General features: G+C 38.4%; 13 protein-coding genes, 1 long non-coding RNA gene, 1 other non-coding gene and 3 pseudogenes across 23 annotated transcripts in view; 9 read left to right on the top strand and 9 right to left on the bottom strand.

Annotated features, from left to right (window-relative positions):
* LOC143852652 (large ribosomal subunit protein uL30y-like) overlaps positions 1-3,947 on the bottom strand; it is a 4,002-nt gene extending 55 nt beyond the window's left edge. Inside the window, exons 1-7 of the mRNA XM_077362157.1 lie at positions 3,818-3,947; positions 1,472-1,657; positions 1,229-1,326; positions 812-869; positions 643-722; positions 442-544; positions 1-359 (exon numbers count right to left, since the gene is read on the bottom strand). The exon at positions 1-359 is cut by the window's left edge and continues 55 nt beyond it. Coding sequence (XP_077218272.1) covers positions 144-359; positions 442-544; positions 643-722; positions 812-869; positions 1,229-1,326; positions 1,472-1,657 — 741 coding nt within the window. The 5' untranslated portion in view covers positions 3,818-3,947 and the 3' untranslated portion in view covers positions 1-143. The remainder of the gene's footprint in view (positions 360-441; positions 545-642; positions 723-811; positions 870-1,228; positions 1,327-1,471; positions 1,658-3,817) is intronic.
* A 4,114-nt stretch (positions 3,948-8,061) lies between these two features.
* On the top strand, positions 8,062-22,510 carry CPA (Subunits of heterodimeric actin filament capping protein Capz superfamily). Its single transcript, XM_077362268.1, has 10 exons — positions 8,062-8,380; positions 8,476-8,591; positions 10,796-10,885; positions 11,698-11,762; positions 12,563-12,724; positions 14,283-14,361; positions 14,609-14,686; positions 21,640-21,714; positions 21,799-21,834; positions 22,121-22,510. The coding sequence occupies exons 1-10, from the start codon at positions 8,272-8,274 to the stop codon at positions 22,226-22,228; spliced, it is 918 nt and encodes a 305-aa protein (XP_077218383.1). The 5' UTR covers positions 8,062-8,271; the 3' UTR covers positions 22,229-22,510.
* Positions 22,511-25,186: 2,676 nt separating this feature from the next.
* On the bottom strand, positions 25,187-26,393 carry LOC143853239 (uncharacterized). Its single transcript, XM_077362973.1, has 3 exons — positions 25,796-26,393; positions 25,355-25,486; positions 25,187-25,194 (listed from the first exon to the last, which is right to left on the bottom strand). Exons 1-3 carry the CDS (start codon positions 26,391-26,393, stop codon positions 25,187-25,189), a joined length of 738 nt encoding a protein of 245 aa, XP_077219088.1.
* A 5,380-nt stretch (positions 26,394-31,773) lies between these two features.
* PMS1 (DNA mismatch repair protein) lies at positions 31,774-60,455 on the top strand. 2 transcript variants are annotated; one of them, XM_077362771.1, is made up of 13 exons: positions 31,774-31,924; positions 35,043-35,302; positions 38,995-39,318; positions 40,105-41,313; positions 46,709-47,019; positions 47,101-47,224; positions 49,620-49,688; positions 50,929-51,002; positions 53,196-53,261; positions 58,683-58,786; positions 58,913-59,094; positions 59,453-59,559; positions 60,292-60,455. In XM_077362771.1, exons 2-13 carry the CDS (start codon positions 35,075-35,077, stop codon positions 60,431-60,433), a joined length of 2,940 nt encoding a protein of 979 aa, XP_077218886.1. In that variant the 5' UTR covers positions 31,774-31,924; positions 35,043-35,074; the 3' UTR covers positions 60,434-60,455. The 2 variants fall into 2 exon arrangements, with proteins under 2 accessions (XP_077218886.1, XP_077218885.1); XM_077362770.1 differs by having other exon boundaries at positions 60,289-60,455.
* A 2,429-nt stretch (positions 60,456-62,884) lies between these two features.
* LOC143852753 (uncharacterized) lies at positions 62,885-68,250 on the top strand. The gene is made up of 2 exons (XR_013236852.1): positions 62,885-63,045; positions 66,503-68,250. It is a non-coding gene; the product is annotated as an uncharacterized LOC143852753 (long non-coding RNA).
* Positions 68,251-69,252: 1,002 nt separating this feature from the next.
* LOC143852752 (uncharacterized protein OsI_027940-like) lies at positions 69,253-75,042 on the bottom strand. The gene is made up of 6 exons (XM_077362342.1): positions 74,893-75,042; positions 70,551-70,737; positions 70,214-70,367; positions 70,071-70,108; positions 69,914-69,977; positions 69,253-69,620 (listed from the first exon to the last, which is right to left on the bottom strand). The coding sequence occupies exons 1-6, from the start codon at positions 74,895-74,897 to the stop codon at positions 69,532-69,534; spliced, it is 537 nt and encodes a 178-aa protein (XP_077218457.1). The 5' UTR covers positions 74,898-75,042; the 3' UTR covers positions 69,253-69,531.
* A 1,014-nt stretch (positions 75,043-76,056) lies between these two features.
* Positions 76,057-86,701, top strand: LOC143852604 (heparan-alpha-glucosaminide N-acetyltransferase-like protein (DUF1624)). 2 transcript variants are annotated; one of them, XM_077362063.1, is made up of 13 exons: positions 76,058-76,267; positions 78,301-78,438; positions 78,530-78,611; positions 79,061-79,137; positions 79,538-79,653; positions 79,750-79,867; positions 80,882-80,998; positions 81,121-81,212; positions 84,580-84,646; positions 84,728-84,809; positions 84,942-85,033; positions 85,874-86,017; positions 86,412-86,701. In XM_077362063.1, exons 1-13 carry the CDS (start codon positions 76,145-76,147, stop codon positions 86,556-86,558), a joined length of 1,395 nt encoding a protein of 464 aa, XP_077218178.1. In that variant the 5' UTR covers positions 76,058-76,144; the 3' UTR covers positions 86,559-86,701. The 2 variants fall into 2 exon arrangements, with proteins under 2 accessions (XP_077218179.1, XP_077218178.1); XM_077362064.1 differs by lacking the exon at positions 85,874-86,017 and having other exon boundaries at positions 76,057-76,267.
* Positions 86,702-106,617: 19,916 nt separating this feature from the next.
* Positions 106,618-125,326, top strand: LOC143852711 (ABC transporter C family member 14-like). Its single transcript, XM_077362270.1, has 13 exons — positions 106,618-106,862; positions 108,390-109,940; positions 110,573-111,219; positions 112,269-112,589; positions 113,534-113,620; positions 116,438-117,064; positions 117,308-117,472; positions 119,402-119,696; positions 120,171-120,385; positions 121,775-122,080; positions 122,617-122,680; positions 123,579-123,818; positions 124,779-125,326. The coding sequence occupies exons 2-13, from the start codon at positions 108,473-108,475 to the stop codon at positions 124,877-124,879; spliced, it is 4,536 nt and encodes a 1,511-aa protein (XP_077218385.1). The 5' UTR covers positions 106,618-106,862; positions 108,390-108,472; the 3' UTR covers positions 124,880-125,326.
* Positions 125,327-127,588: 2,262 nt separating this feature from the next.
* On the top strand, positions 127,589-145,050 carry LOC143852242 (ubiquitin-like-specific protease ESD4). Its single transcript, XM_077361641.1, has 9 exons — positions 127,589-129,031; positions 137,407-137,489; positions 137,646-137,739; positions 137,851-137,949; positions 141,282-141,374; positions 141,483-141,602; positions 142,174-142,277; positions 144,067-144,139; positions 144,465-145,050. The coding sequence occupies exons 1-9, from the start codon at positions 128,318-128,320 to the stop codon at positions 144,525-144,527; spliced, it is 1,443 nt and encodes a 480-aa protein (XP_077217756.1). The 5' UTR covers positions 127,589-128,317; the 3' UTR covers positions 144,528-145,050.
* A 1,349-nt stretch (positions 145,051-146,399) lies between these two features.
* On the bottom strand, positions 146,400-162,549 carry LOC143853559 (kinesin-like protein KIN-13A). Of its 4 annotated transcripts, none has more exons than XM_077363373.1 (14): positions 162,344-162,549; positions 162,082-162,194; positions 161,705-161,964; positions 159,224-159,445; positions 157,393-157,578; positions 156,719-156,823; positions 153,258-153,335; positions 152,866-152,947; positions 151,676-151,838; positions 149,223-149,552; positions 148,340-148,558; positions 147,686-148,241; positions 147,479-147,544; positions 146,400-147,077 (listed from the first exon to the last, which is right to left on the bottom strand). In XM_077363373.1, the coding sequence occupies exons 3-14, from the start codon at positions 161,909-161,911 to the stop codon at positions 146,895-146,897; spliced, it is 2,397 nt and encodes a 798-aa protein (XP_077219488.1). In that variant the 5' UTR covers positions 161,912-161,964; positions 162,082-162,194; positions 162,344-162,549; the 3' UTR covers positions 146,400-146,894. The 4 variants fall into 4 exon arrangements, with proteins under 4 accessions (XP_077219488.1, XP_077219489.1, XP_077219492.1 ...); XM_077363374.1 differs by having other exon boundaries at positions 162,383-162,540; XM_077363377.1 differs by lacking the exon at positions 162,082-162,194 and having other exon boundaries at positions 162,383-162,539.
* Positions 162,550-170,883: 8,334 nt separating this feature from the next.
* NLA (SPX (SYG1/Pho81/XPR1) domain-containing protein) lies at positions 170,884-190,385 on the bottom strand. Its single transcript, XM_077361975.1, has 8 exons — positions 190,292-190,385; positions 184,029-184,245; positions 175,467-175,652; positions 173,166-173,410; positions 172,811-173,065; positions 171,580-171,717; positions 171,350-171,408; positions 170,884-171,268 (listed from the first exon to the last, which is right to left on the bottom strand). Exons 2-8 carry the CDS (start codon positions 184,114-184,116, stop codon positions 171,163-171,165), a joined length of 1,077 nt encoding a protein of 358 aa, XP_077218090.1. The 5' UTR covers positions 184,117-184,245; positions 190,292-190,385; the 3' UTR covers positions 170,884-171,162.
* A 1,819-nt stretch (positions 190,386-192,204) lies between these two features.
* LOC143853154 (universal stress protein A-like protein) lies at positions 192,205-199,182 on the top strand. 2 transcript variants are annotated; one of them, XM_077362890.1, is made up of 4 exons: positions 192,205-192,485; positions 192,626-192,720; positions 197,334-197,455; positions 198,862-199,182. In XM_077362890.1, exons 1-4 carry the CDS (start codon positions 192,302-192,304, stop codon positions 198,947-198,949), a joined length of 489 nt encoding a protein of 162 aa, XP_077219005.1. In that variant the 5' UTR covers positions 192,205-192,301; the 3' UTR covers positions 198,950-199,182. The 2 variants fall into 2 exon arrangements, with proteins under 2 accessions (XP_077219005.1, XP_077219004.1); XM_077362889.1 differs by lacking the exon at positions 198,862-199,182 and adding an exon at positions 197,562-197,741.
* Positions 199,183-200,104: 922 nt separating this feature from the next.
* LOC143852589 (translationally-controlled tumor protein homolog) lies at positions 200,105-207,534 on the bottom strand. Its single transcript, XM_077362041.1, has 5 exons — positions 207,379-207,534; positions 202,922-202,995; positions 201,620-201,748; positions 201,292-201,449; positions 200,105-200,494 (listed from the first exon to the last, which is right to left on the bottom strand). The coding sequence occupies exons 1-5, from the start codon at positions 207,404-207,406 to the stop codon at positions 200,377-200,379; spliced, it is 507 nt and encodes a 168-aa protein (XP_077218156.1). The 5' UTR covers positions 207,407-207,534; the 3' UTR covers positions 200,105-200,376.
* Positions 203,462-203,566, bottom strand: LOC143853566 (small nucleolar RNA snoR99). The gene has a single exon (XR_013237183.1). It is a non-coding gene; the product is annotated as a small nucleolar RNA snoR99 (small nucleolar RNA).
* Positions 207,535-215,821: 8,287 nt separating the features above from the next.
* LOC143853315 (E3 ubiquitin-protein ligase RFI2-like) lies at positions 215,822-231,867 on the top strand. The gene is made up of 6 exons (XM_077363034.1): positions 215,822-216,207; positions 217,861-218,030; positions 221,335-221,393; positions 223,682-223,707; positions 223,800-224,184; positions 231,040-231,867. Exons 1-6 carry the CDS (start codon positions 216,048-216,050, stop codon positions 231,551-231,553), a joined length of 1,314 nt encoding a protein of 437 aa, XP_077219149.1. The 5' UTR covers positions 215,822-216,047; the 3' UTR covers positions 231,554-231,867.
* A 1,468-nt stretch (positions 231,868-233,335) lies between these two features.
* On the bottom strand, positions 233,336-266,613 carry LOC143853238 (uncharacterized; annotated as a pseudogene). Its single transcript, XR_013237062.1, has 24 exons — positions 266,394-266,613; positions 266,215-266,278; positions 265,811-265,869; positions 264,997-265,072; positions 264,814-264,885; positions 264,557-264,644; positions 264,216-264,471; positions 261,730-261,845; positions 261,407-261,627; positions 261,002-261,205; positions 246,375-246,465; positions 245,989-246,213; positions 240,205-240,352; positions 240,051-240,114; positions 239,646-239,704; positions 238,798-238,873; positions 238,615-238,686; positions 238,247-238,334; positions 237,906-238,161; positions 236,231-236,346; positions 235,921-236,141; positions 235,511-235,713; positions 233,836-233,926; positions 233,336-233,684 (listed from the first exon to the last, which is right to left on the bottom strand). The product of XR_013237062.1 is annotated as an uncharacterized LOC143853238 (transcript).
* LOC143853145 (phosphoglucan, water dikinase, chloroplastic pseudogene) lies at positions 252,375-256,073 on the top strand (annotated as a pseudogene).
* A 5,675-nt stretch (positions 266,614-272,288) lies between the features above and the next one.
* LOC143853237 (beta-glucosidase 19-like) lies at positions 272,289-285,238 on the bottom strand (annotated as a pseudogene). The gene is made up of 22 exons (XR_013237061.1): positions 285,008-285,238; positions 284,828-284,891; positions 284,176-284,234; positions 283,914-283,989; positions 283,735-283,806; positions 283,556-283,643; positions 282,686-282,941; positions 281,664-281,779; positions 281,221-281,580; positions 279,386-279,465; positions 278,880-279,031; positions 278,703-278,766; positions 278,032-278,090; positions 277,770-277,845; positions 277,591-277,662; positions 277,412-277,499; positions 276,520-276,775; positions 275,538-275,653; positions 275,234-275,454; positions 274,175-274,377; positions 272,744-272,834; positions 272,289-272,643 (listed from the first exon to the last, which is right to left on the bottom strand). The product of XR_013237061.1 is annotated as a beta-glucosidase 19-like (transcript).
* Between the last annotated feature and the right edge of the window lie 3,120 nt (positions 285,239-288,358).

The raw sequence follows: 288,358 nt of genomic DNA, 5'->3' as shown, positions 1-288,358 counted from the left end.
ATTCTTAAAAAGTTCAAATACTTGTGAAGGGAATTATTCGCCGTTTCTAAATAGAGAAGGTAAATCCAGCTATAGCCACAAACAGGTAATGAGAAATTAAAAATGATCCAAGTAAAGACGGCACAGATGGTTCTGCAGGAGTGCTAGTTCATCCTCCTAATCATCTCATTGATCTTATCTTCGCGATTTCCAGCATCTCCACCTTCGACATAATGGTTCCTCTTCTTTTTCAAACCGCCCAATGGAGCACTGAGTTTAAATGGCCACAGGAAATTGTTCGCTTCCTTGAAATGAGGCCCAACAGTCATAATCTCATGAATGAGATCTTCAATGCAAATTATGCCAAACTTCCCTAAGGCCTGCAGGTTTTGAATGAGAATGTCAGAAAATGAAATAAGTGGGAAATGCAACAAAGAAGCAGCTAAAGTGTTTGTGCCTCACTTGTTCAATAATAGAATTATCAGTCAAAGCAATCCGTTGTTTCTTCAACTTCCCATATCCTCGCTTGTAAATCAACTCCCTCACGCTTTTCAAATTAGGGTATCTGTAAAACAAGTAGGTCATTATTTAAGGCTATTGCAGATGAGGAAGAGGGCAGCCCACCCTACACCTTAACTGAATCAATAAAAATAAGAAACTCACCCGTATGTCACATAAGGCTCGACCCTGTGCAACATGTTCATAGTTGCTTTGTTCACTTTGAGAAACACGCCATTGAATATCTGCAGAAAGAATATAATGTGACCAATACACATTTTGAAGACAGGCCTTTCAAAGGAAACTTAGAAGCACAAGCACAACGGATCTTAACCTGTCTCAAACGTAGGAGCTGCAAAATCTTTCTCGTCTTCGGGTGCATGGCATTGATACTATTGAGGAACAAGCAAAGCAAAGTTAACTGTGAGAAACAAAGATAACAACCCACTTTGGATTAAATAGAAGTCAACAAATAAAAAATGGTGTATTCAGGTTAGATTTGTGGAAACAAAATTAACACGAGAAATGGGCGACAAAATTACAACCCAATTCAACTATTTTAAATTAGGATGAACTGTTCATAAAAAGTATCGAATGAATTATGAGATCAATAGATCCTGTTTAGCAGAAAGACAGATCTTCCTTGCTCATTACGAGTTCCATTCCTGACAGCGGAAAGATTATAACTCCAGCTGGCAATAGAATGCATCAAAACTGTTAACTGTGAATATGCCAAAAAAGGAAGACATACCCACGGATACGGATAATAAACAGCAATTTGGCCTCTGGGCTGACATAAAAACCACCTTTCAGCCTGGCTTCTCGCTTTAATCTAATTAGTTCTTTCTCCTGTAGAGAACATCCAAATACAAGTCTAGTAGAGAAATCAAAAGGAAGAAAATAAATTCAGAAAAGAGAAACTAACTTGTAGTAAAAAATCCATTATGAACAGAAAAATAGAAAGGAAAGGGAGAAATAAAATCCACTTCAATACCTGTTCCGTATATTCTTTTGCATATTGTTCAGCCCTCTTGAAGATAAGCTTACGGTTTTCGGAGTTCTTCTTTTTCTGAGTTTCCAACACTTGCTTTTTTGCGAATGCCCATTCTTCGCTCCTCTTCCTCTTCTTCAAGACCGACTCTGGAATAATAGCCCCTCCTTTCATTTCTTCTTCACCCATCTATGCACCAATCAAAACAAACAAACAACCCACTGGATATCAAAAACTCATCTCATAAACTTGTTAATTTAATAAAAGTTAATTTTTTTAATGGTAAGAATTATTATTTTTTGCTTTACAAAACATTCCTCTGACAGATTAACTAACCTCATAAAATGGGAACAATGAAAACGAACCATTTGATTGGCTTCTTAAACAAATAAGAATTCAATCTCAATAAACGTGTAACCCCATTTGTTTGAAAAATTAATTAAACAAAAACAAGAATCGGCTCAGGAATCAGAATCAGCTTCTGATTCTATCTCCACCAATTCCAGCATTTGGTTTGACATTCTCCACATAATCGGAAATACCAGGCGGAAAAAAATGGCGGAATTTCGGGCGGAGCTTGTTACCGCCTGAAAAGGTGCCATGGCATCTCTCTGCAATTTCCATAGCTGACAACTCCAAATTAAGGTTTCTCCAATCTGATTCAGACAATATCTTCTCCTATCTCCCTCTTTGGGGTTTTGATTTTTAGTGTTTTGTCGGGTATATGATCTCTGTGAAGATCATTATGTTTCCTTGTATCTAACCCCCTGAATCGAGCAATAAGTAAAGGAAACTGTTTGATCCCTTTCTCTTTTTCTCGTGGTTAGGGTTTCAAGTGCCCTCCCTCCCTCGCTCCCATCCATGGTTCTGACTTCCAACAAACTTACCCATACATCAGAAAGGAATACAGATTCCCTTTGACAAGAGGATCGGAAAAGGAAAGGAATCTGTTAACTATTCCGATTCCTAATTCCGGCAATCCAAACACACCCTAAAGAACTCAGTTTGGTGATCTATAAAGAAAATAGGAATTGGTTGCCAAGTAAATCCAAAAGACCACATTTCCATGGCGGAGTAATCAACCGGACCAACAGCAATGACAGTCACAAACCCATCAACAGTCCATTTCAATGATTTGACACAGAATCATTAAGCCATTTGCATGGCAGAAAATCAACCAAGTTCACAGCGAGAAACGAAAAGGAGTGGGGTATAAGCCCACTTCAATGATTTCAAGACACACAATCATTAAGCCATTTGCATGGGCAGAAAATCAACCAAATCCACAACGAGAAACAAAAGAGTGTGGTATAAAGAGCCTTCTCATTGATTCAGATAAAAGTACATGAATGCCAAACCAACAATCACAATAACTCATTTCGGGACCCATGAAATGACGAATATGGAAAAAATCCGGTTGACTGATTGGTAAAAAAAAATCCTCTGAACTAAGTCAATTTCTGCTCAGACTTTCCTTTTAACCAAACATGCGAACATCTGTGAGTTCGTCTATTTCTTAAATCCATGCCTTGCTTAAAGTCGTTGGATCTGTTCATTAATACTTCCCTAGGCAACTCTTCCAATTAAGAATCTAGAATGCCAGGACAATTAGCTAGGCTCAGGACCTAACTTTTGGTTCTTGCGGAAATTGGGTTATGGTTGTCCATGGAGTGAAGGTCTAGTCTCGGTCATTTTCCAAACCCCTCATTTCTAGCCCTTGAACTAATAAGGTATCGGTTTAATTCCTTTGGGCTTTGCTCATTAATCCCAACTTTGTGTTGCTCCTCGATATTTTTGAAACATAAAGCCTATTGCAAAATCCACTAAACCCACTAACATCCCCTTCTTCTTCTTATGTTTTGATAAGTTGAGATTTTATGGCCCATCTGAGACCAGTTTCACATGTTTCCTCATACTAAACGGATGAGAACTCAAACCCACCTAATTTCCTACATGAATCAACGAACCCAGATAAAAAAATCATATAAAAATACCCAAATTCTCTGATTTACTATACAGACAAAAAAAGAGACCCATTTCTATGCCGGTTCAAGCAAGAACCCACAAAACAAAAAACGCGTAAAAAAACTGTTTCTTAGGGTAACTAGGCAGACAAAAACTCAAATCAATAAACCCCCCAACAGACCCCATTTGTCTGCTAGATCAATCAAACAAATCAACCAAACTGAGAACCATAAAAAATTATATATCATATTAACGGGCAAGTGCTGAAAGTACCCATATCATAATAACATCATAACAAGCCTCAAGAAACAATCTAGTTCTCTCAGATGAGAGAAAAAGAGACTAGGAAATGGAGGAATAAAGGAAGTAGAGGAGGGGGCGTACCTTTGAGCGATGAGGGGAGGCACCCTTTTCGATTTGGGCCAAAACCTAGGGTTTTAGGTGTCCGGTGAGTATTTATAGGTAAGAGGTCTTGGTTAAGTGGGATCCAGTCGTGGGCCCAACTTTTTAATAAGATTAAAGAAGGGAGATGATATATTCGCCCCTTTTATTACTTGAAGGGGGATGAATATACTACTTCCACAAAATAATTGGTCTTTAAAGGTTTAAAAGAATTTAAGGGCTCGTTTGGATACCTCATGCATTTGTATTTTGATTTGGAGGTGAGTTTTGGATATAAAACACATCAATCATCTTCATGATCATGTTTTAAGAGAGAGAAAGGGAGGGAGGGAGGGAGCGATGTCTCGCTACTGCTGGAGCAACGTCGAGGAGCAGCGATGGTGACGGAAGTTGCCACAAATATTGATTTCCAAATAATGTCTCGTATAAAATATTTGAAAATCGAAATTTTTTGCACTTTTGAAGCTGATTTGGAAATCTAATGATCTGATCCAATTAAAAATATCAACTAAATCTAAATCTAAATCTTGCTGGTATCCAAACGTGGCCTAAGTGATTGTGAGTTTAAGATTTATGACAATCGATTGTGTGTCCAAAAGCTACTATTGGGATCAAAATTAGGTTAATTGAACAAAAATGGTCTCAAGACTTGAGTCTAATAGTAGTGTTGACCTCACAATCGGTTGTCACAATCTTAAGTCCATGTGTTGATTTAGATTGTGACAGCCAATTGTGGGCCCCAAAACCTATTATTGGACTCGTAATTTTGAGCCCATGAAACGGTTTGGGGCTTACAATCTGTTGTCACAATCTAAAACAATCAGTGCCTTAAGATTATAAGAAACGATCTGATTATTGAACTCGAATTTATCCATATATTTAAATCCAATATTCGGTATTGGCCGTGCCGAACATATGGTTCCGAATTCGAATTTGATTACAATATTCAATATCCGTATCCGTATCCGTATCCGAATCCGACGGATAATTATTATTCATTACCGAATTCGCATCCGACGGATATTATTCGAATTCGGATACTATCAGTATCCGTTTATCCGGATTCAAATCGTATCCGAATATCCAAATTCGAATAAATCATATCCGAATGTCCGAATTCGTATCCGTGCCCGAATTCGATTCATGTCTGTAACTTTAAATCAACTGGTTAAATATCCAAAATTATCTAATTGAAGTTGAATTCGAATGCGAATATCCGCATCCGTAACCGGATATCCGAGTTTGCATGCGAATCCGGATATCCGAATTCGGATATACGGATACGGATGTGGTCCATGCGGATATTCGGGATAAACGGATGTACTTGTCGGATTCGGATGTTAAACGGATCGGATGCACCATTTACCAGATTCGGATCGTTAAGAACCCAATATCCCCTAAACGGATTCGGATAATATCCGCTTGAAGCGGATTCGGATAATATTCGCTTCAAACGGATTCGGATGCGGACGGTAATCGAATATTCGAATATCCATTTACACCCCTATCAATTCCCATCTTCACGCCCTCCCTAAACTGCAATACATAGGAACGTTCACAGCGGGTCAGAACCTCGCAATCGGTTCTTATAATCTTAAATGAATATGGCTTGAGAGAGCTGCTAGCAACAACAAAACAGGGAATCCTCTTATGAAAAATAAAAGGTGGGATTCTCCATCATTTCACCTGTGCAAGAAAACAAAGTATAAAGTTCAAATCACCAAACAATGCAAAAAATACTCTGAAAATGGCCAAAACACCAGCCATTTTTCACTCCCTTTCTAGGTATTTTCCTGAGATTGGATAAAGGGGTTTAAAACATTTAAAATAGTTTAAGTGGTTGTGAGCGAGAGAGATGGATCACATGTATGAAAAGGTCTCTATAAAAATAAACAATTCCAAATGGTATATCATATCACCAAGCCCTGTTTGTTTAAGATTATGCTAACTGATTGTGAGTCCAAAACTCGTTATTGGACTCGAATAATTGGTTTTGGACTCACAATTGGTTAGCATAATCTTAAATGAATGTTGCCTAAGTGAACAGGAACTTAAAATCAGTAACTCCAACCCATCTAAAATCTTGCACTAACCACCCAAACTCGCAAACCAGATTCATATGAGGATCTTGTTTTGAATAAGTTTTAAAAAATAATTTAAAATCAAAGACGGAACCCATCTATATTCCAGAAGAACCAGAATCCACCAAACCCATTAGCATCCCCAAATCCTCATGTTTTGATAAGTCGAGATAAATACCCTGACTTTAGGTTCAGGCATAAACAACATCTATCTTTTTCTATTAAAACTTCTAATTCTCAGGGTGGGCAGGGTTCTACCAATAACTAATTATTATTCACCAACTAGTACTGCTAACTAACTATAGTTCCTAATTTCTCGATAAAATATAGAGAAAGGAATGTTGAAGATTATAAAAAGATGAATTTTAGAAAGGTTTTGTTTGATGACTCAGGATTACCTGATCACGGTTAGACACTGCCGATCAAGTTTCACTTCCTTCTAACGAGTGGTCAAGAGTAAGCTTGGCCTCCTTGGCCTATTGACAGCAGTTTTGTTGCCCCCCCTTCATTTCCGGCTAAAAATTCTCAGGACCAAGAAGTGCATGATAAATACCGCCAAAGCTTAAGACTGTTAAGGAAACTGAGTGAAGTACTCCGAAAACAAAATATAAAGAGAAAACGGTTTCTACACACAAGTTAGATAAGTTATCTACTCACTAGCTTAAAATACAGTGGAGGGCATATTGTTTGGGTGATCCAAACCATGCATTTGATTAGCCCTCACATAGAAAGGGTGTCCACAAAAAAACAGCTAAATAGGATCATCCCAACTATACGATTTGTGGAGGATGGATGATCGCTCCCGCTCCTATAAGGACTAGATCATTTATAAAGAACCATAAACCATGTAGTCCTTCGTCATTTTTTTTCCTAACTAGTGAATGCTTGTACAAATGTATTTCCATGGTTTTCTTCCAAAGATGATAGCAAACCATTTGCCTTAAATTATGATAAGTTAGTTATATTGAGGAGATTAACAAGGGTTCTCATTTGCTTAATATGATCATATATATATACCAGAGAGGGCTGATAGCAAAAAGGGATTTCAAACCATAAGAGGGTGTTTTAACCGTAGTATTTGTCTTTAATTTGAAATTTTAATGGGGAAAGAAACGTGGCATTTTTTTATAAGAAAAATTTGACCTAAGAAAACCGGAGGGTCAGGATAAGCCTGTGGAGGAGCTTTTCAAGGCACGTCCTTTTTAATCTAGCCCAACAAATGAACGGTTTAGAGCACCCAAACATGCGGGCGCCGATGTTTTTGTTGGGCTGCACATGCATGCACGGCTGGCCACCATATCAACTCTCTTTTATGAGGTCATTTGAAATCTTTGTAAATACGAAGTGTTCTTTATACCATATTTCATAATGGACTGTAATAAATTCATCCCCTTCAAGGAAGAATTCACCGTATTTTTTTAAAATGTATTGTAGAGCCCACACCATAGGATGATCCAAACCGTTCATTTGATGGGCCTTGATGGGCCACAATGTACATGGGTTGTGCCCCAAAAATCATTTCCATAGGATGATAGCACTTGATATAATAAAAGACACGGCCAGCTAGTGTAATTATTAAAGGGTATTGATATCACCACTACCGTATTTTGATGGTCACGCTCCTCACTTTTTTTTAAAAAATCTGTTTTTTATTTATTATTTAATATTATCCTGATATTTCGGCCGACGAAATTTTGTATGGGATAAAATCAAGCCTAAATTGATTTCGATAGATTTCACTCGAAATTTAGAAATTTCGGCTTCACCGAAACACATTCCGAAACTGAAACTTAAAACCTCGGTTAGGATCAACCTATGGTAATGATTTTTGGGGCTCCACCTATTTAGGCCATGCATCATCTAATGGATGGTTTGGATCATCCTATGGTGCGGGCCATACCGTACTTTTTAATAAAGTGAAGAGTGCGATGATAAAAATACTGTAGTGGTGATATCGTTTCTCTTATTAAAACTTTTTGGTGCTAATGTTATTTATTTAGGATAAGATTTGGTTGTAGGCCCGTCAACGGAAATAGATGGTTCTGATTGGCGGATACTTTTGATTCGTGAGGAAGGGTGGAAGATAGGTGGCAGTGAGGGAATGAAAAAGCATATATGAAAATACATGCTAATGCTAGTGATGGGGATCCAATGGGACGCCCTTGCGATTGGATTATAGCAAAGTTGCCCTTCAATTTAGCATTCCTCTCGAGAAGAACATCAATCTAACCCGCTCACGATACTAAATTGCGCTTGGGTGCATAGTGCGCATCTCAATCCACTCATGTTTTTGGCAACAAAGAAAAAGCGGTAACGGAATCCGATCCGATTCCCAGATCTCTCTCACAGTCTTCCATGGCGGACGAATCTTTAGAACCAGAGCTTGATGAAAAGCAAAAGAAAGAGATTGCCAAATGGTTTCTCACAAATTCCCCTGCTGGAGAAATTCAATACATTGCCAAAGGTTTCTATCTTTCTTTGATTTTGTTTTTTGCTGATTTTTATTTCTAGGGTTTCCTCCATGTCAAAATACATTGTTCTCTGCTATTGAATTTCCAGACATTAGATCGGTTTTGATGGACGAGCATGTATACAACAAGGCGGTTTCAGAAGCATTTCCTCTTTACAATAAAGCTCACATGATCTCTCTCGAAATGCCTAACAGAACTGGAGATGTGAGTTAATAGGTTTTTATGTTTTTAATCGATATCCGACTGTTTTTTTTTTTTTTTTCTAATTTTTTTGTTTGGGTTCTGCAACTAATTTGGGTTTTAGGTTTTGGGTTTAATTTCCTCCTATCCAGCAAATGATGGGTAATTTCAAGTAAATATTGGAAATTTTGTCTATAGTTTCAGTAGGGTTCTTACACTGGAAACTAAAGTAGAATTCACTAGTATGATGTTGAAGTTCATCTTCTTTTTTTTTCTGGAGCCATCACTGCAAAGACAAGTCAATATTTGTGGGATAAGAAACAAGTTGGGTTTCATAAGATTCATTGTGACTTTAATTATAACATGCATCATGGATATAAACTGCCTGCAATAAAGGGAACATTCCATAGTGGAGAATCTCTTTTATTTGGGCAGTTCTATTGCTAGGGTTCCAGAAGCTCAGTCACAGACTCACCTGTCAAATGTCTTGGATTGAGGACTTGTGATCTATGTTACCTGGATACAAGTGCTTGTATAGGATACTTTGAGGATATAGCATAGGGATCCTCAAAGTTTTGAAATCTTAGGACACGTATGAAAAGGATCTGATATGTGAGTGTGGGATATGACTAAGAATCCTTTTAAGTTTTAAGCCAAATGTTGTTCGAATTTTGAAAAGTGCATACATCCTCTTTCATACAACAAATCAACAACTCATTTCCTAAAGACCTCTCTCTCTCTCTAGCTTAGGATTCCCATTTCCTCTATGATGAAGAATTTAAAAAGAATAATGGAACACTTAAAGCTTAGGATTATTAGGATCCTCATTTCCTTTATAAAGTTGAATATAAAAAAGAACAAAGAAGATTTATCCTTAAAAGTTTATCTTTCTTATGTCTATACATAAAAAACCAGTATCTAACCAATAGCAAAGGCAAAATCCAAAATTGAGGATATGGATAAGACATATTTGATACATATCCCTCTCCATTGTACTTATCACATCCCGTTGAGTCGGGTACTTCACCCATTTTGGAGGATCCTGGTTCCATAGCTTCCGATTCAAATCTTTTTTCCTGGAGATGTCAAATCCAGGAGCAATGCAATTCAGTTTGGTCCTCATGTGCCTGAGGTTGTTTTTTTTGCATTCAGAATCTTGATCAAATCATAACTAGAGGTTTCACACAAGCGTTAGCCTTAAAGACAATTCACCAATGAGCTTAATTCAATCCAAATATAATTTGCGACGATAAGATCACACCAAAAAAAATCAGGCAGGGAAGAAAGAGGGAAAGTAAAGAGAAAGAAGGAAAGGAGAAGAGAAAGAAAGAAGGGAAGAAAGGAAGGAGGGGAAGATAGAAGAAAGAGAGGGAAGAGAGAAACAGACCGTGGAGAGAGCGAGGTGGCGGCTGCTCTTGGGTGGTTGCAAGGAGAGGGGAATGACATGGTTAGGAAAAAACCTCCTTAGGCTTTCCCTCACCTGGCCTTTTATACGGGGATTGTAGGGTCTTTAGGTGGTGAGTGATGTAGAGCGCAACAGCAGAAGCGAGTTAGATCTGTATTTTATTTTTTTTGGGTAGAAGATAGGGTTCTTGATCTTACTTCGAGGGAGCGAAGAAAGAGAGGAAGGAGGGGAAGAGAAAGAAGGAAAGGAGAAGAGAAAGAAAGAAGGGAAGAAAGGAAGGAGGGGAAGAGAGAAGAAAGAGAGGGAAGAGAGAAACAGGCAGGGAAGGGAGCGAGGTGGCGGCTGCTCTTGGGTGGTTGCAAGGAGAGGGGAATGACATGGCTAGGAAAAAACCTCCTTAGGCTTTCCCTCACCTGGCCTTTTATACGGGGATTGTAGGGCGCAACGGCAGAAGCGAGTTAGATCTGTATTTTTTTTTTGGGTAGAAGATAGGGTTCTTGACCTTACTTACGTAGGGACGCATGAGACCGGATCAAGTGCGGAATCGTCGGCAACGACCCTTGCATGCAACAAGCAATGAAATGATGGGAGAAATTGGAAAAAAGCTACAATCAATAGCTTGCAATTCCAATTTGTCTAGAAAAAAAAAAGGTACAAAAGAAAATTTCTCTCCAAATTTCAAATCAACCCCCTTTTGAAATATGATCTTATTAATTAAACGTCTTTTCTGAACTTAGTCAGTGGCATTATGTGAGGCATTTCCCTCAGAATTATCTGTATGCATGCATGTGTAATCCGGATATATTTTCATGTGTGATTTCAGGTGCTCATTACAACATTTGGGGAGCTTGATGAGACTGATTATCTTGACCCCAGGACTTGCCAAGTTGCTACTATCGACCATGTCAAACAAGTAATTTTTTTCTTGTGCCATTGAGATTCTACAAATATATTTTCTTTGCAGAATGTCACTATGCTCAAAAGGTTTGCTGCTGTTCCCATGCTTTAAACACGATCCATTGTGGAGCATTTTTTTTATCACTGTCATTTGTTTTCTTTTATTTCTTCGTATTTCTATTTGCTTTTTCTCTATATGAAAATTCTGGTAAATTCATATTTTGTGTAGCGATAAAGATACAGCATTCTGTCTGATGTGATGTCCTGAGTTGTATAACAATCTGCAGATCCTCAAGCCACCCTTTAAGATTCTCAAAACTTGGTATGGGCAGGGTAGCTTATAACACACCATATGCTTAGTTAATTGTAGGGGTGTCAATGGGCTGATCCTGGCTTGAGCTATAATAAAGAAATAAATGGCCTCAAACGAGGCTCGGCCAATCCTAATTGTCAGGCAACATTAAACCGACTTCCCTCTTAGGCCGGCCAACTGACACCATTACTAAATTGTAGAGCACTTCTATATTCCTAGAGTGTCTTTTGATGAGATTTTTTTAACTTTAGGCTTTGTTTTCTTTGTTTTCTCAAATGGAAAAGCCTATTCTGCTTCTCGTTTTTATCATATATCGGTGTCTGGCTTGTTCTTATTTCTTCTCTGATAAGAGTGAATCTGCCTTCTTTTATTGCAATTTTATTTTCTAGTCCTGGCCACATACATGAATAATGTATGATGTTGCACTGTCATTTGGCCTTTTGGTATCAAATGATGTTGTAACTTGTACATAGTTTGTCATCCACAATTAGTTCTAATGAAATAAATGAATTCAGGTTTGTACAGAGGTGAGACCTGCTACTGATGAAGAGCTTCCATCCTCTTATATTGAAGAATTTCGGTAGGTTTTTGTTATCATAACCGCAGCATCCAATACTTAAATACTTGCTGAGTTCCTTGTATCCTTTTTTATATAGCATAAGAGCTGTGATATATTCAATTTATTTAACCATGTACTGCTTTGATATCTCTGTGTATGATGAATCACATCCTCCCATGTAGCCATAACATCATGAATCTGTTATTTTTTAAATAGTATAAATATGCTACTTAACTATCATACATATCTTCGTGTACATACCATAAGTTAGTTCATAGTAACTTTTCTTGCATGGGGCAGTCCGATCTCTTCATAAAAACAAAAAACATGTGAGTAGTGTTTAAAAACTCGGATTCTGATGAGAACTCTGCCAAGGTAAAAAGCAGTTGACTCGGTGAGTCAATGATTGATGCCGCCAACCTTTCATTCTTGGGTGAGTCAAAGGATTTTTTATTGACATCGGTAGGTAAAAACTTTTCTAAAAGGAGTCATTAGCCGACCCCAACTAGTTTGGGACAAAGGCTTAGTTGAGTTGAGCTGAGTTGTATTGGTAGGTAAAAACTTGGACTTGCACGAGAACTTGGCCGAGTTAAAACCGAGTCGACTTGGGGGTCGTTGATTGGCCCAGGGAGTTTTTTATACGGTGCATGTGCATGTGAGTACTGTGGTATGGCACACGAGTGTATATTCTTATGCAGGCGGCTGGTGCACTGTGATATGCATATTTTTTTTTTTTTGCAAAAAATTAAACTCAATTTCTAGAAAGAAAATTGTGGATTACCCATCTTCTTTCGCTAATATTTTTCTTGGTTTGATGACAGAGGAGCTCTGGATGCTGAGCTTGTCAAATATGTCAGTGAAACTTATCCAAAAGGAACCTGTTCGGTTTACTGCGTCAGTGGAAAAGATACAGAAGGACCAGGGGCTAGCTTTGAGCTTGCAGTGGTGATTTCTGCTGCTAGACACAGCCCTCAAAATTTCTGGTGTGTGATAGCGTAGTGGAATAGATTTTTCCTCTATCATTGTTTGTTTATTCCAGTGAAAATTCCTTTTGATTGTCTCAATAAATTTTATCTTATTTTCTGTTTCTACAAAAGGATTTTGGGGATACATTTATTCTTTGATAATGTCTCTTTGATGAGCTGAAATTACATGAAAGTTGAGTATCAATGTGCCTCTCTTGAAACATTTTGTATTATGCCCAAAAACTTTTTTAAAGTGATGACCGTGCTAAATATTAAAGTTCAGGTTTGGAAAATGAAGCTGACCCCAACTAGTTTGGGACAAAGGCTTAGTTGAGTTGAGTTGAGGTTTGGAAAATGAACAATTGAATATATGGAAGGGAACAACTAATGTTGGGTAATGCTATCTTCTTTTTAAAAGCCTGCTCTGACACACGTGGGCATTCACACATCAAGGCAAATTTTAGGGAAGTGCTCTGATTATCTTTCTTATTGTTTTAGTGTCATTTGAGGATTATATATCCTATACATTTCGTTTATATGGGTTCATTCTTCTGTGTTCTTATAATCTATGAACTAACATACACACTGATACACCCACACACTTAGAATCACTTAAACAGCTCCCCTGAATCAGTGGGAAGTTAAAAAGTTAGGAAAAAGATGGAGAAATCAACTTAGCCCCCCACCCACCCACACACACACACACGCACACGCACACGCACACGCACACGCACACGCACACGCAATCAACTCAGCTAAATTGTTCAAAGAAAACTTTTTTTTTTGCCAATTGCCTCAGGAACCATAACTTAGATATCAACTGAATACACACAATCAACTCAGCTAATATGTTCAGAGAAAACTTTTTTTTTTTTGCCAATTGCCTCAGGAACCCTAACTTAGATATCAACTGAATAATTAACTCCTTCACATTAAATGATCCTGCATTTTAAAAGATAGATTCCAGATTAAGGCATGCTTAATCAACTCTAGTTTCTGCCTAAACACCCTTGAAATTATCTCCCTCAAACTCAAACTTTCCCTACTAATGCCATGCACTGATGCACGGAGGTTTCAGCCCTTTACCTTCATTGCCTGAAAAACTTATTTTTGCATTAAACAACATCCTTCCTTTTGGACTCAACAACATTTTTAGCGATCTATCCCATAGGTCAAGCTCGCTCGACTTGATTCAAATGGCTCAGATTGGTTGTCAATCTGATTTAGCTATTGTTTTCTTTTTTCACGACAATTAAGAAGGTGATGGAAAATTTTGGTGACCATTATTTTAATTGTTTTTGTGTTAGCTGTTTTCCGTTTCGGAGTGTTTGCTTTGAACATTTTTTTTTAATTATTAGAGATATTTATCTTAATTAAAAAATGCTCTACAATTATAACAAGTCTTCTCAAAGTTATTCCTAATTAATTTGCTAATGATTCCAACTGGTACAGCTTATGCCTCTTCTTGAGACCAATGAAAAATCTAATAGAAAGTCATGCTACAACTCTATTGAGATTATGATATTCACCATTCCTTCCTTCAAAAGGCCTCTGACCTTTCTATTCTATTGTCCAGCAATGGAAGTTGGCGCTCAATATGGAATGTTGAATTCAAGGATGATGTGCAAGTGGTGGAATTAAGAGGCAAGATGCAGGTATTGCTTTTACATTGGTAATTATTTTTTTTGAATGGTATTTTACATTGATAATTTATAAGATTATCATTTTAATTTATCGTTTTAGGAGTAATTGTATCATAAGATTCTGTTTCTATCTTTAACGATTATGCGTTCTATTAAAATCTATTATTCACGAAGATAACACTTATTGTTGCTACATTGTTGAGTTGTTTTTATCTAAATAATCCCAAAAGAATATTGACTAAATAGCAGTTTATCTCAGGTAGGTGCTCATTATTTTGAAGAAGGAAATGTGCAGCTAGATGCAAAGCAAGAATGCAACAATTCCACCATCTTGCAGGTCAGTACAAGCAATCCAATTAATACCTCTTTGAGAAATTACTCCCTTTCTAAAAGTTGCTGAGTTGCAGAGCTGACAGGCATATGTGAAAGTTGACACAATAATCTTGAGAAATTATGAAATTACCTTTTTCCTTTTGTTGTAATGTTATAATATATATATATATATATATATATATATATATATATATATATATATATTTTGAATAGTAGCAGTTTCATTAAGAAGAGAACGAGAAGACCGAGATGGTCAACTCCAGAGTACAAACAATAGAAACTAAAGAAATAACAAGAAAAACAAAGCTATCACGGAGGAAGAAAATCAAACATCTTCAAACCCGGCTTCTCAACTCCTTAACGAGCAAGGCGATTCGCCGACCTCTTCACATGATTGAAGATGATTGATGACCCCCCTATCCTATCTTGAATCTCATCAAAGAAATGAGCAAATCTCCAGGGAGAGACAGCCATGCGTCTCAGCCAACGGATTGCATTCAATGTTATAAAATATCTGTATAAATGTTTTGGGATGCTATAACCTATTTGAGATTCATGTCCAACTCTGGTATATAATACACATCCCTTAATCTCATTTATTTGAAAGTTTGCTTTTTTTTTCTTTGTAACTTATTGAAAGATGAAAGATGAACCTGAAATCTTGTACACCATATGCATAAAAGTTTGCCTACTTTTCCCCCTCTTAATATCTTATTGAAAGATGGAACATGAACCTGAAATCTTGTACATCGGATACATAATTCTAATAATAATATGAACGAAATGGCTTTATGAGAAACATGAAGAACCAAGCAAAGCAGCATACAATAGTGAACCTTCAGCATTAGTCTTCCATATGTTGTGATAGATTCTCTTCTAAAAGAAAGTTAAAAGTTGAGTTGCCACTGCACCTTTCACTTCTCTTATTGATCTTCTTAAAAACATTATTCATATTTACCCGAAACTTCCTAGTTGGATGGGAGATTCGCTTCCCCTGAAACTCACTTCAGAAGCTAAGTTCTTCTCGCTTCCCAAATTTAGGAACTGAGTTGGACATGGCGTCCAGAAGATGTACTTAAAGGATTTCATAATCCTCTCTTGAACATTCTTGAAGTTGTTCTCATTGCCTGTGATAATCTAGACAACGTTCTTTCTCTGAACCTCCTTAATGGCATCCACCTTGTGGTTATAGATGTACTTGTCATCTCTCACGATGTTAGATGTCTCAATAATTTTCATAAAGATGGTATGGTCGTTGCAGTATACCATAATGTGGATGATCGACTGTCTTATGGGATCAGTCAAACCATCACACGTCACTGTCACTCCATACTTGAGCCACTGCTCCCTCAACATGGCGATGTAATCCTCCAGCTTCTCAAGCAAGTACTTCATTAAAACCTCTTGTGTTGGGGTGCATTCCCCTATGGACTGACCTTGCTACCCTCATCAATCATATGTTGGAATGGGCCCTTTGCTAAATGGGCTGTGATATTTTTGGAAAATAAGAAATTTGAAATTGCCCGTAGTCCCTCATGTATGGACGGTTAAACATATGGTCTGGAGGAATTAATCCTCCTCATATGTACCCTCTCATGCTCAAAAGCCATGGACTCTCATGGCATGCCTATACTTTATCTTTTGTCTTTGTCTTGACATCATATGTATATCCAATATCATCATCATCGTCTTCTTGGATGGGGTTTGCTCAACCATTGGTTCTTTCTTACACTACTTCCTTGAACTCCTCTTCCGTCCTTTGCCCAAGTTTGGACACCTTCTACCCCCTTGCCACAGTATCTCTGGCCTCCTTCAGATAGTCTGGCCTCTTCCGAAGGTATTGGGTATTGTTTCAATGTTGAAGCACTTCCACTGCCTATCTTTTTCCCACAATAAGTGCAAAGACTTATGCCTATTGCCATCAAGAGTCTGCTCATGTTGTCAACTAGCATCATCATCCCTTTTCTAAATGGTGGCATGGTGATACTTCTGAAGAAACCATTGTTAGAATAAGCATATGTAGCCTAAGGGCATTATAGTCTTTTCATATTCTTCTCATAATAAATATATATGTGTGTGTTAGGGCAAGACGGCTAATACACAACATTTCATTCTCAAATCCCTCTGTTAACAGGTATCAAAGCCCTAGGGTTCCTCGATGCCCAAGGGACCTCCATTGAAGACCTCTTGTTTTCCTCCATTGAAGTCCATGCCCATGTCCTAACTCCTTCTTCTTTTTTTCTTTTTCTTTCTTTCTCCTCCCCTTTTTCTCTGTACAAAACCCAACCTATTCCCTGGTTTCCCCTTGGAAAACCCAACCTCTTCCCTGTTTGCCCTGCGCCCCCCCTAAATTCCCAGGTTGCCCCCCTTGTGTGCGCCCCCTGGAAAACCCAACCTCTTCCCTGTTTGCCCCTGCGCGCGCCCCCTGAAATCCTAGATTGCCCACTGCGCGTCCCCCTGGAAAACCCAGGTTGCCCCCTGCGCGCTCCCCTGCGCACCCTCCCTTCTTTTCTTTTTTTAACATATTTCCCCATCTTCTTTGACCTATAAGGGTAGCGTTCTTCTCTTCTAGCCGTCGAGTGTTCCTGCCCTACGTCTTCCCGTTACATTTCTCACCTTTTTGGTCGCGGCTAAGCTTTGTTACATTTTTCTTTGATTCCTACTTGATGACTTAAGCTTTGTCTCTATGTTTCGTTGTAGTTCCACAAGTATGAGGCTTCGTACTTGTTCTTTAGGGGTCCTTCTTCCGGCGGATGTTTGTGGTTTTTCCTTCTGATTTTTTATCTCCGTGGTGATTTGCTTGCCTATATTTAGCTGCCATTTTCTGTGGTTGTCTGTGATTGTTGTGGTGTGTCCTGTCTGGTCTGCGTCACCGACATCTTATTTGAGTTTTGGTGTTTATTATATGGCCTTGCCATCAGCTTCTTCCTCCGGTTCATTTCCGGTGTCGGTGACCTCTATGACATCCATTAAATTGGATGGTGCTAATTACCCTGCCTAGAGTCGTTCTGTTCACCTCTATCTGCGAGATCAGGGCAAGTTACGTTTCCTCACGACGGATCCTCCAAATCCGAAAGATGCTGGGTATGATAAGTGGAGTCAGGAGGATGCCCAGCCCCAGTCTCTTCTCTGTCAGAGTATGGAACCAAAGATTGCAAGCCACATGCTATTTCTGGATACATCACGGGCAGTCTAGTTGCGTGCTGAGACACTCTATTCCGGCAGCAACAATCTCACGCGGATTACTGATGTTTACAGTGACTTCTTTTGTATCTCACGTGGAGATAAGACCGTCGCTGAGTACTATTCGGATTTTGTTGGTCTTTGTGAGCAGATTGATATTTATCATCCACCGTCCACCGACCTTAAGGTCTTGGCTCAACAGAAGAATGAGCTCCGTACTACTCGGTTTTTGGATGGCTTAGGGCCTGAGTTTGTCCCTCTTCGGCAGCAGATCCTTGGGTTAGGCACGCTCCCATCTTTGGATGAGATATTTTCTCGCGTTTAGCGCGTTGTACGTATCGATCCGGCTATCTCTGTTGCTGGTGACCAGTCCGCCTTTGCTGCCCAGTCTGGTTCCTTTCGGAGCACTCGTTGTAGGGGTCGTGGTCGTCGCAGACAGGGCCGTGGCTTTGGCTGAGATTCAGGGGGAGGCCGTACTTATGGGGGTCGTGGCTCACGTTATTGCAGTCATTGTGACATGGAGGGTCACACTATTGATTTCTGTTATGATCTCCATCCTGAGCTGCGTCCCGCTCGAGCCGCCCACTTCGCTTCTGTGACACCTGCTGCACCTATTCCTGCTACCTCAGACACCATGGTCGTCTCTCGGACTGATCGTCTTTCTGACTAATCGTCTACCATCTTCAGTTCTTTCTTAGCATTCGGTCCCCTTTTTCGGTGGTGCACCCTTCTGGGGATCCATTTCCGTTACCTCCCAAGGTGTTTGGGTGTGTTTGCTTTGTTCAGGATCTCACCCCAAGACTTGATAAATTGGCCCCAAGGGCAATCAAGTGTGTTTTCCTAGGTTATTCACGAACCCAGAAGGGTTACCGATGCTACAGTCCTCAGCTTCGCCGCAAATTTATCAGTGTTGATGTCTCATTTTTTGAGGATACTCCCTACTTTCCTGCTTCCTCTTCTTTACCGGTATCTCCTCCTTCGTTGTCGTTGCCGGTTCCGGTTCCAAGTCTGCCACTGGATCCGGTTCAGCGTCCCTTCTAGGTATATACTCGCAAGCGTTCTACTACTTTAGTTGAGCCTTCATGCCCTGTCATCTCTTCTCAGCAAGCAGGTCCTTCTTTACCCTCATCCTCTGATGATGCTGCTCCGGTTGATGATTCTCTTGATGCCCCCATTGCGAGCCGTACTCGTTTTCGTACCACTCATCACCCTATTTCTGATGCGGTAAGTTATGCTCGGTTATCTCCTTCGTATACCACATTTATATCATCTTTGTCATCGATTTCTATTCCTCGCTCTGCTCGAGAGCTATGCTTGATTCGGGATGGCGGGCAGCTATGGAGGCTGAGATGGATGCTTTGGCCAAAAATCAGACATGGCAGTTGGCTTCCCTTCCTCCTAGTGCTCAGGTAGTCGGATGTAAGTGGGTGCTCACCGTCAAATTCCTACCTGATGGCTCTGTTGAGAGGTTAAAAGCCCGTCTTGTTGCAAAGGGCTTTACTCAGACTTATGGGATTGATTATGTTGAGACATTCTCTCCAGTGGCAAAGATTCCGTCCATCCGTGTATTGATTTATTTGGCCGTGAATCAGTCTTGGCCATTATATCAGTTGGATATCAAGAATGCGTTCCTCCATAATGATTTGCAGGAGGAGGTGTATATGGAACAACCACCAAGGTTTGTTGCTCATGGGGAGTTGCAGCATACCGTCTGTAAGCTTAGAAAGGCGATTTATGGTCTTAAACAGTCTCCTCGTGCTTGGTTTGGGAGATTCAGTGAGGCCATCCTATGATTTGGTATGAAACAATGTGTTGTAGACCATTCTGTGTTCAGCTCTCGAAGCAAGGATGGTCTGAGATACTTTTTAGGCATTGAAGTGGCACATTCACAAAGGAGGCTATCTTTGTTCCAAAGGAAGTATGCTCTTGATATTTTGGAAGAAACAGGTCTTCTGGGGGCAAAACCTGCACAGACTCCTATGAATCCGAATGCCAAGCTTTCACCTGATCAGGGGGAGCCACTAGACGATCCTGGTCGATACAGACGGTTAGTAGGACGGTTGATCTATCTCACAGTCACTCGTCCGGACATTGTATATGCTGTTGGTGTGGTTAGCCAGTATATGAGTGTGCCTCGGACATCACATTGGTCAGCTGTGATTCAGATAGTGAAGTATCTGAAGAAAGCTCCTGGGAAAGGTCTTCTCTTCCGGAAGCATAACCATTTGAGAATTGAGGGATACTCTGATGCAGACTAGGCCGGATCTCCTGCTGACCGGCGATCTACTAATGGCTATTGTACCTTCATAGGTGGAAATCTAGTATATTGGAAGATTAAGAAGCAGGACGTTGTGTCTCGATCCAGTGCAGAAGCTGAATACAGGGCCATGGCTTACACTAGTTGTGAATTAATTTGACTACGATCGTTTATGTCAGAGATTGGATTCTCATACTCCTCACCTGCGTCCCTCTACTGCGACAACAAGTCAGCCATTCACATAGCTATGAATCCGGTATTTCACGAACGAACTAAGCATATAGAAGTTGATTGTCACTTTATTCGTCACAGGAGTCAGACTGGCCAAATTCAAACCGAGTTCACTCGAACGAATGATCAGATTGCAGACAAGTTTACCAAGTCATTGAATGGAGTTCGATTGAGTGATTTATGTAACAAGCTGGGCATGTATGACATTCATACTCCAGCTTGAGGGGGAGTGTTAGAATAAGCTTATGTGGCCTAAGGGCATTATAGTCTTTTCATATTCTTCTCATAATAAATATATATGTGTGTTAGGGCAAGACGGCTAATACACAACATTTCATTCTCAAATCTCTCTGTTAACAACCATAAACACAACTATCATTCACATGTAATTGATCCTATAAGTTTGTAACATATAGTAAGTAATTCATTCCTTACAATCAACATATAGAACATAAACCACTAGTTATACCTATTACATACACACCACATATCACATGTAATTCATAAATATAAGTATGTAACATACTAGCCTACCACATAATACAATAAATGGCAAAAGAAAATATTTTTCATTTTAAATTAGTGTTCTACATTTATTAAAATTTAAAATAAAAGTATAAAACAACAAACAATGCGAAACCACTACAGAACTTGTATCCAGACATCTGGTATGCTGAAACCAACACATCTACGCTCGTAACATTTTGGTCAACATGGCCGACAAGATACCGCATTGCATCGAGACATCTTGTAACGACATATCTTCATGTGGATTTCGCGTCGGACATCATTGAAACCAACACATGTATGCTGAAACCGACACATGCGCAGAAGTTGGGTTTTTTTTTTTTTTTTTTGGAAATGGTTAACACTAAACAGATTTCACAGCAGAAACAAACATTTGGTCCCTTCCCACCCCTCCATTAACAAGCATATTTAGTCACTGTGTTTGCACTACAGGGGATACACGCAAAGGAGGGATTGAGCATCAAACACAAATCGATTAGCAGAAGTGGATAATAAACACATTGTTGTTGTTTGTAATAAAGAGTGAACTGACAAGCTCTATTTTGTGTTTCTTTTGCTCGCTTTATGCCTCCTTCCCTTGTATGCCTCTTTCTTTTTACATTCTTTAACAATATTATTGTGGAATCATTTCACATCAATTTGATCTGTTTCCATCTGCCAGTAGTTATCATTATTCGTAATTGAAGCTAGTGATTTGCTTTGGAGCTCCTACTGGGTTTCCATTCTACTGATACTAACAGTTTGCATTTCCTTTTCAGTCCCCAGAAGATTCTGCGATTTCCATAGCAAACATGATTCGCCACCATGAATCCGAGTATTTTGCGTCTCTTGAGGTTCCCAATTATGATCTTGTTTACAGTATGGGATGGTTGGAGTGATCCGCATGAGACTGTCTTCTAACATCTATATTTTTGCAGGCATCCTACTCAGATTTGCCCGATACCACATTTAAGGTACTAGATATTATTCTAGTAATGTCTTTGAATTTGATTTCATAAATCTTTGATGTTAATGAGTGTCTTTTTATCATGGAATTACAGTGAACCTACTGTGTTTTAGAGCATAAAAATAGCATTTTTTGGTTCTTTTTGACACGTCTTATCCTTTTCTAACAGTCATAGTCTATCATATGTGCCGATTTTTCTATGTTTAAAGAATTTGATCGTAGTATAGTTCTTGAAATTTTACAGTTCTATTCATTTGCCGATGATATAGAACTTGATTTAGTTTATGATGCAGGACCTTCGGAGGAAACTTCCAGTCACTCGAACCCTTTTCCCATGGCATAATACTTTGCAATTCAGCTTGACCAGAGACATTACAAAAGAACTTGGAATTGGAAAGTGAAATACCTAGCTAGAGGTATGGTTTGCAATGTTCCTTTTGTTTGGAATACTGGGTCCTTTTCCTATGATGTAATAGTTTCTTTGAGTCCCTTCATGGAGTCCATGTTTGCTCCTCGGTAATTTGGCTGCATCATTGCTTGTAAAATTTCGGCATTTCTTCCCTTTTATGGATTTGTGAAGTTCTGTGAAATAGACTTGAAAAATTTGTAACTTTCATCACATTGTGGGCATTTCTTCATTTAATTATCAAGAAACTGGTGTAAAAAAACATGCTTAATTTCCATTTTCTCTAGTGAGTTGGTGAAATATCACTCTCGAATGCCATGGGACTAAGTTGTACTGTGGCCAACATAATCCATTACATATATGTGAGCGGGCGTAAAAACATCTACCCGCTAAATCTTTATCCGATTCTACTGTTGACACGCAAAGTCTTGGTTTTAGAAAATAATTGCCAAAAGTAGAACATCCTCAAAACAAACTTCTGTCACTTGCCCCTCTTAAATTTTTTGAAATGACTGAATTACCCACAGCCTAAACCTTCCCTTTCAACATTAGAAATTAGAAATGCTGGAATGCGTGTGGGACCCACCATAAGAGTGATCCCATCTACATATTAAGGCCTATAAAATCATCACCCCACATAACCTTAACCACCAGTTTCATCTGATAGCAATATTTGGACATGTGTTTTTTTTTTGAAAAGGGCAACAGAATATATATATATATATATATATATATATATATATATATATATATATATATATGTAAAAACAGAACCGAGGTGGTCCTGAAGGAACAAAGATAATACAAAGATAGCAGTACAATAATTCAAGGAGGTAGATAGTCAAAGCACTCAAACGCGGCCCGAAAGACTCCTTTCTTGGTAAGGGTGTCTGCTTCCGCATTGGCTGATCTCCTGACATGGCGAAAAACTATTGAGGAGCCTTTAGCTCTGTCCTCTATTTCCTCTAAGAGAGGCAAAAATCGCCAAGGGGGAGAAGCGTTACCCGAAAGCCAGCGAATAACATTTAAGGAATCCCCTTCGACGATAATTTTGTCGCACTCTAGACGAGGCATCGAGAGAAGCCCGCTATGAACGGCTCGGACCTCTGCCTCGTTTGAGTCTGCCATTCCGATAGGCCCCGAGTAGGCCCAGAGGACTTCCCCTTTGTGGTTTCTACATAACCCCCCTACTCCTGCCATTCTTGGATTGCCGATAGACGATCCGTCAAAGTTAAGTTTCAGGGACCCCGGAGGAGGAGGAATCCAGGAGGGGAGGATTTTCACTTTGGTAGCCGATTCCAAGCATATGATTGACCATCCTTCCCAGAGGTCGAAAGCTGAAACAAAACGAAACAGAGGAAGGCTTCGAGCCCAGGATATGACCGCAGCTATCAACTGAATATAAATCCAATAGGGAGATCTAGCCTTCCCTTCAAAGATACGAGCATTCCTCTCTTTCCACAAGAACCACCATGAGGCCAGGAGACACATCTTCCACAGCGTTCTGCCTTTCCTTTTCCAAGGAGTCCAGGCCCAACTCTGAATGAATTCAGCCATAGAGTTGGAGGGGACCCAACTGATTCCAAAACGAGAAAAAATAAGACCCCAAATATGGCGAGCAACCTTACAGTGTATGAAAAGGTGGTCAATGGATTCCCCAGCGGATAAACATAGAGGACAGTGATCTACCAACCACATTCCTCGTTTCCTCAAAAAATCCATAGTTTGAATGCGGCCCCAGCTAACCGACCAACCAAAGAAAGCAACTCTCGGAGGGCAAGATTGTCTCCAAACCGAGGAGGACACATGCTCCACTAAAGAAGGGATCAGATGGTTATAAAAAGATTTGACTGAAAATATCCCCGAAGGATTCCAAATCCAAATCCGACGATCTACGCCCGAAGACTTGATGAAGCAAGAATCCAATAAGGAGAGGAGGGCGCTGTAAGAGTTTAACTCCCTAACAAAGAAGTCTCTGCGAAACTTAGGAGACCAAGCCACCATCCCATGTTCCCTTGCAAAACATTCCGATACCCAGGCCTCTTTCTGAGATGAAACGATGAATAAGTCAGGAAACATGACTTGAAGAGGATCGTCCGAACACCAAGGATCCTGCCAGAACCGAATCCGATCCCCCCTATATACTCTGAATCGGACGCCAGGAGCAAATAACGACTTCAACTTCAAGATGTCCCTCCAAACCGTGAGACCTTTGAGTTTAAAATTATCAACAGAGTCCCAATGCCCATGATCTGAACCATACTTCCAATGACCCGGATCCACAAAGAGGATTGTTCTTCGCCAAATCTCCACAGCCACTTGCCCATAAGGGCCTGGTTAAAACTCTGAACCCTCCTGATACCCAAACCTCCATTTTTAGTAGGCAAGCAGACCATACTCCATTTAATCAGGGAGACCCCCTTGGAAGACCCTGATCCGCCCCACAGGAAGCGTCTCTGAATTTGTTCGATGCGTTTAGCAACCGAGGCGGGACATTGAAAAAGAGATAGAAAATATATCGGCATATTGGATAGAACGGCCTTTATAAGCACTAATCTACCTCATTTGGAAACCAACCGGCGCTTCCAGGTGGCCAAACGTCGCTCAATCCTTTGAATAATAGGAGCCCATAGGTTGTGTTTCGGTCGACCCACACCAAGAGGAAGACCCAGATAGGTTGCTGGAAAGACATCTAAACCACACCCCATAATTCCGGCGAAAAAGGATGCATCGCTCTCAGAAACGTTGATCGCGAACAATCGAGATTTTGCGAAATTAGATCTTTGACCCGAAACCATCTCATAACAACGAAGCATAGCTTTAAGGTTAAGAATCTGGGATATGACCGGAGAACAGAACAGAAGAGTGTCATCCGCAAACTGAAGAAGCGATACTTCCACCTTACTCTCGCCAATAAGGAACCCTTGATATAGCCCCAACTCACTTCCTTTTTTCAGCAGTCTGCACAGTGATTCAGCCACAATTAGGAAAAGAAAAGGAGAGAGAGGATCGCCCTGCCGCAATCCTCTAGAAGATTTGAAGAATCCTTTTGCTGATCCGTTGATGAGGACAGAAAACCAGGCGGACGATAAGCACTTCCGGATCCACCCTCTCCACCGACCTCCAAAGCCCATACGACCCATGAGAAAATCTAATGCTGCCCAATCCACTCGGTCATATGCCTCCTCCATGTCAAGCTTGCATAGAATGCCACCTTCCCCCTTCCTCCGATAATAGTCAATGGCTTCATTGGCTGTTAAAGAACAATCAAGAATTTGCCGGTTGCTTATAAAGGCACTTTGACAGACCGATATAATTGAAGGAAGAACCACTTTGATACGATCCGCCAGAACCTTTGCGAGGACTTTGTAAAGGCTGCCCACCAAGCTAATCGGGCGAAAATCCGAGCTTTTTGTTGCTCCTTCAATTTTTGGAATGAGGACGAGAAAAGTTGCACCTGTCCCTTTGTCAAGGATGGCTCCCTCAAAAAATTCTATGAAGAATCGAAGAATGTCCGATTTTACTGTTTCCCAGCAAGTTTGAAAGAAAGCCAAACAAAAACCATCGGGTCCAGGGGCTTTATCTTTTGCCAGAGAAAATAGTGCTGATCGGATTTCCACCTCAGAGAAAGGGATTTCCAATCCGGCTGAGGCTTCCAGGCTTAAGCTAGCAAAACAAATGTCTTGAGGAATTGGGCGTAACATCCCATCAGCTGAGTATAAAGATCTGTAGAATTCAATAATTTCTTCAATAATTCGCTCCTTGTCAGATACAATCTCCCCCTCCACTTCTAAGGATTCAATTCTGTTCCTTCTTCTGCGAGCACTAGCCATGGCATGGAAGAAGGCTGTGTTTTTATCTCCCTCCAACAACCACTTGACTCGAGATCTTTGGCGCCAAGAGATTTCTTTAAGCATCAACAACTCTTTATGCTCTTGAATTAATCTTCCTTGTTGCTCATAATCCTCCGCCGAGGCCAAACCACTCTCTGCCAATGTATTTATCTCCATCAATCTGTCCTCAAGAATCCTCTTCCTGCCTTGGTCCACTTCTTTCTGCTCCTTATCCCACTCTTTTGGACATGTGTTTACTGAGTATAAACCCGTATTTTTCAGAAGGTATGGTACAGCCCACACCTTAGGATGATCCAAACCGGCCATTTGTTGGGCAACGACAGGTTGTGCCCCAAAAATCATTTTCATCGGATGATCTTAACCCTCCGATCTATATAATATGCGGTCCCTCTATAGATTGGAGGGTTAGGATCATCTTATGGAAATGGTTTTTGGGCCACTTGTGGCCCAACAAATGGAAGGTTTGGATCATCCTATGGTGTAGACCAAACCGTACTTTTAAAAAAATACAGGTTTATACGGCCATACATCATATAAAATCTTGTGTTTCCTAGCCAGATCAACAGACAGATCTTGGCCACATGGGCCCGATGATGTTAGTTAGATATATAGAAGGGATACTTTAGTAGGGCCTAGAAATCATCCAATAGAGTAAGTGCTGCATACTTTTTAAAAATACATCATAGCCTAAGATCCAAACCATTCTTTTGTTTTCTTCAACGTAAACAAGTTGTGCCCTAAAAGTCGATCTCTATTGGATGATTTTAACCCTCGAATCCGTAGATGGATGCCACCGTATATAATTCACTCCATATCGAAGTTTGGGGCAAGGCCTATTTATGCTGAGGCGGTGAGGCCCAACAAATGAACGGCTGGATCTTCGAACAAAGTGGGCCCAAGTATTTTCAAAAAATATTATTATTTGATGTCCGCGCATTGGTGGACATAATTTATTTAAACAATTGTGGGCCTACCTTCTTCAAAGATCTAAACAAGAGAAATGATATATCTGCCCCCTTTTCTTTCATGGGCCACCCTCTTTTAGTGTAAAAAGAGTAGTTATAAATAAACTAGAGTGGGGTGGCCCGAGGGAGAGAAGGGGGTGAATATATTATTTCCTCAAAACAATTCAGTTGTTGGTAGGGGTGGTTATGCGGTTAAAACCGAACCGAAAAAACCGAAATCGAATTTATTTCAGTTTCCCAAAATTCGAACCGAAACCGAATTTATGAGATACCGAACCGATTACAAATTCGGTTAGTGAGAGGAAAAGAGGGAAAAAGGTAAAATTTTGGCTTGGATCGGAGGGCTAGGATCATCCGATCAAAATGATTTTTTGAGCACAACCTAATTAAGTTGTGATCAATCAAATGGACGGTTTTGATCATCCCACGGAGTGCACATAAAGCAACTTTTTTTGGAAAAAAAAATGGTTTCATCCATTATTTCGGTTAACCGAATTTTTTTTTTTAGATAACCGAATAACCGAATTTCCAAAAAAACTAACTGAAACCGAACCGAAATAGAAAAAAACCGAACCAAATCGGTTCGGTTCGGTTATAACCGAATAATGCTCACCCTTAGTTGTTGGGCTCAATTGATTGAGATTTTATAAGGTGTAAGCCCTTATAGTCCTGTATTTTTCAAAAAGTATTGTAAGGACCACATCGTGGGATGATCCAAACCATCCATAAGATGGAATACAACGTAAATAGGCTGTTCCTCAAAAATCATTTCCATAGGATAATCCTAGCCCTCCGATCTATTGAGGTTTACATAATATGCAGTTCCTCTACAGACCGGAGGCCTGGGATCATCTATAGATCGGAGGAACTGGGATCATCCTATGGAAATGATTTTTTGGGAACAGCCTATTTACGTTGTGTTCCATCTTATGGACGGTTTGGATCATCCCATGATATGGCCCGCACAGTACTTTTTGAAAAATAAGGGACTATAAGGGCTTACACCATATAAAAACTCCAATTGAAGATTCACTTTGAAGAGAAAAAGGTTTTGGGTACTTTAGTCATTTTAAAAATTTTGACAAGAAAAGGTAATAGAAGTTTGTTTTGGGTGGTTTTTAGCAATTATTTTCTAAAGCATGACTTAAAGGAGGCTATGTAGCATTAATTTTGTAAAGGGAAATGATTTCAATGCTCGAATGTTTTGATAAACATGCCCTTTAAAGGGTTCTATCAGCTTTTTTAGAACAGTAATATCCTCTGACATCCCTTTAAATACTTCACAACAAACAAGTAGAGTCATGCTTATCAAAACAGTGGAGCGCAGAAATCATTTCCCTTTTGTAATTTATTAAATTCTAAAGGACTATTTGGCAAAAATCCCTAGAAAATATGATTCTTAGCAACTTGATTTTATCTCGTTAAAGCATGCCATGAAGCAAATTTAACATTTTGTTTCTGAATTCCATAGAGAATGGATGCTGCTTCGAAACGGTTGGATGAGATGGTGCCTCAACTCCGTCGGTGTGGGATCAAGGATGAGATGGATGCCTTGGACGTATTTGAAGGGATTGCATAATCGTCTCAAGAGCAAAGGGCTCTGTGCTTAAGGAGGCTTTGTGCAAAAAGAAAACTTATGTGGACGGCATGAAATCTTATCTGCAATCGATCACACTTTACCTATTACGGCTGCAAAGTTCTACAGAGGCACAAACTGTCAAACTAGATCTAGAAAATATGATGAACAGCTATTTGATTTTGTCTCCTTTACTATAGAATCTAATATTTCTGTTTCTGAATTCCAAAGAGAATGGGTGATTTGAATGCTGAAAGTGGCGATGATGAGGTGCTTCTTATCGTCCATTCGTGTATAAAGATTGTCGAAATCATGGATTCGCAGTGTAATTGGGAGACACTTGCGATCATGGAGAAGAAGAATGCCTTGTCCGTTGCTGAACTGAGTGCATCATCGCCTGAAGAGTAGATTATTTCTGCATGGTGCACAGGAGTTCAGGTTATTCTGGCATTTGCAAAATAATGGAAATTTTGTTGATGGAAATAGCATACACCTAGATTGAGTTTGTGATAGTCATTTGAAGAAAATATAAGAACAGTGATAGTCAGCCACTAAACTTTCTTTGTTATTCATTGGAATAAGATACCATTTCCTTATCAATCTGTTGCTCCTATGGTCGTTAATTCATTTTCAATGGAGAGAAATGAAGGGGACGGAACGCGTTAAAGTAGCCGTGTAAGGTTTCGAGACCTCAGTTATGGTTCAAGCTACTACGAGCCATATAACATTGTTTTCATTGTCTTTAGTTATGGTTCAAGCTACTATGAGCCATATAACACTCAAACCAAACAGAGCCATGGCAACACAGGCATTGACAATATGAAATGATAAAAACATAATGTTTCAGGTGGTCAAGGTATCCCATGAAATTACAAAGCCATGTCCATAAAATTAAAAGACAAGTGAAAACAAGTAGACTGCAGCAGAATATCCAAATAGGCATCGAGATCAAAGAAGAAATTGCAGACTAGTAATGGGGACGAAGCAAAAGGTGGCCTATAGAGAGGCCAACTAATAAGTGATGGATAGGGGTTAGAGAATATTAATTATTAGCTTTTCTTCTTCTTTTTCCCCTTTTTCTTTCTCGATTTCATCTCTTTAAAAAGTGCCCCTTCATAACATTTCGCGTGAAAGTAAGTTTTCTTTGTTTTCAACTATATGTACGCGCCAAATTAAAAATGATGTGCGTAACACAATTCTTGAAACGGTGGACTCGGCCATGGCAGAAGGGACTCCACTTGGATGGGTAAAAGGAATTTCGATAGATTTTGTAGATCAAAACTCGGACTCGGATGAAAACTCGACCAAGGTAAATGCTGCAAAAGACAAGCTTGTTCGTGTGCAAAGACAACCCCAATACCCAAAACAACTTGTCCAATGATTTTCCCGAGAACAACTTATCCAAGGATTTTTTTCGTTTTGGCCTTGTGGGGAGCAACCCCAATTCTTCACGGGAATAGCCAGTTGGGGTCTATTTTATCCTTGGACAAGCTTGCTATCCTCTTGTCATGAATGGGATAGCATGATTGGAGTTAGTTAATTTTATCCTAAAAATCCGGAAACCAAATCCCGGAAACTAGTATATCCGGTGATGAGAAGTTGCTAAAATTCATAAACGAAAAAACTCTACTAAAAACCGGATCGATCTTGTCTGGATTTTTAGCAACTTCTCTTCGCCGGAGACACTAGTGCCGGGGATTTGGTTTCCTGATTTTAAGGGACTTTATCCTCATCTCCACTTTGAGATTCCCCAGTTATCATGCGTTGCTTGAATTTGGCTGGGAGATTGATAGAAAAAGAAGTCAAAGCCAAGAAGACAGGCATGGAAGATGGGGAGAAGAATAGTGGAAGATTGGTAAATAGTGTTTGGTTGCGCAGTAATCCGCGAGAATATTAGCGAAAGATGTAGGGGCGTCATTACCAAAATAGAGAGTGAAAGAGAGAGAAAGAAAAAAAATAAGGGAATAAGACAAGAGTCTTCTCCCCAAATTCCACCAAATGGTGAAAGATGGTGAGAAAATTAGAGGAGGGAACATTGCTGCCACGTAGGCTCTGTTGGTCAAAAAGAGTTTGTGCAACCAAACATGCTTTGCGTAGATCTTCGGCGTTTCAAATGCCAATAATCTCCTACATTTGAGCAAACAAACAGTGCAAAAAATCCTGGCAGCCAAATGTGTCCATTGGCTATAACAATAAATTTCATTCACGTGGAGAAGAAAAGTGAATTTTTCGCTCATGCAGGGTAAAAAGGGTCTTTTCGACTGTAAGACTCCATCAACTGGTAAGCTATAAATAGTAGAGAATACAAACTTTAATGGCAAAGAAAAGCGTTAAAGGGGGTGAATTGATCCTCAAGCAGTGAACCATTCTCACAGAAACCATTAGGGGGGGGGGGGATTTTATCTAGGGGTGCAAGTTTGGCCCTGTCAGCCCCTGAGCCCGAATAGGGTCTGGACTGGATTTTCCAACCTTGAGGGCGGGTCAGGGTTCATTTTTTAGGCCCTAACTCAGGGTCGGGTTGGGTCGAGTTCAGGGCTGATACCTCTGGTCAGCTCGACCCGACCTGACCCTAAGTTTTCAATTATAGAATTGAACCATCCGTGCATGTTTCTTTTTCTAATGTTTTCTATTATCTTGGATTGATGTTTCTTTAAATTATTATTATTAATTGACTCTTTTGCCTGTGATGTTGTTGAATTCATATTGTCTTATTTTGTTCCTTTTCTCTGTTTATTGATCATTTTGTTCTATATGATATGTGGTTGCTTTATTTTAGCACTCTTAACAGGTATATGCACTAGGGTCAATCAGGGCCAGCCCGGCCCAGTCCAATCAGGGCCAGCCCGGCCCAGTCCAATCAGGGCCAATCAGGGCGGGCCAGGGCCGCGCTGAGCCTTGCCGGGCGGGCAATGGGTTGAGGTTTTTCGGCCCTAACTCAGGGTCAGGGCGGGTCAGGGTCGAGATAATGGGATCCAGGGTTGGGCTAGGGTTTTGAAAAACCCGACCCAACCCAACCCTGTTGCAGCGCTAATTTTATCCATTTAAGTAGGGAAGGGGGAATATCATTTCCCATAATCAAGGGAAACAATAAATGAACGGTTTGGATCATCCAAATTATTTGGTGGGCTCCACTGCCACATGGGTCTCGCCCACTTTATAAACTCTCTCTCTTCAAAACCAAAGCAAAATTTCCTTTTGCCGCAAACTATTTCGCGGCAAGAGCTGAGACAAAAAACAGTTTGTAGGGCTTAGGGTTTTATCAACAAACCACCTTCTTCCTCACGCTCCTTCAAAAGGTATATTCTCAGGAACTCAAATCAACATCGCATTGCAAATTTCTCTCTGATTCTTTCACTTTTCAGAAGAAAATCTCTTTCATTTTCTTCTTCATGTCGAGTTCCCGCTTCTATTTGCACGAAAAACTCGTTTCTTAATCCCATTTTACTTTTGATAATTGTGGCGGTACAACATTGCGTGGATTTTGTTCGTTATAAATGTTTATAGTCTAAATATCTACACGCTCTTCCAAAATTTCTAGGGTTTCTAGTTCGAAGTATAAATGGTTGTAATATGAATCTCTGCAGACTCTTTCAAAATTTCTGGGGTTTGGAGTTCTAAGTATAGATGGTTATATTCTGAATATCTGCACACTCTTCCAAGATATCTAGGGTCTCTTGTTCGAAGTATAAATGGTTGTAATCTGAATATCTGCAGACTCTTTCAAAATTTCTAGGGTTTGGATTTCCAAGTAAAAATGGTTTAGCTTCTAGCTTGAATTCGTGGATGTGTATATACACTGTACATTGTGTAATTTTTATTAATTCATCCCATCCACCCGCTCGCTCGCTCGCACACACACACAAATGCACCACAATTTGAATTTGTTTCACGCAATTCATATGCCACGCTCTGGCATTGGAATTAAAAGGGTTTAAATTTAAATTTTGGTTTTGGAAACGGCAATTGAGTGTCAATGAGGTCCTCAGAGTGGTGGTTGGGATCGTAACTTTTGATCAGACATGGTAATATTTTATTTCTTTATTATATTTTTGTATAGGAAGTTAAGAATTTTTTGGAGGAAAAATTGCCAATGGGGGACATCAAAATATGAGAATTGCCAACAGGGGACGCACTTTTGAAAAATTGTTAAAGAAGGTTGATAACCCCGCTTTCAGAATTTGATAACCCCATGTAGAGGGTTGATAACCCCCTTTTAGAGACTTGATAACCCCCATTTTGTCCCTGTCTAACAATTTTTCAAAAGCGTGCACCCCCGTTGGCAATTCTAGTATTTTGATGCCCCCCATTGGCAATTTTTCCTTTTTTTGAACAGATTAACATGGGTTTATGGGATCATACTTATAAAACAGTGTTGCTCAAATCCTAAGATTGGATGATTTATGCATGATTTGGAAAAAGGATGTGCTATGGACTACACGATTCACAAATGGATGTCCTGGAAATTAAACACCTGAAATAGGAAAAATCGAATACCAATACTACTGTAGGAGAGTAAATAACTAGAATATGCAAATGAACCCTCTGATATATCAAAATTGATCAAGTAGAATAAGGGCCCGTTTGGATACCTGCCATTTTGTATTTGGATTTGGAATTGAGTTTTGAATACAAAATGAATAGATCCGGCAGCTCATGTAGAGGGAAACAGAGAGGGAAGGGGGTACTTCCTAGTGGAGGGGAGAGGTTGAGGAGCAAAGAGGGTGAAGGAAACTGCCACATCTGTGGATTTCCAATTTCTTATTTCTACAGCATATTTAGAAATCTGATTTTTTTTTTCACTGTCAGCTGCTGAATTAGAAATCCAAGAATTTGATCCGATCCAAATTACAATGCAAAAAGGGCTGCAAATGTGAGAAATCCAAATCAAAATCTTCTCGGCATCCAAACGGGCCCTAAGAGAATTCATAAATTGCAATAATAAATTCACCACCCATACAAATTTGTATATATTGTGACAAAAGCCATGAGATGGGGTGACATTTTTGTCTGACAATGAAGCACATTAAAACTGATCATCATTCTGTTTAATAGATACAGCTGGGTTCATCTCATCCCCCTCCCATATTCAATTTCACTTATAATTTGAAGGACCTAATATGGCAGTTAAAGGAAGTGTCTTTTTTTCTTAATGTTTGGATCCAATGAATGTTTTGGTAAGCTAAGAAACTTGAATGACGTACTTAGAATTGATGATGAGGTAGTGAAGAACTTCTAGACCTAGAGGAAGTTCATTCTGAAGGGAGGGTGGTATGATTCTCCTTTTGAGTTCAATTTAGTGTTTGAGGAGAATACTTGTTGGGTGGACCAATTTGTGAGATCTCTCAGGGCTCAAGTTTGTGGTGTTGAACCCAAATGGTTGCTTTATCAATTATTGGGTGGAGGGCATTCAAAAGGATCACATCATGCATGACTAGGATAGCTTGAGTGAAGATATGAAAACTTCAAGGCAGAAAAGCTTTGACTGAACAAAACCGTAATTTGTGCCCTTAGGGTCATAGAATTTGACTGTGATCAAAGCTATGGAGTTCCTTCCCCATGAGCTGATAATTGTTTGTAATTGGGTGGGGAAGGGTTTCATGGCCATTTTGTTTTGTGAGGCATCACATGACATTTTAATCATGACATTTTGGAACATGAAGGTGATGAAAACACCCTTATCTTAGAAATCAAAACTGTAGAAATAGTGGTTGAAAGAGACATTTGGCGTGCTCCTTGCTTTTTGTTTCCTGTTGGGGTTTCCTATAATGGCCTTGGGATGAAACATTCATCAACTAAAGGTACTACTCATTCTCTTGGTAGATGGGATCATCCCTTTTCTCTGGGTGATAATGATCAATTTCATGGGTCGCAAGAAGTCAATCACGCCAGTTGAGGGCTGGCAATTTCTTGAAATAAGATGGAAAAAGTACTATTTATGCATTTGGCTGCTAAAGGTCATGGATTGTGATTCATAGACTTGATGAAGGCAAAGCAAACAGATGGGTTAACATAGACACCCTTCTTGTAGCTGATGATTGCATTCATTTGATTGGATTACTCTTAACAATTAGTGTATGCTGCAAGGGAAGTGATATATCACCCCCTTCTTCTCCGGGCCACCCCCTCTAATATATTTATGACTACTCTTTTTACTCTACAAGGTAACCAGGGGGTGGCCCGGGGAAGAAAAGGGGACGAATATATCATTATGTAAATGCTTGCATGTATTTTCATTGATGATACTCTACTAATCCGGCGTCCTCCTATTGTGTCTCTTAAATAGAAATATTTGTACCCTTGCATATTATTTATTTATTTCATTTTGAAGGATGCTTGTGGCTTTCTTTTTGTCACTAAGTTGACCCTAAACATTAGCAGAACACTGGAAACTAATTTTACACTACTGATTTATAGGTAAGACTTTAAGTCCATTTGGCTAGGGTCGGATGGAAGGAGTGGTTGATTCTCCAACCATAAGGCCCATCAGTAAGGGTGCAATTCATAGGATTTGCTCAGGACAAGTTATTTTAGATCTTTCATCTGCTGTCAAGGAGTTAGTAGAGAACAGCTTGGATGCTGGTGCAAGCAGTATTGAGATAAGTTTGAAAGACCATGGTGAAGAATCCTTCAAGGTGACGGATAATGGTTGTGGCATTTCACCTAATAATTTCCAGGTATTTTACACTAAAGTGGCAGTGTGTTTGTTGTGAAAGTATTTGATCTTTTTCCTTATCCATGTCTTTGTACTTGGGGATTTAGGATATACTCCCAAGTCCCAACTGCTGGACATAAACATTATTATCAAATTTATATGTTTTAGTTTCTAGAAGCAATTGACTCTCGGTGTGATGTATTGGTAGGTCAGGTCAGTCATTTGACTCTTTTCTTACTGTGTAATGTGTGATCCTTTTGTCATGGAAAATTAACTTTCCATGCCAACGCTGTTACATAGCGGTGAATGATACATTAAAAGCATGCCTTTTAGGAAATTTAAAAAAACCCCTGCGTCAATTGCCGACTTGCACATTTACCTTGTCTGAGTTCTTCTCCGAGTCCGCATTTTGCCCTACTAAGTCAATCGAATCTCCTTAGACTCTTCTGGGTTATAACCGTGTCAACCAAGTACTCAGCTGCACCATGTCGACTAGGATTTGCTTTGGCTGCATTTTGTCTCGCATCTGCATTTTAAACACTGCTTTTAGGTGTAAGAAGAAGCATCTTCTTGCTGACTGTTCCCGTTACATTATGAGTTCACGTCTCATTTTTTTGCTTTCTATAAAGTTAATAGATGATCTGAGAGAAGAAAATGACAGCAAAAAAATTCTTTCCTTATACATCTTTTCTGTTTATTTTTAGGGGCTTAAGTACTTCAAAGTGTACAAAATTTCCTACAAATCAATTCACTCTTTATCCTTGTGCATCGTATCAGGCAGATGGCACCCTTGATTTTTTATCTTTTCCTAACTGTATTTGTTTTCACTGCCATTATGTCTTTAACTATACTATTTTCACTATTATTATATCTTTGATTGTTGTATGGGACTTGCTTTTTCTCTGCCAATCCAGGTTGGGCATTCACAGTTACATTTAGGAACAAATTTAATAATTGTCAACGGAACTGATCTTAAGAAAATTATAGATATTTTATTTTCTGGATTGGTAATTACGTGCTCCTTAAGAAACAGGAGATTGATGGGAAACTCTGATCATGAACTTGATGAACATAATCGATACATCTAGTTCAAAGGTGACTCCATCGAAGATCTGTACCAAAACTGGATGTTGATTGCTCAGGATAGAGACTCTTATGTGTAATTTATAAGCCTAGTCGATATCAATAGGACCAAACTTATAAGCCATAGCTATAGATCTGCCATTACTTATGTACAATGCATGAGATTCTTATTGTAATTTGGTCTATTTTAGTAATATAAAAGAGAGGAGACTAGTTGATATGTGAATTGAACACCTCCATCCTTCAAACAACTCGTGGGTTTTTTTTCTTCTTGTGCTCCTGTTTTCTTTTTGTACTTTTTCTTTTCAAGTGCAACTTTAGACAACATTGATAAAACCAACTATGTCTAAATGCCCATTACCCATGTATAACACACAAGGGCCTCTAGATCCTTTGATGCATCTCATAATGCAATGAACTGCCTCCTTATGATAAGTTCTAGGTGCATGCGTTAATTGACTTACGGCATCACATAAGTTGGGTCAGGTATGGTGATAGTAAGCTCATAAGTTTACCTACTAACTATTGATAATGACGAAGATTGCCGAGAGGTTTGCATAAAAAAAAGAAGATTGTCAAGAGGATTACCATCATTATGGTAGTGGCTTGACAATCTCTTGGGTGAAAACTCTACGCTCATTCAGTTTCATATCGTCATATGATCTGTGGTACGGATGGAAGGAGATATGCTATAGTGAAGAGACGAAGCAGCCTAAAGTTGTGGCGAAGTGGAAGCCCCCTCCGATGGGGTTCATGAAGCTCAACTTCGATGGGTCAAGCATTGGAAACGCCGGTCCCTCCAGGATCAATGGGGTATTGAAGTATGGTAGGGGTGAGGTCATTTGGACCTTTGCAAGTTCTATCGGTATCGCATCGGAGGCGGAAGTCCGTGCTCCACAGCAAGGCATTATTTTGTTGACCCAAGAGTTGCTTAATAATTTAGTGGTGGAAGGGGGACTCTCTTAATGTCATCTGTTGGTTGGAGGGATCCTCTAAGCATCCTTAGAGGTTTGGTAGATACTTTGATAAAATCAAGGACCGTATTGGACCTTCCTCTATTGTGTTCCCGCATGTGTGCAGATCTGCTAATGATGTTGCGGATAGGCTTGCGCGAGAGGGGGTGACTAAGGAAGCTCTCGCTTTGTTCGACGATCTTCCTCCGTGATTTTTTTTTTTTTGAAAGATGACTTTTATTATTCCAAAATAAAAAATGGGGCAAGATGTCCCCCCCAACATACAACCATTACATCCCCAGTACTGTGTGTCAAAAGATTACAAATAAGTAGCAGTTTTAATGCGTCGTTACGTCTGGTTCACAGACCAATGCCACGGCTTCTAACCATACACCAGCTTTGGCTAGCCCATCTGCCGTTTCATTGGCAGTTCTCAACCTATGAGAAATCTGAGGCTGGATAGCTCGCACTAAGTCCCTCACTTCTGATACTATATGGTGGAGTATCCACGGCCCCTTTGACCCGTCTTTTGCCTATGATATAACGTTAACCGAGTCACTCTCCACCATCGGTTTCCCCCTCTGATTCTGATAGAACCATGATTCCTCCGTGATTTTCTTTTGTCTATTTTTGCCCCGTTGTTGTACCTTCCCCTTTCCGCTCTTTTCCTCCTTGTATCTGACCATCCAGGTCTTTTTTTTTTTCAATAAAATTGGCTGCTATTAAAATAAAAAGATTACCATCATTATCTGATAAACAATGATTATATGATAGTTACCGGAAGCTCCCTAGAAGGGTCAAAAGCTCTCTTGTGAAGCTAAATTCGTCTTGCTTCCAAAATTTAGCAGAATTTTAGCATGGTTGCTCTTAATTAAGGGTACGCTTTTTTATTTAGGTGATTTTTTTGCTATAGTGTTTTTCTCCTTAAAGAAATTTAGGATACATTTCCTATTTAGGTGTTTTCACATTTTTGCTAAAGTGTTTTTCTCCTATTTAAAACTTTCTTCTTATGAGGTTGGTCTTGTAGCTCAATTGGTCAAGGCTTTGTACCACAACCTTAAGGTCATGGGTTCAATTCCAGCTTAACTGTCAAAAAAGAAAAAATCTGCTCTTAAATACATTTAGCTAAGTGTATTTAAAACTTAAAAGAACTCATGTAATTTGTAATGGTGTACTTCTATAGATTATGTTAGTTTTGTGAAAAGATCTCTTTCATGATAAGTAAACCTGGATTTGGTTCAAGTTATATCCTGCAAGGTATTATGTTCTGAATTTCGATAACATTAACCATGATGCTGTTATCTTCTTGCCTTTTGTCATTTATTATTTCAATCTCTTGTTCTTATTCTTATTTTTATGGTTATTAGTTCATGTCGTGTCTCAATTATCCTAACTTCTCCTGTAGTTCCCCTTCTGCTATGACCTTTTTCAACCACTTCTTATTATTTAGATATTTTTTATTGGCAATCATCTTAGAACATGCCTTGTGATTCTCCTTTTAGTTTTCTCATTTTTACTTTATTGGTTACTTTGCAATCCCTTTTTCAACCACTTCTTAATATTTAGATATTCTTTATTGGCAATCATCTTAGAACATGCCTTGTGATTCTCCTTTTAGTTTTCTCATTTTTACTTTATTGGTTACTTTGCAATCATTTTCTGGTCTGAATCCCTACAGGTTCTTGCACTTAAGCATCATACTTCTAAAATAGCAGATTTCCCAGACCTCCAGTCTTTGACAACTTTTGGCTTCAGAGGAGAAGCACTAAGTTCCCTTTGTGCATTGGGAAACTTGACTATTGAAACAAGAACTAAAAACGAACCAGTTGGTACACACTTGACATTTGACCATTCAGGTTTGGTAACATCTGAAAGGAAAACAGCACGCCAAATTGGGACCACCGTCACTGTTGAGAAATTGTTCTCCCCTTTGCCAGTACGAAATAAGGAATTCAGTCGTAATATCCGCCGCGAATATGGGAAGCTCATTTCTTTACTAAACGTGAGATAATCTTTCCCTCTACAGAGTTCTGGTAATTGTGGTACTTGTTTAAACTTGTTATGTTGTTGTTAGTTTGTAGTTCGCTTCCATGAGTCTTCATTTTATTGGGCCTATCATGCAATTTCTTGTGTAAAAGCATGCAACATGACCTAATGATCTTAAAAATGTCTTATTATTAAGTCATCTTGTAGTTTTTATGTCAAGTTATGCATTAGCCAATTGATGCCCCTGTATTTTCATGGTTCACTTCGGTATTACCTTTTTTTCAATCTGAAATAATTGTTATATTTCCTTGTTTCTTTTTCGAGGCTTTTAGAACATGCCCTGGAACAGGAAGGTTTCAGTTTCGCCCTTGGCTGAAACTGAAATTTCGGCTGAAATCCCGAAATTCCGGCTGAAATTCAGTAATAAAAAAGTATTATTTTATTAAATCCCAAATTTCGGCCAAAATCACCGAAATTTTGGAATAATAACATTTTTAAAAAAAAATCCATTTTTTCAAAATTTCGGTCAAAATTTCTGAAATTTGGGATTTCGGCAAATTTCGGTTTCGCTCCCAACCGAAATCGCTCCCAACCGAATTCCGAAATTTAAAACCATGGTTATAGATTAGCCAATTGATGCCCATGCATTTTCATGGTTCACTTTGGTATTACCTTTTTTCAATCTGAAATAATTGTTTTATTTTCTTGTTTCTTTTTTGAGGCTTTCAGAACATGCCCTGAATTATGGTGTCGACCTAATCTGATTTGATAGTTGGATTAATTTTCACTGTATTCTTTTTAGGCATATGCACTTGTTGCGAAAGGAGTTAGATTGGTTTGCACTAACACAACTGGGAAAAATGCAAAGTCTGTGGTGCTTAAAACTCCAGGTAGCAGTTCATTTAAAGATAATATCATAACAGTATTTGGAATGAATACCTTTGCGTGCCTGGAGCCTTTGAATTTATGTATATCAGACGGCTGCAAAGTCGAGGGGTTTCTTTCCAAGCCTGGGTATGGCAGTGGGCGTAATTTGGGAGATAGACAGTTTTATTATGTAAATGGCCGGCCGGTGGACATGCCTAAGGTTAGCAAGCTTATCAACGAATTATATAAAAGTGCAAATTCCCGGCAATATCCTGTTGCAATAATGAACTTTGCTGTACCGACTAAAGCCTACGATGTCAATGTAACCCCCGATAAAAGGAAAATATTCTTTTCAGATGAGGGCTCCCTTATAATTTCCTTAAGAGAAGCGATAGAAAAAATCTATTCCCCAAGCCACTGTAGTTATTCTATCAACAGATTTGAGGAGCCTATGAAAGAACCGATGAGCATTGAGTTGGATGCTCCTCGTGACAAAGAGGACTCCAAAAGGATATCCCCTACAAACACCAAACAAAAGGAAGCAGTTTGTAGTCATGAACAAATTGACGATATTCCTATCAATATGGTCAAAAAGGGCTTTCAGGACTCATGTATAAATGGAGGAATTGTTCACTGCAATGAAGAAAATCCCATATCAAAGGCGGAAAATACTCTTAGTAGTTATGGCACTGAAAAATCCGAAAGTCTTTTTAGCTATCAGCCTAGGCAGTTGAGAACTCCCTCTATGTCAAACTCAAGAATTTATAAGCATGCGAAGACCCATGAAAGAGCAGTGGAAAAAAATATCGTGGAAAATGTGGATTCATCTTTTTGCTCAAACTTCATTCAGTCTTCTCTCACCAAGTTTGTAACTGTTAATAAGAGAAAACATGAAAATAGTTGTACAGTATTGTCCGAATTGCCGGTACTAAGAAGTGAAATGATTCCCTGTCAAGTGAGAAAGACCAATTCAAACACACATCGTACAGTCTCAAGATCCTTTTCCACTCACCATCCAGTTGATGATTCTACTGAAGTCAATAAAGATGAACTTTTGGAGCATTGTGGAGCACTCAATGATTCTAATGAAGTGGAAATTCCAGTTTCTTCTGCGTGCAATCTTTATTATGGAGATGCTGAAAAGGTATGCACAACTATAGGTGTGATTTTTTTTTTTTTCCTGAAGTTCCATTCTAAGCATGTAAGTTTAATTTCTTTTTTAAAAACGTACATTCATTTCATTGCATATTTTTATTGGTGTACAATTTGTGCAGTAACTAATTTGTAGATATATTTCCTATCATAATTCGCTCTTGCTGCCATGTCTCTCATTTTTGAGTAAATAACTGCCAATGGACTGTGCATCTATAACATGCCGAAAATCTCCCCATCATTGAAACTTACATCCACTGATTGATTGATCATGGATTTAAATTTCAGTTTCGGTTAGCGCAAGCTGATCCACTTACTCAGCAGTCACAGGGAACCCGCGAAGGGAAGTTTGCAAGAGATTTATGATCTTACGATGTCAGAGACTCTCTAAATGCAGCCTTGACGAAAACGAAATTTCTGCCGAAGTCCGGTAAAAAAAAGGAATAAATTAATCATTTCGGCTGAAATTTCGTAAAAATATTATTTAAAAAAAAAAATTTGAATTTCTCGAAATTTCGGCCTAAATCTGAAATTTCGGTTTCGGTCGAAATCTGAAATTTCGGATTTCAGACGAAATGTAAAAGTGTAAAACTATGGGATTGGCATCCACATGTCTGTGGGAATAAGTTACATGAACAATTCATGGATCTTTTGATGCATCGAAAAGGTGGGGATTTGGGGAAAATAAAAAAAGAGATAAACCTTAAGAAACTTAGATTTCATTTTTCTTAAACCCTAAAAGAAAACTTGCATCCATGCCTCTTTTTCATAACCAAAACTTCCAAAATCAAAACAACCACTCTGTTGGCTAACTTTAGTAATATGAATCTGCCTAGATATACTCAGATACCAGACATTCTAAACTTTATACTTACACTACCCGAATAGCCTTTGGCTGCTTTGAGAAGTTCGTTATTTTTTTTTTGAAAAGTAAGTTCGTTATTTTGATGAAGCTCCTAACTATTCCTTTAAAATCTATTGTGCCAACTTGCCAAAATCTATTTTATCAACTTCCGATGCTATCACACAACATATCTCCTCTTTGATAGCACAATGGGCCGGCTTTCTCTGTGATTTCTTGGGTATATTGGAATCCTCCCTGTGCAGGTCTTGGACTGAGATTTGGATGAGCGAGGTCAGCTCTCGCAAGCCGACTCCCAGATGGGTGAGCCCTTTGCCTGGATGGGTGTTACTCAACTTTCACTCTTCAAGTCTCGGGAATCCCGGACCAGCTGGTTTGGGTGGTCTCATTTGCGTGGCTAATGGTAACAGCAAGTTGGCTTTTCTGGCCCTCTAGGAGAGATAGACTCCAATGAAGCGAAATCAAGGCATTGCTTGTTGTGGTCCACCTGGCAGTGAACGAAGATTTAGACCTTCTAATTGTAGAAGGATATTCTCTAAATTGTGGAAGGAGATTCTCTAAATGTGATCCAATGAATGAATCAGAGTGTAAGCTTCCCTTAGAGGTTCATAGACGCAATAGAGGGGAAATCATACCGAATGGAAGGACATCCCATGGTGGTGCAACTCACATGGCGCTAGCGCAATCTGGTGTCGCCAGCCTGATTGGAGTTTTTTGACTTCCTTCTCCCTTGGCACATCTTTGTTGTATTTTCTTCCTTTTTGGTTCAACTTTCTTTTTACCATCTCGGTCCATGGGCCTTGCGACTTTCTTCTTAATAAAATCTTGTTGCCATACAAAAAAGATGCATCTCCCCAACATTCCACCTTATTGACTTTCTCTGTATAGAAATCCCCCATGGTTTTAAATTTCTTTCAAAACCAACACGAAACGACTGAAATGTTTTCATTTCCATCTCCACTGGAATGATACTTATGCCGAAACACATACCGAAACCATAACCGTAAGTGTATTAGTGGTATACTATATTAATTTGTGTTACATGATTATATTTAAATGAATTGCATGTGAATGTGGTGTATGTATTATGCATAAATATTTATATGATCTATATATGAAATGCAGTATGTATTGAATTATTAGACATGCACGATAGTGCGTGTCGCGCATGTCACTAGGTATTCATTGTTGTTTATCCATTATGAATGGTTGTCTCACTTATGTGATAGTTTTCAAGTGTGTAGTTGTGCTTATTCTAGCATTTCCTGAAGATTCATCTTAAAATTCTATCATTTGCATATGTTTTCATACGTTTCTGTGATTTTACAGGATTTCTACTGACCGATGGTGACCGAAACTGAAACCGAAATTTAAAACCTTTATTCTCCCTTCTCGTGGATTAACTCAATCAGATCTTCAATAACTTTTTATTGAATGGCGACTCTACATGTAGGAGGCTTCACCTAATTAACTGAGAGATAGTGTGGCAGCCAAATGCTCCTGGTGTCCTTGGAATTACAAACATCATAATCCAAAACGATGCATTGTTGGAAAAATGCTGCTGGATACTTTTCACTAGAAATAACGAATTATGTGTTTGGGTTCTCTACACCAAGCACCAAAAACCCTGTTCTTGCCTTCGGCTGGGGCAGTGGGTGCCTGAGGAATCGTCCTTATGGAAGAATTGGAAGCTGGTGGTCCAATCCTTCTCTTCTTGCCTTTCGTTTTGTGTTGGTAATGGGGACATTTTCTTTTGGCTTCTTAAAGGTTTGGGGAGCCTTTGGATAAGATGGTCCCCTACCTCTTTGGCCATGCCGTCAACCCTAGGGATCATGGTGCAGAACTGCAGACTATATTGATTGGAAATGTCCCCAACATGTTACTCTGCTAATGCTGGAATGGATCTCCTTAGAATCTCCAACGAATTCTCGTCTTTCTGCTTTGATTAGTAATCATTACTTCTCGGTTCAGAACTATGCAGACGAGATTGTTGGGCTCCCAAGCATAGTGGCTCATTTTATTTTAAGTTTTTCTATGTCCTCTCTTGCGCTAGTTTGCAGAACTTGACTTTTCCCTTAATCCAGAACTCCCTTGCATCCCCTAGCGCCACATTTTTCTTGTGGTGCATCCATCATGGTGAAATTCTCACTAAGAGCGAATTTGTCAAGAGGAACATTTGCAGTGAGGGGATCGTGTGTTATATGGATTTCCCATGTAATCCTCCACTCACGTTTATCTTTTCTCCTAGAGTGCATCAAATTTGGAGCTACTTTGAATTGTTTAGCTTTTGTCTGAATGCGGCTGATTACTCTTGTTTCTTATCCCTGTGGAAGTGGTGGCGTTAAGTGCCAGGAAATAACAGACTTGATTGCTTGTGGAAAATTTTGTTTGTAAAAAAATTCAGTTGATCAAAGGTCATCATAAGCTACCCAATGTCTGCAGAGAACCCAAACATCAGGGGTACTGCACTACCATCAAAGTTCATCATAAACCACCCAGTGTCTACGGGGAACACAGACATCAGGGGTACTACAGAGAAGAGGGGGAAGGGTACCCCACACAAAATCCAATCCATATTAATGTCATGAACAACAAGCTTACTAATGTGAGAGTTCTACTACTTGCTCAATTAGTGTTTGGGGGTGAGGGGGTTCTTACTTGATCCTAACTCTTTAAGCTTCTTTCCTTTGTAGGTCCCTAGGGGAACTGTGATGTGGCAGAGACTGAAGTTCATGTGGTTTGGAATGGTGCCAACTTAGTCGGTCAGGTTGGAGCATCAAAGTTGTAGATTGAGGGCGATTCCCTCAATACAATTGGATGGTTTCATTAGGGATTCAAATCCTCCTTTGTATGTACCAATCCGACATAGATCCAAGATATTTCATCGAATCGCGTGATGAAGGAATTCGACTCGTATCCCGAACCTATTTCTATAGGAAAAAAAATGAATTTTTTTTGTTTTCCGTTTCTTCCTGGCTTAGTGTTAGTGTGAGATAGAGATAATAGGCATATCTCATCTTAACGATGAGCGGATTAATGATTGAAAAAAAGACGAACTTTCCGAAGGAACCCGTAGGTTTTCTGTGCATTGGATTCTCCCCAATGTTGCGTTACTCAAGCCCACATTCTCGCTTTCGCTTCATCCACAGCTGCTTGCGCGGGAGCTTCCATCTAAGCGGAACGCTCCCCTTCCGATGCATTTTACATCCCATAGCTTCGGCTGATATATGCACCTTTTCAGAGACATTTTCGATGTCCTTGGGGGTTTTGATCGCTTCTCTGTTATTCATAGAGAAGAGAACGCTTTAGTGGTTGCCAAGTTAGCCTCGAGGTTTTTCCTTATTCTTTATTATCACTTATTCAAAAAAAGAAAAATCCCGTCCGATGCAAATCAGTACTTGGTCTGATACCAAGCTGATTCAAATCTTGCTTTGATACCAAGCTGATGAATGGAAGGGGGGGGGGGGGGGGAGGGTGGTGGTGGATGTTGCAAATCCTCACTGTACAAGAGAACCCCATCTAGGTACCATTCAGAGGGAGGGAGGGAGACCCATCTAGGACTACGTATCTCTGAACTTTAATCTAGCTATCTAAGTTACCAAACATTTTATCTTTCTGTTTCCACTAACCATAATCTTGGACTCCTTTGAGAAGTTTTTTATTTCAACCCCACTCCTAAATATTTTTGTAAAAATATGTGTGTCAAGTTTCTACATTACCTAATCTAATCTCATGACTAAATACTTAAAAGTACCATGTTCTGGGTGTTCTTAAAGTTTGAGGTACTGGTTGAGGCAGCCCTTGCATCTTTAGATATTTGGCTGTCATACTGTATCGTAATCCCAACAGAAGTAAATAAAAATTAAGAGCTGGATATTTTTCTTTTCTACATTATAATCTGCATAAGATTGAGATACTCTTTTTCTCAAGTGGCAGCTAACAATTCCATTATTCTATCGTTGGTTGTATACTTTGTTGCAGTGGGACATGCATGAATCCCCTCTGACAAAGTTTTTCTTCCCTATCTATTTATTAAGTTTGATCAAGTTTGTGAACTGTGTCATGCACTCATGCTTACTGAAAAGAGACCTTTCCACAGTCTGGAGCCACCGTGATATATTTATCACCGATCTTTACTGATGAAATGTTATTCTCTTTCCATGTTTTTGCTACTATTGGAAAACGACGAGCATATAATTTTGGTTCTCACTGGGCTTTGAACTTTTTGGAGTAGATTAATTTCCCTTAACTCAGTTTTTAGGGTTGAAATAATTTTGTAGGGATCACAATTCCCCAAAAAATTGTAGTGGTCAGACGTGACTGTATGATTGTGTTTGATGGATAAGGAGTAAATGTCAATTCTTAGAATTTTAGAAGAGCATGTTTGAGCGCCTCTTGAGACCTCTGAACATTGAGTAAAATGATTTTGTTCATGGATTCGAAATTTTTTTTTGCTAGCATATGGGTTGGTGCCCTATTTTTTCATACATTGAGCTGTTTCTGAATTTGAGTTTGTTATTTCCAGGAGGATATTCTAAACCAGGATGAAGTTTTACCTTGTGCTGATGTGGCTTCAAAAGATCCCACAGCTCCACTGTTGCAATCTTCCAACGTGACTGTGGATACTCCAGTACCTTGTTCTGGTTTAGAGATATGTTCTACAGCTCCATTATTGCAATCCTCCAACGTGACTGTGGATACTCCAGTACATTGTTCTGGTTTAGAGATATGTTCTATTTTACAATTTAGTATGAATGATCTAAGAACAAGGAGGCTTGAGAAGCTATCAAGATCATATTCCAACAGTTCCCCACCCGAAAGACTGAATATTAAAAGGTCACTAAATCATAGATATGTTTATAAAGTCGAACAATTGTTTAATTTCTCAGCTTTTGACACATAACAATCATGTCTTAGGTGTTATGCTGCTGCCACATTGGAGAATTCCCAACTAGAAAATGAGGGAAAGACGAAGATTCTAGCCGCCGCAACTTCTGAATTGGAAAGGTTCTTCCGAAAAGAAGATTTTGGAAGAATGAAGGTTATTGCATATACTTACTAACAATCTATCTTGTTTGACTCAAACTCTCTCTCTCTCTCTCTCACACACACACACACACACACACACACACACACACACGCGCGCGCGCACTCTCTCTCTCTCTCCCAAGAGCATAAGTAATTTTTTGGGAAGGACCTCATTGGGTGTGGATTTTGAGATTCCAATATATCATATGCAATTCTATGTTATGGCTGGTTGAAGAGTTCCAACTTGTGAGTGTAAATTGTGCGCTGAACTTTTAACTCGAAGCGTTTCAATCATATTTGCATTGTCTTGCCAATGTCAGGTTAGATGGACCAGCCAACTTTATGTTTAGGTCAGTTAATGAGAAAGGGTTACCATTTTCTTGATGTAATATTGTGATGTGCTTTTGTTGTATATGTAAGGATACTTGAGTCATTATTTTGAGTTAGGAGTAATTAAGCAAAGCTTAGAGTTGTTCCATTTTTTGCCTCCTTGATGTCTTGTCTTGTTTTTTCTGTCCTTTGTATTTTCTGCTTGCTTGTATTTTTGGGGATGACTTTCTTGGCCATCTCCTTTTGTAATGAAATTTGCTACCATGAGAGAGAGAGAGAGAGAGAGAGAGAGAGAGAGAGAGAGAGAGAGAGAGAGAGAGATGGCCATATCTATTCCAATGAGGGCTTTACTGTAATTGATACAACTTCCAGAACTTATGTCAATTCAATTCAGTGGGCAGGCAGGTTTCCTCCAATACCTAAAAAAACTATGTTAGCTCCTCCACAAATTTTCTAAAGAAGAAACAGAAGTCCATACTGGTTGCATCAAGATGTCATTCGGATGTTAGTAGAGCTATAAAGTACTCATCATGGTTCAACTTCTAGGAAAGAGTGAAAAACCCTTGTCTTTTGTATTAATCATGAACTACCATGATTTTTAAGAGAAATTTAGAAAGTTCTTGATAGGTGATCCATATGCCGTGTGGACACTGAATCTACAGACCCTCTTTCAATCCACTGCAAGGTTGCCTATAGTATATGGAGCTATGGCGCAGTCATGGTTGCTAGAGGAATTCCAGCTAACTTTTCATGAGCTTTGGAGACTTTATGGAGCATGGATTGTTTGGTGAAAGGTATCCTCTCTCCATGAATCTTCCTCTGATTTCTTTATACCCTCATGATAAGCTGTCGAATTAATTTTGCTCCTTTACTGTCGAAACTTTGTTTCCTCTCCATTTCATTTTTATTTGACTTCTCTTGAGATTTAGCCTCCTCTGTCCAATCTTTTTCTCTGCCTTTTATCCTCCTTTGGTATGCTGCTTTCACAATGGAGCCTAATTAACCCCCTGATCCTAAAGGTAATACGAGAAGAAACCTCTCACCCTCTTATGGAGCCCTATTTTTCTCAAATTGGTTATATCCCCTCCACTCATTGACATGGATCTCAGAAACCACCAGCTGATCCAAGGTCAGGGATGACAAGGTCATTGGCAATTTTCAGTAATTCCAGTGGACAAGCCTTAGATGCCCACACTCAACTGCTAATCATTTCTCACATGCTTATCAGCATTCTTCCATTTCTGGGGTGAATTCCCATCTGGAGTTGTCTTCCGCCAACTCACAAGCTCAGTATTCTAATTCTGCTAGCAATCAATCCCAAATCTGTTAATACTGGGGCAAAGTATCTGTAATGCCAATCCCATTCAAAGTGTTGGCTAAATCATATGTTAAGACTTTCTTAAGTTTTTGTGAAAAGGACCTTGGCAGCAATGTTCTACATCCTAGTAACCAAATTTAAGGCACTTGAAGTCTCTAATCTACACTACCCCCTCTTTCTTTTCTGTTGAAGGAAACATAAGTGGCATTAGATGTGAACATTTTCAGGTACCATATTAAAACATCCCATAAAGTGAAATTCTCCCAAAATGCTAACCACTTTAGTGAAATTAGCTCATCAGTTATTATTTTGAAAAAAACATAAATAATTAATTAGTTTATTACTGAAAGAAGTCCTTAATTGTTGAAAATAATGTTTTATTATAGTTTTTTGGCATTAACAAATTAACTGCATAACAAAGAAATGTCATTTGAGTTCCACTTGTGATCTTGGACATGGCAATGTTTTGCTTCCTCCAATACTTTGCAATTTCCATTTTGATCCTCAAACCTCCGTGCACTTGTTAATACATCTTATATACAAATAGTTGAACTATTTTCTCCCTGCACGATATTTCTTCATTCACATTGTTACTTAAGATTGATCCAGTTCTGTTGACATAGCCTGTCCATATCATGATTGAATTGTGCTTTTTAAATTGCATCCACTAGCTATCTCCTCATTGTATTCTTTCTACCAAGAATAGATTATGTTCTCTGTTATTGCCTAAAAAGTATCAATTATTCTATTTGTTTGGTAGGTTATTGGACAGTTTAATCTTGGCTTTATCATTGGAAAGGTTGACCAAGACTTATTTATTGTAGATCAGGTAAGTTGTTTTTTTCTTTCTCAAATCAGTGTGCCCATATACGGGCACTTCTTTGGTTTTTCAAAATCCTGGTCTCGCTTTTAACAATTTTCTTGATTGCCACATTTGGATTAATGTCTTCCTACTTCGACTTCCAATTGGATGCTGGAATTCTTAAAATAGTGAAAGCGATCACAATTTTGAAATTAGGATAAAATACAAATTTTTTTTATTTATTTTGGAAATGACAGGTGAATGGCACCATTGTTTGATTTCATCTTCGTCTGGCGGCATATAGTCCAAAAGACCATTTTGCCCTCTTCTCTATTTTATTATTATTTTTTTCATCTCCACTACCACTGGTGATCGCTGCAACTCGGAAGAAGAAGAGGAAGATGAAGAAGAGGAGGAAGAAGAAGAAAAAGAAGAGGAAGATGAAGATGCAGACGAAGAAGAAAAGAGGAGGAAGAAAGAAAAAGTCGAATGGATGCCGGAAAAATGGAAAGCGCCAGAAAAATGGAAAAGGAAGGATGAAGAAGAATGAAAAAAGAAGAATCGACATTGGAAAAAATGGAAGACGCTGGAAAAAATGGAAGGCACCGAAAAAATGGAAAAGTTGGGGTTGACTCAGAAAAGTTGGGGTGGACTCGGGAAGGCACCGAAAAAATGGAATAGTTGGGGTTGACTCAGAAAAGTTGGGGTCGACTCGGGAAAAGTTGGGGTCGAACCTCAACTTTTCCCGAGTCGACCCCAACTTTTTCCTTTTCTTCCTCTTCTTTTCCATTTTTCCCGGCGTCCTCCATTTTTTACTGATTCGACCCCATCTTTTTACCAAGCCGACCTCAAGTTTTCCCGAGTCAACCCTAACTTTTTGCCTTCTTCCTCTTCTTTTTTCATTTTTTTCGGTGCCTTCCATCTTTTCCGGCGTCAATTCTTCTTTTTACCTTCTTCCTCTTTTCTATTTTTCCTGTGCCATTTGTTTTTTACCTTCTTCATCTTCCTCTTCCTACTCTTCTTTTTCTTTTTTCTCTTTCTCTTCTTCCTCTTCCGAGTTGCAGCAATGGTCGAGTGGAGATGAAAAAAACAGAAAAAAATTAGAGAAGGGGTAATTTTGGTTTTTTGGACTATACGACATCATACGGACGAGAAATCAAATAATGGTGCCATTCACCAGTCATTTCCAAAATAAAACACATTATTTTGTATTTTACCCTTGAAATTATGATTGGAATATTGATACATTTTTTTCCTATACATCCAGCATGCTGCAGATGAGAAATACAATTTTGAGCGACTCTCACAATCAACCATCTTGAACCAACAGCCTTTGCTTCAGTGAGTAAGAGGTCTATTGCCTTGAATAATTTTTTTTTATATTAATTTTATCTATTTACTCAGAATGTACAATCTGGTGTAATAGATAAAATATCATGACATATGAAGAAAAAATGAAGATGATTATCCTTGTATTTTGCATGCTAGAATATTCTTAAAAGTTAGAACTATGAAATTGATAATTTATATAATTATATATAGCTATTAGCAAGCATAGGATTAATCTTCTTGGATGGTCTGCTCTGAGTACCAAAACTTTTCTGTGTTGCGTTAAAAGGAATTACTAATAGCAGTGTGAGGTCCCAAAGGAGGAGCCATGACTCACAGTCCCAAAGGAGGAGCCATGACTTCTGTTCCTTTCAAGCTGCGGTGCAACATCAACTGTCTGCATAAAACATGAGTCCTTTTCCTTTAGCATTGTTAGGTTTTGCCTTGTTACATTTATCCAGTGTTTATAAACTCAAAACTCAGACAGGTTTTTCTGCGTTTTGGGTCCTCTTGAGTAGTTTATAGGATGTACTCAGCAATTTTTTTCCAAGTCGATAGCGAAGCAGTTGTCATTTTCTGTTTGATGCTTTTAATCATGAAAGTTGAGTCTCATACCAGAAGAGATAAGTGGAGATATTTGTGTGGGGCCCACAAAATCTACCTTCCTTACCTTCTAACCGGATATATGTACATGAATGAGATTGTTTAAGCTTGCATTATGTAAAAGTAAGCTTACATCATGTAACTCAATGGATAGTTTGAATAAGTGGTAGGTCATATAAAAGAAAGGGGTGACTTTTTCTTAGCAAGCAAATAAATGGAAATCATTCTTGTTTTCAATACAAAATCTTGCTTTTTGTTTTTATAAAGATAGCAAAAAAAGAAAAAAGATTCTTTAACATTTCTCTTTTCGTATTTAGCTTTATTGCATTGACTCGTTAGACTAGACTGAGTTGTTCAGAATGCATCTAGGCCCGTTGTTTTGCAAATTACAATTTTTTAAACAATTCATTCATAAGAGTTAAGCTCCCACTAGCCTTAATGGATTGTGGATCTCAAGCTTACGGAGATAGATTAACGATGCTCTCTACAAATGTCAGTGACACGACGATGATGTCATCAGTACATTTTCTTTTTCGACTGTTCTTCCCCCATCTTCGTTATATCTCAAGCTTGTTAGAGGGCATGAACTGCATCAAATTGAGAGTTTTTACTTATTGGACGTCGTTAACCTTCTTCAAGTTTATGTTTGAATGACCTATGGTTTATTGATTCATTAGAGTCTCTCAAGCTATTAACATATCCAATCATTCGTTGCTTGTCACATATCCTTTTGAAACTTCTCTCAAGGAAACAATAATATTAGACATTTCTGGCCTACTAGTTACCCTCAAGTTTTAACGCGAAATCATGTTTTTTTAGTAGCTTTTAATTGAAAAGTTCAATGTTGGAGGGTTTGCCTACAACAATTTAATCCCAAAGTAGAGAAGAAAAAGCTCCATTCTTGATAGGTAAATAGATAATGAAGAAAACTATTTAGAGATATTATCAATTTGGTGCACATAGAGTAATGGCATTGGCCTGTAAGAGTTTGCCTCTCATTCCATTATCAATTTGGTGCACATAGGTAAATTGATGACCGGATGTGGTAGAAGAAGAAATAAGAATAACTTAAGCTTGCTACCAATTGGAATATGTGTCTTAAGTCGCAATTTTAATTTCTCAATTCATCTCTGGCAAGTAATAGATCCATAAGCACGAACATATGAAAGTTCTTGTCTTAGCTGAGAATATTACTATTATATCAATGATGACTGTAAGGTTGCTCCATTGTGACCTGGTGGTTACGGGTTCGAGTCACGGAAACAGCCTCTCTGCAAAGTAGGGGTAAGGCTGCGTACATATAGCCCTCCCCAGACCCCGCAATGGCGGGAGCCTCGAGCATTGGGCCGGCCCTATATCAATGATGACTGTTCTTCTCTCATTCTCTTCTCCAACAATGACTTTGATTTTCATGTTGTACTTCCGCAATAATTTCATCACCTTCATGCCTTTATAATCTATCTCCATGTTGTAAAGTTATATTTGTTTTGTTGGATTCTGCGATTGTCTCTTGTATTCCTCATTTATTGCCTTGTTTATTCAAAATCACAATTCATTGGATTTGTTATGTTTTGATTCCTACTTTAAAATTCATCTGTTTAGGCCAATGAGGTTAGAGCTTTCACCAGCAGAAGAAGTGACAGCTTCAGCACATATGGAAGTAATCAGGTACAACATTTTTTTTTTCTCTATCTTGTTTGCGTGTAAGTTCTGTAAAATGAATACTCTAATTAGATTTTTTCTCTATGCATTATAATATTTAAGGAGTTAAATATATCTTTAAATTTATTCTTGTAATCAATAAATTTCTTAAGTAGTTATTGCATTTTGATTTGCAATTAGAGATAATGGAAGTGTTTCTCTAGGTGGCTTCGTGCAGGAGACATTCTTCTAAAGATTAGGCCAATGCACTGCCAAGGGCCATAAAATACCCAATGAAATTATTTGAAAGAAGTTCTCTAGAACAATGTTACCGGGATCGCCCTCCCACCCTTCGACCCGCGATCCGGGGTCGCCGATCCGAAATGTGGGTCGTTTGCGACCCGGATCGCAAAATATGGCGACCCGGACAACCCGAGGGATAGGGAGAGATGTATAGAGAGGGAACACTTCAGTGGACTAAGAAAAAAGAGTTGTACAATAGTTTATTAATTTGCTCATGTTTTTATGTTCTTATTTAAGAACTGGGTAGATATTTTCTGTTTGCTTTCATTTAAGATTGAGAATGCAATATATGTTAGTACTTAATTTAGTGATATTTGGAGATCTTCATATTTTATATATTATGGAGTTTTATATATTATGGATTGGATTGGAACTAGAATTTTCATTGATAATATATATGAACAACATACACGAGGTTTTTGGTTTTGTTTATTAAATGTATGTAGTATGGGCTTTAGAATGAAATTATGTATATATATAGTACCAGACCGACCCAAATTTGCATTCCAAATCGACCAACGAGCCGAATAGCAAACCGACTTAGCCTACTCTCATTGTACTGCGTACCGGGCTATCATTGTACCCGTTCCCGTACCGCGTACCTGAACGAACTGCGTTCCAGGTAACCTTGCTCTAGAATGGTAGTACCCATACTCACCCTATAATCATGGTTTTAAATTTCCACCGAAACCAACACGAAACAACCGAAATGTTTCCGTTTTCATCCCCACCGAAAATGAAATGACCGAAATGCATAAACCAAAATCATTAAGTTTAATAGTGGTATACTACATCAGTATTGATTGCATAATTATATTATATGAATTGAATGCAAAATGTGGTGCATGTATTATGTATAAACATTTATATGAATTAGATATTTACAAGTGAAATTTGGTATGTGCTAAATTATCTGACATGCACAACAATCTATATCACTACGTGTTCGATATTAAACTGGATGATTGTCTTGCTTATGTGGTGGTTTCTTAGTGTGTATTTGTGCTTATTCTAGTATTTCTTGAAGTTCAATCGTTAAATTCTATCATTTGCATATGTTTCCATGATTTTACAGGATTTCCACCGAAATTTAAAACCTTGCCTCTAATTAGCTAATACATTTGCAGGGTGTTTTCTTCCCATAGAACATGAATCATCTTATAAGTCTTTCCCTGCTTTAGCAAGTTGAATATCACTTCAAACATGGTCTCACCTCCTTCAATGGGGCTTTAACTTCTTGGAAACATTTCAAAATTATCTTCACCATTTTTACATAGTCCTCATGCAAGAAATTTAAGCATGGTAGTTCGAATGCTTGCTATAATTTTTTTTTTATCCAACAATTGGTAGTTAATGAATTATTTATTTGGTTCCAAAGGGCATTTAGTTTGGCTTCAATCCAGAAAGCCCTCAGCTAAATCTTTACAGACTTCATAACATATTTATTTTAAGTTTCTTTATGTTGAGAAATAAAGTCTATCAGTTAGAGCCTAGATCTTCTCATGGAGCTCTCAATCCTGCTGATTTATGGATTTATGCTTTATGATCTAAGAGTTATGCCGATCACACTTATTTTTGTGTCTTTGATAGAGATCAATGCCAATGCGACAGATCCATGTTGTGGTCTAATGCTTTTAAATCAACGGGTCTATGTGGAGTTGTGGCACTAAGAGTCATGACTATATTTCAAAATCATGAATTTGACTATATTTCAAAGTCATGAATTTAACATTTGCTAAAATATTCCTCCTCAATTATGATACCTTGACAATTTCTATAATCAATGTTGTTTTTTTTTTCACCTTCTCGAAAAAACTAAGGACTTCATTAAATGAGCTTATGTAACTAAAAAGTGCCTGATTAATAATGCATATGTATACCTCAAACTGCATATTCAGCTGCTTGATGTTCAATAAAGATACGCAAGAGTGGGTCATACTAAATTGAGTACCAAAGATTACAATTTGTCCAAGATCAAGTTGTTTCAACTCAAAGGATTCAGTGTTGGCCTACATTGCTACAAGACATGCATACGCTACAAAGAATGTGTTGGGTGCAAATACATATCAGAATGATCTGGCTGAGACATATTTATGTAAAATCTGGAATAATCTAAGAGTACAGAGATAGAGGACAGAAACCATATTGAGTGCTCAACTCAGTTTATTTGACATTAAGTGGGTTTGGTCAAAATGACAAAAATACTCGTATCACTAAATGATCCCTTTTGACACCACCCCTCAAACTAACTTGGTTTGACTGAGAGACATGTTAAGCTTGGCCAGTATGTAGTGATGGTAATCAGCAGTGAGTCCTTTGGTGTAAACGTTTGCAACCTGTTCATGAGTTGTTACCGTCGTTTTAAATTTGGGCCAGATTTCAGTTGGGGCCGAAACCGAAATTTCTCGAATTTCCCAAATTTCGGCCAAAATTTCAAAATATTGATTTTTTTAAATATAGTATTATTCCGAAAGTTCGGCTGAAATTATCAAATTTCGGTAATTTCGGCCGAAATTTTGGAAATTTGGTTACCAGATTTCGGCCGAAATTTCGGTTTCAGCCAAGGTTGAAACCGAAATTTAAATCCTTACATAGTAGGTAGAAATTTCTCCATTTTTCACCTCTCTGATGAAATAAAAGTCAATCTCAATGTGTTTTGTCCTGGCATGGAATCCTGGATTTTTGTGACATGATTGTACTAGTATATAGTCAAGGACATGATTGTTCTAGTATATAGTCAAGGCCATGGCTCTATTATCAACTTGAACAATAGATCCGACAAATGTCTTCTATTTCTTGCTACATGAGATCGAACAATCATTCATTATTATCAAGTATCATGTAATTGATCTCCAAGTATCAAGATTTCTTGCCCAATCTTAACCTCATCTGACTCATCATGGGAAGCTCTGTAAAATAGTCCGTGGTCTACAATTCCTATGAGGTATCTCAAGATTTATTTTGAGACATGTAGATGCTCTTCTCTAAGATCATGCAGGTATCGAAAGACTTGGTTCAATGCATTTGTTATATCTGGCCTAGTAAGTATTAAGATATCGCAGAGCTCTACATGCTTAAGCTCCCTGATGATGTAGTACATCCTCTAGTACACATTGAAGAAAGCGAAGACCTACATGAAAAACAACTTGCTCATCCAGAGATTATCAAGAACTATGGTAGAAGAGGAAGAGGAGTTGAGGACCCAAGAGGCATGAGATTAAGGAGGGTGGAAATATCAAGCCATTTTCACAAGAAGGGGAATCTAATTCCCATGAAATTGGGGCCCACCCTTTTGCTCCGTAGGGTTTGTTTTGTTTAATTTGTTAATTCGAGTTGCTATGGTTCACTTTTTCTTTTTCTTTTTGTTTAAATGATTTGTTCTTTTAGAAGTAGAGTGAAAGTGGGACTTCTTTTTTTCTTGTGGGAATTTAGGTTTTGAAGTAGAAGTCAAGGTAAAACTCTATAAATAACAATCTAAGCCCACTTTTGGTGGTGGTTTTGGGGGGTTTGTGGTGGTGGTGGGTGGGTGTGGCTCGCGCGCGGGGGGGTGTCGGTTGGGGTTGCAGTTTAAGGTGTGAATAAGAAGGGGGTTACTTTTTTGAGTATTTTTTTATTTTATTTTATTTTTGCAGCATTGCCTTTTTCTTGTAGGGTTTTTTTTTTTTTTTTGATGACGTAGGGTGTCCCCACCCCACTTTGTAGAGTGGGACTAATTCCCTCCGGATGCAAGATATAGAAATAATGTTTTACGTGTTTTTTCTCTTTCTTTTTTTCGATTTTCTGATTCCTTTTTTTTTCCTGTTCTGCTTCGCTTTTTAAAACTCACGTGTGTGCCCTTTTGCTGATCCGGTTGATTTATTTGTTTTGGTGAAAAGCTTTGGAGAAGGGTTTCATTAGAGTTTTCAATACAGTTGCAGTAGAGCGTGAAGTGGAAGCTTCTTCTTGCCAGACTGATTTTTCATGTCTGGGTATTGCCGACAGCAAATCAATACTCCACTTGGTTCATCTTTTCTCTTCTGATTAGATTAGGACAACCCTCATGTCATGTCTAGATTCATCGGGCATATCTAAGTCCTACATAAGAAACATCTCTACCACTAGAATGATGCCCCCCCCCCCCCAAGGAGATTGATTCTACGTGGTCTTCTCGCTATTTGCAATAATGGCTGGGTGAAGGTAACAGGATCACTGATTGGTCTGAAGATCAGCACACTCTATCCCCCTCAAAGATTGATTCCTTCTTTGATGGCAACAATTCAACAGGCTGCAATTCAGATTTTCTCAAATTATACATTACCAGGTGTTAGGAATTCTATGATTGGCTTGATTTTCGGCTTGTGTGAGATTCAAAGAAGGCCTATTAGATGGACTGTTCAGAGCGGTAAAAAAATGGGAGACACTACTCTCCATTTTTTCATTGATTCGTTCCTACCTAAATTAAAAAAACAATAAAAAACAAAGGCCGATCCACAAACTTCTTGCTATGTGAAAGAATCTCTTTAATTAGCTAACAATTTTTAATTTCTTTGTATTTTCACCAGCATTTACTTTGTCCCCAGTGCATCGCACGATTTCTTACTAGTTCATCCTTTTTTGCCCTGGCTCTATGTAGTGTGTATAACTCATTCGTGGGCATTTAAGTCCTAATCAATGTTTTGTTATCATAAGAATTAATACTAAATTTTCGTGAATGACCTCTTCAATTCTTTTCAAGACCACAATTAATGATGTAAATCTCTTCTTGATGTGTAACACCACAGAAGTTTAGCCGCTATGAAAATATATTTCAGGAATAGTGATCAAGAGGAAGTCTCCATCAGAAGTTATAATACAAAGTTTCTGCGATAGAGAAGCCATAACTAATTTAGTTACATGATGTTTCATCTTAAACTGCATATAATCCTTTATCATTTGCAAAAGTTATCCTGTAGTAAAATCTAATATTGCATGTTGTTTTAACATTTGTCTATATTACGTAGTTGCAAATGATGCAACCAAGTTTTTTATAATTTCAACTTGCAGGGTTCTTGTTCCCAGTTATTTATAGATTCTTTTATTCAGCTTGCTTGATTAGAATTATTTTTATTTGTAAGATGGTTTTTTTTTTTTGGGATGATAACTGCTTTTTAATCATTCTATTGTTAGGAAAAATGGCTTTACTCTGGTTGAAGATGTGCATGCCCCCCCTGGTCTCCATTTTCTATTAAAAGCTGTTCCTTTCAGTAAGAACATTACTTTTGGAGCTGAAGGTAATAATTGCTTTTGCAGATTTGAAATGCCTTTTGCCTAATGATAAATTTGTATTTAATAAAAGTGAATGTATATGAATAAATGCTATGCATCACATCAAACAGTAACTTTATCACTTTGAACAGATGTTAAGGAGCTTATTTCTACCCTTGCCGATAGCCAAGGGGAGTGCTCAATCATTGGTTCTTACAAAACGAATGATCCAAACTCTATTTGTCCATCAAGAGTTTGGGGTATGCTGGCATCACGTGCTTGTCGATCATCTGTTATGATTGGGGATTCTCTAGGGAAAAATGAGATGCAGAAGGTAAGAACTACTATCTTACTCGATTCGATGTGCTGGTATGGATGATACTTCTGTAAGTGTTTCCAGATTATTCGTGAAATTAACTTGAGTAGATCATGTTGGTTCTCTATAGAGGCTGGAATGATTTTTTTTTATTTTTTTTAAATGATCTCCCTTTTATATATTTTTGATGTATCACGGGGTTGTTTTAGTCATTTTCTTGGTATCAAAAAATTATACAAGTCCCTTTTACAAATTTTTCAAGAGTTTATTTTTAACTTATCAGGGAGTTGTTTCAGCCATTTTCTTGTATTAGTTATTTACTTATCAGGGAATTGGCAACCATTCTTACATTTGCTTGTAAATTCTTGTTCTGCAGATACTTCACCATTTGTCCGGCCTCATGTCCCCATGGAATTGCCCACATGGAAGACCAACCATGCGCCACCTAGTCGACTTGAGTCAAGTGAGAGCTGTTCGGGACAAGTAAGTTCAATACATGCCAATTGTAATATGGAGCGCGCCTTCTATTAACTTATTTACATACGCTTTGTAACTTTTGCGTGCTGATGAAAAGGAGTTACATCTTTATGTTTCAATCTGCCCCATAGAACATAGAGAATTGTTTTTATGGTGCAGATCAAAATCAAAAGTTGTGTTTGACGATTTGATCTATTTAATCAAACTATTTTTTTTTTTAAACCTAGAACTAAAAAGAACATGTTTAATCAAACTACTTTATACTGAGGAACTGATCAAAAATATTAATATCCATCTCTCTGGTTACAGCTATTTAATCAAACTACTTTATACTAAGGAACTGATCATAAATATAAGGGAATTGCTAGCGTCCATCGCGAAAGGCATTTCGCGGCTGGTCTGCTGCGAATCAAAATCACGAGGTGGGTGGTCTGATATGCGACAGACCAGCCGCGAAATGTCTTTTGCGATGGATGCTAGCAAATCCCTATAAATATTCATCTCTCAGCAGTTCACTAATTTCTTGACTGTTGGCGGAGAATGGTTTTTACGGTGCAAATCAAAATCAAAAGTAAGGAGATGATAAATCCACACCCCCTCTATATGATCATTTGCAAAAGTTTTATGGTGCGGATTTATCATCTCCCAAGAAGTATTGTGTTTGATGACTTGATCTATTTAATCTTACTATTTTTTAACTTTTCTATTTGATTCTCTTTCATCTATTTGAAACAGCAGCAAAGAAGGCTTCATGCATTTCTATCAGGTTGAAAAAGAGCCTTCCTTTTCTTTCAAAAAGAAGAAAAAATCCTCCCAACTCCTGCAGTTTTGGTGCCATTCAAAAAAAAAAAAACTTCTGCTGTGTTGGTATTTCAAATGATTCCCCCCCCCGCCCCCCCCCCCCCCCCCTTCGCCATAAGAGCCTGATTGAAGCAAATAAGGCATTTGGTAGTTAATTTTTCCCTTCCATTTCTTCTTTATTCATATGCTTATAAGGAGATGGTATCGACACCCCATGTTTTGATAGTAGCACTCCTCTTGTCTTTACTTTTTCTTTTTTTATTCTTATTTGATAGGTTATTGATTATCTTTTGGGAATTGTAGTTAGGGCTGCAGCTCGGGTCGGGCGGGTCGGGCGGGTCGGGTTTTGGAGAACCCAACCCTATCCGAGAAATATCTCGGGTCGGGTCGGGTTTTTTCACGTTGACGCAATTTTTTAAGGAAAATTCTTGTTTGGCAAGGCAACTCAACTCATAGAAGCAGAAATTACACTCACATTACACTTGAATCAAACAATGATGTAATTACACTCACATTACACTTGAAGCAAACAATGCTGTAATCAAACAATGTTGTAATTACAATGAAACAATGCTGAATCAAACACTTGAATCAACTCAACTCATAGAAGCAGAAATTACACTCACATACAATAACAGTGGGTGTGTGGGTTTTCACTTTTAACTTTTAACTAACAATAGAAAAAAATGTACATAATATAACTTATGTAACTCAGGTCGGGCCCCTTCGAACCCGGCTTGACCCGAGATTCATGCTGGCTTTTGAATGCTCAACCCGGCTTGACCCGAAACCCATGAAACCTGAACCCAACCCAGGCTATTTTTGGGTTGGGTCGATGCGGGTCGGGTAAAACCCGGCTCGAGTTGCAGCCCTAATTGTAAAAACCAAAACAAAGAGTGAATATTGGCGGGAATTGATATCTACACTCAGGTAAATCAATGAAGACACGCTCCTCTGTCATTTTGTCAAATCTACCGGCTTGCGCGGTGGTACTCAGATCAGCCACATCTTTTTAACAATATTTAAAAAAGGGAATTGCTAGCGTCCATCGCAAAAGGGTTTTCGCGGCTGGTCTGTCTCACATCAGACTAGCCACCTCGCTAACGGAGACAATCTGTTGTCTCCATTAGCGAGGTGGCTGGTCTGATGTGCGACAAACCAGCCTATTATCTCCATTAGCGAGGTGGTTGGTCAGATGTGCGACATACCAGCTGCGAAAACCCTTTTGCGATGGAGCTCAGCAAATCCCTTTTAAAAAAATGGTCGAAACGAAAAAGCAGAGAGAAGGGATGAATTCATGCTAAAAGAGATATTTTACTTTGATAACCAGCCTAGAAATTCTTGCCAGTTACAACCCCAGCCCGTGCATTTTCCCAAATCGACAAGAATTTTGTGTGCCATTATTGATCAATGGTCTGAGGATCACTTCGTGGGAATTTATATTACTTAGTGGGGAAATCCTTATGAAATATCCCGTGTAGGGAAGCTCCTTGTCAGAATAATAAAAAAGGGGAGTGATAAATCGACCCCATATATCTTAAATCACCCCTTTTAACAGAAAAGTTAGGGCGTGGGAAAACTTTATTCACATGCCGTAACGTTTTAGGTTAGGAAAAATTGCGAATGGGGGACACCAAAATACGAGAACTGCCAACATGGGACACTCTTTTCAAAAATTATAAAGGGGGTCGAAAACGGGTTATCAAGTACGTGACCAAAATGGCCCTAGGGGTTATCAAGTCTTAAAGGGGTTATCAAGTACGTAAACTGGGATTATTAAGTTCATAAAGACTTGATAACTCCTGTTTAGGCTTGATATCCCCAGGCGAGCCTGTTTAGTTTAGAGTTGTTAAATCATATTTACATCTGTTAACTGGTTGATAAGCCCTTTTTTAGACTTGATAACCCCTAGGGGCATTTTGGTAGGTTTTCCTGCAAATTCCGTTTTCGACCCCATTTGTAATTTCTCAAAAGAGTGTCCCTCATTGGCAATTCTCATATTTTGGTGTCTTCCATTTGCAATTTTTCCTAACATCAAAACCTTTTACAGGGTAATTCGATAAGCCCCACCATGAGGGTTAATGGACAAACAAAAATTAAAGTCATTTTAGATGAATGGATGATTTTAATATTGATCGAAATTTTTGGGATTTTCTCAGGGAAATGATACCCCCCGGAAACGGATAAAATCGCCCCTCCTTTAACGGTTTGTGTGAGAATGTTCACTGGTTGAGGATAAATTCACCCCCTTTAACGATTTCCTTTTTCTCTTAATTAAACTCTTATCACAGTTGTGCTTAATATAGTGAGCCAAAATTAAAACACGTTTGGTGGTCCAGACGTGTTTATTGAAATTATAAAAAACCCACCGAACGAATGGTTAGGATCTTTCCATCCATCCAATAGGACCCACTCTTTCTAACGTGGAGATTTGAGTAGCGTCACCATTTTGGGAGGTCCCGCGAGCCACGCACTTTTCCCGATTAAATATAAAGCGAAATCCCTCCAATTTTCACCGTTCCACATTTGTTTCTCGAATTTTCTTGCTCGTGAGAACTTCGCCACAAATTAGGGTTTTTTAAGTGTCATTCCTCAAGCCCTAGATTCTGTTCGAATAATAATAAAGTAATTGCTTGATTTGGGGATTTTCTGGAGCTCGTTGCTGAATTTCGCTTCGGTATTGCGAAAATGGTATGTTGTTTCTCTTTGGCCGAGTTTTTTGCGTTTTGATCTGTTACATAGGGTTTTTTTTTTCTGTTAGTTAGGGTTTGGTTTTCATCTGGATTTCTTGTTTTTTCAGTAGCTTTTCGCTGATTGAATTCTATTTTGGAACATTTTTTATTTGTTTTGATATGATCTGATGATCTTCTTTTGTCAGCTTCAATGGCATCTTATGGTACGATCTTATTTCTGTTAGGGATTTTTTTGTTCGCGCGAGCGCGCTTTCAAATTACATTTACTTGTATTCAAGTTTTCATATTGTAGGCTAATACAGTGCCAAAGATAAATAAAAATTATGAATTTTTATAGCCATAACTTGTAAAAGTTTACTATATGATTGCTAAGTGCTAACCTTTCAGAGCCCACTATGTCACTGATCCACAGAAAAGTTGGGAAAATGAAATTTTCATGTGCATATATTTATTGCTTAAGCTGCCATTTGATTCCTTTACCCTTCTTGTCTTCATACTGTGAAGTTAGTCCATTTTTTGGTAAGAAGTATGTACTGGGATGATCATCACATATATAAAGAGGGATATAAAAGAATGATATTATCACATGGTCAAAAGATAAAAATGGCAAATGGGAGACTTGCTAATAGCATCACATTCAAGAATTAGAAGTTGATCTTTTTGGATGGAAAAATCAATAAAAAAAACCTATCCCTAAATGGTGTCCGCCTCCCTTAATGTAATAAAAGGGAACTTCGACGAAAGCTCTAAAGGTAATTCTGGCCATGTTAGTCTTGGGGGAATCTTCATGGATCACGACTCTTTGTATCTAGGCTATTTTTTAAGGTCTTTCACTTCTCTTCAGGACATCTCGTCTTGTTGTTTTATATCATTTCCTTTTCTTTTGCAACACAATTACCTTAGCCAAAATATATATATATATATATATATATATATATATATATGCTGGGATGATGCATTGTTAGCCAAATCAGACATTTGATTGCTCCTTGAGGCATTCCTTCTAAGCTGCATTTGTACCAGTGCTTTTGGCAGACTCACCTTGGTGTTCTTTGCTGAGCACTTGGCTGAGCTTGTGGTCAGGAGCCTTTTGTTGAAGTGCATCTCTCTGATGACAACATCGAGATTGGTTGCCTGCTGACCAGATTTTTTTTTTCATGAATACCTGTGTGATCAGTTACAAGTAAACAATGTTTGGAAAATTGTGTATTGGGGACCCAGTTTTGTTGCATCCATTTTGGTTATTTGTAGGTGTCCTTGCCCATTTTGACTGTGTAACAGTGGCAAGCCAGTTCTGAACAATTGTCTTGGGGCATGTTATCACTTGGTCACTATCAGTTATTAGTATCACACAACCTAGAGTTTTCGTGGTAGCTTTCATTCTGACTGATCAAACTTTAATAATGCTTACCATTAAAAAACATTTTTAATGTTTTTTTCTTTTGGTTTTGCCTGGATGGCTTCTCTTACAAAAATTTGGTTTGAGGTCAATTTTTCTCTATTCTTAGAGTTACATTTGTTGAGAACTTAAAAAGGCATCTAAATTTGCTCTTTACTTTCTCCCATCGGTTTGCTTTTAGATTTTAAGTAAAGCACTTCTCCAAAAAAATAAACAGAAATTTTAACCTTTCTAACCGTGGATTGAATTAATCCTATTTTTACTTCAAGCCATTTGTTGTATTTTGCATTTCACAGCTAGGGAAATTCTATGATTTAGTCCACACTTGAATTTATTCGTGTCATGTCGGGTCCGAAACGAAATGCGTGTCGACACTTTTTAATGTACTGCTAGAAGTGCTAGACTTAATGTGGGTGTCTCAACACATTTTTGTACCATGACAAGTGTGACATTCTGTTTTATTATTGGATATTGTGTTTACCTTTTTATTATTCTCTTCTTTTATTATAAACCCTTCTTTTAGCTCTTCTTTAACTAATAGTTGTTGTTGTATCCCTTCCCTAAATCTAAAACCCTAAATAAACTATTATTCTACTGTCATATTCATTGTATCCTACTGGTCTTCCTTTCTCGCTGCATATTGAAGACCGAAGAAAACTATATTAAATTGATGAATGGGTTGCTATTTGATTTTCTTATTGTTGCTTTAGATTATAGTTGATTAATCTTATGATCTATTAATTTGTTAAATGAATACATAATGAATGCGCTGTTATTTGAGTATCTCATGTTTGTTTTAGATTATAGTTGATTGATCTTAGAATTTATTAATTTGTTAAATGAATGCCGTATTTATATTGTTGCAAATTATTATAGTAATCAGTAATTTTATATGTATGTATTAATGTGTGTAAATATGCTTGTTGAACGTTTTTTGGGATGATAGGGAGTTCTCTGAATTTTGGTTGATTGTGGTAAGCTATGGTAGTCCCTAGTTGTTGCAAGGGTTGGGAATGCTGTGTGGGGCTGGAAGCCATGTGAAATTTTTTACCTTCTGAAGAATTATGGGAGGTTACTTTGGTCTATCTGATTGTGCTTGAGGGACATACCTTCGCTGCTCGGGGGAGATTTTCTCCCATGGATAACCATTCCTACCCACGATGATTGTTTTCTTATTTACCAAGGAGGGTGAGAAAATGCTTTAGGTCCTTGATGCATTTCAAGGCATATTAACTCCTTGGTTATCTTCAATTATGTGGATGATGTTTGGGCACCACGGTGTTCTATTGTTGGATGTTTTTGAAAGGTACTGCAGAAGGTTGTTGGGAAGGGTCGATGCGGAAGGAAGTCTAGAGGATGGTGGTTTTCTGTTAGGTTTTGGAGGAAGTCTGTATACAATGTCTTATGCTTTTTACTTTTTGGTCCTGGAGTATGTTCCTGGACCATCATACTATGTAATTTCTGGCGGGACTACTGGTCCCCATGTATATTTCATGGTATGAATATAATAGTCATTTTTTGAAAAAAAAATAATTTATATGTATGTATTTGTATGGGCGTGTCACCATTTCTAGGTTTTTTAGGGGTTGCCATGTCAGACACTTCGTATCCGTGTCGAAACTCAACACACGAATCTGAATCCACAAATCACGATTATATATACTTTCTATTTTAGCTGTGTCCTTATTTCTAAACTTTGGGGTTTTGCTGTGTTCAATACTCCGTGTCCGTGTCGATTTGCGATACTCGTGTCGTTATCCAAAAATCATAGGGGAAATTTTAGTGTGGATTCTAAAAAATTAAATAGAAATTTAACTATAGATCGAGTTATTCCTATTTTTACTTCCAGTGATTTGTTGTATTTCGCGTTTCATAACTAGGGCAATTTAAGTGCAACCTAGGCTTTGAAATAGTGTTATTATCAAAACAGGTATAGCCATCATCAACAACTGTGGCCTCCGAATCTCATGTTTCATACTTCATAGCTTGGAGCAATTTTATAATGTTGTAGGTTTTTTAAATGATTATGTACTCAAAATAATGCCACATGATCTAGGTTTTGAACTGGCAGTACTTATATGATGCTTTAAAATCCGAATCGGGTGTAGATATAAACAACAAGAACAACAATGAGAGCAGCAGCAGCAACAAAAACATGAACATATGAAGTGTCCTTGAACATTCTCTTGTTGATCAATTGTAGTGCTTTTGGCAAATGCATCTGGTGATGGTCATTGATGAGCGCCTAGGTGAACTTTGAGAAGAGATGCAATGAGCTTAAGATGTGAAGTCATTTATGGAAGCCAATACCTTCTAAATATAAAATATAATCTGTTGCTTGTTGGACATCTTGTCTCAATTTTTTGTGCTCATTATACAGATAATCCACACTACTAATTTAAATCTGTTTTAAGTGCATCATGGGTACTGTCCTTCAGGTTTAAGGTGTTGAGATCCACATGTTCCATTTGTTTCTGTGTGGTGTAAAAATGTCACCTCATTTCTTAGTACTGGCATGCCATACATGTGTACAAAAACAGGTGGGCAGCAATAAGGAAAAGATATTTGATTTACCTCATCGCTTTTATTGTTCTTCGGTTATCTGTATTTTACTTACAGTACTTATATTTTTACATGTGTGTGTGTGTGGCTTTTTTTTTTTTTGAAATGGTAAAGAACATATCAGTGAGAGAAATGGGAGAACCCCACAAGGCTGCGACCGAGATGGTCAGTACGAAGGAAAAAAGAAAATAAAACGAGGGCAAGAATTGGGAGAACAAAGGAAGAACCCCTCATCGGGAAGAAAATCAAATATCTGTAGCTTGCCTCTAGCGACTCCGTCCCTGGCCAAATATGTCAGCTTCACCATTTGCTGATCTTCTCCACATGTTTCCTAAATGTTTCATGTAAGTTTTCTGTATGTTTCCCACACTTTTTCCACGTGTTTTGTAAATGTTTTCTCAACTTTTTCTTCATGTTTAATTTCAAAACGCATTTACGAATAACTGCAGCTTCTCACCTCCCCAAATTGTTTCCAACAACTATGATTTTTAACCGAGAAAAAAAAAAACTATGATTTTGACAATCTAATAATAGATCTGAGTTTAATCTATATATATATGATCTAACATTAGATTTTTATATAACTAATTGGTTCAGCCACATACTACTATAATACAAAATTTAGGTTTTGATCCATCTCTATATGCCGTGGATCAAGACTTGATTTTGTATGTGCGGTTTGGATCTTCTACTACCTCTCTCTAGTCGATCTGATCTTGCAATGAGGCTGGATCCTTTACGGATTGATGGATGGTAGTGGGGACCAATGCTGTACATGTAAAGAAGACCTGACAAGAGTTCTGTCTATCATAGAACTCTAACAGGCAGGCTCCTGTAATCTCATTAGATCATATTTAACTTAATCAATTAACCTCCTTATTTGGAAGTTATTGGCCTGCATTTATTCATTATATCTATTAATTTAATTAGGAGTGCACAATTAACCATGTAGTGTCCTTGATTATAGGTATGGTTGTTCTATTGTGACATGGTGGTCATGGGTTTGAGTCACGGAAACAGCCTCTCTGCAAAGTAAGGGTAAGGCTGTGTACATCTAGCCCTCCCCAGACCCCGCAATGGCAGTGGCCGCCCTTTTTTTTAAAAACTTTTAATCTTCTTCAATCTTGCCTGTCAATTGGCCCATAATCAATGGCAGTCTTACAGGTGTATCCATAGAAAAACAAAGACATGAAGGACCTTCATTACTTGCCTTAACATTATGAATCAATTTTAATTTTATTACTTTTTTTACCCTTTTGCAGCGTCCTTTCCAGTGCTAATTAGCTTATATCTTACAACAATAAGTAAATGTAGTTTGCGTGTTGCAGCAACCTTTCATGCAATGTTCGAGCTTCCTATTCTTGATACATGTTCTCTTCAATAAAAATAATGGTGGAAACGACTTGAATCCCAAGAGGCAATCTTTTGAGTAAAGAAACATTTTACTATCAATTAGGAAGAGAGACGGATAATGCGCTTAGAAACCATGTTGCTCTACTATATCGAAGCAGAATAGAATAAAAGAAAATCAACTTTCTGGCATGATTATGAAGGTAATGTAAAAAAAGCAAAAAACCCAGTTGAAAAGACTTTGTATCCCTCATTCTGATATAGTGGCATCAAAAGAGCAAGAGTTAAATGCGGGGGCATGTCTCTCATTTGCAATTTCGATGGCTGGTAAGGATTCAAGTGTTTTGCTAGCTTTAGCACAGGGAAGGAACATAAGAAACGAGAAAGCAATGAAACTTTGTCATTCACATGTGGTTTGGAACCCGAGATCGATCCACGTGGCAAAAATCGTACGGGGCTAGATAGATATGTTCGCTGCCATCTGATCGGGGCTGTACAAGTTGGATCCTGGAAAAGGGGGAACCCATCTCAAGGAGGGGCCCACAAGTGTAGCAGTCCAGCCAAATGCCTCACAAGAACACCTTGATCAGGGATTAGCCAAGTAAATGTAATGGCCATGTGAGCACTTCCAATATGGCTCTACATGGTCAACTTGGTTGAAAATGGCCATAACCAGAGTCAATCAAGAGAAACTCAGCTCAATCTTCAATCAGGGTAAAATAATCTGAAATGCACACAACTGGCTGTGGTACATGAACGCAGTAGGCCATAAATAAAGTGCTGTAATTAATTTAACATAAAGCTCCATTTGAGGAGGGGGGGGGGATGCATCCGAGGATTGTCATTTAAAACAAAGCATCCAAGGAGAGAAATAAGGGGAAGATAAAATGGAGATTGATCACAGTAAAATTAAGTATACTTTTATACTATCCATGAATCCCCAAATCCAAACAAACCTGGCCACCAAAATAGAAAAAATAAATAAAAAGGCCCACCAATCAAGATCCAGGTAAACATGGGAAACCTTCTTCCTACACATGGAAAGAAAATACATGACAAGTAAAAGTTACTATTATCAGAAAACATATGCATCAGGATGAATGCATTCACTCACAAACACATTATAGACCCACTGCCGTCCTCATCGCCACCAGATCAAAAACAGGATCCTTGTCACTTGCTTGTAGACGCCGCTTCTGTCAATACCTCTGAATCAACTTCTTCTGTGTTTTCTGTGTTTTCTGTGTTTTCCACTTCTTCACCTATGAATGAATGGAAAATTCCACACTCAATCAGAATAGGGGAGAAAGAGAAAAAGAGGCTCTGCTGGGTCTTGCAGCAATGTGGAAAACATGAATTGCGTTTGATGTGCTTTAATGTACAAACACCCTAAGTGATCCATATAATGTCTTGATAAGGAGTTGGACTTGGGGCTAAAGAGATGCAACAGTAATTATGTCAAGGTCTTTAAGGTTAAAGAAATGTTGAAAAAAATGAGAATGATATCAAGTAATACAATCTACTGTCTGATGTCCAGAGGTTTAAGAATTGTTACCTTCTTCGTCAGTATCATCAAATTCATCATCCATACCATCCATGCCTTCCATACCACCAAATTTCTACAGGAGTATAAAAGGTAAGAAAATGAGCTCAGGCTATAGAGAGAAGTAACCAAAATAAAAATAAAAAACAGATCTGTCAAATATTCATACCGAGAAATCCATGCCTCCCATGTCCAAATCAGCCGGACCTGACCAAAGCAACAGTCAAAGAGTCATTCACTTTCAACTTATGACACACTCATACATATATGAAAAGATCAGGGATTAAAAAAAATGGCAAAAGAATAACAGACCACTGTCATCATCTTCATCCACCCATTTGTCCCAATCAACTTTCACATAGTGTGGTGTCTTATCATCACCACACAACAGCTTCTTCCACCAGCCCTCCTCTGCTTTCTCCACCACACAGAAAATGCTCCGCATACCCGTATTAATTTTGCTTTCCTGATGTGGATGGAAAAAAAGAAAAGAAAGCAGGAATTAGATAATATTTTTATGAGGTTACTTACCGACCATTTTGGTCAGTTTTTCGTTTTATTTCTTTGCCCTCTAATAGTCATTTGCATTATTAACAAAGAATTGTAAATTTTCTGTAGCCACTAACCAATGTAAAGAAATATAACTTACCTCTACATTCACTTTATCATAAAGGTTCAACTTCAATTCATATGAGTGGTTTTCTGCTCCAGCAGTAGCAGTGAAAGTAAAAACTCCATCTGGTTCAAGATTGACCTTCACATTTTTCGCATCAGGTAACAGCACTGTAATATAAACCTTGTCCTCCCTCTGTGCCCACTTCAGTTCAGGATGGCGACTGTAAAGTTTCACAAAAAGGTCAAGTCAGACCAAACCAAAATGGAAAAGAACACATGTGAGATTTTTGCACAATCTCCACAACAGAGACAATCATAAAATCCAAAATACACAACACAATGTGCCGAACATGTTGGGCAAAATCATAAAAGTTATGACCGACCCTTCCAATTTCACCTCGTGAAGGCCACTTCAAAAGTAGATCAACATATATGAAGGACAAGCAATTAGAGATACTTGTATGAACACACAAACTACTCACCAATCAGTATTATAAGTTTTAATTTTTTTTCTCCCAAAACGATGTGATCACACATGATTTTAAAACTAGGACAAAATGATCCAATCACACAATTCAGGCAAAAGAAGGGGACTATTAACTCTTAAGTAAGACCAAATGATGCAATCACACAAAATAGCCTATTTGAATTAAAATATGAAGTCATGCAATGTTAGAGCATGGTTTAAAATTTCAATTTCGGTACCGGTTTCGGACTTCCAAAAAACCGAAATTTCGGTCGAAATTAGGTACTCAGTTCAAAATTCCTGACCAAAATTCCGACCGAAATTTTGTAACACTTTTAAAAATAAAATAAAAAAGGCATTTTCCCGAAAGTTCGGACTGAAATTCTGAAATTTGGTAAATGGCGAAATCTCTAATTTCGCCAAATATCGGTTTCAGTCCCCACCGAAATCTGAAATTTCGGATTTCGGTCGAAATTTAAAACCATGTGTCAGAGCACATTTTATCCCTACAACAAATGGTATCCAATGTTTACTTTTGTGACCACCGCCCCTACCATCCCCCTTTTTTGGGTGACAATCTATCATATTAACTGAAACTACATATTATAAGCAGCCAACCCTTGTTCTAGCAAGGTTATTTTACCCTAAGTACACAACCATCCATGGATCTGGGCTGCAATAGTTGCGTCTTAATATTACCTGAAACTTCTTGGTTTAGACCCCAGGCAGTTTCTCTTCAAGAAGATCAAAAGAGAAGAGAAAAAGAACAAGTACATATTACAGATCACCAAGAATAGGGTTAAGCCTGTAGGTCAATTGGCTGGGGCTTTGTGCTTTGTAATCATTCATTATTCTTATTAGACTAATGAATGATTATAGTTTGTACTCTGTAATTCCAGCTTTGAAACTTAAACTCTGTAGAGTAGTTCCCAATCATTCTTAATCTTACGTCCTGGAATCTGGTGTAGCTAAACTAGAATAACAACCGCAACTTTTGAACTCATGTTCAATCCAAAACAAAGCCAAGCACATACCTTAATAAAAAATAAACAAGAGTAGGATTTGGTAATGTTACAAAGAAAAAAAGCAGATGAAAAAATAAAAAGACTAGTTCTTTTTTTCGAGTTATTTTTTCAAGCCACATGAAGACTTCCAGGGCATATGGCCTACGATATATTGTCCATTAAAGATGCGTCTCAAACTTTGATGTGCATGTCCAGACAATTTATAGCATTTAATTGCTAGTCTTAGTAAGAATCATGCAATTAACAATCTGTTACATGTCCAGACAGTTGAACTATACCATGTATATTATTTAATGGGTTTACTATGATTTTTTTTAGTTCTTTTTCTTAGCCAAGATATATTGTGCATTAACAATGTGTCTTAAATTTTGATGTGCATGTTACACCGCCAATACCAAACACCAAACTATAAACACGTGACCAGGAACACCTAATCCATAATCCTCTTATCACTCGTCACTATTGTCCCGATCACAAAGCCAGGTTTTCCATGTCACACTAGTACTTCTAATTGTGGGGTTTGGTGGAAATAAATATATTTCCGGTTTGCAAAAACATTAATTTCTTCCCATATTGGTACTCACATTTGTAAGAACTCCCATTATCTTTCACCTTCTCCTAGTTTCCTCCCAAAACTCATAATTTAAGATGTTAGATATAAATTAACATCAAGATAAGATGTTAACTATTAACATTAAAATGAAAAATTCATACTGACGAAGGGGGGAACTTGTAGCAAAACAGAATTCCAGTATAAATAGTGGTGGATGGTTTAGAAGAAGAGGTGCTCAGCGGAGCGGCTTATGAAGTCTCAGCCAACTCTTACACAGAGTTATGTGTTCTAATATTTTGGGGAATGTAACGAGTACGGTGTGAGCTGCATATGGTCATTTCACACTTGAAGGCAGTGATTGTATCAGCAACTCAGGAGATGGAGGAGCAAAAGTGTTGTATGCCGGAGGGGTCCTTATTGATGTCTTGTTATTAATAAAAAAGAATAAAGAAAGAGATAGGTGCTTACCATTAAAAAAATTGAGATTGCTTGGTGCAACAGAAATAGAATAACATCAAGAGGTTTGAACTTAACCTCGGCCAAAACAAAACCAATCATGCATCTCAATAAATGACAAGGAGAGTAAGATATGGTGCTGTCTCGAAGACAACGCAGTCAAGAAGGCTAAAACTGCCTGCATATAGAACAGCTTTTCATTAACCAACATGTCATTTTCGAGGATCTTCCAAATTTCTAATAAGAAACATATTGAGAAGCTAACAGGGCCAGGGCTTTATCTTTATACCGATTGAAAATTGCCTTGTGGGCTTCGTCCTTTGTGAAAAAGGCTTCTAACAATGATCTTGCCTTGAGGGTTTCGTCCTTTGTGAACAGGGCTTCAAAGTTCTAACAATGATCTATCACATATTTGAGGTAAATCTCCATAGATTCAGGGGCGTGGCCCCAATCTGATTTAAAAATGGATGCGAAGTATTTTAATTACCTCCTCCTCCTCCTCCGAATCATTCTTCTAGCTTCAAGCTTCTTTTCATTCACAATTAGTTTTTTAATGAGCTTCTTTCTACCCCTGAAGGTGGCCGTACCGTGAAAGAAAGAGGAATTGCGGTTTCTAGCAACCAGCCAAGGGGCCCTCAAACTTTGCCTCCAAAAGGTTTCTTCTTGGTCATTAATTTTGAAGCATTCGTTTAAGATATAAAAAAAAAGGTAGATCTTAAACAAGAAAATAGAAAGGTTACAAGAAGCTATAAAGAACATGGCATCCAACAACATCTTAAATCAGTTAAATGTAATTGAGTGAAGGCCATCCAAGTTAAAAAGAAAGTCCAGTAAGTTCCAAGGAAAGCCCAATCTATCCTAATTCCAAAGACTAACATTGTGAACATACCCCTTGATCCACAACTGAAAGATCATAATGACTGAGCAATATGATAAACTGACCTTTCATTAATGGTGATGAATGTTGCAAATCTCCATATAACAACATCATAAAAATAGGGAAGTGACATATTTGCCCCTTGAATAGAAATTCAGCTCTTTGTTTTGTGTGCTTGTAATTCTAGAGTTTTTTTTTTAGAAGAGGTAAACAAAAAGACATACACATACATCAAACAAGTATATGTGTGTGCGTATGTGTGTGTGTTAAATTTAATTTGACGCAAGGGATAGCCTATTTTGGTAATTCTTTAGCTTGCATATTTAGCCTTGAACTTCCTCTTTTTACCTCTTCCCTATATCATTTAGCTTACTTTTTTTTTTTTTTTTTCTATTTCATTAAGGAGTTTTCTTTAAAAAAAAACTCCTTTAAATTGCTAATTAAGAAAAGTGTGTCATGAAACAATTGAAACCCCAATTTCGGTTAACAATGTAAGCCCTAAATGTCCTCTGAGGTTGAAATTTTTTTATTTTTTTCTTATGGGTGTCTGTCATATGGAGGGGAAAAAAAAAAAAAAAAACTCCTTTAAATCACTAATTAACAGATGTACACCATGAAACAAGTGAAACCCATGTTTCGGTTAACAATGTAAACCCTAATCTTTCTCTAAGGTTGAAAATTTTATATATTTTTTCTTATGGGTATCTACCATATGCAGTAGGGAAGTTGAAACCAAAACAATTTCCTTATATAAGTCCAAAATTCTTTAGATGTATCTGACTCACAAAACCCTAACTTCAAGGGAGAAATGCAACACATGCAACGTATTTCCTCACATTTTTTGAATTGAAATAGAAAAATCATAACCGTTATAAATTAAACTCATGAATCAATGAACAAAAAAAGAAGAAAAAAAATCATCCATCCATGAGAAAATCAGAGATGATTATGTGATTAAATAATCAAAATACCCAAGAGAACAGAAGTTCATAACCTCACCTCATTTCGATTGGATTTCTTGATAAACCCTAGAAAGCAAGAAAGGTCTGGACCCAAATAGCCGAATCGATCCTTTGCTTATAGACAACTCTAGTAGCGAGGTTGAGTAAAGCGTCGTGTGTACATAAAAAGAAGTAGGAAATTCCGAAAATACCCCTGCGTTTTAGACTGCAGGTCTTTTAAAAATGGATCCAAGCAAATATTTTGACTCATGGTTTTAAATTTCGGCCGAAATCTCGGTTGAGACCGAGACCGGAATGTACAGAAACCGAAACTTCCGAAATGTACAAAATTTGGGTCAAATTTTCAGAAATTTCGGCTAAAATTTCGATAAAATAATAATTTTTTATTGTTTTATAGAATTCGACCGAAATTTCTGCCCAAAAAACCGACATTTCAAGACTATGATTGGTGGAATATCAAGAGGTGGAAATATGATATATCCGCCCCTATTTTTACCTGGAACAGCCACCTGACTGCAGAGGGGGCTGATTTAGCCTCACATGGGAAGGATTCAAACGGGCTTTATTGCTACTAGTTAGCACGGTGTAAAGAAAAGGGGGCGAATTTATCATTGCCCTAGCAAAAAATACAAAAAAAAGACAAACAAAGGGGGTGGTCTCGGGGTGGGAATATCATTTACGAAAAATACACGTCATGTGATGTGACAGTGGGGTTGCTTGATTTGGCGTATGTAAACGAATCAAAGGTGGGGCCCACATAGCACGGCACACCGTATTGCGGTGAGGTTTGCGCCCTACTTAAAGTCTTAAGACTTAAGCCTTCCCTCTCAACCAATCACCCGGAAATCACAGGCATCGGGTAAGCAAGGGGGGATTCGAACGCTCGTCAGTGGGGAGCAAACCCATGACTTTACGCCAGAGAGCCACACCCTTCCCTCTCAACTTTGTTTCTTCGTTTCAACTGAAAACGATATCTCAAGAACAGCCTCTCGACTGATGAGAATAACGAAAACACCATTTCCTCATTTTTACAATAAATACCCTCACTTCTCCCCAAACAACCATTCCTTTCAGCCTTTTCTCCAAATCATTGTAAAAGGATAGTTTAGTAAAATAAATAGCCGCAGAAATAAATAGAGCCATTAATTAAGGAACCTTATCCTAAGCATTGTCTTGTTCGGAAATACAAATACTAGAGCAGTAACACACACACAGCAAAGAGACTCTCTCTCTCTCTCTCTCTCTCTCATAAAATATTTTGTGACTGTTAGGTTTTCTGTGGAGAGTAGATGGAGGGGAATCCGAATCCAGAGCATAGTGTGAGAATGGAGGAAACAAAAGATGGAAAGGTAAAGCCTACGAAGGCGAAGCGCGTGGCTTCATTGGACATCTTCAGAGGCCTCACTGTAGCGGTATTATTTCTCTCTCTCTCTCTCTCTCTCTCTCTCTCTCTCAAATTAGGGTTTTGAATCTCTTGACCTAGATCTCCATGTCTAGGCTTCTTCTTCTTCTTCTTCTTCTTCTTCTTCTTGTCTTTTAAGTTTTAACTTGTCATTTTCTACTAATCCACAGTATGGAGTTGGTGTAAATCCGTATAGTCCAGTGTTTTTCAAAAAGTACTGTACTAAGATGATCCAAACCGTCCATTTAATGTTCTAGAGAGGACTGCTTATCATGGAAACCTATATAGATCGGAGGGTTGAGATCATCCTATGGAAATGATATTTTTTTTGGGCATAACAAAAGTCTAGGATCATCGTCTAGGGCCCCACTCTTATCCTCTCATTCAAATGACAACTATATCCCCGCTTTCATACCGTGATTTAAAAAACACTTAATGAAATGACGATCATACCCCTATTTTCGTTGGTGGGCCATTTGGGAAAAAATCATGGCAATTGAACCATCTTGGCCGTCAGATCAGCCGGTTACAAGAGCAATGATCTATTCTCAACAGCTAAAATCCGATGGCTTGGATTTGCTAACCACCTCGACTTTTGATCAAATGTGATTCGCATAGTGGGCCCACTAGCAAGCCATAGTTTCTATGTTCGTAGTTTGATAAAGGATGATGGTTGATATCAGTCGATTTTTTAGCTGTGGCCCATCCAAGATGCGGCCCACTGGGTGAACGGTCCAGATCGAAAGCACCGAAAACTCTTTTTTGTAGCATAACAATGAGGAATAATCCAATGTAAAGCGATACATCATTTTTCGGTGTATCTATGGTGGGATCGGATTCTAATTTTATTTCTTGGTTTTGCTTCCGATTCTGGAATCCGAATCAAATTTGGTAACTGAGATTAAAAAATTAATTTTTCTGTTTTTGAAACGGAATCACCGTTGGATGAAATTGATTATGGACTACAATTAGGCCCTTTTCGTTTAAGATTATGACAACCAATTGTGAGTGCCAAACCAATTATTGGCTATGATTTGTGGATACGGACACGAGTGTCGTGTGTCGACACAGACACGGAGTGTCAGACACAGCAAACCCCCAAATTTTAGAGACGGGGACACGGCTACAGTAGAAAGTATATATAATCATGATTTGTGGATATGGATTCGTGTGTCCAGTTTCGATATGGATATGAGTTGTCCAGATGAGGTAAACACAATATTCAATAAAAAAAACATAATCCCACACTTGACACGATACAAAAACATGTCCACACACCCACATTAAGTCTAACACTTCCGGCAATACAAGTAAAAGTGTCGACAAGCGTGTCGTGTCGGACACAGCAGGACACGTGAATCGGCAATAAATTCGAAGTGTCGGCTAAAGCGTAGATTATTGGACTTAAAATTAATTTTGAGTCCAATAATTGGTTTGGCACTCACAATTGGTTGTCATAATCTTAAACGAACAGGCCCTTAGTAGAGAATCAAGGATAATACATGCATTATAAGATATATGAAATGAGGTGGGATTAAGTGTTATTATCCTAAATCAATCAACCAAGTAGAGAATAAAGAGGAATACATGACTTAATACCATCAATCAAATATATCTAAGTCATTAAGTATATTTGGTAATAAGAGGAATGATAGATGCAAGGGCTATCTTTATGCAAGGGCTGAAGAAGGGCCCTTCAATAGATCCAAGTCATCAAATGCAACCGAATTCAGTTCCTCAACGACTTTAAAAACGACATGGATCTATTGAAGGACCCTTCTCTGGCCCTTGCATAAAGAGGGCCCTTGCAACTATCATTACTCTACTAATAATTACAGACTTCTATTTAAAACATAAGCTGAATTATCTTCTTTCGTCTCGGTGTTTGTATTGCTCTTTGATGCTTTAATGATACCTGCTTACCATTAAAAAAACTTACTTATCCTCATTTTTAGTTTTTTTTCTTCTTTTGTATGCAATGCGCCATTGTACATGCATTTTATTAGTATAAAGATAAACCTTTGCTCTCATATGATACTGTAGATGATGATTTTGGTGGATGATGCTGGAGGAGAATGGCAGATGATTGGGCATGCACCTTGGAATGGCTGCAATCTCGCTGATTTTGTGATGCCATTTTTCCTCTTCATAGTAGGAATGGCCATTGCTCTTTCCTTCAAGGTTGCTCTTCTATTTCTCCAACTGTTTTTCTTCCAATTTAACTCATTGTACAGTGCATGAATTGATTCTTCTTTTTGCATTCTCTTCATAGAGAGTCCCCAATCGGCTTCTTGCAGTCAAGAAAGTGATTCTAAGGACGCTCAAACTCCTGTTTTGGGGTCTCTTGTTGCAGGGTTAGTATTTCATTGGGTTCTTCATTCACTTCCTAGTCTTTTAGGCTTACTCTTTCTACTTATTTTCCGTCGTTGGCCCTTCATTGTACAACTGTAAAGTGGAATACTGGTGTCGAAGTAAAAGGGCGGCCCAGTGCACGAGGCTCCCTCCATTGTCGAAGTATGAACGATAAAATAACACCAACTCTAACAGCTTAAGCTTTTGGAGTAATTGGTTGTTTCGCATGGTATCAGAGCTATTGCCTCATAGCAGCTCTTGTTCCACGTGTATGGCCAACTTAGAAAGCAGGGGCCAGAACTTGTAAGTAGCATTGTATCAAGATAATATGATGCATAGTATGAGGCAACAGAGTAGTGTAAAGCTTGTGTAAATATTACTTCGGAGTTTTCTAATTCTTTAATTAGTTGATATTGATTAAAAAATTCATGGTTTCTCTGATGTTATGAAGGAGGATACTCACATGCTCCTGACAAGCTAACATATGGAGTTGACATGAAACGGATTCGATGGTGTGGCATCCTTCAGGTGAGGCAGATGGTGTTTTTCGAATGGCATAACATCCAGTAATACATGTTTATTAAAGTATAAAAGATTAAATAACGCCTTTTCCAACAACTTAAGCTTTTGGAGTAACTGGTCGTTTCACATGGTATCAGCGCAAAGGACAGGTATCAGAGCAAAGGTCCTGGGTTCAAACCTCCTTGATAGCAAAAATCCACATGCAGCCAAACCCAAAACAGGGGCCACATGTGCCACGTGTAGGCCAACCCTAAAAAGAGGGGCCACACATGAGGGGGAGTGCTAAAGTATAAAAGATTAAATAACGCCTTCTCCAACAGCTTAAGCTTTTGGAGTAACTGGTCGTTTCACAATGTTAGTTTAAGAAAATGGTGTGATCAAAATGATGTGGTTTGTGTTTTTCTAGCGAATTGCTCTTGCTTATCTGGTAGTATCATTGTTGGAAATCTTCACAAAGAATGCCCAAGATGAGGTTCTTCCACCTGTTCGGTGTTCTATATTCAGGTTATATTTATGGCAATGGTAAGCAATCAGATGGATTTACATCTTTCAGAGTAATGTTTGTCATATTAACAAAGAAGATCAATGCATATTTCATTTTCAATTCTCAATTTTCAGGCTACTTGGGGTATGTATTCTTGTTATTTATCTGGCAACTATTTATGGGTTATATGTCCCTGATTGGGAGTTTACTGTCCGCGATAGTGATAGCCATGATTATGGGAAGGTCTTCACTGTAAGTCCTTCTGCCTATTATCTTTTAATTCTCGAATTTTATAGTTCTGCTTAGACAAACAGCATGCATCTAACTGTTATCTTGATTCTTGACTAACTGATTTGAATCGTGTGATTGTAAGTCTCTATTATAGATAGATACTCTAGTGCCATAGTAGTCAACATGGAGATAGAAGTGTTGTTTTTCTTCACCTATCTGGAAAAAGTTGGAAGACAATCTATCAAAGATTGGTGAGGAAAAATAACCAATTTCCTAAGCAAGATATTTCTTTCTCTAATCTTTTGCACATGGCAATTGGGATGACAATGAAACTGGACAATTGATCAGTTCCTGCCCACATAATCTCTGTGCTTTTCAATGGTTTTGATATATAATCGAATTTCACCATTGGACCAGGCTGTCTTAATCTGGATCTAAGAATTTTGTACTTAACCATTTGCATTCTGCAAGAGGCTTCTTTAATACCCTTCTTTTTTTTGTCTTGGAACAATTAATTTTCTTGAAATTTTGTGTCACATTGCATTCATTAGTTACAATATCATGCGAATAAACTTATCTTTGATATATCACATATATCGCACATCGGCACAGTCATTTACACACTATGTTCATTCTAGAATCAGGAATGCTTTCACTTGATCCTTCATTTCATATGAATTTATATAGTTTCACTTTATTGTGTTTTTTAAAAACTCTAGTCATTGACTCGTTCGAGTCGTCTCCATTAAACCTGGCCCAGTTCTCGCTTGAGTCCACTTTTTTTCCTACCAATTCAATCAAAAGCTCCTTTCAATAACAAGTGTTAATAAAAATTGACAGCATCAATTATTGACTTTGCTCAAGTTGACTCCCTTTTCTCCTGACAGAGTTCTCACCTTAGTCAGAGTTTTTTAAACAATTCTATACTGTACTAAATTTTGATGTTGAATCATGAATTTTCTTTGGGAATTCAAACATCTTGTATTTCCTCTCAATAAAAATCATTGATGGCCTTAGTATGCTCTCAATCTTCAGGTACCATGTGGTTCAAGAGGGAAATTGAATCCTCCTTGTAATGCTGTAGGATATATTGATCGAGAGGTTTTAGGAATCAACCACATGTATCAACGTCCAGCTTGGAGAAGATACAAGGTGGGTGTTTTTGTTGCAAAAGTTACCATCAATTATTTTTTCTTTGTTTTTTAGATCAGGTATCTTTATATTATTTGTTGTTAATAGCAGTTCTACTTGTTTCGTGTTGTAAAGTAGTACAGGCTTGCAGTGAGAATTCCCCTTATGAGGGGCCTTATCGGAAAGATGCTCCGTCATGGTGCCAAGCACCATTTGAACCTGAAGGAATCTTAAGGTCTGCCATGTAATGAATTAATTAAAAGATAACTGTTTGGATACCCTAATGTGAAAAACGAATATATGCCTTCTCATGCTTAAATTATAAGAAAATGGAACATTAACAATGGTGGAATATTCAAGCTTGTGCCTTCGAACTAGAAGAATGATACCGATGTTGTGAATTCTCACACACTAAAACCTCCTTAAATTGATTACATACTGTGTAAAGACGATATTGTCCCACGACGTAATTGTCTAGAATAACTTGTATTACTTTTCCTCACTAATTTAGTTGATACTTTCTCTGTTATTGCTAAAAATAAAAATTTAGTTGATATTAATTGGCGAGTCTTGCAGTTTAGCATCTTATAATAATGAAATTTGGTGACAAATCTCAACACCTTCCCCAACTTTCTCTTCATAGCGTCATCTAAGTCCAGACCTTTCAAAATCTGGCATTTAGTAACACCTTCATGTGGATGTTTATCCAATACCTTATTGTGGATAAAGTTATGATTTACCTCTGCAAAGCATATTGGAGAAACCAGAGCTTGTTGAAGATAGAATGGCTCCCCCCAATATGGAAATATATCCTGTTGTAGATTTCCTCATCAAAGGCTCCTTCCCAATCGGCATTGGAGCATTCCAGTAGCTTTAGTTCCACACCTTTGTAAACCAATGCCTATTCCTTAGAAACTTTGACATATCTAATAACACATTTTTTAGCATTCTAGCATTCTAGTGTAACGGTCATGAGTTTTTCTGGTATCTGTCAATCATTCCCACTTCAAAGCAGAGATCATGTTGCTTATGTAACATTGCATACATTAGGTTTCCCCCACAATTGACGCAAATGAGCATATTTTTTTATCTATTTCCTCAGGAGTTTTTGCAAATAAGTTTTTGACAAAGTCTTTATGCCCTTGAAGTATGTGCGTCCACACAGTTTGTTCTTTCCATTGAAAAACACTTCAGTATGGCATTGAAATACTTTTCTTGTTACAACAAGAGCATTAGATTGGGTCTATTCCTATGCATTTTAATACCCGACATATGAAGCCACACCTAATTCCTTTTCAAAGTTTCATGATAACCTCGTTTTTATTTTTAACAATAGATGCATGTCACTACTAGCAAATAAAATATCTTCCACATATTGGTAGGAAGTATGGTATTCCTCCTCACTTTGTCTTTATATGATGATCCCATCTGGTCATTTGAAACAGAAACTTTTCATGGCTCTATGGAAAAGGATATATCATCCCGTAACAGCCTGTTTTAGTACATACAATGATTTCCACGAATGGAATACCTTATTCATTTCATTTCTTAGTAATACCCTTTGATTGAGTCACATAGATTTGCTATTCTACCTCTGCATTCAAAACTGGCTGTAAAAGTTTCCAGATTTTTGAGTCGCAAACTTTACGGTATGAGAGAAAGCATTTGCATTGTCTATTCCTTTTTTCTGTCATATCCTTTTCTACAAGTCACACTTTTTTCCTTTTCAAATGTTCCATCATACTTGAGCTTATTCCTGAAAATCCATTTACAACCTATTGGTTTTCTATCTTGAGGAAGTTCCACTAATTCCCAAACCTCATTCTTCATGATGATGAATTTATTTCCTCTCCCCTGGTTTTTGGCCATAGATGTGACTTAACTTGCATTAGCATCCGATTAAGCAGTTGTTTGCTTGAGTGCTTGCATAACTAGGTGAAAATCTATCTAGGATGATGTTCCATTTCATTTTATCTTAGTGGGTATTGGTTTCCCTCTCACTGATGAAAAATGTTCTTCGAGCGCAACCTATGTAAGTTTATTTCCACACGAGGTTAAATTGTATTCATAGAATTTTGTCTCTGCTTTCTTTTACATATCCACCATATGGTTGATAGAACCGAAAACCTTTAGAGTGTTTTGCATAATGGATGAAGATCACATGGATAAATTTCATTTCCATCATCATCCAATCTAGGTGATGTACTCGTACTTGAGTTGTGCAGCTTCATACAACTACGTTATCCAGATGAGGCTTCCTTCCAATCTACAACTTGTAAGGAGTTAGGGTTGTAGCCTTCGACGAAATCCGGATCATTATATAAGTTGTTTTAAGCAGAGCCTCACCCCAAAAACTGATAGGGAGATTAATATATGCCATCATCGATCTGAACAACTCTGATGTTATATTCCTCATCTCAGCAACTCCGTTTTACTGAGTGTAAGGCATGGTGTTTGGTGAACAATACCATGTTCCTTGAAAAATGAATGAAACAAGTCAAGGTATATTCATTACCTCCATTAGTCCTAAGAACCTTAATTCTTCCTATCACCACAGCACGATGGATTCTGTGGAGTTGTCTCAACCTAATTTGGTATTCACCTCATTCACTGTGGAAATATAGGGCCCAACCATCTTAGAGGAATTTTAACAATTCCATCTTACACATGATTTACGAAAGAGTAAGGTAGGAGAATTAAATGGGATAACGTTCACATTACCCACATCCATTACAATGCAAGCAAAATTATATGTTGTAACTACTGCACAACTCCCCTAATACTCTTGTAACCATACAAGCTTTTTCAATCACTCGCCATATGGTGTGACCACCCCAAATCATTGGCCAATCGTTTAAGTAACTTGCAACCTTTCTCCTAGAGGACCTGGCAACATATGCATTGAAATTGAAACCAATATGTTTCTCTTTCCATCGCAGCCGAAATGCATGCTGAAATTGAAACCTCAAACCTTTTATTTTTTGTTAGGTAAGCTGGGATTGGACCTCCGACCTCCGGGTCAAAGAACCGAGTCTTGACCATTGAGATAGAGGCTCAGTCCCTGTTAATATAATTCCCTGTGCGGAAACCTCAAACCTTGGTTAAAGATAGGACCCACCGTAACTTAAGTCATACTATGTTTAACTTATATTATGTGTAAGTTGAAAGAGCCTACCATTGGATGGCCCTAAGGACCTCTTTGTAATATTTTTAAAGTGGAAGCTAAATAACTTTTGACAGCTGGCTAAATAATAAAAGACAAGGTGAGTTTGTGCAACTTTCAAAACATGGCAGTGCCAATATCTCTCTGCTCCTTCTATTTGAATACATGTCAATAAAACTGAAAGCAAGGAAAGTGATTCTAAATTAGAAAGAAATGTTGGCACCTTCTAGGTGAACCACTCGGTCTTTAGTTAGAGTCATGTGTTAAGAAATGTTGAAATCGAAGCTGAAAAAGTTGATGACTTCTTGATTTAGTTTTTTCATCATCATTATCTTTCGTGCAACTTGAGCTGTGCTGTAGGTTGATGGATAATTAGATAATCAAGTTTTATGTTGGTTCGTTATCTATATTAAACCTTATGATTGTGATCTGCTTGCAGCTCAATTTCATCTGTTCTCACTACAATTATTGGAGTGCATTGTGGACGTGTTCTCATACATATGAAGGTGGTTTCATGATCCTACATTATAATGCTTAGCTCAAGTTGGCTTCCCGTGTCTCATTTTCACAGTCTTTTGCCTTTTCAGGGTCATTGGGATAGACTGAAACATTGGGTTTTGATGGGTCTTGCTCTCCTCATTTCTGGAATAATTCTTCATTTTACGGATGGTAAATAATAGATTGTGCCCTTTCTTCCCATTACAGCTTTATGTTATCAGATACCATCATTGGTAATGTTGATTTTATTTTTATTTCGTTTGCTTCCGGCAATTCTGCTAATGATATTCCTTTTCTTTTCAGCAATTCCATTAAACAAGCAGTTGTACAGCTTGAGCTATGTTTGCGTTACGGCGGGTGCCGGAGCAATCGTGTTCTCAGCATTTTATATTCTGGTATGCAAATTATTTATACCAAGAACGAAGAATTTATAATGTCTATCACTTCAAAGTAGTCGTTAGTCATATATCAAGGAAAAGTATGAATTAGACTTGTCACATTGAGGAAGCACCTAAAAGAAGTTCTTAGCATTGTATGATTTATCCTATGTTAAAAACTGTGAAGGTTTTGGAAGTATTCAAACTTTAATGTGAGCATACACTTACAATCAACTTGCATTAGAACTTGAAAATTTTTCACCAAATTAGATATTATACTCCATTCTTATGAATCTTTGATGTAGGACACTAGGATTAGTAATTTTCTTTCTTTCTTTCCTTAGGATCAGTATCTGCCTTTATTTCTTTTCGTAGTGATTTCTTTTAAGTTGGCAGGATTATTATTCTAATTATAGGTGCTTTCTTATTGTAATAGGATTCTAGATCTTTCTTTTACTTATTTAGGGATAGATTTTCTTTTATATGTAAGAGGTTGTAATATGTAAGTTTCAATCAATGGAATAATATCAAATTCATTTCTAGCTCTTAATCTCTTCTTCTCTCTTCTTTCCTAGTGGATTCTAGGGCTCTTCTTCTTCTTCTTCCTCCTAGTGGATTCTAGGATAATTATCGGATTGTATGCTTCGGCTGCGATTTTCGTTCTGATCGTACGCTTCAGCTGCGATTCCACATTTGATCCGCTGCGTTTATCTCATTTGCCTTTTTTTATAGAACATAATTAGAAACTGGTACAGTGATACAACTTTGGTGGTTTTGAGTCTTAAAGCATTTCCTCCTTTAGATAGTATTATTTTGTTAAGCTTGGTGGACCACATCTAAACTTTATTGTTGTGTCAGGTTGATATTTGGGGGTTACAATATCTATTTCTACCGCTAGAGTGGATTGGCATGAATGCCATGCTTGTGTATGTGATGCAAGCAGAAGGCATATTTGCAGGATTTATTAATGGATGGTATTATGAGAACCCCCATAATACACTGGTATGCCTCTAGAGGTCGTCTTGATCTTTGTAATTGTTGGCAATTCGGATTCAAATAATTACTAGGACCTCTATGACCCTGTTTGTTTTGGATTTTGAGAACTGATTGTGAGTCAAAAACTGATTGGACTCAATTTTACATTTAATTTTGAGTCCAATAACCAGTTTTGGACTCGCAATCAGTGCTCAAAATCCAAAACAAGCAAGGCCTTTGATTTTGAGAACCGATTGTGAGTCCAAAACTGATTACTGGACTCGAAATTACATTTAATCTCGAGTGCAATAATCAGTTTTGGACTTGCAATGGGTTCTCAAAATAAAAAACAGACAGGGCCTTGGTTCAATGATTTGTTACATAACCTGTACTAATGACATGCAACTCAATATACTGACAGGTTTATTGGATTCAGAAGCACATCTTCATTAAAGTGTGGCACTCTAAAAGGGTAGGCATTCTTCTTTATGTTATCTTTGCAGAAATCCTATTTTGGGGCCTTGTTGCCGGCATTTTGCATTGGTTGGGAATTTACTGGAAGCTCTAGTGCTCATAGCAGGTGTGTGTTTGAATTGACTTTGACTTTGGTAGCTCCATGTGATAATTTTGTAATATTATTTCTGATGAGATGTGCACCAAGCATGTATGCAAAACTTTGATTAAACATCAGTTGTATATCTTTTACCACCAGAGGTCGAGCCTTGGGCCGTTGGCGCAACGGTAAGGTTGCTCCATTGTGACCTGGTGGTCACAGGTTCGAGTCAAGGAAACAGCCTCTTTGCAAAGCAAGCGAAAGGCTGCGTACATCTAGCCCTCCTCAGACCCTGCAGTGGCGGGAGCCTCGTGCACTGGGCTGCCCTATTTTTGGTATATCTTTTACCACCACTCAAAGACTTTGTTGCGAAGGACCAATTGGATCACCCTTGTTGTTGAAGTATAAATGATTAAATAATACCAACTCTGACAGCTTAAGCTTTTGGAGTAACCCTTCCACGGAGGACCTGGGTTCAAAACCCAACACCTCCTTGATATTAAAATTCCACATGTACAGTCAATCCCAGAAGAGGAGCAGCTTAAGCTTTTAGTAATTGGCTGTTTCACACTAAAGCAATAGAGCTGATGGAACGCGTTAGGCAAGGCCCTTTAAACATGTCCCATACCCAAGCGGGCCCTCACTTAGGACCTTAACAGTGGCACCATTACCAATTTGGAATGAAGATAAATATGCTGTCAATGGGGTCAAAACTAAAAGAGATTAGTGAAGACTGAAATGGGCCTTGGATAATAGGTAGGGATTTTTACATAATAAGGTTCCGCATGAGGAGAATAAACCTGTAGGATCCCACGTTGAGCATGGAGAACTTGTCTAACTTTATCCATGATAATGAGATGGTGGACCTTCCATTGGAAGGGGCACAATTCACATGGACTAATAACCGGCCCAACCTTATTCTCGGCCGATTAGATAGGGTTCTATTATCTAATGAATGTGAGTGAAGATTCCCTCTCATTCTACAACCTGTCTATGTGGGAGGTTCTAGGCTTTGATGGAAATATTAAAAAGTTGTGGCTAGATATATAGTTGAAGGTTGAGAAGGATTCATCATGTCACAAAAAATTAAGGAATGGCAGAAGACTTTGGAAGGACAAAGGTTTAGAGAAGAAGAAGTGCTGATTGACAAGATAGAGGAACAAAGTGCTTTAGAAGAGGAGGAGAAGAACACTAGAAAGGTTTTGAAGGAGGAATACGAGGATATCCAATGAATGGAGGAAATAAGCTAGGGGAAAAAGGCAAGGGCTATTTGGCTCAAGGAGGGGATAATAATTCAAAAAAAAAATAAAAAAATCATAGGATAGCTAGTGCTAGAAGAAGAATTAAAGGCATAAATTCTTTAACTGACAGCGATGAGTTGACAAAAGATAAGGACCGAATCAAAGAGCTCTCGATACATTACTTCTCCAAACTATACTCTGAAGACCATGATTGGAGGCTGAAATTGGAGGGACTTCAATTCGAGAGGCTCTCTCAAGACAAAAGAGACTGGTTAGAGAGAGAATTCTCAGAAGAAGTGCACATTGCTATTCTTAGAATCAAGAATAAAACACCGGGGCCGGATGGATTTCCTATAACTTTTTTCCAAAGGTATTGGTAGACAATAAAAAGAAAGTCACGGGTTTTCTTGAAGAATTTCATTAGAGAGATCGATTGAACAAGGGAATTAACTCTACCTTCACCACTCTCATTCCAAAGAACAAAGGCACCATCGAGTTGAGGGCCTTTAGATCGATAAGTTTGGTACATAGTATGTACAAAATTTTAGCCAAAGTATAAGCAAGAAGGGTCAAAGAGTTGATGGAGAAGGTTATGTCAGAGCTTCAAGGGGGCTTCGTTAGTGGGAGACAAATCCTAGAAAAAAGGGAAGGGGCGTGGCCTCATTTGCAAAATTGATTTGAAAAAAGCTTACGGCCATGTTGACTAGCACTTCAGACTACACATAGGAGAAAATGGATTTTGATCATAAATGGAGGAATTGGAATATAGCTTCCATCTCATCCTCATCTTTTTCCATACTTGTCAATGGATCACCAACGAGCTTCTTTGGGAGTTCGAGAGGCATTATACATAGGGCTGCAACTCGGGTCGGGCGGGTCGGGTTTTGGAGAACCCAACTCTACCCGAGAAATATCTCGGGTCGGGTCGGGTTTTTTTTCGGAAAACCCACGATTTCCAAACCCGGCCCTACCCATGATAAATCTCGGGTCGGTTCGGGTAGGGTCGGGTTTTTTCACGTTGACGCAAATTTTTAAGGAAAATTCTTGTTTGGCAAGGCAACTCAACTAATAGAAGCAGAAATTACACTCACATTACACTTGAATCAAACAATGATGTAATTACACTCACATCACACTTGAATCAAACAATGCCGTAATCAAACAATGTTGTAATTACAATCAAACAATGCTGAATCAAACACTTGAATCAACTCAACTCATATAAGCAGAAATTACACTCACATACAGTAACAGTGGGTGCGTGGGTTTTCACTTTTAACATTGGGGTAATTACATTTACACCCCCTCTAGTTTCTGACACATCCACTTCCACCCCTATAGTTTAAGACGTGACAAATACACCCTTGTAGTTTCAATTTGTTTAAGGTAGGCCCCCTCAGCTGAAGGTTCGTCCATAGATTGAAGGGTTAGGATGATCCGATGTAGCTGATTTTTTGGGCACACCATATCTATGTCAGGACCCATCAAATGAACGCTTTGGATCATCCAAATAATGTGGGCCCCTACCCGAATCCAAACACTACCAAAAAATCATCCAAATAATGTGGGCCCACATTGTTTGGATGATCCAAAGCGTTCATTTGATGGGTCCTGACATAGATAGGGTGTGCCCAAAAAATCAGCTCCATCGGATCATCCTAACCCTTCAATCTATGGACGAACCTTCAGCTGAGGGGGCCTACCTTAAACAAATTGAAACTACAAGGGTGTATTTGTCACGTCTTAAACTATAGGGGTGGAAGTGGATGTGTCAGAAACTAGAGGGGGTATAAATGTAATTATCCCTTTAACCTTTACCTAACAATAGAAAAAAATGTATATACTATAACTTATGTAACTCGGGTCGGGTCGGGTTGGGCCCCTTCAAACCCGGCTTGACCCGAGATTCATGCGGGCTTTTGAACGCTGAACCCGGCTTGACCCGAAACCCATGAAACCTGAACCCGACCCAGGCTATTTTCGGGTCGGGTCGATGCGGGTCGGGTAAAACCCGGCTCGAGTTGCAGCCCTAATTATACATCCGCTTTCTTCATTTCTCTTCATCATGGTTATTGAGGCCCTAAGCCTACCAACATCAAAGGCCTGAGCCCTAGTAGGATGTGCATACTATTTCCCATCTCCAGTTCATAGATGATACATCATTTCTTGTAGGACACAGAATATGTAAAAAAAAAAAAAACATGAAAAGAATATTCAGATCATCAGATGGTTCGAGATGGTGTCAGGACTAAAGATCAACTTTTCAAAGAGTGCAATGGCAAGCATTAACATGCAACCAGAAGAGGTAATAAATTATTTAGCATATTTAACATTTGTATTTTTATTTTTGGAAACACCTCTGTTAGGGGGCCAAAACCCACCGCCAATAACATCCACCAATCTACCACCGGTGAACACACGGAAATACCCAAGATCCTGCACAACAAGATGGAGAAAATATATGCCAACAAACCACAACCACCAAATGGAGCAAATCGCAAGCAACCACAAGAAGACAAGGATATATGTGGTTCACCACAATAGGCTACTCCACGGACAAGGTAACATTCAATCAACTATTTAGAACCAAAATAGTACAATGTTACCTCCATCGGTAAAATCCACTGATAAACCCTTCTCTCCAACCTTCTATGTAGCCACAACATAACCTCTAAGTCTCTACACCGAGTACATGGAAAAAACCTTTCTTCGAGAAGTAGTTGGAAAATCCTTCAACACAATGGTTGTGCTACAGTAGACAAAATCCAATGGAAAAGAAGAATGGAAGAAGAAGAATACCCTTTGATAAACAAGAGGAGTTAAAACCCTTTTTTTGCTTCACCACAAAAGCCCTCCTTTTGCTCTAAACCTTCTCTTCAAGAAGAACCTCGCTTTTGCTTCACCACAAAAGCCCTCCTATAGCCCCCAAGAGAAAACCCCTCTTGCTTTGCCCTAGCTTTCTCCTCAGGAAGAACCTCTCTTTTGCTTCACCACAAAAGCCCTCCTAGGGCCCCAAGAGAAAACCCCTCTTGCCTTCCCTAGCCTTCTCTCCTCTCTACATTTTCTCTTCTTCTTCAAACCCTCTCTTTCATATAGAAACCATATATATAAAGAGAAAATACATCCCACTTAAAAGGCCCAAGGGGGACCCACTCCAAGATTGAAATACAACAGGTGATTTTGTATCACCAACTCAACAACCTCAAGGGTGAATTATCGTTTTTTTTTTATATCATTTTTGGAAACATATTTGGACACAAAATATGCATGAAAAATTTGGAAATTTTGCATTTGATTTTAAAAAAAAAAGGATATTATAAATTAGGGATTTGCTAGGGTCCATCGCAAAAGGCTTTTCATAGCTGGTCTGTTGCACGTCAGACCAGCCACCTCGTGAATGGAGACAAAAGCTTTTGTCTCCATTCACGAGGTGGCTGGTTGCCTAGCTTTTGTCTCCATTCACGAGGTGGCTGGTTGCCTAGCACGTCAGACCAGCCGGGAAATGCCTTTTGCGATGGATGCTAGCAATTCCCTATAAATTATTGAGTGATCTTAATAATAGATCACACACAGCCAGATTTATTGAGAGTCAAATATCATTTCCCTTTTCACTTTGGAGCCCCATGGCCCATGCGATCGTCTATAAAACTGCAAACACTTCTTCTCATTGTTATAAGGGATTTGCTAGGCAATTTTGCATAAAGCCATTTCACAGCTCAGTTTTGCATTAGATAACAGCCACCTCACCTCAGATGAATTAAATGAATAAGACAAAATATCCTTCAAAGGTGACTAGTGAAATGGCTTTCCGCAAGCACATTTTAAGTATTGCAAAAAAAACGTGTGCTTTTCTGACTACGTTTTGTTTTTGAGGTGATAAGAAAAAAGGGAAAAGAGATGTCAAACTACTTGTCCAAGTTAAAGCTCTCAAAAGCCAATTAAAAAAGACAAGCTCGGTTTATGCAATTATTAAAACATGATTGTGCTGATATCATTTCCCTAAAAAAGCCTTCTTAGTCTCACAAGAGAATCAATGAATCATATAACATAGGTTCTACTTGCATGTACTGTTATATGGCTCATACACCAAAAATCTCACTGATCAAATGATCCTAACCGTAGGATTAGAGGCCTTTGGACATAGTCTATCCCCCATTTTCACAGAATTTGAATTATTGTAGGTCATGTGTTGAAGGCATGGTTTTAAATTTCGACCGGAACCCGAAATCAGAAATACCAGGAAAGGTACTTTATTTTGGCCGAAATTTTATTTTTTCTGAAATTTCAAAATTTCAACTCAAAAATCTAATTTTTTTTATTATATAATGCTTTCCCGAAATTTAGTATTAAATAGAGGAAAATGATTTCAGCGCTCAAGTGTTTTTATAAACATGCGCTCCACTTGTTTATCGTGTAGTATTTAAAGGGTTTTAAGATCTTTTTTAGAACCATAACATCTTCTGACACCCCTTTAAATACTACACGACAACCGTGCTTATGAAAACACTTGAGCGCAGAAATCATTTCCCTGAATATAATACTGTTTTTAATTGGTGTATCGGATTTCTTCAGTTTCGGTACGCATCCAGAAACCGAAATTTGAAACCATGGTTGAAGGGTTGAGATTGTCTGATCAACACAGTCTACAAGATCGACGGTACAAATCTCACTCACGGGACCAACGTATACTTGTAGATTGAGGGAAATCAAACTTTCGGGGTGTGATTTTTTTTCTCCCACTTCAAAAGTAGGATAAGACACATGTGGTGGACTCGTGACTTGTGAGGGAGACTAATCATCGTTGTTGATAGATTTGGAATCCATGAAAAGAACCCATAAATCATTGTTGGGTGTACGTGTTGGAAATCATTCTAGCAATCGTTTTCAATACAGCACAGCTAATAGAAAAGTATACGTCCTCATGGAATCTTCAATACCTGTATAATGATCTTGACCGTTCATCGGGTGGGCCCATTACAAATGGACCATTATGAAGCACATCCAAACCTATTGTTTAATTATAATATTTTCAAATTAAGAGAGGCACCCTTAAATAAGATTTTATTTTTGGGTTTTATCAAATTAAGCTTATAATAGTTGTAGAAATGGTATAGTCTGTAAATTTTGAAGAGAAGATTTTCTATTATTCTCAGATGATTTACAATAGAGCTCAAGGTGTGCTTATATTGAGCACATACATGATAAACATAGAAAGAGATCAAGCATGCTATGAAAAGAGATAATGATGGAATATTCTAATCTAATCTACTTACTAATTTAATCTAGCTGCCTATTCTAGTGGCCTGGTTGCCTCATTAACCAACTTGCGTAATCTCCCACAAGAAGATCTAACGGTGAGATCTACACCTAATCCAACGGTGGATCTCACATGTTCTAACATAGTCAATGGCTTCCATACGAGCAGTAATCTCCAAGAGGAATGATCTAATGCTTAGCTCTATCATGCATCAACCCTTTAATTTTAATCATGACTTAAGTGAAATTATTCGTCATTAAATCTAGACAGTTGAATATTCATATTTTATACTGTTTTATTAAGAACACGCAGTCATAAAAACTTTTGGGGCATTGAACAATCTAAGGTGAGGATTAATGCATAAATGGTTTAGATCAATCATGGTCAGTCTCGTATGTACAATATAGTCTAGGAAGAGCAGTAATACAATGCATCATTGTTTAATGTAGAATTTGCAAATAAGATTAAATTAATATAATCTTATTACAACTAGGAACAAATCCAAATGCTTCCAAGCATGACTTGCCAAATGAACTGTCCGAAACTCGAAGACGATGGGATTTGAGACGTCGGAGAAAGAGATAACTCCCATTATAGATTCCACTAATGAGACAAAGTAAATTGTAATCCCATTATAGTTTCTACTAATGAGACAGAGTAAATTGTAAACTCCAAGCCCTCAAGTGGGCTTACTAAGACTTTTCATTTTCCTTTCCTTTCCTTTCCTTTCCTTGTCGGCCACGTACGTCACCTTTTCTAACAAATTCCGTCTCCCATTTCTCTCATGAAGTCCAAATGGACTCTTAGTGAAAGAGTTATAAAAATATTAATTAATTATAGAAAAATTGAACCCTTCTTGTGATACAGCTTACAAGAGAACAAATTATGTGGCCAGTGGTGAGTCCCACTTGTGGAATTGATAGGGTACACATCATCACCTCACATGGACGATAATATTGTACCACCTTCATTTTCTTCTTACAATGATGGCTTGGCTTTGTATCAATTAAAAGAGAGAAGCTAGGTAGAAATTCACAATCAGGATGACAATAGGCAATTTTTTTGGTCCCACAAGAGGATATGTATGTGTAATCATGACTGCTGATCTTATAGAGCATCATGAAACTACTAACATGACCTTGGTCCCATCCCGAACAGTCATCCCACGCAAAAAAAAATTATAGGAACCAGAAAATCAAATAGTTTTTCATAATTATATTGGCGGAGCTTTAAATGTGAGGCTTGATGGATCAAGGGCCTAAGATCATCTGATGGTGTTGTCAAAGGATTTTGGCTGAACTTAGGGTCCCCGTTGGATCCGATAACCATGCACAAGGTACAAGTGGGGCCCAAGAAGTGTCTCTTAGGAGCTTAACAAGGTGTCTATAGCATTTTACTGATTAAAAATGATGGACAAGATCTTTTTATTAGTTTAAACCATTTGGATATGTGGATTTTACAATTCTGGATGGTGAAATCTAGGGCGTATACAAACAACATAGTATTGAATTCTTGAAAATTACATGTTGAGTTTAGGGTCCAAAATATTGTGTGAGATCCGGATTAGACCCGCTTGGTGTGTTTTTCGGCCCGATAAGACTAACTTAAAGCCCGGTTTATATAAAGGGGCTTTTAGGGCTTATTTCGTTAGCAAGTCTTGTAAAGAGGGTTGAGAGCTCTAAAAAAAGGGGAAAAGGGTGTGCTAGTTTCTAGTGGGTTTGGTGAGAGAGAGACCGATCTTCTCTTGTAATCTCTGAATCTTATAGTGGATTTTCTCGTCGCCTCTGCTGTGGAGTAGGCTTTTGCCGAACCACGTAAATCTTTGTGTCTTTGTGTGATTGCTTATGTTTATTCTTTTGTTTTACTTTGCCATTGAAATCACATATTGCTCTTTGGGGTTTTTCACAACACTACATGATGTTATTCAAATGGAATATTTGGAAATTCAAGATTTAATAATCAAGCGTTCTTCAATTCTATAGTTTGGAAAAAGAAAAAGAAGAAGAAAACCATCCAAGCCTTGGAAATTAATTGTTATTTTCATAACAAATATCTATTGTGATATAGCATAGTTGCTTATAGATAGTGATGAGATGTCTTTTTCTCATTGTATTGGAACAAGTAGAATAGAATAACTGATCATCAAAGTATCTTTGTAAGCCGTTTCTTTGTTTTGCCTTTGTGAAATACTAAAATTCTTGGAAACCCAACAACGGATAAAGCAATCGAGGACAAAGCAACCAGTACATGCACCACTCACTCGTTTTATCAAAGGTTTAATGATTTTTGTGGCTCCTTTAATTTATGACTTTCACAGCAAGACAACCACATAATGGGGCAGGTTAGATTTCTGTTTTTTTTCCCTTCTGTTCTTCATATTTCCTTGTCTTCCTCTTTTTGTTTGTAACTTCACTAATTAATGACCAAGTGTTCTTCCTCTGTTTTTTTCTTCTTTTTTCCCTTTCTATTTGTAATTATTCCCCACTTTTTCCTTTTTGCCTTATTCTTTCACTCGAATCATGGACTCAATCTGTCTCTCAATCACATGTTGTGTATTTTTTTTTTATTATAATTTGTCCTCTCTTCTACTTATATATAATAGCAAAAGGCACGTGGCCATGCAAAAGCCTCAACATATTGTGTATATATATTTATATACTGCATGTATATAATATATATGAGTAAAGTGTATATATGTAAGGAAATGATTTCGGTGCTCCAATGTTTTGATAAACATGAGCTCCCATGTTTGTTGTGAAGTGTTTAAAGGGCTTTAAGAGCTTTTTGAGAACCGTAATACTCCTCTGACAGCCCTTTAAATACTACACGACAAACATTGGAGCAGATGTTTATCAAAACATTGGAGTGCTGAAATCATTTCTCTATATATAATTCGGGGTGTCTCTCATTTGTCATTTGACCACAAGAAGGTGAAAACATGGCTCCGTGTTACATTTGTAAACTTTATAGTTTACGTAATGATCATTTATCGAATATGAGTCGTCATGAATGACGTTTAACAATATTATTAGGGGAGAAAAACAATATTAGCAGAGTTTGTTGCCTTGCTGCTTTTTTCTATTTTCAATCCTTTTCAGTTTTGCAACCACAAATGCAAATTTGAGAATTTCAAGATTCTAATTTGATCCTCCTTACCAAATGCCAAAAGAGAGACCTTTTCAATTTATTGGGCCTCTGCATTATAATTTTGTTTTAAGTCCATTATTAGGTCCAGGTTTCCTCTTGCAAGGACCACGCATTCTTGTCATTAAAATTCTGTTCTATGTCCATTATTAGGGCTAGGTTTAAATAATTGATGGGTCCACAAGGGAGTGGGCCCCCCTCTCCCCTCTTGCTCAGTTTTTGTTACTAGCGTTTTGGTAAAACCTAACCAATAAACCAAAGCTCCATAACTGATGGAACATGTTAGATTAAGCCTTTTAAACTCGTCTCATACTAGGCTAGGTCCCACCTAGTCCTATACCTAGGTAGGCCCCTACTTGGTACCACAACATTCCACCATGCTCCCACATCTCGTCTTTGGTAGACCAGTCTATAGTGACTTTCACTATAAACTGTTTTTCATGTACTCTTTTTTGTAAGTCACTGTTTCTGTGGCCCGTTGTGGTAACTTTCACTAAGATTGCTTTTACTCTAGGTCTTTTTAAAAAAAAAAAAAACTAGGTAGCTCTGTTTAGGTTATGCCCTCCGGAGGTCGCCCCTTTCGTGACTCAAACAGCCAAACTTGTGAGGTGGTGTGTGCTTGTCAGATATACATTAAACACCTAACAAAAGTGCCAAAAGCCTCAAGACTGATAACTCCTCTTGAAATTATGTAGGTAGGTCTGTATCTCCTCACTAGAGTCGTGTTCTGTATTCATAAGGGCTACAATTCCTAGAATTGTAGCATTCACAAGGCACCCGTGGGCTCCACATGAAATGAGATGGTCCTCTCTCTAAGGCCATGTTTGGCCACCATGAGAAAATATTCCATGGAATATTTGTGGGCCAGTTGTGAGAGATGAGTTGTGAGAGATGGGGTTGGAGATGGAGAAACTTGACAGGGTGGTATTGAGCAGAGCATGAAAAGATCCAAAAATTCAGGAAAAGCATTGAATGAATTATAAATATTTATTTTCTTTTCACTTGGTTTTAGGGATTTTTTTATATAATCTCCGCCCTCACCCACTCAACTTTCTACCTCTCCATCCTTTTTAGCCCCTCTCACATGGACACATAGTTTAGTCCACAAATATTCCATGGAATAATTTTCATGGTTGCCAAACATGTATGCTTGACTGCACAAATGCTCAACATTCATTTAGAATTTCAAATGTCAATGAATGCTGATTCTATGTTTGGTTGCCAATATTACATTGAAGTTCCATTTGACTCTGCATTATGTTGTAAACATCATTATTGCTTTTTTCGCCCATATGGCACTAATGTCATCTCTACTCATCTTCGAACCAAATTCTACCAAAAAGTTAATTTTTTTATTAAAAATAGTGGAAAAGGTCTTATCTTTTCTCTCTCTTCCCTATCTCTCTCGCATCTAGGGGCGGAGCCAGGAATTTACACTTGGGGGGGGCGGACTAATTTACATTGGCTGCATTGGTCATTGAGGGGGCCATGGCCACTAAACTGCCTAAAACATGCATGTACATCCATACAATATAAAAGGAGTTTTCCAAGTCGGGGTGGGGGGCATGGCCCCCTCATGCTACATGTCCCTCTGCCCCTGCTTGCATCATTCCCTCTTTTTTTACAACGGCACCCCTACTTCTCCCACTACTCTCCGAGAGAAGTGCTGCGCAACAAAACACTATTGACGACTGTTCCACTATTCTTCTAGACAAGCATTTGAAATACTTGTCTCTTCCCTTTTGGCTTCTTATTCTACTACTCTACTCAAAACACAGAGCAGAGCACGCATCTCTCTCTCCATATTTGTTCTCCCATCGTGTGAGAAGTCAAAATACAGCTATTGTGAGGGTCTCCAAAGTCAGCACGTCAAGTGCACACCATGTCACTGCTTACGTCTTCATTTTTTTTTTTTTGCGGGCGTCTCTTATTCCTAAAATTGATATTAACACACCCTTGTTTTGTTAAGAGAGAAATAGACCCGTTTAAAACTGATTTCATTGTCTGCTACACAGCTCACAAAGAGGTTCAACAATCAATCACGTGTCAAATATAAAGGAAAATGACACTACGTAATGTAATGAGCAACACACGTAAGATCTGGGAATGGGGCCGATCAGTGTGAGGGTCTACGCAATGCATCATGCTTTTTTGCAACGGCGCCCTTCAATTTAGTATTCCTCTTATATTTTTACGGGGTAGTTTTATACTTTCATTTGACAGTCAACAAATGTACAATAATATAGCAACCACTAGTAATACCAACCCTTGTTGTAGACTAGTAGTGAGATTACGTAAAAAAATCTCACCAATTGGCAAGATATAATTATATGGCACATCTCGGCTGAGATTTTTCACATGGGCAAACATGCTGTTGGGGAACACTTTGCCTGTAAAGATCAAACTTTGTTTTTGCTATTGAGAAAAGTACTGAATGGAGACTGATGTTTTGAGAAATTACGGATTTCTGGGAGCTTTTAAAACAAGAATGAAACACAGGCTAATCTTCAAAATTGGGTGGTGAAAAGACCCTGATACCCTTTTAACATCGACAGAGTCCTCTTTTTTCATTACTGCATATTAAATTGGCATGCTTCAAGAGGCTTTTTTTGGTTCGTTTGAATGTGTATTTGTACCGACAGAACCTTGGGTTCGTATCTATCTTAGCCGTTGCAAATAACTAGAGACGGATGGATGTTGACACGTTATTGAATACTTTTTGGAACGCTGACGTTATTGAATATTTTCTCTTCTCTTTTGGTCCTCATTATTTACGCCGGCGTACCCATTATTTCCGCCGGCGTACACCCTATTTCTGCTTACACTCTATTTCTGCCGGCGTACCCCTTAATATTTCGGCGGCGTTCTCAGCCAAAAGAGACGTGAGAAATAAAAAAATATTAAATAACGTCGCCGTTATAAACCAAAAGAGACGTATTCAATAACGTTACCGTTATAAGCCAAAAGAGAAGTAAGGACTAAAAGAGAAGTGAAAAGTTTCTAAGCCAAAAGAGACGTATTCAATTACGTTACCGTTTAAAGCCAAAAAAAGAAGTGAGAAAAGATAATGATTGACTTTGGGTTGTCAGCGTTCCAAAAAGTTTTTCAACACTTGTCAAGCATCCATCCATGTATAGTTATTTCTGACAGCCAAGATAGAAACGAACTCAAGTTTCTACCGGTTCAAATACACATTCAGACGAACCAAAAGAAATCTCGTGTGACGTGCCAATTTAATGGGCAGTAATGAGAAAGGAAGTTGAATGACGTTTCTGTTGATGTCAAAAGGATATCAGGGTCTTTTTCCCACTTGATTTTGAAGATTAACCCTTTTTTATTCCTGTTTTAAAAGTTAAAAGGAGCCCGCAATCCATAATTTCTCATCTGCCCTCATTCCGTACTTTTCTCTTTTCTAAATTAAGAGCATTTATATTTCCCCCAAAAAAGCTACCACCTGGAAAGAAAAGTCTCAATAAAAAAGGTGGGCTGTCATTAATCATTATCAGAAGTTCAGAACCACTAAGTGCAAAAGTCATTTTTGCATCTTGTAAATAAATGAGGTCGCTACTCCTCTGTATTCACTCGATTCCCGATGTTGCAGGTAGTAATGGTCACCAGCAACGCATACCGAGCTTTCACAACACTTTTTCCGGTCCTCTCTCGTTCTTTTGTTATCCACTTAAGAAAATCAGAAAGGATGGGAGCAAAGAAAAGATTAATACAATGACATTCCTCGTAGATTAGTGGCTCTTTTTGAATGCAGATACCGTGTAGAAGATTAGTGGTATAAGTAGTCTACAGGGAGGAGACAAACATTTATGATGTTACTTTTATCTACCTAGGATTTATCCGGTAGAATAGTTACAAGTAGTGTCTTGTTGCCAATCTTGTAAGAGTAATGGGAGGGGGTGTCATTACCAATATATAGAAAGAGAGGGAAAAGAGAGAGAAGAAGAGAGTAAAATTTTATTTGAGGAATTTTTCCTTCTTGTAGAAGATGGCATGCAAGGTAAAAGTAGGGAACACGAGTGCCACTTCACTAGAAAAGCATTAAATACCTTTGAATCTTGTCTAGTAAACTCTAGAGATTGTGGTGCTAAATTGGCTACCAAACACCATCAAAAGTTGCCAAAAAAGCAATTTTTACTTGGAACATCCCTGAGGATGCCAAGCATGTGGCAACCAAACGGGAACATAGATCAACACACTTTGGGTCAATTGAGTAATCTCCTCATGGTTAACTCATAGAGTATTGGTAAGTAGTATTTAGTTGTCAACCTCGTAAATGGCTAGTGTTGGGTGTCATTGCCAAAACAAACACACACACACACGCGCACACACACACAGGTTCCTACTCCTTAGAGTAGATAACTTATCTACTCCCTAGACTCAAAATACAGTGCGGACTGTGCCGGCACATTGTTTGGGTGATCCAAAGCATTCATTTGACAGGCCCTCATATATATATATTGGGTGTGTCCAAAAAATTAACTCCATAGGATCATCCCAACCATTTGATTTATGGAGGGAAAAATAGCCGGGTATATAAACCTTCACAAATCTGTCCATTTTTCCCTCCACAAATTGAAGAGGTTGGGATGATCCTATGGAGCCGATTTTTTTGGCACACCCTATCTATGTGAACAGTGGGGCCATCAAATGAATGCTTTGGATCACCCGAACAATGTGCCCCCATTGTATTTTAAGCATAGGAAGTAGATAAGTTATCTAGTCTAAGTAGTAGAAACTCTTTTCTCACACACACATAAAAGTATCAATCCCATAATTCTACTAGTAGTTTGATTGTATGGCACGTCATGAGACAAGCCCAGTCATATCTAGGTACCCTGATGAGCCCACACTACCATTTCATAAGAGTACCACTATCTCCGCCTTGTCTTTTTTTAACCATTGTTCTGTTTGGTTGCTTGAAATTGGCAGGAGACTAGGAGAAGAAAAACTCAAAAGGGAATTAGACAAGCATAGAAGATGAGGAGGAGATTATAAGAAGAGTGGTAAGTAGTGTTTGGTTGCCCGGGTAGATTAGCGGAAGATGTGGGGTGTCATTAGCAAAATGGAGAGTGAAAGAGATAGAAAGCGAAGAGAGAATAAGACAAGAATCTTCTCATAATCTCCCACGCAAATTCTACCAAAATAGCGACAGATGTGGAGAAGATTAGAGGGTGGAACATTGCCGCCACGCAGGGCATGTAGGAAAAAGCTAATAATGGTGTCTGTAACATTAATTCGAGTCTGTGCAACCAAACATGCTATGGGGAGATCTCGGGGAAGCTCCATCTTCGATCATCTCGAGGCAGTTATTTTGGGTGCGCTGATAGCACGACCATGTTTTGATTATAGGACGAAACCTCCTTGTTTTACACTTTTTAACCACCTCATCAGTCGGCTCGTGAAGACTCAACCTTTTTAGGTCTGCAGCTCTAGAAAGGTCTTCAAACACTCAACATCAACCTCTCTGTGAGACAACAAGTGTCAAATCAATTAAGAATATAATGAGGTGTCTAGTGTCTACTAGGTATATAATAAGGCGAAAATTGAAAATCAAAAATCTAAATCCAAGGATTTTTTGCCCTACACACATTACAAAAATGGGAAACAAATAAAAAATGTTGCTCTAGGCCCGTGGATATCACGTGCATAATTGAACTCATTGAATTTTGCCCATGACCTTAGAACTACTACATCTTAAAGAGTGTGTGTACATGCTGTATGGGACCGAGGATCACGTTGGTGAATCAATGGTATAGATCACGTGAGTATATAACATATGCTATGTGGGACATATAATTGATCATTATCATCATATCTTAACAATGATACCCAAATCCTTAACTCGAGTACCCCATTCTTATCATGTCTATTGTCACTGGGATTTTATACATTGAGTGCGGATGATCCAAACCGTACATTTGTTGGGCTACAATGTAAATAGGTTGTACCCTCTAAATAATCTCCATAGGATGATCTAACCTACCCTCCGATTCGTAGAGGGGCTGTACGTTATATAAACATCGATAGATCGGGTTAGGATCAACAACTTATTTCTTGGCTACCAAACACAACCGAAACAAGTATATTTTCATCATCGCTCAACATTATATTATAATGATGAATTCTAGACTGAAAGGAGCCCTTGCAAAAAAGAGGTAAAAGAGGTGAAAGAGCTCCGCCATTGGCTGCACATAAAGCACATAGTTGAATCATATCCATGGAAAGCGCCGCGTTATTTTCTTGAATTGAGTAGTAGCTCACGTTGTTCATTTATTGGCACGTTGGCCTAGGGAAGTTCGATCTAATGCTATCCCAACTCTCGGTCAAACCTACACTTTCATTGATTAACTATGTGCCCCGCCCCATTTGTCATTTAAATTAAAAGAGGAGACCTTCCCACCTGGGAACAGTAATAAGCAAAGTTATTTTAGGAAATGATATGGGGGGGGTTTTATAAGGTGACTAGGCATGAAGTCCTCTATTTTTTGGAAAAATACAGTGGGCCCACTTTAAAGGATGATCCAAAATGTTCATTTGTTTGGCCACAACCTAAGTAGGTTTTACCCCATAGATCACCTCCATAGGATGATTCTTGCCCTCTGATCTATAGAGAATCCCCCTTCCATTGAGCATTTATCAAACAAAGAAGACTAAACTACTATGGGATCAAATTCACTTTCCTTAGCCGCTCTATATCATGTATCAAGCGTGTGTAGCCAGCTCTTTTTCAGTTTCAGCTTCACTAAAGTCTCCATAGGATGATCCTAACCCTCTGATTTGCGGCCCCTCTACAAATTGAAGGTTTTGGATCATTCCATGGAGATGATTTATGGGTACTAGCTACTTATTAATTGTGGCCCAACAAATGAACGGTTTGGATCCTTCTTTGAAGTGGGTCATATGACTAAGCTTAGCAACGCACAACCAAATTAAGTTTACCATGTATATAAAAAAAAAAATTACTTTTTGATCATTTAATTTTTAGGTCTAAGAATTTAAAAAACCAAACCAATCTCATGGTGCTAGATGAAGTACCATAAGACACTCTATGGCAGGGCCCACCTACTGTTGGACTATAGCTTAAAATCACAACGATAATATGTCCTGACCGGTCAGCTTGATGTTGATCAGTGTGGACAATAGAGTTCCATTTTCTTAAGAGTCTATTCTAGTAGGGAAAAAACAAGGAGTAAAACATTCATTCCCCCCCTACCAAAAAAGTAGTGATTGTTCTAATGGCCACAAGTCGTACTACTTACCCTTCTCTCCCCCTCTTCATGTCCTCCCTCTGTATCTATGTTTTCGTCACCTCTCTCTCCGTACAACTGGCTTGTGCCTAGGAATGGATCATGCGGTGGGGCCGGCGTATTTTGATTATCTAAATCATTCATTTAGTGATCTCCCCATAGATAGGCCGTGGACCAAAAATGTTCTCGAGAAAATGATCCTGGCTCTCTAAGGCTCTATTCACCTGTCTTAGAAAGCCATTCGAACTGTGGAGGCAAAAAAATGGATTAATTTTTGAAGGTTTATAGATGTCCATTTTACCTCCACAAACGTAGGGTTGGGATGATCCTATGAATCTGATTTTTTGTGGACACCCCATCTATGTGAGGGCCTTTCAAATGAATGGTTTGGATCGCCCAAACAATGTTGCCCCCGCTGTATTTTAAGCTAGTGCGTAGACGGGGGTAGAGCGAGGAATTTTCTTGACGGGGGGCAAATTCGCTTCAGGACGGGAGCCAAGAGGATGTCTACTGTAGCATGTTATGGGCCCACCGCCTTACACTACACTTCATATTTTGATGTGATGGAGCCCACTATTTACACCATGGGTGGGGTCCACTATTTTACACCCATGGCCCAGGAATGCTAGTGATTTAATAAATTCCGGGCCCCCCAAAAATAAAATAGAATTTCTTTTTACTTTGAAAATTTCAATAATTCCTAAAATTTTACATGTTGCGATGCTTGTGAAGTACTATAGTTTTTAAGAAGGTACTATGAGGCTCACTTCATAGGATAATCCAAATTATTCATTTGTTGAGCTACAAGGTAAATAGGCTACACCGTGCGAATCTCTCCACAAGATCATCCTAACCCTCTGGTCTATAGAGGCTTCTATAACAGGCAATCCAATGGACTACAAATTTACACATATATAAAATCTCATTGGGGTGCTAGCAAAATGGGATTCGTTTTCGAAGATAGAGATGAAATTCTTTGCTGTGACACCTGCCCAAAAGGGGGTATTGAACTCTTATCCTTGCATAATGCAAAAATACCCATCTCTTTTATACTTTTGCTCTCAAACCTCATTATTACCTTTACCTTTTGCCTTTAGCCTTTTGCCCTTCCTTTCGATACGAATTTTCTTTTGGTACCTTGTACTTGTTCAGAGAATAATTAAAAAAAGGGAAGTGATATTTACGCCCCTTTTCATCACCACACGCCCAGCGCCAGTGTACGTGGCAATCAAGGCCACTAAATTCTTCTTACATCAAGTACATTAGGCCCCCTTTAGTCATTGGTATACTGGCACCAGGTGTCCCTGGTGATGAAAAGGGGTGTAAATATCACTTCCCTTAAAAAAATTGAAGACTCTAGTTGGTCAAGAGAGAAAGGGGAGGGCATTAGAGAGAGCGACGGGGTGCAATTGCCTATATAAACAGTATTCATGGAAAATTTTCAGAATTCTCTCCGTTTGACTGCGAGTAAAATTTTGGTCCCATCCCATGTTTGGTTGCCTTTTAGCACTAGAATTTTTTTAATCCCACTCTTGTAATGATTGCCTTTTCATCACATCCCAAAATAATCCCATTGCCTTTTCATCACATCCCAAAATAATCCCAGGAACCAAAATAATCTCAAGAACCAAAAATAAGTTTTTTTTTTTTTCCCACTATAGTCCGGTCAACCAAACGTGGGATATTTATTTTACCAGGATGCTTCTAGGACTTTTTTTCCCCCACCAATTTCCTTGGATTTTTTTTTCTCCCACATAAATCCCAGGAACAAAAAAAAACCCGGCAAACAAACAGAGTGGGGACCGCCCCCTATAGATCCGCCCACGTGTGTTAGCACCAGTGTGAAGGAACCGTTTTCTTATAATAATAAATAAAATCGAGATTTTTGGGTGAAATTCTTTAAATTTCTAAATTTGGTAATGTTTCAAGTATACATGATTTGGATTTCGGTCTCAACTGAAACCTGAAATTTCGGATTTGGGTCGAAATTTAAAACCATGAAAACGGTTCCTACACATATGTGTAGATAAGTTATCTACACACTAGCTTAAAATACAGTGGGGGCCATATTATTTGGGTGATCCAAACCATTCATTTTTAAGGCCCTCACATAGATAGGGTGTCCACAAAAAATCAGATCCATAGGATCATCCTAACCATTCGAACTGTGGAGACAAAAAATGGACTAATTTGTGAAGGTTTAAAGACATCCATTTTATCTCCACAAATCGTAGGGTTGGGATGATCCTATGGAACTGATTTTTTGTAGACACCCTATCTATGTGAGGGCTTTTAAAATGGATGGCTTGGATCACCCAAACAATGTGGGCCCCCACTATATTTTAAGCTAGTGTGTAGAGAACTCTCTACACATATGTGTAGGAACCGTTTTCACTTGGAACAAACCTAAGTTAAAATCAATTGTTTCAACTACTTTTAATGTGCAAGTAGTTTAATGTGCCATACTAAGAGAGTAAGAGAGATAAATATCTTCCGTGATTCGAAAGGAGAGTTAATGGACCTTATGGTCATTTAATCTGTCCGCCACCCTAAATTCAGATGGGTCTTTATGAGATGGGCGGTCCGATCATAAGACAGCTGGACTCCTTCAAATCGTAGTAACCAGTTTCTCGAGAATTTATATGATGGGCGGCCGTGAAAACACGTGAAGTCTTGGAAAACAGGTACGGCCCACTTTTTTTTATGATCCAGACCGTTCATCTGTTTGGGCACAACGTAGATAGGTTGTGCCCCAAAAATCATTTCCATAGGATGATCCTAACCCTCCGATCTGTAGAAGATTCCATAAATGGTTTTTGGACATCTCCATATTCAGATCAATTCAGATCGGAGGGTTAGGATCATCCAATGGAAATGATTTTTGGGGCACTACCTATTTACATTGTGCCCAAACAGATGAACGGTTTGGATCATAAAAAAAAAAGTGGGCCGTACCTACTTTTAGAGACTTCACGTGTTTTCACGGCCACCCGTCATATAAATTCTCCCAGTTTCTCTTTACTAAGACAGTGCCATTTTTGTAAATAAAAAGCCAATATTGTCCTTACCCTAATTACTGCATTCATGTCTACGAGACAACTCTTATTATTTACAAGCTCTTATTATTTATTTGTAACCACATTCTCTCTCTCTCTCTCTCTCTCTCACTCTCAAAGGTCTTCTTCTTCCTTGGCGGCTATTTTGCGTCCACGTAATCTACTTCATTGCAACACCTTTTTCTCTTCCCCAACACAACTCTGAAAAGGTGAAAGGTCCAAAGAAAGAAAATGTATAAAACTCTCAGATCTCTCTCCTCGTTTTATTCGATTGATCGAGACGGACCTTTCGAAAATGCTTGAGAATTTTCGCTCTGTGTCCTAGAGAAACTCTTTTCTCCAAACACAAACTCCTCTTCCAGGTAATTCCACGGAAAAAAAAAAACACGACGGTTTATGGATTTTCCTAATGAAAATGGTTGTTTTTGATCGATTATTTGATTCAGGAGAGAGATTTTTCAGCTCATTTCTCGTTATTCTCTTTTGTTTTGTTTTTTGTTTTTTTTTGTTTTTTTTTTTCTGTTTGGTATTAACTTGTTCTAACTTCTAAGAACAATCTTTTCTCTATGGGCATAAAAACTCACTTATCCTCTTTAAATGGGAGCGAATTATCCTACATGGGGTGCGAATTTATCATCGTCTTTCTCTTTATTATAAAAGTTTTAGCTTTTTATCTCTCTGTCTGGAGATCTGAAAAAGCTGATGGAGTTTAAAAGTTTTGTATCTCGTAAATTCAAAACTTTCCTGAAATTTTCATTCACATGGCATTGCTTTGATTATATAAACTATTTCTTCGTAAATTCAAACCAACTAAAACGAAATCAAGCATCAATTTGGCAATTTGCTTCTTCTTCTTCTCTCTCTCTTTTTTTTTTTTTTTTTTGCTTTTTATTTTAAGGTTTTAGGTCTCTTATTGATTTTTTGATAAACACTGTATTGCCAATATTACTGATATTGGCACTGCTATGTTTTCATAATCGCACTAATTTCTCTTATCTTTTATGGGTTTTTGCTAACGAGTGAAAAGAAAAAATGCAATCATTTTGATCATAAAATCTCAAAACATGTGTAAAGTTATGAAACTAAGTGTAAAAATGATTGTTTTTTTTCCTTTTCAAATGCATCTTCACTCGTTAGCAAAACCCATCTTTTATTATTTGAACTTGCTGTAAAGGTTATATAAACTCCCAAAAATCTCTCATAAGCCAATTAAAACAGAAAAGACAAGATGAGTTTTTGCAATTATTAAAATACGGTAGTGCCAATATCAGCAGCCTAATTTAATTTCCTCAGTTCCTATTATTTTATCTTATGCATATTCTCTTTTTCTGATCTTATTTTATATTTTCTAAGGTGGCCTCAGTTCTAGAAGAGACTTATTATTTATTAATATTTTCTAAAAAGTCAGAAGACGTTAATTATTTAAATATTTCTCTTCTATTTATTATTTTTTATGTATTTTTTATTTCATTTTATCATGTGGTAGGCTTGTGGGTTTTAATTATCCTTGATTTTTAGCAAATCTTAGCTGAATGATTACGTTTCTCGTTGGGTGTTTCCCTTTCTTTCGTTTGGCCAAAAGCCAAAAGGTATTGAATGTTTGAAAACTCCAACCAGTAAACCTGAGCACTAAAAATAGTACTATTTTAACTTTAATATATGAATTCACTGATCTTGTTTGGTACAAAGATGGATAAAAATAATGAATCTCACGAGAAATTAGACAAGCTATTGAACTGACTCCTTTTTAATTTGGTTTTTTTTGGTATCTAAATTCTCTTTGTTCTTTCATTAAGTTAGTAGTCTTTTTAGTCAAATGTAGAGATAATATTGCAAGACTTTTTTTTTTTTTGTATTTTTGCCTGATTGTTTTTCTTTTTTGTTTACAGCTATAAACTTATAAAGAACAAGGGATCATAAGAAGCAAGCAAAAGGGGAGCAGATTTTTTGGGTGAATTTTATTTGTTATTTGATGGCTTATTCTTCTGATTCCTCTGTTCTATGGATTTCTTCCCTCACATGTTCTACCAATTTTATTCAATCATCTGAAAAACCCTCCCCCGTTTCAGTTGTTCTTCAATGGTTGAAATTCATTTTCCTCTCACCATGTCCTCAACGATCGCTGATCTCCACCGTCGATCTCATCTTCTTGCTCACCCTCATCGTCTTTTCAATCCAAAAACTCTGTTCTAGATTTCGCACTGGTCGGCACGAATATTCTCCCATCAAGTCCTCAATCAGAAACAACAGAATTCAAGTCAAGACCAATCTCAGTTTCAAGCTATCTGTAATTCTAACAGCCTTCTTGGGAATTTCTTACACAGTTCTCTGCATTCTCGCATTCACGAGACAAACCCAAATGCCATGGAAGCTAATTGAAGCTCTCTTTAGGCTAATCCAAGCGATAACCCACATCGCAATTTCCATAATCATTGTCCACGAGAAGCGGTTCAAAGCAATTACTCACCCAATCTCACTTAGGATTTTTTGGGTTGCAAATTTTCTAGTTTGTTGTTTATTCTCTGTGTCTGCTATTATCAGATTTAGTACTACTCATATCGAAGTCTATCCGATAGCCGACTTGAAAATTGATGACATAGTTTCTTTAATTTCGCTCCCAATTTCATCTATTTTACTTCTCTTTGCAATTAGAGGATCCACAGGCATAACACTAATCGAAATCGACGAGGATTCTGAATCCAACCTTAAAAAACCCCTCTTGAGCAAATCTAGGCCAACTCCATATGCTTCTGCATCGATTTTTTCGAGAGCTACTTGGTCTTGGATGAATCCCATTCTGACCAGAGGCTATAAATCTGCTATCAAGATTGATGAAATCCCTTCACTCGCCCCTGAACATCGAGCCGAGCGAATGTCTGAGCTTTTCGAATTGAATTGGCCAAAACCCACAGACAAAACCAAACACCCAGTTCGATCCACATTGCTCCGGTGCTTCTGGCGCAACCTTGCCTTCACTGCCTTTCTCTCCATTATCAGACTCTTTGTCATGTATGTCGGTCCAATTCTCATTCAGAGATTTGTAGATTTCACTTCGGGGAAGCGAACTTCCCCCTACGAAGGCTACTACCTTGTTCTAACACTCCTCCTCGCGAAAACCATTGAGGTCCTCTGCTCTCACCAATACAATTTTCAATCTCAAAAGAATGGGATGCTCATCAGATCAACACTGATAACTTCCCTATACAAGAAGGGTCTCCGATTGTCCTGCGCTGCCCGACAATCCCATGGCGTCGGACAGATCGTGAATTACATGGCTGTCGATGCCCAAATGCTCTCAGACATGATGCTCCAGCTGCATTACATCTGGTTAATGCCTGTCCAAGTTGGAGTTGCACTAGCTCTCCTCTATCTCTACCTTGGTCCATCTGTAACTGCAGCGTTGGTCGGAGTAGCTGGAGTTCTTCTCTTTGCCGTATTCGGTATGTGAAACAACCAATTACTCCAAAAGCTTAAGCTGTTAGAGTGGGTGCTATTTAATCATTTATATTAAAACACTCCCATCACGCCTAGCCCTTCTTTTTGGGTTGGATGTACATGTGGATTTTTAATATCAAGGAGTTGTTGGGTTTTGAATGTAAGATCTTATCTGGGTAATCATTGATCTATGATCGACAATCTAGATTGAAGAATGAGATTCAGTGTGAAATGACTGGCACTAGCCATTGTCATAGTGCATATCATCTCTATTGAGACATGGATGATTAGTGTGCAGTCCAATTCAAATACAGCTAAGTCCGTATAGACTCTATGTGGGTTTAACTGTATTTGAATTGGGCTACACACTAGCCATCCATATCTAAAACTTGATGAGATGCACTGATTACCCTTATACCCTTTATGATCACTGTGGCAATGGGTAACTCCAATCATTTCACAGTTAACCTCATTCTTCATTCTAGACAATTGATCTTAGATTAATGATTGCCCAAATAAGATCTTGCATTGAACTCAGACCTGCCGTTAGAGCTAATACGGTAATACAATGTGACCAATTACTCCTAAAGCTAAGTTGTTAGAGTTAGTGTTAATTAATCATTTATACTTGAACAAGGTACCCGCCGGAACAACCGATACCAATTCAAGCTGATGATGATGCGTGACTCTCGAATGAAAGCAATGAATGAGATGCTGAATTACATGAGGGTAATAAAATTCCAAGCCTGGGAAGAGCATTTCAACAAGAGAATTCAAACTTTCCGCGAATCTGAATACGGGTGGCTAAGCAAATTCATGTACTCAGTTGCGGGCAACATCATTGTAATGTGGAGTTGTCCGGTCATCGTCTCCGCCCTCACTTTCGGGACTTGCATTGTTTTGGGTGTGGACTTAGATGCTGGGAAAGTGTTCACCACAACATCATTTCTCAAGATTTTACAAGAACCTATTAGGAATTTTCCACAGGCTTTGATTTCAATTTCTCAAGCTATGATTTCTTTGGATAGATTGGATGGGTATATGACTAGTAAGGAGTTGGAACAAGGGGCTGTGGAAAGAGAGGAATGTGGGGAAGATGGTGTGGCTGTGGAGGTAAAAGGAGGGGTCTTTGGTTGGGATGATGAAGGGGGAGAAGTGGCATTGAGAGATTTGAACGTGGAGATAAAAAAGGGTCATCTTGCAGCGATTGTTGGGACCGTTGGATCTGGAAAATCTTCTTTTCTAGCTTCTATTCTTGGGGAGATGCATAAGATTTCCGGCAAGGTATGATTTTTGTTTACTAGAAATGATATTTTCAACCTCTTTTGTTTGTCTTCTCCTAAAAATAACTACATTTGTTTATTTTGCCATGGACCCATGATCGGATTAGACCGGAAAATACCTTGATCGGATGATCTGAGTCTCTTGATCTGTCTATTTTCTATGGGACAGCCCATCATGATTTTTACAAGATCAACGGTCTAGATTGCAAATGAATGTCTCAGGACTGACCTGAGAACTGCACTCTTTGATCCTGAATGCCTCCCTAGATGAGGTTCTATATTTGTATCTTTGCTTAATCATCTCAGCCATACACGTGGCATTTTGTCGAAATGGGAGATCTGTGGTGTTGCATGTGTCTGCTAATCGGACCGTTGATCTAGTGGGCCCGAACCCCAGCCACTACATTTGATCAAAACCCAAGCTTGCCGAACTAATTTTAATTAACAAGAAATAATAATTCAATGGACGGTTAGGATCATCTGATTAGTGTGAATTTTTTGACCAAGATTGTTTCCGGGTAATAAATTGGATAATCCAATAGATATGAAGAGAGGGTGCCATTATTAAAAAGGAGTGGGGATATCATTCGCTTCCTTTAAATTTTTGTCGTCAATGAAACATGATCGAAGTATCTCTGTCGGTAAAAAAAGATATTTTACCGACATTACTAATCATGCCATTTGTCAGTTGTGTGAGGCCTTATTTTGTCTCTTTTTACTAGTTTTGGGAAAGGACGCACGGCCAGTTTAAATGGACTTTTATGTCGATTTTTTGTCCTATTTACACGTGTATGGTTAATGGTCTAGATCACCTGCTAGAGGGACCCGCCTTTGATTTATCTGATCCGTCCATTTGTTAGGCCTCACTTTGGATCTCCTACTGGCCCCAAAATCACACCAATCAGCTAATCCCGACATTCAATGATTTGAACCAAGATCCAACAATTAGACGGTTGAGATCAATTGAAGGTGGAACCACTATGCAGCAATGGACTCACCACACAGTATTACAATGGGGGTCTCCTTTTACAAGTGTCATCTTTTGTGCAGGTGAGAGTATGTGGGTCCACTGCCTACGTGGCGCAGACTTCATGGATCCAGAATGGGACCATACAGGACAACATTCTGTTTGGGCTGCCCATGAACAGAGAGAGATACAGAGAGGTGGTGAGAGTGTGTTGCTTGGAGAAGGACTTGGAGATGATGGAATTTGGAGATCAGACCGAGATTGGAGAGAGAGGGATCAACCTCAGTGGCGGTCAGAAACAGCGGATCCAACTTGCCCGGGCCATCTATCAGGACTGCGACATCTATCTCCTAGATGATATCTTCAGTGCTGTTGATGCTCAAACTGGATCCGAAATCTTTAAGGTGAATGCATTGTGCATTTTCTTTATTTTCCCTGTTCTTCATATGATAGAATTAACATCGTTAATGGATATCTAATCCTGGAAACTACGGTTGAACACGTGGGCCCGTTCCGGGCCACATTGACTGAACCCGGTAATAGCCCGGTTTGATAGGTGATGGGCTTAATAGGCCCATATGTGAAGGCCAAATCTAGCCCATGTTAGGTTGGGCCTGGATGCATTGACCCACCAACTTGGGCCAGGTCTTGGTCTCTGTACCGATCGTGGCCGGACAAACATGACGTGAGGTCTAATTGACTCATGGACTGGCCCATCCATAGTGCAATCCTAATCACATTTGCCAACAAATTGATTCGGAGCTCTAATTTAGCTTTCCTCGGACTAGCCAATGAATGTAGCATGTGTACATTCGTCTAGCATGGCCCACCATTGATGGGCCCAAGCTGCAAAACTGTGTACATAGGATGATCTTAATCGTCTGAACCAGTGGGCTTCACATGGATGGTTAAAACAAAACAAGATAACGGTTAAAATTTAATGGAAAAAAAAATCCATCAATCCAAAACTAGGATAGTTGCAGATGAGCTCCACAAGTTTTGAACAGTTCCAATCACCATACAACTAAGTGATTAACACATGCATGGATGAGATCAGGGCCGACAGCCACATCAGGGAATACCTTCCCTTAACTCATTGAATTATGAGGGTTGTGGGTTTGAGGCTATAATCCATTATAATCTTTACATATTTATTTCTCACAGTGCAGAATGTGTTTTCGGCCGTGGGCATAGGCTTCTTGGCCGAACCACATAAAATTCCGGCCTGTGCATCTTGTGGTTTGTTTATTTCTATTCTTTACTGGCTTGCATGCTCACCAAAGTAGAATATGGATTTCATGCCTGATTTACGTAAGTACACAATTTTAACTTTAGTAATTTGTTGCAGGAATGTGTAAGGGGAGCTTTGAAAGATAAAACCATTTTGCTTGTAACCCATCAAGTTGACTTCTTGCACAATGCTGATCTCATCTTGGTAAGTGTTGGTATCTGCATTATATTGTAATTTATTGAATAATTTGTTTATATCAAATGAAATAGTTCCCCAAGACACTACCATTTTACATGAGCAAAAATTTCGAGCTTAATACTACTAACACATAATCCGTTTCTATTAAGTTCTTAATTGCTTAGTATCTTGTTATTGGAGTTGTGCTGAAACCCCATATGTGGTTGGAGCTCAAATGCCTGAGTTTGCCCTTGTGAGTTTCAGTAGGGATATTTGTTATTCATGTACTCTTTAGAAGAATGTAGGAGCGAGAATTGCTTTACAAGCTTTATTGGTATTTGCATCAATGATCTGATTGGTACTGTGCTTTTTTTCTTTTTCTTTTTTTGCATTGAACATGGATAATTAAGTTTTTTCCTGTATTCTCAAATGGTAGAAAGAATAATCTCCCGTTGTCAAGTGTTGTGTTGCATGCTGGCATTAGCACGCGTAAAACTTTTCCTCTTTCCACATATTAAATTCTATTTATTAACATACTTCTGTAATTGGGAAAGCTTTGTAATTAAACTTCTTGTATATGTAGAATGTAGTTGTAAAAGGAATTATGTCATTTAGCTATAAATTCATTGTTATTGGGATTCAAACCCATGGTATTTGATCATATTGATCTGACATGGAAAACCCCAGCCAAGGAACTTATATTTCATGACAGTATATGGAGCTCAACCCAAACCATAAGATCAACATTCCTGGAGTAGATATTTAAATTTGACTTTCCAATTTGACTCTTCACCCTCTCTCCCTGTGGCATGCCTCTTTTGTTTTGGGTTGAGAATTGAGCTATTGATTCTCCTATGCCATTATATATTGCAAGGAGGAGAGTTTTAGGTGAGATGAAATTGGGTTTGACTGCTTTGGGTCAAATTTCCCAATGATACTCAATGCCCCTGTATGTCTTTTGATTGTTCGTTCTTAAACCTAATCCGTGCAAAGTAATAACCAATGACTCCCTCCACTTATTAGTAATTTGCATAGCTATGCATTCCTTTCCAGTTTCATCTTATTAGTAATTTCCATAGCTATGAATTCCGTTTTGTTTCATCCATTCGAGACGAAATGTCTCATACCGCTTAGCAAAATGGTACAAAGGAACATAGCAAAACATTCCAACCATGATTTCGTTTGGTTTCATCCTGGTCCAGTCTGTTTCATTTTATTTTGTTTGTACCAGATGAAATAGGGTGAAACTCCATGTCCCGAAAACCGGTCAAAAAATCTAGAAAAATTCTAGATTTACCATTTTTATGATTCCTTCGCCCCCCTCCCCCCCCCCCTCAACAATTTAGCCTTATCTAGTGATTGTTTTATAGTTGTTTGAAGGGAATTTGATGTCCTTTTATCCTTCCAAAGGATTATAACACCACATCAAATGCCCTTATTTATTTTTATTTTTTTTAAAGTTCCTCAAATCCTACCCAAAGTTTCAATAGAAGGTTTTTTTTCTCTCCAATTTTCATGCAATATTTCCTTTCTGCACAGGGATGAGTCTTTTCCTTTGTTCAAACTTCAAAGTGATGGGTTCGAAAGAGGTACCATATTTTAGGTTTTATTTGCCTTGGTTAGGGTTTTTATGTTGTATTATTTATTTTTCCATTAAATCCAAAACATATTCAATTAAGTATGATGATCATTCTTAGTGGGAGATAAGAGATGGAATGAGAGATTTGAACAATTTCAAACGTGATATATGTTTGTAATATTTAAGGTTGGCTTTTGGTATGATGAATGTTGAAGTTTATTGATGTTTTGCACTACATTCCATGGTAATTAGGCCCCCATTAATAGCTAATTTCATGCATACTGTAGATATTTTAAGTAGTAAAATGTGTCTTTTTGTTAAATTTGGTAATAATGGTTTCTTATATTTTAAATTTTTTGAATTTTATGACTTTTAAAAAAAGGGATTTGCTAGGTTCCATCGCAAAAGGCTTTTCGCGGCTGGTTTGTCGCACTTCATACCAGCCACCTCTTGAATGGATACAAAAGCTGTTGCCTTCATTCATGAGGTGGCTGGTCTGACGTGCGACAGACCAGCAGCGAAATGCCTTTTGCGATGGACTCTAGCAATTCCCTTTAAAAAAAAAAAACGGTCTTAGTATCTTTTTTTCGAAATGAAACACTAAGACAGACGAAACATAGGTACATTCTATTTCAGTGGGCAAAACAAAATACCCCCAAAACGGTATTCATAACTATGTTAATTTCTAGGCAAGATATCTACTGTCAAGTCCCTAGAAATTATCCATACTTTATCCCAATACAATATATCAGCCAAAAGGTCCCTCCACTTACTAGTAACTTTTAAGGAAAATATTCACTTCCAAGTCCCTAGAAATTATACCCAGATGATTATATTTGATTTTGTTCTATTGGACCACTGACAAAATCTTTGAAACTATCAAGTCAATGTGTGTAGGTACACACTTACATTTGAATGCAGACTGACATCCTCATGACTTAAAAAATTTCCCCACGGCAGTCATCTCATGATAATCGTAAGAGTGAGCATACTTCAATCCTAAATGAAAAAGTGAAGACAATAACAAGCCTAAAAGAGGCATTGAATTTGCAAAGGCACAGAAGACTAACACCAAATATCTTACCTTGATCAAATATTTATAAAAATAATTCAGCAGTCTTGTGAAATCTATCTACCACTGCTTGCTTTCCTGTTCAATACTTTTTACATCAATTTGTGAAAACTGCTTCAAATATAAATATTAGTACACTACATTTGATTGAAATCTTTGATCCACTTCATCTTTTCGTTAATACTTGAAACAGGTAATGCGAGATGGAATGATTGTACAAGCCGGAAAGTATAATGAACTACATGAAACTGGCACTGATTTTGGGACGCTTGTTGCTGCCCATGATACTTCCATGGAGTTGGTAGAAGTAAGCAATAGCATTTTTGGCAATAATCAGCTACAAGCAAAACCAGCAAGGCAGCCTTCTATAAATGGAGGTCAATCCAATGGGGAAAATGGGTCTCTAGATGAGTCCAAAACCGAGAAAGGGACGTCCAAACTCATAGAGGATGAGAAGAGAGAGTCAGGACATGTAAGCTGGCATGTGTACAAGTTATATGCCACAGAAGCTTATGGATGGTGGGGGGTGGTGGCAGTGTTAGTTACATCATTTGTGTGGCAGGGTTCCCTCTTGGCAGGTGACTATTGGCTGGCATTTAAAACATCTGATGAGGACTCAGCTTTTGACCCAACCGGGTTCATTCGTGGTTATTGCATCATTGCGGCAGTTTCAATCGTATTGATACTTATTAGGTCCTTTCTTGTTGCATTTTTGGGCCTCGTGACTGCTCAAATCTTCTTCAAGCAGATGCTTGGCAGCATCTTGCGTGCCCCCATGTCATTTTTCGATACCACGCCTTCAGGAAGAGTACTCACTCGAGTAAGGTTACTCAGTCTTCATTGATTATTAGTTTAGGAGTGCTACTATCAAAACAGGGCAGTGCGGAGATCATGTCCCTTTTTAATTGGGGTCATGGTTTTCATCATCAAATTTGCCACATTTGAATTGTTCTGATTGCATTTTTCTTCTTCATTACTGGTACTAATGTTACAATGACACTTCTTTTTCTGTTTTTCTTGTTCTTTTGGACTGATCAAGGATATTTTGGCTCTACGACTGCAGGCATCAACTGACCAAACCAACATTGACTTCTTCCTTCCATTCTTTGTCGCCATGACTGTTGCAATGTTCATCACAGTGTTGAGCATTATCATTGTCATATGTCAGGTTGCTTGGCCAACGTTCTTTCTTATAATTCCACTAGCTTTGCTGAATTTTTGGTACAGGGTATGACACTCCTCATCTTTCTTTTGTTGTTTCCTCTTATGGACCTGTTTTTACTTGTACTGTTATTCAGTAAATATTTTTTTACACATGCATACTTTCATTTATTGAATGATTCTTGCTAATAGACAGCATTCAAGCTGGTGGGGCATGCTATTGATATTTTTCTTCCTTTTGGTCTTAATTTGCATATACCAGACCCTCCACAGTCCCATTATTAGTAGAACTAGTGTTTAAAAACTTAGACTTGGACGAGAACTTGACCGTGGTAAAACTTTACCGAGTTTACTCAGGCAAGTCAATGATTGATGTGCTTAGTTTTTATTAACTAGGGCAAGTGACCCTCCACAGTCCCGTTATTAGTAGAACTAGTGTTTAAAAACTCAGACTTGGACGAGAACTTGACCGTGGTAAAACTTTACCGAGTCCACTCAGGCAAGTCAATGATTGACATGCTTAGTTTTTATTAACTAGGGCAAGTTACCCTCCACAGTCCCGTTATCAGTAGAACTAGTGTTTAAAAACTCAGACTTCGACGAGAACTTAACCATGGTAAAACTTTACCGAGTCTACTCAGGCAAGTCAATGATTGACGTGCTTAGTTTTTATTAATTAGGGCAAGTCATACGAGTTTTTTATTGACTCGGCAGAGCCAAACTCCGACTCCGACTCCGACAAGGATATGTTTCACTTGACCAAGGCAGGTGCAGATGTTAATGGTCAAAATTAGTTGGGGAAGTGCAAAACAACTCTCTATGATTGAAGGGTCAGTATCATCCAATTCGGATGAGACTAGACAGGTTGTATGGTCGCATGGTGGTCCATGGTGGTCCACAAGATCAGTGTTCCCAATAGCCACTCACGGATACAGTGAATATGTTAGAGTTGTCGCAGACTCTTAGCCACGTGTATTTGAGTTAACATAGGAGTCTTAGTTTTAAATGGAGTGGAGTTATATTTTGTTTAGAACTTCGTAGCTAGATTTTTTATGAGATTTGCTTTCTAGATGAAGTTAAATTAAGTTAGAAGACGTGTGACTGTTTTGTTTGTTTTGATTTTTAGAATTCTAGTTAGAATAGGATTTTGGTCATATAGTTTAGGTTTAGTGGTGTTTGACTACTTGTTGGTTTATTTTTTTGCTTTAAATCTATAGAAAGGGAAAAGCAAAATATATTGTAAGTTGTGTGGTGCTTTAATTGTATTAAAAAAAAGTTTCTCTCTCCTTAGTTTTTGGTTTGTTTCCTTGTTAGTTTTGCTTTAGTTTCTTCTCCAGTGTACACTAGCCAGCAAATGGTGGAAAATATCATTCACTCAATTGATATTAGCTTGCTCATGAGCAGAAACAATCCAATTTATTTCTTCTACATTAAATATTTAGGGGCCGTTTGGATACGCGGATTTTAGAATCTTGGATTTCCTCAAAATTTTAGTTGGGAGACGATAGAAGGAGACTGACTGCTTCATTTCTCTTTAGAATCTTGGATTTTAAGTAAGAAATCCAGGTTTTAGAAATCTCTCCCACATCCTGAGATTTCTAAAACCTGGAAACATGGATGATCTCCTGCTATCTTGCTGACAGAACGAAGGGCGAGAAAACAGAAAAAGACGGCTGGTCTCCTTCTCTCGTCTCCCAACTACGATTTGGAGTAAATCCAAGATTCTAAAATTCGTGTATCCAAACGGCCTCTTAAACTCAACTCAACAAAGCCTTTGTCCCAAACAGCCTCTTAATGTATACAATATTCATTGCATTTTGGTCATGTTCCTCTGATGATTATGAGGATGATGGGGCCTACCACCTGCTAGGGACGTGTAAAGTAGTGTGCATATAGGTGGTGTTCAGTCATTACTATGCCTGTTCATGTGATTATAATTACTTTTTAACATGAGGCCAAATGAGGTGTTCATTTTAACACTATCATTTATCTGTAGGGGTATTATCTTGCCACATCACGCGAGCTAACTCGCCTTGATTCGATCACAAAAGCACCGGTCATCCATCACTTCTCAGAGAGTGTCTCTGGAGTTATGACAATCCGGAGCTTCAAGAAGGAGGCAAGGTTTTATCAAGAGAATGTAAACAGAGTTGATGCAAATTTACGTATGGATTTCCACAATAATGGATCCAATGAATGGTTGGGTTTCCGACTGGAACTGATTGGGAGCGCCTTTCTCTGCATGTCTGCTCTGTTCATGGTTTTGTTGCCTAGCAACATAATCAAACCAGGTACATTTCCACCTATTCTTTTTCTCGTAGCTTTATGCTTTTTCTTCATATTCATGCCTTAAGAAAAGTGAAGTGTGTTGAGGAAAGAAACTTATACATGTTCTTGTAAGTTAATGGCATGAATGCGGATTTTTTGTGGAAATATTCATCAGTTTTCAGGATGTCAAGGACATATCTGTCATTGACAGAAAAATAAGGCAGGAAAGTAAGTTTTCCCATCTGAGTTTTGATGCTATTCACAATCCAAAAGGCCCAAGTGCTACTTCTGCTGAATTACATATTCCCCACAATCTTTTTTTTCCCTTGGGAAACATGTATAATTCACTTACAATGTGTCAATTCTAAAGGGGATGTGCTCCATGGGGATAGGAAGTCCGGGTTTATTTTATATTTGGATAGACTCGCTATTCTTCATTCATGTCGACCTTTGTTCTTGGATAAAATGTTGGACTAATGGTTGTTTATGTGATGCAGAGTATGTGGGGTTATCCCTCTCATATGGTCTATCGCTCAACAGTGTGTTGTTTTTCACGATTTGGATGAGTTGCTTCGTGGAAAACCGGATGGTTTCAGTAGAAAGGGTAAAGCAGTTTATAAACATCCCTTCTGAAGCTGAGTGGGTGATCAAAGACTGTCTTCCTTCTCCAAATTGGCCCACCCAAGGGAATGTCGAGCTCAATGAGTTGAAGGTAGAGGATCTGATCCCCTGGGGTACCCTGTTCATTTAAATAATTGAGTTTTCTAAAGATCTGGCATAGCATGGGTTTTCTTAGAAATTCAGTGTTATTATTATCCTCTTCTCATAATTCCGTTGTGTTAACTTACCAACTTCTCCAATATCTTAAGCTGTTGGAGAAAGCGTTATTTATCTTTTATACTTTAACACTCCCCCACACGTGTGGCCCACTTGGCAAATACGTGGCACATGTGGTCTCACTTTGGGCTGACCATTGCATGTGGATTTTTGCTATCCGGGAGGTTTGAACTCGAGACCTTTGGCTCTGATACCATGTTAACTTTCCAACTTCTCCCATATCTTAAGCTGTTAGAGAAAGGCGTTATTTATCTTTTATACTTTAACATGTTGTACCATTAAGGTCCTGTTTATTTTGGATTTTGAGACCCAGTTGTGAATCCAATACTGATTATTGGACCCAATTAATTTTGAGGACAATAATTAGTTCTAGGAAAAAAAAAAGAACTGAGTTTAACAACAAAATGAAGCATGGCAATACATGCAATCACATGAGGTCCGGACCCTATATGCAGTGTATGGCACCATGAGTTGGACATAGCTCCACATTAGCACTGCTCAAACAATGCTAACTGCTTGATTATTGGCCTACAAATGGATGTAGCACTCCATATTATACGGGAAAGAGACATATCGAATGATTGGGGTTATCTCATTGTTGAGTTGGGTGTCTTGAATTCAAACCCGTTTAGGGTTCGAAATATTTTGTGCGACCCGGATTAGACCTGTTTATTTGGCCCGGCCCGTTTTATGTGTTTTTCGGCCTGACAAGACTAAATTATGGCCTGCTTTATATAAAAGGGCTTTTAGGGCTTATTTGGAGAGCAAGTCTTGTAAAGAGGGTTGAGAGCTCAAAAGAAAGGGAAAAGGGTGTGCTGGGGTTTCTAGTGGGCTTGGTGAGAGAGAGAGGGAGAGAGAGACTGATCTTCTCTTGTAATCTCTGAATCTTATAGTGGATTTTCTCGTCGCCTCTGCCGTGGAGTAGGCTTTTGCCGAACCACGTAAATCCTTGTGTCTTTGTGTGATTGATCGTGTTTATTCTTTTGTTTTACTTTGCCATCAAAATCTCAGATCGCGTAAGAAGAGGGGTTTTTTCACAACTTTGTATTTTTGGAGACTGACCCATCCTTAATGGGCTCACATGATGAATGGTCCGAACTTTATATGCGTCTGTATAATCGCGTGTCAATCCTTGCCTATGGTATCTCAATGATATCATAATATAATATACCACTCGATGGTATCTCCTCCCTTTAAGTGTGTTTCCCCTTTGTGCACTTTAGAGCTCCATGCTGAAAGAAAATTATGTGGACTACTCATGCAGGTTAGATATCGATCAAACACCCCTCTAGTTCTCAAAGGCATTACGCTTAGCATTCGAGGAGGGGAGAAGATTGGCATTGTTGGCCGAACAGGGAGTGGGAAATCAACTTTGATCCAAGCCCTATTTAGGATAGTGGAGCCATCTGGAGGGAAAATAATCATTGATGGTGTTGACATTACCAGATTGGGACTTCATGATCTCAGGTCACGCTTTGGAATCATTCCTCAAGAACCTGTTCTCTTTGAGGGAACTGTACGAAGCAACATCGACCCAATTGGGCGATATTCCGACGAAGAGATATGGAAGGTATGTAAAAGAAAAAAGAGCCATTGTTTGATTGTTATTTTCTTGGTTTCCTGGACTTAGATTAAATTTGAGCATTGTGTGATGCAGAATTTAGGCCCAATAAGAGGCATATTTGGCCATTAGCATTCATGGAATGAATCCTAATGGGCAAATATGCCTATTATTGGGCCTAAAATAGACATCATCGTGATGGATGTGTGTTGGGCCTCAATGAATCATGGTTGGCATCAAATACTTAGAAAACCAGCGAGGTGATTCATTTCAGTTCCATGTTATCTGTTTGAGAGAAACTTATTTCAACTGGAAAAAGGGAGGAAAAAATGAAATCATATTTCAAGTTGAATCAAGAAAATAACTTAAGTGATAGAAATTTGATTAGTTTGTTTCAATATTATTAGAGTTTTATGATTTAAAATTTCAATCTTATGGTTTGATTTGTTGTTAAGAATGCTATGTCTTATTATAGTTTGAATAGGAAGTCTTTTTTCTATGGATTTTTTTAGTAAGCTGAGGATCCGGGATTTCCATTTTTTCAGAGCCTTGAACGATGCCAGCTAAAAGATGTGGTGACTGCAAAACATGACAAACTCGATGCATTAGGTATCTTACTTTTCTTTTTCACTTATGCGGAATTGAAGTAACACTTACTTCTCTTGCTTTTGTTTGTTTAATTGAAAATAGAGTCAATAGACAAACGTACCTCTTTCAAGGAATTACAATCATTGCAGTTCGAACTCTACAAAGATAAATATCTGTTGTTTTTTATAAACTAAGAGAGAAGATGTATGCACTTCTATTCTTTTGATAGAGCACACCTCTCTTTATTTTTCACTCTTTTAATTGCTTGTTGATATATTTTTTAGAATCTTAAGACAGGACTGTCATTATCAAGAAAATGGAGTGTGGATATAAGCTCCCATAAAAATAATGATTGTAACAATTTGTCATTCTCCTTTATGATAATCAAAATTCTTGCGTGCACATCCTGATTGTAAAAATGTTTGCATGTACATCCTGATTTATTGACTATGATTATTATCGTGTCATGCGAGTTCCAGATAAACCGCTTTAACATTACGCAAATAGAGTACATAGTTATTAACTTATTATCATATCCTTCTCAACACTCCATTTTCGAGTTTAAAGGCTGTATTAATTCATACCCATAACATAACCCTGGCATTCTTAAGCAGCGTAGCTTTAGGATTGCCAATTCCCTAAGCTTCCATGAATTAGTGAGTTTATCCTTTTTTTAGATGAGATGGAAACTGGTTTGGTATATGAAAGACCATTCCCAGAATTTTACCCTTCTGTTAAACTACCTGAATATCAACAGTTTGCATATTGGAGTATCTTTTTTCTTTTAAGTTCTTCCCTCTCTTTCCAACTGTTATGTTCGCTTGAAAGACTTTCAAGATTTCTTGAAATTTTTTGACATTGGCCAGACTGCATATTAATTGCCTTCAATTTTCTTATGTATTTCATTTTCATATTTTAGTGGTTGATAATGGCGAAAATTGGAGCGTGGGACAGAGGCAACTCCTGTGTTTAGGCCGAGTAATGCTGAAACGAAGCCGGATTTTGTTTCTAGATGAGGCAACTGCTTCAGTGGATTCGCAAACTGACGCTGTGATTCAAAAGATCATCCGAGAAGACTTCTCGACCTGTACGATTATTAGCATCGCTCACAGAATACCCACTGTCATGGACTGTGACAGAGTTCTGGTTATAGATGCAGGTATGCACTTAATACTTTTTTATTGTGCAAGATTTAACATTGAAGCATAAATAAAAATCTTACAAAAGAGGATAATAAATTTAAAATCTGTCAAAACTCATGGGTGCATATCATTATAATAATCATATGATCTAGAATTGGAATTTTCAATAAAGAATGTTGTATTTAGAAAGTTTCTAGTAAATTGGTAGTTTGGAGATTAATCTACCAACTTGTCAACTCAGCTCGACTCATCCAAGTTTACCATGGTCCATGGCTTAGGCAGTTGGCAGTTGCTAGAAATAGGCACATGATACTCTTAAATTTAATTACTCATATAGTGTCATTAGGGATGTTTAGAGATAGTATGACATGCTATCAACCAGAAAGGCAGATAAACCCCATAATGATATCAGTTCAAAAACAGGTGAATGATCATGTAAAGTATTTCGCGCATTCCCCTAGCTTTCTCCATGCATAAGACTTTACAAAATTCGGCATATAGGAGAAGATCAGATTTTAAAAAGTAGAAGTGGTAGTGACTAGTTAAAATTGCATTATGTGACATGCTAAGGAACTCCATGCATCCATTAAATTTTACTGGTGATTCTTCCGTAGAAAACTAGTCATTTTTGACAACCAAGTTTATTATTTGGCCAAATGACTGCCTGAATTATTTCTTTTCTCCCAACACTCCTAACAATGAATTTATTGTTAGCCAAAACATACAAGAAATCTGCAATCTTTTGTGATTTAGCCTTTCACTAACTATTTCCCAAGCAAATTGCATGAATTTGAAGTTTATGACTGTTATGTGAATTTGGCAGATACTGCTCATAATACAAGAATAATTTTGTGAAATGTGGCAATATTTATATGTTCTAATTAAATGCTAAACCAATACAGCTAATAAGTCATGACTAAGCAGTGCAGCTTATTGTAGGATATGGTATAAGATAAAATGTTTGTATGTTTGAGCAGGATTGGCAAAGGAATTTGATACACCAAGCCACTTGCTTGAACGCCCGTCGCTCTTTGGGGCTTTGGTTCAAGAGTATGCCAATCGCTCTTCTGGTCTGTAGGCCTATTGCTACTGTCATTGCTTCTGAGCTGTTATTGCTGCTACTTAAGTTGAAGTAGCCTCTCTGCTAACATCAAGATTGGTGGGTGGTGTTCAACTCAACAACAAGGTGGAAGATTTCTCTGGGTATCAATTTTTTCTTGGAATTATTTCCAGAAGTAGCGAAATATTAGTCAGAAGGTGTCTGTAAAACCAGGAGATGCTTCAAAGGCTCCAATTCTATGTATGTTTCATCTTTGAATTTTCTACGGGTTTTGATTTAATGGCAGTTGAATATAAAACAGAGGCAGAGAGGGACTTTGCCCCTAGCAAATATAAAGATAATGGCCACTGTTTAATGATCCAAACCATGCTATCTTGGGTCTCCTCTTGAATGGACCATGCTGCAAAAAAAAAAAAAAAAAAACTTATGTAACGGATAATCCTAATTATGGTTAGAAGTTTTGAACTCTAGTTTGCAATGCTCAATTCACAAAACATATATATCTTTTTGGCTAGTGGAATTGTTATAGACTGATCTTCCTGGACATTCTAAATGTATGTTGGTATAATCTTTAACGGTATTGTAACAGATTTGGGGACCAAGAGTGGAACCGAGCAAATAGCTTCTTAACACATTAGATAATATCTTTCCCTTGGTTTTTTACTTTTTCATGAAAATGACAAAACTACCCCCGTGCCATGTGGCATGTGGGGATTTGTTAGGTTATACTCTTGGTTCCACTCTCGGTCTCCATAGCAGCACTCATCTTTTTAAGGGAAAGAGTGATGAAAGTGGCTAACCAACCCCTAATTTTGTAAGAGATCAAAACAAGCACTATGAAGCAATGGAAAGGATACAATTATGGAGAGATGTTAGTGGCCTCTTGCCTTTGTTCCTAACAAATTTTAAATATACAATCAAAGAGAAAGAAGTTTAAAATAAATAAAGTGTGCCAGTAATATAACAAGAGAGTGCCGATATAAAATCCCTTCAATTAAAAAACAGGCAATGCTCTCTCGTCCCACTTTCACTCTCATTCCTTTTACACATGCCCACTAGAGTCAATATAAATTCATCCTTCATCACTCTAACCTTCTACTTTAAGTAGGCTTTAAGACACTTTGCACAATTTCTCGTGTGAGTATAATAGGGAAAAAGAATGTAGTCCCCCCTGCCACCTTAATTAGTTGAGAAAAGTGTTTCTAGTCTACCGATTAGAGATCATTCTCTAGTCCGGTGACCAAAAAACATGGGTCCCACCTTATTTGGGTGATGCAAAGCATTCATTTGATGGGCCGGACTAGAGAATGATCTCTAGTCGGCAGACTAGAAACACTTTTCTCTAATTAGTTACCCATACAAAACTCTTTTTGTAGGTCTTCTTTATGGTAAGTGATGAGGTGTGTAGTGGGCCCCGTTTGTGGATATGTCCCCACAAAGATATTGATTACTCAATCGACAAATATTTGCAATTGATGTTTAAAATCGTTCAAGTGGATAACACATTTTTATCATTTTCCAACCGCTTGACAAGCGTGAATCATGCCAAAAAGATGATTATTTGCGCCCGGATAGAAAGACCCTATGAAGCTTTACTGTTCCTGAGAGACTGAATAGACTGTTCCTAGGTTTTGGGCCTTTCATATACCTTAGGTGGAGGGTGAAGAAGTATTACTTACAAAACGGTGAGGGATAGCCTTCTGATCAGAGGACTAACTGAGACATGGGTGCTAGCTTATGTGAATTGCGGTAACAATGTAGGCTCGAGAAATGATCTCCAACTCATCTAGGTTCACAACTCGGCTAGGGTTGAGCATGGTCGAGGCTAATCCTAGCCCAACTCGAGATAGGATTCCCTCAACCCCAACATAACCCAACCCAAGTCTCGAGTCGAGGAGGGTTAACCCTAACCCATCCCTCCAAATCTCTCAACCCTAACCAAACTCGTCATTTTCAAATTGGGTCGGGTTGGGTTTGGGTTGACTCGTGACAAATATAGAAAAAAAAATACTAAAAAAGAAAACATAATCCTAAATTTTTTAAAATCATAGTAAAATTATAGGGTGGGGTGGGTCCCCGTCCAGGTCGGGTCAGGTTGCCCAAGACCTCAACCATAACCCAACCCGAGGTAATGCCAACCCAACTAGAGTAGAAATCAGATCGAGGTTGAGCCAGCCGACCCAAGTTGCACCCCTAAGCGCATCCATGTAGGGGTGCAACTGGGTCGGGTTGGCCTCAAGCTGAACCCGACCCGAGTTCCAACCCGAGGAACCCTTTTTGCCAACCCAAACCCGACCTAAGATTTAAGCTTAAAAAATAAAAAAATTATTAAAAATATTAGGTTGCCCAAGTCCTCAACCAGAACCCAAACTCAACCCGGATTGAGAAAACTCAACCCGAACTCAACCCAACCTGACTTTTTTCCAGGTTGAACCCGCCCAAGTTGCACTAGTGATCCCTGGGGCGGGCCACCAATTGGAATGGTCACGCGGACTACGTATATATTTTTCCAAATTAAACGGAAGAGCGACGATGAAAAAAGAATTACAATGATAAATTCGCACCCACTGTAAGATAATTCGCTCCCCTAATCGTTAAGAAGCGTATGGTCTGCCAAGTACCCTCCTTTTAAAGTTGTGCGAATTATCCTATAGTCAGTGCGAATTTATCATTGCCCAAAAAGAATCACCTCTGTTTATTTTCTCTTTTCGCACGTTTCTCTCTCTTTATTAATTTCCATAGCCGTCGTTCTCCTCGTCATCTACCAGAGAATTCTTCCAAGTTTTCCATTGATTTTTTGTTCATTCCGTACATCCTTTTGAAATTAAATCCTCTCTCTAATTTTTCTTTGAAAAGGATTTTCTCTTCTTCGAATACATTTCTAGGGTTTTTTTTTTGTCTTTGGAAGGAGGATTTCAGATTTCAATTTCTGTCGTTAATTCATCGTGAGTTTCAGTTGATCTCGAAACCCTAGCTTCCTTGCAGCATTTCGTTTTACTAGGGTTTTTTTCCCCTCTTTCTCTTATTCTTTTTCGTGATTTTTTTGTTCTTCTTCCCAACCTAATTTTATGGAACAGTAGTCTGATAGATTGGAATTGTTTTTAGGGTTTTCGAGGTAATTTATCTCCGTCAAATCCATTTCCAGGGTTTTCCATAAGTCAGCGACGAACTTTTCAATCGCTTTTGATTGTTATCACTTTATTGAGTCTCGAAAACCCTAATTTTCTCTCAGGAAGAAGATTTTTTTAAAATATTTTTTGGTAGGAAAGTAGTGGGTTTACAAGGTGGTTTTCTAGGGTTTCAGTTTATTTCGTTTTTTTATGGTATTTTCTGCAATCAGTTTCTTTAATGTCTTTACTTTTTTTACCTTTTGGTGTTATCTGTGATGAAATAATAGTACATAGATGGGAATGTTTTCTAGGGTTTTTAGGGTTTTTGGAATAGTGTGGATTGAACATGGGTGCCCTAACAGAGAGCCGCAAACGTCTTAATGGCGTTTTCAGTTCTAGTCCTGACTATTCAATTGGTTCTCCAGTCCTGAAGAAAACTCGATTTTCTCCAATGCCATCAACCCTAAAGCAAAACGTTTCGATTCATACGTCCAAAAGTCCGGTCTCTAGGTTTCGAAAATTCCCTCCACCTTTGCCTCTTACCCGACCAGTTCACGCTCCTCAGAGAAATCTAAAGTTTTTGAGGTCTGCAAATTCGATTAGTAATTCTCAGCGAGAGGCGAATTGGGGTTTTGAGAAGGTGGATAGGGTTTTTGTTGGGATGGGGAATGTTTTGGGTTCGATAGCGGCTCGATTGAAGGAGACGAAAGACAGTGCTTTTGAATCTGTGAAGTTGTGGAAACATGGTGAGACAGTTATCCATGGTGATACCAATCATTTGAAAGGTGTAACTGTTGAAGAATTGGGTGTAGAAGAGTATAGGAATCTGGTTGAGAAGCAAGAAGGCCATTCGATAGTTTCAGACTATACGGATGTGGGTCCGCCGGTAAACCATGCATTGGAGGAATGGGCAAGCCAGTCACCAGTGTACAAACGGTTGCACGATTCTTCGCTGAAAAGGGATTCCAAATTAAGTACCTTAGAGCTTCAAATCAGATTGACTGAGGCAAAGAGGTCTGCATTCAAGTTCATAAAGGTTTTGCCAGAGGAAGTAAAGGAGGTAAAAGGATTTGTATTTATCTATTGTCTTTCCCAATTTGGACTATTGGGGGAGCTTATTCTACTGCTTGTACTAAGAATTATTTACTACTTTGCAGCTTCTCTCTAGCTTACGTTAGTTGTGAATGTTCTGTGTTTGCATTTCTTTATACCTGTCTATCTATTACCATGCGAGCACAACTAGGATGATTAATATTGAACTTCACTGTATAGTATTTTATACTTTATAGAATTTTCCTTCCATTTCTAAACCCAGAAATTATTACAACTCAGGTACATTTTTTTTTAAAATACAACTTTTGGGACACATAATTGCATAAATGCTCATGTAATTAGTAGTGTATTGCTCTTTGATGAACGTGAAGCTTTCATATGCTTCTTTTAAATATTAAAAAAGCTGTCATATGAGCGTGATGATAGTAGCTGAGGGACAAGACCATCTTCAATAGCCTTTCGTATTTGAGGGGCAATACCATCTTCAATAACCTTTGGTATTTGCTAGTAGACCATTTACAAAAACAGAAATGATAATTATAGATCTTTGCGCCTTGTGCTTAGAAGCAGGAGAAATTGTGGACTACATCTTCATTCATTGCAGGTTTGCAAGAGAGATTTGGAGTTGCACTCTCATCTTCTTTAATATTTCGTGGGTAATCCTGGCCCACATCGAAGAGTTTTTAGAGGTTGGAATTTAGAACTTTGCCCCTTGGCCATTGAAAGGTAGAACCTTATGGACGCTAGTATTTCTAGCTAATATTTGGGTGATTTGGAAAGAAAGGAATGATCGCATTTTCAAAAACAAATTCAAAAGGCCACGTGCCACCTTTCAGATGGCTCTATCAATGACTATTCTTTGGGTTGGAGTCCTACCCTTCCTTTAGGGGTGTTTCTATTTGAGATATACATTAATCAAGCGAATCCTTCCTATTCTACCCATCGATGGACTGCCCCAATGTTGGTATTCTTAAATTCAATTTTGAAGACTCAAGCTTAGGAAATTCGGGTCTAGCTGGAGTGGGGGGAATCCTTAGAGATTTTGCTGGTGCTAGTAAGTGGGTCTTATCTAGCCAGATCGGCTTGAAGGATTCAAACAAAGTGGAGGCATTAGCTATCTTGCACTATTTCCTGTTGGTTGATCATAGTGCTTTAAATCACCTCATCGTTGATGGTGATTCACTTAATGTGATCATATGGATGAACAATAGGACAAGTTTTTAGTTTTCGGTTTCGATCGGCACGGAAATGGAGACATTTTGGTTTCAGTTGGGAATTTCAGCTCAAATCTTGTAAAATCATGGAAACGTATGCAAATGATGAAATTTTAAGATGAAACTTCGGGAAATGCTATAATAAGCACAAATACATGGAAACCATCACATAAGCAAGAAAGTCATCCCCACTGAAACGAAATCTTATTGAATTTCTTCCTCATCATTATTTCTCAAAATTCGACTGAAATGGTCGAAACGACAAAAAATGGAAAGATGTTATGATTTGCATTTCATTTTTTTTTCTTTCAAAATTAACGATTTCATTGCACACGAGAAAATGTACAACGAGGACCAGCAATCGAGAAGATAAGCCCATAAGGGGCATCCCAGGTAAAATAAAATCACCCAGGACCCGTGTTATGGGAGAAATTACAGTTCCACTATATTATCATTGCGGTTTACAGTTCCGCTATGTGATAATTTGCATTTCATTTTATTAATGTATAGAATGATATTTTGATGCAGTGCTCACATGGCAGCCATGTCATGCCTAGGTGGCTTGGGTAGAGTTCCAGTGTTCATTCCCGCCTACCCACCCACCCACCAAGCCACCTAGGCATGACATGGCTGCCATGTTGGCATTGCATCATATTTGGTAGGCAACATCATTGAACTGCACATCAAAGTAACTATATCTTGTGCATAGGATGTCAGATTGGCACGGGACTAATAATACCTCGTAACTCTATGCCGTATTGACATAGAGTTGGGGTCCTTGGAGGGGAGACTGGTCATTGTACTTTCTTATACTTTATTACATTGTACTTCTTTATCGACTTTACTGTTCATGACATGTGCAACAACGAATGTAAGTGTTTGATGTGCTTAAGCCATTATGGATGACTTTATTATTTATGGGATGGCTTCTATGTATTTGTGCTTATTTGAGCAATTTTCAATGTTTCATCTTAAAGTTTCATCATTTCTATATGTTTCCAGACATTTTCGTGATTTTACAAGATTTCCACCGAAACCGAAATTTAAAACCTTGTCCATACATTTCCATGATTTTACAAGATTTCTATCGAAATTTCCAACTGAAACCGAAATGTTTCCGTTTCTGTGCTGATCGAAACCAAAACCGAAATTTAAAACCTTGGTTAAAACACATCTAACCCTCTTTTTTTTTCACACCTTTGAGAAATCCATTCATCCAAAAGAGCCTTCTAAAACCCTACTTGAGCTTGAAGATGACTGGTACCTCTCCATTCTCTTTTACAACCACTTATTTAAAAAAACATGGAGGACCCCATTACTTGCCCTTTTCTCCTAAAAACCTATTTAAAAAAAATAAAAATAAAAAACATTTCCACAAGTCGTAGTGTTCTGTTGGAACAGAACTCTGAGATGTTCCAATTCAGAAGCAAAACAAAACACACACCAGAACAGAATTGATAACTAAGCTTAGAAGTGTTGTGTGAGTTGGATTTTTGCACCATGAGAGATTGAAAGTGGGCCCAATTAGATGGATGGTCTAGATCGATTTGGTGGCCCCTTCCATTTGTAATAAGGTATTTCCTCATATATTATAACAATTTTTTTTTTGAAAGGTAGACAGAGCAGATATATTAAAACGGGAAGACCAAGGAGGTCACCCTAGGAAGAAACAAGAGAAAAAGAAAGAAAAAGAACAAGGAAAAGAGGAAATACAAGGGCCTCAAGGAGGGAAGAACTCAAAAAACTCCAAAACATCCTTATTTACACCCTCCCGAGCCAAAGCATCTGCCTCGCCATTCACAGATCTTCGCACATGATTGAAAGCTATGGAAGAGCCACGAACGATATCGTGAATCTCATCGAGAATTGACCAAAATCTCCACGGAGGCGATGCAGATCTCCGGAGCCATCTGATGACATTGAGAGAGTCACCTTCCACGATAAACGAGTTCAAAGAACCCCCATCAATGAGTTTGAACCCTTCAAACGTCGCAAGAACCTCAGCTTCACTGGAATCACAGACCCCCAGGGGACCAGAATAAGACCAAATGGGCTCACCACTAGAAGAACGGCATAATCCCCCCACCCCAGCCGGCCCCGGATTACCAATGCTGGAACCATCAAAATTAATTTTCAGATAGCCAGGCGGGGGAGGACTCCACTTTTGAATCACCTTGGGGCAATGGGACCCTTCCATACAAATCACGCTCCACCCTTCCCATAAATCAAAAGAAGAAACGAAACGGAAAGAGGGAAGACAATGAGCCCTTTCTATTACAGAAGCAATGATATTGATGAAAACCCTCTGAGCAGATTTATGCACACCCTTAAAAATTCTCGCATTCCTCTCCTTCCAAATTTACCAAAATGTATAAAATAAGCACATCTTCCAAAGCATTCTCCCTTTTTTCTTCCAAGGCACTCCCTCCCAGCACTTCAACGAATCCAAAATAGAACTAGGGAACACCCAGCAAAGGCCAAATCTCGACAATATTAAACCCCAAACAACTGACGCAAAGCTGCAATGGATAAAAAGGTGAGAGGCCGACTCACCGGCCTTAAAGCAGAGAGGGCAATAGTCAACTAGAATCATTCCTCTCTTCCTGAGAAAATTAATGGTCTGAATCCTATCCCTGCAAGCTGCCCACCCGAAAAAACACACCCGAGAAGAGCATGAAGAATTCCACACCATAGCCAAAATTGGATGAGGCGAGCCAGGGATAAGATGGGAATAGAAAGACTTAACAGAGAAAAACCCTGATGTATCCCAAATCTATACTCTCTTATCAACCCCGGACAACTTAATAGAGCAAGATTCTAATAGATTAAAGAGACTCGCCAAAGCATTCATCTCTCTCTCAAAGAAATTCCTGCGAAAAGCTGGCATCCACAACACTCTACCACATTCCCGAATGAAGCAATCGTGAACCAACACTGCCTTGTCAGGAACTATTAGAAATAGCGCAGGGAGCAAAACACTCAAACGCTCAGAAGCACACCAAACCAGAATCGAATACGATCTCCTGAATATACTTTAAACCTAATTCCCAAAGCAAATTTTGATCTGACTTTCAAAATATCTCTCCAAACAGTAATCCCTTTTGGAGAGAATAAGTCGTCCGACTCCCACTCTCCTAACTTAGCCCCATATTTACTAACCACTACTTTCGCCCACATCTGGTCTTGCTCACTACCAAACCTCCACAGCCATTTCCCTAACAGCGCAATATTAAATTCCCTTATTCTCCTATTCCCCAAACCCCCAGACTTAAACGGAGTGCAGACCTCCGCCGATTTCACCAAAGGAACCCCAGAAGAATCCCCGGAACCTCCTCATAAAAATCTCCGTTGAATTTGCTCGATCCTCATCGAAATACTAACCGGGCATTTAAAAAGAGATAGGAAATATGTAGGGATGCTAGCTAGGACCGCCTTTACCAACACCAATCTGCCACCTTTGGATATGAGATTCCGTTTCCACATGTCTAGCCTCCTACCAATTCTCTCAACCACTGGGTCCCAGAGATGTTTCTTTGGTCTACCCACGCCAAGAGGAAGCCCCAAGTAGCTGGAAGGGAGAAAGTCCAGTTTACAACCCAACTTCGCAGCAAGGTCAGAAGCTAATTCCGAAGGCAGATTGACAGCAAACATACAAGATTTGTGGAAATTTACTTTCTGACCAAAAAACAGCTCATAACATCTGATAGTCCCCTTAAGATTTTCAATAGAAGGCGCATCAGAACAGCAGAAGAGCAGCGTATCATCAGCAAACTGCAAATGCGACACCTCGACCTTATCTTTGCCCACTTCAAACCCTCGGAACAAACCAATGCCGCACCCAGAAACAATGAGCCTGCTCAACGTCTCAGCCACAATCACAAAAAGGAAAGGGGAAAGCGGATCCCCTTGTCTCAACCCCCTAGAGGACTTAAAAAAATCTTTCGGAGATCCATTAATAAGAACCGAAAAGTAAGCAGACTCCACACATCTTCGCATCCATCCCCTCCACCTTTCCCCGAACCCCATACGACCGATAACATAATCCAGACCCCCCCAATCCACCCTATCATATGCTTTCTCCATATCCAGCTTACAAATGATCCCTCTAGAACCCGACCTTAACTGTTAATCGATAGCTTCATTAGCTATAAGGATGCAATCCAATATCTGTCTATTGGACACAAAGGCACTCTGAGAACCGGGAATAACGGAAGGCATCACCACCTTAATTCGGTCTGCTAACACTTTTGCAACTACTTTGTAAAGACAATCCACCAAGCTAATAGGCTTGAAATCCGATACTTTGATAGCGCCCGTAACTTTAGGGATAAGAGAAATAAAAGTAGCCCCTGAACTCCGATCCAAGCTCAAACCATTAAATTTTTTTTGGAAGAACCTCATAATATCCCGTTTCACATAATCCCAGCAAGATTGAAAAAACGCCAAGCAAAATCCATCTGGGTCAGGAGCTTTATCTCTGCTCAATGAAAAGACAGCTTTTTGAACTTCCTCTTCGTCAAAGGGAACCTCCAACAGCGCCCTCTCAGCTATCGTTAGCCGATTGTACACCACACCCTCTGGAATGGGACGGACAATATTTTCCGCAGAATATAAAGACTCATAGAAATCAAGAATGGCACCTGATATACCCTCTTTATTAGCAAGCCTTCTTCCTTCCACCTCCAGCACAGAAATTCGATTATTCCTCCTACGAACATTGGCCATGGCATGGAAGTAAGCTGAATTCTTGTCGCCCTCTTTCAACCATTTCATCCTCGAACGTTGTTTCCAAGAGATCTCCTCTCTCAGTAACAAACCTTTATGTTCTTCTTGAACTTTGCCCAGTTCAACTTTCTCAGCCTCTGAAGCCAATCCCTCCTCAATCTTCACCTCGACCACTCTCATAAAATTCTCCACCCATCTTTTCCTAGCCAGCTTAACCAGCTTACCTTCCATCACCCAAAATTTCAACTTAGATTTCACATACCGCAGCTTCATACCAATGATCACATCAGCTTGACCAAATACATCAATTGAGTTCCACTATTCGCCCAATAACGATTCCATACTAGGATCCTGGAGCCATGCCACCTCAAACCTGAAAGGAACAGGCCCCCAAGATTCCATCCTGGGATCCAATAATAGGGGACAATGATCAGACACCGAATGAGGAAGAATTTTTTGATGAACTTCAGGGACGACAGTCAACCAACTAGGAGAAATAAGAAAACGATCAATGCGGCTGAGACTCTCCCCTCTACGCCAAATAAAACTGCCCCCTGAAAGAGGTAAGTCAATAAGATTATGTTTAGCAATGAAATCCGTAAAAGCCTGCATGTTCGAATTAGATCGCCTACACCCCCACCGCTCACTAACCAATCTGATTTCATTAAAATCTCCTCCAATGCACCAAGGAGCCGACCAAGAACCCCTAACCCTGTCCAACTCCTCCTATAAAATCTTTTTTTCCACCCCAATAAGCGGACCATACACTCCAGAGAACAACCACTACGAGGAATCCACCCGATTTCGAAAAAGCACAGATAAAGAAAATTTGCCACACATCTCGGCCTCTTTCTGCCATTTATCTCCATCCCAAAAAATTAAGAGACCACCAGAGGCTCCATTGGATGCCAGAAAAAAAAAATCCCATGCAGTTTTACCACCAATACTTTTCAATAATCGCCGATCGATAAGACCCATTTTTGTTTCTTGAATACAAACAACCTCCGGTTTGAGATTAACCACAAGATCTTTAAGCTGAATCCGCTTGTCGAGCGAACCCAACCCATTAATATTCCATGATAAAATCTTCATAAAACAACTTTTTTGGAGGTTCTCCCACCCGCTCTCTTCTAATACTTCCGCTCAGATAAACCCACCACTTTAGATTTACCCGATGAAGATCCCCAATAATTCACCGCAGACTTCAACCTCTTTAGTTCTCTCTCCTTTCTGCCCAAATTCCCGGAAGATCTATTCCCCCCAGAATTTCCACGAATCCGATCTCTATTCTCCGCTATTCTGATCATCTTTCTGAAATCAACTTCCAGCCCTGGATAGATGAAACCCAATTTCTTCTAACAATTATGTTATGTATGTATAATCATATATGCATACATACATTATGTGTACATGTGCAACTTTTGAAAATAAGAAAATTACCTTTTGAGCCTTGTGTTGGTTCCATTGGCTAAGAGAGGAACATGACGAAAAGAGGAATGTTGATGAAGAATTGAGGGGTGGAGGGAAGGGAAAAGAAGAGGAGAATAGAGAAAAAAAAAAGAACACGAATGAATCAATTTTCACTAGGAGCAAGGGTTTTGGCCTTGTTATGTAGATCAAATTTGACGACTACTAAAGTTTGGTCGTTGACTTGGGCGGCGGCAGCGGCGGCAAGGGGGTGGGGAGTGGGGATAGTTGAATTTAAGATCATGCAAGAAGGGAATGGGAGTGTAAATGTTGGTGGAATGAACAACGTGAACGTGTCTTTTGTTTTGGGAGAAAGTTGGGGGTTATTAGTGGATATGGGGTAGGGAAAGGCAGTTGTGGAAGGGATATGGATAGATGCAGGAGATTTGGGTGCTGGTAGCGGATTTGGATATGGTGTTGTTGTACATGGGTTTAATGGCGTAGGGTGAGGTGGTTGAAGGGGACGGGGAGGAGGGTTGAATGGTGGTAGTTAAGGAGGGTGTAGCGGTAGTAGAGGTTCAGAGGTTCCTCTGTCTATCTCTCTATATTCTCCTTTTTCTTATCCACTTCACTTCCTCTTCTATTTGCTTTCTTCTCTTCCCACTTCTTCGTCTTTCCTCCTCCCCCTTCTATCAGATTGAGTGATCAAAACAAGGTTCCAATGGCATCTTTGTTATTTTCAATTACAAGTCATGCAAGGGTGGTTCAAGTAAAATTAAGGTGTACTGATGTTAGCTCCCTATCTACACATGCATATTTATGGCTTACATACATGCACATTCCTATCGAGAATACCACTTTTAGCTTTATTTGGTGAGTCACTTTTGATGCTCCACGATCAGAAGAATTTCATTGTCATTATATTTTTTGTTGTATAAGTAAAATTATGGAAATTCACACTTCCAAATAATACAAGATTATTGTTTCTTCTGTTTGCTTTTACTTTGCACTTTTTTAATTGGTTACATGTTTTCAGGATGTTGCTCAAGAACCTTTTATTCCCCTTAAAGAGGCAGAAATAGACGATGTATCTCGTGCTTTATCTTTTACCTCAAAAAGGTATGGTTGTTTTGAAAATGTTATTTAAATCAATGGATGCTTAATAAGTAACATGCACGCACGCACACACACACATACATAATATTGGTATTATCATTCAAAAAAATAAAAAATAAATATTGGTATTAATATTAGATATTGTTTCTCCGTGTGTAGGAGGGAAATCTTAGTTGTACATGAGAGTTCTAATATTGAGATAACAAGGGATATATTGCAATGCTTGAATCCAGGTGCTTGGTTGAATGATGAGGTAATTCTTTGATACATACATATCCTTGCAATGTTTGATGAAAGCTAACTGTTTAGTGAGTACATTTTGTTACATTTGTCTGTTATACAGATCCTCTTTTTTCTTTTGTAGGTCATAAACTTGTACCTTGAATTGTTGAAGGAGAGAGAGAAAAGATGTCCAAAGAAGTTTTTAAAGTGCCATTTCTTCAACACTTTCTTCTACAAAAAGGTTGGATAATTACTTTTTGTGTTTGACTCCTCTACGCACGTGGTTAGGCTTAACACAATTTGATAATTCAACTTTTACCGATTGTCATACCCTTTCAATCATTTTTATGGGTTGAACGCATTTGTTTGATGGTCATCTGAATATATGTTACATCTGCATTCGAATGAGAAATCTCATTAGAAACTGGTCCAACCATATTCAGTGTTGATGGTTTATTGCAATTTGTTCTCCCTATCAATGTGAAATAAAAAATAACCTACAAAAGGTATTATCACATGTTTTTGACAATAAGAGGACTGAAATTATTTGCAGGTCATGTGAGACCAGAAAATGATCAGAGAAGCTGACCACAGCATGGTCTAAAAAGACAAGGCAGGATTGGAAATTGTAGAACATGCAGAATGATTTTCCATGATGCTCGAATTCATTATTGCTAAGAATTTGGCTCAAGTATTGTCTTTAGACTAGGGGCTTTCTTTTCCCCAAGTTTGTACTGGTTTAACTTCATATGGTCTTCTCCTTATTCTTTGTTAGTTTCTTGTTTGCTTTTATTCATCTTTTCCGTATGAGTTAGGGGTTAAAATCAAGAATCTTCCTCATATGTGCCGCTCCCACACTAGAACTGCTATTCAGCGCTCCTTAGGAAGGAGCAACAAAGGCACATGATACCAAAGAGGTAGAAACCACTCTCATAGTGCTCCCAACTTGCTCTTATTACTCCATTAGTCCCACCATCACCAACTTGCTTGCATCAAACTCTAACCCTTCAAAGTATGCTTCATGGGAGCAAGCACAGAGGCGTCTTCAGAAGGCACGAGGTGGAAACAGAGCACGAAAAATGAAGATGGTTAGAAATATCATATGCTGACGGGGTCACCCAATAAGAAAAACCAAAATTTTGTTAGGTTAAGTTAGTAGATGTATATGTTATATAATTGCATTGGACTTAAACTATTAATGTATAAAATATAAACTTCTATAGCTTTGTATCATCTATAGTCATTTCCTACATTCAAATGGGAAAATGGATTTTTGTCCTTTTATGGATGACATTCGCTCATCCTAGTCCTAACAAGTTTGCAAACCGGTGGGTGGTGGGTGGGTGGGTGTCGGTGTGTGTGTGTGTTGGGGTTAGTCTTCCTCCTGCGTGCTGCTCCCAAGGTTACAAAATTTGGCTCCGCTAGCGATACGTTGGTGGAGGCTCTTTAATAATAAGAGGTACGGTCTAAAGTCATTTTATCAAAATAGCAAAGGGAAGGGAGTTGTTTATGCCTTGAACAGTCGGTTTCTATTGATTTCCAATTTGGACTCCTAGAAATCTGAATTTAAAGCCTTCCATTCTCATATGGATTTCTGATTTGGACTCCTGGAAATCTAAATTTAAAACCTTCAATTCTCATCTATCCTTTTGTGTTGGTGGTCAGTCGAATATTTGCCTTTGGATGGATAAGTGATGCGGCAAATCGCTTGCTTCAGTTTTCAGAAACTCTTTTTCCAAAAGTTGTTAATCTTAGGGATTAGAGACTTCATAGCTGATTAGATTGGATAGAGAGGGCCCTTGCAGTGTCGTGAAGCTGATTTTAAGAAGGTATGCCATTAAGAACTTTTAAGGAGTTCCTCTCTCATTATCTGAAAAGTTTAAGGATCATTATTCCTTGACAAGTGAGAGAATTTCAAGGGAGAGTTTAGAGCTTTTTTATTTTCTTCCTCCTTAACTTTTGTTTATGTTTTTCTGTTCCTGTTAGTCTGCTTTTCATTGTATTTTGGGGACCCCCTTGGTCTCGTTTTCTTTAATGAATTCCTTTTATCATTCAAAAAAAAATATATATATATTCTTTGACAAGTGATTGTACATATAAGCTAATCCAGTCCCCCAAAAAGAGTGGGATCTTCTCAGTCTAGTCTTATTATGCTCTGTGATTTTTTTGAAATACTCTGAGGTTTCTCAACATTTCGCACTCCCTAGCTTCTTTCAGGGTGATTGCCTTCATTTGATGTTTTCTTCATACGAAGATCCTCACTGGTGATCAATTGACCATAAGGAAGATATGTGATTGTGCTACTTGTACCCACATGCTTATTCAGTGCCTGTGGTTAGCCCTGATATGGAGTTGTTTCTTTGGTCTATTTCGTGTATGCCTTGGCATAAATGATTTACCTTCTATCAGCTCATTTTGGTCATGGTGGTGCTAACCGGGAAGAAATAAGACTAGAATGTTTATGGAAAATCCTCTTTTCCTTTGCTTCATGGATAATCTGGAAGGATAGAAATGCTAGAATATTGAAAGGAAAAGGTTAAAAACCTTGATCAGTTTATTAGTTGAATTATTGAAGCATTCATGCATTCATCAAAAGCACATATTATGCTTGTACTGCCGTTCAAGACATTATTTATGATTGGATATCAATTAGTGATCCCACCCCCTCCTGGTCAGAATCAAAATTGTTTGGTTATAGATAGGATGGATGGATGGATGCCTACTTTATAATTTCTCTATACAGTCTTACTTCTCTATGTTGAATTTTGGGTTTTCTTGAACAAATATGTCACACCTACCCATGCAGCACCATGTATCTGTATTCACACCTTTGTAATTGCTGCTGTTTTGGCTCTGATATCATGGAGAGAGAGAGAGAGAGAGAGAGAGAGAGAGAGAGAGAGAGAGAGACCTTCCACAGCCTTTCAATCTTTTTGATGTTCACAGATTCACATGGAAAGAGTTTCTTAAACTATTAATAATACCTCCTTAAACTACCAATAATGAAAAATGTAAGGCTGAATTATGTGTCATAATCTGACATAGAATCAAAATCACATATCTTCCATGAAAGGAAATTAATGTTCATAAGAATATTTATAGGGAAAGTGTTGAAACCTTTCTGGCTAAAATGTGTTTCATTGTTGATTGTTCTGTTGGCCATTTGAAGGCCGAGATTTTCTGTCAATAATATTCAAGTAAAGGGTATCTGGATCATTTAAATTTCTCGGTTGATTTAATCTTTAATATAGAGTATAAAGAAACATGCAATACAGAAGGAAGTCATTTCTGAAATAATGTCAACAGGACCTTAACTGATCCCATTTCTAGAATAAAGTCAATAGCTCAATAACTGAAGGAATTTTCACACCCATTCTGTTTTGTTTGTTTTCTGTGTATATATTCTGGTTTTCTCTCCCTCTTTATCTACGTACATATCTTATCGTGTGTAGTTTCCTTTGTTTATGCACACTTTATCCTCTCATTCCTTTATGTTGTTCTAGTCTTGAGTCCAGGTAATAATTTTAGGTTGTGTTTTGTGACTTCTTTTTCTTTTCTGATTTGTCTGTGTAGTTGATTAGCGGAAGGAGTGGTTATGACTTCAAAGCTGTTAGAAGGTGGACCACCCAAAGGAAGATAGGGTACGACCTTATTGAGTGTGACAAAGTAAAGTTGTTATCCCCCTTCTGACCTTCTTAGTTGTACTTTCTACTTGTTTGCTTTAATGTGTCCTTTCCATTTTATCATTATTTTGGTGTGCCTGATCCTGTGCAGATATTTGTCCCTGTACATAAAGAGATACACTGGTGTTTGGCAGTTATTAATATAAAGGATGAAAAGTTCCAGTATCTGGATTCACTTAGAGGGAGGGATACCCAAGCGCTAAAAGTACTGGTATGTGGTGCTTGAATTGATTTTCTGTGCATATGATGCCTTCTACATAATGAAAGAATTAAACTGCCAATAACTAAGGAAGTTCCATCAACCAATTCTCTAAAGCCTCAAGATAATGCTAGGGAGGCATGACAAAATAAATATGAGCAATCCAGATCAAAATGGAACAGATGCTCCTTGTATCATATAGACAATTTCAGAAAGCTGTCGTGTACATATTTCCCTCCTTTGAGTGAGGCTACACTCCATAGTGTTTTTTTTTTTTTTTTTAAATGGTAGGCTACACTTGGTAGTTGTCCATTCTGTTCCGTTGCGGACAGAAATTTTGAAAAATTCTATTCCAGGAAGGAATCTGGAACAGAAATCTCCGCAAAAATTCCGGCTGGAATTCTGGAAATTCTGATCAGAGCAGTTGCTTCTGGAAATTCCCTTCTTTTTCCATCTGGAACTGGCAAAAATGCAGTGAAAGTTACGAGTTATGGAATTTGCATTTACTTTGGATGCTGGTTGTACCTAGTTATGATATGGTATGCTGAAAGTGTCCTGATATTGATCTTTTTTATAATGTCAGGCTAGATATTTAGTGGATGAAGTAAAGGACAAAAATGGGAAGGATTTCAATATAAGTTCTTGGAAGCAAGAATTTGTTAATGACCTTCCAGAACAGCTGAATGGGTATGTGTTAGTCGTTCCCTGTCATGTGCACATATTTTTTTTTTTTTCTACGCTTTTTTTTGTTGCTCAATCCAGGATGTACTCATCACCTTTATATGTTGCGACATCTATATCACAACTGCTAGGAGACTAGCCAAACCTACATGCACAAACATTCTTGACCTAATTTTTAGCTTGATACTCAAGCTGTTATTGACAAGTTCATTGCAGCTAGCTGTTCCACCAGCTTTAAATTAGCATAGCAATTACATCTCGGTGGTCTGCTTTCCATCTTCTGTTAGCAGATCATCATATTTATTTGGGAAAATCACATAAAAGGATATAAATATTTCTGTAAGGCTATAAAAAGGTTACTTGCTTTCTGAATTTGATATAATGGGGTATGAGAAAGTTCCTTGTTCTCAAAAAAGTATTTCCTGTTCTCTACAAATTCGCGTGATGTTGATTGTTTGTACAGAGGGAGAAGACATAGCCTAAGATATCTTCTCCATGAGTGATCCTACTATTCAAAGGACTTGAATGTGGACCCTTGTGCAATTTTATTGAATAGTCCATATACAAGCCACCTTTCAGATGGATAGAATTGCCCAATGGGTGGGCGTTTTAGGCTTATAGCATCGCCATAGTGGCCCCAGCAGATGAATGAGGTCCAGATCATGCTGATTGTAAGTGGGCAGGCACCCATAAGTGGGTACATTCAAATTCTTTTAGCAAAAGAGGGATGATACCATGTAATGCACTTACATCTGCAATTTCTGAGAAATCTTGCGGATGAATGGAGACCAGATCATGCTGATTTTAAGAGGGTGGGCTCCCCTAAGTTGTTACATTCAAATCCTTTTAGCAAAAATGGGATGATATCATGAAATGCACTTACATCTGCGATTCCTGGGAGACCTTGCGGATGAATGGGGTCCAGATCATGCAGATTTTAAGTGGGTGGGCTCCCCTAAGTGGGTACATTCAAATCCTTTTAGCAAAAGAGGGATGAGACCATGAAATGCACTTATATCTGTGATTCATGAGAGACCTTGCAGATGAATGGGGTGCATATCATGCCGATTTTAAGTGCATTTCATGGTATCTATCATCCCTCTTTTGCTAAAAGGATGTGAATGTACCCACTTAGGGGAGACCTTGCAGATGAGTGGGGTCCAGGTCATGCCAATTTTAATTGCATTTCATGGTATCACCCCCCCTCTTTTGCTAAAAGGATTTGAATGTACTCACTTAGGGTAGCCCAACGTGCCCACAAGATGTCAGGATGATTTGGATGGGCTCGTGATAGGGGACTTTAAAGAACACATCTTTTTTCTAACCACAAGGAAGCTTGCAGTTGCATACATTCTGGCAATTCAGTGAGTGCATAACCTTTATGACATTTTGACATTTCCTTTTATGTGCCGTTTTCTGTATTTATTACTTTAGTAATACACTAATACTTCATGAACACTCATTTTATTAACTCCCCTCTTCCCATCAGTAAATGATGAGAGTAAGATGCCCTCATTGTACCTTTAAAAAAAAAAAAAGATGCCCTCATTGTAATATGTATTTATTTGTTCAAATTTTCTTGCTAGGGAAATTAATTAAGCCTGTGGGAGGGGTTTAGTCCTCCAGAAGTTAAAACCATACATTGAAGAGTTTTAGGAATGGAACTGCAAAATTTTTGGTTTACAAAGTTTCCTCAATATTATCCGAGTGCTGAACGCTGGTTAAATTTTACCCGTTTCAATATTTTCCTCCACTTGTAAGGTTATCTGAAGTGATGTTTTTCTAATCTTACCAGGTGGGACTGTGGCATGTTCATGATCAAGTATGTGGACTTCTACAGCAGGGGTTTAGAACTGTATTTCACACAGGTAAGTCTTTCTTACCTTTTTAATTATATTATGTTGGTATCCCATGGTTAAAAAACCAGAACCCACTGATGGACTATGGATTTACAGATAGTTCTGAAATTTGACATTTACACCAAATAATAAGAGTATTTGGCTATCATCACTGTAATCATGATCAGATGGTAATCAGGCCTGGGACCCACCACCCGATCTCGGTATGGAATCCCGACCAAGTACTGTGCTGCGCACCTGATTGCCCTCTGATCGTGAATGGTCAGTGCTGGTGAGCATGTAGAAGGCAGATCCATAATGTGTTTTTGAGCCAATTTGTACCTCCTATTTGTAGGCACACATGCCTTATTTCAGGCAGAGGACGGCCAAGGAGATATTGACATTGAAAGCGGAGTGAACCCTGATATTTGTTTGTGGCATTGTTTCAAGCACCTTGATTCATAATATTTGATGGGTGGACACGGAACGAAGACGAAGATGGTGTCACGTTGGGTGATTACAAAAGTGGCATGTCGATGTGACGAGAGCTGCAATGGGTTAAACTTGATGTGTTGGTCAACCCCATAGGCTGCTACCATGTTCAGTGTTGGTGGTGATCATCGCTGCGGGTGTGAGAGAAGCTAAATGGCTAATTAAGGTCTTCAAGCAGACTAGTTTTGCCCCCCAGGAAACTAATCGAAAGCTGAACAGGAATTTCAAGACATGAAGGCTCTTGTATATTTTATACATAATTGTTTGAGGGAAGAGAGGGGTGGCAAGTGAGTTGAAAGGGTGTTTTTGGTAGGGGAGGGAGGGGTTAGCAGACACTCTGTGTATGTCTTCTCTATTCGGTATCGGTAATTGTTTGCCTTCTCTTTTCAATTCAACAGGTTGTAGCATGCATATGTTCTCCAATTGCAAAGAAATGGAATTTTTTTTTTTTTTTTGTGGTGTCTACTGCTTTGAAATTATATGGTGTACAGGTTACGGTACAAGTGCCGCCCTTGGTGTTTGGTCTAATGACTACCTCCTTTAAAGTCAGTTGTTTGTCACGGCTCACCACATCTCCATTTATACGACAATTAGAGGATCAAGCATAGAGAAGTGGAGAACCTTCCAGAAGTCTAGAGTCTAGAACCTTGTGGACATCTCAAAATTATATAAAGAATTCTAGATATATCTACTTATGTTGAGAGCTTTTGAACGTTTAAAAAAAGTACAAGTTTCTAGGAGGGTAGGAATCTAGAGAGGGTTAGATATTTTGTAAATAATGTATTTAGAATTTTCTAAAAAATTGGTTTAGTTGAGTTCAGTTTTAATGTATTTGGAATATTCTTAGAAGAATAATGATATGATAACTGATCTGGGGACCAAGAGAGGAACCTAACAATAGCTTCATAACACATTAGAAATCTTCCCTTTGATTTTTGCTTTTTTACCAGTGAAAATGGCAAAACTACCCATCCCATGCCATGTGTGGATTCGTTAGGCTCCACTCTGGGTCTCCATAGCAGCACTCTTCTTAGAAAGGAGTCTAGAAAGTCTCCTGAGACCAATAATGAGGGGAGAGCTCTTCATGTGTGGATGGCCTTAGAAAATTGTAAGCATTTCCCCAAGCAATAAAACCTTTCTTTCTAAAATCTATGTATTCTCTTACCCTGAGTGTTACACTAGTCATGTAGAAGGCTGACTTGTGCTACAGCATATAGACAGGGGTGAGCAAAGTATTAAGGGTGCAAAGTGCGCGTGCCACATGGTTTTAGCTACTGGAATTGCTAGGCACCTAACGTGTTGAATGAAGCCCATTCTTGCATGTTCTGTAATTGGCAAGTAGTGACGACCATCTCTGGATTGACTGCAGATCAAATGGTACACCGACCTGATCATCTTATCGAGTGGCTTGATGAATATTTCTTTTTTGAATGGCAGTGAATGCTGAATATTATTCCAGAGACTGGTGGCATGTGTTCTCGATAAAGATTAACAAATTAATGAGAATGTGAGAAAAGGGGGGGTAAATGAAAGGAGTGGATTTATCATCTCCTGCCTTGACCCAATGCCAAACAGACATCCCTTTACTAAAAAAATGGACAAACAAGCTTTTCTAGACCCTAAACAAGACATGATCGATCAAAGGGCTAGGATCATCCAATCAATATAGGATCAAACAGCAGAGGCCAGAACTTGTGGTTCCGGAGTCAATCCGATATTGGCACACATGAGACCCAAAAAGACTGGCTGTTAGAAAAGAAGCCAACAGACAAAATCTTTGTAGCATTTCACAACATGATAAGCAGTTCAAAAACACCCATCGAATAATAATCAATTCACATTTTTGTTCAATGTCTCCAATACCATATCAGGGGGTCCTCATCATACAGAAATAACAGAAAATAAAGCTTGCAATGTATATAATTTTACCCATTTTTAAACAAATTTTATGCCCAATTTTAACTGGGAAAATGAGCGGCCATTCCACTTCCAAAGAAACTGAGCCTTTGCCGAATAGTTTTCCTGTTTTCTTCAGTGATTTGCATTTCGCCTGTAAACATATGATCTTTTATCCTTCACTCAGATTAGTGCAGTCCTAATCATAACCAAATCAACCCTCACTTCTGCTACAGTGTGGAGGCATCAATGAGCAATGGAGAAAGCTACAACTCCAGTTTCTGAGTAATCTCCACACGGGAGTGCGAATGTATATATAATAATGAAAAATCTTAACTAGGACGGAAAATAATGAAGAATGAGAACATTACAAACAGAGAACCACCAAAAAACAAAACTAGGAGGGAATCTTTTTTCGGCTGAGTATCTCCTGTTCCTTAAGACGGTGCTGAAACCTTGCGAGGCGAGCCTGAAGGCTAACCAAACCAGCTGCCTTACGTGAGAGCACAAAACTCAGCTGGGTCACATAGTTGTCGATAAGGCTCCCTGGTCGGTCCACCTCTGCCAAAAGCTTCATTTCCTGTTACAATACAATTGGCACAAATATAAGAGCCATTGGAAATATGAATAAAAATTTAAGAAACTCAACAATGGCTAAGAACACACTTCCTAATCTTGGTGCCTCAACAAGGCTAGCTTAGTCGCATACATTAATTAAGAAACTCTACAAAGCTACCTTCATCACATGCATTAATTAAGAACTGATTATCTGAAAAGGAAATCACGAGAAGCATTCAAGCCTTAACAAACATATTATATTAGTAGAAAAAAGTAAAACTTTCAGCAAGCAATGGGATGAAATAAACTCAAGCAGAATCAATAATAGATGTTTCAGGTCTCAAAAGTGATATAAGCATTGGTAATCAAGTGACACAATAGTATTAAACCAAATCACTAAAAGAAAGATAGCATGCCACTTACTTCGCGCACAATCTCCATTGTATCTTCAATTTCTTTTCTATGAGCTGAAATTAAAGCCTCTTCTTCCTAGACATGCAAAGATGGGATAGAGTTCCAAACTCAAAGATGTCATTTCGTGCACAAAAATGGATATGGTAACTGGATGCAAGATATCGTCCCATCAAAAATAAAAAAATCTCAGAGTGATTATAGCCTAATCAAACCTACCTCAAGTATCGCATTGATATCTCTGTCATGAAATGTAGGTTCATGTTCTTGCTGTCTTAAAGGAACAATGTTTAAATTAGAATCATGCATATGCTGCGGCCTGTAGCTGGTGGTTGGCAAGTCGGACCCACCATCTCTTTTCGACCAGTTGCTTTGTTTTTCGGCTTTTTCTTCTTTATAAACTTTTCTACGAGGAGGGGACACCTTTTGAACTTTCTCATCTTCTAATGTATCAAACGAGCTTTGTACAGAAGAATATACTTTGTTACTTATTGAACCAGCAAAACTATTTTTTATATCAATCCGCTCCCTGTCGAGAGAACTAGATGCCAACCCACTTTCCTCCCTTCCATTAAAGGGGTAATTTGCTGGCAAGTTGGAAGAGCTTCTATCAGAATCACTAGTATAATTATGAGTTTCTACAACCTTCCTACCCATGTCAGCCACTTTCATTTCTTGATTTTGGTCATAAAGATCCTCTGACAAAGATTCCTTGCCAGGAAGAACTGGGATTTGATCCTTTTTAGTGGTACTATTCTTTGAGAGGCTTTTGACCCTGTCCACATCAACAGATCTCATTTATTAAAACATAAATTTTATTGTCATTGCAATGATATTCAAATTATTTTACATTCACAATAAATGCCATCATACCTATCAGCATATCTCAAAGTATTAAGTGTATGTTCACAAGAGCCAGCATTTGGAGAAATGCAAGATATCATAATAGTCCTTGAGTTGCCAACAAAAGAGTCACGAAGCACCTCTGTGAGTTTGCTTCCGCGAAATGGGATATGAATCTGATCATTGTCAAGAGCGCGAATACACTCCTTTAGCGCCAAAAGACTCTTGTTGATCTCTGCTCCCTCAATTCTGCAATAAGAAAGCAAAATGATATAATTTAACCACCAAAAAGCCTCACTCCAAGCACAATATATAACTCCATTGTCCTTACAAGCATGCTTATTAATTCCAACACAAAAAATAACAGTTGACACAACAGTCTACAGAATATCCAACATTTTCACAAGTATGCAACTACCAAATACTCTAAAAAACTAGAACACACGCATCTCAGCAGTAACAGTTGACAGAACAGTCTGCGGAATATCCAACATTTTCACAAAGTACACAAATAGCAAATACACTGAGGAACTTGAACATATATATCTCAACACAAAGGGCACATTTGGTTGCCAGGAATTTGTTTTCATGATAAATCGGCATCTCCCAAGTGGAGAAGAAGCTGAAATCCCTAAATCAGGAAACCAAATCCTGGAAACTAGTGTTTCCGGTGATGAGTTGCTGCTAAAAATCCGGAAAAGGTCGTTCCGGTTTTGAGTAGAGTTTTCCTTTTCCGGATTTTTAGCAGCAACTCATCACCGGAAGCACTAGTTTCCGGGATTTGGTTTCCTGATTTTTAGGGATTCAGCTTCTTCTCCATTTGGTAGACACCGATTTATCATGAAAACAAATTCCTGGCAGCCAAACGTGCCCAAAATCATGCATAAAATACAGAAAAAAGGGAAATGCATACCGTGTCTGCCTGTCATTATCAGTAGTGTCAGCACCACGCTCACTACCAGCAAGATCAATAAAAGAAATCTTCCCAATAACCTTTGGAGCTTTGGATTCATTTCCATCATTGTACCTTTTGGATTCAACAACCTCATTGTGCTTCTTAATGACAAGTTGCAAAATAGCATGAGATCTTGAGGATTCCTCATTAGCACCGGTGGACCCCGTACTTCTTGCCGCATTCCCCTTCTCAATAAATTCTTTAACTATCTGTACATCGAAGACCTCAAATTCCTGCAACCCAACAATGCAAACTTGTTGCCGACCATCTTCCCTCATGCACAGTTTCCTGACAAAAGAAGATTAAAAAGCAGTTAGACAGTTCAATTGCTAACATGAACTTTGAGAAGCCATTTGAAGGCATTTAAAAAGTAAAAAAAAAAAAACTGCATAGCACAGAAAACATAGACAACAGGTGGAGGTTATCTATATCTATGCATAGAAATACATTTATAGGGAAATGATATGCACACTCCTTGTTACCAATCTCCTACACGCTCTAGTGGTTTGAGCCAAAAGGTGCTCTGTTGCCATGAGGTGTAGGGTTCAAGATATGCACACACCCTGTTTTGATAATCACACTTCACATGTTATTAAGCACTTTTCTGATTGGCTACTGAAAGCATTTTAGGAATTGTTAGTTCTTAAAACCAAATTAGAAAAGAGTAAAGATTGGAGTTCCATTATAAAAACAATAGAGTGTGAATAACAATTCCCTATATAACTACACATGGACACACGAGAGATAAATTTTATTGGGTAAAGAAAAGAACTACAACAAGTCACCATATCCAAAAACAGCAAAAGAACTGCAACAAGACCTACAGTATTACAGCATGAGTCAAAATTAAGGTTTGAAGTCACAACACTTTTTTTAGGTTAGTGCATGCATCCTAATACTTCAAATCAATGTTTCAAAAAAGGGATGCGGACCAAAACATGGCCAAAGCAAATCCTAGTCGACTCGATGTGGCACGGACGAGTACTGGCTGACACAGCTGAGTTCTCAGTTGATGAAATCATAACTCAGGTGAGTCAAATGAGTTCTGATTTGCTCGGTAGGGCAAAACACGGACTTTGACAAGAACTCGCACAAGGTAAAAGGCAGTCGATTCGAGCGAGTTGATGATTGACGTGGGGAGTTTTAAAACATTGCTTCAAATAGAAATTGAATAACTTGTTACAAGAGAAGAAAGTATCTTATAAAAATAGATCAAAGGTTATCACCAATATTTGACTAGTGGTGGACAGAGAGACATAATGACTACCACAGCCAACTCATGCATAAGTGTGATCAGGAGAATACTAAACAATATGCACAAAAGATGCAAAACGCATGCAGTAAAAGAGATAGAGAATAGTTTACAAGAAAGATAAAGATTAATAGGATCACAATCAGCATCAATGTTAAAGTTTGGATCAAACAACGATGATTAGTATCCATCCAAATCGTTCCATCCACAAATCAATTAGGTCATTGCTAAATATTCAGTATAAAATTACTTCTCATCCACTGAACGTGAGCAATTTTTTCTGAATGGCTGTTCAAAACTCCCTAATTGAATGTGTGCATAATGGATATATTTATCTGAATTCATTTTCTTCCTCACTGATGTGCAACTGCTTTTTTAAATGATACACAGATGGTTCCACGGGTAGCAGTGTAAAGTACAAAAAACATTTCTTCAGATTGTGCATGGCTACTATGTGAAGTCTTACTCTTAGGTAAGACTTCTCCCACAACTTCCTCAATCAGAGATGTTTCAATTAGAGGGAACTAAAATAAATTGGACAAGATTACTTAATCAGCAACATGATTCCTAGACAACAAAGGTTAACAGTGTGAACTTTGAAAAGAAAAGAGTAATGGGCATTGAAAAGAAAAGATTAAACAGATCAATTTGATTCCCCAATAGAAATTTTAATACCAAGGAGTGACAGATTGGAAGAATTATGCATGCATTCACTATAACTACTCAGTATGTTAAATTACTAAACAAAAGATATGTTTCATCTACTGTCAAACAAATTACAATACCAGATCACGGTCGAGCATCACACCCATCCTAGCATGTGTCTGCTCCAAACAACGCGACCCTCAGAATAGAAAAAATAACCTTTAAAGGGAAAAGGGAAGTTAAATAGAAATATTTGGAGGCAATGGCCATTATGTTCTCCAAGGCATAGCTCAATTGGCAAGAGGTAGACTGGAAACAAGAACAATTAAAGATTTTAGAGGTATAAATATGCTTGCAGGGAAAACTTATAATTGCATCAACCAAAGCATAAAAAAAGAGGGCAGAACTTAAAATGATTTTTACTCAAAAGATTACACCAATAATCAGTCAAAATCGTCAGACTTTATGTCAGAGAACAAGAAGCAACAGAGCCAAAGGCAGAGAGAACACAGACCTTCTATCACTGAGAAGATCATAGAGCTTGCCACCATATATCTCAAAATAACTGAGCCATAATTTAAATCTCTGGTTATGGTATGTCGGCTGACGCAATAACCTCACAATGTCCTCTGCGGCTCTGAGTGGCAATGGTTGCATGGTGAATGTCTTGCCACTACCTGAAACACCGGTATATCAATTATTTTCATTTCAAACAGCATAGTTTCAAGAAAAAACACCCATCCAACATGAATAGAAAATAACATCCCAAGGAAACAAAGATACAAACCATAAATAAATATTAAAAAAACGTAGAGAACTAGACCCTCCAGTTTTCATAAGTGGAAAGCATACTAAGTTTAACTAATGACAGGAAAAGTTTACCTTCCTAGCAAATTAAGGAGGTCATTCTTAAGCTAAACCTTAAGCACTTTTACCAACATTAGAATGTGAGACAACGTAGTAATCGTAGAATATCTTCAAGTATTGTGAAGGATAGCTGCAAAAGCTCTGAAAATTAAGCAATTGGAAACTAATTGGTGTTCAGCTTTTGATTCAATGGCTTCATTTTAAAGGGGATAAAACAATTGAAAGAGCTAGATTATGCACATACTTTGATATTTTTAATTTTGCAAAAACTATGATGACTGCAAAACCCATAGTACTTGGTAGCAATTTCCACCACTTTCCAGCTACATAAAAATTGAGAGCTGTTATATGGTAAGTGAGATGTTTTTGCTTTGAAATATGTTAATGGAATAGTATAGATGGCCCACATTGTCATGCTAGGTTCCATCATGGATGGGCCATTCCCCGAAAAATCTCTCCAACCAGACTATCCTGATCCTTTCATTTCTGGAGACTGCTATCTTTTTATTTTCTAACCGTCCATTTAAAAGGCACAAGTTGGAAGATCAGGAAGGACTATTTGTGGGATTTTTGGGTCATGGCCCATCGATAGCTGGGTCGATCAGGTAAACGGTTTGGATCAATGGACAAGTGACCCCTCTTGTACTTTTGCCTGCTATTAACGAGAACTACCATACAACAGCTCAATAGTTGAATATAAAATCAAGTACAAGAATTCAGAATATGCCTATTAAAAAGAACTGTAATATGTAAAGGGAAACGGAAATTTAGACGTTCAGTAAATCAGTGATTGATATTGGCATACAATATAGCAAGGAGACTTAAATCACTACATACCTGTTTGACCATATGCGAAACATGTTGCTTTCGTTCGCTGAAAAATGGTTGGAATAATTGGCTCTACAGTAACACGATAAACCTGCTCAAATAAAGGTATCGAGAAGGAATCAAAACTTAAGTATCAAACATTATCAAGCGCAGTAAGATTTTAGAACATACTATCAACTGTAGTCCAACAAACACATCTAAGTGAATAGAATGGCTAACACAGTCTTATTCAAAAAAAAAAAAATGGCTAACACAGAGAAGTCAACTAGAAATTCACCATACAAGGTGTGTGCATAGACAGACATCTAAACAAAGCAAAGCATAACTGAACCAAGAAATATAAGTACATTAAAACAGTCAGCCAAAGAAGATGTAAATTACCATGAAAAAATAACTGTTACCTCGTCATTCTTAACATGCTCATTCAGAACAGCATCGAAATAAAATTCATGCTTCTCCACATATGCAGTCAAGTCCACCTTCCACATCAACAATAGCAATCAGCTCCCCAAATCAAGTATAACAAGGCAAATGAAAGAGTACCATTAAAAAAAAACAAGGCAAATGACAGAGATATTTCCATATAATGTGCATTAATTCTATTTCTTATACATGACCATCCTATCGTTTGCAGGTAAATGATCAGCCCCGATCAGAAATAAAAATCCAAATGGGGCGGCCATGATATTGCCTATAAAGCGGGGAACCAGTTTGAATCAGTGAAGTCAACGCTGTTTACAGGCACAAATCTGTTTAGAGTTGATATTGATACAAGACAGATGTGTATTTTGAGAAGCTCGACATGTCAAGAACAAGAACATTGAATCTTACAATTTTTTTCTTATTGAGCCCAACTATGGGGACAATTATTGTCCAAATGAATGCAGACAAACTGGTCTTTGGTGACCATGACTGTCCAAATGAATGCAGACAAACTGGTCTTTGGTGACCATGACCACCAATTTCATGGGACACCACCAACACAAGGGGTCTAGGTCCCATGCTGACCGAAGATCATGTATGCTAGATCAAGGCCGGCAAAACAATCAATGATAAACTTTTTTGGGAAACCCTAAAAATAAAGCTTTCATTACCCAATTTCTCACATCCTAAGAAGGCCATTAGGATGTGAAGTTTTCATTACCTAACACATCCTAAGAAGGCCTAAAAATAGAACTTTCATTACCCAACAAATCTTGATGATATAAATCCATCCAAATGCAAATTTTGCCTTTTGATTGTGATGAATAGCATAAACCCACTTACATATAATACAGGTACACACAGTGTTAAATCGCAATCAAGTACCTAAAAATAGTAAAATACTAACAAATTCAGCTTGGCTCAATCAAGAATCAGATCAATTAAAAAGAGGCAGCTTTATGGAGACAAACCCAATTGAAAAGTTTGTCAAAGTTTTCTCTGCTTGTTCAAGCTTCTAGAATTCAAGTAAAACTCAAAAAACGCAATAGAGTGATCAACAAAGGTTCAAGGCAACCCATAGACAATCTCTCCACAAGTCCAATAATTTTTCAACTGAGTATGCCAATGACCACAAATACAGATAGAGGTTACTCACTCATCCAATGAACGTTAAAGGAACTCCATCTTGGAGGAACAGAATATGCAGATTCATTAAAGAAAGGCAACCACCTCAGCAACAATTGAATCAGTAATGTCAGTAGGGGCTTAGAAGGCCATCATTAACCCACCAACGTTATCTTGTAGAATACCCTCGACCTCCCTAACTCAAAACATAGACACCAAAACCTTAACCCACAATTCCCAAATCACAACCCTTTCAACTTACCATACTCCAATCCCAGAACTACATGTTTTCCCAATTTCAAGCAAATCTAAAACCCTAACCCCTGAATCCATTCCCACACATACCACAGATCCTTAATCAGTAGCATACCATGCTTCGTTATCATTCAAAAAGAACATATCATGCCTCCTAAAAATCAACAATCACTCACTTTCAAACTACCAGTCCATAACTTCCCACTCAAAATGTATAGGTTCCTTCTCAGCCTTGTCTCTTGTTAATAACCCAATATCTGATTCTCCCTTTCCACGGATGATTAAATTTGCTTCTCTTGGATCTTCTTACCTGGGAAAAAAAACCAGCAGTTTTTTGGTGTGCTTCAACAATTTCACCAAACTTTCTTGAAGTAATTCAAAATGGAGACCTAACAGTTCCGCAGCTAAGTCACAAATATTGTTCTCGAGAATTTCTCGGAAAGGGAAAATCTCTGGATATATTAAAATTTAATTATGTTTTTGGGTTTATATTGGGAAAACAATAAATATAAAACTATTTAAATATATATATATATATATATATAATATATATATATATATATATAATTTAAGAAAAAATAAAAAATGAAGAATATCGTAAAAGTATTGCGATATTATAGTGGTAAATGATTAAATATGAAAATAAAAAATGATTAAATATGAAAATATTTCTATAGCTTTTAAAGTCGGGATTATTTCAAGATTTTCTCGTTTTATCAAAAAGTCAAAATATTTTTGAAAATGTCTGGAGATATTTGTGACATAGTTCCACAGTAATAGGTGTAGATAGTAGTTTTAAAAGAATCTCAAGGTTATCTTAACAGAAATGGGATTTTACAAAACTTGGTGCGGTGTGGTAAATGATTAAATATGAAAATAAAAAATGATTAAATATGAAAATATTTCTATAGCTTTTAAAGTCTTGGGATTATTTCAAGATTTTTTCGTTTTATCAAAAAGTCGCAATATTTTTGAAAATGTCGGAGATATTTGTGACATAGTTCCACAGTAATAGGTGTGTGTAGATAGTAGTTTAAAAGAATCTCAAGGTTATCTTAACAGAAATGGGATTTTACAAAACTTCATGCGGTCTAACAGCCATACGAAAAAGCGGATGGCTAACAGAAAGCAGTATCATATGGCAATCAGGCCATAACAATACTATCCAAGATGTTTCTAAACTCTTTTGTATAGCTTCCAATTAGGTTCCTCAAGAAGCATCTAACTCTTTATATCAAAAAAGGTTTTGATCAATGTCCAATTATTCAAGTCTTCCTCCAATTGGTTTTATTCACATCATAGATATTGACTTGTGCCATCAAATGAGGCAATACGCCAAATCATAAATAGATTTTTCTCAGGCATACAAAGGCAGGCACAAAGGATATCCTTGACGTGATACTTACAGAAAAATTCACATCATGTTGTTGAGGAAAACAGCTAGGGAAAACCGATCCAATCGTGCACAAATAACTGGAAAGTAAAAGTAGAAGCAACCTACAAGATGAACACTGAGATTTTACGTGGTTCAGCCAATATGCCTACATCCACGGGCAAGAACACGATCTTCCACAATGAGAAAACAAAATAAAAGGATAACAACAGGATTAACCCATGAACTCGTAAACAACAACCCTTTCCTTGTCTTCTCAACAAAGACTGTACACAAGAGAGTAACCTGGGAAAACCCTAGGAACCCGAGAAAAAACTCTCTCTCTCTCTCTCTCTCTCTCTCTCTCTCTCTCTCTCTCTCTCTCTCTCTCTCTCTCTCTCTCTCTCTCTCTCTCTCTCTCTCTCTCGTGTACAGTCTTTGTTGAGAAAACCCGAGGAACCCGAGAAAAAACTCAAGGAAACCGGGTCCCTAAAATCAAACGATCTCCAACAAAAAAAGTAAGAAGCTGCACTTAACTCTTTCTCTTGAATAATACAACATTACACATGTAAGATATTTACAAATAAGGTTGCATGTGTTTCACAGTACAACATTCTTAGCAGAACACTTGTAAGAACCATTCAAATTCTCTTTAAATAACATAATACAGCCGAGAGATGACCAAACCTTTAGCTTGGGCTCGTGAACGGTTAAGTAAGCATTATCATAGACGGTTACAATATCATCCTCTTTTCGAGCCATCTCCTTTTTGTTCAAAGGCCGCTTTCGCACCTAACATGCATACCAGAAGAGGACCAATCAGAGTTTCTCACATAACGCACAGTTCCATGCACAAGCAGTCAAAAGGTAGGTAAGGCAACAGAGGCATTATTTAGATTAGGCATCTATAAAAGCCACAATCAAGCTCAAATATAAATCCAGCAGGAAGCACTGACCTAAATAATAAATACTAAAATAAAGATGGCATAAACGTTGGCACACAAATAAATCAAATTTTTTTTTTTGAATGGTACAAATAAATCAAAATTACTCAACAAAAGAGGAAATATCCACATCTCTTTCACATGCATTCTCAAATCCCAAGAGAAACAAAACCAACAACAACTAGCATCAAATGCAAGACACTTGAAAGGTATGACCCAGAAAAGAATAATAGCTGATTAATTCGACCAATGAACCAAGCATATGAAGCATAATGGCATAGCGTTCATGAAATATCATTGAACCTAGGATAGATTAGCAACTTAATGGCACAAAGATCCATCTTTTGAAGCTCAAAATATTTTCTGCGCCCATAAGGGGAAAAAATCCTTTAAAGTTGTTAGTAAAGAAAGACATACCACAACTTTTATCTTAGCCAGGTTGCCCTCCTTCGCATTATTCTCTTTCTCATTATTTGATGTTCTGATTGAGGTATCAGTTTGCCCTCTTTGTTGCCGGCTAGCCATTGCATTGGAGTCATTATCATAACCCCTAGTAACAGGAGGCATGAAAGGAGAAGGCTCAAAGGGTTCTGACATAACATGCTGCCAAGAGAATAAGGAGATGACATTGTCAACAAAAATTCAAGAAGAAACAATTTATGGTTAACATCATTATCTCAATACTAAATATTAATTCTAAAATTATGTACACATAGACAAAGATTCCTTTCCCACTGTATCCTTTCTGAAATAAAGGGTTTTGATGAGGAAAAGGGAAAAAAACTAACGTTTAGAACAATGCAAATTCTTCTTACAAATTTTCTCTCTTTTAGAGCCCTAGCATCCTGCTTTAGTTTCCCACATTGCTTCTTGCATTCACTTCCCCCACTCGCGCAACTATGGATTGGGTTGATGTTTTGCAAGAGATGCCCAGAGTACCACAAACCAAGAGATATATGGGATTTCCTACTAAGTGATGGTTGAAAGTTGAACTAAACATTTAGGCATCAACAAAATGGTGATAAGGACAGAGTGATAGTGTTTGGTCATTGGTGCAGGATCTAGAGAGACTCTTACCAACGAATATAGATCAATAAATCAAGCATATGCAAGTCCTACAAGAGATGCTCTAGATTGGCACAAACCTACTCTCTAGATTGCATTCATCGGGCTGAAGAAATTGAAATTGCTAATGAAGTATGGCCATTGTGATCCATAGCTGGGTAAAAAAGACCATCTAAATGTTGCAATCCCTAGATGATTTTTGATTTCTGATATCAATCAAGAAACCCATACCAGTGAGAACCTATGGGCAAACAAGGGTGTCTTATGTTCAAAGTTGATGCTGTGGCATTAAATGCCATATATCTCAATTATTTATCCCCGTTGTTTGATTTTGGGGTTTATAATGCAACATTTTTGCTATTCATGGTGAAAGTTCTAATTTCCCTATTAAAAGAAAAGGAGTTTTATGGAGGACAAAAAGAAATGAAAGAAAAATACAAGTGTCAAACCATACGTTCCATCTATTACAATCCAATAAGGAAAAGACAAGACACCTGTTCAAAAAAAATAAGGAAAAGATAAGACGAGTTGAATTGGATTTTGCGAGAGTAATTTTGAGAATTGTATGTTCATATATAGCCTTGCTTCAGGTCATGTCTATCTTTTGGCATGCATTGTCAACAACAAAGATTGGGAACAGGCATAACCTTTCTTGAGCTCCAACTTCTAGGATAGCTCAAAATGAAAGACCTTGGAGAGCATGCAATATTTCCTAGGATTCGAGGCTTCATAAGTTTTGATGCATATCAGTCAGTCAAAGCATAGAAGGGAGTAGGTGTTCTAGGCCAGAGTAATAGAGAAAAAAGATGCCAAATATTACCTGAGAACTCAATGTCAAATGTACTTCACCAGGGAGAGCTCTACAACATCCTAAAACCTACCACCAATTAGTTGAGGGACTATAACTCATGGTATTTTGATCAAACATTGCTACTAAACTATATCAAACAACAAGTTATATTAAAAGAACAGTGATTAGCAGACCGACTCAATTCACTGATTTTATGCAGTTTTCTATTGACTTCCAATTTTGACAAATGGCTAAAACAGGTAACCTGACGTACTTACTGTGTCTAAGAAGGCAGTTTATTTTCCAACATTGAATTTGATGATTGGAAAAGGAAAAAGAAAATTGATCACTTGTTATTGCGAAGGCAAATGTTTAGATTGCGAAGAATAGTACCTCCGAAAGAAGCTCTGTGTCGTCCATAGCATGAAGATCCAAAAGCCCAGCTCCAAATTCCCCTCGCAGTTCAGGTGGATAAAACCCATCAACTACAGAAGCTGCTCCTGAACTTTGGGCAGTTGGTGTGTATGGTTCATAGCCAGACTCACCATTCAAATTCAAGCTCCTCAATAACTTAAACAATTTCTGCTTTTCCTCAGTAGATTGAGCCCCATAACCCTGCCAATAACACCATAAGCTCCTATTTCATTATTGCATCTGCTGATAAATACAATGCAAGCAACCATATTGCAAATACCCACACATACACATACACATATACTGTTTGTGTGTGTGTGTGTGGTGGTGGTTGGGGGGGAGGGGGAGAAAATATATGGGGCAGAGTTATTTTACTAGTTTACCACTTACAACTACAAGTTGGCAACTTCCATATTGTACGCTCATTAGCTGTACGTGTGACACATGTTTGCTCAGTCTTGGACCCAGCAATGGATAAAGTACACAATGAATAGCTTAAGTTCAAAATTCTTGGAGGATGACACTAGGCTTCATTTGATGACTTGCAAATGCAAGGTTGAAATGTATCAGGCCAATGGCTCAAATCCAAATCCATTGTCTGGGTTAGTATCATCCAACTAGCAAGAGTTTTGGATCATGAGCCATCCATGGTCTGCTTTGTCCACTGATGAGTCCAGGATGAGCAAACATGTCCCACGTAGTTGGATGAAAAACTCACACAGGAACTAGTAGAGAACTCACTCTCTCTCTCTCTCTCTCTCTCTCTCTCTCTCTCTATATATATATATATATATATATATAGAGAGAGAGAGAGAGAGAGGAAACTGTTGGTGCGCTTAAGCTCACCAACCTTATGGTGCGCTTAAGCGCCCAATCACATGGGTCCCACATTTTCTGTGGTGATCCAAACCATTCATTTGCAAGGTCCTATCGTAGATAGGGGGTGTACCAAAAATCAGCTCCATAGGATCATCCTAACCCCTCCATTTGTGGAGGACAAAACTGGGCAGATTTGTGGATGGGTTAGGATGATTCTATGGAGCTGATTTTTGGTACACCCCCTATCTACGATAGGACCTTGCAAATGAATGGTTTGGATCACCACAGAAAATGTGGGACCCATGTGATTGGGCGCTTAAGCGCACCATAAGGTTGGTGAGCTTAAGCGCACCAACAGTTTCCTCATATATATATATATATATATATATATATATATATATATATATATATAGAGGAATAAGATTGTGCGCTCGACCGCACTAAGCTTAGGTGCAGTCGAGGGCCCAAAACTCATGTGGGCCCACATTGTTAGGATGATCCAAAGCATTTATTTGCAAGGCCCTTACATGGATAGGGTGTGTACAAAAAATCAGCTCAATAGGATCATCCTAACCCATCCAAAAGTGGAGGGCAAAATGGACAGCATCGTTTGCCACAAATCTGCCCATTTTTGCCCTCCACTTTTGGAGCGGTTAGGATGATCCAATGGAGCTGATTTTTTGTACACACCCTATCTATGATGGGGCCTTGCAAATGAATGGTTTTGATCACCACAAAAAATGTGGGACCCATGTGTTTGGGCCCTCGACCGCATATAACCTTATATACGGTCGACCGCACACTCCTTGTCCTCATATATATATATATATATATATATATATATATATATATATATATATATATATATATATATATATTATATGTGTGTGTGTGTGTGTGTGTGTAAAACAGATGAAATTCAAACAGCTAAAACACCAATAACGGTATAGCAGCAAACATACATGCAAACACTCAACTCAACTAAGCCTTCATCCCAAACTAGTTGGGGTCGGCAAACATAAATGCAAACACTATAAACAAAAAATGCAACTCCACTTTCCAGGTTCATTTAAAAACCAGCATAACATTGAAATGGGTCTGCACTAGGGCGCGAACAAAGAAAACAATTGATCCAAAATAGAGAAGGATGGGCATTACAATACTAAGGCCCTGCTCGTTTAAGATTATGCCAACCGATTGTGAGTCAAAAACCAATCATTGGACTCAAATTTATTTGTAAATTTGAGTCCAATAATTGGATTTGGACTCACAATCAGTTGTCATAATCTTAAACAAACAGGGCCTAACCAATTGTGACAACCAATGGTGAGGGCCCCAACCGATTATTGGCAAAAAATTAAATACAAAGGTGGATGGGGCCCTCACCATTGGTAGTCACAATCTGAAACAAACAGGGCCTAAGGGTAGCAACACTGAGGATCAGATCATACAGAAAATACATGAGACTGCGATTAGAAAATGAATAAAAAGTACCCACACTCGTAAATCCGTAATTCGATCAAAACCACCATCCCATTCCCAATAGACACTAAAGAGAATAAGTAAGCAATCCAATAGTAGTAATTTCAAGATGTATGACATTGAAAAAAGACACCATAGGAGTGTTCTATTTCTATATACCTGCATGAGGAGATTGGGGAGGAGGCGATGGTCAATTCCAGGAGCGGCCAAGGGTGAGGCCAGATGCTGCAGCCCGGCGGACTGGAGCCATCGAGCCATGACCGCATCTCCGGCATCACTCGTGGGCCCCACATTGTGCAAGGGACCCCCTGCAGGATGGTCGTACAGAGCCGCAGATGCATTGTTCTGCTGCATCTGGCCACCCATGTGGCGCTGGGACCGGCGTTGGGGCGCCAATTTTCAGATATTACAGGAAACAGCTGTTAAAAAAACACAAAAAATGAAAACAAAATCTCAGATGTTGTTAAACAGACCAAAAGAAATGAGAAATTAAAACCCTAAATCCACTGAAAGCATTGTAATCGAACTACTCATACGAGAAATTAAAACCCTAAATCCAATCGAACTACTCAAACGGAGGTGAAAATTCAAAGATCTTGCAAAACATCAACGTCTCCCTCTGAAAATCTCAGATTCAAAGCCACCAAATCTGCCAAATGCAAGAGATGAGATTCAAATTCGGACCTGAATTCGATACAGAATTGAGAAAATCATAACAATTCGAAGCCATTTTAGGGCAGGAAAATCAAAGAACGGAAAAAAGAAAATAGAGAAAAATATTTTATTACAGATTCATACCGAAACGAAACGTTTCTCCTGCTCGATTTAAGCAAGTACCTTTCGAATCTTCGAGAATCTATAGTAGATCGGAGAGAAAATCGAGAACAAAAACCCTAATTTGGGGGAAAATAACAAAGCGAGGGTTTCGATCTCTCTCGTTCTCTCACTCCTTTTCCTACGCAATTTTTGCGATGATTATGGCAGAGAGCTTACAAGCGGGGAGTACGAGAGATATAAGATAATTTGTGGAGCACATATATCCATCACTATATGTATTTCTCTCGCGAAAAGACCATTATACCCCCATGCCTCTATCTAATAACAAAAGCCCCTTGTTAGTTCCTTTTTCCCGACAGCGAAAGGCTTCTCTAACAGGTGACAAGAAATAAGAAGAAAATGTCAAGATTACCCTTAAACCTAGTTGAGCCCATCGTTTCAAATTTCAGTTTCATAATGTGTTTCGATCCTCACCTAAATCAAAATTTCAGCCGAAATCGGATGAAACCGTTAAACATAATATTTTATATAGGGAAATGATTTCTACGCCCCAATGTTTTGATAAACATGAGCTCCACTTGTTTGTCATGTGGTATTTAAGGGCTTTAGTGCTTTTTTAGAACCGTAGTATTCCTCTGACTGCATGTTACATACTACACGACAAAAGTTGGAGCGCATGTTTATCAAAACATTGGAGCACGGAAATCATTTCCCTTTATAATACAAAATTTTAGCCGAAATTACCAAAATTTCAAGATTTTCAAAAAAAATAATAAAAATTGTAGCCATTACATTGAGAAGGACCGAGATAATCAAGTACAAAATAGAAAAAACATAAAGCAGATACCGAAATTTTAGGAAAATATTATTTCATTTAAAAAATCGAGATGAATTTCCTCAAATTTCGAACGAAATTTCTGCCGAAAACCTATAACGTTTCAAGTATTATTGCACATTTCGGTTTTGGGGCTGACTGAAATCCGAAATTTCTGATTTTGGTCGAAATTTAAAACCATCGTTGAGCCGTTGGTCCTTTTAAAAGTCGCTAGACCACCATACACTACTGTTGATCTTCTGAGCCACCATTGGTGGTTATTTTTGTCAAATAATATTTTGCGATGAGGGTTTAAACGTGGTTCTGTTAAAAAGAAGGGGCTGTTGTGTAATACCATTTGAATATTTAGCTTAAATGCGTTTGAAAATTGCAATTAACGCTTTTCTTTTTGTCTTAAAGCCATACACCGACGCAACGGATATATCCACGGCCTACTACTATTTTGGGACGGACATTTTGTCGTGTTTTCTGCCAAATTAAAGAAAATTAAAATAAGAAAGCAACGGCAGGATCTTATTTCGTAAATCGTAATCATCAATAATTTCCATCATTTCTTTCTATAATTACGTAAAGGGCAGTGATAAATCGACTCCCTGATGGATAAATCGACTCCCCATGTGTCTTTCTCTCTCTAACCTAGAGGAGAGAGAAAGACACATGGGAGTCGATTTATCAATTCGGGGAGTCGATTTTACGTAAATACCCTTTCAGAAATTTGAAAACATTTGATAGTTTTTCATTTCAAAATTTCCACGCTTCAGTAGGCCGCGACCTCATTTTAATACAATGATGTCTATCCCACTACTTCTTCATAGTGCCCCCAAACTTAGGCTGATCTGAACCGCTCATTTTATAGGCCTTGGTTTGGATTACAATGGCTTAACTTTTCTTAGAATAATCCGAAATTAGGCTTGTCGATCAAGGGCCCAGGATCATCGGATCAAGGTACATACTCAAACGCATTAGGCCACTTATTTTGAATCAATGAAACTAATCATGTATAAGAGGCAGAAGTGTTGCCCAATTAATGTCTTTAAGGAAGAACATAAAACTGAGTTTCTTTTTTAGATTTTTTCTCAATTGAGAGGGAAAAATTCTCCGACTTTTTAGGCAAACGTTTTAAACATGCTTAAAATGCGTTTCAAACGTTTTAAACACGTCTTTTTGGCCAACTTTTCAGTCTTGTGTTTCCGTTTTTTTCACAACGTTTTTTTTTATTTTTTTTATAAAACCAATGCCGGGTTAACTTTTCCCGTCCCCTAACTATGGTTCTAACTTCAACCGGTTTTTTGCCGAATCTCTTTGTGCTAACTATGGTTCTAACTTCAACCGCATTCTAAGGTTTCTTGTCTAGAGGGCCATGTGAACCCACCAAAGAAAAGGATGCTTTGGATGGATCTCCAAGGCCGCCCCCACCAAACTCCTTTGGTGTGACTTCTAGCCAATGATATCTTGTAGGTCACTTCTTTGAGAAATTTAAAAAAAAAGGGTTTGCTTTAGCCAAAAGCAAGTCAGTTGAGAGGCATCAAATAGTGGGTGAATTTGAATTAAAGAGCATCATGTCTTCACTGATGATTAGGTATAACATCTTATTTATGTTCACTCACCTTATAATCGAGGAGGAAAATCCTACTAATGATACTAAACTCATTTTCCTACACCATAACATGCCCATAATCAATAGTAAAATGATTTAAGGATGCCCAATGAGGGTGGTGTCCCACGGACTCTCCCTGCTTGTTTCACATGTGGGCCAGGCCAGTGCAGATATTAGGGGGTCGATTTATCACAGGCCAAATCATATTTGCACTACCTTGTTTTGATAATAGTACTCTTATCTTTAGTATAATTTTTTGGGATTTGCTAAGCTCCATCGCAAAAGGCTTTTCGCGGCTGGTCTGTTGCTCGTTAGACCAGCCACCTCGTGAATGGAAACAAAAGCTGTTGTCTTCATTAACGAGGTGGCTGGTCTGGTCTGATGTGCGACAGACTAGCCGCGAAAACCCTTTTGCAATGGACGCTAGCAATTCTCTAATTTTTTAATTAGCTGCTAATGCTTGTCAGACTTCCCTAAAACTATCAATAGCTAATTAGAAAAATGAATCGTAAAGTTAGGAGTGTCATTATCAAAACAAGAGCGTGCAGATATCATTCTAACTACAATTTTTAGATTGTAAGCTGGTAAAGTCAAGAGCACTCGTGCTATGCACGTGACAAGAAATGTTGCAATCCGGTTTGCAAACTTGCAAGCCAATCCGCATCCCCTGCTGAGTTGAGAAAAACCCTTAATTAAAAAGAGGACGAATGATAAACTGAAGCGTGCCCGTGCAAAAACCAACTACAAGGGCGCCCCCATTGTTCCTCCTCAACAAAGTGGGTACATAAAAAAAATGAAGTGGCACTGACAAATATAAAATTAACAGCAATAAATGCACTTTGTTGAGAAGGACCAATAGGGGAGCCCTCGTAGGAGGTGTTTTGCAAGGGTGCCCTTCAGTCTATCATTCCTCTTAAAAGAGATGCCATTGAGTAGATAGAGGAATGCTTCATTAGAATGTGATCCAGGATGTGATCTCATCCTTTTGATTGAGATAATATTTGGGAAATAGGGGATCCAAGGCCTACCATCTAGACGATTCCGATCAACCAAAGGTGAGACCCACTGCATCCTAGTTAGGGCAATCTCATGATATACTTAAGGATTCTCTTAGGCCCTGTTTGTTTTGGAATTTGATAATCGATTTTGACTCCAAAACTGATTATTGGACTTAAAAGTTTTGTCTGATTTTGAGTCCAACAATCAGTTTTGTACTCAAAATTCAAAAAAGGGGACCTTAGCAGATAAGGTGTATGAAAATCATGTTATCAGCATCTATAGTTCCAAAACCATTAAGGATTAAATTGGTGGAGCTGAGAACAAATGGGGTTTTGTATTAAATCCAGAATTAGTACAAATAATAGTCTAGTTATGTGATCATCATGCTTAATATTGTTGCTAATTTTATCATGTGTTGAACATAAATTGTAGATCAAATATTTTTCATCATGCTTAGTGTTTAAAATTGTTTCTTAATTGTTCTACCGTGCTCGCTTTGTTACTGCAAATGATCATTGGCAACTTTTTTATTCGTTTGCTTTAAAAAGGACTGGATGGCATGGCAGCCATTGTCTTTCCATGTGCACACACTACTTGATACTGGATTATGCATCAGGTGTCTTCGTCTCTTGTACTCTTAGAATATATGAGACAATAGTCCTCCTTTGAAAAAGAGTTGTCTGGGAGGTATATCAGAAGGGAATAGTTTTGAGTAGACTCGAGCCTGCTACTGATGGGAAATTTGTTGATTCCCATTGTCCGCAGTGGGACTGAGAGGAGATTGGACCTGACAGCGAAATTGGATAATTGCAAAGTGTTCAAACGAAAAAAAAAAGTAGGAATCAGATGGCGATAAAAAATGACAATAGGTATGTCGAAAATGAAAACCAATTAAATTAAAATTCTATTTTGCATAGGGTAGTGATATATCCGCCCTTTCGAGTACTTTGGACACCCGACAGTAGAGTATGTGGCAATCAGCCCCATTGAATCCTTCTGACATGAAGTACATCAGCCCCTCCGGAGTCATTGATACACTGCTGCCGGGTGTCCCAAGTAATCATAAGGCGCGGATAATATCACTTCCCTTTTGCATACTGTTAATGGCCTAATTTTGCATATTATTAAATTAAAATCCATGTAGATGAACCCAACTAGTGTCAGGATTAGATTTTACGTGCCTAATTAGTCGTAACACTAATAAACAAAAACAAAAGAGAGAAAAGAGAAATGATGGTTGATTCGAGGCAACTGGACCTCCTAATAGCTCGATTCGAGTGGAACCACAACTCTCCTAGAACAAAGTTTTCTTAGTTTTCCATTTTCATCAACATAAACTTCTTAAATACAAACATAAAGGTAGTGCCACATAAGTAACTACCCCATTAACCCACTTATAGAACACATAACAAGTAACCAACACCCACTAACAAGACACATCATCAACAACTAATCAGAGATGATAAACGCGCCCCTTTTCATCACTTGGGACACCCAGCTGCATTGTGCGTGGCAATCAAGTCACTTCATTCCTTCAAATGTGAAGTACATCAGCACGCTTTTAGTCAAAGATACGTTGTAGCTGGGTGTCCCAAGTAATGAGAAGAGGCACATTTATCATTTCTCTCAACTAACTCCCATTACCCTAAACCCATAAAGCTATAACACATTTTAGTTAATCCCATATACACTATAGTAACACATGCACATATCATTAGACTTAGTCAATTGGAGCCGGATAGACTCTTTCACCTCCTTCATGAAAATTTTCTAAAGGATTCATTAGCCGCCCCAACTAGTTTGGGACAAAGGCTTAGTTGAGCTGAGTTGAAGTAATGGCCTAGATCTGTGTTTTTTTACTGCCACGAGTGTAATAGAGGATTGCCCCAGAGAGAGAGAGAGAGAGAGAGAGAGAGAGAGAGGGAGATTCTCCATCTGCTTGTTTTCCTTTCCTTATGGTGCATCTATTAAAACATTGCAGTGCTGATAACATTTCCCTAATAAAATACCAATTATAATTAGGAGAGAGAGAGAGAGAGAGAGAGAGAGAGAGAGAGAGATTCTCCATCTGGTAATTTTCCTGTCCTCATGGTGCATCTATTAAAACATTGCAGTGTTGATAACATTTCCCTAGTAAAATGGGAACTGTTATCAGCACTGCTATATTTTGATGAGGCACTCCTCACTTTATTAAAAGTACGGTGTGGCCCGCACCATAGGATGATCCAAACCGTCCATTAGATGGGCCACAACCTAAATAGGTTGTGCCCCAAAAATCATTTTCATAGGTTGATCCTAAACCTCATATCTCAATGTTAGAGGGTTGATCCTAACCCTCTATAGATCTGAGGGTTAGGATCAACCTATGGAAAAAAAAATTTGGGCACAACCTATTTAGGCTGTGGCCCATCTAATGGACGGTTTGGATCATCCTATGGTGCGGGCCATACCGTACTTTGTATAAAGTGAGGAGTGCCCTCATCAAAATACTAGTGCTGATAACATTTCCCAATAAAATACCAATTATAGTTAGGAAGAGAGAGAGAGAGAGAGAGAGAGAGAGAGAGAGAGAGAGGTTGTATTTTGATCCCACGCTCGTCGGAATGAAGTTTTTATTATATTTTTTGAATTAAATTTTCATTTTAATTTCTCCCATTCTATCAACAGTGGAATCGGAATAAGATGCTGTAAAAACTACCAATTACTCTAAAAGCTTAAGCTGGTGGAGACGGAGTTATTAAATCTTTTATATTTTAACAGAAGCCCATTCCACCCATTCCAATTCTTGATTACGTCAATACAGCCCAAGGGTTTTTTTGTTTGGTTTAGCAAATTGCAATCAATCTTCTGCAAATGATTTTGTATAAAACAACCTCATTACTGTCAACCTGCAATTTTCTATCTCTTTGCTTTGAAACTTAATGCTGAATGATCTGTGATTAGTATTCATGTGTGGACATATGGAATTGATATCCGTGATCCATTGTTCCAATAATGGCACTCCATTCTTTACACTGATTCTATTTAGCTTTTACAGGCTGTTTCTGTAAAATTAGGAGAAGATTTCACTAATTCGTGGATGCATTTACAAGAGGATCAATGTGTGCTTATATAGAGCACTTACATGATAAAAATGGAATGGAATCAAGATAATTATAGAAGGAAATAATCCTAATCAAATCTACTTTCCTAGTCTCTCTTGCTTGCCTCTTCTAATCCACTTGGCTAATTTATCTAGTAGCTTCATTTAGCCAACTTACCCAATTTACCTCCAAGATGATCCAATGGTGAGATCTTAACCCCATCCAACCGTTGGATCCCAAATATTCTAACATGCCCCCTCAAAAGTATATGGATTGAAAATCGATATACGTTTGACAATAATAAAATAAATCCCCAATACAATATAATTCCCCAAATTACAAATGTAATCAAAATCAACCGATTTGATGCACACTTCCAAAAGTCTATGTTGAAGATCCGTTGATGAAGACTGATGTTGCTGCCAATGATCATTGATGATGGTTGCCGAAAAAGATGCCGCTTGTTGATGTGTCACAAAGAGGGCTTAAAAGCCAATAAATCATAGCCTCAATAGGACTAGATGATACTCAAGCCTCAACGGGCGAGTAGAAATGGGTCACTATGGACCAATGCCGGAATAGGCAAGAATTGAGTCACTATGGACCAATGCACGAATGGGCAAGAAATGGGTCGCAATGGACGAATGCAGGAATGGGAAAGAATTGGGTCACTATAGACAATGCCGGAATGGGCAAGAAATGGGTCGCAATAGACCAATGCCGGAATTGACAAGAATTGGGTCACTATGGACCAATGCCGGAATGGGCAAGAATTGGGTCACTATGGACCAATGCCTGAATGGGCAACAAAGATGAGAGGAAAAAAACAAAGAGATGGGCGGCAATCAGCCGCAAAATATGAACAAACAATGATCTGCAAACATCAAAGATCAAACAGAAACTTTTTTTTTTTTAGGAGAAATTGGACAGTGTAAAAATGGAGGTGTGCAAATATCAAATTTTGGAACTGTTTCTTAAGATGAGAAAAGGAGTGTGAAGATCAATATTGGGATGGATATCTAGGTAAAGACCAAGAGGTGTGTTAATGAAAAATAGGAGATGCTAATTTCACACCTTCTCTCAAGGCCTAGACTAGCTTTACTTTTCATCACCGGGATAAAGAAAGGCCTTTGGCAAGGGTGTAGTCACCAATAGTGCTGTAACCATCACAGCTAGAAAAGTTGACAAGTGAATAAAAATGAATGGGTGCAATTTTCACATATGAGAAAATGAAAATCAATATACGGTACTCTCTCTGTTCCTCTCGCACTAGGTTTGGTTTTGCCTCTTTTTTTTTTTTATCTCATCAGCCAGCAGGCATACTCCAAAGCAAAAAACAGATTCTGATGGTAAAGATCATCAAGAAAGATGTAGCCAGAGGAAAGCAAAGGAGCAAAAGTGGAAGGCGAGTTGTGAATAATGAAGATGAGGAAGAAATAATCTTAATGAGATATAAGAGTTACGCAACCAACAAAGGAAGAAGGCCTGGTGGAATTGAAGACAACTACAAGGTGTTTGTGAGAGGGTCTAAGAGAGAGTTAGGAAGGGGAATGAGGTTTCGAGATCCAGCGGTAGTGGGGATTAGATGGTGGCCGGGCGGACGGCTCGATCGGCCGCCCGCCGGAGGACGAGTGCACGGATTTGTGATCAGGCCAGAGGATCCAAGAGCTTTGATACCATGTAAAACTAGGAGAAGATTTCATTAATTCTTGGATGCATTTACAAGAGGATCAATGTGTGCTTATATAGAGCACTTACATGATAAACATGGAATCGAATCAAGATAATTACAGAAGGAAATAATCCTAATCAAATCTACCTAATCAAATCTACTTTCCTAATCTCTCTTGCTTGCCTCTTCTAATCCACTTGGCTAATTTATCTAGTTGCTTCATTTAGCCAACTTACCCAATTTATCTCCAAGATGATCCAACGGTGAGATCTTAACCCCATCCAACCGTTGGATCCCACATATTCTAACAGTTTCAGTTCACTCGACGCTCTCAACAGCCAATCAATGAAATGGGTGATAAAGTGTGGGGTGACATTATCAAACAATGGAGTGCGGATATCATTTTCCCTATAAATATACAGTTGAATAGTACACCAACCAGTGGCTAAACTTGCTGGAACACAAACAGATTGACATTTCATACTGGTAGAACACAACAGTCTGGCATTACAAAAAGCTAGTGAAGAAGGTGATGAATCACATGATCATCACCAATGGCTGCAGCGAAGTCTATGGTCAATGAGTATTTGGCACTTATTGTAAGACCCACAGTTAGATGAGACTTCGCCTGTATAAAAAAATTGTGAACTTCTCTTAGATACCCATGAATGCACGGCATTGGGAATCCCAGTGCTCCTTCACCTGCTGAATTCGTTCTATCCGTTCCCTTTGGAATCGTTCCTTCCAGTACTCGTGGCAGCTGTTAAAGAGGACGCATTATATGATCAGTTCATTGCATCGAATTTTGAAGAAAAATATAGAAATGTTAACATAATCATACGTTCGCCTTAACAAAATGTTCAATTCCTCTAAATGTATGGCATTTTCATATACTCTTTCCTGCAAAAACATAGTAAAAATTTATCAGTATTTGTACGTGCAGTGTCAGCATTAAGGGTCTGAATGAATGAAATCATGGATATTTTTCAAAGAATGGTGGCTGCTGTGACGAAGGAGATCGAACTAAAGGATAAATGAAATGATTTTTTGGACAAATGATAGATAAGTTACCTGTCGACATAGAGGGCATTTGGATTTAGGCTCTGCAGACTTTAGTCCATCAACAATGGTAACAGATGCAGAGGAACAAGCACACATGTAGCAGAAAAGATGTCCACAGGTAAGAGAAACTGGGTCGAATACTGTGTCCTGAAAATGTTGACTAAAATCAGAACAAGATGAAATTGTTTCACTATCAGTAGGACAGTAAAATGTTCTGCCAAATAATCAGACTGGCCTTAAGCATATGACTTATTTTCAAGGTCCAATTCAGTCTAATGTGGGTCCTATTATCATTCCTGTTTATGGGATCGATAAGCCCCCGTTTTACAGGTGGAACTCATCACTTCCACCAGTGGGTTTTCTCCATAATTACCGGGAATTTCCTAACTGAATGGGAAGCTCGCTTCGGAAACTAAGTTCTTCTCGCTTCTCAAATTTAGTGGAAGCAAGCTTCCCACACACTTCCTAAATGCTTCCTCTTAGTTAAGAGTATACTTTCCTATTTTGGTGATTATTTTTTTCTGAAAACAGCATTTAATGCCAAAAGAGCGTATTTAAAAAAAGAAACTATTAACTTAAAAAACCTAATCTTAAGTTTTAGATGAAACTTATGTCGATCATTTTCTCAAAACTTAAACATTAAATCTACATAAATAAAACATGTGAAGCTATAAATCCCTGAAAGTTAATAATTCGAATTAGTTGTGAAGTCTTCAATACTACTAGTAATCTCCCTACCTATATTAACCCTTCCTCCCTAATCTGCTATAACCCTACTCTTTCTATACAAGTCTTGTTCACTTCCAATGAAATTTATTACATGCTTCATCTTGACTTCCAATGAAGCTTCCTACACATTTTGTCTTTACTTTCTTTAGAGATGTTTCCTTCCTGTATTTTCTCTTTTTAAAGCCCTCGCCTCCTGCTTCCACTTCTCATACTCGCTTCCTACTCTGGCAACAATAGTTTTATCTTTGCTCTCCAAACATAAAAAGGCAAAGTAAACAGTCCATGGAGCAGCTTAAATCATAGCCAATGTCAAACAAGTGGGTTTTCCTCGTGTTTTGGACCATAAAAGAAAAAGGATCATTTCTACATTGGGTGTGTAATTTTGTTTGTGCTTTTCTGTGAGGATAAGAAATGTTCATGATCAGACCTGATGCCAAGTTCCTTCTGAAAAGAACCAGATTAAGTTTTATAAACAAAAAGCGCGCATATGGAAACCAGATCATGAACTCACCAAGCAGATCGAACAAGTGAGGTCGATATCAAGCTTGACAGAATCAAACAGTGCACATGAAAGTGTTGGTTTGCCACCATCGAATGTGAGCGAGCAGTCCTCGAATAGACCAGAAACCATCCTTGCTTCTCCCTTGCTTTCCCTTAAGTTAATGTGAAAAGCCATAAGTTCACAAAGCCAAGGCGATTGAAGAATCTCAACATGCATACTTTGGGCTTGCGATTTGAAGGCCTGTCCTTGCTTAGAGTAATGGATCTGCACCACAAAATATGTATTAATTAGTGCAAAGATCAACAGCATTAGAACAAGTAAAAACCATCACTAAAACAGGAAAGTATTTAATTAAGTGGCATACCTTGTCATATTTCTTCAAAATTTTCCTGATGGCAATGGCATTAATCATAGCATAGGTAACCAATTCATTGCCTTCTTGTATCAAAGCAACATGATTACCTTGTATCTTGCTTTTGAACCATATAAAGTATTTGCGGAAGCCTGAAGCTAAATGCAATTCCAGCAATTTCTGAGCACGCTCGTTAAAGCAACCGACAACCTCAGACATCTCCTTGAGAAGAGATGGGAAGAAAGTCCCGTCGCACACTATTTGTGAGTTATTATAAGAGTCAGTTAAACATACAACGGTAAAGAGACTGAAAACAAACACTGGATTAGAAATTCATGACTGCCAACAGCTCAAAGAATAAACTTCAAAAATTTATACGGGTTATATACCTACAATTGTAGATTGCCACTGATTACCTATATATCAATGAGAATAGTGGCGAATGTCACCAATGAGCATACAACAATAGGAATACTACTTTCGATGTCAAAATAATTATAAATATATAAATTAAATCTAGATCAAAATAACTGTTCAAAGAGTCAGAGAAACAGGCCATTAACTCGGGGAATGAACGCACGAAGCTATCTTGGGTTTAAGGCATTAGCGGAAGGATAATATAATCATCACGAATAAGCACCCAAGAGTTCCAAAAGGAGACACCTAATTATCTTTGATAAAGAATGGAATTTCGCTTGATGTCACCGATTAGGAGAGAAAACAAGGATAAGAATTACACAGACAAGATTCTACCACGTAGTAATAACAGTAACATCAACGACATGAGCTGAAACTTGTAAATATTTCCCACAAAACATAATCATTTTCTCATTTCCAAAACCACTATATAGATGAGAACAGAGATATCAAAGGCATTAAGATCTACTAAACTAAAAAAATGAATGGCGAAAAAAAATACAGATAAAAGGAATTAAAATGAGAAAAGTCATCAGTTGGTTTTTCAACTTCCCATAGATCAATAAAAACTCATAACAATTGCTATTCGCTAGTTGTTCCCTTCTTTTTTTTTTCACCAGAAACGAGTAATTCAGTCGAAAACTCAACAGAGAGAACAAGAAATCATAGAAAAGAGAATGAAAGAAAGATTGATAAATGCCTTATTTTCTTGTAGTAATCTGAACCAGCATGAGATTGTTAGGTTTTCTTTATTTTTGAAAGGCCATGAGCATGGTAATTCAGCAGAAAATAAATAGGAAAAAGAAGGCCAGTGAAAACATAGAGGACTGACTTTTCTTAAATAGGCAACCTTCTTCAGTTATCTTGTTTTTCTTTGCTCACATGAACAATTCAATTTCACCATTCAAAAAAAAAAATGAACTGTTCAATTTCAGAAAATAATAAATTAAAATTAGAGAAAATCCAACAATTTGTATAAAATAAAGACCTGAAATGAAGAAAAACAAAAGGAAAAACTTCTAGAAGAAAAGCAAAGATAAGAACAAACTGGTCTCTTCTCTGCCCTGTCTTTCTTGTTTGCAACATAGAAAGCGTAAATTCGGCAAATAAAAATAGACAAAAATCCCCCAAAATTGATTTTTTTTACCTTGTCAAGAGATCACGTTTTAAGATATTTTTCAACCTATAATTAAAAAAAAAAAAAAAAAACATGAGAAAGAAAACCCAGCTAAAAATATGGCCATTTGCATAAATTGGATGGCAAAAGTCATTTATTTTTCCATATTGGAAAAGGATAATTCAGAAGAAAACAATAAAAAAAAGAAAAGAAAAGAAAGAACTTCTGTTAATTCATATCATCATTTGTTTTCAACATGTCAACAAAATAATTTTATCCCAAAAAAATCAAACAAAATGAAAATGGACTATAAATGATAAGTTCTTCATCTAAATTTTTATCTCCTAAGTGGCAATGTGACAAAGCAAAACCAAGCAATTCCCCAAAGAAGGAAAACCCATTACTTCATCTCATCACTTATATTAAAACCAACAACTCTGAACAAAAAAGGAAACCAATAAAACTAGCAGTGATCAGTTCTCACACAAAAGATGCCAATTTCATTAAAAAAAAGGAAAAAAGATAGAACCCAAAGAAATAACACCATTACTTCATTTGATCGTTACATATCAACATGTAAACAACACAAGGAAAAAAAGTTAATAAAAAAAACCCAACAAGCCAGACAAAAAAATGAAGAAAAAAAATGATTTGTCAATGAGTCATCCAGTTCAGTATTACATCATCATTTAATCCCAGTATGAGATAATAAAAAAAAACCCAACAATCCAATTGAAAGAAAACAATAAAATGAGCTAGAAAATTTTGTTTTTTTTTACCAGGACAATGATCTGGACATTTGGAGATGGGATTCTTCTCATCTCTTTCTTTATGGGTTGGAAAATCTTTCCTACATCTCTTTAAAATCTTCTTTAATTTCTTGAATCCAACCCCAGGAAGCTGTTTTTCCTGGCCTTCCATGTATTCCTGATATCTCTTACAGAACTTCATCTCCTTCACAAAATCTACAAAGAAAAATCACATATGATAGAGAGACTCAGTAATTCCTTATTTTCATCAACAGATGGTACAAGGATTTTTGTATTTATTGAATAGTTTGGATGGAAACGAAGCTTCCTGAAAGATTTATGAAGGATTCCTTATTTTTATTTTTCACATATCGCGGCATATGTGACCGAAATAGTAGTTATTTTGGTAACGTTTATATTACCCCCTCTTCCCTGATACAGCCCCCTATAGTGTATCTATTATGTTATATGACTACTCTTTTACATTACAAGGGGCTGTCCCAGGGAAGAAAAGGGGGCTATATCATTTGCAAAGCGGGCCCACCATACACCTTACGTGTAGGGCTCTTACACTTCCAAAAGTATAGTGGGGTCGACATTACTGGGTGATCTAAGCCATTCATTTGTTGGACCCCGATGATCTTAGCCCTACGATCAAAGGAGGTTCCTATGCTGTGCTGCTTACCGCTTACGTGTGAAATTCAGTGTCTTGGCCATATTTTCAACTCTTTTTAAGGAAACATTTCAATTTCTCTCGAGATGATTTCAGGCGAGAAATTGCCGGAAAGGTTATTAACTTATTATCTGGTGAATGTGGCAAGGTACATGTGAATGGCTGCTTTTCCGTGTTGCCACGTGGACAGATTTTATAGCTGGCTGAACCGCCTGTGAGTGCGACCGAGAGATCCAAGTACGAAACTACCCCTCTCAAGAAATGTAAATATCAAACTACCCTCATGCTGCAAGACAAATATAAACTTTTCAGTAATCAATCCTTAGGTAGAGATTATTTTGGTCAGCTTGTGAAAAAAGGGAAGGACAAAAATATTTTAACTTGAAGGGGTATTTATTAAAAAAAGAGGAATGCTAAACTCAAGGGCGTCCTGCGAGAATCTGGTGAAAGGGCGCACTCATTCGTTGAACTTCACCATAGTGCGCATTTATTACTTTTTATAAGTGTACATTGGTGAAGTTCTTCAACTAATGGGGGCGGCCTATCACCAGATTTTCACCAATTCACTCACTGGGTGTGTTTAGTTGCACAAAAACAAAGATAGTTTAGGGGTTTTGCTTTGTGCATTTTGGTGCCATGTCAGGAATATCCCTTGTTTAGTTGCCAATGTAGCATCGAAATTCCTAGAGACTGTTAGACAACTTTCATAAGTAATTATTGCATATCTGGTGACGTGGCATCCATGCCCCCTCCTTTATACCTTCCAAGCCAAATTTCTTAAAACAAGTGGAATTTTGCTTGGTAAATGATGCTCTCTCTCTCTCTCTCTCTCTCTCTCTATATATATATATATATATATATAGAGAGAGAGAGAGAGAGAGAGAGAGAGAAAACGGTTTCTACACACATGTGTAGATAAGTTATTTACACACTAGCTTAAAATAAAGTGGAGGCCCACATTGTTTGAGTGATCCAAACCATTCATTTGATTGGCCCTCACATAGATATGGTGTCCACAAAAAATCAGCTCCATAAAATCATCATAACCCCTCGAACCGTGGAGGCAAAAAATGGACAAATTTGTTAAGGTTTATACACGTCCATTTTACCTCCACAAATCGTAGGGTTGAGATGATCCTATGGAGCTGATTTTTTTATGGACACCCTATCTATGTGAGGGCCAATCAAATGAATGGTTTGGATCACCCAAACAATATGCCCTCTACTGTATTTTAAGCTAGTGTGTAGATAACTTGTCTACACATGTGTGTAGAAACCGTTTTCTCATATATATATATATATATATATATATATATATGAGAGAGAGAACATTTCCTACACACTTGTGTAGGTAAGTTACCTACACACTAGCTTAAAATACAGTGGGGGCCCACATTGTTTGGGTGATCCAAACAATTCATTTGAATGGTCCTCACATAGATAGGGTGTCCACAAAAAATCAGATCCATAGGATCATCCCAACCCTACGATTTGTGGAGGTAAAATGGACGTGTATAAACCTTCACAAATTAGTCCATTTTTTGCCTCCATAGTTTGAATGGTTAGGATGATCCTATGGATCTGATTTTTTATGGACACCCTATCTATGTGAGGATCATTCAAATAAATGGTTTGGATCACCCAAACAATGTGGGCCCCCACTGTATTTTAAGCTAGTGTGTAGGTAACTTACCTACACAAGTGTGTAGGAAATGTTCTCTCATATATATTGGTAATGACACCTCCTACCACTACGTTATGAGGTTGGCAACCAATACTACTCTACTATGTAAACTTTACGTCTTGGTAGATCAAATGTTTGTCTCCTCCCTATTGATTACTCATACCACTAATCTACAAGGTAACTATCTGCAGCCAAACAGAGCCAAAAGTCGAGTAAGATAAAACAGTGAACGACTCGGGATCAATGGTGACTATTGATTATAAGGTCACACACAAGGGCATGTTTGTCTAATCAGGACTGTTGAACGTGTAGAACATATGAGGAGACCCACATGATCATGGTACCAAGCCAAACGGACAGGTTATTAAGATAAAGAACTACAAAAATCAACGGTTTAAATTTTGTTAGTGGAAAGAACATGGATAGATCAAGGATCTATAATCATCTAGTGTGGGTGTACTGGACGGTGTCTGGCTAGACTTGTGGTCATCGGTCAGACTAATAGATCCACTAAGAGACGGGATTTGCTAAGCAATTTTGAGGAATGCCATTTTACAGCTCACTTTTGAGCAGATTTTGTCTTATTCATTCAATTCATCTGACCTGGCTGATCTCTCCTGCAAAAGTGAACCGGGTAATGGCATTCGCGAAATTGTATAGCAAATCCCTTTTTCTCACACCTACGCCAGTCACCCTAGTTAACTTGGATGATTCATTATCCAACCAGTCCGATTTCTAAAAGAAAGTTCAGGGAAGTCCCTTACAACCCTCCCTTTTGTCTCACGCCACATTAGTAATTATTTTAGGGGAGTGATAAATCGACCCCCCATGTGTCTATCTCTCTCCTCTTTCTCTCTCTAACCTAGAGGAGAGAGAGACATGGGGAGTCGATTTATCCATATGGGGAGTTGATTTATCATCCCACAACTTGTTTAGTTTTATATAAAATAAAAAAAAGGCTCCTATCAAGACACTATAGTCCCATTGGCCGTTATGATCGATGGAGATGTGCGCAATTTACAAAGCTATTCATTAGATATAATTATATACTTAAAAATTACTTATTATTTAATCACTACTCAATATGTCATCAGCTATTTTTAAAAGCTATGATATGTAGTCAATATTGTCAATGGTTTCCAAACAGGACTTAATCTTTCCTTTCCAAATAGAGAAAAGTGTTTTTAAGCACGTACTGAGGGAGCTCCCTAAGCACAAGTGGCTTAAAAAGCCACCTAATTAGTCGCTTTTTGTGGACCCTGCATTCCCACAATTTTTTGCTTGACTGTTCCTGAAGTAGTGTTATGTACAAGAGAAAAACAGAAAATGGGGGTGAAAGTGCTCGAAAAGGGTCGATATTAATTCCCATAAAAAATACAAAAATATTCATTCCATCTAGTTGCCTAATCAACTGAACCTTGAGTCTTGATTTGGGGTGGAAATATCATTTCCCCAAAATAATATAAAAATACTCGCTAAAATAATATAAAATACCCCCAAAAATTAATGTAAAAATAGATATTTTAGGGGAGTTTGAATCTAGGGAAAAATAATATAAAATAGGGAAAATCATTAAAAATATGCAAAGTTTATGCGAAATTGTGAACAAATGGTGGACATTTCAAATCTATAAAAAAAGAGCTGTCAGGTACGAAAATAGACCATTTAGGACGAAAATACCCCCTTGCTTTTTCCGACAAAACAATGGGGTATCCTTCTGGCTTAAATTCGGAAGTTCGAATAATTGTTTGGAAGTCCGAACGGAGACAGTAGAATGGGTTATGCTTCTAGATTATATTCGGAAGTCCGACGGTGACTTCCGAACCACATTTTATACTCCGGAACCACTAGGGAACCACATCTTATACCCCGGAACCACTAGGGAACCACATCTTATGCCACGGAACCACTAGGGAACCACATTTTATGCCTTGAAACTACTAGGGAACGACATTTTCTACCCCGGAACTACTAGGGAACCACATTTTATACCTCGGAACCACTCTTGAAACCACTTAACACCTCGGAACAACTATAATATGGTTCCCAAGTGGTTCCGTAGCCTATGTAATGGTTTCAAAAGGTTTAAAACATTCATGATCAGTTTTAAAATACTATTAGAATGTCACAATCACAAGTAGCACTCTTTGTACCATAATTTAGACTTTTGGAACCACTCAACACTTCGGAACAACTATAATATGGTTCCCAAGTGGTTCCGGAGCCTATGTAATGGTTCCAAAAGGTTTAAAACATTCATGATCAGTTTCAAAATACTATTAGAATGTCCCAATCACAAGTAGCACTCTTGGAACCATCATTTAGACTCTTGGAACCACTTAACACCTCGGAACAACTATAATATGGTTCCCAAGTGGTTCCGGAGCCTATGTAATAATTCTAAAAGGTTTAAAACATTAATGATCAGTTTTAAAATACTATTAGAATGTCACAATCACAAGTAGCACTCTTGGTACCATAATTTAGACTCTTGGAACCACTTAACACCTCGGAACAACTATAATATGTTCCCAAGTGGTTCCGGAGACTATATAATTTTTCCAAAATGTTTAAAACACTCATGATCAGTTTCAAAACCAATTTCATACTATTATAATGCCCCAATCACAAGTAACACTCTTTGTACCATAATTTAGACTCTTCGAACCACTTAACACCTCAGAACAACTATAATATGGTTCCCTAGTGGTTCCGAGGCCTATGTAATGGTTCCAAAGGTTTAAAACATTCATGATCAGTTTCAAAACCAATTTCATACTATTAGAATGTCCCCATCACAAGTATCACTCTTGGAACCATAATTTAGACATACTTGAAGCTATGTTTATCACCCAAGTAGTTTAGTAAGTAATGGTATTTTTTTTGAAAAATGTTGTCTACACTACTGTATTTTGATGAGGGCACTCCTCACTTAATTAAAAGTACGGTATGGCCCCCACATAGGATGATCCAAACCGTCCATTAAATGGGCCACAACCTAAATGGGTTGTGTCCCAAAAATCATTTCCATGGGTTGATCCTAACCCTCCGATCTATAGAGGGTTAGGATCAACCCTCTAACATTCTGATCGGAGGGTTAGGATCAACCTATGGAAATGCTTTTTGGAGCACAACCTATTTAGGCTGTGGCCCATCTAATGGACGGTTTGGATCATCCTATGGTGCGGGCCATACAATACTTTTAATAAAGTGAGGAGTGTCCTCATCAAAATACGGTAGTGCGAATAACATTTCCCATTTTTTTCCAAAGAACAAGGGCTGGTTTTTACGTTGGCAATGGCTGTTTTTCATCAACCCAGGTATTGGCAATGGCTGTTTCTCACGTTGGAACTTGCTTGGGAAAGAAGAAAGAAAAGAAAAGGTGATAGGTGAAATTGCTTAGGGATTAGATCCTACATAGTTGGTGGGAAAAAGCAAAGGGGGGAGGGGGGTATTTTCGTCCTAAATGGTCTATTTTCGTACATGACAGCCCTTTTTTTATAGATTTGAAATGTCCACCCTTTGTTCACAATTTAGCATAAACTTTGCATTTTTTTAATAATTTTCCCTATAAAATACCCCCAAAAATTAATGTAAAAATAGATATTTTAGGGGAGTTTGAATCTAGGGCAAAATAATATAAAATACCCCCAACAATTAATATTTAAATATGCATTTTAGGGAATAAGCTAACCAAATGCCTGGAAAAGTCATTTTCCATGGGAAAATTTTCCAATGCCAATTTTCCATAATTAGGTGTTAGAAGGGAAACAATTTGGGTCCAGGAATTATTTATGGAAAAAGAAAAAAATTTAGAAATTTTTTTCTTTTTCACAATTTAGAAAGAAATGATATGATTATAGTTTATTTAGAGGAATTTATTGCTACGGAACCGAGAGCAAACCGATAGTGAAACCGAACAAATCTCTCCAAGCCACATGGCATGGGAGGGGTAGTAGTTTTGCCATTTTAAGGGAAAAGATTCATATAATTATTCTTTGGAATATCATCATAAATTGAAAATTCTATAAACCTTGAGCCGTGTTGGTTCAAGTAATCTTTTTTCACAAGTAAAAAAATAATTGAAAAGCAAGAAAATTTTGAAAAAGTTCTTCCTTTCTGGACTTTTCCAAAATAAATCCTCCAATTCAAACACGGCCTTTGTGTCTTCTACTGTTCTACATTTCTGTGTGGCATTGTTTGAACGGGTGGGTCTCCATGTTCCTTCTTCAAAGACCACAGTATAAAAGTCGATCATTACCTAGCACTAAAAATATATAAATGTAGTTGTTCTTCTTTTCTTAAAGTAGTGCGATTTATAGTGGAGAGAACATCATTAAACGTTTGAAGGAAGTATTGATACGAGATAGACTAGTGCTAATGAACAGTGTTAGCAGAATCAGAGAATGCAAATCAAGTGCTCGGCACATCATCTACGGGATATAATTTGAAAATGAGAGATGATATTTCCACCCACTTTCCTACTAACTTTTTGTTTTTCTTTTTGAAAAGGGAATGCAGTCATCATTAAGGTAAAGATGATAAACACAAGGAATAGAAATGCTTCATAAGTGAATAACGAAGGTTGGAAGGAGAGCCCCCATCAAACCTTAATTTCGTATAAAGAATTGTTTTAGTGTTGGATTCAACAAATATTAAACAGAGAACTTTTTCTGGAATTGAAGAAGGAAAATAAACACATAAGTTATACTCGGAGATATACTATGGTCAGTTGGGCTCACATATGTTATACTGGGGGCGATGATATTTTCAACCTGCACTACGCATTCACCCCTCTTTTAACGTGATTTGACATCAAAAGGCGTTAAAGCTGCCCACTGTTCACGTTATAAGGGGGGCGAATGCATACTACATAGGAGGTGAAAATATCATCTCCCTATAATGGCCAAAAACAAAATGAGAAAAGTGTTCCTGCGCAGCTGCTCAGATAGCTTATCTGAGCAGCTGCTTTAAAAACTCATGTGGCCCCACATTTTTTGGGTGATCCAAAGTATTCATTTGGAAGGCCCTTCCATGGATAGGATGTGTACCAAAAATGAGCCCTTTAGGATCATTCTAACCCTGCCATTTGTGGAGGGAAAAAATGGTCAGAAACAATGTGTCCATTTTATCCTATAGGGCTGATTCTAGGTACACACCCAATCCATAGAAGGGCCTTTCAAATGAATGCTTTGAATCACCCCAAAAATGTGGGCCACATGAGTTTTTGAAGCAGCGATCTGAGCAGCTGCGCAGGAACACTATTCTCAAACATAATAGATATTACATTTAGGGAAATGTTATCAGCACTGCAATGTTATAATAACTCGCGCAAAGTATGTTGCCATTTAGTATTTGGAAGGCTTGAAAGAGCTTTTTGAGAACTATAATATCATTATGGAGTGTTGATATCATTTCCCTACATTTATAGGACTCACTGATCTACTAGTGGGGCTAAGATAGAGGGCCATCGTCCAAAAATTAACAGAACCCATATATAAGCCAGGAGTAGAAATATACACTAGTGGTCCCTGTTTAATTTATAGGGATAAATACATTTACACGCCCTCTAGTTTCAGACACATCCACTTCGACCCCTGTAGTTTAAAAAGTGACAAAGACATCCCCTGTAGTTTCAATTTGTTTAAGGTTTGCCCCCTCAGCTGAAGGTTCGTCCATAGATTGAAGGGTTAGGATGATCCGATGGAGCTGATTTTTTAGGCACACACTATCTATATCAGGACCCATCAAATGAACGCTTTGGATCATCCAAATAATGTGGGCCCATACCCGAATCCAAAGCACCCTTCAATCTATGGACGAATGGGGCAAACCTTAAACAAATTGAAACTAGAGGGGATGTCTTTGTCACTTTTTAAACTACAGGGGTCGAAGTGGATGTGTCAGAAACTAGAGGGGGTGTAAATGTATTTATCCCTAATTTATATCGTAATTTATGTTCTGGAGTGTTGATATCATCTCGGAAAGAGCCATCAACTTTAATTTATATCGTATTCTCATCACTATGTTCATCCCCTTTTACTTATTTACTTTGATGTCAGGAGTCTGGCCCCGGTTGCAGATAACTTATAGTAAGTTAATATGCTTTTATTCACTACTCAAGAAATCTGATGTGATGTCTTTCTTCAATTTGAACTTCATGTTGAAAATCTATTTAATAGAAAAAAATCAAGTTCTTATTAATTAATTGGGGGGCTTAGTATAGGAAACTTACGACCATTCTCCGCTCTTCTAGCATTGGCCACAGAATCTCCTGTCCTCACACCCATGAAAAAGACAACCATACTGAGCATAAGCACCATCACATTGTTGAGATGCGTCTTCAATCCAATGATCTTACTCTTCTTGCATAGGTTTTGGTTCCATTACCATACTGAGTCTATGCGTTCAACAGTCATCTACCTTGCCTTGTGAATGGATGCCCTTCCCCACTACACAAAAAAAACCGCTCATTGGATTGCTTATTTGACCGAAAACTCAATTATAAATTTTTGAAAGCCTTCAGTAGTGGCTGCTCTCCGCGCTTGCGCCCTTACAACAATGTGCAATATCACACCAGATGTTTTTTTCTACGTTATAGGAGGTAGAACCCACTTATTACATGCATTCATCAAAGATTCCAACCTGGTGGGTTGTTATGGCTTATGAAATGTGACACTCTTATCAAGAATGATACTAACAAACTTGTTCCATAAAATTCACTGTAGAACACATGTAGTTGGAAATGGGTCTACAAGATCAAACTGGTGGTGGGAAATATGTCTACAAGATCAAACGACGGGCAAACAGCATTGTTGAGCGTTACAAGCCTTGCCTTGTCGCTAATGGCTTTCTTTTTTGAGTGAAAGATAACTATATTAAGAGTAATAATAAGAGATTACATGTTCACATCATTGGGGAGAGAAGCCCCAAAAAGTAAAAAGATTCCCTCAATGCCCCGTTTAGCAAGGCAATCCGCCAAATCATTGGCGCTCCTAGTGACATGAACAAAAGAGAGAACACTATCCTTAATCATACAACTAATCTCATCCAAAAACTTTGCTAATCTCCATGGACCAAGGCTCTTGCCTTGACCCCAAGGAATAACATTTGAACAATCCCCTTCTACTTCCAGCTTGCCTTCCATTTGATCCCTAAATAAGCTCATGCCGACATGAAGAGCACGAACCTCCACTTCGGTAGAGTCTGTTGTTCTAACCAGACCAGAGAAGACGTTGCTATCTCTAAAAACCCCTCCAATTCCCGCTTTGTCTTTACTCAATTGGGAGGGATCTATTATTGTGAATCCCTGATGTCAAGCAATTAACAATTCTGTCCTTTCCCTTTCCAATGTGTGGCCCCTTCAACAGCTAGATGTATACAGTATGTTCTTCCATGACATTCTTAATGAGAAGTGCATATGTCCATGATTTATCGATGTTCCCTTCACATCCAATAGATGCTGACAACCGGCAAAGAGGAGTATCTGTAGACTCATTTTGTTTTATCATGACTGGATATAGAAAATCAGCCAGAAATACAATCAATCTAACAACTGGTAGGCTGATCGGCTGACGTGCAATTCATTTGGTAGAAAAGATTTCCAAACAAATCTACACTATCCAAATTTGATACCAAAGCGCCTTATTTTGATTGGAGCGCATGTAGAAATGCTGCCAAGGTAAAATCCACTTCAAAGGATTAGGGTTTTATGCTACAACATTTTTTATCCAAACCACAGATTTTTAAAACACACTATTCTCAATTCAACTTTTGATCTTGTTGCTAAAACTAGCCTAGGACATTTTTGAACCAAAAGTTTAGTCCCACATTGCTTTCAGAATATTTCCCAACAATCCTAACACTATAAGGTATGATATGGACACTGTAATTCTGGGTAAGGGGGGCATCTTGTCCCTTTTACGCCTTTCAATAAAGTCATCTTTCAAAATAAAATAAAATAAAATAAAGGGAAATGTTAACAGCACTACTGTATATTGATGATCACACTCCTAACTTTATTAAAAGTACAGTATGGTCCGCACCATAGGATGATCCAAACCGTCCATTAGATGGGGCACAACCTAGGCCACAACCTAAATAGGTTGTGCCCCAAAAATCATTTCCATAGGTTGATCCTATGTTAGAGGGTTGATCCTGACGCTCTATAGATCGGAGGGATGTCTCGCTGCTGCCGGAGCAACGTTGAGGAACAGCAACGGTGTAGGAAGTTGCCACAAATATTGATTTCCAAATAATGTCTCGCAGAACAGATTTGAAAATCGGAACTTTTTGTATCGTTGTAGCTGATTTGGAAATTTGAGGATCTGATCCAGTTCAAAATATCAACTAAATCCAAATCTAAATCTTCTTGGTATCCAAATGTGGCCTTACTGTAAGAGAAGTATTCTCTAGGACTTTCCTATTTGTAGTATGAGAAATATTCTCTAGGACTTGTCTATTTGTATCAGATTCAATAGTAGCTGGCATAGTAGTAGGATGATCATCTTATTCGTCATTTGCATATTCTGAATTGTCATTGATTGAGAAGTCCTTATCATGGGCCAAGGTATCAAAAGAGTTTTAATGTTCAAACTTCTATGAATCATCATTGTCAAGTTTATCTGACGAAGTCATTACATCCAGAGAGAGCGGCATAGAAGAGAAATCTCCATGAAGGTTTCTTTCTTCCACTCCTCTGCAACTGAAATCTATGATGAGCCAAGGTATCAAAAGAGTTGTAATGTTCAAACTCCTATGAATTTTGAGTGTCAAGTTTATCTGACGAAGTCATTACATCCAGAGAGAGCGGCATAGAAGAGAAATCTTCATCAAGGTTTCTTTCTTTCACTCCTCTGCAACTGAAATCTATGATGGCAGACAAGGAAATGCAACGATTGATAGCCAAACGCCCGAGCTATAATAGACCTACGTCTCATCTTAATCATGTCATCTCGCTTAACATAACAAGCAGCAAGAGCATAAACAACAGGTTCACATAAACATCTACTTCTCATGTCCAAATTAGATGGCATATGTGCACATAATGGACACAAAGATTGTGCGATATATGTACCAAAAAATTGAAAAGAAAAATAAATGGATTGGAGGACAAAAGAAAAAAGGGAGAGAGGTCATTACAGCCAGAGAGAACGGCATAGAAGAAAAATATCCATATGGGTCTCTCTCTTTCACTCCTCTGCAACTGAAATCTATGATGAAAGACAATGAAATGGGACGATTGATAGCCGCACACCCAAGCTATAATGAGCTACCCTCTCATCTCAATTTCAGTCATTCTCGGATCCAATAAAATAATCATACAAAAGAAAAAAAGGAGAGAGAGGTCATTACAGCCAGAGAGAACGGCATAGAAGAAAAATATCCATATGGGTCTCTTTCTTTCACTCCTCTGCAACTGAAATCTATGATGAAAGACAAGGAAATGGGACGATTGATAGCCGCACACCCAAGCTATAATGACCTACCCTCTCATCTCAATTTCAGTCATTCTCGCATCCAATAAAACAAGCATACATAGATATATGGATTAAAGATCACACTGAACAAATAAACATAACCAACTGATCTAGTTCACACCTTGAACAAGCAGCAAGACCATAAACAACAGTTCACATAAAAATCTATTGCTTAGAACCAAAATAAAAGGTCTATATGCGCACATAATGGGCATAGAGAATAGATGGAATCTATACACCAGAGTTTCAATGTATTGCTCATTTCTACAAATATAATCAAAACCGTTATACGATATATGTACAAAAAAATTGAAAACAATTGGCATAGAGAATAAAAGGTCTATATGCGCACATAATGGGCATAGAGAATAGATGGAATCTATACACCAGAGTTTCAATGTATTACTCATACATTGATGGGAGAGAGAAGGGAGAGAGATCATTAGAGACAGAGATAAAGACGTAGAAGAAAAATCAGGGAATGGGGAATGGATATAATCACTGGGTGTATAGATTCTCTAATGGACACTTGTTTCAAAGTATTGATATGTACAATCAAAACCCTAGTACGATAAATGTCTGAAAAACAAAATAAAAATATATGGATATGAGGAAAAGAGAGAGGTGGGAGAGAGGTCATTACAGCCAGAGAGAACAGCATAGAATAAAATTATCCATCTGGGTCTCTTTCTTACTCTGCTCTGCAACTGAAATATATGACGAAAGGCAGGAAAATGCGACGCTTGATAGCCGCACGCCCGAGCTATAATGACCTACCCTCTCATCTCAATCTGTCATCCCGCTTCCAACAAAAAAGCAACAAGATAATGGATATAATCTATACACACGAGTTTTGATGCATTGATCATTTATATTGATGTATATAATAAAAAATCTTATGCGATATATATGATGAAATATTGAAAAGAAAAATAAATGGATTGGAGGACACGAGAGAGAGAGAGAGAGAGAGAGAGAGAGAGAGAGAGAGAGAGAGATGGGAGAGGTCAGTGCAGCCAGAGTGAACGGCATAGAAGATAAATCTCCATCTGGGTTTCTTTCTTCCACTCCTCCGCAACTGAAATCTATGAAGGGAGGCAAGAAAATGCAACTATTGATAGCCGTACACCTGAGCTATTACGACCTACCCTCTCTGACCTCAATATATGCCATCCCGCTTCCAACAAAACAAGCAGCAAAAGCATAAACAACAGTTCACATAAACATATGCACATAATGGGAGATTGTATATAACCTATACGCCCGAGTTTCAATGTATCGCTCATTTTTATAGGTATAATCAAAACCCTTATGCCATGTATGTACAAAAAAATGAAAGCAAAAATAAATGGGATGGAGGACAAGAGAAAGATGGGAGAGAGATCATTACAGCCAGAGGGAGTGGCATAGAACAAAAATATCAAACTGGGTTATCTTTCTTTAACTCCTCTGCAACTGAAATCTATGAAGAAAGACAAGGAAATGCGACGATTGATAGCCGCACACCGAAGCTATAATGATCTACTCTCTCATCTCAATTTTGGTCTTCTCGCGCGCATCCAATAAAACAAGCATACATAGATATATGGATAAAAAATCACACTGAACAAATGAACATAACCATCTGATCTAGTTCACACCTTGAACAAGCAGAAAGACCATAAACAACAGTTCACATAAATATATATTGCTTAGATCCAAATTCAAAGGTCTGCTATATGCACATAATGGGCATAGAGAATAGATAGAATCTATACACCCGAGTTTCAATGTATTGCTTATTTCAACAAATATAGTCAAAACCGTCATACGATATATGTACAAAAAAATTGAAAACAAAAATAAATGGATAGGGGGAAAAGGAAAACAATGGGAGAGAGATCAATAGGGCCAGAGAGACAACGACGTAGAAGAAAAACGCACATGATGGGCACAGGGAATGGATATAATCTATCCACACTTGTTTCAATGAATTGCTAATTTCGATATGTATATCAAAACCCTTATACGATCAACGTCAAAAAAGAAAAAAATATATATATGGAAACGAGGAAAAGAGAGAGATGGGAGAGAGGTCATTACAGCCAGAGAGAACGGCATAGAAAAGAAATCTCCGTCTGGGTTTCTTTCTTCCACTCCTCTGCAACTGAAATCTATGATGGGAGACAACGAAATGCAACGATTGATACCCGTACACCCAAGCTATAATGACCTACCCTCTCATCTCAATCTATGTCATCTCACTTCCAACAAAACAAGCAGCAAGAGCATAACCAACACTTGACATCTATATAACCAATACGTCCGAATTCAAATATATTGCTCATTTCTACAGGTATAATCAAAACCCTTCTAAAATGTACAAAAAATTGAAAGCAAAAATAAATGGACCGGAGGTAAAGAGAAGGATGGGAGGAGAGGTCATTACAGCCAGAGAGAACGGTATAATATAAAAATCTTCATTTGGGTCTCTTTCTTTCACTCCTATGCAACTGAAATCTATGACAAAAGAGAAGGAAACACGATGATTGATAGCCGCATACCCAAGCTATAATGACCTACAATCTATGTCTTCTCTCATTCAATAAAACAAGCAAAAATAGATATATGACCCAAAAAAAAAAAACACTTACACCTTGAACAAGCAGAAAGACCATAAACAACAGTTCATAGAAACATCTATTTGCTCATACCCAAATTCTATAGGTATAATCTATACATATTAATTTCAATGTATTGCAGATATCTATAGGTAGGATCAAAACCCTAATATGATAGATGTACAGGAAAAAAATGGATTGGAGGAAAAGAGAAAGATGGGAGAGAGGTCATTACAGCCAGAGAGAACCGCATAGAATAAAAATCTTCATCTGGGTCTCTTTCTTTCATATCTCTCCGATTGATAGCTGCACACCCCAGCTATAATGACCTACCCTCTCATCTCATTCTCTCTCATCTCGTTTCCAACAAAACAAGGTAACATGGATAGATATAGATAAAAGATATGCACGAAAATAACCTGTATATGCCACCGCACTTGGAAGAAAGATCAAATAAAAAAGGGTAAAAGATGAAGAACATAAGATTATAGAAGAAGACGCAAACCCTAGAAGATGGATTGAAAAATAGGAACAACGACAGCATTATAAAGAGGAAACCCTATAATTAATCTGGCCGTCCATTTGAACGGACGGTCAGATCTTCTCAGTTTTGGAAAATTTATTGGGAGATGGTAAATTCGCACCCCCCTTGTGATAATTCGCACCCTCTCTAACGTGATTTGATTTATCTTGCTATTCTTGTTTAGTCATAATAGATTGTTCGATACCTGAGATGTTATAGCCTATTATTCATTCTTGCGATTATACTTGTTATTGAACTATGATAAATTTTGAGGAATAGTATCATTAATTAACGATCGTTGGTCTATTATTTGCACAGTAAGACCAACTATCTTGAGCATAATGAGGCCACTCATACGGAGGTGATAAGGTATCATCAAAGTATAGAAATTATTTCATTCAAGATAGGAAAAAAATATTAAAATGATGGAACTACATATGAGAACTTAGGGCTGCAACAGGGTCAGGTTTTTCAAAACCCTAGCTCAACCCTGGATCCCATTATCACGGCCCTGACCCTGAATCAGGGCCGAAAAACCTCAACCCATGGCCCGCCCTACAGGGCTCAGTACTGGCCCTAGCCCACCCTGATTGGCCCTGATTGGGTAGGGCCGGCCCGGCCCTAATTGACCCTAGTGCAAATACCTGTTAAGAGTGCCAAAAATAAAGAAACTACTTATCATATAGAACAAAATGATCAATAAACAGAGAAAGGAAACAAAATAAGACAATATGAATTCAACAACATGACGGGCAACAGAGACAATTAATAATAATAATCTAAAGAAACACCAATCCAAGATAATAGAAAACATTAGCAAAAGAAACATGCATAGATGGTTCAATTCTATAATAGAAAACTTAGGGTCGAGCCGGGTCAGGGTACCCAAGGCATTAACCCAGAACCCGACCGCTCAAGGCGGGTCAGGGCTGACAGGGCCAAACTTGCACCCCTATGAGAAATGGCCTCGCCATACATGTGACACACATACAATGATTTGATACCATTGACCTGGTGGACCAACACGACTCTGGCTGCATTATGATCTTAAGCCATCTTTGGATACAACCACACTTGTTTGTAGGGCCCATCAAATAAATGCTTTGGATCACCCAAACAATGTGGCCCCCTACTGTATTTTAAGCTAGTGTGTAGATAACTTATCTACACTTGTGTGCAGAAACCATTTTCTCATAAAAAATTATTATTTTAACTCAAATTTCTGGAAATTTCGAACAAAATTTGGTAAATTTCGGTTTCGGTACATTTCAGTTTCGGTCAAAATTTAAAACCATGGTTGGGACCGACATTGAAACATCACATACTTGAAACGGTATTTTATTTCGTCCGAAATTTCACCCCAAAAACGTGTTTTAAAAAAAATTAATTTAACATCTTACAGAAATTTCCGATATCGAATAAAATAATATTTTTATTGGATTTCGGTCGAAATTTGATTTTGGTGGGTCCGAACTAGTACCGAAACCGAAATTTGTCGAATTTCGACTGAAATTTCAGTCAGAAATTTCGATTTAATGTAATTAAAAAAAAAACCTGTTACAAAATATCGAAATTTCGGTCAGAAATTTTGAAATTTATTAAATAATGTTTTTTTAATTATTACCGAATTTCGGATTTCGGTGTTAAAACCTTGGTTATAGCCTTTTAGGTACTAGGACAAAAAAAACGAAGGGGGGGGGGGGGGGGGGGGGCGAATATCAAATTCCAGAAAAACAGGATTTTCCCGTGCGATTATCAACTTCATAAAGACTATTTGCGAAACCTCATGTGCATTTGTACCAGGTAAGAGAACCACACATAGTTGCGTAGGACTCCGTGGAATATGATTTAAGGGTGCGAATATGAAAAACAAGACAAATTCGAGAGAGAGGGAGAGATTTTTTGCATGGAGACTAAGCAAGAGAAATCAGTAATGGTGGTGGGAATAGACAATAGTACAGAGAGCTTTTACGCTCTCGAATGGACTCTCCACCATTTCTTTGTCCCTTATCCTTCAAACCACCCTTTCAAACTCCTTATCATTCATGCTAAGCCTTCCCCCTCCTCTGTCGTTGGACTAGTCGGACCTGGTTTGATACTTACACTCCCCCTTTAATTTGATATATACACCCCTTTTCCTCACCATTTTTCTTTCTCTTTTTTTATCGTTTTTTATGGGTTCCGTTTCTGTGGGTTTAGGGTTTTATTTTATCTTATATATTTGATGCAGGAGCTATTGATGTTTTACCATTTGTTGAGGTAGATTTGAGGAAGACTGCTGCTAGGGTTTCAGAGAAAGCTAAAGAGCTTTGCAACAGTAAATCAGTAATGATTTTTTTTTCCTAGTTTGATGTGTAATGATACAAATCCAGATCCGCAAGACACAACAGATCGAGGGCTGAGATATAGAGGGGAAGGTTTGGACACAGAGGTTAAGGAAAACAGGGGAAGCAGGATGAAACGAGGGCCCACATGGATGAAGGACTACATTAGCTCTTAATCAATAATTTTAGCATTTAATCTCAATTCTGTTTAGGGCATATAAAAAGGAAAGAATATCTGGAGAAAAGGAAATGAATGAAAAATATTCCTTTTGCCTCTCTCTCTCTCGCTCTCTCTCTCTCTCTCTCACTCTGTTTGCCTGCTTTCTTCTTCTTCTTTTTCTAAAAATTCCTGGTTAAATCTCAGATCTCTTATTACAGATTATCAAATCTGTATCATTGGTGCTTTCATTGAGAGTTCGAACCTTCGTTTGCATCAATGGCCGACAATACGCCGTCTCAAGCGCAGATCGACAAGCACTTTAACCAATACCAACAACAAATCAATGAGTTCCGACTCCTCCAATCGCAACAACATGGCGAACTGGTTGCTATGCTCAAACAACTTCAGCTCCAATCACCGGCAACCCTGCTTCATCGTCCAACCAGTGAGGAGACTTCTTCAGGTGACTCATCGGCGGAAACCGTTCCGCTACATCAGAAACCCATTCTCATTACGGGGCACGATTGTCGTCCATCTCTATATCCTTTAGAAACCATTGATGAGGACCCTGATTGCCTCATGGAGGATGATAATGATGTCAAACTCAATCTCCAAACACCTGAATTCCAATTTGATTTAGTCCTCCTACCTATAAAAGGGGCTGATGTTATTTTGGGCATTCAATGGTTAGAGGAACTAGGAGCTGTTCTGGAATATTCATCCGCTCACAAACTGTTTGCCAAATTGTCTAAATGTCAATTTTGCCAAAATATGCTTGACTATTTGGGACATTTGTTATCTGGCCTGTTACCAACACCTTCAATTCCACCCCTTAAAACTACTACCGCTTCTGCATCCAGTCCATTCCCAGTCCGCACTAGACAGTTATCAAAGGAAGAGAGGAAATTGAAAAGAGACAAAGGTCTCTGTTACTTCTGTGAGGAAAAGTATAGTCCCGATCATGATTGTCGAAAACGACTATACCATTTCACGGTTGTCGATGATGCAACCGATTGGGAGTATGGCGATGATAGTGAAATCATCACGGAGGACTATCCAGTGAATCCAATCGATGAGCAACCTGTTGAAATCAGTTTTAATGCTTTTGTTGGCCAGCAAAATCCAAGCACAATTCGTCTCTCTGGGGACAAACATCCGATCGCTTATTTCAGCAAAAAGATGTCGTCAACCAAGTCCCTCGCCTCCGCCTATGTCAAGGAGTTATTCGCCATTACTGAGGCAGTTAAGAAGTGGCGGCCAAACCTGCTTGGTCGAAAATTCCTCATTTACACAGACCACCGGAGCTTGAAAATTTTGAGGGCACAAGTAATCCAAACCCCAGCTCAACAACAATACTTATGTAAACTATTGGGTTACAATTATACCATTGTTTACAAATCATGGAAATACAACCCAGCGGCTGATGGTCTGTCTAGAATCGAAGAACCTTCATCTGATTCAATGCCGTCACCAGGTTTCAATTTTCAAATGGCCGTTTCTCGACCAATTTTCGATATTACCAGCCAAATCCAATTGGGAAACACTACAGATGTGGCACCTATCCCCAAACATACAAAAATTACACAAGGCAAAGCAGCACCAGAATTTTCAATTCGATCTGGGTTACTATTCCATAACCATCGATTGTTCATTGGATCAACATCACTTCTGCGCTTCCGCATTATGTATGAGTTCCACAATTCGCCTCCGGGAGGGCATAATGGTGTACTTTGCACCATTCTTCGCATTTCTGCTAGCTTTCATTGGTTGACACTTCGAGCTGATGTCACGCAATTTATTAAACAGTGCCTCCTATGCCACCAACAAATTTGGGAGGACATTGCCATGGATTTCGTTACGGGTTTACCTACTGCAAATGGGTTCACTGCAGATTTGGTGGTAGTTGATCGGTTGTCAAAGTCTGCCCACTTCGGGACCTTGGCCACTGCTTATACTGCGGTAAAAGTTGCTCGATTGTTTACTGATATCATCGTCAAACTCCACGGTATACCAAACTTGATTGTGTCCAACAGGGACCCAATCTTCACTAACAAGTTTTGGTCAGACGTATGGAAACTGAGTGGCACTACTTTGCGAATGTCTTCAGCTTACCATCCCCAAACGAATGGTCAATCCAAGGGGTTGAACCGATGTCTTGAGCAGTATCTACGAGCTTTCTCTCAAGAATATCCTAAACATTGCCAGGTAGATTTGCTTTGGGGAGAATATTTGTACAACACCTTCTTTCACACTGCCATCAAGATGATACCAAATGAAGCAGTATATGGCCGATGTCCACCAAACATACCATCGTATATCATAGGGTCATCACCAATTGAAGCTGCTGATGAGGAACTGACACGACGAGATGCTATATTACGCAAACTCAAAACTAACTTGCTTCAGGCACAAGCACGGATGAAGAGTTTGGCTGATAAAAAACGAGTGGACAAAGAGTTAGAGGTGGGAAATTGGGTGCTACTGAAATTGCAGCCTTATAGACAACAATCCGTTGCTAATAGAGCTTCTCAAAAACTCAGTAAACGTTTTTACGGACCTTATCAGATTGAATCCCGGATAGGTAAGGTAGCTTACCGATTACACCTACCGGAAGGGAGCAAAATCCATCCTGTTTTCCATATCTCATTACTCAAGCCGTATTACGGTCCAACCCCAAAAATAGTTTGTACCTTACCAGAACAAAGCCTTGACAATCATCCTCTCATTTCACCCTTGGCCATTCTCGGTGAGCGAATTGTTCTTCACCATGCCAAACCAACTCAGCAAGTGCTAGTTCAGTGGACTGGTCTCTTACCAGAAGACACTTCATGGGAAAATTTAACTGACTTACAACTCAGCTATCCAACCTTCAACCTTGAGGACAAGGTTGATCTTCAAGGGGTGGGCACTGATACAAATCCAGATCCGCAAGACACAACAGATCGAGGGCTGAGATATAGAGGGGAAGGTTTGGACACAGAGGTTAAGGAAAACAGGGGAAGCAGGATGAAACGAGGGCCCACATGGATGAAGGACTACATTAGCTCTTAATCAATAATTTTAGCATTTAATCTCAATTCTGTTTAGGGCATATAAAAAGGAAAGAATATCTGGAGAAAAGGAAATGAATGAAAAATATTCCTTTTGCCTCTCTCTCTCTCGCTCTCTCTCTCTCTCTCTCACTCTGTTTGCCTGCTTTCTTCTTCTTCTTTTTCTAAAAATTCCTGGTTAAATCTCAGATCTCTTATTACAGATTATCAAATCTGTATCATGTAATGCAATTTATATGGTAATTTTTGAATTATTATTATTATATCCTGGTTGAATTTTCTTTCCTCACCTTAAATCAGTTCAAATTTATTTTCTTACCTATTAATTTGTTGGAATTTTTATTGGATCAATGTAAATTTACTCTTACTAAGTAAGTGAAATTACTTCTTGATGGTTAAAAAGGCTGTTGCATTTTGCTGATGCATTCCCATGTTAGACAAAAAAAAAAAAAAAAACTTTTTTTGTAATTTTCATTGGGTAGTGTTCATGTATTATATATCTATCTAGATGAACATTTATATATCTTATGCTTTTATGACCTAATATATCTATAATTTCATATTTTTCAATACCCCGTTTTCGCAGCATTCTACCCCCTTTTGTTTGTCTTTTTCTGAATATGAAGAAAAAGGCAAATCAAAGGAGATGAAAATGCACCCATTTTTAGGAAAATACAAAAGAAAGGAAGTGGAAAGCCTGGTGGAAATATCATTTGCATTTAATTTTATAGACTTATGAATGTGTGGGCAACTCTGTTTATGTTGCATTGGGTAGTTCTTCTCAGATTCACTGCATAAAAGTTAACAAAATAGTGAAATTAATTATGTCAGTATTTTAACAATAGGGCTTTAATTTTTAGTGAAAATTAGCGGTGTTGATAACTTTTTCCCTAATTCACCTGAAATTTCGTGCAGAAAAAAACCTCCCTGCAAATGATCACATTACCTCACTTATAAACAAATCCATTGATCGCATTTTGGTTATTTTCAGGGGTGTTGGTTAATTTGGAATTAAGATCACTCAGTGAGATACTTTATGCTTCTTTCTTTGATCTAAAATACAACCTTGGCCGAGTTTTTGTCGAAGAGTTAAGCACTGACCTACATGAGCCCAAAAGTTTGAAGTATCTTAAAAGTGGAGCATCCACCTTCTTAAGATAAATGGTTATGTGGTGAAAAAGGATACAATGGAATGTTTGGTGAAAATTGGGTGTGGATGCTAGCTGTGACCAAAGATGACCAATAATTCAAAAGAAGACGATGCAAATGTCTTCCAAATCATATTTAATGTAGTCTTGTTTTTCCATTGTCAATGTTCATTTTAGACATTTAAACCCTGTGGCTAGGGGCTGGAATCTAGATGCAAGTTTCTCCTCATGGCTTTTCATTTTGATTTATGTGCAGGTAAATGATGCTATAGTAGAGGTGGTGGAAGGGGATCCCAGGAATGTTCTTTGTGAGGCTGTAGAGAAACATCAGGCAACCATCTTGGCGGTAGGCAATCATGGCCATGGAGCTATAAAGAGGTATCAGATCTATGTTCTATACTGTTTATTTCAAGTGTTAGAACAATTGATATAGTGTTGCAAATGATTAATTAACCAAGGTTTTAAATTTTGGTTTCGGTTTCAGTGTCGTTCACCGCGGAAATGGAAATATTCAGTTTCGCTTGGAAATTTCAATAGAAATCACGGAAACATACGAAAACATATGCAGAGCCTCTAAGAAATGCTACAAGGACATTTGCCCACTAGAAAAATCATCACATAAGCAAGATAGTCATCTATAATGATTTAACAACATCAAACACCTAGTGACATGTGCTTTCGCGGAATAATACTGCATTTCACATGTAATTTATATAAATATTTATACATAATATATACATTGTATTTCACTTGCAATTCATATAAATATAATTATGTAACACATACTGATATAGTATAGTTTTGGACCTTTGGTTTCGCTATGCATTTCGGGTTTGATATGTTTCAGTGGGGATGGAAGCGGAAACATTTCGGCTGTTTCATGATAATTTTGGTGAAAATTTAAAACCATGTATTGAACCATTCTTCATTAACCAAGAGATCTTTCACTCTCTCACTATTATGGACTCTTTAAAACTTAAGTGACTTCATTAGAAGTAAATTATATATTGTGCTTGCGACGTTCACAGTAAACTTGTATATAAAGTTTGAACCTACTAAAACCATCTCACCAAACTGAAATTCACCCATTGATGGGATTTTAATATGAATCTAGCAAGCATTTGTTTCTGGAACTCATTTTATAGTTCTTCAAATATAATTGGAAGGGATGGGGGATACCAAGCATTTAATCTGAAACTCATGTTATAGTTCTTCAAAATATTGAATGGGATAGAGGATACCTATGGCCTCTATTGCTTGGAAGGAAGAGAAGAGATGTAGAGGTGCTCCATTGAACTAACTCTAGATTTTGAACACATTATACGATTTCTTTCATAACTATTCATTTTAGGAAGAGAATCATTCATCATCTTCCGAAAGGCGGTTCACCTTCGCTCACTCTAGATAGACGCTACATAGGAAACAATTTGGATCAGGAGCTTCCCCTTCAAATGAGTGAAGACATGTTGTTGAGCTTCTTTTTTTATGAGGGTGACTTTATTGATTGAGAAATAGCCATACAATGGGGCGAAGGCGACGAGGTGCCCCCACCAGCCTGTATAACATACATTTCAATGAAACTTAAAAAGTACAAAAGTAAACCCCAGCGATGAGTGCTGGAGTTTTCGTAGCTCCTTTTTGGTGTACACAAGATGGAAATTTCATGGTTCATGGTTCAATTCTTCTCCAATTCCTATACAATTAGATTTTAAAAGGCCTCAAGAGGGAGAATAAAGAAGAGAATGGTACAACTTAATGCATTTATTGCTCTGGACTTCTTGCAGGGCTCTTTTGGGGAGTGTAAGCGATTACTGTGCTCACCATGCTCACTGCACTGTGATGATAGTGAAGAAACCAAAGAGTAAGCATTGATCCATTCTTCACCCTCCAAATAAATCAAAGGTATTTCGTGTTTAAGATACCATGATGTAAATAAATTGAACCAAGTCTCAACACTAAAATTTCTGCAATATATGTTGTTTCATTGTCTATATCATTTTATCTTGTTCTGTTGAGTTTGTTCATAAGGTACAGTTAAGGCAAAACTTGGTCGCCGGATATGATCCGATTCAAACTCAAATATAAATTTTTTCTATTAAAAAGCTTCTCCATTCAGCTCAAATTTGTGATAATTTAGGTATATAAAGACCCATTGTAATATGTCAGTGTCTAGTTGCTCACAACAAGGCATCTATACTAGGTATATAAAGAACCATTGTAGTGTGTCTTGATGCTCACAACAAGGCATCCTTCCACTGCGTGTTACAACATCAAAGCTGTGTTGAGATTAGGCATAGAAAAACACTCGTTGCATTGTTTGGTTCTATCACCTCGGCTATCATGTTCTTGCAGAACAAGGTGTATTAGGAGGAGAGATCTGAAGAGGACTTGATCGTCTGAGCAAAATAAAATTACGCTTCAGAACAATGTGTATTAGGCCATGTTTGGCAGCCATGAATCACGTTTCATGATAAATTAGTTTATTCTAAGTATTGGGAGGAGGAGAGATTTGATAGGGTATATAAAGCCTCACTAAGTACTTCTCCTGTCTATCCTCCCCCAACCCGCCCTCACCATTTGTAAAGCTAAATTCTTGGAAAAAAAAATCATTGTGGGCATCGGATTTTGGAGCTTGGGGCGGAACCTTAGATACGAAATCCAATCAAATCAATGAATTGAAGTCGCATTTATCATCTTCAACATGCCCTTAGTAGATAATCTATAGCATTGTAGAAGACTGTACGTCATCTATACAAATAAAAAGCCATCGGTCATTGTGACATTCACCAGCAAAATCAGCAAACAGCAATCACCCTCCCCCTCCCCTCCTTCCTTTCAAGCAGGTCAAGGCAGAATTGCCCAGAAAAGCATTTCGTTGGGTTTGGTTCAAAGTCTTAAACCATCGTTTTCATCTCGTTCTACACCAGAACTCATGTAGACATCACACCTTCCATTAACATCAAAATAACACGAAAGCTGAATTTATCAGCGGCTACTAGTTAAAAGCACATAAAAGGAAATGAAACGTAGGAATAAAAGCACATAATTTATTTCTCAATCCGACAACTATATTTATATGTATCCTTTAATTAAAACGTCAAATTACCAAAACAAACCCAAACATCAAACAGCAAATGTCTTATTCAGGAGAGCAATGGGAAGGCATAAATAAAGAGAACTCAACTCACAAACTTCTCTTCTTCTTTTTTTCTCATTTTAAGGTCTCCTACCAAGAGTGAAAGTGCAGCTAAAACTAAACTACAACAACTCTGTTTCGAAGTTGTGGCAAAATCTTTCTTCTAGCACTTGACCTCCTTCAAGCCATGAGCAAAGTAGAGAAATGTCGGATCAGTGGCACCTTCTTTGTAGTAAGCAAACACCAGGCTAGCGTCATCGTGCATGCTCTCTCCCACAAAACTACATAGAACACCCAGATCAGTCTAAATATAAAAATAAGTTCAAATTCCAGGGGGCAGATACATGACTTGAAAAACATGTAGAAGTTTTTTCGACCAAATAATGAATAAAAAGATGTACAATTAACTAGTCCGAGGAACAATTTGGTCAATCACATATTAGACCAAATATCTGCTAAAATTTGGTTTTCTCACACCATTCATCTCTAGTCTGATACAGCTCTTTCTTGCATTAGATACAACAACAACAAATCATTTTAAAAACCAACCACAGATAGTACATTACTCCACATGCCATTTCTTACGCAACTTCTTGAAAGCATTATTATCAGATGTGGTAATGGGATAGACCTAAGCATGTAATTAGAAGTGTTTTTATTTTTTATTTAACTTTTTTTTTTGAATGGAATCAAAACCGTTTTTTATAAGCAATACAGATCATTCTAAGTAGGGGATGCTGCAATTTATTTCAAGGCTTCTTCTCATTCTCGCCTAATTAAGCGGGGCAAGAGACAGGTTCATCATACTCTTGGTAAGCGATAATTAGTCGCTCCATAGAATCCTACTTTTTAGTCCAAAAAGAAAGCAAATTTTTAGAAACAGGTCTTAGCGGGTCAGATTACCGAACTAGATTTTTGAGATTCTTTTTTTTTTGCACTTCTCATCCTCATTCTACACACCTAAAAAAAGGGGAGAATCCCGTAAATAGATGGTTGCCGAACACGCTCTTTGTTTAAAAGGAATTGTGTTATTGATCAAAATGGAAAAATATTAATCTAAAAAGAGAAGGTAACATACAATTGGAGGTCACTGAGCTTCGAAAGCAGAAATTTTGTTGCTCCCTCAATGTTCTTCTTGAATTCGTCTTGTTTCTCGCCCTCCAACTTGGGTGTCAGTAACTTGATATATCGCTTTATGTAGGTCACAAACTGCTTCTTGTCGAATGCAGGTTGCTCCTGCAACAGGACCAATCACATATGGCAGACTATTCGTGAGTTGGGCTGAAAGACTTGACAGTTCTCAACTCAACTCAACTAAGCCTTTGTCACAAACTAGTTGGGGTCGGCTGAAAGACTTGACAGTTAATCAGAAGAAATAAAATTTAGACAGAACAGCGAGCGCTAACCTGAAGACGGAATGTGTCGACAATATCGACGACTTTGACAGCCTGGTCATCAACTCCCTCGTCTTCCTCACCACCTTCTTGAGATGGGTTTGCACCAATGTCTACATCTACGGCTCCTTGAACAACCCACTGCAAAACATTCGCCATATTAATAATTAACCATTGCAAAAGATTCAGGGTTACTCACATGAGGAACATTAAAAATAAAATTAAAAAAACTATTCAATAACGACACATCAATTTCCAATAATTACTCTGCTGTGCTGTTCCAAAAAGAAAGATTATTACAAAGTGGAAACCATCATTAATGAGAAGAATGAATTTTGCTGGCTCAGGTTGGGGGAACCGGGGAAAAGCAGGTATTCTTAGAGATGCAAATGATAAGGTTAATCTCGCTTTTGCTGGTCCTGGTTCGGTGGGAGAGAAAAACTCAACTGAAGTGGAAGTGTTGGCCCTTAGGCAAGGAGACTCATGCAAATTTTGAGCTATGATTTGTGGACACGGACACGAGTGTCGCGTGTCGACATGGACACGAGTGTCGGACATGGCAAACTCCCAAAATTTAGAAACAGAGACACAGCTAAAATAGTAAGCACATAAATTATGATTCGTGGATACGGATTCGTGTGCTAAGTTTTGACACGGATATGAGGTATCTAACATGGAAACCCTTAAAATCTACAAATAGTGGCACACTCATACACGTACATACATGCAAAGTTACCAACACTTAAGCAGTATTTAAAAGTGTCTAAAGGAGTGTCGACACGTTTGGACATGAGTGTCGTGTCAGATACGACACGACATGTGTGTCAATAAGAAATTCAAAGTGTCGGCCAAATCATAGATTTTGAGAGATGAATTGCAGAAGGTGACTAAATATGATCAAATGGATTAGAGTGGGAGACATATTTGAAGAAGTGCATCATAAACTTGTGAACACAGCATTCATTTCTGCCATGTTAAGAGGGAAGGCCAAGGTAGAAGCCAATATATATGTAAATGAGGGTGTATGAGTGTATCTATTGGAAATCTAGCAATTAAAGATTTTATGCCTGAGTTTCAAAGATCTTGGTAGCTCTTATTTGTGGTAGCTATGTTTCTGCAGTTTTTGGTTTTCTTTTTATTGACTGAACATCACAATTAGACTATTTATTTATTTTTGTCATTAATGGCGTTCCGATGTCATTCAAAAAAATCCTGCAAAAATAAGTGACCAGCTTTTAAACATCCAATTGGTGGTACTATCTCAATTTTATAATGAGTATCCAATAAGTTACCAAGAAAATTAACACTACCGACCTTTCCCTCAACTTCCCACAACACCCCATTGTGGATTTCTTTGTATGGAAACGAATCGGAGAGAAGTTCGTCTCCTGAAATTCATGGACAACCATAACGTTACACGATATTAGAAGGCCATAAACAAGGAAGAATAATCTCGCCATAAACATCAAAAGAACTGTTAATAGAAGATGAAGCATTCAACCAAATCTTAATGACAATATAACACCACATATAACATTGGAGTATCAGAAATTGCGAAGGCCTATGAAACGAATCCAAACAAACAACGTTGGAATGGAAACTGAGATCCATCAATGCAAACATAGTGGATACATAGCAAAGAATCAAACTAAAACTTACAAAGCAGGATTTTGGTCCAACCTCCAGGATAAAATTTTGACAGCAAAGTAACTGTTCAACAAGACAGCTTGTATAATTTTCTTGACATTCAGATTGAATATTAAACCAGTAGTATGTACTTTAGGCTGAAAATATGATCACTTAAAAATCAAAGGAATCTTTCGGGTGGTTACGAATAATAGAAAACAGTTGCAGCGATGTTCCATCCTTAATGATCGGCTAAAAACTGAAGGTAGAGATAGCTGACAAAGTGAAACAGATGGTGTTCAGATGTCAGGGACCGCTGCATCTCTAAGGCACAAAGAAATGCCACAGAGGCAGACGTGCAGTCCCAACACGTTCTATCTTTTCATACTGTGCGAAAGAATTTCATGCTTTGTCATTGGAAAGAGAATGCAAGATCATTCAATGGGCATATTTTTGTAAAGAAAAGCATGATAGCTCCGAGAAAAAAAAAATAATGGAAAATAATATTACAAATTTACAATAATATCAAGAAACCATGGTCTTGATAAACATCTTGTAACTTTATGATCGCATCAAAAGCCAAATAGTTAGGATCAGGGAAAAAATGGCTACTCTACCTAATTGACACACTTTTTAACTTTAGCATTAGGCCTCTTATCCAAGATCAATACCGACAATTAGGTTTTGAATTTCCTGGCTTATGCAACTACTTATTTATTCAATGCCTCGCGATTTCAGAGACTATGAGACAATATGGATATGTCAAGCCCTGTTTATTTTCTTATAGTACTCTTTCAAGTCTCGCCATGTCCCTTCATTAGTCTTTCATGCCGCAATGTGCTCACTTGTGTGTTTTGTATTATTGTATAGCTTAGTCCATGATGATAGACACCAATACCCTTAAATTGGTGCACACCATGCGGACAGCCTCCCATTGTTTTACATTACCAAGTATTCCTAATATCATCGAATATATTAATCCTACAATTTTTAGACCTATCCTTTTCTTAGCGCTCTGCAATCACGCTCCGCAAGTTGTAAGGGATGTACTACGCTCAACTAGCAGGGTAGTTAATTGCATCTCCCTGGCCCTTAAAAATTTGGTACAAAGACATGTTACACAAAATATATATCGTGTTACAAAATATAGAGAGAGACCTGTTCCTGAGCTCGAGCTCAGATAAGCTTATCTGAGCTCGAGCTCAAAAACACATGTGGCCTCACATTTTTGGGAGGATCCAAAGCATTCATTTTGAAGGCCCTTCGATGGATAGGGTGTGTACCAAAAATCAGCCCTATAGGATCATCCTAAGCCTTCCATTTGTGGAGGGAAAAATGGGCAGAAACATGGACACACAATGTCTGTCCATTTTCCCCTCCACCTTTGATTGGGTTAGGATGATCATATATGGGTGATTTTTGGTACACAACCTATCCATGGAAGTGCCTTTCAAATGAATGCTTGGGATTCCCCCCAAAATAATCCCAGTATTGTTATAGCGCTTATATGTTTCAATCTCATTGGACTCGCAGAAAAAATCCTAGTGTCATATGCTAAAATCCCCCATGGCTAACCCGCCAGCTGGCACACATGCACATACTTGGAGTTGGAACATAGAGAAAATTTAACATAAAATAATAAATACCATTCAAAAAAAAAAACATAAAATAATAAATATGGGTTTCCATATGGTACCCACATGTTGGTACGCACATTTAAAAAAAAATACAGTGGGGCTCATCTTGTTCAAAGATACAAACCATCCAACTGTTGGGCCCCAATGCAAATAGGATGTGCCTCCATAGGATGATCATAATCCACTGATCTAAATTTTACAATATGGTGCCCTCATTCAACAGATCGGAGGACTAGGATCATCCTACAGAAGTGATTTTCAGGGCACATACCATTTACATATGGGCCCAAAAAACAAATAGTTTGGATATTCGTACAACGTGAGCACCAATGTATCTTTTAAAAGTTTGTGCACTTACATGCAGAAACCATATAAACTCTCTCTCTCTCTCTCTCTCTCTCTATATATATATATATATATATATAGAGGAAAGTGAAGTTACACCGCCGGCTCAAAATACAATGGGCCCACATTGTTTTGGTGATCCAAAGAATTCATTTGATTGGCCCTCATATAGATAGGGTGTCCACCAAAAATCAGCTCCATAGGATCATCCCAACCCTTCAAACTGTGGAGGCAAAAATGGACAAATTTGTGAAGGTTTTTACACATTCATTTTTGCCTCCACAAATTGTAGGGTTGGGATGATCCTATGGAGCTGATTTTTGGTGGACACTTAGCTACACCGCCGGCTTAAAATACAATGGGCCCACATTGTTTTGGTGATCCAAAGAATTCATTTGATTGGCCCTCACATAGATAGGGTTAGCTACACCGCCGGCTTAAAATACAATGGGCCCACATTGTTTTGGTGATCCAAACCATTCATTTGATTGGCCCTCACATAGATAGGGTGTCCACGAAAAATCAGCTCCATAGGATCATCCCAACCCTTCAAACTGTGGAGGCAAAAATGGACAAATTTGTGAAGGTTTTTACACGTTCATTTTTGCCTCCACAAATCGTAGGGTTGGGATGATCTTATGGAGCTGATTTTTGGTGGACACCCTATCTATGTGAGGGCCAATCAAATGAATTCTTTGGATCACCAAAACAATGTGGGCCTATTGTATTTTAAGCCGGCGGTGTAGCTTCACTTTCCTCATATATATATATATATATATATATATATATATATATATATATATATATATATATATATATATATATATATATATATATATATATATTATGTGTGTGTGTAGATATAGACACGCACCACACAAATCAGATATCAGATATGGTATCCTGTAGAAGCAAAAGTGCAAAACTAAACATCACAGGCCTTGCAGGAGGAAATATAAACCAGGACATGTACTGTTAAAAAAAAAAAAAAGCTGAGTAAACTATGTATCTGCAGGCATCATGGAAACAACGGCAAAAACTATGCAAGAACCTGCAAAGACTGAAATTGCTGCTGGTGATATAAATACTCCATACAATATACAAAAGAAACAATTTCGCATGAAAAAAACAGTCACACACATCGCATGAGTTCTAAATGAATAGCAAGGATGTAGGAATTGCAAAATTATTATCTTTTAGTTTAATATGCAATCTGTGGACAAAATCCTCACTAACGTGGTGAAACCCTAATTGTGTACTCTATATGTCTATGAGATCTAAACAAAAATAACATAGTTCACTATCGTTCCTGCCACATCTCTTTCATAAATAAATAAAAGTTCCTGCTACGTGTTTAAGATAATAGCATTTAGCAGAAGAAAATCTGAAGGAAACAAAAAAAAGAATAAATAAAGACAGAAGATATGATTAAAAAAAGGAAAAAAAAACCTAGACTAAATAGAGGAAATTTAAAACACTCAAAAACACAAAACATGCTGAAAACCATCAGAAGCTATCAGAAAAATTATCACAGAAGGGATAAAAATTGTAGCCAATGAATTGATTTCACTGACAGCAAGATCAGATCTTTCAGACCCGATCTAGTAAGCTATCAGATCCGATAGTTGAAGCTTGAAACTAATACGTAGGTCAACGAATCTAGTTAGAGAAAGATAGAAGCATATAAGAACGAGCAGGGAAGTCCAAAAGCCTAGAAATCCACTAAGAGATCTATTAGATGTAGATAAATCATCAAAAAAAAAAAAAAATCAGAAACCTCGAAGGTGGCGTAAACGAATAGATACGAATCACGAAACCCTAGAATCATTCAAAACAAAGAAAAAAAAATAGAGGCATGGAATTCAGCTTAGAAAATCTAAAAGCATGCATCTGAAAGATGTAGACGAATAGAGACGAATCATGAAACCCTAGAATCATTCAAAAGAAAGAGAAAAAAAATAGAGGCATCGAATTCAGCCTATAAAATCTAAAAGCATGCATCTGAAAGATGTAGACGAATAGAGATGAAGAATGAAACCCTGAATTATTCAAAACAAAGAAAAAAAATTAAACAGAGGCATCGAATTCAGCCTATAAAATCTAAAAGCATGGATCTGAAACCCTAAAAAAAACTGGCAGCAGAGAAAAATAGAGATGAAATACCTGTGAGAAGATCTTGATAGACGAGCATGATTGATTACTCTCGAAACCCTCGAAACGAATCAGAGAACAAGAGGGCGAGAGAAAGAGGGTTAAAAAAGGAGGGGACAATGACTATTTATAGACGAGGGTTTAGCCCTAAATTGGAAAGCGTGTGGTGAAATTCTATTCGGAAAGTACTACTATGTGAAACACTTTCGTTTTACCTTGTACTCTTAGTCAAGTTTTCTCAGCCGTCCGATCTGAAGTCATGAGAAGTCCTCATATTTCAGTATATGATCTATTTGTCCCCTTTTCTTCCAAGGGCCACCCCTTTAGGTGTATTTAATATTTATGAGGCATTTTTTTTTTTTTGGTAATGAAGGATTGAAGGGTGTCCCATGCCCTTCGGGCGTAGGACTATTTCCCTACGGATGCGCGCAATCACCCAGAAACCACGCGCATCGGGTAAGCAAGGGGGGATTCGAACGCTCGTCACTGGGGAGCAAACCCATGACTCTACGCCAAAGAGCCACACCCTTCCGGGTTATATTTATGAGGCATGACTCCTCTTTTTCACATTAGAAGGTGTGGCCTGGGGAAGAAAAGGGGGCGGATATATCACTTACCTTTTAAGAATTTGTACTGGTCAATTACCAAACTAAGGGGATGCTTCCCTGCCATGAAATTTTTTTATTGGAATTTTTTATGCAAAGTAAAATTTTCAGAGTCCAGTTGTCTCCTGTTTTTATAGAATTTTTTAAATTAAAATTTTACCCTTTTTTCTGGGAAATGATATATCCGCCCCTTTTGATCACCAGAACACCCCCTGTCAGTGTATCAATGACTAAGGAGGGGCTGTTGTACTTATGTCAGAAGAATTCATTACCCCTGATTGCCACAATCACTGACAGGGGGGTTTCCTGGTGATCAAAAGGGGCGGATATATTACTTCCCTTTTTTTTTTTCCGGAAAACTTTAAACTTATCCGACCTCAGAATATTTTCCCATGGAATGTTGTTTTCCATAGACTTTTGTCATAAGATTTAGACCACAATAGTCGTCCTTCTTCTCTTTTGTGCATCACCAAATGCCTCTGACTACTATCATGGGATATAAAATTCATAAAATAAAAAGGAAGGGATTTTTTCCAATAAACCCCTGACTTTAGAAGTATTTCTCAATTAGTAATTGAAATTTAGAGGTATTTAAAAAGCTTAGTGTCATTTCCATGTCATTTGATAATTAGATGTCCATTGGGGTAAACGATTACAGGATAATCGGGTCATCGTGGTTTGGTTTTTACCTTTGAATCAAATTCAACTGTTCTTATGTGTGCAGTGAAATAAGGGATAAAGGGGAGTAATAGTTTTCTAGTGTTCTCTTCACCACAAATTTTGTGGCTGTAAATTTGAAACTTTTCTAAGTCCAGTATTTTACAGCAAAATCCCTGCTATCTTAACCAAAGGCCAAATCTCATATAAAATGACCTAATTAAGATAACCAAATCTCATGGAAGTTGTCCAAAGTACTCCTATCCCACTGAAAATAACCAAAATATTTCTATCTCATGGAAAGTGAGCAAGGTGTTGGATTACACTCAGCCTTGGTATCTAATTAGCTGCTAACCTTGACCTCACAACCCTGCAACTGACTAGTGACTCATCTAATGTCATCCCAGCCCTCCGCCAATGCTGAGGAGACACAGAAACACTTGTTGTATTGTATTTTGAGGCTTTCTCTTGCTCTGGTTAGTATCCCAAATCGGGTCAATTTTTGGGATTTTGATTGAGCTTTTATCATAAAATCAGGTCGGGGTCCATTTAATTCCAATTCATATTCTTAGCCAAAAGCTCAACCCTACCCGACTCAAATTGCACTCCTAGTTACGCGGTCAAACACGGAGGCAAACTCAGTGGCATGATCTAGACCAACTATAAATAACACGCCCTACAGAGAATTGCCAATGGGATGATCTTAACCACATTTTTATAGTACTGTAACAGTCTGCCTTATGGGTGGTCTTAGATCATCCAATTGTCTAAGTCACAATTTCTTTGGCATTTTATCAAAGGTCACTGACAAAAAGAAGAATTACAAAGGAATGTTACAAGCATAGATTAGGCTCTAGAAGAAGTGGACTTGGAAAGATCGTAGATGAAAACAACAGATCTTCACATCAAAAGTCTCTAACGGCTTATTTGGCTACCTTGCATGAGGGGAGGCCAAGAAAAGCCTGAAAAATCATGAAACAAAAAGCTCCACTCAAAATCCAATCAACTTTTTCCTAATTTTTTTTAGCCGTATCTCAACCTCAACTCATTGGTACCCTCTTGGATCTTTCCTCCTCCCACCCACTCTACCCCTCTTTTACCACTTGGAGACACAAATTTATCGTGAAAAAAAAAAAAAAAAAAATCTTGGCAGCGAGCCAGTGAGAATGGGCTAAATTTAAGTGCATATTCTAAGCAGGAAATTATTTTTTCACATCACAAACATTCTCATTGAACTGAATACAATTATATCAATATACTTGAAATTAATATGACATGATTTAAGAGATATCTAAGAAAATCATAACACTTATAAATTTGAGAATTTATATATGTCCGACAATCAAAAATCAAGGGGTTTGCCACCTAGCCCTTGTAAATTACCCGGTCGGCCATCATATAAAAACTCTATAAATTTTAAGAAGGAATCTATTTTTTTCACATCACAAACATTCTCATTGAATTGAATATAATTATATCAAGGACGATGATATTTTCACCCTCTTGCATTATGCATGCACCCCCTTATAACATGATTTGACGTCAAAAAGCGTTAAAGTTGCCCACTTTTCACGTCAAATCACGTTACAAGGGGAGCTCATGCGTAATGCACGGAGACGAGCCCCCATAAAGTCTCTGGATCATCCACGTGATGGAGAGCAGACCAAGGAACTCTAGAAAGAGTGCTCCTCACAGCATTAGTGGCTATGTAAAGTGAGATACCTCTCGATTCGGGGACTAGCCCGGATTCGAAACGTACCTGAATCAAAGAAGGAGTCGTCATCCAAGGAAGTAGGCCCTGGATTACATACTATGCTCTGTCGCAACAGATAACCAGAGATACAAAAGGTCCGTGCCTGATGACGAATGGGGAGAGAGTTAGGCGCCCCAAACTCACCCAAATGCAAGTTCCTGGTCTCTTATGCCATTTATTTATTGATTTTGAAGAGTTAAACACCATACTAACCCTTTTTGGATTTCCTTCTGAAAATATCAATCCGCCCCAATCCAAAGAGTTTAGAGAACCTTGCCAATCCCTTATAGATACTTATAAAAAAACCTTGCAATCTTCCAATGAAGATTTTGAATAAACTCCCCTTTAATATGAGCATTTTTGTAGATCCATCAAGAGTCGCTCAACCTCGGATGCAAAGGCCTCCTCATCTGACACGATGGCTGAGAGCTCCTCATCATTCGGCTCCTTTTCTTCAAATGCCCTTTTCCGGCTTTTCACGACCTCCACTTTCTGAATCCCCAAGGCCTTATCTGCTTCCCATCGGAGAAACCTCAAGTTCTTTTCCTCCGCCCGGGATTTGGTGAAGAAGGGGTGCTTATGCACTGGCAAATGGATTTCTTTAACATTGTAGGTCCCGGTTATGCTAAAGAAAGATTCCGGCCTCCTATTAGCTGCCTCTTTGAAGAGCTTCCATTGCCTCTTTAGGAAGTCCCTAATGATCTCTCCTGGTGTTGGTGATACCTTGGAGGCCAACTCTTCTTCATATGCCAAGGCTTTTATTCTGCACAGACTTTCCTTCATTTCTAATAGGTCCAGACCGCTTTCTTTTTTGTCCCGACACTGGAACGATCGAAGAAGAGGAGGGGGCAGAGGAAGTATCATTCAAATTCTCCATCTGGTCCTTTTCTCTTTTTTTCTTTTCCTCTGCTCTCACTTTTCTATGAAGGAGGCGAAGAGTCAAGAGAGTGATTGTCTCCTAATCTGCTGAACGATTCTGATATCTCCCTATGTTCTCTTCCACCTTTTTGTATATTGGTTGCCGCCTCAATATGACCACTGACCAAAGGCTAATTGTCCGCCCTCGCACACATTATAGCGTGCAAAGATCTCATCTTGCAATAGATGGGCATTTATTGAACGGGGGTACTCATTCGCTCAGGCCCAAATCGAGAAGATCTTTTCAACTTCCAATGATACAGAAAATATCGAAGAATTAAATACTTTAATCTTCAAACAATTATTAACATTTCTAGGTAGCGCCATCCTGATATTCCCAATGTCAGAGGTTATCAAAAAGTTAAGTTTAAACCTTTGATGGTACTATCTTCCATCCCACTTACCATCTAACTTCTGCCTTGCCAGAAGCTATAGTGACCCCGAGTAACCTTCATCCGGAAGCAGCATAGGACTTGGGTAGCGGGGAGGGCCAAACATGACTACTAGGGATCTTACCAATATATTCACTTTTATCCATCACCCCTTTTGAGAGTAATTTTTTGGATATCCAGCTTTCTTTTGGGTAATTTTCCATGAGAGTATCCCCCAAATTGAAACTCGGATGGGTCTGCTGCAGTCTCGCATCCAAAGGAAGCCAGAATTAGACTTTCAAGACTTAGGCTTTGACCGGGAGACTGGCCCAGAGATACGTAGTCCCGAAGTCCCAGGTTTAATGACTCCCAGCGCCTTCCTTAGCTTCATAAGCCTTCCCTTCCGGGCCAAAAATCGTGCAGATCTAGTACACTTAGGTGTTTGTTTAAAAGAGGAACCCTCCAATGTGAAATCTCCTTTTGAGGATCCAGATCCATTAGGTAAAAGGCAGGCTTGTCCAACTTGCTTGCTCGATGATCCCAAGGCAAAACCTTCATCCAGAGGGAAGGGAAGCATAGGATTTTCGAGAGGAGCACCGTGCACTTTTCCAGCCGCTGCAACTGAAGAGTGTTGTTTTTGGATATATTGGCTTCATCTATTACGATGTGTTGTTTGTTTATTTGGAAGTGTCTGTGCCCTTGGCTTTATCATATTGAAATAAAGTTGAAAATAATTGGATTTCGGTAGCTAGTTTTGCTTTTTTTTGGGTTGTATCGGTCTTTTGTGAGTAGATTTAGTTTGATTTTGATTATGGGTTTGCATTTGTATGCTTATATCATTGCATTGGGTTTGCTTAGTCATGACGATTTACGTTTTAGTGGTTTATACTAGATTCAATTTTCATATTCAGCATTGTGATCTATATCATCATGCATTATACCGCAGAAAAACAGTTGATTATGGTAGAGCATTGTTTCGGACTTAATATTGTCATCTGCATAGTTATCATATAGCCATATACTCAACTTTGAGCATCCAAGTAGCAACTGAAACATTAGCATTATTCTTGCAACCCTAAAGGCATTTCCATATAGTTTTCCCAATATTGAAAGCCCAATATGCAACGTTGGACATGTTTTCAAGGAGCGTGTTTTATGTTTCAGGTTATATATTCACGTGGTCATTAAAGGTTGGTTGATAGCACAGACGACATACACCCATTTGGCAATTGATTGATGTATGTAACTACCATGTAAATAGACACAGTGCTCTTCACCAGTATAGCAATTTGTTAGAAACTTTTTATTTAGTCTTTGAAGGTTCATAGTTTCATTTCTCTCATTCAAGTGCCAAAAGAGCTACTAGGCCTTCCCCTTTTAGTTTATGTTACTCTTTAAGATATAAGTCATTAGTTATGTTTGGTTTCATATTATTGTGTATATGAAAATGTGGATGGAGTAAATTGCATATTTCATTTTTTTTTTTTTATCGCGCAGGGTACATAGATGTCTCACGTGGTCGAAATATTTTGGCGACGTAGCTATCTTATTTGTTTTATACATTGTTTGTTTTTTTATAGGTAAGATGGGGTTTGGAGGACCCTACCAGAGCAATAGATACAAAAAATGATGTTACAATCTTTGTTCGCAAATTCCAAAAGAATCTTTATTCAAAATGGCTAGGGAAGTGATATTTACGCCTCTTTTGATTACTAGGGACACCCAACGCCAGTGTATCAATGACTAAAGGGGGGCTAATGTACTTGACGTCAGAAGAATCCAGTGGGTTTGATTACCACGTACACTGACGTTGGGTGTCCCTGGTAATCAAAAGGGGTGTAAATATCACTTCCCAATGTCTACGAGAGATGGTGGAATAGAGTGAAGGGGGATGTTCTCGCCTTTGCAAGAGCAGTCTGCTTTTGTGAGGAAATCGGCGGCTTGGGTGGGTTCACTTCTCTCCAGACATGAGTTATGAGTTACGTCTCCGATACGGGGGCACGATTTTTAGTGACGAAAACGTAACTCATAACTCGTATCCTTTCTTAAAATCCATAATTCTCAGGTGCCATGTATACACCATTCTATCCTCCTGTGATCTCTAAGGATCCATCCAAGCTTGCGGGGCTGTCAATTGCTTAAGAAATGCCCGGCAAAGACATTAGTTTGAGCGCACTCCATGTTAGAGTAATCCACCTCTCATCTATCTTAGCTTGTGACGTGTGACACTCGCTATATGGATTTCCTTACAAAAATATCTTTACTGCTCTCTCCACTAGTTCCTTTAAACCCCTTTTGCCATACTAATCCATTGCTTCTTGACTCTGTCTAGCACGTTGATTTTGTTAATGGATGAAGCGTCTATCAACCGCATGTTCATCCATTATAATGAAGCTTACATTATCTGGACCCAAGCCAATGAATGGTTTGGCTACCAATGGGTGGCATCAAACTCAATAAAAAAATCTTTTGATAAGTGTGCCTACGCCTTACCTTCTAGCTTGGAGAACCAGATTCAATATGGCTATATGGGCTAGTCATCACCAAGATTTTTGGAGTAACTCTGGAATGCATTTTTATCAATTGGAAGACAGTCTTGTCAGGCACCACTCGAAGAGAGATCTCAGGTTTTTTGAAATCTCTTTCCTCCAGTATTCTCAAACTTAATGTTGACGGTTGCTTTCTTGGTAATTCTGGCAAACGGTCTTACAGATCAATGTGGCCAAATCAGGGGCCTCTTTCTCAGATTCCTTGTATGTTTCTGTCCTTTAATGTAGTCATCTTTCACTTAAAAAAAAACCTTCGCAAATGAACACCTCCAACATAATTTGGTCGTGTATTCTTTCACCAGCTCTTTGTCTTATCCCCAATGACTCCTTGGTTTCCTTCTTTCCACAATGACCAATGAGTATTCAAATGATACAACTACCTTACCATTCCTCTTCCTCTTTTTTTTTTTGGTAACAAAGGGTGTCCCCACCCCTTTCGGGCGTAGGACTATTTCCCTACGGATGCGCGCAATCACCCGGAAACCACGCACATCGGGTAAGCAAGGGGGGATTCGAACGCTCGTCACTGGAGAGCAAACCCATGACACCACTTCTCATCTTGTGAAGGGCTAAGATAAATCTCACTAAAAACATGTTTTTAATCACCGCCTTCAACAAGCCCCAAATAACAAAGGTTGTTGCACCTTTGTGGCGACTAAATCAGCTTTTCACTCATTTTGTGAGGTCTGAGATTAGAAAACAATGTTTTTTTTATCGCGATTAATCTCAGCCTTTCACAAAATAGTGAAAGGCTAGCAGATTCTTGGGCGACACACTTTACCCTGTTCGATTGAGATTGTGACCACCGATTGTGAGCCCCCCCAACCAATTGTTGGAGTCAAAATTACATCAAGGCCCTGTTTGTTTAAGATTATGACAACCGATTGTGAGTGCCAAACTGATTATTGGAGTCAAAAGTATGTTTAGATTTGAGTCAAAAATTGGTTTAGCACTCACAATCGGCTGTCATAATCTTGAACGAATGGGACATAATTTTGAGTCCAATAATCAGCTGGGGGGCTCACAATCGGTTTTTAGAATCTGAAACGAACAGGGCTCGCTACGGAGGTGAAGCTCCCACTTATGCACAGAAGGCATTGCGCGGATCGGCTGTTGCATTAGAGAGCAGCCACCTCATATGAATTCAAGAAGGGAAATGTAATCAGCACTACTGTATTTTGATGAGGGCACTCGTCAATTTATTAAAAGTACTGTATGGCCGCACCATAAAATGATCCAAACCGTCCATTAGATGGGCCACAGCCTAGATAGGTCGTGTCCCAAAAATTATTTCCATAGGTTGATCCTAACCCTCCGAACTATAGAGGGTTAGGATCAACCCTCTAACATTCAGATTGGAGGGTTAGGATCAACCTATGGAAATGATTTTTGGGGCACAACCTATTTATGCTGTGGTCCATCTAATGGACGATTTGGATGGAGTGCCCTCATCAAAATAGAGTGCTGATAACATTTCCCTTCAAGAAATAAGACAAATCCCACCAAAATTTTACTAAAAACGATAGATCAACATCCACCGTACGATCAGATCTATCCACCGGTCCAAATCTCGTTTGGACACCGACTATTTAATACCAGTCCCGAATTAGATTGAGGAGGGAGAGAGAGAGAGGTCTATTATTGTCGTTTTCCCGTTCATTTTCTTCTTCGATTTCCGCTAAAAGCTTCGATTTTTACCTCTAGGGCATCGATTGCTCTTTCATTTCTTCTGTGATTGTTCTTTGTGAGGCCGATTTTTATTATTTTTTCCCATTTGAAAGGAATTGGGAGGTGTTTTGTACTCATTTTTGCAAATTAGGGTTTTGGCATGGGTTTGGGCGATACAGATCTATCAGAAGATCGGATCGGTGGCGGCGGATTATCGTTCGCCGCTTCGTTGGTTTCTTGCTCGATCTGCCTCGAGGCGGTGAAAGATAATGGGGATAGATCGATAGCGAAGCTGCAATGCGGTCACGAATTTCATCTTGGTGAGTAGAATTAGGTTTTCTATTTTTGAAATTGGTTGGGTATTGGTTTGAAATTGTTGGATTTGGGAGGTTTGTTATTTGGGTTTTGTGCTGATTTTGTTTTTTTTATGCTGCATGTTTCGGATTTAGATTTTAGGGTTTGTTTGCTTGGTAAAGATGAAGAATTTATTTTTGAGAATGTTTAGTTTTTGTTGAATTGGGACGATGGTATGTGAATTGCCTAATTGTTTGATGCATTTGTTAGTGTTTCGGCAATTCTATCAGCCCTTTTCTAATTCTGTAATTTGGATCACATTTAGCATTTAATTCTCATTTTAATTTGTATAATTTGAGAGTGTAGAAATCGTTTTTGTTTACTAAGGCACTGTTGGAGAGGCCCCAAACTGATTATTGGTGCAAAATTACGTACAATTTTGGTCTAATAATCGGTTTAGGGCCTCTCAATTGGCTGTCACAATCTCAAACGAACAGGGACTAATTGAAGTTTGTGTTTTTTTGGGGTGAATATGTTTTGTCATTTCAAAGACCTCTTGATACTGGTCCAGGTCTATAGAGGATTATTGGAATGCAAGTTTATTTGTTCATCAGGGATCGAGCCTCTAGCTCATTGGTCAAGGCTTTGTTCTTCAACCTGGAGGTCAGAGGTACCTACAAAAAAAAAGTGTATTTGTTCATTTCGATTCGTAAACATAGAAAACCTTTGGATAACATTATCCTATTGCTTCCTCATTACTCAAATAAGTCCTATGATGCTAACACCAACAACACCTACCATGCCACCCCCTACACCATTGGTCGCTCTCTCTGCTTGTAACTGCATCAAGTTACTCCCAAAATATTCCGCAGCAACTAGATGCCTCGGAGGCTTGACAAGAACTATCGGTAGGAGCAAGGTTCACCTGCTATGCATATCCTTCATCCTGCTTTTTCATTGTAGTTATAAATTTGTGGATTTGACCTCTACTTCGTCTTTAACTCTAATATTTTATTGAGTCAGTATCAACTATGAGTATACGATTCAATTCTCAACCTTTTATATGTAATACCATTTTAATTTTTGATGTTGAAACTTAATTTTATATTCATAATTTCAATGATCTTGGTAATATGTACTATGTGCTTCTCATTAAGTGTTCCACAAAAAGATATTGAAAATTATGTTTCTTATCCTATTTTTGTCATGATAATGGTTGGAATGAAGTCTTTGATTTCCATGATTTGTACCAATTTTTTTGGTTGTCAGCATGCTTTTAATTACCATTTTTTATACTTTGAAATGCCAACTCTGTTAGAGCCTCGCACCGTATTCTTTTGGTTGTTCCACTCTAATGAGATCTCAAGATTCATTACTTTTCTATGACCCTACCAATTTTAGACTTTATGCTTCTTTCTTGTAGAAGTGGTTGATGTGGTTGTATGCTGGTTGCCACTACCCCACTATTACACATTTTTGGAGTACATTCTTCTATAAAGTTGATTAATTTTATTGATGCTCTGCTTTGCAAAATTTGATGGGACTTCTGTTTTATTGCATTCAATGGGGTTTTACGCATAAGACTTCTCTATAGTGTTGCAAAAATAAATTTGTTTTCCTATTTTGTCATGTGCTTTTCGATGTATCCTATATTTCTCATAATTTTGTTTTATTTTCAGATTGTATTGGTTCAGCATTCAATGTTAAGGGATTGATGCAGTGTCCTAATTGCCGAAAAATTGAGAAAGGTCAATGGCTTTATGCTAATGGTTGTCGCTCATATCCAGAGTTTAACATGGATGACTGGACCCATGAAGAGGACCTTTATGATTTAAACTACCCTGAGATGGTAATAATTACAAGTACAAGTCAATAGCTCGTTGTGCTTTTGGTTTTCATGGTCTTTATACTTGTTGGATAGGGGAGATTTTTATTACTTTCTTCTTTAGTTACTTTGTATTCTTTCTCATATGGCCTTTATATTTGTTCACCTTATACTTTTATTTGTAGCCGTAAGGGATTGTGTTCGTGTGTGTTGCATGCATCACATCGACATGACTGTCAGGATCTAAAAGCACACTTTTTCTATTTACTTTTTCTTTAGCTTATGTGTCGTATATATGTGTCTACATATTGGAATTGCTTGGGGTTTTCCTTGCTAAGCTCATGGACCTCTTTCTGTGTTGGTCTATGGTTCCTTGGAAAAAGAAAGGTAAAATTCTTTGGAAAGCCTCTTTCCTAGCGACTATATGGGTCCTATGGAAAGAGAAACACTAGAGTGTTCAAAAATCAAGCTAAGAAATCCTCCTATTTATATTTCAAGGTGATAGTGTTGGTAATATCTTGGGTGAATGTAACTATTTGTTTCAGATTTGTATGGGCCTACGATCTATGATATGGTTGGAAGGAGATTTGTTCTAGTAGGGAGTAGTGCCAGAAGCCTTCTCAAGCTTAGGAGCCCCCTCCCAAGGACTTCTTAAAGCTTAATTTTGATGGGTCGAGTTTGGGAGATCCTGGTCCGGCCGGGGTTGGGGGAGTTCTGAGAAACGAGTCAGGGGAGGTTCTTTGGGCGCTTGTTGGTCCTATTGGCATTGCCGATGCAAAGAAAGCGGAGGTGCGGACTGTACATTAAGGGACTCTGAATAATATCTTGGTAGAAAGGGACTCTCTGAATGTCATCAGGTGACATAGGGGTTCTCACCATCATCCGTGGTGATTCGATTGCTTCTTTGATGAGATCCAGGATTGGACGGATTCATCATCAATTTCCTTCTTTCATGTCAGGAGATCTGCAAATGATGTGGCATATAGTTTGCCCAGTGATATGGTCGGGGGGGGGGGGGGGGGGGGGGGGTGGGGGTCTACACTTCCATTAAAAAGTGGAAGACCGATATGGTTGAAACTCCAAATTACAAGATTAAAAATACAAGACAATGACAAAAAAGGAGGAAAAAGCAGTTGAGGGGGAAAAAGACTGGCACACTGCACATATCATATGCTGATATGCAAGTTATATGAATGATTCCATGTCGACATCATATGAATGAAGGCAGATTACTAAATATTGTTGAAGTGAGGGGGTTCGCGGGCACGGAGTTTTGTTACTCACGCAAGTGGGTTAGACTGAGCTTGTCATTCTTTTCGTTCTCGCCCCAGCTTGCCCACCGAAAACTGTATATGTGAAAATGGTGAAGTTCACCCAACCCAGGGATCTCTCCCAGAGCTCAGCCGGTTCGGCATCAACTGAGCTAAAAACTTGTCTTTATTTTGAAGTGGCCGGACTTTCCTACTCCCTGGTAAACAAAAAGCCAGCTTCTCCATCTTCTTAAAAAGACAAGTAGAAAAAAGTCAAGGCCCGGGAAGATCTGGCCCGCCTCCCTTTTTCTGATACCGAGTGAAGGCCATTCTCACTTTCTTCTCTTTCATTTAGCGTGCTACGGCTTATGCAGTTCATCGGATCAGATAGCCCTTCGGGCAACCAACCCAGCCCGGCACATCCAATTCCGATCAACAACTTGGGGGTGTGGCTGAGTGGAATTTTCCGCAATGGGCGAAAGGTACAAGTAGTAGCAGGGTTTTCCCATCCAAAACCCACCTGGTTCTCTATTGAAGTTGGTTGGAGCAGGGTTAGGACTTAGGACCAATCTATTCATGATGGACTTGGGTAAGGAATCCAAAGAGTACTTTTTTGTTGCAGGAGAGAAATTGGGGGTTGTTGATGAGTCGCCCGATAGCATTTACATGAAAAAGTGCTAGTTTCTGCTGAATATTCTTTCTTCATTGTGATATTGGGGCTAAAGTGCAATATTTTGTCATTTAAAATGGAATGTTATATATATATATATATATATATATATATATATATATATATATATATATATATATAGTACCTTTCCAAAAAAAAAAAAAATCATTCAACAAAAAAAATGCAATGCCATATCATAGTGAAGGCCAAACATAAATTTTCTTAAGTCAAATGTATCATGTTTATATCAAAATAGTGTGATATTTAACAAATATGGTGGCATCTGAATGCGCCATAAACAATTGATGGTCCACTTATTATTTGAACCAATGGTTAATTAGATAACTGAGTCAACCTTATCAATTGGGATCCAAAAATTTGGGATAGAACATTAGTTTCAGGTAAATTAGAGACCATAATTGGGCATAATGTTTAGACTTAATTAAATTAAAGAATAACCTTATTTAAAGTTTCAAACTGTATATTGACTCATTATTCTTTTTTATTTAGAATAATATATTAATACAATATTGTTCTTTTGTTCTTTTGCTTTTATTATTGCTTCATCTTGTTGTAATTTAGTAGATTTAAGTTTTAAAATTTGAATCATTGATACACATTTAGTAGTGGAAACCCCATATTCTAGTTTTAAATGGTGCCTATCCTTATCCAGCAAAATTATATCAAAGCCTCGTTATACTTGTATTTTATGATAGAGGCTTGGTGATTGTATAGAATTCTGGTGCAAGGCTTATCTCAGAATAGAGCTCCTCAATCTTGCTTTCCATACGGAGAGATCTCAGCAGAATTAATTGGATGAGAAAAATTAACTCGCTACCTTACATTTAACATCCTCAGGTATTTAACATCTTCTTGATCAGTTAGTTGTGTTTTAGATTTGCTAGTTGTGGAGACACATTTAACTTGCTATTGCAGTGGACATTCACTGAAAAAACATTTAGCTTCTGAAGTTCTTAAGAATGATGTGTAAACTAATGTCAGTAGCTTATAATTCAACCTGGACAATCTGATATTGTGCAGTCTTAAATGATTTTATATACGTGAGTGATACATGTGTATATTTACAGCTTATTTAATGTTAAATTTCTGTTACGTAATTCATTTTGTGGATTGGCTATTTAATTGGTGACCGGCTTCTCCCGTATATGTCAAACTGACACTTGCTGCAAAACTTGAGGTTCCTGTTACGTCTGAAGCGTGAAGTATCATGCTTGGCCTTGGCTCTTAATTGGGGTTGTTATATAGGTTCTATTGTTTTTTAACTTTTATTAATGTTAATCAATTAATGCAGTTCTTATTCACTGGTTGTGCATGTGTTATGTTTGATTGTTTGTCATGTTGCCCCGTTTTCTTTTCCTGTAATTTTTTGTTTTATATTCTATCGCAGACGATTGGAGTTCATTGGTGTCCATTTAGTGCAGTAGCTCGACTTCCTTCATCATTTGAGTAAGTGTGGTTTACCAAGCCATGAGGTGTTATTTGAGTTTCTGCTGATTATTTTCCACTTCTTAGTTGAGATTTTGAAATTCGTGTGTTTATTCATCCCAAAGGAGTTGCTCCCAAATTTTATTTTTCTTTAAATTTATCTAAATCTCGCTTGTTTAAAGTGCCTTGGTCCTCTCAGTTACTTACTCCATGTTTATCTATTTGTCAATTAACATGCTGAATTTCCGTTCTCCTTATTGGCCGGTGCTTTGAAACCAGACCACCGGATGAACTGATAAAGGGGCAGGATCAATGCGACTGGTTCTTCTGCAGGTCCCAAGTCCCCCCCCCCCCCACGCGGGCACACCCCACACACACGCCAAAAAAAAAAAAAAAAACGAAATAAAAACAAAAATGTAACACATTAAAATTTTCGAGTAGGTTTATTGGGGGATGATGAGGTAGTTTTGCTTTCCTATTGATTGGAGATATAACTTGATCTTGTGCATGGCTAATGGCAGGCACAACATTAAAATTCCAAAATGTAACGCTCACATGGGTTTGTATGTTTTGGCATTTTTCCCAACTTGTTAGCTCTAGCTCTGGTTTCTTGATCGCATGTGCTTCTCGTTTATGAAAGTTCATTTCCTTTTCAATATCCTTGACACAGGTGAAGAGAAATTGTTCATTGGATACATGATATTAGAAGTGCCATTATCCAATGAGAATGTGTGTCAGTCGATGCATGTCTTGCGTGGAGTCATTGGGTCCTGTTGTCTGATAAGTGCATCAGATGTGACAAGCCCAAAACAAATTGCAAACAATTAGAACAAAACCACTAACATGATGTTTTAAAGCAAGATTAACTGTTATCAATGGAAAAGGATTGATATCTGTGAAAGACTTACAAGACAATCACAACAACCATGGCAAGAAAGTGGAAAGCAGGCTTAATAGAACTCAAATCGGAATGAGCCTTTTCTCTTTCACCAATCATAATGCTGTTGGCTCTTCTCCTCTGATGGGATTTAACAAACAGAGAAGAAGACTCAATACAACAAAGCAACCAGAGTGTACTTGTTTGGCATCGAGAGCAATGATGAGGAAATGTAGCTAGTCAAATAACTACGTCTCAAAGCAGGATGGCTTAAGAGGAAAGTAAGTGCTTGTGTCTTCCTATGATTTGTAGAGATTTTCCGCTTACTGGATTGTTGCCTTATTATTTCTTAACTGCCTATCTGCAGGCCATAAATTGGAGGCTTAGAATTACCTGATGGTGTAGATTTTTTGGGGCATCATTCAGAAAAAAAGGAGCTAAGAATTTCAAGGCATGGCCCATCTATAGTTGGTCTCAGTTAGTGAACTTTATGGGCCATTGAAAGGCTGGTGCCAGTCCCGACTTGGACTTATGCTTCCTCTTATTATTAGTTCCTAGAATGTGGTCAGTCACTATGCAATTCCTCAAATATAATACTCCTAGTTTAAGATTCAAATTTCAACCATATACCCAAATCCAACACTAATTATCAAATTCCAATTTAAATTTATGTCACTTAATAAGTCAATAACAATCATTTTAGTTGAAATAGGATCTTTAACAATTGAAATTACATTCTTGATATTTTCGTGATAAATTTCTTAATTAGCTAGGTGAGAATGCAATTTGTTCTATGATGGTGATGAAAATTTCAAGGAAATTAATCATACATAGTAGGCAATCAGGGGCCAACTGGAGTAGGAGGCTTACGGATTCAAATGAGGTGGATATTAGAGCGGTGTTTTAAGGCTTTCGGCTCATAGAGCCTGGTTTCTTTGATCGTCTAATGGTAGATGGCGATTCCCTCAATGTCATTTGATGGCTTCAGGGGTCTTCCTCTCATCCTTGGAGATTTGCTCATTGGATAGATGGGATTCAGGATCGGGTAGCAGGATCATCTATCTTAAGCATGTTAGAAGATGTGCTTTATATGCTGATATAATTGCCAGAGAAGGTGTCGCTAGAGAGAGGCTAGAAATTTTTTACCTTTTTCCTCCTTGAGTTGTTTGTATCCCTGATCTATTGTTGTTTTCCGTGTTCGGTGTTCTGACCATCTCGGTCGCATGGGCTTCCCGCCCTTTTTCTAATAATATTTTCACAATTTCAAAAAGGTAATTAGTATCAGATATGCATGAACTGCACTCTATTTTTAGTGATTGACAGTTTAACCGGCGCCGCTTAAAATTTTGTAGAAAGGATTGCTTGCTTGCTACATGATTATTTTGCATTTGCATACTCCATAACTGATGCTTACGTTTCAAAATGTTTTCAGGGAAGGGGAGTCACCATCACCTGCTTGTAAGGCTTTAATTTTGCTGAGCTTATGATTTCCCGTTTAGAACCTGTTGGAAGACTTTTGATTGATATTGCCAACGATTGCCTATATGCAGATCACGATCTGTTAGGACATCATGCCATCTTTGCTGAACACACATCTGCTTCATCGGCTGCTCATTCATGCCCATATGTGGCATACTTCCAACCGCTCCAAACTTCATCCTCAAACTCTGCTGATAATGCTTCTGATGGATCTGGATTTCATCATCGCTGGAGTGGACTTTCTGTACCCAACGACACTTCACATGGTTTTCCTGCCGCTGATCTCCAATATCACAACTGGGAGCACCATTCACCACCATTTTCTCCTACTAGCAGCCATATCAATGGTGCCGATCAGGTTTCTGTTTCTTCTGTTACACTCAGGTCAATGAGGGCTGATTCGGATGGTCTACCAAGAGCAGGATCTTTTGTGCATCCATTTCTTCAAGGCAATGGGTGAGTATATGTATGTTAAATTGAAAATATCTAGATTTTTCTGTTGCGATTGTTTTCCTTTTGTATTATAGAAGATTACATTCCATCTGTTAGAGAGGGAGGGGGCGAGGGAGGGAGGGAGGGAGATTTGCTATGCATGCATTTCTGGATCTATATCCTATCTGATAGAGGGGTGAGAGTTTGTGATTTTATGGAGAGAAGGGGTGTGGGCCTTTAGAGTGGGTCATTATCCGTAACCTCAAGGATAGTGAGATTGTGAGCCTCTTATCCCTCTCAGGACTCCATAGTTGATCCTATCTTTCTTGCCTTGACTCTGACGGAAGAATTTGGATGCTGGATACCCGAGGCTCCTCCTCGCTCTCTTTCAAAGCTTGTATTAGGTTTTGGGAGGATTTGTGTTTAGGCGAGTCCTTGTTATGCCATACATTTATGGACCTATATCTTGTATCATCCAATAGAGGGGCGAGTGCTTGTGATTATATGGAGAGAAGGGGACGGTCCTTTAGAGTGGGTCATTAGACTTATGTATGGCCTCAAGGATAGCCTCTCATTCCTCTCAGGGCTCCTGACTTCATCCTTTCTTTCTTGCCTTGGCCCTGACAACAGAGGTCGGATGCTGGATACTTCAGGCTCTTTCGTTGTTCACTCTCTTCCAAAGCTTGCTTTATTCAAAATGGAGGGATTCACATTATGCTAGGCTTTTGTTATTCCATCACGCCTCCAAGGGTGTTGCAATTTGCTTGGACAATGGCATCAAAGAAGATCAATACTTGTGACCGACTTAGGAAAAGAATCTGTCGCGCTAGCTGGAGGATTCTTTGCAGAAATGATGAGGAGACATTAGATCATGTAACGATTCATTGTCCCTTCTCTAGTGCCCATGGTGCTCCATTATGAAGAGCTTTTGGCTTTCTTGGGCATTTCAACGCTCAATGAAAGAGATCATTCTCTACTGTGGAGAAAGCCCTTTTGGAAGATTTAGAAAAATCCTTTGGGGCCTCATTCCATATGTTCTGATATGGCAAATCTAAGGAGAGGAACAATCGTATTTTCAAAGAAAAGAATTGATCAATGCGAAGGATAGATAGTTATGATGTTTGGGGAACACCAAGAATATGACAACTCATAGCACTGGCATTATCCTTTTTTTCTTTTGAACGGCAGCACTGGCGCTATCCTTGGAATTGGAAGAACATAATCTGGGAAAAAGGTTGGAATGTTAAGCGCGCCTCCAAAATGGTCGCCCCTTCCATGTGGCTGGATCAAATTAAACTTTGAAGGGAGCTCTAAAGGTAAGACAGGTCGTTCAGCTGTAGGTGGTGTCTTTCAAGAATCAGATGGTCATGTTCTATTGGCCTTTTCTGGACCAGCAGGAGAGTGACTCTAATGAGGCGGAAGCAAGAGTTCTCCTTTCTGGTTTGGGGATTTTTAGGTCCTTTCTATATGGTCACCTAATCATTGAAGGGGACTCATCCAATGTCATCTCATGGGCGACTAAAAAATAGCCAGGCCTTGGAAATTAGCTGATGCTCCGGTGAGAAGAGGCAACTCGTGCCAAATTGATGGAGTAAAAAGAGGTAGGGGCAGACCGAAAACAACTTGGGTAGAAACAGTGAGGAAGCACTTGATAGCTAGGAACATAACAGAGAACATGACCTTGGATAGGATAGAATGGAAGAAAAGGATCCACGTAGAAGAACCCAACTAGAGCTGGGATTATAGCCAGGTAGATTCCTTTCATTTTCTTCATGAAATTTTTCTAAATGATTCATTTAGCCGACCCCAACTAGTTTGGGACAAAGGCTTTGTTGAGTTGAGTGAGTATTGCTGAAGTCCTGGATCTGTCTCAAAATTAAACTTGAAATTCTTCATAAATGGAGATCTGCAAACAAACTGCGGACAAATTGGCTAATGAAGGGATGGAGAGGAAGGAACTATTACTCGGAAAATCCATTCCACTCTACCACTGGTTTAAGTTGTGATGGTCTTGATGATTGAGGCCAAATAGGGATCAACGAACTTTATTATGGGCATCGATGTGCTATATTGTTTAGATGCTCCTAAGAGCTGATTTGTCGTCTTTTGGATCTATCATTATTAATATTTTTGGCAATAAAATGTTATCTTTCAGCAAAAAGGGAAAAGCGTTGTAACGACCCACCCCACACGGGCATATGCATGCATTATGACTTCAATTTGATTCCAAAGAGGTCTTAGGTCTTAGCTTTCTTTCTGCGCTCTTTAGGTCATTTTTTAAAATGTCTTTAGGTCATATTTTTAGTTCTTTAACTGTGGCCGTTACATTTAATCAACTGCTTGTTATTGAAATTCCAAGTGCGCCTCTGCAACTTTGCAGCCCTCGATTTAGGTGCCATGATTTCACTGCCTAAATACTACATTTTTGGCATTCTTTTGTATATTCATTCGTAATGCGAGAGGTAATAGCAGAAATTGCCCTAGGGGAAGTGCACCGAGGCCGTCTGGTTCTTCATGAAGATTATATCTTGGAATGTAATGGTTTGGGATCTTTAGAAAAAAAGGCCCAGGTTAAAGAAATAGTAAAAATTAATAAGCCGATTATAGTTTGTATCCAAGAAACAAAAATGGGAGTAGTCAACAGAGCCCTAATCATGAGTTTAGGTGGCAATTCAAATTGGGATTGGTTATCTCTGGATGCTGTCGGAGCCGCAGGCGGTATATTAGTTATGTGGGATCAATCTAACTGGGAGATTCAAGATTCTTGGGTAGGTCAGTTTTCCGTTTCTATAGTTCTCAGAAAGATGGGAAACGCGGATGTGGTTACTTTCTCAGGAATCTATGGTCCTACAGACAGGACGGCGAAGCGCCAGCTGTGGGAGGAACTTACCATGATTAGAAGAAAATGGGTAAATCCTTGGTGTTTGGGGGGAGATTTTAATGAAATCAGAAGGGTCGAAGAAAGGCTGGGGTGTAGAAGAACGTCTCAGAATATGACTGATTTCTCAGATTTCATTGCTGAAAATGAATTGATTAATATTCCGCTATCGGGGGCTAAATTTTCCTGGACCAGAAACGCCAGTAAAAGTCGGTTTGATCGTTTTCTGTTTTGCCCTGTTTGGATTTCTATGTTCCCGGAAGTTTGTCAGAAGGCGATTGTTCATTCAGTTTCTGATCATTGCCTGCTGTTGTTGGATCCAAGATTGGATTCATGGGGCCCCTCCCCGTTCCTATTCGAGATAGCATGGTTAGAAATCCCTAAAATGGCCGAGAGGATGGGGGGTTGGTGGGAATCATATAAGGTGGAAGGTGCAGCTGACTGTATTATAGGGGAGAAACTTAGATTTGTTAAAAAAAGGCTCAAAGAGTGGAATTCTCGCAGACTAGAGGCTCTCCATGAAAAAAAATTATGGCTACAAAATCGAATCAGGGCCATCTCTTTGGCCGATGAGGAAAGGATAGCTTCAGAGGAGGATTTGAATGAACTGGGAAAAGTCAAGGAGGAACATAAAGGCTGTCTCCTTCAGGAAGAAATATCATGGAGACAGAAGTCCAGAGTCAGTTGGTTAAAGGAAGGAGATAAAAACACTGCTTACTTTCATAATATGGCCAGTGCAAGGAGACGGAATAATAGAATCGAGGTATTGGAGGTTAAGGGATCCTTATCCTGCAGCAAAGATGTGATTACCAAGGAAATTGTTGACTACTACAGATCGTTATACTTAGCGGAAGGTCTTGTCAGGCCTAGGATGGACGAGGTGCCTTTTAAATCTCTTGATGATACTAATAGCTCGGGGTTGGAAAGTCCTTTTTCGGAGGAGGAAGTGGAGAAAGGGGTCTTCTCGATGAATCGTGACAAAGCTCCGGGGCCGGATGGTTTTTGCCTCGCCTTTTTCCAGGTTTGTTGGGAGTATGTGAAGAGAGATATAATGTCATTTTTTCGAGAATTTTATTCTGGCATGGAGTTGGACCGAGGAACCGGCGCCACTTTTATTGCTCTCGTGCCAAAAGTAAAAGGAGCAGTGAAAGTCTCTGACTTTAGGCCTATTAGCTTGGTCGGCTGTCTTTTTAAGGTGCTGTCAAAAGTATTGGCGGATCGGATAAAGAGGGTCCTTCCATCTATCATATCCGAGAATCAGAGCGCTTTTGTTAGCCAGAGACAAATTTTGGATTGCTCGCTGGTGGCAAATGAAATGGTGGATTTGATGGCAAAATCAGGTGAGCAAGGTGTCATTTGTAAGCTGGATATAGAAAAAGCGTATGACCGAGTGGATTGGCAATGTTTGGATTATTTTCTTGAAAGGATGGGTTTCGGTGTGAAGTGGCGAGGGTGGATTAGAAGCTGTTTATCTTCAGCCTATTTCTCCATTCTTATTAATGGCTCTTCAAAAGGTTTTTTCAAATCTTCGCAAGGCTTGCGCCCAGGGGATCCTCTCTCTCCCTTTCTATTTGTAATTGTTGCGGAAGCTTTGAGCGTGCTGTTGATGAAAGGCAGATCGGAGGGTATGGTTTCCGGGGTTAAATGTAGCCAGTTTGGGATTGAGGTATCGCACTTCCAATTTGCGGATGACACCTTACTTTTTAGCTCCCCCCAGGCCTCAAAGATTCTTAATCTCAAGGCGATTCTCCGTTGTTATGAATTAGTAACAGGGCTCCGTTCAAACTTCTCAAAATCAAGACTCTATGCTGTGAATATCGCCGAGGCAGAAGCATCTAGTCTAGCCAATATCATGGGTTGTTCATTGGAAAGTCTGCCCGCATCGTATTTGGGATTGCCCTTGGGGATGGGGCGACCTCACAAATGTGCATGGGATCCCATTGTGGAAAGAATCGAAAGAAGACTTGATACTTGGAAGAGGAATTTGGTCTCTAAAGGAGGAAGATTAACCTTGATTAAGGCAGTATTGGCCAATATTCCCATTTACCAGTTATCGCTATTTAAATGTCCTGTGAATGTTGTTAAGTGTATTGAACAGATTCAGAGAAGATTTTTGTGGGGGGATTGGAGAAGAAGAGGTCTTTGGCCTTAGTGAGTTGGGAATAGGTCTGCAAGCCAATCCAAGGAGGAGGCCTCGGTATTCGCAGGATCAAGCAGATTAATCAAGCATTAATGGGAAAATGGCTGTGGCGGTTTGGCGAGGAAAAAGCAAGATTATGGGCTAAAGTAATATCAGGGAAATATGGTGTTGCTCCCGGTAATTGGGTTTCTCTGAATAGCATGAGCAAACCTGGGGTGACAATTTGGAGGGATATTCTCTGTCTAAATTCACATTTTGATCGAGGGGTCAGATATAGAGTGTATTCTGGCGACAGGATATCCTTCTGGTCCATGCGGTGGTGCTCTAGTTCCCCTTTAAAAGATTTATTCCCTGACATTTTCTTAGTTGCTGCTGATATGTCAGCTCTAGTGAAAGACTGTTATGAGAGAATCGCTGGTAAAGTCATCTGGAAACCACTCTTCAGGAGGAATTTCTTTGATAGAGAATTGCCTTCAGTGATCAATTTATTTCAGGTCCTTGATCAGAATTAAATCAGCTTAACAGGGGAAGATAGAAGGCTTTGGGTTTTAAAATCGTCTGGTTGCTTTTCAGTCAAGTCTTTCTACAATAGCTTGATGCCCTTCGAGGAAAATTTATTGGCAGCAAAGGTGTGGAAAATAAAGGCTCCTCCAAGAGTTTGTTTTTTTGGCTGGTCAGCGTTAGGCAACAGGATCCAAACGGTGGACTTTCTGAGAAAGAGGAATATGCTGATTATTGACCATTGTGCTCTGTGCATCGAATCAGGGGAGTCGGTAGATCACATCTTCATCCACTGCAGAGTAGCTCGGGAGGTATGGGGAAGGATTCTAGAAAGGTTTGGTATAAATTGGGTTTTTCCATCCTCTATTAAAGAGCTGTTTGCAGGCTGGACGTGTACACCATGGGGGAAAAAAGGTAAGCAATTGTGGTGGCTTTCTTTGTTGGCCTTCTTATGGGTTATGTGGACTGAAAGGAACACTAGAGTTTTCGAAGGAAAAGCTAAATCTCCTTATTTTCTATTCATCAAGGCCATTTCTCTTACTATCTCTTGGGCTCGGGCTCTTCCGCTCTTCCGATTTGTTTCGGCCTTCGACTTGTGGGAGGGTTGGGGCGTAGTATGTAATAGTCAGGAGATTATTAATGTAACTTCTCAGCTTTGGTGCTCTCCCCCTGAGGGGCTAGTAAAATTAAATTTCGATGGCTCAAGTTTGGGTAATCCTGGCCCTGCTGGGATCGGCGGCGTATTGAGAGACTGTGCCGGTGAGGTCATTAAGGCTTTTTCTGGCCCAATTGGAACAGCATATTCGAATGAAGCGGAGGTAAGAGCTGTGCACCAAGGCATTCTGAGTTTGGATAGGGATCGACTAGGCAGTTGTATTGTAGAGGGTGATTCGCTTAATATTATAAGATGGCTTAGGGGCCCTGGGTGTACTCCGTGGAGATTCCTTCATTTCTTTGATGAGATAAAAGACCTCTTAGAAGGCTGTCCGGTACCATTTCAGCATGTGAGAAGATCTGCTAATGCTGTGGCAGATAAGTTGGCAAAAGATGGAGTATCGAAGCAGGTTCTTGAACTTTTTGATTCTCTTCCGCCCTAAGTGATTTTTCTGAGGTTGTATAAGATCTTCGTGGCTTGTAAGTGTGTCGTTATATTGTAAGGGGGACCTCCTCAGTCTTCTTTTAATATATTCTGTTACCATTCAAAAAAAAAAAAAAGTCTTTCTGCTTCAAATCACGATTTACTTTCATTTTGTTTTGCGTGAATTTTCTCATACCCATATGGGGTCCTACATATTAGGTCCAAACACCTTGCACTGGCCATTTTGTTGTTGTATCTAATTGTTCCTGTTCTGTTTTCCAGGTCTGGCTCCAGAGCTAGTAGCTCGGTTTTCTCCTCGATGGCCCCACCCTACCATGGTAATTCTCGGGGTCAAGCCCGTGTCCATGGTCCACGTGCGTACCATCAACAAGCCAACTCACCTGGTATGCGAGCCCCTCCTTTCTCCGGCATCAGGAGAACCAGCGGCCCGAGAGGCTTAGCTCCAGGGCCACCACCGCCATCATCACCCGACCACAGCGGCTTCTACCTCTTTCCATCCTCAGGATCGTCTGTGCGGAACCTTCAAGAAGCCGACAATTCTTTAGGAAACCGTTTCTATGCGTGGGAGCGGGATCAGTTCGCTCCCTACCCGTTGGTTCCCGTTGACAGAGAATCAAGTTGGTGGCACCCATTTCACCAGGCTCCTCCTAGTGGCTCAGATTCTGACAACAGGACAGGTTTCTGGCATCGGCATGGGTCGGAGAGATCATCATCATCATCGCAGGGTCGGACTGAGAATTCTTCGTATCAGCCACAAATGCATCCATTCATCTGAATCAATTGCATGGACTTAAAAACAGATTGAATTATATGAAATGGTGTGTGCTCTGAAGTCTGTAACTTTTCCAACGACATTTATCCCGTTGGGTGACCGCCGAAAACTGGAACAATCATTCGGTGGTAAAGCTAAGCTACCGTGTGATGACTTTGGATTCCTCTCTATTTCAGCCCTTGGATTGCATAAAATATAGCCTGTAGAGGGCATGAAAAAGAGGAAACAGGGAAACCGAACAAAGCTACCTGGGGGTTCTGGTTTTTGCTCTATGGAGCTGATGCTCATGAAAAATATGATTGCTACATTGAACTCTATTACCTGCAGTAACCCTCAATGATATTCTGCAATGAAAGAAAAAGGAAAAACGATTTCCCAAGTCATAATGGGCTTAGATGGCCCTTATCTTAGTTGGAAATTTCAATGATTTCCCAAACTAAATGGTCTGTTTGGACACCCCTAGACTCTGGTGCCTTATTTGCAAATGGGATCCTGTTTGTTTGTTTGGGCGCCACTAATTGCTCATTTTAAATAAGAAAACGGCATCGCTAGGCGCGAAGCATCCTTCATACAAAGCAGTGGTTATATGTTATAACCTAATCCAGCAAACTTCACCTTTTTAATAGTGCAGCTTTTTAAAATGACCACCTCGTTTTATTGAAGTAAAAACCTAAAAATGCGGGCTTAATCTTGGATCTTTATAAATTCCTTATTTTATTGTTATTTTCAAAATGAATTTTAGAAAGAAAAAAGAAAAAAAAAAAGGCTTCCCTACGTCCTATTTCGATTGCAAGATTTTTTTGGAAAAGTTGGGAAAGGAAAATATTTGTAAAAGTTCCTACTTGCCCACGAAAAAAATGATAAGTTGGAACCAACCTATACCATTTTTATTTAGAGGGACCCTAAATTTATGATAACTCTCTCAGCTAACCATAATCATATGGTTTACCCCTAAAGTTATGAAAATAAAAAAATTTCTCTTGAAAAATTCTTCAATCAGAAATGTTTTTATTGCAACCCCAACAGGGCCCTAGTGTTCTTTATCAGAAGAATTCCTTCAGTCAAATTTCCTTTTTTCCGTTGGCTTTCACTTGATTTCTAAATTTATGATGATATCCCTCTCGAGAAAAGTGTTCCTGCACTGCAGCTCGGAGAGCTTCCCTCCGCTTTAGTGGCTTATAAATCCTCCCATTGGTTCGTATAGCAGTTCCTTTTGCTTATTGCTTCCACTTGATGCCTAATTTCATTATGATTGTTTCAGAGCCGTGAGAGTATTTCTTTTTCCTTTTTATGAGTCTGACTCATTTTTTTAGTTTTCTGTGGCTTGTCCCACCCCTAATTAGCAAAACTTCATTTCAAGTAACTCGGACAAGATGCATTTCGAATATCAGAGTTAGATACCCTCCTTAATTTCTACTACATATTTGACATGTATTGTGATTGAATTGGCCATGCAATAGGTACTATTGCCATAAGTTATTTTCAATTTTCCTATCAATCAAATCAATGAAGTTTTGCACTAAATGTAAATAATTTGTCCTTTTTTCAACCATCCATTAGCAAACCATTAATAAATGGTATAAATTGCCTATGTGCAATATTTTTGCTTACCTCTTCGTAGAAAGTAGAAACACTGCTTAATTAAGCCACATAAATCTTGTTGTATTATGTTTTTCTTTTACATTTTCTTTATTACTTTGTAGTTGGATCCTAATTTATCTTCACAAATATTATGTTTTTATGTGTTTCAATATTTTTTTAAAAAATGGCAAAGAAACATGCATATTCTTAAGAGGTTGTTTTATTGTTTCATGAGTATTTATGTCCTAAACAAAGTTAGAAATAAAAAAATATATGGCATTTAACCTGAATTTCTAAAAGGAAACACAAACAAAAGAAAAACTACTTTGGAGCATGGGTTCTAGCATAAATGCTAGTCTTCTTCTCAATCTTCATCTCCTTGCTTTTCTTTAGCACATTGGAGTACCATTGAGCAGACAACTTGGGTCGCCTTGTCAGCTCCTTGTCTTCAAAGTCCACATGATAGAGCCCATAGCGCATCTGGTATCCATACAGAAGCTCAAAGACATCTAAGAATGACCATACAAAGTATCCTTTGGTGTTTGATCCATTCCTGCAGAAAACCCACATTTGATCATGACAGAAATCTTTACTTCCTCTTCTAGCCTCTGTTTCTTTTGACGTAAAATTTTTTTTCACGCCAATTTTATGTCGAAAAAAACAGAGCCTTATTTAATGGATATAATGAGTGAGATGAACTATACCTGATAGAGGTTAGTGTTGCATTAAGATACGCACTCAAGTAATCAACCCTGGCAGAGTCATTCAATGTCTCGTTGTATGGCATTGCAAAACCTGATGATGTAGTTAGTGAAAGATTAACTTTGGAGGACTTCTACAAGGAAAATTTTCAATACATTTCATTAAAAATCTAATTATATTATTATGACTTGATATTTGTTAACTTTATATCTGTATCCATGTACATAAAATATACATATCAACTCACATATAAATACAAGAGGGAATAATGTACCTTTTACAACATAGAAGTGGGAAAAAGAATACTAGGATAAAGAAAAAATAATGCCCCTCAAAGTTTCCATGATTTCAAACAAATGGCAGAGTTTTCCTACCAAAAACCTATGACAACAAATTGTTTAAGCCTACATATATGTTCAATTTTAAGATTGTCTCAAGTATGTAAGACAACATGCTGTCATCTTGTTTGTGGCAAACTAATGAATCTAAACATGTTTTAGTCTGCTGATGAAGACAGGTTAGTTTCGATAGTAGTGTAGATTGCGGTACACATCTTTTCTCTTCAAAAGATTTGTGTAATCCATAGCAAATTACAAAGTTCATATTCGGAATAATTCAGAGACAAAGATTCAAATATAAAAATGTATTAGAAGGTAAAATTCATGAAATTCTCCAAATAATTAGAAATTTTGGTTTTCATTCGTAAAAGGGAATGGATTTTTTATTATTGGGAATTTTTGAAGCATTTAATTTTTTTGGCATTTTTCCCAAAAATATTCAATTATTTGTATAATTCTGCGACTATGTGCTATATAAACTAACATATTACGCATATCGGAAAGGGAACAAAAGAACCATCTTGTATTTGTTCTGTTTGGATGAAGCAATTTCAGACTTGTTTGATCTTGAAAGCAACAAAAGAGCTTTTTACAAATAATAAGTCAATTAAAAAAACTCTTCTGTTCAGTTTGAAGTAATGGGAAGCCACAGATAATTGAGAATGGCCCCTGACTCTTGTTGGCCCCAATTGGCTGATCAATAATGTTGTGTTCTGATCATAAGAGCAAGGTAAGGGATCTTGGGATATACATGGCCAAAAGGCCCATATAGAGCTCCACCAAAACTAAAATGTAAAACCAAAATAACCCATCAAAAAAAAAAAAAAAATGTAAAACCAAAATATAAAGAACTTTATGTATCTCAACACACTTTAAAAAAATCTCTACAATACTTTATATATCTTAATTCGTAACACACTTACAAGAAATCTCTACAATTGTTCTCTCTAAGCTTTTCCTTGAAGCTCTTTAAGCTTACAATCTCTACAGCAATGACTCCGTACTTATAGACTCAAGACAGTCCTAAAATAGTCATTATACTTTGTTGTAGTTCCCATGAGTCCTTTAGAAATCCTGAGCAACAACCTAGGAATTCACCATTCGACTGTTTGATAATCTAGCTAGACATTAAGAACTCTAGAAAACACAAGACACTTTACATTTTCCACACATAATAACTACCCTAGAAGACCACAATGACTTTTTACAAACCCATAAACATTGATTTTGATTTACAATTTCCAACAATTCTTCTCTAACCAACATTCGCTTTTCTCATAGTTGTATCTTATTCTTATGTTAAGAAGTAGGAGGTTCTGCAGAGTGAAAATAGACTTACCATTCTCCTGAATGTAGATAGGAAGGTTTCCATAAGCTTTAATGAAGTATTCCAGCAAACTCTGCAGACCAGATGGGACGATGGGCAGTGTACCTGGCACAACCTGATTCCACACGTGCTGTTAAACTATCTTGTAAATTGAAACTCAGATATGGTTTTGAGTTTTGATCTTACCTGACCAGAGGGTGTGTCATTTTTTGCAACTGCATCCATCAATAGAGTTAGACAACTTTGGTCAGTAACCAAAGGCAACTATACTAATGTATTTAGGCTCGACGTAAAATGGGCATAAAACAAATTTTACGCCCATTTTTTCACTTAAAAAAGGGCGTAAAATTTGTTTTATGCCCATTTTAATTAAAAATTTAACAGGTCCATTAAGGGAAGAAGGTTTTTGATGAGAACCATACAACTAATTTTGGCAAATGTGTCAGCATCGAAATCTCGCAGATCAGTCTTTGGGTTGTTTGAGTTATCTGCAATATGAACTGTAACGTAATGGTTCACCCCAAGGAAATCGAATGAACCCTTTACTTGTTCAGATTGGAGTTTGGTGAAAGATGGGATCCTCGAGCCGGCATTCTTTTTCATGATTTCTGGGTAGTCTCCGAACACCAACGGATTGAGGATCCTGCAACAGTTGGTTCAATCTTATCAAAGATGATCGATTTTAGTGCTTGTGCAGGGCGGGAATATAGGTATTTGCAAACAAGTACTAACCATCCAATATAAAAATCAAGGAATCTTTGGGTTGCTTCAACATCTGCTGTTGAGTTTGTTAAGGGAATACACCAGAAACAAAATAAATTAATGCCTATCTGACCATTTTGCAAGGCCTGCATAAGCATAAGGGAAACTTGGTCAAAGTTTTGTATACAGTCAATCACTTGGGATTCTCCAGTTGAATGCTTTCGTATCTAATATTTTGAAGCACATGGGTAACATGGATACAAATAGAGGCAGAACAAAAGACAAAGGAAACAGACGAACTTATGTGGTTTTAGGAAGCTATATTTGTTCCAATGTTTATTCCAATGTCCAATTCTCGAGGGTAGACCGGAGTTACCATGCCCCGGCTCATACACTACTTGTTGGTACCCACGTAGTACTCACCTTAAAAGCTATCTGTTGAGGGGAGGATACCCAAGTCTTCATAAGCCCTTCACATCAGTTGCTCCTTCCTGATGTGTGATAATTGCTTTTGGGTGGAACCCCAACACAAATTGAGGTTACAACCCCTTGTGAAAACAACCAATTACTCCAAAAGCTTAAGCTGTTAGAGTTGGTGTTATTTAATTATTTATACTTCAACACTCCCCTCACGTGTGGCCCCTCTTTTTTGGTTGGCCGTACACATGACAGGAGTTGTTGGATTTCTAACCCGGCACATATCATGATGCAATAGCTCTGATACAATGTGAAACTACGAGTTACTCCAAAAGCTTAAACAAAATGGGGGTGTTTTGTCATGTGAAAATTACATAGTTTTTATGTTTGAGTGAAACTGTTGTATTAGGATTATGATTGAGAATTTATGTGGATCATAGATCACTGTGCTCTATGCCTGAGAGCAGGCGAGACCATTGATTATATGATCCTTCATTGCAAGACAGCTAGGTATGTTTGGAGTTAAATACTAAGCCGGTTTGGCTATTTCCATTCATGTTTGTAGAGCTCCTAGATGGATGGTCTTTTGTTCCATGGTGGAGAAAATGAAAGGTTTCGTGGAATGTGCCACTTCTAGCGGTCATTTGGGTCCTATGGAAAGAGCGAACTGTGAGGGTTTTCATAGGCTTAGTAAAAACCCTGCATTTCCTTTTCATAAAGATAATTGTATTAACAATAGCTTGGAATAAAGCCTTGCCGAGCTTACGATTTGTGTCAGCTTATGACTTTTGGGTTAGAACTATGTTTTAGTAGCGAGTCTCAACCAACAATTACTCAGGTGTGGGAACCTCCTGGCCTTTGCTGTTTTCTTAACTTCTCTAATTGTTTGCGCTTCTACTGAAGGTTAGATCCACCGTTGAGAACCCATTTAATCTAAGGCCATTTTTGGCAATGATGATTTTTTCCTTGGAATATTAGTTTAACCAAATGCTGAGAGATGATTGGGGCAGATGGAGGAGATGCATGAGAGGGCATGAGTGAGGAGAGGGTAAGAAGTGACTAAAAAATACGGAAAAAATAAATCTTTTTTTAGTGGAGTTTTTTCTCCTTGTTTTTCAGCCTTTTCTTACCCTCGCCTCACGCGGTCGCCCCTCCTTCTGCCCTCCCTCAAGGCCTCACCATCGGGTAAGCTAATTTTCCATGGAAAAAAAAAAATTCACGGTTGCCAAACATCACCGAACAGTCGACCGATGATTGGTAGGAGTGGATAATTAATCAAAAGAGTCACCTGATATTTTCTCTTGTACAATGTGGCTGCCGATGCATGTGCCAACAATTCATGGTGTGCCACAATGTATGGTTCCACAGAGGAATTCCCGGCAGTACAATTGAAGATGAATGAAGAAGAGCATCGTTGAGGTGGAAGAAGGCCATTGTCATAAGCTCCTAGTGCATAAACATTGGGCTCATTGATAGTGGTCCAATGGGATACCCTGTCACCAAATTCTCTAAACAATACTTCTGCATATGCTGTGAAATCATCCCTGAATCAAATAAAACTAAGAATAAGGAAACCCATTATTCATATAGACGATTTTCTAAATGTCATAGCTTAGGTTGTGAAATTACACAATCTTTGGACTCAGCCATCCTCCATATTCATCTTCAAGTATTTGAGGGAGATCCAAATGGTGGATGGTAACATGTGGTTGGATTCCTAATTGATCCAAAAAAAATTTATTTTTTATGAAAAGTTGTTAATATATAAATCATAGTCACAAATATTTATCTCAAGAACTAATGGGGAAGGGTGACAACATATGATATCGTGAATTTAGCATGAAAAACTTTTAATGATATTTTTTGTGGTAAGAAATAAAATATGAAAATATCGCAATAATTTTTCAGAATATGGAGAAAATTTTGAAGATATCTGTCACTATGATATAAGCACAATGCTGGAATTTTAGTTGAAAGATAGATGTAATAAATCCTACCGTAGCTGATCAATTCATTGATGAGATCATTGTAATGCTCGAGGGCTTTTGGATTAATATCTCCTCTCCCATCTAAAAAGCATACGGATTAATCATCGTAATAATGTCAAATTTCTATCAAAGGACAGAAAATATAATTCATTACTGCATTTAAGCAAGAAAATGAGATGGAAGTAATGGTACTTGGGAGAACTCTTGACCAAGAGATGGAGAATCTGTAGGCATCCAGGCCCATATCACTCATCAGCTTCACATCTTCCTGTAAGGCTTCAAATGAAAAGAGATTAGAAACTAATACATGATTATATCTATAGGGATTTGCTAGTGTTCAATCGCAAAAGGAATTTCGTAGCTGGTCTGTCGCATGGGACAGACCAGCCATCTCATGAATGAAGACAACAACTTTCGTCTCCATTCACGAGGTGGATGGTCTCATATGTGACATACCAGCTGTGAAATGCCTTTTGCGATGGATGCTAGCAATTCCCTTATCTATAATCAAGGTTTTAAATTTCGACCGAAATTCGAAATTTTGGATTTCGGTCGACACCGAAACCAAAACGTTCCGAAACTGAAATTCCCGAAACGTCGTTTTTGGGCCGAAATTACCAAAATTTCAGCCGAAATTTCAAGGATTTCGGCTGTAAAGGAATAAAATTAATATTTAATCTTATCGGTTTCAGATAGGACTGAAATTACCTCGAAACAGAAATTTAAAACCTTGTCTATAACATGGTTTGAAATTTCGGTTTCGGCACATATTTCGGACCTAGCCGAAATCCCGAAATTTTGGTAATTTCAGATTTTGTAAAGCAATAAAAGATTAATATTTCTTTTGAAAATCAATAGGGTGTCTTGTCACTACTGTTTTTCCTTCTTTTTTTTTGCAAGGGCGCCCTTGTGTTTAGGATTCCGTAAGCCTTGCCGCAGGGTTTTTACGATGGCGCCCTTTGGTTTAGCATTCCTCTTAGTTATAATACTCGCCAAGTTAATATGCTCGACCCGAGCATCAGATACTTTTGGCGTCGTACCTTGTATTTGTGGTATTGATTGCTAGTTACATCTGCCGTGCTCTCATCCATCATTTTTCCTGACGCAGTTCACATAAATTGTTATCTTAGATTTCATTTCTTTCTAACGGATAACAAAACAAATCCAGGGCATACGCAAATGGAAAGTGATATTTCCACCCCCTTTATTGAATACTCATCGGATTTGCTATTCATAGGTTTGGGAAGGGAAATGATATATTCGACCCTTTTTCTTACTTGGGCCACCCTCTTGTAAAAGACTAGTCTAATAGTCATTAACTCATAAATACACTAGAGGGGGGCTGCCCAAGGGAAGAAAAAGGGGGCAAATATCACTTCCCTTCTAGGAATTGTAAGTCTCTAACAGATAGATTAGAAAGTAGAAAAAAAAAAACAAAAACTGACCTGAATGAGTAAAGGTGTCCCAAACACAGGGAGTCCTTCCATCATCAGAGACTGCACCTTCAACCTAAATAATTGCACTCCTTTAATTTCTTCTTATTCTCAGATTGGCAATGAAGAAAGAGAGAGAAATTAGTGAAAATAATAAAAGACCCACCTGATAAGCTGAGGTTCCAGCACCAAAAACAAAGTCCGATGGAAAATCATCCCTGCTAAATGTAAGGGTGGTTTGGCCACAAACCACCTCTGCTAAAATTAAAATTAGGAGAAGAAATAGAGAAGAGAGACCCAACAACATCTTTTCAAAATGTTATCTATTACTCTTCTTCTTCTCTGCACTTGTTCCTCATCCCTTTTATAATAGTTTTAGAAAAACGAGACCCACATATGCAAATATAGAAAAGATAAAACAAAGGATAATAGTCATAAGGGAAAATTCTAAAAAAAATCTAAAAAAATGGTGAAGTTAGCTAATTTCTCAAAAAGGGGTGAAACGCATCCCAAGGATTGTTTTAGGACGAAAATGCCCTTATGTTGCCTTTCCCTCTAATAAAATAAGCAAAAAATCCCAACGCGTTTCACCTAACATTTTAACCTTTTCCCACTTCTCTCTCTCTCTCTCTCTCTCTCTCTCTCTCTCACACAACAAAACAATTGAGGAGCCCCCCAAAATTCTCCTCCTTGGTGACTTGGTGCCCAAATCCAACCCACTATAACCGTGTACCGTCCAGACCATAGGATGATCCAAGCAGTCCATTTGATAGGCCACATTGTAAATACGTTGTGTCCCAAAAAAACCATTTCCATATGATGATCCTAGCCCTCAGATATAAAGAGAAATTGCTTATTATGGAAACCTCTATACATTGGAGGGTTGTGATCATCCTATGCAAATGATTTTTGGGGCACAAGCCATTAATGTTATGGCCCATCAAATGGACGGCTCGGATCATCCTATGGTCTGGACGGTACACTTCATTTTAAAAATATGGGTGGGGCCTAAATTGGGTTAATGTTACTGTACAAACCACACCATAGGATGATCCAAACCGTGGACAGCTTGGATCATCCTATGTTGTGAACGCTACGCTTCAATTTGAAAAATATAGGTGGGGCATACGATTGGGCCTTAATGTTACCGTACGACCAACTCTATAGGATTATCCAAACCATGGACGGCTTGGATCATCCTATATTGTGGACGGGCCTTAATGTTACGATACGGCCAACTCCATAGGATGATCCAAACCATTCATTTGATGGGCCACAATGTAAATAGGTTATGCCCCAAAATCATTTTCATAGGATGATCACAACCCTACAATCTATAGAGGTTTCATAAGATGTAGTTTCTATTTAGATCGAAGGGCTAGGATCAGCCTAACGAAATGATATTTTGGGACACAACATATTTACGTTTATGGCCAATCTAATGGACGGTTTGGATCATCCTATGGTGTGGTATGGGTGGGGCCTACTTTGAACTACATTGTTCAAAGATGGGCCCACCATTCCACCAACGGTTTCTTTTGGCCCCACCATATTTGAACAACGTAGGCCCCACCCATACCACACCATAGGATGATCTAAACCGTCCATTAGATAAGCCACAATGCAAATAGGTTGTGCCTAAAAAATCATTTCCACAGGGTGATCTAATGAAATACAATGCAAATAGTATTGTACGGGTCACACCTGAAGGTCGACCTTTTTACATTCTTCACAAACAGGTGCGAATTTGCCATAATAGGTCGACCTTTATAGCACATGTACAAACAGATGGGAATTTGCCTTTATAGGTCGACCTTTTCACCATTTGACCAAACATGTAGGAAGACCAATTACATGTCGTCCTTTCCACCATTCCGTCAGACATGTGTAAAACATGTGAAAATGTATAATTAGTGGTTCCTAGGTAAAATTAGTGGTTCCTAAGTCTAAATGGTGGTTCTGAGTGTTTAAAATCCAATACTATAGCCATTCTCACTTTTTATAGTGGTTTTGACTGCATAACTATTTCAATCTGACAATTTAAAGTCTCGGAACGGAACAAGTATTAGGCCATCTAAACTATGAACCACTATGAGATCTAACTGTTTAGACAACTATTTAACCCATTGTTCATACATTCATTGCAACTTTGACATCCACTGAAGTAATATTAGATTGTGTGAAGCAATATTTCTACCTTGGAACCACTATTTATATCTTGGAACCACTAAATACTGGTAAATAGTGGTTCATAGGTAAAATTAGTGGTTCTTAGGTATAATTAGTTGTTCCTAGGTCTAATTAGTGGTTCCGAGTGTTTAAAATCCAATAAATATAGTCATTCTCACTATTTATAGTAGTTTTGACTCCATAGCTATTTCAATCTCACAATTTAAACTCTTGGAACGGAACAAGTATTAGGCCATCTAAACTATGAACCACGATAAGATCTGACTGTTTAGACAACTATTTAACTCATTGTTCATACATTTATTACAACTTTGACATCCACTGAAGTAATATTAGATTGTGTGAAGCAATATTTCTACCTTGGAACCACTACGATACAAACAATTTGACCATCCAAACAATCCTGGTTGTCCAATGAATCACCTTTGCTCATAGAGTATTCAATTAGTAAAATTTTTTATTAGGCACTTTCACCTTCGTGGCAGTAAGTGCCTTGTCCGAAATAAATCAGTTCACTTTCCCATGAATGGCTAAGATTAGTGCAACCGAAACCCTATTGCTACGGAGGTAAAATCGACTCATTTTTTATATGATGGCACCATAATTATCCTTATACTTTGTTATTGGATGTCATTTCATATAAGAAACAATGCATCTTGTGTAAGAACTTATTGGGGGCAATCATTGATCTAACATCGACTTTCTAGATTAAAGAATGAGATTAAAAGTAAAATTACTAGAGTTACCCGTTGGTCAAATTAAGAGACCAGAAAAGGGTATAAGTATAATAAGTGCATTTTATTCCCATTGAAACATGGATGATTAATGTAGAATAATGTAGTTGGTTAAATAGATTAAGCTAAATAGAGAATTATTGTGGGTGGAACTCTAAGAGGTATTATTATTATTATTATTTTGTAGATAAGGGGTTGGTCTCCAGTGCCATCTAATTAACTTGACCTTAGGAGATCTTCTCCACCCAAAAATAGGCAGACTAGAGAGGCAATAGAAGATCAATCTGTTGAGAATTTAAGGAATAATACAGCTTACCAGATTCTGTTGTAGAACAGAAACAACAAACAAACAGCGTTGGTAAAATCTTTTCCAATGCGGCGAGATGAGGCACAGACTATGTCGCTCTCTTTAAGGTGAATTTACGCCTCTGCAGAAATTAATTCCGATGCAGCAGATTACTGGCCGCAATCACCCCCAGGATACAACAGCCCGACGCACCGTCGATGTCCAAGAACTACACGATCTCAGAGATTCGAACCACACGAACACTCTAGTAGCCCAACAAAATACGTAAAATAAACAGAGGAAGAAAGAAAACACTGTTTACAGTAAAGTAGAAAAGCAAGAAGAAAACAATAGTTTTTCGTTTTGTTGTTGTGTAGAAAAAACATAGAGAACATCCTCTTTTATAAAGCCAAACATGTCCGTTCAACACATCTTTTAATGGAGTAAAGACGCCCTTTAAGAGAAAAGAGCCGTTAAAAAGCGTTACAGATGCAAAGAGACACTTCCCCAACAGTCACAACGCTTAGATACGCTCGTGCTATTCAAGTACGCCAGCGTTATTAAGGTACGCCGACTTACTCAGAAACTACGCCGTTATTTACCCAGTGAATGACATTCCAGTAAGCCGGCTTACTTTAGGTACACTGGCTTAAACTGCGATGGTAACAGTAAAGTTAAACGGACAGAAACCAAAATTAAAATGTAGGGGATGGAAAAACCTTTGCTCACACGCGCGGCCGGCCGAGCCGGGCAGCGCGCTTGTGGTATAGCCAAAAGCCCACCGGGTCCACTTGGTGGCTCATACGCGTAGGCCCCCTTTCTCCTCTACTCATTCACAAAGCTAAGGAAGTGAAAAGCTATATAAACACATGAAGCTTTTCTTCACTTTCCAATACGAGACTATTCACTTTTGTGAAGGAAGTGAGCAAACCCATTTTCCAAAACAAAGTGGCTTCTTTTTTTAAACAAAAGAACTTTGTAAAATACCAACAAAGAGCTATTTTGTATTAAAATACCAACACAATCTAGTAGATCACCACCATGGCTGATGGAGATACGTTTCTTAGCATAATTTTGTATTCTAGTTTATTTGCATGCTTATATTGGTTTAGATTAAGATATCTTCAACGATTTAATTAGAGTGTTTGTGTCACAACATGTCGAATGCCCTGATCCTAGGGTTACATATTGATCCATGGGAAATGCCAAAACTATTTCTTTGTACATTTTTTTATCTTATTTATAAGCCGAGTTTAATTTTATATTGATCCATGGGAAAGGCCAAAACTATTTTTTAAGGGGTTGAACCTCTAGCTGAATGGTCAAGGCTTTTGTCTATTAGCTAGAGGTCAGAGGTTCGATCCCAGCTTACCTACGCAAAAAAATAATTAGTATTGCAGTGTGCACAAAAGCATCTCATCCTATGATTCAACAAGAAATTCCTTTAAGCGTCAGGCATGATTGCCCCTCTACTTGAGAAGCTTTGAGGGTCTTCGCATCTGTCAAAGGTTTGAGGGCATAATTCTTATTGTTCTGGCGAACAATGAAGACATTATACCTTCCCTTATGAGTGGATCGAGTAGCTTCCTTTCGATCGGGGCTTGAAGATTATCAATTTTGACGTGTTCTTTGCACTTCCGGCTACTCCAATTAGAAACAGAGACGTAAGAATTTGAGAGAGAACCCTTTTTTTATTCTTCTTAAAATTAGTTCCTAATAATCTTGGAAAGTAAATGGTTTTGAAGTTAAATATGATTATAAGCAAGCAGTGATTATAAACTAAGTAAGCAAACTTCACGTTTTAAATAATCCAGCTTTGTAAAAAGAGCACCCCGTTATGGTGAAGGAAAAAACCTATAAATGAGGCTTTACATAGGGTCTTTATAAATTCCTTATTTTATTGTTGTTTTCAAAATGAAATTTAGAAAGAAAAAAAACTTTTCTGGTGTTTTTTTATGAGAAAATTCCTTCAGTTTCAAGTGTTCATCAGTTTCCTTTTTTTATCTTGCTTCTACTTGATGCCAATTTTCATTTTAATTAATTTCCTCAGAGCTGTGAGGGTATTTCTTTTTCCGTGTTATTAGTCTCCTTCTCTGACTTATTTTTTGAGTTTTCGGTAGCTTGTCCCACCCATAATTAGCAAAACTTCATTTTAAATAACTTGGAAAAATGCATTTCGAATATCAAAGAAAGACACCCTCCTTAATTTCTACTACATATTCTTTTTTGGAAGGGTAAGCTGGGATTAGGCTTGTACTACATATTTGACATGTGTTGTTATTGAATTGGCCATGCGATCGGTACTATTGCAATAGACAGGTTATTTTCAATTTTCCTAACAATCAAACCAATGAAGTTTTGCCCACTAAATGTGAATAATTTGTCCTTTTTTCAACCATCCATTTGCAAGCCATTAAATGAGTGGTAAAAACTGCCTATGTACAATTTTTTTGCTTATCATCTTCGGAGGAAAACTGCTAATTTAAGCCCAGTAAATCTTGTTGTATAATGTTTTTCTTTTATATATTCTTTATTACTTTGTAGTTTGATCCTAATTTATCTTCACAAATATTGTGTTCTTATGTGTTTCATTTGGAAAAAATGGCAAAGAAACATGCATAATCTTAAGAGGTTCTTTATTGTTTCATGAGTATTTATGTCCTAAACAAAGTTAGAAATAAAAAATATATGGCAATTAACCTGAAGTTCTAAAAGGAAACACAAACTAAAGAAAAACTACTTTGGAGCATGGGTTCTAGCATGAATGCTAGTCTTCTCAATGTTCATCTCCTTGCTTTTCTTTAGTAGATTGGAGTACCATTGAGCAGACAACTTGGGTCGCCTTGTCAGCTCCTTGTCTTCAAAGTCCACATGATAGAGCCCGTAGCGCATCCGGTATCCAAACAAAAATTCGAAGACATCTAAGAATGACCATACAAAGTAACCTTTGGTGTTTGATCCATTCCTGCAGAAAACCCACATTTTATCATTACAGAAATCTTTACTACTCTTCCACACTCTGTTTGTTTCGACCTAAAATGGGCTTAAAACAAATTATACGCCAATTTTATGTCAAAAAACACAGAGCCTTTATTTAACGGATATCATGAGTGAGATGAACTATACCTGATAGCGGTTAGTGTTGCATTAAGATACCCACTCAAGTAATCAACCCTGGCAGAGTCATTCAATGTCTCGTTGTATGGCATTGCAAAACCTGATGATGTAGTCAGTGAAAGATTAACTTTGGAGGACTTCTACAAGGACAACTTTCAATACATTTCATTAAAAATCTAAGTATATTATTAGGGCTTGATATTTATTAACTTTATGTCCGTATCCATGGACAAAAAATATACATATCAACTCACATATAAGTACAAGAGGGAATGCTGTACCTTTTACAAAAATGACAGTTCTCCGACCAAAAACCTTTGACAACAGATTGTTTAAGCCTACATATATGTGTAATTTTAAGATTGTCTCAAGTAGGGAAGACAACATGCTATCAACTTGTTTGTGGCACACTAATGAATCTAAAGATTCTAAACATGTTTGGTCTGCTCATGAAGACAGGTTAGTTTTGATTTTAGTGTCGATAGCAGTACACATCTTTTCTCTTCAAAAGATTTGTGTACGCCATAGCAAGTTACAAAGTTCATATTAGGAATAATTCACAGGCAAAGATTCAAAAATAAGAAGCTTATGAGAAGGAAAAATTCATGAAATTCTCCAAATAATTGGAAAATTCAGTTTTTATTCGTAAAAGGAAATGAATTTGAATTATTGGGAATTTTTCCAAAAATATTTGACTATTTGTATAAATCTGTAACTATGTGCTATATAAACTAACATATGATGCATATAAAAAAGGGAACAAAAGAATAGTCTTGAATTTGTTCAGTTTGGATGAAGTAATTTCTATTACCATCTCGATTCGGATCTCAATGGATTGATCTTCTCAGAGGGAAGATCAGCCTCTTGACCCACTTCGAGGGAAGGGATGACCTTTGTGCACAATACACAATTTCTGGAATAATTTATGCTGCCTTTTTCCTCTTTATTCAATATTTTAAATAACGTTTACATATACCTTCCAACCCCTTGAAAACAAGAACAAAACTCATCCAATATATTGGGGTGCAACTCGGGCAGGCTCAACCCAAACCCGGCGGGTTCAACCCGGAAAAAACTTGGGTTGGGTTGAGTTCAAGTCGGGTTCGGGTTTGGATTTGGGTTGGTTTTCTCAAGCCGGGTTGAGTTTGGGTCGGGTTCGGGTTGAGGGCTTGGGCAAACCGACCCGAGTTCAACCCGAAATTTTTAATAATTTTTTTAGTTTTTAAGCTTAAAATCTCGGGTTGGGTCGGGTTGAACGTGGGTTGGTGATGCAGTGCCAACATGGCAGCCATGTCATGTCTAGGTGGTTTTGGTGGAGTTCCAAGGTGCAGTCCCTCATTAATGTTGCTGGCCCGTTTTGAACATGATTTTTGAGCTTCTAAATGGAAGAATCAATGAAAGTGGTTGTAGATACCCCATTTTGACCGGACCCTAAAGTGCCCAAAATTGAATAAAGTTCCCGAAACCCGAGTTTCAAAACCGAATTTAGAGTCAGTTTCAAATTCCCAAAATCGATCTCGAAATTTCTGAAATCTCTAGTCCTGAATGCAAAAGAGCCTGAAAAGTCTAAAATTCCGTCGTTTACAAAACATTCGGAAAACCCTGAAAGAGATACTGATATCGTTTTCCTTCATTCAATGTTGAAGGAGGGTGGCTTATCAAAGCAAGGATGTTCCCATGTCAATTCCCATGTACTCTTAACCCAAAAGAGAAATGGCGAGCTAGGGGAGAGCGCTTACAAAAAAAAAGAAGGGTTGTTCTCTTATCATTTTCTTAGTTAAACCAGGTTAGAAGGAAGTTATTTTGATAAGGAATGGGTGCCAATACTAATCCTTGTGCTAAATGAAAAAATGATATATTTGCCCCTCCCCTTTGCCTAGCCGCCCCCTATAGGGTAGCAGAGTAGTCTCAAATATACCAAAGGGGCTGTCTAGGAAGAAAGGGGGTGTGTAAAAATTTTATTTTTATCATATAACCCATCGGAATAGGGTTGGAGAAGAAGGGAGAGACCTCATTTTTGGGGCAGCCGCATAAGAGAGGGAGGAAGAGCATCGCCTCCACCTCCGGTAAGCCACCGGCCGGCCGGCCTCCGCCTCCATCAACCCCCCTCTCTCAGCCATCTCCCTCCGACCTCCATTAAATCCGACCCAAACCCACTCCTTCCATCTCCACCACCACCGCTACCCTCCACCACTACCACAGCCACTTCCAAAACCATCTCCAAAACCCATTCTCATCTCTGCCATTCCTTCTCCACCAAACCCCCTTTTCTAACACCCACCTTCATCATCTTCTCCGACCGTTCGAGACTCCACCCCCAAACGAAAATCCGAAACCCCAAAAAACCCATTTCACCGCCACCATCAAACCCAAAACCCATTTCTGGAAAAACAGAGAGAAGGGTTTACCAAATCCGCCACCTCCTCCTTCCCCTCTGCAAACCCCATTTCATTTTTTTTTTCTCTTCAAACTCGCCGGAGCTCCACCTGAAGCTCCATCACCACCACCTCTCCCTATCATCTCCTAAACCTTCATCTTCTCCGATAGCACCACCACCCCATTCCCATTCCCCTGCAAATCCGGCTCCATCCTCACCCTCAAACCCATTTCCACTATCTTCTTCTCCGGGAAACCCACCGGAATCCGGTCGGACACCATTAAATCCTACCAAACCCACTTCATTCAAACCGCCATCGTCTCCAGCCACCTCCACAACCTCCACCGACCTCTACCCTCACCACCTCATCTTTAAATCCCCACCCATTTCCGCCGGCCAACTCCATTAAATCCGGTCTGTCACCCTCAAACCCATCTCCACCTCCATCCCATTTCTGCAACCAAACCATCACCATCAAACCCACACCATTTTCATCTCTCTACCGCTAGATCTGTCCATTCCCTTTATTCCCATCACAAAACCCATTTTCATTTTTTTTATTTTCCCCATCTTGCAGACCCTCCTCCCAGCAAAGTCTAAAACCCACCTCCATTATCTTCATTTTGAGGTTGAGATAGATTGAAAAGGTAAGAAAAATGAGCTTTGTCTCTAAGGTTTCAAGGAGCAAATAAGGTCTTTTGTATCTTGGTTGAAGAAGAAAAGGGGGTTTTGGTTGTTGTCGATTTTCCTCGAGCACCGATTTTGGCCGGCCATTGTACCACCATCACACTACCATCCGGCCGTGCCTCCTCCACGACCGCCAAACCCACCTCTATCTGTTGACCATTGCCATTTTGACGAGATTCCATCGCCCCTGGTCGGTATTTTCACCGCCGCCGCGTCATTTTTCTTGGCCAGTAATTCATCTAAGAATATCTGCAATTCAGGTAACTTTCTAAATTTTAGATATCATTGGTTTACATTTTCAAGCAAGAATGGGTGATGTATTAGTATTTGAGCTATTGAGATCGGATTTTCTGAATTTCCTCTTAATACCTGAAGCGCGCAATGTTTAGGATGCCTTCAGGGTACATGGATAATGAAGGTTGATTAATCCCTTCTTTCTAGCATATTAAAGTTTATTAAATGCTAGCTGGAAGTGATTGGGCAGGCAACAATAAGGAGGTAATATATGAGCTCCCTGATCGCTTCTTGAGCTGTGTCTTATGATGGTATTCATGACTGCATTTCCATACTGTAAGTTTTTCGTCCAGGTAATAGAATGGGATAGCCATTACCCCCTTTGGTTTGGCATGTTCATTTGGGTAGTCTTAATTCTTTTAGCTCCATGAATACCCCAACTTGACATTGCCATCATCAAGTTCAGATGGTTAAATTACTTTTCTTGTTTTCTTCAATCGATTTCTGTGGGGCATCAGGTGATGAGATGAATTCGGTACAATTATTTGGCTGAAATTGTGTGAGCATCAGATTTTGAAACTGAAATTTTCTCCTTTAGAGTTGTTACTTTATCCTGCTTAGAGACTAACTCAGTTTTATTAAAGCTTTGATGGCCTGGGATCTTAGATCGTTTTCACTGTTCTTGAAACGCTTCTTTGCTTGTTTGTGGTTTATTCGTGTGTCCTTGATACTCGTTGCTTATTCGGGGTTTCCCCTTTTGCTTCAGGGCTTTGCCCTAGTTTGTGGTTATGCTTGCGTGTTCCCAGTAGGAGTGAGAGCATTTAAGGGCCCTAAAACATTGAAGAATTTTAAAATCCAAAAACATTAGAAATTTGAAACTCAAAAAATATTTGAAAACCAGAAAACATAAAAAACATTTAACAAACAGAAAAATCCAAAATCATCTAAAGTGTTGAGTAGTTTTAGGAGTGTAGTAAGAGAGTTCGATTTTCGAACTACGTTGGCTTGATCCTCTTCTACGAGGTACGTAGTGCAGCTTGGGATTCTTATCCCAAGTCCAGCCAAACTTTGTAAATAAATGCTTTAACCCTTTTTCTTCAAAATTTTGTTTTCAACAAGATCTTTCTCTAGAGTTAGAAGTTTGCCCTTGATAGAGAGTTTTAGAGTTAGGAGTTTGTCTTTTGTTGTGTGCTTGTGTTAGAGTTAGGAGTTTGTCCTAGCTAGGAGCGCCTCCGTCCGGTCAGTTGGCGATTCACATCGCTGACTGATGACTAGGTATAGAATACGCTAGTGATCTCATTGTTTTCCTTAGGAAATACAGCCTAGTTACACATAGGTTGTAGGAACCACTTGCATTAGCTTAGGGCTAACTTGCATTTAGTTAGGGCATATAGGGTGTCCTAAAATCTACAATTCACTGGAATTTAAATAATCGTTCAAGAAGCTTTAATAACTAGTCCGGTCTTTTAGATCGAGTCTAAGATAGAGGTCTAGGTGTCTTAGGCATCCTAGCTTAGAATAGGCGCGAAGAACTAAGTTACCTTGATTCTCGTGGAGGCGGGGATACGTAGGCTTCTTTGGATGAATCCCAGACCATCCGAGGACTCGGGCTAAATCGTTTAGAGTCTTACGATTTGTTATGTTGTGTGTTTTATTATGTTCTCTTACTTTCTTGTACTGATCCTATACCTTTAGCTGTAGCTTGCATGTGTTTGTCCATCAGAACTTAGACACCAGTTAGGTATGTCACTCATAACCTAGCAATATTTAGGTGGCACCTCTTTCATTTAATTTTTTGTGTGCTTATTATTTCTATTCTCAGGAAATGCATGCTTAGATAGACGACTCCTGAGGATTGTTCCCATTTCACATGATTTTTGCCCAAAACTCTTCGAGGTTAATAATAAATGGCATAAGAGACCAAGTGTTCGCACTCGGGCGAATTGGTGGCGCTCTTCGGACCTTCTCCATTCGTCATCAGGCACGGACCTTTTGCATCTCTGGTTATCCATTGCAAACAGAGCATTTGTTTTGGTTCCATGGCGTGTCCATGGATGGCAACTCTGAGTTATTTTTAGATATATCTTGGTTTCGAGCCCTGGCTCCGGATCAGGATGTATCTCTTTCTTTTTATAGCGCCACTCATGCTATGCTGTGAGGGTGACAACAGTTTCGAGAGTTCCCTGGCAGAGCTCTCCTTCACGTTATGGATGATCCAGAAGAGGGTGTTAGGGACCCGTTCCCTCACCGTCCTCGGATCGGGGTCCACATTGGTAAGCTACAAAGTTGTAGGTCTCTTTGAGATCTTTCCAACGAGTATTTGTGCTCGGAAATTGGACAAGAAGGTAGAAAGTTATGGCAGTTTTAGTGGACTGTGTCTGTGGGTTCTCAAAACAGTCGAAGTTAGTGAGTTCCAATGCAATTAATGTTATGTTAGTCCCTAAGCTAGCTAGTGGAGGAGCTTGAACGAATTTACTTTGGTTTTCTTTTATTTAAAGAGTTAGAATCCATCTTTAGAGAGGATTTTGGATGCTGATTAACTTATGTAATTGATGGAATATCAATTGGGTTGAGCTTTGGTCCCATTTTCTTCTTCTTCTCTAAGTTGTGTTCTTGATTTATAATTTCTCTTCTTCTTCCCTCTTAAGCACCCACATTATCTAGTATCAGAGCCAACGTTACTCTCTTGGGCTAGCTTCGATTTGATTCTCATGGCGGCACGAAGAGGTAGAGGAAGGCGTGGTAACCAAATAATGGAAGATTTGAGAGATGAAAGAGATGATGAACTTCAAGCACTTCGAAGACAAGTTGAGCAACTTACCATGCGACTTGAACGGCAAGAGGCTCGTAGTGAGCGTGGTACATCAAGCCGTGGAGGTTCTAGTGGTGAATCCGATATGAATCCCTTCGCCAATACTCGTGAAGAGGTTAGGTTGGGAAGGTTCTATCGTGATTTCGACACTGTCAAGATTGACTTGCAGGAGTTCCATGGTCGTTTACAACCCGAAGAGTTTCTTGAATGGCTTAGTGCCATTGAGAAGTTCTTTGATTACAAGGAGACACCCGAAAGCCAAAAGTTCGCAGTACCAATGTGAGTATCTCTGCCTCTGCTCCACTAGCCACTGTAACGGTTTCTTTCGTGGCAACAAGTGGCTCTTGTATCTAACCACCAATCTGAAGAAGGACTGGCCTTACCGTTGCCCAACATAGCAACAAAACTCTTAGGCTCAGTCTTACCCACCATCATATGAGCTTCCTTCTGTGGTGTGTCAGATTTAGACTGGTTAGGTAGCCTACAATCTGCAGCAAAGTGTAGACACCCCATTTTGACCGTACCCTAAACCTCACTTGTTTGAGCAAAACCCCACCAAACCAATGTTTTAAAACTCCAAATTTCACCCCAAGGTAGGTTAGGGTCCCAGCAAGGTCCCTGCAAAATTTCATCAAAATCCGAATTCGTTTGCCTAGCGAACGAACCGAAGCAATGAGCGTGGTGCAAATCCATAAGGGGAGTAGTCTACCTAGTTTAGGGGGTGGCCTGGAAAGAAAGAAAATCAATGTGTTAAAAAGTAGAGGGGTGTCCCTGGGCAGCCAAAAGGCCTAATTTTATTTCTTTAATTTTTCGTTAAAAAACTTTTACCAATGGGCCCCTTTTTCTTATAAAAAAAAAACAAGTTTAAAGATGCAAATAGGGGTGCAACTTATCCAAATGAGGGCTGTCCGAGGGGGGGATGAAAATGTCATTTTTTTTTATATACACCATCGACCAAGGCTTCTGGGGGAGGGAGGATTTGTCATTTTCGTAGAGAAAAACAAAGAGAAAAGGGGATCTGGGCTGACCTTCGTCTACGGCTTGATTCCGATCATCTTCTCCATGAATTCCGGTCTTTTCAACTAGTTATCATCATCACCGAGCATCACCTACCTTTTCCGTTATCTTCTCCGACAGGATTCCGGTCGGAATCTGTGCAAGCTCCGACTATTTTTTTTTTTCACTCAAACGTCACTTAGATTTTTTCAATTTCATTATCATATAAAGAGATCTGCAAACCCTAGCTTTTGCCTTAGCTTTTGTCATTGATTCCTCCGGTCTTCTTCTCCGGCTAATCATCTCAGGCGAGCTTATCTTCTCCGGTAAGTACATCCTCGTCTGGTAATTGAGTTCATTTTAGTTTTTTTTCTTTTGAATCATAGATCTTCGCCGTTTCTTTTCTTCTCTGGATTCCTTAAGCTGTTTTTTTTGTGTTACTACATCTCTGTTTAATCCCTAACTTCATCTTCAACCTCTTAAAAAAAAAAAACTAAATCGAAGGCCCTAAACCACCGATCTGTGTATTCTTCTTATTTTTTCTGTTTAGAAACCCTAGATTTAGCTTAGGAAACCTTATGTTCGAGGTTCTAATACTCAAATTTGAGCGTCTCACTTTTAGATCTAAGATTTTCCCTAATTTTTAGAAAGAGAAAGCAGATCTAAACCCTAATCCTCTGTGTCATCCTCTCCGATCATACTACCTCCTCTTTTTATTCCAATCTCTAAACCCTAGTTATGGATCCTTGCCTTGAATCCTGCATTTGAGAGCTTTGTCTTTATAAAATTCTAAATCTGTGTTCATCTCCATCATTTAAGATCCTTAAATTCCTTCAAACCCCCTGTTGATTCCAACAATGTTGCTGGAATTCGGCCAATTCTGTTACTTCTTTGTGAGTTTAGGCAAACCTTTGCAGAATCCGCCACAAACTCCATGGATTCCGGTGGGAAGCTTGCCGGAATTTGATTTCCAAAACCTGTAATCTTGGTGGCTTCTAGAGAGGAGGAGCTAGACAGATCTTTGAGAAGTTTTTAGAAAGCGAGGAGTAGTTTTTTGTTTGGCTGAATATTCAATTCATTCTAACTCGAATCAGCTCGAAGCAAGGTATCAATAACAGTACATGAAAACTCTCTCTACAGCAGCCATGGACATGAGAGACCTGAGATCCAACCTTTAATTTGTTCCCCTCTTCACCATCACCATTGATAATTCCATAGAAATAGACAAACGACAGGGAGTTGGAACACTGAAGGTCTTGAAGGGTTGGCATTAAAACTAGTTGAAGGTGATCAAAATGCTAGGAACTGGTGGCGAAAGCTAGAAGTTATCCGTGAGCTCTTGGAAGGAAATCTGGAAAAGGCTGATCACTTGGAGAGTCTCATATATTCTGCTATATACTTGAAATGGATCAGCACAGGGCAGATTCCATTTTTTTGAAGATGGAGGCCATCACAAGCCCAATAGGCATGCTGAGATTTCCAGGCTCATATTTCTATGGGAAAAATGCATCTCCCCAGGATATACTTGTCATTCGCAAAATTCATCCCTGTTTGCCATCATTTAAGTCAGAATTCACTGCATCTGTTCCTCTAACTCGAATAAGAGATATTGCTCACCAAAATGATATCCCTCATGATCTCAAGCAAGAAATCAAACATACAATACAGAACAGGCTTCATCGGAATGTGGGCCCAGAGGATTTGATTGCCACAGAGGCCATGCTTGCCAGAATTACCAAGAATCCTGGGGAATATTCTGAACCATTCGTGCAACAATTCAGGATATTTCACAATGAGCTTAAAGATTTTTTTTAATGCTGGCAGCCTCGCCGAGCAACTTGAGTCAATTAGGGAATCTTTGGATGGACAGAGCTTACTAAGTCTTAGTAAATTTTTGGAGTCCAAGAAGAGTTTGGACAATTTCAAAGAATCAAATGGTTCCTTAAGAAGTAATGGCATGACTTTAATTATGGAAACATTACATTCTTTGGCGGCTCTAAGAGCAGTGATTGGAGAAAGTCTCGAAAGTGGTCTTAGAAATGATACTCCTGATGCTGCAATAGCAATGCGTCAAAAGTGGCGTCTATGTGAGATTGGCCTTGAGGACTATTCGTTTGTTTTGTTAAGCAGATACCTCAATGCACTAGAAGCTATGAGAGGGTCATCTTGGCTTGCACAAAATTCCACATCAAAGAATGTTAACCCTTGGAACCATCCACTCGGTGCTCTTATCAATGGCATTCGCCATGTGGGACTTTCTGGTTGGAAGCCAGAGGAATGTACGGCTATTGAACATGAGTTCATTGCATGGCAAGAAAAAGGTCTATCTGAAAGAAGAGGTGATGAGGAAGGCAAGACTATTTGGGGATTGAGGCTCAAGGCTACTCTTGATAGATCCAGGAGATTGACTGAAGAATATTCTGAAGTGCTTCTTCAAAATTTTCCACATAAAGTCGAGAAGCTGGGGAAAGCTCTTGGAATTCCTGAGAACAGTGTTGGGATGTTCTCGTCCCCGGAACGACTCAGGGAACCCTTGTATAGGAGCTGCCTCACCTGTCTTATCTTAGTGTTAGGGCCCGGCAAGAAAAGGTTGTCTTTGTGACATGTGAAGATGATGATAAGATTTCAGACTTCCAAAAACTTGATACAAAAGTTGTGAGATTTTCCAAAATCGACTTGATTAGAGTTGTTGTTTGGGATGAGACCACTTTAAAGTGCGCCCATGTTAATTTGCATATCGTATAAGAGGTCAGTCACTTTGAGAGGTAATTGGGGGATTATAACACAATCCGAGGAAGGTATTTTTTCTTACAGTCATTTAATCTCTGTTATTCTGATTTTTTTTCTTTCTTATGGTGCTTTATTTGCTGTTAGGAATGTGCTTGTGTTCTTGTGGTTATTTGTGTATGTCTTACCATCCATTGAATTGAACATGATCTCAGGGTAAAAGAATTATGATGACATGCATCACAATAGCTCTAGTTCATCTTCGTTCTTAGTTGTTTTGGATCCATTTTTTGTAGTTGCAATGATGCGTCTCATAGATTACTTGAATATTTGAAGAAAATTTGCTTTGTAAATTTGCATGTTATGTAGAACTGATATGCCCTGTAGGAATCCATGTTTAAATTGAATTATTTGCCTTAAGGAATTATCGGGCGATGAAGGTGATAGCCCAAGCCCATCTTTTAGGGACCTGCTCGGTCATAGTAGCACTCCCCTCTTTTGTTTAGTAGGCTTACCCAGCCTTTTAGATGTTTTAATCACATTTAGAACCCTTCCCTCATTGCAAGGGCAATGATAAGGTTACTTGGAGCCCCATAGGAGATATGCTTTGTCTCATTTGTTTTAGGGGTATCTTTTCCTTTAGAAATGTTTTATCTGATTGACGTTTCACTTGTTTGTGATCATGTTAGTTTACTTGTTTGTGACCACGCTGGTGTACCTGTTTGTGAGCACGCTAGTTTACAGGCTTGAATCACACTTGTTTGCTTGTTTAGTGTCTTTATCTCGGAATATTTTCCGAACTACGTTGGCTTGATCCCTTTCCATAGGGTACGTAGTGCAGCTTGAGATTTTTATCCCAAGTCCAGCCAAACCTTTAAAAATAAACATTTCAAATCTTTCAAAATTACAAAAATATTCAAACCCTTTTTCAAAAAGATCTTCCTTTAGAGTTAAGATTTTGTCCTAGACATTTAGGGTGTTTTAGAGTTAGGAGTCGGTCTTGATTTGTATTGATATGATGTGTCCTGTCGTGTGAGTGTCCCTAGAGTTAGGAGGCCTCAAGTCGATCGGTTAGACATTCAGTCGAACCGATGGCTAGACTAGAAAGCATATAGTCAGCCCATGGTTTTCCTTAGGTTGCACAGCCTAGTTACACATAGGATGTAGGGCCCACCTGCATTAGCTTAAGGCTAATCATCATGCATTAGTTAGGGCATATAGAGAGTCCTAAAAATTACAATTCACATGAACTTAAGCAATTGTACAAAAAAGCTTTAAAAATCAGTCGAGTCTAGTGGAATCGAGTCTAGGATAGCGGTTCTAGATGGTTAGGCATAGTAGTTTAGAATAAGGCATCGAACTACGTTGACTCCGATTCTTCCCGAGGCCGGGATACGTAGAGCAGCTGGGATGGACGGCCATCTTGGTCCGAGTCAGGTCACATTAGAGTTATGACTCATTTTGTCCAGTCATGTATAGAATTGAATTGTGTCGTGTGTTTTGCTGTGTTTTCTTACTTTCCTGTACATCCTATACCTTTAGGTGTAGCTTGCATGTGTATGTCCACCAGAACATAGACACCGGTTAGGCATGTCACTCATAATCTAGCTATGTTTAGGTGGCACACTTCTTTCATTTATCTTTTGTATGCTTATTATTTCTATTTCTCAGGAAATGCATGCTTAGGTAGACGACTCCTGAGTATTATTCCCATTTCATATGATTTTACCCAAAATTCTTTGGATCTAATAATAAATGGCATAAGAGACCAAGTGCTTGCACTCGGACGAATTGGAGGCGCTCTTCGGACCTTCTCCATTCGTAATCAGGCACGAACCCATTCATTTCTGGTTATCGATGGTATACAGAGCATATTTTTTTTAGGATCTATGGCCGTATACCATGGATGGCGACTCTGAGTTTTGTTTTTGTTTCGAGAGTTCTCTGGTAGAGCTCTCCTTCACGTGTGGATGATCCAAGAGGCCGCTGGGGGCTCGTCCCTCACCTCTCTCCCGGATCGGGGTCCACACAAAGTGATCACATTTTCCACAGTTGTGGCGCTTGCCCTTCTTTTCTGAAAGATAGGCTTTTTGGCCTCCAACTTGGGATTGTCACTTTTAGGTGACTTGGATTTTCAAGGAAATTTCTTGGGATTTGTTACCGCGTTAGCAGCAGACTGTTGCTGTCTAACCATCTCCAAGTTATTCCTGGCTCGAGTCTCATTTTCAATTCGAATGAATCGTTTGAGATCATCCAGTCCCATTTGCACCTTTTTCCTATACATTTCATTTTTAAAAGAATGCCATTGAGATTCATCAACTTCTTCATTCGTGTCAGCAAAGGTACTCAAAACGGTGTAAAAACAATTCATATATTTTAGACCGAATTGAGTCTTTCACTTCCATGAATTAAACTCAGATCCACTAAAGGATTGAAGTTTGACCATCTCAAAGGGAATAGTAGTCTTTTCCATTTTAGGCTAACTACAAAAGTAAATATGGAAATAGTGCACCTGATTTGTGTATCGCGAAAGCCGAAGCCAAATGGGTGAACCAAATCGCGTACCAAATCCAACATCCAAGGTGAAACCCTTCAACAACAGATAACCACCAAGGTAATAACCCAAACCCAACTGACAAATATTGGGATTTACAGGGGGTGAACCAGAGAATAAAGAAACAGCCAAGGCCAAACCCGAGGCATTTAGGCTCATGCAAGAACTGGTGGTGAACCAAACAGATTCAAAAGAACCCAAACTGTCAATAAAACTGGTTGTAGAGAATTAATCTAAAACCAGTTTCACAAACTGAACCAGTTGTAAAGTCTGAGAAAACTAGTTCCAAAAAACCGGCCACAAATGCCGCGAAGGTAACCAGTTAGAAGCCGGCGGCTTGCATCAGTTGACAGCAATTTCTGAAAAACAGATTTCTCGTCCTATTGTCTCATACCAATTATGTCTGAGAAGATCCAGAAGAACCAGCTTACAAGACCACTTGGAACTGGCTGTAATTACTCTTGCGAGATGAGTGAATCAGTCAACGTTACAGGTTTCTCGCATAAACCAGTTTCCAAATCGCAAAAACAATTACACAAACTGATTTCTCGCTCTTGTGCGCCAAATATCGCATAAAACCCTCCTAGGCACAAAATATCCCAAAAGGTGATATTGCACACAGCTGATATAGCGCATAGGTATCCTGTCCAAACAGGTGACAAATATCTCTGGTTCGAACCAAATAGCTCCAATAGATCAATCCACCAAGGAGATTTGGCTCCAACAATTGGATTTCGAAATTTCGCCGTCCATCACTAAGAAATTTTTTTTCGACCACAAAGAACTTCCACAAGTTCAGCCCTTTGGAGCAGAGAGGTTACGGGCAACAAGATAGAGCCCATGATGAGTCAAAAAACCCCCAAATCTCAGCCCTTGTTTCCACAACCGGTGGAACCGGCTTGCCAAAACACCAATCTCTTGTAGAGAAAGAGAGATAATTGCGCTCCACAAGAGTTTAGGGTTGCAAATAAGTTGGAGCCGGCAGCTGGCCAAGGAATCTGAAGCTCTCACCGATTAAGAATCCGAGAGAAACCCCCAACGATCCAACAAATTTCTTTCAAGATGTCTGTTCCAAGATGAAACAAACCCTCGTTTCTATTCTGAGGTGAAGAAAAAAAAAGAAACCCACAACCAAAAATCCGAAAAAACCAATCGATTTCTGTGGGATTGAAACCCACGCCCAAACAAGTTTTGAGGAAGGCAAAACCACGCCCAAATTGGATCTGTGGAAGAATACACCCACGCTCAAATCGACCCCCAAAAGACCCTTGAAATTGTGGTGTCTTTATTTCCACCATGATCTGCCCAACTATGGCTGAAGTTCTACCAGGCTTCAAGAGGAAAAAAATAGAGCAACAGATGTCCTCTTTTTGTGTTGAAAGAGACCAAGAATTCCAACGGTGGTTTTGCAGAGATCCACCACCGAACAATAGCAAGGGTTTCCCAATTCAAAATAATCGATTACCTTTTTGCCTTCTCTGTTGGGTGAAAAGCACGTTGCAAAACCCACGTTTGGTTATCTTTCTTGAACCCAGAAACGTGAATCTAATTCGTTGGTCCCCTCTAATAAACGAAAAATTGAATTCGGCTATGGCCTGTGTCCAATTGCACCGACCATGTGAGAGAGAGTAACCCCCTTTAAAATTCAGTTCCCAAAACAGTGTGAATACGTGATGGGGTATACGAGAGAGAAAGAGGCTATCAACCTCTTCTTGGTCTTGATTCCAACGAGTGAAATAACCCACGATCCAAACTTGGAGGGAAGAAAACCCACGGCCAATCTTGAAACCCACGTCCAAAGCCTAAAGAGGGGAGAAACTCACGCCAAAAACCAATGGAAGAAACCCATGTCAATTTGATTTTGTTTCTGTGTGAAACGTGAATCCAATCCGAGAGATAGAGGCTTCTAATCAAACGAATAAAAAATTAGGGTTCATAATGCTTCAAGATTGTTAGAGTAATTAGGTCAAGCAAGAGGTTGCTTGAAGCATTACACCCAATGTATCTAATTTGGAATACCAAGTTTGTTGCCTCCAGCCCCTATATATATTAGATACACTAGGGTTTTAATAGGTTAGTGGGCTCTAGCCCAAATAGGCCCACTACACCGGTCCATTATCTTATTGGGCTTATATTAGAACATACATGGGTTATATTATATACCCAACACCAACACCCTCTTTTCTCATAGTTGTATCTTATTCTTATGTTTTGAAGTGGGAGGTTTTGCAGAGTGAAAATAGACTTACCATTCTCCTGAATATAGATAGGGAGGGTTTCCATAAGCTTTCATGAAGTATTCCAGCAAACTCTGCAGACCAGATGGGATGATGGGCAGTGTACCTGGCACAACCTGATTCCACACTTGCTGTTAACCTATCTTCTAAATTGAAACTCAGATATGGTTTCGAGTTTTGATCTTACCTGACCAGAGGGTGTGTCATTTTTTGCAACTGCAATACAATGTCATCCATCCATAGAGTTAGACAACTTTGGTTAGTAAACAAAGGCAACTACACTACGTAAAATGGGCGTAAAACAAATTTTACGCCCATTTTTTCACTTAAAAAGGGTGTAACTTTTGTTTTATGCCCATTTTAAGTAAAAATATAACAGAGCCATTAAGGGAAGAAGGTTTTTCAGGAGAACCATACAACTGATTTTGGCAAATGTGTCAGCACTGAAATCTTGCAGATCAGTCATTGGGTCGTTTGAGTTATCTGCAATATAAACCGTAGTGTAGTGGTTTACACCAAGGAAATCGAATGAACCCTTTACTTGTTCAGATTGGAGTTTTGTGAAAGATGGGATCCTCGAACCGGCATTCTTTTTCATGATTTCTGGGTAGTCTCCGAACACCAACGGATTGACGATCCTGCAACAGTTGGTTCGATCTTATCAAAGATGATCGATTTTAGTGCTTGTGCAGGGGCGATTTCTATATATGTAATATAGGTATTTGCAAACAAGTACTAACCATCCAATATAAAAATCAAGGAATCTTTGGGTTGCTTCAACATCTGCTGTTGAGTTTGTTAAGGGAATACACCAGAAACAAAATAAATTAATGCCTATCTGACCATTTTGCAAGGCCTGCATAAGCATAAGGGAAACTTGGTCAAAGTTTTGTATACAGTCAATCACTTGGGATTCTCCAGTTGAATGCTTTGGTATCTAATATTTTGAAGCACATGGGTAACATGGATATAAATAGTGACAGAAGAAAAGACAAAGGAAACAGACGAACTTATGTGGTTTTAGGAAGCTATATTTGTTCCAATGTTTATTCCAATGTCCAATTCTCGAGGGAAGACCGGAGTTACCATGCCCCGGTTCATACACTACTTGTTGGTACCCGCGTAGTACTCACCTTAAAAGCTATCTGTTGAGGGGAGGATACCCAAGTCTTCATAAGCCCTTCACATCAGTTGCTCCTTCTTGATGTGTGATCATTGCTTTTGGGTGGTACCCCAACACAAATTGAGGTTACAACCCCTTGTGAAAACAACCAATTACTCCAAAAGCTTAAGCTGTTAGAGTTGGTGTTATTTAATTATTTATACTTCAACACTCCTCTCACGTGTGGCCCTTCTTTTTGGTTGGCCGTACACATGACAGGAGTTGTTGGATTTCTAACCCGGGAGATATCATGATGCAATAGCTCTGATACAATGTGAAACTACGGAGTTACTCCAAAAGCTTAAACAAAATGGGGGTGTTTTGTCATGTGAAAATTACATAGTTTTTATGTTTGAGTGAAACTGTTGTATTAGGATTATGATTGAGAATTTATGTGGATCATAGATCACTGTGCTCTATGCCTGAGAGCAGGCGAGACCATTGATTATATGATCCTTCATTGCAAGACAGCTAGGTATGTTTGGAGTTAAATACTAAGCCGGTTTGGAATATCGTGGCTATTTCCATTCATGTTTGTAGAGCTCCTAGATGGATGGTCTTTTGTTCCATGGTGGAGAAAATGAAAGGTTTCGTGGAATGTGCCACTTCTAGCGGTCATTTGGGTCCTATGGAAAGATATGACAGATCTGATGTATATTCCACGCGGGAGCAATGTGGGATATTGCAGATCTTCCTCGTGATTTTCTGTGTCCTTGAGGGTAGACCGGAGTTACCATGCCCCAGGTTATATACTACTTGTTGGGACCCGGCTAGAACTCGCCTTAAAAGCTAGCTGTTAAGGGGAGGATACCCAAGTCTTCATAAGCCCTTCACATCAGTTGCTCCTTCCCGATCTGTGATCATTGCTTTTGGGTGGAACCCCAACACAAATTGAGGTTGCAACCCCTTGTGAAAACAACCAATTACTCCAAAAGCTTAAGCTGTTAGAGTTGGTGTTATTTAATCATTTATACTTCAACACTCCTCTCACGTGTGGTCCCTCTTTTTGGTTGGCCATACACATGGTAGGAGTTGTTGGATTTCGAACCCAGGACATGTCATGAGGCAATAACTCTGATACAATGTGAAACTACCAGTTACTCCAAAAGCTTAAACAAAATGGGGGTGTTTTGTCATGAGAAAATCACATAGTTTTTATGTTTGAGTGAAACTGTTGTATTAGGATTATGATTGAGAATTTATGTGGATCATCACTATGCATGGAAGCAGGGGAGACCATTGATTATATGATCCTTCATTACAAGACAGCTAGGTATGTTTGGTGTAAAATACGACGCCGGTTTGGAATATCGTGGCTATTTCCATCCACATTTATAGAGCTCCTAGATGGATGGTCTTTTGTTCCATGGCGGAGAAAATGAAAGATTTCATGGAATGTGTCACTTCTAGCGGTCATTTTGGTGCTATGGAAAGAGCGAACTGCAAGGGTTTTCATAGGCTTAGTAAAAACCCTGCATTTCCATTTCAAAAAGATAATTGTATTAACAATAGCTTGGGTTAAAGCCTTGCCGAGCTTACTATTTGTGTCAGCGTATGACTTTTGGGTCAGAAATATGTTTTAGTAGCGAGGCTCAACCAACAATTATCAGGTGTGGGAACGTCCTGGCCTTTGCTGTTTTTTAACTTCTCTAATTGTTTGTGCTTCTACTGAAGCTTAGATCAACCGTGGAGAACCCATTTAATCTAAGGCCATGCTTGGCAATGACGATTTTTACCTTGGAATATTAGTTTATCCCAATGTGGAGAGATGATTAGGGAGGATTGGAGGAGATGCATGAGAGGGCATGAGTGAGGAGAGGGTAAGAAGTGACTAAAAATATGATAAAAATAAATCTTTTGTTTTTAGTGGAGTTTTTTCTCCTTGTTTTTCAGCCTTTTCTTACCCTCTCCTCATGCGGTCTCCCCCCCCCCCCCCCCCCCCCCCCCTCAAGGCCTCACCATTGGGTAAGCTAATTTTCCATGGAATAAAAATTCATGATTGTCAAACATCGCCGAACATTCGACCGATGATTGGTAGGAGTGGACATTAATCAAAAGAGTCACCTGGTATTTTCTCTTGTACAATGTGGCTGCCGATGCATGTGCCAACAATTCATGGTGTGCCACAATGTATGGTTCCACAGAGGAATTCCCGGCAGTACAATTGAAGATGAATGAAGAAGAGCATCGTTGAGGTGGAATCATTCCATTGTCATAAGCTCCTAGTGCATAAACATTGGGCTCATTGATAGTGGTCCAATGGGATACCCTGTGACCAAATTCTCTAAACAATACTTCGGCATACGCTGTGAAATCATCCCTGAATCAAATCAAACTAAGAATAAGGAAACCCATTATTCATATAAACGATTTTCTATATATCATAGCTTAGGTTGTGAAATTACACAATCTTTGGACTCAACCATCCTCCATATTCATCTTCAAGTGTTTGAGGGAGATCCAAATGGTGGATGGTAACATGTGGTTGGATTCCTAATTGATCCAAAAAAGAAAATTATGAAAACTTGCTTTTATATAAATCATAGTCACAGATATTTATCTCAAGAACTTATGGGGAAGGGTGACAACAAATGATATCGTGAATTTATCATGAAAAACTTTTAATAATATTTTTTCATGTAAGAAATAAAATAAATCCTACCGTAGCTGATCAATTCATCGATGAGATTATTGTAATGCTCGAGGGCTTTTGGATTAACATCTCCTCTCCCATCTACAAACCATACGGATTAATCATCGTAATAATGTCAAATTTCTATCAAAGGACAGAAAATATAATTCATTACTGCAGTTAAGCAAGAGAATGAGATGGAAGTAATGGTACTTGGGAGAACTCTTGACCAAGAGATGGAGAATCTGTAGGCATCCAGGCCCATATCACTCATCAGATTCACATCTTCCTGTAAGGCTTCAAATGAAAAGAGATTAGAAACTAATACATGATTATATCTATAGGGATTTGCTAGTGTCCATTGCAAAAGGAATTTCGTAGCTGGTCTGTCGCATGGGACAGACCAGCCATCTCATGAATGAAGACAGCAACTTTTGTCTCCATTCACGAGGTGGATGGTCTTATATGCGACATACTAGCTGTGAAATGCCTTTTGCGATGGATGCTAGCAATTCCCTTATCTATAATCAAGGTTTTAAATTTCGACCGAAATCCAAAATTTTGGATTTCGGTCAACACCGATTCTGAAACTGAAATTCCCGAAACGTTGTTTTTGGGGTGAAATTTCAGTGATTTCGGCTGAAATTTTGTAAAGGAATAAAATTAATATTTAATCTTATCGGTTTCAGATAGGCATGAAATTACCTCGAAACAGAAATTTAAAACCTTGTCTATAACATGGTTTGAAATTTCGGTTTCGGCACATATTTCGGACCTAGCCGAAATCCCGAAATTTTGGATTTTGTAAAGCAATAAAAGATTAATATTTCTTTTGAAAATCAATAGGGTGTCTTGTCACTACTGTTTTTCCTTCTTTTTTTTGCAAGGGCGCCCTTGTGTTTAGGATTCCGTAAGCCTTGCCGCAGGGTTTTTACGATGGCGCCCTTTGATTTAGCATTCCTCTTATTTATAATACTCGCCAAGTTAATATGCTCGACCCGAGCATTATATACTTTTGGCGTCGTACCTTGTATTTGTGGTATTGATTGCTGCTTACATCTGCCGTGCTCTTATCCATCATTTTTCCTGACGCAGTTCACATAAATTGGTATCTTAGATTTCATTTCTGTCTAACGGATAACAAAACAAATCCAGGGCATATGCAATGGAAAGTGATATTTCCACCCCCTTTATTGAATACTCATCGGATTTGCTATTAATGATAGGTTTGGGAAGGGAAATGATATATTCGACCCTTTTTCTTACTTGGGCCACCCTCTTGTAAAAGACTAGTCTCATAGTCATTAACTCATAAATACACTAGAGGGGGGCTGCCCAAGGAAAGAAAAAGGGGGCAAATATCACTTCCCTTCTAGGAATTGTAAGTCTTTAACAGATAGATTAGAAAGTACAAAAAAAAAAAAAACTGACCTGAATGAGTAAAGGTGTCCCAAACACAGGGAGTCCTTCCATCAACAGAGACTGCACCTTCAACCTAAATATATTGCACCCTTTTATTTCTATAATTGCACTCCTTTAATTTCTTCTTATTCTCAGGTTGGCAATGAAGAAAGAGAGAAAAAAATTAGTGAAAATAATAAAAGACCCACCTGATAAGCTGAGGTTCCAGCACCAAAAACAAAGTCCGATGGAAAATCATCCCTGCTAAATGTAAGGGTGGTTTGGCCACAAACCACCTCTGCTAAAATTAAAATTAGGAGAAGAAATAGAGAAGAGAGACCCAACAACATCTTTTCAAAATGTTCTCTATTACTCTTCTTCTTCTCTGCACTTGTTCCTCATCCCTTTTATAATAGTTTTAGAAAAACGAGACCCACATACGCAAATATAGAAAAGATAAAACAAAGGATATTAGTCATAAAGAGAGAGTTGAATAGAATAGCCTATCAAAAAGAGTGAGAGTTGAATACTGCTATTTTGTCGTCCCCTTGCATTTATTTAAATCTAGCCCATCTTCTTTGGATGGAAAGGACAAAAAATTGGAGCCTATGATTCAATATTGTGTCATTAATTCATGAAGAATATTAGAACTACTCTCCCATCTCAGCCTCTTCCTCCGGATTATACGTTGATTGGTAGTAAGACATAGGAGTGGACATGGTTCGGTTAGGTTTTGGGGCATAACCAGAACCAGAACCATATATAATCGGTTTGGTTCGGTTATGGGTTTACCCAACCTTCACCAAATGTAGATTTTTTGCCTAATCGTGTTTATAATCTATTTGGTTCGGTTCGGTTCGGTCATGTTTATATATGAACTACAAACACAAACAAGCACAAATTTGAGATAATCAGGCACACATTTGGGCAATGCAAAAATTATATATGAATTACAAACAGGCACAAATTTGGGCAATGCAAATATTATATATGAACTACAAATTTGGGCAATTCCTAATATCCATTAAAATTTTAAAAGCAAAGGAACACGTTAAAGAGGGGTGAATTAAATGGGGGAGGGGTTATTTTATCAAATGCCTAAGTAAGTAAGTAGGGTCGGTTCTCGGTTCCGGGATCCCAAACCCAGAACCGAAACGAATTTCCATCGGTTCCAAATTTTTCGAACCGGAACCGAACCATATATAGCTGGAACCAAACCGAACCAAATGTGCCGGTTCGGTTCGGTTCCCCGATTCGAACCGGAACCATGTCCACCCCTAGTAAGACACGCCGTGTGATGATGCTCAGAACGGCCTTTTTTTTTTATTGTGCGAGGTGTTTAGTTATATATTAATGCACAAGTTTTCTTGATAAGAAAAACTTTTTAATTAGAGCTTTTAAAGTCTGCATGAGCGTGAAGTCCAGTATTTTATGATCCAAGCCGTACATGTAGATCATCTCCATAGGATGATCCTAACCCTCCGATCTATAAAGCTTGCTATAATGTGCAATCCCTCTACAGATCAGATGGTTAGGATCATCCTACCGAGATGATCTATTTGTAGAGCCTATTTATGTTATGGCCGGACTAATGAACAGTTTGGATTATCCTATGAAGTGGGACCCTGCAGTACTTTTTGAAAATACTGGACTATATGCGTATAAAAAATGAAACAAGAAAATCACACGCCATATAGTGTGAAATAAGAAAATAACACGCGGTATGCGTGCGATAAGAAAATTTATCAATTTTTGTGATAAAGAAATCCTCTTTCCAATATTTGATAGATTATAAGAAATTTATATTCGTAAGTAAATTTAGTTGTTCTTGATCCTACTTTTCTTGATACCTCATGAGAAAGCAAGAAAAATGCTTATGATGACCTATCATCACTATATTATGTGGCTGTATGTTCGATGGTTTCGACCTACCATAATAAGATGGGCTCCACCGTGATACAAACAATTAGACCATCCAAACAATCCTGCCCGTCCAATGAATCTCCCCTTTGCTCATGGAGTGTTCAATTGGTATAATGTTTTTATGAGCCACTTTCACCTTCGTGCAGGCAGTAAGTGCCTTGTCCGAAATAAGCCAGTTTACTTTCCCATGAATGGCTAAGATTAGTCCAACTGAAACCCACCGCTACGGAGGTAAAATCGACTCATTTTTTATATGATGGCACCCTAATTAAGTAATTATCCTTATACTTTGTTATTGGATGTCATTTCATATAAGAAACAATGCATATTGTGTAAGAACTTATGGGGGCAATCATTGATCTAAGATCGACTTTCTAGATTAAAGAATGAGATTAAAAGTGAAATTGCTAGAGTTACCCGATAGCCAAATTAAGTGATCGATCAGGAAAGGGTATAAGTATAATCAGTGCATCTCATTAGACATGGATGATTAATGTAGCCCACTTTAATTTCATCAAGTACGTCTTGATAATGTAGTTGGTTAAATAGATTAAGCTAAATAGAGATCTACTGTGGGTGGAACTCTAAGAGGCTAGATCGATCCGAGCTTACCTACGCAAAAAAGAGAGAGAGTTGAATCTTATATAATTATCAATACAAGGCATGCATTAGCATTGAATTGAATAAACTAACGTATAATTTTATTAAAAGATATCTTGTCTTTCACGTAGTAAAAATTTTTGAATTCCTATATTGTGTCAAAGGTCACATGTATCTGACCGTTTTATGACACCCTTACATTAAGTTTAAATAGTTTTTCCTATGTGTAAGAGGAAGACAGATCAAACCCATTAGAAATAAACTAGTTAAAACCACTTCTATTTTTATGTTCTTTATTTTAAACTATGTATTGTAAAATACAGTGTCTTGCTCTATATCAAAGACTAACCCACCAGAGCATGCTTTTGATTTCGGATTACCAGTTACTGGACATGTAGAAATCTGGTATTCATCAATTGGGCCACCAGTGATGACTTTATTGGTGATGACATTTTTTGAAAATTTAACCCTTAGGGCATGTTTGGCAACCATGAAAAAATATTCCATGGAATATGCCTTAGGCTCCATTTCTTTATGCATAATATGGGCGTAAAATGAATTTTACGGCCATTTTTTTCACTTAAAGATAAGTTTATAATTTGTTTTACACCCATTTCATGTAAAGAAACATAACCCTAATTAAGCAAAGATATTTTTGCCATTTTAATCATTATTTTTATTAGCAAAACAAATTTACATGGTCCTTTTCAAAAATTTATTATGAAAAACGCAAGCCCTAAGAACCCAAGCTTTACTCTAAAAAATTGAGTTTTGGAAAAGGATATATTATGTCGGTTTCCTTCTTGAAAAAGGGATATATTTGCTAGGGACCACCGCAGAAGGCATCTCCCAGGCGGGCTGTTGCATGAGAGAGCAGCCACCTCAGATGAATTAGTTGAATAAGACAAAATCTGTTGAAAAGTGAGCCGATGTGGCTGCTCTCTCATGCAACAGCAGGCCGATATGCCTTCTGTGATGGTCACTAAGCAAATCCCTCTAGAAAATAATAAAACACCATTTATAATGTGTTTTACGCCCATTCGTCGTATGATTTCTCTATATAACAGTGGTTTATGAGTTTCAAATTAGACCCAAAAGCATGAGAAAATCCAGAAGCTCTACACTGAAAATGATGTTGGAGATAGTGTAAGTGGCTTTTCAATGAAATTCTGATTGATTTTCTTATGGAAATTGGGGACCAATGGTCAGAGAGCATTGAGAATCTCTTGTCGTCATCCCTGTTTCGATAAAGTGGGTGTAGGAATTTGTCAAAGGACCAAGTGTTAAAAGGACAAAGCTTGTGAGGGAATAGCATACGCAATCCAGCAAGCTTCCAAGGAATACATATTACCGACGGAAACACCGAAGAACGCAATTTATTGTGAACTAGTACAGGCGGCGAGTTTTCAACTTTACGCCCTGACATGTTCATAGTACATGTGTCAGACCAAATTAAGATCATTTTGCCTTTCCGTCGTTCTGCAAGTGGTACATATCCTGCTGATTGCGTCTCTTTTTCTACTTGCATTAAATATACCTCGACATCCGCAAAATAGAAATCAAGAATAATCTTTACCATAGAGGCAGAAGTCGACAACTACAAGGTAAGGTGTGACTAGAATGCAGATGGGTGCGATCGGAAAATACATGGGTGTGAGTGCATTAAAGAAATCCGATTAATATTTTGTGATCTCGAGGCCTACGCCTTCGAAGTTGGAAAATGAAAGTTTCAATCTACGCCGTTGAACGATAGGGTTCGTTCCGAATTAACTGTGGTTCGATATAGTTTCGAAAGGTTCATTTCTCAACGCCGTCGTAACCACTAGCTTCTCCCTCCATCTTCCTGAGAAACCTCTTTCTTTTCTACCTCTCTCTTGTTGTTCTTTCGTCTTCCGCATCTTCTCTCTTGCTTTTTCTTCGTCTTCCCCAACTTCAATCACCGCCCGGTTTACGATCCTCGTATAATTGTTAACTTCGACGACGCTAACGTCGACGTTAATCTCGAGGTTACGAGATCAGTTAATGCTAACCATTACAGATACAAGGTCTAATTGCCTTCGCACAAATCTACTTACCTTTGGCACGAAAGTAATTATCTTTTTTCAATATTAAGGAATAATAAATTGTTTACAATAAAAAGGGGGTGAAAATGCCTTATTTTCATTATTCTCACATTTGCTAACTCCTGATTACGACGTACACTAATCCTTTAAATTCTTCATCTGCTACAATTGGGTAAAACGTATAGTATGTGGGTTTGGGAGTGTCTCGATCATAGAACTGCATGTATAGTCGACACAATAACTATTAAATGCAAGCCGAAAGAAACCTTCTAAAATCATAAAATATTAGAAATGGGTTGCTGAAAGAAAACATGATTTATTTGTACCCAGAGCCTGCAGGGAAGGGCAAAATGATCTTATTTTGGTCTGACACATATACTTTGAGCGTGTCAGGACGTAAAGTTAAAAACTCGCCGCCTATGGGAGTTCAGAAAATAAATTGGCATTCTTTGGTGTTTTCCTCCATATTACTTTGCCAATTGTCACTTGGTCATTATGACAGGTGGCACACGCATTGGGCTGGAATTGGCCTTGGTTCAGTTGGGTTTGATTTGGGCCAGGCCGTGGTTTTTGTTGGGTCTATGACCCAACTCAGCCCAACTGACCCAATGGGCCAGGGTGGACAGTCCTGCTTAGCCCGGCCAAAACGTGACAGTCCAAGCGGGTGCTACTCGTCCTATCATCCAAACCCTTTATATTTTGGGCCCCACAAGGGGCCATGTATGTGAAATCAAGACCGTTAATCTTGTAGAACATTCTGAGGCGACCATATATGGTCTTGATCCCTCATCGGGACAGAGATCACATGCATCTATCCATGTGTCTATCTATAATATGGGAATCCCTAGTGTCCATCGCAAAACGCATTTCGCGGCTAATCTGTCGCCCACCCACCTTGTGAACGGACCCTAGCAAATCCCCTACAATATATACTAACCAGGGGATTTTTCTTCCTATTGTTGTTTGTTTTCATTTCATGGATAATTTTTATTTATACTAAACAGGGGATTTTTCTTTCCTATTGTTGTTTGTTTTCATTTCATGGATAATTTTTATTGAAAAATCATTTTACAACACGTGCTTTGATAAGGTGAGACCCATGCATAGCATAGGTGGGGCCACCCATTCTACACCTCATGTTTTGATAGGGTACGGCCCACCATCTCTACCTAAACTCATGCATAAGGTGGGACACACCATTTCACACCCATGAGCAGGCCCATCATCTACACCCAAGCCTATGCATGTGGTGGGACCCAACATTTAGCTCTCATGGGGTAGTTACCTCCTTGCAGGGTAGTCCAGGAGAGGAGCCTTGTAGTCACTTGGAACTTAGCTCGTAGAATAGTGGTAATTAATGCTCGATTGTCATCCTCTTAGAATAGTTGTGGGGGTCTCATTACCAATGTTGAGAGAAAAAAAGCGGTAGCATGCATGCCACTGAATTTCAATTTTCTTGTCTCATGAATATAATTTTCTTATAATTTTGCCTTATGCATGTAAGCTTGATACTCGTCGTTGCATGAAATACCACTAAATTTCAATTTTCTTGTCTCATGATATTTTCCTAAACAAAGTCAGAAATCAAAGAGTTTCTGATGTTCAAGCTTGAATTTTACACCAAAAATATAAACCGAAGAAAAGCTACTTTGGAGAACGAGATGTTGCATGCATGCCAGCCTTCTCAATGTTGATCTCCTTGCCTTTCTTCAAGAAATTAGAGTACCATTGAGCAGACAACTTGGGTCTTCTTGTTAACTCCTTGTCTTCAAAGTCTACATGATAGAGCCCATAGCGCAACTGGTATCCATACATAAGTTCAAAAACATCTAAGAATGACCACACAAAGTATGCTTTGGTATTTGATCCATTCCTGCACAGTGCCCACAAATTTCATGAGAAAAAACCTTACTACTTAGAGGGCTAGCTCTTCTACTCTCATTTAATGACCAATATAGTAAGATGAACTATACCTGATAGCTCTCATTGTTGCATTAAGGTACCCACTCAAGTAATCAACTCTGTTAGTGTCATTCAATGTCTCATTGTACGCCATTCCAAAACCTGATGATATAGTTAGTGAAAGGTAACTTCAAAGGAGTTTTGCAAGGAGAAATTCTCAATTCATTTCATTATGGATCTTATTATACAAAATATGCAAATGAAGTCACACATTGGTATAACAGGGATAAAATACAAGGATTTAGAAGAAATAATATTACAGGCTAACAATAGAATTGCCCTAATCCAAGGCCTAGCTCATACAAAAAACCAATGATAAGATTGTGTTTGAGCCTTCACAAATGTACAATACGAATGTTCTATTGAAGTATGGAAGACAACATGTTATCAAGTAATCTGTGACATAAATAGTGACATTCAATCTAAATATGTTTGATCCGCTCATGAAGATATATAGGGTTCTTGCCAACGATAGTAGAATGCATCTTTTATATATGATTTTACAAGATTTGTGTATTCCATAGTAACTTACAAAGTTAAGTTTCATGAATAATTTAGAGGCAAATATTCAAATTTTAGAAAAAAATGTATCTTTTCTCTAATTATAACATGGTTATATACCAAATATACTTATTTTTTCTAAATAAAGCAATAGAAAACATGGATGGATGCGCATGTTCCTTAAATTAGGATGTGAGTTCAGTTTTCATTACAATTTAATTATTTCCAATAAATTTGAATTTATCATGATATTTACAAATAGTATATGTGAAATTGGTGAATTATTTGTGGAAGTTGCATTTAATTTGGAAAATCAAATTTAATTCACTAAACACAAGAATTCTTGAACTTTGGGGATTTTGAAGTTCAAAATGGGGTATAAAAATTGGAGTTTTTTCAAGAAATTTTCAATTATTCATAGAATTTCATAACTGTTTTGTAGAAACGAAAATTTGATGCACGTCGAAAATGGGTGCAAAAGAATCCTCATGGGTTTGTTGTGTTTGAAGGAAGTGGCTTTGTGCTTGCATGATCTTGAAGACAACAAAAGGGCTTGTTCAAAAATAATTAGTCAATTCAATAATTTTCTCTTCAATCTGAAGTAATAGGAAACAACACATAATCTAGAATAACTAGTGAATCTTTGCTAAGCGCCACGCTTTTTCACAGTTATATGAGATTTAGGGACTCTTTGATGCCACCAAAATCAGTCCTTCTTTGGAGTAGAGTTATTTTAAGTTAATCCTATGCTAAAATGGGGCATTAAGGCACCTTTTGAATCAATTAACTATATCACTGCTAAAACTATTATGACCATTATCTGCAACCATATTTAACTTCAAAATCACTTGTTTTTAAGATCATATGCAAATAATTTTAAGAGGTAGAAGAATCCCATTAGTTTTGAAGTGGAAGGAGGATTGGGAATAGAATAGACTTACCATTCTCATGGATATAGATGGGAGGGTTTCCATAAATTTGTATGAAGTACTCTAGCAAACTTTGCAAACCGGATGGGATGACAGGCGGGAAACTTGGAAGGAACTGATTACACACTTGCGGTTAGTTGTGTCTATTTGCTCAATTGAAACTCAGATGACAAATGGTTTCGATCTTACCTGACTTGCGGGTATGTCACTTTTCACTACAGCAATGCAATGCCATCCATCAATTAGTGTTAAGAGAGATTTTTGGTTAGTTACCTAAGATATGTATAATGTATTTAAGGCCCTGTTTGGATTGCAAGAAAAATATTTCTGGTGAAAAATCCTTTCTTGGAAAGTTTTTTTCTGTCCACGATGTAGAGGGAAATGATATGATTATGGTTAATTTTTTAGGGATATTATCACAAATTGAAGGTCCGTTTAAGTGTTGGGACCTGGGTAGGACTCACCCTTAAGAGCTAGCCATTAGGGGGAGGGTGGCCAAGCCCCTTATAACCCCATCCACATTTCTGATGTGGGGTTTTTGCACTATCATGGAACCCCCAACACTAAGAAAAAATTGCATAGGGTTGGTTCAAGTTATCATTTTCAGGGATATTAACAAAAATTGAAGGTCCGTCTACTTTTTTGAGGGATATTATCATAAATTGAAGGTCCATCTACTGTTTTTTTACTCACCCAAAGAAAAAAGTTATCATTTTTAGTATGTAAAAAAAATAGGAACATTTAGACATATTTTTCCTTTCCAAAATTTTCCAGAAAATTTCTGCAATCAGCCCTGTTTGGAATGCAAGAAAATTTTTTCTTAGGAAATTATTTTCTATCCTTGATTTAGAGGAAATGTTATGATTATGGTTAATTTAGAGTGATATTGTAATAAATTGAAGCTCCCTCTAAGTAAAAATTGAACAGGATTAGCTGATCAAGTGATCTTGTGTGTGTGTGTGTAAAAGTAGTAGGAACCTTCAGATATATTTTTCCTTTGCAAACTTTTTCGGAAAACTTCGGCGATCCAAACAGGGCCTAAGGGAACAAGGTTTTTCATGAGAACCATACTAGTAATTGTGGCAAATATGTCAGCATTGAAATCTCTCAGATCAGTCTTTGGACCATTGGAGTCATCTGAGACGTAAACTGTAGTGTAATGGTTTACCCCAAGGAAATCAAATGAACCCTTTACTAGTTCAGATTGGTGTTTGGTGAAAGATGGGATCCTTGAGCGGGCATTCTTTTTCATGATTTCTGGGTAGTCACCGAACACCAAGGGGTTGACGATCCTGCAACAGTTGGTTTGATCTTATCAAAGATAAGCAAATTTTCAGTGCATTGCAAACAAATATTTTTGCAAACAAGTACTTACCATCCAATATAAAAATCAAGGAATCTTTGGGTTGCTTTAACATCTGCTGTTGAGTTTGTTAAGGGAATACACCAGATACTATACACATTTATGCCTATTTGCCCATTTTGCAAGGCCTGCATAGCCATAAGGGAAACTTGGTAAAAGTTTTGCATACGTACATTTCGAATTCTCCAGTTGAAAGCTTTTGTATCGTATATTTTGAAGTATATGGGTAACAGGGACATGAATAGTTACAGTACAAAATCCAAAACACAAAGGAAGCACACAGAGTTATGAGCTTTAGGGAGCTATATTTTATCCCATGAATATTCCTATGGCCACTACGATTACAATTGGGCCTACGATCCTTAATAATTTAGTCAAGTGCACCCCACCCCATGTAGGGACCAGGGATAATCGACCCTAAAATAAATAGGGATATTTTTCATGTGAAATTGTTGTAATAGAATGAGGATTCAGATTTTGTGCAAGTTCTACAGTGGAAGCTCTTGGATCCCCTTTAACCATGCACGTAATTACATAATGCTATAAATTACATATATCTTTTGCATTCGTTTTTTTTTTTTTTTTTTTTTTTTTTGGTTATGCACGACCAAGTACTCAGTTAATGCTGCAGATGCAGTCATAACTAGGGAGAGCCAAAGGAGATTTTTGACTTTGTTTTGGACCATAACATGACCAAGGTACAAGAAAGTCGACTCAGAGTTTTGAAGCTAATATTTGCGCTTCCATTGAACCCTAGATTGACTGTTTTCACCATAACGACTCATTTAATCTACGGTTCTATGAAATGCTGGACAACCATATAATATTATAAACTATGCAAAGAGAAGCAATACACCAAAAGCTCAAGAGCTGATGGAATGCACTTGTTAGGCTAGGCCCTTTAAACCTGTCCCATTCTAGGTTGGAACCCACCTAGTCCCATACCTAGGCAGGCCACGCTTAGGAACCTAACGGAGGGAATCAGAAGAGTCACCTGGTATTTTTCCTTGTATAATGTGGCTGCTGATGCGTGTGCTAATAATTCATGGTGTCCCACAATGTATGGTTCCACAGAGGAGTTTCCGGCCGTACAATTGAAGGCGAATGAATGAGTGCACCGTTGAGGAGGAAATAAGCCATTGTCATAACCTCCTACTGCATAAACGTTGGGTTCGTTGAAAGTAGTCCAATGTAATACTCTGTCACCAAATTCCCTAAACAACACCTCTGCATATTCTGTGAAATCCTCCCTGAATATCAAATCAAAGTAAGATTCGTGAAATCCAATATTGTTCTAAGGCTATGTTTGGCAACTATGAAATTTTGTTACATGAATTTCTAGTTTTTCCATCTCTCTCTCTCTCTCTCTCTCTCTCTCTCTCTCTCTCTCTCTCTCCATCCATCCATCTTTGGAAACAATGGAAAATTGTTCCATGGAATATTAGTGGGCTCTGAGTGGGGCAGATGATACAGGCAACACCATGTTTTGATAATAGGCTCGAAATCAGCTTGTACTATATGTCTATATGCATTAACCAGCGATCAACTGCTGCTTAAAGCTTTATGGGAATTGCTTTTTTTCTAATGGTAGCTTTATGGGAATTGTTACATGTGGTTAAAGCATATGATACAAGGTGAGTTAGTGCATATTATCAAAACATGGTTGTGCATTCCCTTTTTTTAGATCTGAGGGTTACGAATTTAGGATCATCCTATGGAGATTATTTACGGGGTACAACCTATCTACGTGGTGGCCAATCAAATGAACGGTTTGGATCATCCTCAGAAGTGGGTACCACTGTACTTTCTTAAAAATACTGGACTTCACATGCACACACACATCATATAAAACCTCTCAAAAATCATAACTGATGTTGTGAAATTACACTATCATTGGGCTCAACCATCCTCCATATTCATCTTCAAGTATTTGAGGGAGATCCAAATGGTAGATGGTAACATGTGGTTGGATTCCTACTTGATCCAAAAAGAAATACGAAAACTAGTTAATATATAAACACAGTGCTGGAATTTCAATAGAAAGATAAGCCGTCATAAATCATACCGTAGCTGATCAATTCGTTAATGAGATTATTGTAATACTGAAGGGCTTTTGGATTAATATCTCCTCTCCCATCTCCAAAAGAAAAAAAGAAACACAAAAGGTATTAATCATCGCATTAATGCCAAACTTCTACCAACGAATTCATTACTATGGAGATTGAGATGGACTGGTGATGGTACTTGGGAGAATCCTTGACCAAGAGATGGAGAATCTGTAGGCATCCAGGCCCATATCACTCATCAGCTTCACATCTTCCTGTAAGGCTTCAAATGAAGCAGATAAGAATAGATAATCTATTGTACCCATACACCTGTCTAGGCAATTTTGCAGAAGTAATTTTGGAGTCCCTCTTTTCCCCAAGAAAATTCCCATGTCCTAAATTAAAATTAAATAAGACTAATTCAGCTGATCAAAGTTCATTGGGGGGATAAATCGGTGTACCTTGTATTTGTGGTATTGATTGCAAGTTACATCGCCTGTGCTCTTGTCCATCATTTTTCCTAACGCAATTCACAAGAACGTTAGACGTTAAAGGGGGTGAATTTATCCTCAAGCACAGAAATTGGTTCTCTCTTTTTTTTTTTTATCTTTTCAGTTTCTCATTAGCTGCTAATTCCTAAAAGCCTTTCAATCACCATTCAGAGAAGTAGAAATGGACGCAAAAGATCAATAAGAGGATGCCATATTGACAATATCAGCTCCTTTATTTTGATTACTTTATAAAACGCTCTTATGATTGGCTATTGGTATAGTTTTGGGAATTATAAGGGGCTGTTTGAATCCGTGGATTTTAGGATCCAGGTTTTAATTCGAAAGCGGAGTAAAATTCTGGATTTTACAATCCATTGTTCTGGATTTTAAGTAAGAAATCTAGGTTTTAGAAATCTCTATCCCGTCACGAGATTTCTAAAATCTATAAACACCGGACAATCTCCTACTCTCTTTTGACGGAAAGAAGGGGAAGAAATCAGAGTTTCCCATCTAGGATTTTGAGGAAATCCAAGATTCCAAAATACGCGTATCCAAACGGCCCCTAAAAGATTTTAACAGATGGCATTTCTGGCTGTTAATAGTTTTTTTTAGAAGATATTACTAGAAACAAAACAACTGACCTGCATGAGTAAAGGTGTCCCAAAGACTGGGACTCCTTCCATCCTCTGCGACTGCACCTTCAACCTAAATATATTGCACACTTTTATGTCAAATCATCTGTCTATAACTGAGCCCCTTGCAATAAAGAAAAAAGGGAAATAAAGGAAAAAAAAAAAAAAGAAGGTAAAATGACCCACCTGATAAGCTGAGGTTCCAGCACCAAAAACGAAGTCTAATGGAAAATCACTCCTGCTGAACGTAAGGGTGTTTTGGCCCAAAACCACGTCTACTAAACTTAGCAGAAGAAATAGAGAAGAGAGACCCAACATCTCTCTAACTTTCCTTTGTCAAACTCCTGGTTGTTATTCCCCTCTCCATGTAGAGGGTTTGCTTTCTATGCTTATTGTTTATCTTTTTCTTAATCAATATATCTGGTCAGGGTCCTGCCTAACCCAGCTTACCCATCTTAAAAAATAAAAAAAAAAGGGGGATTTTTGCAAAAGAAGTCATCTAATTTGCTTTATTTGCAAAAAAAAGGTCTACTAGTGTGACAATTTGAAAATGGAGTCGTCACATCTCAATCAAATTTGCAAATCAAGTCTCGCCATCAATTTGTGACTAAAATGCCGAGGGTGGATTGTGTTTTACTCCCAACAAGACTAGATTACCCTTGTATGTGAAAAGACAATAGTTACCTACTTACCTTGTAAAAATACCAAAATACCCATGACGGCCAATGACATCTGTTTAATCAAGGGTGTGCGAATATCATCTCCATATATACTAGCATTCTTGGCCAAAGTTATGTATGGCTGTAAAAAAATGGGCCCACCCCATCAAAACATGTGGTGTAAATTTTCGTGGGCCATACCTTATACATGGGTGTGGGTGCCTACACATAAAAGCATGAGGCAAAATGGTAGGCCCCACCCAATGCACCAGTTTGAGTTGAGTTGGTGGGGCTCACCCTGTCAAAAAATATTATTCAGCATCATAGGTTTTTTGGTCTTTTTCGTAGGTAATTTTCATCTTTTTACAAATAAGGATGTTTTGGTTTTTTTATGGGTCCAAAAACAATTCAGCTTGGGTATTTTGGTCACAAATAAATAGCATGTCCTGATTTGCAAAATTCACTCAAATATAATGACGCTATTTGCAAATTGTCAAAATAGAAGACCCTTTTTGCAAATAAAGCAAACTAGAAGACTTCTTTTGCAAAAACCACAAAAAAGAAACTACTTCTAAGCACTTTCAGTCACCCTTTTTATGGAAGAGCTTGAGAAACGAGACCACAAAAGGACAAAGGATAAAGTTATATGCTGAGAGTTGAATAATGCAACATTTACTCGTCCCCTTGCCATTGGGTGGAATTCCACAATTACAACGAATCCTAGGAAAATATTTTTCCCTATCTAATTTTGTTTCCAAAATTTTAGAAATAATTCTTATTTTCCAGAAAAAAAAAAAAAAAAAAAACTTATTTCCTGTTTTTCAGAAATCTGTTCCCGTAGTTCAAGAGACCTTTCTTTTTTTTATTTTTTCCTTTTTGATATTTCTGATCCCAGTGATTTGGGTGGTACTACGCATGGTTTTAAATTATGGTTTTGGTTTGGACTTTGGAGTGCAACTCGGGTCTATTTTTCGGAATTTGGGTTGAGTTTTTACCTTAAAATCGGGTTGGGATGACAGGCGGGAAACTTGGAAGGAACTGATTACACACTTGCGGTTAGTTGTGTCTATTTGCTCAATTGAAACTCAGATGACAAATGGTTTCGATCTTACCTGACTTGCGGGTATGTCACTTTTCACTACAGCAATGCAATGCCATCCATCAATCAGTGTTAAGAGAGATTTTTGGTTAGTTACCTAAGATATGTATAATGTATTTAAGGCCCTGTTTGGATTGCAAGAAAAATATTTCTGGTGAAAAATCCTTTCTTGGAAAGTTTTTTCTTTCCACGATGTAGAGGGAAATGATATGATTATGGTTAATTTTTTAGGGATATTATCACAAATTGAAGGTCCGTTTAAGTGTTGGGACCCGGGTAGGACTCACCCTTAAGAGCTAGCCGTTAGGGCGAGGGTGGCCAAGCCCCTTATAACCCCATCCACATCCATTCACATTTCTGATGTGGGGTTTTTGCACTATCATGGAACCCCCAACACTAAGAAAAAATTGCATAGGGTTGGTTCAAGTTATCATTTTCAGGGACATTAACAAAAATTGAAGGTCCATCTACTTTTTTGAGGGATATCATCATAAATTGAAGGTCCATCTACTGTTTTTTTTACTCACCCAAAGAAAAAAGTTATCATTTTTAGTATGTAAAAAAAATAGGAACATTTAGACATATTTTTCCTTTCCAAAATTTTCCAGAAAATTTCTGCAATCAGCCCTGTTTGGAATGCAAGAAAAATTTTTCTTAGGAAATTATTTTCTATCCTTGATTTAGAGGAATATGTTATGATTATGGTTAATTTAGAGTGATATTGTAATAAATTGAAGCTCCCTCTAAGTAAAAATTGAACAGGATTAGCTAATCAAGTGATTTTGTGTGTGTGTGTGTGTAAAAGTAGTAGGAACCTTCAGATATATTTTTCCTTTGCAAACTTTTTCGGAAAACTTCGGCGATCCAAACAGGGCCTAAGGGAACAAGGTTTTTCATGAGAACCATACTAGTAATTGTGGCAAATATGTCAGCATTGAAATCTCTCAGATCAGTCTTTGGACCATTGGAGTCATCTGAGACGTAAACTGTAGTGTAATGGTTCACCCCAAGGAAATCAAATGAACCCTTTACTAGTTCAGATTGGTGTTTGGTGAAAGATGGGATCCTTGAGCGGGCATTCTTTTTCATGATTTCTGGGTAGTCACCGAACACCAAGGGGTTGACGATCCTGCAACAGTTGGTTTGATCTTATCAAAGATAAGCAAATTTTCAGTGCATTGCAAACAAATATTTTTGCAAACAAGTACTTACCATCCAATATAAAAATCAAGGAATCTTTGGGTTGCTTTAACATCTGCTGTTGAGTTTGTTAAAGGAATACACCAGAAACTATACACATTTATGCCTATTTGCCCATTTTGCAAGGCCTGCATAGCCATAAGGGAAACTTGGTAAAAGTTTTGCATACGTACATTTCGGATTCTCCAGTTGAAAGCTTTTGTATCGTATATTTTGAAGTATATGGGTAACAGGGACATGAATAGTTACAGTACAAAATCCAAAACACAAAGGAAGCACACAGAGTTATGAGCTTTAGGGAGCTATATTTTATCCCATGAATATTCCTATGGCCACTACGATTACAATTGGGCCTAAGATCCTTAATAATTTAGTCAAGAGCACCCCACCCCATGTAGGGGACCGGGGATAATTGACCCTAAAATAAATAGGGATATTTTTCATGTGAAATTGTTGTAATAGAATGAGGATTCAGATTTTGTGCAAGTTCTACAGTGGAAGCTCTTGGATCCCCTTTAACCGTGCACGTAATTACATAACGCTATAAATTACATATATCTTTTGCATTCGTTTATTTATTTTTATTTTTTTTGGGTGTCCAACCATGTTTCAAATCGTTGATGCAGGCCAAAATATGACCAAAGCAAATCCTAGTTGACTCAGCACAGCACAGCACGACCAAGTACTCAGTTAATGCTGCAGATTGTTGACTTTGTTTTGGACCATAACATGACCAAGGTACAAGAAAGTCGACTCAGAGTTTTGAAGCTAGTATTTGCGCTTCCATTGAACCCTAGATTGACTGTTTTCACCATAACGACTCATTTAATCTAGGGTTCTACGAAATGCTGGACAACCATATAATATTATAAACTATGCAAAGAGAAGCAATACACCAAAAGCTCCAGAGCTGATGGAATGCACTTGTTAGGCTAGGCTCTTTAAACCTGTCCCATACTAGGTTGGAACCCACCTAGTCCCATACCTAGGCAGGCCACGCTTAGGAACCTAACGGAGGGAATCAGAAGAGTCACCTGGTATTTTTCCTTGTATAATGTGGCTGCTGATGCGTGTGCTAATAATTCATGGTGTCCCACAATGTATGGTTCCACAGAGGAGTTTCCGGCCGTACAATTGAAGGCGAATGAATGAGTGCACCGTTGAGGAGGAAGTAAGCCATTGTCATAAGCTCCTAGTGCATAAACGTTGGGTTCATTGAAAGTAGTCCAATGTAATACTCTGTCACCAAATTCCCTAAACAACACCTCTGCATATTCTGTGAAATCCTTCCTGAATATCAAATCAAAGTAAGATTCGTGAAATCCAATATTATTCTAAGGCTATGTTTGGCAACTATGAAATTTTGTTACATGAATTTCTAGTTTTTTCATCTCTCTCTCTCTCTCTCTCTCTCTCTCTCTCTCTCTCTCTCTCTCTGTGGAAACCATGGAAAATTGTTTCATGGAATATTTGTGGGCTCTGAGAGAGGCAGATGATACAGGCACAACCATTTTTGATAATAGGCTCGAAATCAACTCGTACTATATGCATTAACCGGCGGTCAACTGCTGCTGAAAGCTTTATGGGAAATGCTTTTTTCTAATGGAAGCTTTATGGGAATTGTTACATGTGGTTAAAGCATATGATACATGGTGAGTTGGTGCATAATATCAAAGCATGGTTGTGCATTCCCTTTTTTTAGATCTGAGGGTTAGGAATTTAGGATCATCCTATGGAGATTATTTACGGGGTACAACCTATCTACGTGGTGGCCAATCAAATGAACGGTTTGGATCATCCTCAGAAGTGGGTACCACTGTACTTTCTTAAAAATACTGGACTTCACATGCACACACACATCATATAAAACCTCTCAAAAATCATAACTGATGCTGTGAAATTACACTATCTTTGGGCTCAACCATCCTCCATATTCATCTTCAAGTATTTGAGGGAGATCCAAATGGTAGATGGTAACATGTGGTTGGATTCCTACTTGATCCAAAAAGAAATACGAAAACTAGTTAATATATAAACACAGTGCTGGAATTTCAATAGAAAGATAAGCCGTCATAAATCATACCGTAGCTGATCAATTCGTTAATGAGATTATTGTAATACTGAAGGGCTTTTGGATTAATATCTCCTCTCCCATCTCCAAAAGAAAAAAAGAAACACAAAAGGTATTAATCATCGCATTAATGCCAAACTTCTACCAACGAATTCATTACTATGGAGATTGAGATGGACTAGTGATGGTACTTGGGAGAATCCTTGACCAAGAGATGGAGAATCTGTAGGCATCCAGGCCCATATCACTCATCAGCTTCACATCTTCCTGTAAGGCTTCAAATGAAGCAGATAAGAATAGATAATCTATTGTACCCATACACCTGTCTAGGCAATTTTGCAGAAGTAATTTTGGAGTCCCTCTTTTCCCCAAGAAAATTCCCATGTCCTAAATTAAAATTAAATAAGACTAATTCAGCTGATCAAAGTTCATTGGGGGGATAAATCGGTGTACCTTGTATTTGTGGTATTGATTGCAAGTTACATCGCCTGTGCTCTTGTCCATCATTTTTCCTAACGCAATTCACAAGAACGTTAGACGTTAAAGAGGGTGAATTTATCCTCAAGCACAGAAATTGGTTCTCTCTTTTTTTTTTAATCTTTTCAGTTTCTCATTAGCTGCTAATTCCTAAAAGCCTTTCAATCACCATTCAGAGAAGTAGAAATGGACGCAAAAGATCAATAAGAGGATGCCATATTGACAATATCAGCTTCTTTATTTTGATTACTTTATAAAATGCTCTTATGATTGGCTATTGGTATAGTTTTGGGAATTATAAAGGGCTGTTTGAATACGTGGATTTTAGGATCCAGGTTTTAATTTGAAAGTGGCCATTGTCCTCGATTTTAAGTAAGAAATCTAGGTTTTAGAAATCTCTATCCCGTCACCAGATTTCTAAAATCTATAAACACGGGACAATCTCCTACTCTCTCTTTTGACGGAAAGAAGGGGAAGAAATCAGAAAACAACAGACTCTCCCTTGTTCTCTCGTCTCCCATCTAGGATTTTGAGGAAATCCAAGATTCCAAAATACACGTATCCAAACGCCCCTAAAAGTTGTTAATAGTTTTTTTTAGAAGAAATTACTAGAAACAAAACAACTGACCTGCATGAGTAAAGGTGTCCCAAAGACTGGGACTCCTTCCATCCTCTGCGACTGCACCTTCAACCTAAATATATTGCACACTTTTATGTCAAATCATCTGTCTATAACTGAGCCCCCTTGCAATAAAGAAAAAAGGGAAATAAAGGAAAAAAAGAAGAAAAAGAAGGTAAAATGACCCACCTGATAAGCTGAGGTTCCAGCACCAAAAACGAAGTCTAATGGAAAATCACTACTGCTAAACGTAAGGGTGTTTTGGCCCAAAACCACCTCTACTAAACTTAGCAGAAGAAATAGAGAAGAGAGACCCAACATCTCTCTAACTTTCCTTTGTCAAACTCCTGGTTGTTATTCCCCTCTCCATGTAGAGGGTTTGCTTTCTATGCTTATTGTTTGTCTTTTCCTTAATCAATATATCTCGTCGGGTCCGACCTAACCCGAGCTTACCCATTAAAAAAAAAAACAGGGATTTTTGCAAAAGAAGTCATCTAGTATGCTTTATTTGCAAAAAGGGTCTTCTAGTTTAACAATTTGCAAATGGAGTCGGTCACATTTCAATCAAATTTGCAAATCAAGTCTCGCCATCAATTTGTGACTAAAATGCCCAGGGTGGATTGTGTTTTACTCCCAACAAGACTAGATTACCCTTGAATGTGAAAAGACAATAGTTACCTACTTACCTTGTAAAAAGACCAAAATACCCATGACGGCCAATGACATCTGTTTAGTCAAGGGTGTGCGAATATATCTCCATATATGCTAGCATTCTTGGCCAAAGTTATGTATGGCTGTAAAAAATGGGCCCACCCCCATCAAAACATGTGGTGTAAATTTTCGTGGGCCCTACCTTATACATGGGTGTGGGTGCCTACACATAAAAGCATGAGGCAAAATGGTAGGCCCCACCCAATGCACCAGTTTGAATTGAGTTGGTGGGGCTCACCCTGTCAAAAAATATTATTCAGCATCACAGGTGTTTTTGGTCTTTTTCGTAGGTAATTTTCATCTTTTTACAAATAAGGATGTTTTGGTTTTTTTATGGGTCCAAAAACAATTCAGCTTGGGTATTTTGGTCACAAATAAATAGCATGTCCTGATTTGCAAAATTCACTCAAATATAATGATGCTATTTGCAAATTGTCAAAATAGAAGACCCTTTTTGCAAATAAAGCAAACTAGAAGACTTCTTTTGCAAAAACCACAAAAAAGAAACTACTTCTAAGCACTTTCAGTCACCCTTTTTATGGAAGAGCTTGAGAAACGAGACCACAAAAGGACAAAGGATAAAGTTATATGCTGAGAGTTGAATAATGCAACATTTACTCGTCCCCTTGCCATTGGGTGGAATTCCACAATTACAACGAATCCTAGGAAAATATTTTTCCCTATCTAATTTTGTTTCCAAAATTTTAGAAATAATTCTTATTTTCCAGAAAAAAAAAAAAAAAAAAAACTTATTCCTGTTTTTCAGAAATCTGTTCCCGTAGTTCAAGAGACCTTTCTTTTTTTTATTTTTTCCTTTTTGATATTTCAAGAAACCATTCTAGGATCCCAGTGATTTGGGTGGTACTACGCATGGTTTTAAATTTTGGTTTTGGTTTGGACTTTGGAGTGCAACTCGGGTCTATTTTTCGGAATTCGGGTTGAGTTTTTACCTTAAAATCGGGTTGGGTTTGGGTTGATTCCAATTCTTTTTTAGCAAAAGTCCAACCCGACCCGACCCAAGTAGCACCCCAGTTCTGTATGCGTGCCGAAACCGAAATTTCAAAATTTCGGCCGAAATCCTATCACCATTAAAAAAACAATATATTATTTATTACCAAATTTCGGGCAAAACTATGGACTAATATTTTATATTATTAAAAAAATAGATTTTTGAGTTGAAAATGAGATTTCCCATTTCGGCCGAAATTTCGGAGATATTCTGTAACGTTTTGGGTATAATGGATTTCGGTTTTGGTGACGGTCGAAATCTAAAACCATGGTACTAGCTGCCTCGTCTTTCCCCATTATCATGAAAAATGCAAGGCAATGACCACTTTTTCCAAGTTTGTAAAATTCTATTGGCCAATAATATTGATGGATCCTTGGTGTAGACTGTAGATGGTGCAGCAATGTTTTCTTGATCGAAATCAATGATTATCAACCAAACTCACCAACTTAATCTTAATCCAGAGCTGGAGGATGAATAAGAAAATTAAATGAGAAAAAAAAGAAGAGAGAGATGAATTTTATATTTTATAACACTGCCCTTCTTATAAAATAATATAAAACTCCATCAACCACTAGAACTACAAACAAAACATGTAAAATCAATACCCTCCCTTTGGTTGCCGGGTTTTTTTTCTTTTCCTGGGATTTATGTGGGTAAAGTTAGGAGACAAAAGAAAGGACAAGCATTAATTAGAAAAATATATTATAATGAGTGGAGAGAGATGATAGAGAGAGAAAGAGAGACCACCATTTTCAAGACAAGATTTTGCTGATGTCAGCTAGGAAAAATTGATGTGACCACTAAATATTCTCCCACATAAATCCCACACAAACTTTACTAATGAGAGTGGGTAATGATATTTTCACCCTCTACATTGCTTGCTCGCTCCCTGAAAACGTGATTTGACATAAAGTTGCCCGCTTCTCACTTCAAATCAAGTTAACAAGGGGAGCTGCATGTAATGCGGAGGGTGAAGATATCATCTCCCAGGGGCCGGAAGGCTTTTAACTATTAGACGGCTACAAATCTCGATATGGTTTCTATCGAGTGGACTTTAGGACAATGACCAAAGCTCTCTGGCCATTGGTACTCCAATTTCCTCAATAAACACAGTCAAATCAACATTAAAAAACCCTTATATAAAAAGGACAAAGGGTGTGACGCAATACCTTACGACATCCACCAACTTACAAGAAACACATTCAGACATTTCACTATTTTGGGGGTGTCGTTCAAAGTATCTTCAAGTGGGCCCGTAAAACCTTGCCAATTGTTCTTCCGTTTGGGGTTTAGGATTTAGGGTTTATGACACAGGGCAGGCACAGCATAGGGCTACAAATGGGCCCCGAGTTCGGTTGGATTTTGTTTGGACCACGCTAAGTGGCTAAGTTTTGTGCTTAAGTCATAAGGCTTGGGACCCAACTCAGCGCAACGGGCCCGACGGACTCAGACAACATAAAACACCTTACCTGGATCTGCCTCTACACCACGAGTTGAACAAAGAGGCTAAGAATACATCACTTGGACTCCTGAAAGAACACCCATTCGAGTTAACATAGAGCTTCTCATGGCAGTGAACTCTGATCACTTGTCGTATATGAAAAAAATGCCCATCCTTGGTCTCGCTATAAATAAGGATCTCATCGAAAAAGCCCTTAAGAAAGTGACCAATAAAAGAACAGAATACTTGTTTCATCACATGCATAAAGGCATTATGAGAATTAGTAAGACCCAAAGGCATCACCAATACTCTCAGTCTATTATTTGCCTTGGAAAGTAATCTTTCACTCCTCACATGGTCCGACCTATATCTAATGATA

This window comes from Tasmannia lanceolata, unplaced genomic scaffold, assembly GCF_043159265.1.
Source record: "Tasmannia lanceolata isolate RefF3 unplaced genomic scaffold, GAP_Taslan_0.1 ptg000019l, whole genome shotgun sequence".
NCBI classification, from domain to species: domain Eukaryota; kingdom Viridiplantae; phylum Streptophyta; class Magnoliopsida; order Canellales; family Winteraceae; genus Tasmannia; species Tasmannia lanceolata.
Note: the sequence above shows the minus strand (reverse complement) of the source record. Positions and strands in the feature narration are given on the sequence as shown.

Bases quoted from the DNA above. Each gene is read 5' to 3' on its own strand.
- LOC143853559 (XM_077363373.1), bottom strand. From the start codon at position 161,911: ATGGGTGGCCAGATGCAGCAGAACAATGCATCTGCGGCTCTGTACGAC. The intron at 159,446-161,704 runs GTATATAGAAAT...TGTTATTGGCAG, and splicing joins TCCCCAATCTCCTCATGCAG to GGTTATGGGGCTCAATCTAC. The intron at 152,948-153,257 runs GTAACAGTTATT...TTATTTGAGCAG, and splicing joins AGCATGTTAAGAATGACGAG to GTTTATCGTGTTACTGTAGA.
- LOC143852711 (XM_077362270.1), top strand. From the start codon at position 108,473: ATGGCTTATTCTTCTGATTCCTCTGTTCTATGGATTTCTTCCCTCACA. The intron at 109,941-110,572 runs GTATGTGAAACA...TACTTGAACAAG, and splicing joins TCTTCTCTTTGCCGTATTCG to GTACCCGCCGGAACAACCGA. The intron at 122,081-122,616 runs GTATGTAAAAGA...CCATTTTTTCAG, and splicing joins CCGACGAAGAGATATGGAAG to AGCCTTGAACGATGCCAGCT.
- LOC143853315 (XM_077363034.1), top strand. From the start codon at position 216,048: ATGGGTTTGGGCGATACAGATCTATCAGAAGATCGGATCGGTGGCGGC. The intron at 218,031-221,334 runs GTAATAATTACA...ATTCTATCGCAG, and splicing joins ATTTAAACTACCCTGAGATG to ACGATTGGAGTTCATTGGTG. The intron at 221,394-223,681 runs GTAAGTGTGGTT...AAATGTTTTCAG, and splicing joins CGACTTCCTTCATCATTTGA to GGAAGGGGAGTCACCATCAC.
- LOC143852589 (XM_077362041.1), bottom strand. From the start codon at position 207,406: ATGCTCGTCTATCAAGATCTTCTCACAG. The intron at 201,749-202,921 runs GTCGGTAGTGTT...AATGTTTTGCAG, and splicing joins TGTGGGAAGTTGAGGGAAAG to TGGGTTGTTCAAGGAGCCGT. The intron at 201,450-201,619 runs GTTAGCGCTCGC...GTCCTGTTGCAG, and splicing joins TCGACACATTCCGTCTTCAG to GAGCAACCTGCATTCGACAA.
- NLA (XM_077361975.1), bottom strand. From the start codon at position 184,116: ATGGTGCTTATGCTCAGTATGGTTGTCTTTTTCATGGGTGTGAGGACA. The intron at 173,066-173,165 runs GTATGCCACTTA...TTTGTGGTGCAG, and splicing joins TTTTGAAGAAATATGACAAG to ATCCATTACTCTAAGCAAGG. The intron at 171,409-171,579 runs GTAACTTATCTA...ATGTTTTTGCAG, and splicing joins AATGCCCTCTATGTCGACAG to GAAAGAGTATATGAAAATGC.
- LOC143853239 (XM_077362973.1), bottom strand. From the start codon at position 26,393: ATGGCCGGTTTGGATCATCCTAAGGTGTGGGCTGTACCATACCTTCTG. The intron at 25,487-25,795 runs GTTTTTGTTTGG...GTTCTTTAACAG, and splicing joins TAAAGCCCCTGGACCCGATG to CCAATGAAGCCATTGACTAT.
- LOC143852242 (XM_077361641.1), top strand. From the start codon at position 128,318: ATGGGTGCCCTAACAGAGAGCCGCAAACGTCTTAATGGCGTTTTCAGT. The intron at 137,490-137,645 runs GTATGGTTGTTT...CTCCGTGTGTAG, and splicing joins TTATCTTTTACCTCAAAAAG to GAGGGAAATCTTAGTTGTAC. The intron at 137,950-141,281 runs GTTGGATAATTA...TTGTCTGTGTAG, and splicing joins ACACTTTCTTCTACAAAAAG to TTGATTAGCGGAAGGAGTGG.
- LOC143852752 (XM_077362342.1), bottom strand. The intron at 70,109-70,213 runs GTCTGTTATTCT...TGCTTTGGTCAG, and splicing joins GGATGAAGATGATGACAGTG to GTCCGGCTGATTTGGACATG. The intron at 69,621-69,913 runs GTAACAATTCTT...ATTCATTCATAG, and splicing joins TGATGATACTGACGAAGAAG to GTGAAGAAGTGGAAAACACA.
- CPA (XM_077362268.1), top strand. From the start codon at position 8,272: ATGGCGGACGAATCTTTAGAACCAGAGCTTGATGAAAAGCAAAAGAAA. The intron at 8,381-8,475 runs GTTTCTATCTTT...TTGAATTTCCAG, and splicing joins AATTCAATACATTGCCAAAG to ACATTAGATCGGTTTTGATG. The intron at 14,362-14,608 runs GTATTGCTTTTA...AGTTTATCTCAG, and splicing joins AATTAAGAGGCAAGATGCAG to GTAGGTGCTCATTATTTTGA.
- LOC143853154 (XM_077362889.1), top strand. From the start codon at position 192,302: ATGGAGACTAAGCAAGAGAAATCAGTAATGGTGGTGGGAATAGACAAT. The intron at 192,486-192,625 runs GTTTGATACTTA...TATTTGATGCAG, and splicing joins CGTTGGACTAGTCGGACCTG to GAGCTATTGATGTTTTACCA. The intron at 192,721-197,333 runs GTAATGATTTTT...ATTTATGTGCAG, and splicing joins AGCTTTGCAACAGTAAATCA to GTAAATGATGCTATAGTAGA.
- LOC143852604 (XM_077362063.1), top strand. From the start codon at position 76,145: ATGGAGGGGAATCCGAATCCAGAGCATAGTGTGAGAATGGAGGAAACA. The intron at 76,268-78,300 runs GTATTATTTCTC...ATGATACTGTAG, and splicing joins TCAGAGGCCTCACTGTAGCG to ATGATGATTTTGGTGGATGA. The intron at 84,810-84,941 runs GTAAATAATAGA...TTTTCTTTTCAG, and splicing joins AATTCTTCATTTTACGGATG to CAATTCCATTAAACAAGCAG.
- PMS1 (XM_077362770.1), top strand. From the start codon at position 35,075: ATGGAAGGAGTGGTTGATTCTCCAACCATAAGGCCCATCAGTAAGGGT. The intron at 35,303-38,994 runs GTATTTTACACT...GAATCCCTACAG, and splicing joins TTTCACCTAATAATTTCCAG to GTTCTTGCACTTAAGCATCA. The intron at 49,689-50,928 runs GTAAGTTGTTTT...CTATACATCCAG, and splicing joins ACTTATTTATTGTAGATCAG to CATGCTGCAGATGAGAAATA.